Source organism: Plodia interpunctella, chromosome 4 (genome assembly GCF_027563975.2).
Source record: "Plodia interpunctella isolate USDA-ARS_2022_Savannah chromosome 4, ilPloInte3.2, whole genome shotgun sequence".
Taxonomy (NCBI): Eukaryota; Metazoa; Arthropoda; class Insecta; order Lepidoptera; family Pyralidae; genus Plodia; species Plodia interpunctella.
The window spans coordinates 6,359,005-6,647,362 of NC_071297.1; the positions used below are offsets into that span (position 1 = coordinate 6,359,005).

The 288,358-nt window shown below is 34.6% G+C and overlaps 13 protein-coding genes and 2 long non-coding RNA genes across 24 annotated transcripts; 7 read left to right on the top strand and 8 right to left on the bottom strand.

The window, feature by feature from the left end:
• The first annotated feature begins 6,494 nt into the window (after positions 1–6,494).
• LOC128669398 (uncharacterized) lies at positions 6,495–7,092 on the top strand. Its single transcript, XR_008404637.1, has 2 exons — positions 6,495–6,709; positions 6,891–7,092. It is a non-coding gene; the product is annotated as an uncharacterized LOC128669398 (long non-coding RNA).
• A 1,982-nt stretch (positions 7,093–9,074) lies between these two features.
• On the bottom strand, positions 9,075–23,609 carry cad (caudal). Of its 2 annotated transcripts, none has more exons than XM_053744356.2 (3): positions 23,150–23,609; positions 11,419–11,567; positions 9,075–10,764 (listed from the first exon to the last, which is right to left on the bottom strand). In XM_053744356.2, the coding sequence occupies exons 1-3, from the start codon at positions 23,484–23,486 to the stop codon at positions 10,519–10,521; spliced, it is 732 nt and encodes a 243-aa protein (XP_053600331.1). In that variant the 5' UTR covers positions 23,487–23,609; the 3' UTR covers positions 9,075–10,518. The 2 variants fall into 2 exon arrangements, with proteins under 2 accessions (XP_053600331.1, XP_053600333.1); XM_053744358.2 differs by having other exon boundaries at positions 11,419–11,564; positions 23,150–23,608.
• A 4,670-nt stretch (positions 23,610–28,279) lies between these two features.
• Positions 28,280–33,266, top strand: cass (cassowary). The gene is made up of 8 exons (XM_053744235.2): positions 28,280–28,526; positions 28,634–28,795; positions 29,807–30,151; positions 30,496–30,693; positions 30,918–31,109; positions 31,295–31,561; positions 31,733–31,897; positions 32,155–33,266. The coding sequence occupies exons 1-8, from the start codon at positions 28,452–28,454 to the stop codon at positions 32,434–32,436; spliced, it is 1,686 nt and encodes a 561-aa protein (XP_053600210.1). The 5' UTR covers positions 28,280–28,451; the 3' UTR covers positions 32,437–33,266.
• Positions 33,267–34,463: 1,197 nt separating this feature from the next.
• MED7 (Mediator complex subunit 7) lies at positions 34,464–35,864 on the bottom strand. The gene is made up of 3 exons (XM_053743942.2): positions 35,437–35,864; positions 34,992–35,260; positions 34,464–34,791 (listed from the first exon to the last, which is right to left on the bottom strand). Exons 1-3 carry the CDS (start codon positions 35,632–35,634, stop codon positions 34,587–34,589), a joined length of 672 nt encoding a protein of 223 aa, XP_053599917.1. The 5' UTR covers positions 35,635–35,864; the 3' UTR covers positions 34,464–34,586.
• A 1,887-nt stretch (positions 35,865–37,751) lies between these two features.
• On the top strand, positions 37,752–59,552 carry Btk (Bruton tyrosine kinase). Of its 2 annotated transcripts, XM_053743861.1 has the most exons (17): positions 37,752–38,053; positions 38,191–38,346; positions 45,052–45,183; positions 45,673–45,766; positions 46,299–46,475; positions 50,553–50,623; positions 50,770–50,847; positions 51,202–51,266; positions 51,752–51,817; positions 52,508–52,636; positions 53,254–53,447; positions 53,774–53,945; positions 54,668–54,833; positions 55,456–55,551; positions 55,964–56,105; positions 56,637–56,770; positions 57,417–59,552. In XM_053743861.1, exons 2-17 carry the CDS (start codon positions 38,197–38,199, stop codon positions 57,516–57,518), a joined length of 1,968 nt encoding a protein of 655 aa, XP_053599836.1. In that variant the 5' UTR covers positions 37,752–38,053; positions 38,191–38,196; the 3' UTR covers positions 57,519–59,552. The 2 variants fall into 2 exon arrangements, with proteins under 2 accessions (XP_053599836.1, XP_053599837.1); XM_053743862.2 differs by lacking the exons at positions 37,752–38,053; positions 38,191–38,346; positions 45,052–45,183; positions 45,673–45,766; positions 46,299–46,475 and adding an exon at positions 48,774–48,952.
• Positions 59,553–59,891: 339 nt separating this feature from the next.
• On the bottom strand, positions 59,892–62,932 carry LOC128669217 (uncharacterized protein). The gene is made up of 4 exons (XM_053743863.2): positions 62,554–62,932; positions 62,027–62,236; positions 61,727–61,938; positions 59,892–61,266 (listed from the first exon to the last, which is right to left on the bottom strand). The coding sequence occupies exons 1-4, from the start codon at positions 62,707–62,709 to the stop codon at positions 61,170–61,172; spliced, it is 675 nt and encodes a 224-aa protein (XP_053599838.1). The 5' UTR covers positions 62,710–62,932; the 3' UTR covers positions 59,892–61,169.
• Positions 62,933–63,544: 612 nt separating this feature from the next.
• Positions 63,545–65,555, bottom strand: LOC128669306 (uncharacterized). Its single transcript, XR_008404628.2, has 4 exons — positions 65,320–65,555; positions 64,924–65,089; positions 63,924–64,713; positions 63,545–63,826 (listed from the first exon to the last, which is right to left on the bottom strand). It is a non-coding gene; the product is annotated as an uncharacterized LOC128669306 (long non-coding RNA).
• A 1,712-nt stretch (positions 65,556–67,267) lies between these two features.
• On the bottom strand, positions 67,268–70,525 carry LOC128669515 (uncharacterized). Its single transcript, XM_053744414.2, has 7 exons — positions 70,278–70,525; positions 69,851–70,041; positions 69,299–69,447; positions 68,564–68,709; positions 68,154–68,407; positions 67,857–68,021; positions 67,268–67,567 (listed from the first exon to the last, which is right to left on the bottom strand). The coding sequence occupies exons 1-7, from the start codon at positions 70,462–70,464 to the stop codon at positions 67,319–67,321; spliced, it is 1,341 nt and encodes a 446-aa protein (XP_053600389.1). The 5' UTR covers positions 70,465–70,525; the 3' UTR covers positions 67,268–67,318.
• Positions 70,526–92,585: 22,060 nt separating this feature from the next.
• rdgA (retinal degeneration A) lies at positions 92,586–186,322 on the top strand. Of its 4 annotated transcripts, XM_053743595.2 has the most exons (22): positions 92,586–92,817; positions 120,469–120,649; positions 121,961–122,104; positions 122,375–123,108; positions 155,696–155,831; positions 161,146–161,349; positions 166,154–166,231; positions 166,532–166,661; positions 166,818–167,124; positions 168,974–169,142; positions 172,443–172,659; positions 174,310–174,502; positions 175,365–175,467; positions 175,996–176,186; positions 176,545–176,642; positions 177,689–177,814; positions 178,154–178,439; positions 180,344–180,598; positions 181,222–181,269; positions 181,463–181,526; positions 182,063–182,384; positions 182,896–186,322. In XM_053743595.2, exons 2-22 carry the CDS (start codon positions 120,560–120,562, stop codon positions 182,943–182,945), a joined length of 3,945 nt encoding a protein of 1,314 aa, XP_053599570.1. In that variant the 5' UTR covers positions 92,586–92,817; positions 120,469–120,559; the 3' UTR covers positions 182,946–186,322. The 4 variants fall into 4 exon arrangements, with proteins under 4 accessions (XP_053599570.1, XP_053599571.1, XP_053599572.1 ...); XM_053743596.1 differs by lacking the exon at positions 181,222–181,269; XM_053743597.1 differs by lacking the exon at positions 166,154–166,231.
• An 8,319-nt stretch (positions 186,323–194,641) lies between these two features.
• egh (egghead) lies at positions 194,642–198,686 on the bottom strand. Its single transcript, XM_053744269.2, has 3 exons — positions 198,363–198,686; positions 196,874–197,678; positions 194,642–196,790 (listed from the first exon to the last, which is right to left on the bottom strand). Exons 2-3 carry the CDS (start codon positions 197,675–197,677, stop codon positions 196,218–196,220), a joined length of 1,377 nt encoding a protein of 458 aa, XP_053600244.1. The 5' UTR covers position 197,678; positions 198,363–198,686; the 3' UTR covers positions 194,642–196,217.
• Positions 198,687–205,483: 6,797 nt separating this feature from the next.
• Positions 205,484–223,607, top strand: pns (pinstripe). Of its 4 annotated transcripts, none has more exons than XM_053743891.1 (24): positions 205,484–205,812; positions 205,896–206,005; positions 206,307–206,477; positions 206,873–207,108; positions 207,517–207,661; positions 207,910–208,054; positions 208,356–208,490; positions 209,135–209,325; positions 210,034–210,139; positions 210,595–210,744; positions 211,147–211,328; positions 211,675–211,886; positions 212,446–212,643; positions 215,834–215,990; positions 216,253–216,520; positions 216,911–216,979; positions 217,382–217,577; positions 218,022–218,272; positions 218,748–218,890; positions 219,258–219,376; positions 219,583–219,761; positions 220,078–220,260; positions 220,543–220,753; positions 220,922–223,607. In XM_053743891.1, exons 1-24 carry the CDS (start codon positions 205,713–205,715, stop codon positions 221,097–221,099), a joined length of 4,035 nt encoding a protein of 1,344 aa, XP_053599866.1. In that variant the 5' UTR covers positions 205,484–205,712; the 3' UTR covers positions 221,100–223,607. The 4 variants fall into 4 exon arrangements, with proteins under 4 accessions (XP_053599866.1, XP_053599867.1, XP_053599868.1 ...); XM_053743892.1 differs by having other exon boundaries at positions 216,944–216,979; XM_053743893.1 differs by lacking the exon at positions 216,911–216,979.
• A 2,002-nt stretch (positions 223,608–225,609) lies between these two features.
• LOC128669225 (uncharacterized) lies at positions 225,610–237,570 on the top strand. Of its 2 annotated transcripts, XM_053743889.1 has the most exons (9): positions 225,613–225,959; positions 226,256–227,269; positions 228,968–229,750; positions 230,991–231,148; positions 231,937–232,074; positions 232,318–232,564; positions 232,887–233,149; positions 234,095–234,277; positions 235,319–237,570. In XM_053743889.1, exons 2-9 carry the CDS (start codon positions 226,423–226,425, stop codon positions 235,403–235,405), a joined length of 2,706 nt encoding a protein of 901 aa, XP_053599864.1. In that variant the 5' UTR covers positions 225,613–225,959; positions 226,256–226,422; the 3' UTR covers positions 235,406–237,570. The 2 variants fall into 2 exon arrangements, with proteins under 2 accessions (XP_053599863.1, XP_053599864.1); XM_053743888.1 differs by having other exon boundaries at positions 225,610–225,959; positions 226,256–229,750.
• A 2,596-nt stretch (positions 237,571–240,166) lies between these two features.
• Capr (Caprin) lies at positions 240,167–244,939 on the bottom strand. The gene is made up of 4 exons (XM_053744193.1): positions 244,692–244,939; positions 243,715–243,897; positions 242,991–243,157; positions 240,167–242,757 (listed from the first exon to the last, which is right to left on the bottom strand). The coding sequence occupies exons 1-4, from the start codon at positions 244,812–244,814 to the stop codon at positions 241,464–241,466; spliced, it is 1,767 nt and encodes a 588-aa protein (XP_053600168.1). The 5' UTR covers positions 244,815–244,939; the 3' UTR covers positions 240,167–241,463.
• A 480-nt stretch (positions 244,940–245,419) lies between these two features.
• mtSSB (mitochondrial single stranded DNA-binding protein) lies at positions 245,420–248,641 on the top strand. The gene is made up of 3 exons (XM_053744071.1): positions 245,420–245,620; positions 247,450–247,537; positions 248,215–248,641. The coding sequence occupies exons 1-3, from the start codon at positions 245,603–245,605 to the stop codon at positions 248,550–248,552; spliced, it is 444 nt and encodes a 147-aa protein (XP_053600046.1). The 5' UTR covers positions 245,420–245,602; the 3' UTR covers positions 248,553–248,641.
• Positions 248,642–249,517: 876 nt separating this feature from the next.
• aop (anterior open) lies at positions 249,518–254,188 on the bottom strand. Its single transcript, XM_053744070.1, has 5 exons — positions 253,928–254,188; positions 252,281–252,557; positions 251,627–252,178; positions 251,248–251,497; positions 249,518–251,088 (listed from the first exon to the last, which is right to left on the bottom strand). The coding sequence occupies exons 2-5, from the start codon at positions 252,546–252,548 to the stop codon at positions 250,743–250,745; spliced, it is 1,416 nt and encodes a 471-aa protein (XP_053600045.1). The 5' UTR covers positions 252,549–252,557; positions 253,928–254,188; the 3' UTR covers positions 249,518–250,742.
• Positions 254,189–288,358: the final 34,170 nt, after the last annotated feature.

Below are 288,358 nucleotides of genomic sequence, written 5' to 3' on the forward strand. Positions count from 1 at the left end.
ACTTAACGTTATCAGAATCTGTCAAAATGAGAATCTGTTGTAAAAATAATTTGCCTACAACCAGAAAAGAATAAATTTGGTCTCTGTTTTTTACGATGCAAAGTTTTATTTTTCTATAGGTTTGAATTTGATTTGTAAACATAAATAAATATATTGAAATTTTATCATAACTTAAAAAGTTATAACACAACACAGTTGTACAATATATATTTAAGTACCTAGCCTAAATATAAGTTTTACACAACTTAATATTTTTACCTCTTCCTATTAACCTTTCACGACATACTATGTACAAGAATAGGTTGTTAAGATAGGTACCTCCCAATTTTGACAAATGATGTTGAAATATTATTCAGCCATAATACTTATTAGCAGCCTTATATACCTACCTAAAATGTAACAAAAAGAGTGATTCCGAATAATTTATTCTCCACATAAACCTTTAAAAGTGTTGTTATTGATATTATTATCCTTCTTTATTTGATTCTTATTTGGCCAATGTTCTTACGCCAGCCGCCATAAAGTGTGTTTTATTTTTAGCCCCAAATCTTCATTTCAATATTCTAAAACCATTGATTAGGTCTGGTTGATGCAATATGTTGAACAAGTATACTTACAATTTGAGAAAAGTTTTATTGTAATATATAGTATTAGTAATATTCCTACATAAATTTAAATTCAAGTACGAAATTACTTACAAAATTTATTAAAATTGCTTATTTAACTTAATAAAACCGTAAAAAGTTCAATGGATAGCGGCAACAGAAATCCTCTGCGAACACGGAAAAAAAGTTTGTTTTTACAAGCACTTCAGCACCATGGATTTGATTAATAAAAAAACATACCTGTTCAAATTTCATCAAAATCAATGCAGCGATTTAGCTATGAGAATTTAACAAACAGAGTTTCCCAATTATTTTACCAATTATTAGAATAAATCGAATGTAGTATCGGCAATTCAAAAATATTATATTTTTACTAAGGTACAATAGTTACTGATAAAAGTTAAGCTGAAGATTATAAGGCAATTAGATTTGTCTCATTGTAAACATTTTTTTTTTCATTTCTCACCCATTATCATCGTATTTTCCACATTTGTACAACTCGGAAAATCCTTGTTGACTTAAAATGTACCAATCATTATTACATGAATATAGATACCCTACCTACTTACCTACTCCTGCTATGTGGGTGAAATGACGAGAAAGTGAGGACATAGGTTATGTAATCTAGACGTAGTACTATATGTAAGTACATACACACGCAAAATATATACTATACCAACTATAAACGAGAATTATATTATGCTAAATCCTTCGAATATTTATAGTACTTATTACAGCGGGATTATTTGTTGAATTGAGAATATGAAATAGTGAAAGGTTGCTAATCCATCACCAATATCAATTATGAGAAATGGACAAATAGATACACAAAACATCCAATTTGGCAAAGTATGCTTTTACTTTTTGTGAATAACAGGGTAGGTGATATGTTTTCCTCTCGCTCGCTACATCTCATCTAGATACATGTATAATTATCATCATCAAACACGCTTTGGACTTCAAGTCTCTCTGATTACTTCCTTTATTTTTAATTCCCTGGATTTTCATAGTCTCGATGGCCACATCAACAGTGTAAGAATAGCCGTGGTAGATATATCTTTAATATAAAAACCTTTAGATTATTCTTTATTTAAATGACATTGCTTATAATAAAAGACTAAAATAAAACCTGCCGGAAACAACGTTGCCGCACAGCTGGACTTTATAGATAATGTTGTAATTAAACATAATACATCGATGGTAGACATTATAATAAAACAGAAGCTGTGAGTATCTACTCGCACATACAGTACCTCGCAAATTACGGCTGTCGGCCAACTCACTAACAACATATTTACTGCTTTTTACGACCCATAATCACTGTTCTTATTAAAATTTAATTGGTTCCTTTCCTTACTTGACTCATATAAACATTTCTGTATTTTACACACGCTTGCATAATGACTAGGTTCAAAATGCATAGTGAACAGCGGTAATAATTATATTTGTAACATTCACAAAAAAACTGAATACGTATTTAAATTGGGAGCGAGATATTAAAATACTAAACATACAACATTATTTTGTTAGGAACAGAAAGTTATTTGGACCTGGATTTGACCTTTCAAGCTAATTTTAGAAATCGATAAGTTTTCTGAATTTTGGAGAACAGTTTCATCACGTTGATTCCGAGATGCACCAATGGGATAAGAATTTTAAAAAAACTCTCGGCGAATTCTGATATTTATTATCTGTAGTAATATTACACAGCACAAAATTTTCTTATTGGCCTATACCTAACCAGCTTAGCACGCAAAATATCTAGAGAGCCATTGTCTAGCTTGCTCTAACAAATCCATTATAACCACTGTCTTACGGAAATTTTGACCGATATTTCCTGTTTACCTATAACCAAAAAAAATTTAAGTAGGGTTTAGTTAAGAATGTCCAAATTGCACCAGATCTGCTATATACATATCTTTCTATAAACCTCCATCGTGCCGCTTGCCATAATCCACTTATAAAAAGCATGAACCAACGCCTTTTCTATACCCATAAGCAAATGTTTTGCCATTGTCAATTATATTACTTAAACAAGTAATCTAATTATCTGTTTTGGCGTAGATAACGAAGACTTCCCCGGCAGTCTTTATGTCGGTGGACTTTGAAGATTATACAATAGATTTTTTGTTATTTACAAATTTTCCTGTATTTCTAACAAACTAAACAATAGGAGAGCTGCAAATGGTGCGGACAGGCTCATTCTTTAAACCTTTTGGTCAACGGCGAAGTAATGCAGGTAGCAAGAAATTGACTTTTGTAACCTTCTTCGTCAGAATTCACAACTCGAAAACCCCCAAAGGCAGTCCTTTTACTGTATAACAATATACGAAAAACTCTACAGAAATAATAAGTACATTGCGATGCTTTGAGAAAGAAAATATGGTATTAGTCTAAATACATAGTAACGCCCCACCTACTAGATAAAAAAAACGTAGTGTAGAAAATTTAAAAGCATCTAGTAAAGTTATAATACATGTTTATTAAATATACTGTTAACTAGCTTTTGCTAGCAGCTCCGCCCGCGTTATTTTCTACGGGAATAGATATTTAGCCGGGATAAATAGTAGGTACCCTAAGTGCGTTTGTCCACCACCGCCGTCACCGTCACATCACCGAGAACGAGATGACGGCGCCGAAGTAGCGGTACTTACATTTACTTAGCCGCGTGTCCACCGCACATCCGTCACCCGAGCGCCACCGTCATCCCGCTCGCCGTTACGTCATATTAAACTCGGCCCGAAATAATCTCGTTCTCGGTGTCGGTCCGGTGACGGCGGCGCAAACGCCTTATGTCCCGTAATTTGTAATCAAAATTTCAAGACGATTGGTGTAAAGCGTGCGCAGAAATAACACATAAACTTATTTTCCCATTTATTATATTGGTTGGGTTGAGATTTTGATCATTAACTTCTTTCAAAATTGATTAAAAGTTTCTTGTATTCGGTATACACACAAACCTATGTACTTGGTAACCAAGAAATAGAAACATTCCAACTTCGACTTGGAATTTTAAGGAGGCGGCACCAGCTACGTTTATTGACCAAGCTCCGGACAAAGACTGTTTTTACGACCTCATAAAGTTACCATTGTGCTTGCAGCGAGCAGCTCCGCACGAAATGCGGACCGACTTATTGTTAATACTTAAATAAGATATCCATTTTTTTTGTTTAGCCCATTACGGTCAGGGTTTGTACATATTTTGACGGGAATTAAGGCTGATGCCCTTTGAAATTTGCCGCTCGGACCGCGTTTGCTAAAACGATCTTGTGCTGAAATGTTATTGCGTATGGCGCAGTTTGTTAACAGTATCTATTGTCATTGTTGTACCCTATAATTACCGTTCTGTTTTCGAAATTGCTGTTTTTTTAATGATTTCAAAATAGCCACCCTTGTTTTGTATATCTTTATTTATAATAAATAAGGGTTTGGAAGTTCCAAAAAGCTATTAAACTTGTGATTGATTTAATACTAACTAATTAAGTGTAATATATTAGGTACTAATAAACTGCTCTTTTCATAAAGCTACATCATTTGATTCGATAAAAATAACCGATGAGAGAAACATAGTTCTGTCAAGAATAATGTTTGGAACATTTTTATTTATTTATTTATTTTTTACCACAATAAAGAATTTTGACTTTGACTTCTGAAAGGAAGTCTTTTCCTGATGAGATCCGTTCTGACTAACTGAAGAAGCGACCAAACATACATAACTATTTTCTATATTTTATTGCAGATGGGTATAATTTTTCCATCTATCAGGACTATCTATAGAAAAGCGTGTATAAATAAATAAGTAGACTGCACCACTATCTAGAGATGTATGACTATTCGGTCGGCTTTCGTCGTATTTTACGACGGCTTATAAATTAGAAGTGCTATAAATATAAATCCAAGTCAAATCCCATCACATATTCATGCTTTGGATTTCATATGGAAATATAAACGAACTGTTTTATTTAAATTATGTAAGTATGTAGGTATCTATCAACATAGACATCCACTTTATTTTTTATAGCGTATAGTAGCGGCACGTCCCGCAAACCATAATATACGTACCTACTCAATACTATTTAAATTTTCACCGAATGAACGAACCACGAAAATGCTGCGTCGCGTCTTGAAAACGATAGTTTATTTATATAAGTATTTTTTATATGAATCGTAAAACACCATAGATAATATAATAAACAAAGAGTTTCAGGTGACTTTATTTATTTCCTTCCGAAGAATTTATTATGATCGTAAAGCTCCGCAGGACTCCTTGAATATATTTCACAATGTTTGTGGGTTGATTTTAGAATGCTATTTTGCTAAACTTTACTTTGAAGATAGTTGTTGTTTGTCAATTGTAAAGTCAACTTTTAATATTATTTAAATTTGCGGACAGTCAAATCATTTGGTATGCAGTGTTAATTTGTCCAAAAGCTTGATTTACGACACTCGAAAAATGGTTAAGTCAATGACTTCACATAGCGTTGTGCTAAAAGCTGAAATCTCTATTTTAATCCATTCGAATTGTGTTGTACTCTGATATTTTGATATCTGTTTCTGTTTGACTATACCTTAATTTGCTCGTAAATTGTAATAAAAGTAGCTGCTAGTATGTAATGTAACTGATCTAAACATAATCAATTTTTTTGATCATTTTTTTGTGAAATACTTGTGTACAGTCAACTTCCCGTCAAATTACACTGATTGCAGTGATACCTAATAGCTACGAATTTGCAATTCATTTGAGTACCTCGATGTGTCGTTGACTGTGCATAAACTATAAAATATTTTTAAAAATCTGTTGCAGCTTTTAAAGGTTGAAAATATAAAATGTATGTAGCTATATAAAATGCATATTTATAACGCAGCTGCACAAATTTTGTGTTTAGATTTGGGTGATGATTTTATTTGATTCCCAGAAGGCTATATGCCAAAAAATCAAAATGTATTTCTACCATGAAAACTGGCTGGTCTGCCTCTTCTTTCACCATAGCCTTCTGGAAGTTATATGTTAAATATTGAGCATATTGTAAAAATGTGAGGTGTTATAATAACCGGCCAAGTGCGTGTCTGGTCACGCAATGTGTAGGGTTCCGTGTTTGTCATGTTATTGTTCGAATTTTTAAGTAGAATACAGCTGGTCAACTATTTCAATTGCAAACTTGTAAAGCCAACTAAGACGTGATAGTTTTCCTTATATATTTTTTTAAATCCCTAACTAAAACCGTTTCGTTGGTACAGGGGTAGTCACTCGACTCAACTAAAATTGGTACTTCAAAGCTTAATAATTTACGAACTGTTTACTAAATCCATTAACGGTCTTCCTACATTTGTAGTGGTTTTGAAATACCTACCAACGACATCCCACACTATATAGGAAAGATGAAAAGAAAATCTTTTCCACTTCACGTGTAAGGTACCCTAAAATTTGATTTTTTTAAAATCAAGATTTCATTTGACCACTTTGTCACGTCATATACCCATACCAAATTACATCATTCTAGTACTAATGGTTTTTGACCTAGATCGTTTAGACGAGACAGTATAAGGATACAACAGCGACACATGATGGAATCTATGTATAAGGGCTCCTTGTCTGTGGAATTACGGAACCTTAAAAATTGTATAAATACGTATAATTTGTAAGTGGTTTATAATAATTTGCTTTTAAGTAAGTAGGTATTGTCGTCTTAATATCAGGCATCCATATCTTTGGAACTACGTAGCCGAGATAGGACTGGTGACGGAGCGAAAGCTGGATTAAAAATTAATTTAGCCGCTTTCATGTTCACCGGTAATCCAGACTTTATCTAGATATCAAATGAAGGGGATTAAACTCGCCTAGTTAAATACAATGTTCGTGATAACAAGTGATTAGCTGTGTGTCGAGTTCATATTTTTCACTCTAGCAATGTCATTTTAACTTGCTATTAGATATTTAAGATGTTGTTGTTTTTGATGCATATTTGTAACATATCTGTGTAGAAACACAGAATACATAATTACAGAATTTCCTACTTTTCTTGTGTATAAAATAAAAAAGCCATCTAGACAAATGTGGATACTACATGTATCTACCTATTAATTACGGTTTCATCATTATTCAGGTAATGCTCAGGATGTCATATACTTAGAATATTTATTCTGTGCGTCATTTCTGAAACATGAGCTTGATTCATTCTAGCGGAGCATTTCCGGTGGGTTGCTTGTTCTCACCAACTCTTGTTTGCTGTAAGTGTAATGATGCGCCTGGTGATTTAATTCCTGGTCCTGGTTACTTTCCACCAGTTAGGCGCAATGTGCTAACGACCTGTGAGATGCTGTCAAAGGACAAACAGCTGAAGCAAACAGTCGGTGTTTGCGTTGGCGCAGCCTCTGTGTGATCAACTCGTCGCGGTGGTCGTGTTTTCTGCGCCGACGACGCTGTTACGTTTGGGACAATTTTGAAACGGAATAAAAATGTAATAATATATTATATTAATTTAAACATTGTAGTTTTTACTTATTGTATTTATTACTTTTTTCGTACTAATTAATTAATTTGTTTCTTACTACAAACGGAAAACATATTTTTGATGGGTGACGTCCACCCACCACCTAATGATAATACTACGGTCTGTGGGTGTCAGCGCGAGTAGGGATGATTCTTACATATCTTTTTAAAATGTTTCTGTCATCCAATTCATTTTGGGATAACTAATTTGGTCTCATTGAAATGAATAAATATAGTAACCGATTTCTATGATAAGGATTGATCTCACCAACCTTCTAACCGCAAAAAAAGTTCTAAAACGCAAAGTAGCGAGAGCTTAGGTCTCGCCTGATGACACCGCTAGGAAAGTAAGCATTTGACTCCAAAATACGTTACTCCAAACGTTTCTACGCTACATCACTGTCATACAATCTAGATAATACCTCACAAAACATACAGGTTACAAGATCTATATAAATAATATTTTTTTATTTAGAAAAAAAACGGAATTGGCAGTAAATTTGACTTTTTCTAAAATTACTTATTGGCCCACCACATCATACCATAGAAAAGTATAACTGAAATTTAAAAAGAGAAAAGATCGGAAATCCTTTTCGGTGTTTGTATCCGACGGATTCGTGACCGTATACTTAGTGTGAGCTGTTGTCTGTTGTCCATTAATACAATGTGTATTTCTAAATCAAGCAGCGAACTAAGCCAGCAAAGTAAGTTAATTTCGAAATACTTGTTGTAACTATCCACTTTATTAGGTACTGAGTCTCCAAAAAACCCAACAAAAATTGGGCATATCGTGCCTGCATCGCTATCCAATCGAAAGATATCGAGTAATGTCCGGTGGGCGGCTAGATGCGAGGCGGCGGCTCCTTTGACGCGGCTCTCAAATGCCCTCAATAAGCATCGGTTTACACAACAATTAGCAGCATTCCTTCTCGCGCCTTTCTTTCTACTACCCGCTCTATAGGGCTGACACAAATAAGTTAAACTCAAAGGGAATCCCAACTATTTTCACTAATAGATACATCAAGCACGGGATTTTGTAAGCCCCATTATGTTTGGTTCTGGGAAAGACTTGTTTCATTTGCCTACATTAAAATTTTCTTCTCAAATTCAAATCCTTTTTGTACTATATAATCAAGTTTAGGCAAATCATGACATCATTATAAATATAGATCTTTTTTGTTGTCAGTGGAGTAGTTATTTTGATACCTATCTTGAATCAACCATTAGGTATACTGCTATTCTAATAGGTAGCTAACAGTACATACATATCTGTTTTTAATTTCATTTTACCTATATTGCTCGTATTTATATGTATACGAGTTAGATGTTTACATAGGTATTAAAACATTTCTCAAGACATCCCCAAACAATATAGTTTACATTATAGATCGTAAAATAGTATTTTTGAAAGTTTGCGTGTTTTCAATCAAAAGTCAACCCTGTCGGTGCTCACATACCTCTGTAAGTTTGATTTCAAATGTTGACCATTGAGTTTAGTTGAACTATAAGTAAAGTTACTAATTTAGAGCTAAACTATGAGGTTATGATGTAAATTGTTAAAGTGACTGCCGCACCTAAACCTTTGATATTTAATAAAAATAATCCTTGGCACTTTCAAAGCCTGAATCTATACTTATTTTTATAATAGCTGATTTAGATGTAAACTCTGTGATTAATAGTTAAATGATTTTTCTTTAGAACTGCAATGAGGAGGAGAAAAAAAAGAGGAGGAGAAAGTTAGAGGCACTAATTCACTCATAGAAATCAATCTAGCAAAATACAGATAGATATTACCTATATTAAACTCATTAATCTATCATTTATTTAGGTACTTCTTTTTGTTTTCTTATACGTAGGCAGACATCCACTTGTGGAAATTGACTAAAAAAGTAAAATAAAAAACCATTGAGATAAAAAAAAACTTTATAAATACATTGGATTATTCGTAAGGTTTATTGGCGCCGAAATAAATACGACAATTTAGATTAACATGAATTTTATTTAGTTTATCAAATATGTTTCGTGATAGTGCATACATACTAACAAATCCCGTGTCCACAAGCGGTTTCCAAACATTGTCACAACAAGCACAAAATCTTTATAATACAATGTTCGCACTCATACTATATTTAAATAATCATACAGATAGAGGTAGAGTAAAAAGTTAAGGCCGGGAAACTACTAGCACCATAGCTATTTAACCTGTATCACAAAACAAAAAGATAAACGCAAGCCATGTTTTCCAAAATCAATAAATATTGTACATAATGGTCAAAAATCAACTTTAAATCAACTGGTACCGATTACTATAATCTTCGATTCGTTTTACATAATTTAGTAAGTAATTTGTAAAATTGCGGAAACTGGCGTTATAATAATTTAATCTAATTTAAGCTATTATATACAGAACAGTTACAACTAAGAATAATCTCATTCAACGTAAAAAATAATATGCAAACGTACACACCTCTCAATACTACAAATGTTGTTGTCATTAACATTTAATTCGTGTTAAATTCTTTTACAATATATATATTTTTTTAATATGTACATAATATTTGAGATTCTTAATTAATTTCAAGTTCCAGTATATAAACAATGATAATAATAAATTAATTTGAAAATGTAAAATGTTTATAAACTTAATTCATTATTTAGATGAATAAATTACAAGACTTAAAATTACTATATAATGGGTTAAATATATTTCAATTGCTGTCAAATAACGAATAATCTCATCGAAATCCACTTGTAGTATTGAGAAATATTTATCAACCACTTAGAGCATAATCAATAGTCTTAATTATTACAATAATATAAAAATATAGATATCTACTATATTTACAGTGAAAAAAAAATTAAATTATAAAAATTAGTACCCCTAGGAGTACAAAAAGTTGCAGGCGTGGGGCGCGGCGAACATCTCAATAACTTCTAGCGACGGATCAAGAATAGCCTACGGTAGGCCTCGTTCTGATAACAGGAACATGCTTCAGATAGAACTATAAATCTATTTCATTTTCCTGTTATGAATAAGGTTAAGGCGTATTGTTTTATTGCATTACGTTCGCAACAAGATATATTTCACAATCGTAAAAAAATATTGGTAACAAATAATATTATTTAAGCCACGTTATGAAAAGAATCAAGTTGCCAACGTATGTTTGTAAATGTCAATCATTTACAGTAAAGTGTATTTAGATGCTAACCGCGTTTAAAACAATTTCCAAATCGATAACGCTTCGACACGAACGTTATGTTTCGTAAGAAAATTGCACTAATGTATCACAAATTCTTAAGGTCATGTCGAATTAATGAATAAACGTGCACTTTGCACAGTCTTTCCGTGTTTCACTGGTAGTGTCCAATATTCGGCGGTCACTGGGGATAGTCGCCGTGGGCGCAGTATTCCTGATGCTGCGGTCACAGCAGCGGCACGGGCGGCACCCCTGGAACCAGTGGTTCGGGGACGCCCTGCAAGACCCCTTGGTGGTAATGATGATGGTGCATCATACCGTTCATCATCTGTTGATGGTGCAGCATAGTGGCGTGGTGGAGTTGCGCGTGCTGGAGCGATGCGTGGTCACCCTTCTCTTTCATAACTACCTCCTCGCGTTTCTTAACCTGCTTCCTCTCCTTGGCCCTTCGGTTTTGGAACCATATTTTAACCTGTAACAAAAGCCATATTTTAATTTATATATTCCAATTTAAAACTGAAATATGTCATATTTTGAATATTACTTATTTTGATTTTGAGTCAACATACCATACGTTAACAAGAAGTACATAAGGTACGAGAAGTTACCTTCTTGAAGCATTTTTGGGGTATATCACTTATGCGCACATTTATTTATGAATCTAATCAAATCTTACTTCTTAACATTATGATTTTTGAAATAGCTTGAATACATGTTTCAAGTTCCATATTAGACAGAAAAATCCGCATACCGCACCTAGGTGCTTTGACGATTAATCCATAAGAAGTCCATGGAAATATATTAATATTATAAAAGTAAAAGTGTTTTTCTTTTTCAAGTCAAATTCAAAATGGAGCTTGTTGAGGTGTTTGATGTGGATATACCTAGTTGGAGAGGTGGAGAATGACATTGGCTACTACTTCAGCGAGCAACAACTAGTATTTAATAAATAAACTCCGTTTAGAAAATATTTCAATATTAAATTTTATTTTCACCACAATTTATTCAAATTTCGTTCCTATTCACTATTTCTGCGTCTTGAGTTCTAAACAATTGTAGCTCATACGGGAGAAAATCTTTAGAAAAATGTATTCAAAGCTCTATTCAAATATAATATTAGTGTTACCTGTCTCTCCGAGAGGCCCAGGTTGACCGCCAGCTCGGCCTTCCTCCGGATGGTGATATACCGGCTGTAGTGGAACTCCTTCTCCAGCTCTAGGCGCTGGTGGTCGCTGTACACCACGCGGTACTTGTCTTTCGTCCTCGTTTTACCTACAACAATATGAACTTTCATTGATAATGGAGCATTCGATTTCTCACTTGTTACAATATATAATACATATAATGCATCATATCGTCAAGCTTCCGGATGGCTGGTTCCGGATGATTATGTTGATTTTTATAACAATAACAAGCGCTCAAATTTTGAATTAAACCTACCTAAAGAGGCACTTTTTTACGTCTTTAAAACACTTAATGGTGTCCCTATCTAAGTACTTAATGTTATAACCTTAAAATGGTGCCAACCGATTGTACCGATTATTTACCTATTTTTAAAGTATTGTCAACCCTGGAAAGGTCGATTTATGTACACAAAAACTTAAAATATAAATTACATACAACTATTGTTGTACAAATATTGTTTAGATAGGTACGTTTCCGCTAATCTGTATCAACCTATGTCCGGCGAATAATATAAGTATCTAGATATATTTTGTAATACGACTTACTGGATAAAGATAATTGTGTTTTAAGCCATTTGATAAAATTGTAAAAGATAACATGTTCATTCAAACTTTTGGACATTTTATTTATAAAGATAAGTATCTATAACAATTTCAATTATTCCACAGGTTTACGTATAAACATTTGCGTTTAAAATGGTGACGGATAAAGTACCTATAGGCAAATTAAATTAATTACAGTAGATTTTGAGAGCTGGTATCCAATCAAATGAAATCTACTTATAATAGCAGAAAAATACTTTTTTGCTTTCACACAAAAAGACCAATCAGGCTTAGTTTGGAAATTTGCAAATTTATGTCGCTTTTCTGTAATTTTTATTTGGAAGTTAGTAGTTATTACTACTGTTAGTATATTATATGTGCTAGAGTATATTGTGAAAATTTGGCTAGTGTTTTAAAAGCGTTGTAACAGTAACAGACTACCAATCGTACTAAAGTTCTCTCACTACACCCATCCCATTTTATGCAACAAATGAGGTTTTAACTAAATCTAGTGTCGCGTTTTATTACGCCGATTATTCGCCGGTTTGCAGCGAAAAACTCTTTTATATTCCCGTAACGGCCCTGGCAGAGCGCGGCTGAGGGGGCGAAGTCCCCAGGGCTCGATAAGGTAAATCTAGGCGGCGGGTCACAGGCGCCGCGCCGCCCGGGCTTAGCGGGGATCAGACCACACCTTGTGTCTGTACATATAAACTTTCTGTTTGTTCTATAATAGTATACTAGCGGCCTGTCACGGCTTTTCTCGGGTAAAAACATAATAAATTATGCACCTAAACCTTCATCATGAATCACATTATCTATTGGTGAAATTCGCATGAAAATCCTTGCAGTACCTCCTAGTTTTTGAGTTTATAGCGAACAGACAGATGTCTTTGTTTTATAATATGTATGTTTGTTTTATAAAAGATGTAAGGAAGTACGTTGTAGTTATATCGTGTTATTTACAAGTTTTTGTTCTATAGTATATTGTATTTGTGTTACGCATTGTCATGCAACTGAATAATTGTAGGTATTCAGTCATTTTATTTTGGCAAAAGGCTAATTGGTGAGCAAGTAGGTATAAGTATAATAAAAGCGAAAAATTAATTGGATTTCCCATAATGAGTTGTAATCGTAATACGTGGCATTTTATTTACAATTTTTATCTGTAGGTAGATTTCTCAACAAGTAAAATTACCAAGATAGGTAGATCTGTGTACATTGTACTAAGACAGAGCTGAAGTGTCTGTTTGTTGACTCGGAGTGTGTAAATATTCCTTATCTCGGTATTAAGAACTTCATAAATTATGTTTGTCAGTCGAGAGAGAATCAGAGTGGAATTAAACATTTACGTAACGTTTCACTTCGAGGACTGTGCGTGTCTCAATCTCTGTTCCAATTTTACCGCTACGCTGATTTTGAAATATTTATAGTTTGAATTGCAATGATTAAACTCTTCTATCTATAAGAAAAATCTTAATTTTTCTTTACCATTAAATCAAGGCAACAAATTGCTGGAACTGGTATTTTGTAAATATTTACACATCATTTTAATTTAGTTTTACTTCATTGAGTTATATTAAAAATATATTATTTATAAATAACTAAATCTCACGCATAAAAAGATTTTTAAAATATTAGTTGTCTACAGAATATAATTGTGATAGAATATTTTAAAAATCTTTTTATGTACCTACGTACAACATGACAAAAATGCACCAAAGATTGGTATGATTATAAATACATACAATTAAATTTCTTGCTACACACAAGCACATTATTTGATAACTATACTTAAATTAATTTTGCTTAATTTTAGAAATATTTATACTGTATAAATTCATTTAAAATTAATTGTATTAAGTATAGTAATTTCTATAAAATTAATATATTGACTAAAAACTTTGATTTGTACTTTATCAAACTTTGAACAGTATAATAACAAACTATAGGTACAATTATTACAAGGGTCAAAAATCAACAAAGGCGCGCTGGCATGTTTCATGCGCGACATCAAAAATGAAGATAAACTCTTTGGACTGGTTGAATGACAGAAAATTATAACTTAAATAAATTTCCTGTTAGGAGAGCAAACTCCAGAGATGGCAGAGAACTAGTAAGGCAAACATGTGCACTATCTATAGGCGATATGCGTTTGATAGTAGGTGTTAATTTCAAAGCCAAACAACGATCCTTGGTCGCTCGACCCTGGTACAGTCGGCCACACATCAAGTGTAACACGTTATGGTAAAATTATTTTATAGTCTAATATTTTGACATATTATAAAGATCATCAATCATCAAACTGTGACAAAACCCGATTTGTGGGTACCTGATAAGATATGAAAATATATATGCTTCTATTGTTAAGGTGCAAGGTAGGTGCAAGTCACACAAATCTGGACATAATTGCATTCATAGTAACGTAACAATATTTTAGGTATATAATTTAATTAAGATAATTTAAGATTATAAAATTTAGATTTTTTGTTTGCTAAAACCCTTTTAATTTACCCGAACCTATAATGTTATTTTCCCAATGAACGTCATGGGGTAACGACATATGGCATAACTTTATCCCGGAATAACCTAATTAGAATAGCGGAGCCCACTGGAGCTTTAGGCAAAATGGCCACATATACTACGATTTTAGAGCTAAGGTGGATAAATTTCAACCACATAAATAGTTGTTTATCAAGTAAACAGTGCGAGAGGCGCAGGCGTGGCGGTCGATAGTATGTGTGTCTGTGTGCGCAGTTATCGTGAACAAATACCTATGTTGGAGCCCGAAAGATAAAGGGCATGTGGCTCGGCAAGATTTCGAATGAAAAATTAACCCTGCAAGGAACGGGTGAGAACCAGATCACCTTATTTACAGAGAAAACAGATATTTTATTCATTCGAAATAATGTACATCAATATTTTAACATTTTAAATCAAATAGTATCGAAACTACTAAACAAATGCAAGATGACAAAGCTGCAAAAGTATCATATTTCGATTTAAAATATTGCAAATTATTTTTTTTACTAACTCCACTTTATAGGTTTTAAACTTTCTGCTACTAAAGGGAAATATAAATCCAAATCAACGGAATAGATTTTGGAGCGAACTCGATTCAAATAGAATACTTAGGTATAAAAGAAATAATATATAGAAAAGACTGGTCCCTATTTGCTTTTTTATCAAGATTAGTCACTACTAAGCAATATATCTTTAGTATGACTGACATCCTTATATTTTACAACTCAATAGTTTTAAATATCAGTTTTTATAGACTGGAGTTCATAAAGTCATCATTATTTTACAACACTAAAATAAATATGAACTGGCTACTATTTACTTCCCACAGTAAATCACTTGAGGGCTAAACAATAAAATATCATAAAGATACAAGTTTACTTGGTCAATAACGACCTACAACATAGTAAAAAATATAGTATTAACGATAACACCCTCATTCACGAATTTATTATGCGATAATGTTCCATACTACGCTGTGTGTTCCAGTAATTGGGAAATAATGAAGCGAGTTCTGATGACTAAACAAATACATCGCATTATCATGAGCTGCACCTATGGAACGATTCATTGTTAGCTCGTTAGCTCTGTTAGATAAGATAACTCGCGAATTTAAGTCAATCTGTATATCGTTTAACTCGCCGAAATTATATTCAGCATTTGCGGGAACATGCATACTATGAAACCATAAATACGTGAAAACTCTTAACAGAAAATCATATAATATGTGTGTGAGTTTTATTTTAAAACAAATTTAAGACATTTCGTGTTAGATATATAATAATAATGCAATATTTGGGTGCAACGAATTACTATTCGTAGTACCCAATATTTTCACTACGAGCTCATAGCGATTAGCTACGATAATATGTGCTGTGGTACTTTTTCAATATTTAAGCTGAAAAATACTTTTTATTTTATTTAAGCAAGTCATTACTTTTTCAATATTTAAGCTGAAAAATACTTTTTATTTTATTTAAGCAAGTCATACGTACATAAAATATTTTTATCCATATAGTCCGATAACGGTTTACTCGACCTTCCTAAATATCCGTGGTAAAAATACCTACCTCTAGAGCCCGCCATTACAGTACATATGTTATCAAATCAAACATCGAATTGCTTGTCGAACACGTTGTATCATTGAAGGAAAACAATTAATCGGGGCGTTATCAGCGGGTCAGCTTTGGCGGCCCTCCGAAATCCCGCGATATCGTGGGTTATAATCGCTCCGATAGCGGCGCCTTTTATGCCGTCAACTGGATCGCTGTCCTATCGTGCCACCTTCTTGCAAGTTTGTAATGCGTTTTTGATAGACCTGGGTGCGGCATCATATCTGATACGCTTCCGATGTACGCGGGAAGAGCACTCGATTTGGTATTAGCGTAAGATTGATGTTGATCTCCAAATCTAGTTCAAACTACTCCGAAGATATTTCATGAGATAATAAAAAGTTGGATACAATACAAAAGATATTTACTTACATAGTAGTTCCGTGTATACACTGTCTTATGACATAATAGCTACAAACCATGTAAGTACGTTTTTGTGTACCTATGATATGAACCGGTCTAGTTTAGTAAGTATCAGTACTTACTAAACTAGACCGGTTATGACATCAATGATATTCCATTGAATGTCACATCTACCCGACCATCCCCATGGGGCTGCAGAGGGTTTGGAGAGGAAGGACGTGGTACCGACGCGGCTAGCAGTTTTACTACCTACTCCGGTACCGAGTTTTATGAATTGTTTTATCTTTATAAGGTTTTTTGGCCTAGTAATGGTCACTTTCTTAGTCATGAAAAATTAATTTACAAAAAGTTTTTTCTAATTCGTGTTATATATTTAAATAGTTGCGCTATCATCATACCACTAAGGTAACACGTGCATGACCTGTAAAGATTTGTAAATAAATTAACATTATACGTCAAAATAATCAATCAATTCGGTGCTGTGTATATATAAGTACAAACTGACTTCTATTTGAAAGATTGATCGGAAGCAGCTTATCTTTACGTCATTGTTACGTCCATGGGATAGATCTATACTCGATTGTCTAGTTTGTTTGACAACGCTAGAGTAATCTCACACTCACACAGCGTGATGCCATGTCGGACTGTCACAGAGTGATAAATATCCACACAAAACCAATTAGTCACGAAAGCAAACAATAACAAACAATAATCCACTACTGTTCGCTTCACTCTGCAACATCCTGGGGCGTAGCCGAGGAGAGAGACCTTTCAACACTATCACATCATTTGTTAGACCCTTTTCAATATTAGCAGAGTTTTTATAAGAAGGCGTACAATGATCGGTGTTGTCGAGCGTGAAATGATAACAGTCTCCTGCGGTCGCGGCAGGGATTGGTGAATGTGGATAAATAGAGATTTATCTGCGGAATGTCTCGCTTGTGCAAATACAATAATGTAAATAGAAAAAGAAAAAAGGAATTTGGGTGGTAAATATATTCCATTTTTGAATGAAGTTACGCGTTAGTTGGTCCTGTTGCTTGATGCGGTTGCAAGATGTTCGCTTACAGCTATTTATATTATAGTATTTAGCTTAGTTCAGTATTGCCTGTGTCATTGTCTTCAAGCACTGGCCACTAATTATTATCTACTTTTTATATCTTGTACAGTCAACAGTATATCAAGCTATTCAAACTCGTATATAACTCATTCTAACTTCAACAATATCCATTTTCGTGCCTATTGTTGAAGTAATTACTCTTTAAGCTATGAATGTAATTAGAATTCACATTACATACACCGTATGCCGCTTGATTTCTTAAAACCACTAGTCATTATTAATTATAAATAAATATCAAGAAAAATAAAAATAAATTAAATTGGATTTGTTTTGTATACATATATGTACCTAATAATTTTAAATAAATTTATACTAGTATTTAATTGGCAGCGGTGTGGTCCAGTGGTAAAGTAAGAGCGTCTGCCTGTAATCGAAAGGTACCAGGTTCAAATTCTATTCGTGCCGCGTAAGTCTGTACTCGTAGGTACAGTCGAACTCGTGAATAGTAGTTTTCATAGACAATCACTTACTTTCGGTGAAGGAAACATTGTGAAGATACCCACACAACATACTTCCCTAGATTAGCAAAAAAGTAGTTTCGTCGTTGGGCAATAAAATTAAATTTTAACAGTTTAAAAAAAGAATGCACAAACTTAAAATTAGAACATTATTACATTGGCTTGGCACGCTCGCGGTGCGGCGGAACATAGTTGGCAAAGATTTAACTTATTCGCGAGCGTCCCCGGGGCGCCGTTCTCGGTGATTGTCGCCGGGAGCATCCCCCGCCATCCCGAATCCCGGGAACCCGGGATTAATTGCTAACACCGAGTACTCGCTCCCAAGGCTCGCGTTAACACTCAACCGCTACTGTGAACGCAAAATAACATCTAATGTTATGCTGCGTGATAATTGCGGGCGACAATTACTAATGTGCGCGGATCAAATGACATTTTGAATGCTTGTCGTGTGTGCTTCATAAACAGAGTTTGGAAAATTTACAAAATATTATGCTTCCTTATTTTACATACATTTTTGTTACAGTCTTAGGTAATCTGATATATTATTTAAATTTTTTATCAAAATTTGAAACAAAATTGTAGGCTTTTCTTTAGACCCATTCAGTGCAAATAAATAATTTCTTTATGTACAATCAACAGCACATCAAACCAAAGTTATTGCAAGATCGCCCCTATTACCATACCATAGAGTTCTATGCAAATTATCTTGACGGTTTACTGTAGGTACAAAATTTTGCCAGTTTTTATTATAAAGAAATAAATTTAGAATGCAAAGAAAAAAAACATTTTTCGCTACACATGCTCGTAAAGTTTGACATTATTAAAATCTAATTCTAATGACGTCATTTAAGGACGTAGATTTTAAATTCTTGACAAATTCCTAGCAAAGTATACACATCGAAATACACGTTTCACGCGCTCGGATAGTTCGTTGCCTCTTCTAAAATGCTTTATGGTGTATAATCTAGTATGTTTTATTTTATATCTATGGTTTAATTTAATACCTAACAGTATATGCCTTACGAAATATCGTGATATTGTGACATCTCAATTCTATTTATTGTAGGTACTTGTACATGATTTTGATCATCAGAATACACCAAGCAACAACGATGCTTCACTACATAATGTAAAACAAAGTCGCTTCCCGCTATCTGTCGGTCCCTATGTATGACAGACCTGCTTAGAAACACGCAACGGATTTTTATGCGAGTTTTTTTAAAGTACAGTGTTTGTTAAGAGTACGGGTGAAGGTACCTTTCATTCATAAAAAAAAATAATTCCCATTGGAAAATCACACTGGAGGTCTATGAGACAAACAGAGAAGACAAACAGACTTTGGCATATAATAATAATTTGGAGGAGCTCTTCCTAATAAAATAACGAATAAAAAATACTAAAATTCTGCCAAAATAACTTTGAAAATATGCCTTGACGATAGCCACAAACATCGAACCCATTCGCTGTAATACTGCAAAATGTCTATTAGATATAAATTTAATATGAGTACTGTACCCTCTAATTTATAATTATTATTGTAATTGAAAGCGGTTTTAGGTATACCCATGTAACTTCAAACATTTTGTTTTTGATGTGACGCAGAACTTTTTGAAAATCTACTTCAGTAATGTTTTATTTTTTTACAAATTCCATTACAACCACCTCAGTACTCAAGTAGTCGTGTGTAGTTCCAAACAGGTTTCTAGTTTTATTGCCGTAATATCCATTTATGATCTCTATGTGTATGAATGTTATGATTGATTAAAACACGCGATCAAGCAGGAAATTTATTCCTAGACTAGCTTTTGCTCGCGGTTTCGTCCGCGTGTATTTCATAGAAAAATCTCAGTAATTTTTTTATCGCGTACTCTGTAAGACTATATTATATGATTCAAATTCATTTTTTAGTTCAATTTCCTGTTTCCCGATCCAATGCAATCCCACTTCCTGCTATGTAATGTAGATATCCCGTACCGTTTCCTACATATTATGCTTTCTGCAACGCGTGCCGTCCCATTTTCCATGACATTTTTACACAAACGTAAATTAAACATTTTTTGTATTTACTATTACTGTTATTTACTACAATAAGTTAGTAAGTAAGTGCCAATTTTCAGCTTCGTATCTTGAAAATTGTATTAAGTCCCATATAATCTTTCACCCCCTTTTGAAGGAGTTGAGGGTTAATTTTTTGAAAAATCTGAAACACGTATTCATTACTTTGTTGTAAACAACCAAAATCCATTTTCAAGTCACTGACTTCAATGGTGTAGAACTTTCATATTTCAGTTTTTCACCCCTTTCACCACCTTCGGAGTAGAATTTCCAAACCTCACCTACACTCACCTACATGCCAAATTTCAGCTTCCCGCCCAGCAGTTTTGGGTGTACGTTGTTTGTCAGTCAGTCAGTCAGTCAGTCAGTCAGTCAGTCAGTCAGTCAGTCAGTCAGTCAGTCAGTCAGTCAGTCAGTCAGTCAGTCAGTCAGTCAGTCAGTCAGTCACTCGGCAACAGAAGAGTTTTATATACTTATATATTTATACATACTCTGCGCCCACCCTCTTCTGTTATCATCTTTCACTACCCAAAGGCTGGCTGGAAGAGATTGAATGGACTAGGCCCACCATTGGTCCATATGTATGCACAATTGTATTATTTTGTACTAATATTGTTTTGCAAATTTAGCTTTAATAAAATGAAAAAATTCTGAAATAGAGTGGGAAATTTGTAAGAGTGAAGTATATTAAATAGTTAAGAGTACCTACTGGATATGCTCTAATGAAAATATTGTACGTTAGATTTAAAGAGATGAAGAGCCGGATTGACATCGTGTTGCTTAATGCTCAGTGTTGAATAGGTAGCACGGTCCCATATAGATAGGGGCGTGGGTTTATTTCCAGCGTGAACTAATGAGATGAAAATATTCGGGAATCGAGCGCGCGATTCCAGAATTTTTTCATTTATATAATATAAATTTTTATTCTCTTTAGTATTTGCAAAATTAGTTGTAAAAAGTTATTGTAGTTGTTGTGTGAAAAAAACATGTACCTATAACAAAATTATTTAAGTAGTTAATAGATCCCAATCCCAACTGATACCGATATGAATTTCTAGTTAGATACCATGTTACTTTTATGTATTGCCTTTGCCGCCTTTTGCTATGTCGATTAAAAACGTTTATTTTAGAATACTTCCTTAATCCTTTCATTATGTAAACATTCGTTTGTGAAAATATACAATAATGTATCAAATTTGGGTGCCATATATTGGGAAAAGTCGTTTTCCATAAGATAAAAAAACTTCGAAAACTATGGGATACGTCTCACACTGTAAAATGTAAAATTTTCGAGCCAGTAAACGGTCGAAAAGAAGCTCTGAACACTTCACACGTGAAGTCTTATTAAAATATGGACTTCATACAGGTAAGATCTTCAGTCAAAATCAAGTTTATATCAGTTTATGACCACACTTGACCAAATAATGCAGAACATAACCTAAAATAGTGTTATTATTTTCATGATAATCCACTTAATCCTTCCTTTTTCCTTTAAACTCGCACCACGATTGCGTATAAGGTATTTTTGGTCGTAAATCTGCAACAATTTTGAAAATTTGCGCTTTTTGCCTCCATTGGCAATGTGTGAGTACCTTAATTGTACCAGTAGCCCCATCTGCGCAGCTTTGCGTAATATGCCCTATTAGCAAATGTTCGAAGTTGTCATGTTATTTTGTGGTATCATAAATTTGTTAGTCTTAGTTTCTAAATATGTATTAGAAAATTTTTAATTAAATTTGGGAAAATATCGAATCTATGTTTTTCATCGGTCATTATCAAAACTTTTACTAGTTTTGTTTGAAGAATCCCTGGATCATAAACGTTTGTGCAAAAGTTTTACCATCTTTGTTTATTTATAAATCTTTATTATTTCAAGTAAAAGCAGAGTATTATCAAATTCTATTCTCTCATAGCTAGAAACATATCTAACATTTAAATAAATTATATGCATCTGAATTTGAGAATATCTCTGTTGTAAACAAGTTTCTAACCCACAAGAAAAACCACACCCTACTAAAAATAAAACTGGATCTAAATAAACTTGAATTCAAAATCTAAAAAAATGCCCTTGATTCATAATGCCATCAACACTGGCTGCACTTCCCGCGTTGTATCTGAGCGAAATAGCAGCCAGCCTTTTGGTAACACCAGTTAAATAGATCAGTCGTGTGGAGATTACTCGCACAACGTGATTAGGTACACACAAACGCCTACTTATTTGTGTTTGATCCCTCTACGAGACTTCGTAGCACGCGTAGCGTCGTAGCTCGTGCTCGTAGCACCTATTCATAGCAGAAATTATCCAGAAAATAAACATGTTATTCGGCGTTTAGTTTTAGCATTTATTACTTTTCTTCCTTACTGTAAAAAATATAGACTATGCATCCATGATTATGAAATAAACTACCAGTATTGATTAATTATTGTTAATTAAAATAATAGATTAACTCTAAAAACCCTATCAACTTCCAATACATTAATAACATACGAGTACATAATAGGATCTTTCGTGGTTATAAATAGCTGTAAGCTAAAAAAATAAATAGATAAATAAATAGGTCCTTAATATATATTAAATAAATAAATAGGTCCTTAATATATATTTTAATTATATACCTAATATACCTACTTACAGTACTCATACATTTGAATTAATCTTAATTTACATACTCCTTATTTTTATTAATTTTGCATGCATTCAAATATATTTTAAACTTATTTGAAATTAGAGCTTAAGTAGATAATAATTCTAACATTATTTTGAATTTATCTCCTTACGACTTCTAGGAATTTATTTCTAGGAAAATTATGTGTTTGTAAACAATCCCAAAATGAGGGTAGTCATTGATAACATTTTGACAGCGCGATTACTGGGTTATTTATTTACCAATTTAGATAAAATTAACTACTAACAGAAAAAACATACAATAAGACAAACATAATACCTCATACTAACACAGTTTTGCACAACTACGGTACGGTAGTATATTGTGGATCAACTTACCTGGATTTGGTTGTGTTTGATAATTCGGTTTTTTCATCCACTCATAGGGCGAGCGGGGAGGTGCCGGAGGCTGAGAGGGCCTCGAGCCCGGGGAGCCTTCACTGGGGCTCGCTAGGTCTCCCCTGGCCGGCGACGGTATATCCGTGATCTCTCTCTCCCCTGGCTCCCTCTTTGGGAAGTGATGCGCGTCCGGCGTCCACTCGCCGCCCGCCGGCGCACCGTTCCAGGCACACCACTGCTGTTCCTCAAAGTTCTGGTGCTGCCAGCCGTACCAGCCGCCGCCATATTGCCCGCCCTTGCCTTGGTACATGGCGAGCGGATTAACGTAATTCACCATGCTTCGATCACCGTCCGCGCATTGCACACACACTCGCTGTCACAACACTGCCGTCTGCACGGATAAGAGTTAGGACGTTGGACACACTTCACGGCGCGTAACAATCGCGACTGAGCAGCGGAGCAAGCGGAGCGTGGCGGGCTCGAGGCGGAGCTGGAGGGGCGCCGGCGGAACGCTATAGGGCGGGCTCGGACCAGCCAATGGCAGCGCGCGCCCGATCCTCGGCCCTCCCTGGGCCGCCGGGCCCGCCTTGCGCCCGGCCTGATATAATTTGCCTAATTACAACAAAAATAATGAACACTAACTTAATGAAGTCGACCTCCGTCATTTCTACTGATAAAATACGTTTACGTTTTATTTCATGATGGAGGCGATTCAAGTTGTTATTTTATTCAACTTGAACCGCCATATTAGCTACCTACCGATGGAGTACTCCTTAACATGTCCAAATCCTAACACTTTCACAGCCTGCTTATTATACTGCTTATATTTAAAATACTTAGATTTTTTATTTAAAATACTTATTTAAAAAATAATATCTTAACAAAGCTTTGTCTAGGTAACTAATATACTTACATTAAATATTGTATTTACCTACATCTAAAAATATAGACAATAAGTATATAAAAAAAATATTCTAGAATAGGTATTATTAAATTTTTCCAATTTACTTGATATCCCAATTTTAGACGAATTCAACTGTTTGGGATTATTAGGTACAACATTATCAATCCTCATAAAGGATCATTTCTTTTTAGTACAAAATAAAATTCATTAGGGTATTACAATAATCAAAAACAATAATTAAATGTAACTTTCATTAATCAGTTTTATTGGTTACACGATTTTTTTGCGGGTTAAATATACCTAGGAATGCTTTATGACTATAAATTGTGACGTCATCGGATGTCACTGTGGGTAATACAAGCTCCGTACAAGTAAGACCATTTGCGACAGTCGTAAAAAGTATCTGATTCGACTACTTTCGTTGTATTAAAAAAAAATTTGAAATTCAATTTAAGAAATTACTATTTTCCGTCCATTTCATAATCCACTACTCGATTTAGATGGTGTATTAGATCTAGATCTAGAACTACAATCTAGAGTACCTAGGTACCACTGTCTAGATTTCAAGAACTACTTACTAGGTTTGTCTGCGATTTCGCCTGTGTGAATTTTGATTGGACAAAAAACAACATTTTTCTACGTTACGTCCACCTACGTTTGAACTAAAAATTGTTATAGGTGCCGCGGAATATTTCGAGTCGTCAAGTGACTAACATTTTTCATACATACTTACAGTATACTTATAATCTTCGCCAATACTGCTATGAGAATAACTACGATTATTCAGTTCAAATTCGAAAGTAAGTAGGCAAGCAATCAGCATCGCGAGATTCGGGTTGATTATGAATAGGGTGTCTGAAAACCAAAGTTATCTCCAACAATGACGACCTCGGTGGCGCAGTGGTAAGGTTCTTGCCTCTGAACCGAGAGGTCCCGGGTTCGATCCCCGGTCGGGTCATGATGGAAAATGATCTTTTTCTGATTGGCCCGGGTCTTGGATGTTTATCTATATATGCATTTGTTATAAAATATAGTATCGTTGAGCTAGTATCCCATAACACAAGTCTCGAACTTACTTTGGGGCTAGCTCAATCTGTGTGATTTGTTCTTATATATTTATTTATATTTATTTATTTATTTAACAATGTTTTGTTGCTGACACTCCGTAACAGACGCTGAACATTCCTTTGTCATGTTATTATTAACAACTTGTAGGTAATATTATAAAAATTAAACAAATCTTTGCTGGAATATTAGAAAAAAAAATTGGCCGTGTCGTGTAAATAAAAATCTCTACAAATATTTGATAGAGAATATTCAAGATAAGTATTATTTGTTTTTTTAGTTTGTAATGAATTAACTCAGATACTGTTAGAATTTGACACAGAAAGAGACGAAGTACCTACCTAATATAGGCTACTTGTTTTATTATGGTTTAACTCGAGCGAAGCCGGGACGGCCCATTAGTTAATTACTATTGGACAATATCTACTTCAAACTTAGAAGTACCAATTCATTTAAATTATTTTAGAATTAGATATAGGGTTATAAAAATACTAGTGGCCGGTCCCGGCTTCGGTCAGGTATAACCATAATAAATTATACACCTAAACCTTCCTCAAGGAATCACACATTCTAATGGTGAAAACCGTAGAAAGTTCGTCCGGTAATTTTTGTTGTTGCGTCCGTCTGTCTATATGAACGCAATAAGCGTTCATATAAACAGACGGACGCAACACGGGAATTTACTTTAGCGACATGACAATAATTATTGTATACGGTTAATGAGATAAGTATCTAAGAATTAGCATTCTATTAATTAGCCAGTTAACTAGTCAATTATTATTTTTTTACTGCTAAAGCCGTCGTTTCTCTGTGGACATGCTAATGGTGCAAGGAGTGAGTGTTTTACGAATAGAACACGTGTATCTCGCTTTATCACAAAATTACAAAGGAAGAAAACGTGCATAAGGGTGCAACACATTGCAAACATTGTTCGTTTTTGTTCTTTAAATTTTCTGAATGATATGACTGATAAGGACACCTCTTTGTAGTGCCGCCCTTTTGTATTTCTTAACCTTACTATTTTTTCATACGTAGTTACCTATTGAGTGAAGTAGGTAGTTAAGACCTACAAATAAGTATATATACTTACTAGTACTGCTTGCTATTCTTCCATTTCATACGTATACACGTGTGCCTATTTATGTAATTAGGCACACGTGTAAAAAAAATGTAAGTATTACATTATTTTGGACGAAAGTAAATCCAAAATTCAAGTAAAAGCTATTTTGTAGTTTTAACTTATTTCAAGGTCATGAGTGTTAGAAATATTGAAGTCAGTTAATTTTTTTGGAGAAAGAACTACTTCTGTACTTTATTCTGTTCAAAACCCTATGCCACATGCACACCAGCGAGTTCAAAATCCATAGGTATTCAATCCATCATTCAAAAGCCATAACCGAAATCGGTCATTAGGTAAGTAGATGATTAGGTCCTCAGGCCTACGATGACCTACCTAATACAACCAGGTGGTTGTACCACCTGTTGTACCCTTGTTGTACCTATCTACCTAAAATTTGTCCACGTTGTTCGTGTAATTACGTTCTAAGTATCTTCATAAGTAGGTATTATATCTTTCCATTAGGTCAGTTCTGGTCATCAGTTTTTGTGAAAAAGCTACTAGGTTGTTTCTTAGGTGGTAGGTACTTAATTAGATAGGTTCAAAGCTTTGTATCATATATGAGATGCATAATATCATATCTAACTTGCCAAATTATTTATTTGTTCAGAAACAAAAGATAATAAATACGCAATATACCTACTTATTATGCAAATAAATGCCACCTTGATATGTGCCCGGTATAAAAGTAAGTACCTAACACATTACGCTCGCCACGTTCCTTCAGAACAACGGCCATGCATATTCTATACAAGGAAACATCCGGAGCGGTGGTAAATCCCACCTCAACAATAAAATCATTGGCTTTTGGACAGTTGGGCACTTTGTAGGTATTTGTGCATAGGTACTTAATGTGATTTGCCAATAGAGAAGTGGAGACGAAAAAGTAGGAAAGGAATAGTCAGTCGAAAGCCTCCCATTGTACGTATCGCGGCTCGTTCGATTTTTTGCCTAATACAATTAAAATTCATATTGTATTCATTTACGTATAATTATTGTGAACTTTATGCAGTGAATAAAACAAACTTTTATACCAATACACAGATCATTCATAAATTAGGTACTACACGCCCATATTGCCCAAAGTTCCATAATAAAGCCGTATTGCCTTGTGTGGGCTTGTTATAGTAAAGTGAAAAATTCGCGCGTTCTCACGACTCACAAAATTACGGCAACTCTCTTAGGTACTTATAGAAAAAAGTACTTTTTAAAACTAATTAAAACTACACATAGTATCATGTCTTCATCCCTTTTGGGATAAACAGAGACCTTGGGTCAAAAGACCCGAAGGCCACGTAAAATAGTGTTTTTTTTTTTTCAGGATAATCAATTAAATCCTTCCTTTTTCCTTTAAACTCGCACCACGATTGCGTAGAAGGTATTTTTGGTCGAAAATCTGCAACAATATTGAAAATTGGTGCTTTTTGCCTCCATGTTTGTGTACCTTAGTTCTACCAGTAGCGCCATCTGCGTTGCGTTTTCGGTAATCCTCAGGCTGAAAATCTAAACTATATATCACACAGCTATTATTTAATTTTCCAAAAGTCACTTCAGCCCATTTTTTTGTAATTCTTTATTATATGTCAATATGAAAAAAAATATTGTTATTAGATTCCATACAATATGAATAAATCTAAATTTATAGTCACAATACTACAAGAAAAGGACACACCACACCAAGACAGTGAGACTCTTTCAAGAAATTTTCGTTCTTCGTTCGTCTTTCAAGACTATTTTAGTATAACCTGACATACAGGAGTGTGTGGTTATACTAAAATAGTCTTTCGAAACTTAAAATTTGAGTTTATTATTATTTGTCAGGTATTTCGTAGTAATCTATACAGTTGTACGAAGTACCTATTAAGTACTTACTAAATGTACATACTTACTAAAAACATGTTACAAAGTAATATATTTAAAAAAATGAGATTTAAAAATATTACACCTGTACAAACATCCTATAACATATTCTATATATCTAGTTTATGGTTAGTTATTTAGTTTATGGTTATCACTGTTGTTCACTTCGTTCGTTTCGTTCGTTCAGTCAGAGAGTGTCGTTCGTTGAGTGGGTGGGTGTCAATTCGTTTACGGACGGTCGTTCGCGTGCGTTGTCTTCCGCAATTGCTTTTATTGTAAAATCTTTGATTTTGGGAAGTCTTTGTTATTTTAGTGCTGGTCTTTAAATACGGATTATTACATTCTCATTTATCAACATGTCTGGCGATAATATAGAAAAATTGTATCAAAATTATGGCGTGCTTGCCGACGCCAAAAATGACATTTCAAAGGTATGTAATCACAATTTTTAAATTAACAATCTGCTATCATTTTGTGATATGGACACTTTATTCGCTTAGTATTTCATTGTTTTACTTGAGAAACTTTATTTTTATAGCATGAAAAGGAGTATTTGGAAATATTGGCAGCTGTGAAGGGGTCTGACAAGGAGAAGCGTTTAGCGTCCCAATTCATCGCGAAGTTCTTCAATAGTTTTCCCAATCTTGCAGAGCAGGCAATTGAAGCCCAATTCGATCTTTGCGAGGATGATGACATTGCCGTAAGTGATTTTATATTATATTGATATTTTTTCCTACAAACTATGTGAATCACCTCGTTCTGTGTCTCATATATGCATGTGGTATTTTTTCAAAGATTCTCTTCCCAGTCATTAAAATTTAATTGTGCCACGTGTTAATTACGCCTTTGGTACCCACACTTCTAAATAGTCATTAGTGAATCAGTAGGCTTGGTGTCAAAATTTTCAATTGATTTCACTCATTAGTTCTCCTCTGCTAGTAAATGATTTGCTGCGTTTATCAGAAACATATACCCTTTTCCACTAGGGCTACTCATACATACTAGAAGTGGAAGACGCTGAGATGGCGAAACCTACTAACGGGTGTTTCGCCTGCCATGCCTGCACGGTCATTACAATCCCTCAATTTTCTTGAGGAAGGAATCATTTCCAAAATCAATCATAAAATTGACTTTACTACAGAACAGAATGATTAATGTACAGTCATATAGTAAAACTCATTCTTACTTCGTTAAAATTTGAAAATTTGTACTGACCACAGCTGTCGAAATGCTCTGCGTACCACCCTAACACACATACTCTTCTTATGGAATGGAAATGTCACTACTATAAATTTATTTATAATCAAACTAGATTTTGCCCGGGGCTTCGCCCTCATCAATTTCATACTAAAATCTCAGTCATTAATGAAAAATTATGAAGAGTTATTTTTACCAATTTTTTGCTTTGAATTATGAAATTTGTATTAAGTGCCATAAAATCGTTCACCCCACTTTTAAGGGGGTAAACTACTGGGCATACCCAGTAGTTTTGGCTGTACATTGTCTGTCAGTCAGTCACCCAGTATCAGAAGAGTTTTAATATATTAATTACATACATAACAGTAGCTGCAGTAGGTGCATTTTGGAGTTGAATACATTACACATGGAGCCTCTATTTCTGCCCGAGCCTCTATTTCTGTCCCATTCCAATGCTCTTGATTTATGGATGGATAAAATTACAAAGATTAGATAATAAATCCTTCATTTTCAGATTCGCAAACAAGCTATTAAGGATTTGCCATCTCTTTGCAAGGACCACAAAGAACATACTCAGAGAATTGCTGATATTTTAGCTCAATTATTGCAGTCAGATGATGTTACAGAGATTAATATTGTCACAAACTCCCTAATTGCTATTCTCAAAACCGATCCTAAATCTGCATTAATGGGATTATTTTCACAAATCCACCAAAGCACTGACAGTGAAGTCACCAATGAAATAGTCAGAGAAAGGTGTATAAAGTTTTTGGCAACTAAAGTGAAGCAGCTGGGTAGAGAAGTCATCAACAAAGAGGCAGAGGATTTGATAGTTTCTGAATGCAAGAAGATTTTGGAGGTAAGTTTTCAGAATTCAAAATTGTGCAGACAGATTCAGATTGAAAAACAACATGTTGGTAGCACTAATTTTATATGTTTCTAGTCATTGTCATGTGATTCATTGGTTTGAAATTTCATTTCATTTGTTAGATTTAGACTAATTTAACTTAAAAATAATCTTTAGAAAAAATAATGATTAGATTAGAAAATTTATGATTTTTTTTATGCAAGCCTGATTATACTAGTTTTATAGAAATTATTTTACTTTAAAATAGATTTTTAAAATATCTCGAAAAATATATTACTTCATTAATGAAATATTGTGTAGCAAACAAAGAATAATATGTAATGTTCTTTTAATAGGATGTAGTAGCAGAAGAATTTGAGCATATTATGGATTTACTCACATGGTCCAAACTTGGAAAGACTCCAGCTGGGAAGAAAGAGCTTGTTCAACTAGTGGCGGCTATTGGGTTGTCTCCAGATGATTGGCATCCTGAAGACCCTGAATATGTTGACAGGGTCCTTCAATGCTCACAGCATGCTTTACCCTTATTTTCCGTAAGTTATTTCTGTATTCTCTAAAATTGTTTTTCATGTAGAAGAATCTTTATTTTTGTTAGATTATGATTTATAATTATTATTATCATCATTTAAATTATTAGAATGTGTATGTAATATATTATACAAAATATTTTTTTTATTATCAATATAATTACTAATTTGATCATTCCTTACATTATAAAATAGAAATTGTCTATCAAAAGTATGTATTTCGTTTTCAGGCCCAAGTGGAATCTACTCAGTTTGTCAACTTCTTCTGCGATCACATACTTGCCTGCTGGAAGGATATAACTACTGCCGAGGGCACTGACTCTAAACTGGAGCTTCTAAAGATGTTTGCTGAAATATCGGAACATTGTGGTGATCTGGAAAATTCACAGCAGAAAATTGATGCTGTTTATGATGTCCTCATGGTATGAATTTTAATAGTTTCCTTTTGTGACTATATGAAGATATATACTATATTCCATTTATGATTTAATTTATTCTTCTGGTAAACAATATAGTATTTGTAGGAAATAACTATCACTTATTACTTATTTTTCTCATATACTTACTATATTTATTCCAAACTTGTAACTTCAATAATTATTTACAGAGTTATTTGCCCGAGGCCCCAATAGAAGAAAAAACAAAAACTGAAGAAAATGCAAAAGAAGAAACTAATTCAGAAGAAAGTAAACCAGCTCCGTCGCTTCAGTTCTCTCACGTGGAATGCGCACTATATGGCCTCCACACTTTGTGCTCCAAGGTTCCGGATGCTCTAAGTGCAGACACCTCCAAGCTGAAGGCTTTGCGTCTACGGCTCCAATACACAGCCAGACTAACTCAGGGCTACATAAAAAAGCTAAAGGAAGCTACTCAGGTAGTGTTTTTTATTTTAATTGCAACTTTCGTTATCCATGAATTATTAGTTTTTCATATCAGTATGTTATAAATTTTGACATAATCTCTGCTTTCTTTCATTTCATTATGCAGGATTTGACGTAATTGATTGATATTTTTTAGATCTTAACCCTTTTTTTATTGATTTCAGGGTAAAAAGGGAGACTCCAACTCTGAAGAAAACAAGCTAAAGGTTGCAGCTTTGAAAACTACATCAAACATCAACACACTTATTAGAGACATATTCCGGACTCCACCTAGCTTCAAAAGCAGAGTTCAGCTTTCATTCCAGTCAACCAAAAAAGTCGATAAAGAGGTAAATTTTGCTATTTTCATAACATACTTGTTCATTTCTTAGGTTCCTAGGCCTGTCCACAGCCTACGCAGCTAAATGCAACACAGCATTCCCAAGGATGGTTGATGTCAGATAGGTGGCCGGCAAAATTCTTGAAAATTTTAAGCCTTTTTTTTGCTGACTCCGGGCTTCGTGGCGTCACAACCCCGAACCAGGAAGAGGCAGTGACGAGAGAGACACTTGGAGATAATTGTAATTGGTATTTTTGTTTGTTACAGGAAAGACATTCTGAGGATACTACCGACAATAAAGACCATTCACCAGGCCAAAAGCGACACCGTCCTATCACCTTTGACAATGGCAACAAAGAATCTCCTGAAAAACGCTCTCGTAGTGGCGATAGAAACTTGAAAATGTACACGCCACCCTCTGGCAAATACAGCTCCAGATTAAACAATAGTGGCCGATTCTCTGGACCAAATCCTGGGAGGGGTAGGGGTTATGGTAGACGGGACTTTAGAAATAATGGGGCACCATTCAGGAGGCGTAGCAATTACTAAACTATAACTATAACTGACAGACATTTCTTGACTTTTTGCCACTAATGATTTTCCAATATAGCATGTTTATTTTGCAATCACCAACAATATTAATGTGAATAGGAAGATATTTTTATTGAGTCGTTAGTCTAAAAATTCCAAAGTTGTTCAAGATTTCCTACAAGTTCGTGTGGTGACACCGTCGTTGTTTCTTTTGAGGTGCTTTAGGTTGTTTGCTATGAGAAAGTTTAGCAATTTTAAGTTCATTTATGCTGAGACATGAATCATTATTATCCAACTCCGAGTGAATAGCTGAAGCTGTCTGGATGGTGAACCTCGTGCATCACATGCATTTGGTGACTTGAAATAAGTATTTCATCATCTTATCTGCCAAAAGAAGCCTGCTAGACATTAGACACTGCGTCTTCGACGATATTACCGCCTCGTTGTTGATGTCTGCTGTGCTAGCTGGTATGTGACCATCACTCTAGTATCCTGCACCAACAACTATCGATTATTTGCACTGTGACCATCTTTTACCACTTCAGTGATGCAGCTGATCAGATAAGTATAAACCAATATCATAATATTTTTTTAATAATTCATCACTTAAGCTATAGCAATGGACTTGTATGGTTTTAGGTAAGTATTAGTTTTAGTTTTAAATACATGCGTGTATAATATATAAACGTCTGGCACTATTACCCTGAGGTAAGTATATGGTGGGATATATTTATTGTTTCAGATTCGTATCTCTTTCACTTTTGTCCAGACCAGAACATATTTGAATATAAGGATTTTTATATCACAGGAACCTTCAATATTTTCCGTAAATATAATAATTGATTTTATCAATTTGTTTCATTTATCACACATTCATAAACCTATCCATATTAATATAGGCAAATTTGTCTATTTTCTTTGATTGATGATTATTATAAAGAGAAAATATTTGTTTTTATGTTTGTGACAAATAAACTACTGGACTGATTTCGATTTGAAATTTGGCACAGAGATCGATGAAACATTCAGCTCGGCAAGAGTGTTGACAGCAAAAGGATAAAAAATTGCGACTTTTATGAAATGTTCTGAACACGCACGCTTATTTCCAGAAGGCGAATCCTTATAAATATTGAGTAGGTAATGAGATGAAATGAAAAATTAGAAACAAATAACATTATTAATCCATATTATATCCACAAGACAGGTGATTATCCTCCCATTCTGGGACCATTTCACCAATCCATTAATATTCATTTATAGGCTTCGCACGCGTGAATTCCAGTTAAAAGGAATCGAAGTAAAATTTAAGTTATTCTTATATCGCGTACCTATTCTAAGACGTAAAATTTACTATGATTCAAATTCGCGATTTAATCCCGCTACATGTCTCGTTCGGAAACTTGTCCTGCAATGTCTTTTCCCGCAACGTGCCCCATCCCATGTCCCACTCCCGCTCCCCGTGACTCGTGCCAAACATTTCATGGACCTCTTCAAAAATAACGTAGTTTCGCATAAATTTCCACACCCCTACATCATTCCCCTAGAGATGCAATTTTCAAAATCTAGTTATATATTACTAACTATATGTAATTATATTACCAACTAATGCCAAAAAATTTCATGTGTCTCACTTCAAAAATGACGAAGTTTCATACAAACTTGAAACCCCTATAGGGATGTAATTTTCAAAATCTAAGGAATTATTATTTTTTATCTAAGGAATTATTATTTTTTTAACTACAAACTTAAATCAAAAAATTAATGTGTATCACTTCAAAAATGACATACAAACTGGCAACTCCTTTCACACCCCCTTAGGGATGGAATTTCGAAATATCCTTTCTTAGTGGACATCTTCTAATCACAATTCTTTATTGGGAGGAAGATATTTGGATGTAACACTGCTGCACAACAGAACATTTACTCCCAGTGTGATTGCAGTGTGATACAACTGGAACAAAGTGAAGTGGCACAAAGAGGAATTTCTGGAGTGAAAGTGTGTGTCATAAGTCAAAAATATGTAGGAATATATATAAAAACTAATATATCTTAAAAACTCTTTTTATTTAACTTACACAATAGCAAATTTCTTATATGTAAAATTAGCAGTACCTAGATTCTAAAAAACACTTATAACAGTTTCAAAACCTATCCAATCCAAACAACATCTATCTCATGTTGTCAACAACATTACACATGATACGGTCCAGTTCAAAGCAAGGATCTACGTTTCCACTCTCATTTGTATTACATTCCATATGCTCCAGAATTTCAATTGGTACCTTAAAGTTTGATTCTATTTCATTCTGATCTGGTAAACTCTGCAAAGCATTTTGCAAAATGTCTTGTACTTTATCTAAATGTTTTTTAAATCTGAAATCAAAAAGTATTGTTTTAAATAAAATAAATATACACTACAATGGTATTATAAAAGTTTTAAATACAAAACATTTAAAAATAAAACTAAAACAATGACTCCAAAAACCTATACTTACTGTATAACTATGTGAATCACTTCATTCAATTTATTTATGCATAATAAATTTACAAATATATTCATCACGATCACATACCTTGCAGCAGTTTCCACCCTTTGACGTTTCTGTAATTCCATCATCACTCTTAATGTTTCCCTTGCCTGATGAGGTCTAAACTCATTCAATAAATGATGGATGTGAATGAACAACAAACTTAAGTCTTCAACTTTTTCAGCTCGTTTTGGAGAATCTGGACAATGCACCAGTAGATCTAGAAGGTCTAAGAAATTAACTAAAAGCGAATGGTTCAATTTCTTCAATTCTCTTCTTCTTTCAAAGTGCATTGGGTAGAGACGACGAAAACCCTGAAACATTGTGATACAATTAGTAAAAGTGATCAAATGAGCCTGATCCTGCAAATGCTTTATTCTTATGGCTGAGAAAGAAACTACCTATGAATGTGTTCAGATAAGTTAGTTTCTCATTGCAACTCCCTTTTATGTCTTTATTGCAAGCTATTTAAAATAGAAGAAGTTCTTACCTGACTTTCTAAGGATCTGATTATAGTATCGTCGGCATTAAAAGGGTGTCCAAACATAGAATAAGAATCATGGATAGGACGAGGTGGTAGTGGTGCTCTGTTCCTTCGAACATTATCATCAGTGTAAAAATTTATGTACTGCATTGGTGGCAGTGGCAGTGAGCTAACTTGAGCTGTATCTGAAGACATATTCGCCATATATCGTAAATCACAAAAAAATATATACGGTAAACACGGATATCTGGCTTCACTATTTCAATCTTGCATTTACTCTGATTGTGATAGCAGCTAGCAGCATTTATAACAGAGAGGTCAGTTTATACCAAAACACTCCGTCGTATTTTAAAGTGAGTGAACTGTCTTTGGGCACCTATACCTACTATCTTATCTATACTCTACTCTGTGGCTTGGGTCTGGCACTAGCACTAGATAGTACAACAAAGGGTACACAAAACAAAGTACTAATAGTAGTGTTGCCGCTCGATAGTAAATTATCGATTGCGTTTCGATTGAGCCATACTATCGATAGGCCAAACGATGTTTTGCAATATTAGATTTGCTATCGATAGTTTTGTTTTGCAATAAAGATCCATAGTATTGCCCTTTATTACTAGTTTTGCATCGGCTATCGATAGTATCGCAGAGAAATACTATCGATAGTATATCTAATATTTCAGAGCAATATGAGAAGATTAGTATCGATAGTCTTCTCGTCATAACAGTTCGATACTATCGATAGTAGTGCTGTTTATTAATAGTACCTATTGCATTAAATGCGACTATTGCTTTTCCTCAAACTGTCGATAATCAATCGAAACGCAATCGATAATTTATTATCGAGCGGCAACACTACTGTTAGCACTATTGGCAATGCGCTGCGCCATCTGCACTGAGCTTTGCGTAGTATGCCCTATTTTCAATATTTTTAAAGATCTACTACTAAAATATCTAATACTTCTTCGCAATCGTGGTGCGAGTTTAAAATAAAAAAGGAGGATTTAGTGGATTATTGAATAGGCTTCAGAACAAGTGTTAAAAATATAAGACAAATTTGCTAAATGATTCAAGGCCATTGTAAAACACAATACCTATATTATAATTATTGAACACTATTGATATCATATTGCACTATTTGTGGGATTGGGATATGTATATTATTTTCCTCTTCAACATAATCAATTAACCACTTCCACCCAAAAACTATTCAAATCAAAAATATAAAAACAAAAAACCGTCTATAGGGTTAGTTAACTTCATACATATAACAGAATTCCACAACAGCGATACGGATTACTGTCGACGCAGCCACCTTCGATATGTTGCACTGTCGATGCACCTACCATTGATATGGTGCCTGTAGAAGACGGCGAGACGCACATACGTTGGAGCATCAGTCATGTGGCTGTGATGTACAATTACATGCCAGGACGGGGCACGTAATCTCGCAAGTATACCACAGCGGGTTCCCATAGTTTCTGTTCTAAGTTTCAAATTTCATTAGACACACTCGTCACAACTCGCAAGTGAATGAATAGTCAGTCGAAAGGTTCCCATTGTGCGTATCGCCGCTCGTTCGATTTTTGTACCAAATAGATAGCGCGCAAAATTCATAGAACTTTATGCAGTGAATAAAACAAGTGTTAGTATTTCAGGATTTTATTATATCTTATACCAATACACAGATCATTCTTATATAAAATACAACACACCCATATTTCCCAAACTTCCATAATAAAGCCATATTGCCTTGTGTGGACTTGTTATAGTAAAGTGTTATAGTATATACGCGCGTTCTCACGACTCACAAAATTACGGCATCTCTCGTACTTATAGAAAAAGCTTTTTAAAACTAATTAAAATTACTAATAATATAATATAATAGAAATACTATAATATTAATTTATTTTATGGCAATATGTAAAAAATCGTTATTAGATTAGATACAATATGATTACAAATCAATATTTATGGTCACAATACTACAAGAAAGGGACACACCAAGACACAGGGAGTCTCTTTCAAGAATTTTTCGTCTCCTGTCTGTTATTCTAAAATAGTCTTTGGTACCTTGCAATTTGAGTTTATTAATGTTTGCCATTTCGTAGTAATCTATTTAATGATACGAAGTACTTACTAAATCCATGGTGGGTCGAATCGTACTTTATTTATAGCTACTCCGTTGTACTAAGTACGTACTAAATCCATGATATCTCTACACTTTATGGTTTTTTATTTACTCTATGGCTTCTGAAGATATAACGTCACATTGACATTGACATTTTGATAATAATAGGTAGGTAGGGTACACCTACCTATTGTCACAGAGTACCTATATTTTTTTCAAACCTATTGTTCAGTCAGCGTCAGCGAGAGAGAACCGTCTACCTACATAAAGCATATTTTCATTCCATCCCATCCATCTAATCAAGCTCAATCCTCAAGTAATCAAGCACGAACCCAAAACGAGTATCGTATCGCAGCCGCTACGAAAAAAAGAAAGGAAGTTTTGTTGTAGATGACTAAGTTTTTAGTTTTAATGAAAAATAAGTTTATTCTTAGTAATTCTGTTTAATTGCTAGATTTGCATTTTCTATGGGTGATGGACCGGCATTAACAGGTAGAGTTGATAAGAATTTTCTTTCCTTGTCTACTTATTCGTCACTCCCTACCCTACCGGAACTTTGTCGCGCCGGTTGGCTTTGTAATGATGCGATATTATTTGTATAGCTTATCGCAACATGCATTCCATTTCAGATTATAATGGCTAGCAAGGACGAAGATGAAGTTTTACTGCAAACTTTCATGATAAAAAGGTCTCAAAATAAGAAGTTATTTACACCAGTAAATTTTAAGGAGCGTTGGATAGTCCTGAGTCGTCGAGCCCTAGTATACTATGATTCAGACAGTGAAGTAAGTCTCTTCCTAGCTTGAATATTTTTGTTCACATCTATCTTACATTTACATTATTTTGTATCCTTTGCTAATCTCTTCAGAGTTATTTTTAATAAGTAAAAAGCTTTATTATCCATAATAAAAGAGATAGATCTGAAAATTAATAAATTATATTACTCAAACCAAGCAAATCTATGCTGCTTGTATGCAAAAGTTAAAACTAGTTATAGGGAACTCCCAGTAGCAAATCATATTCACACAAGTAAAATCATAAGATTAAGCTTGTTAGTACTATTTAAAACCTACATAGTGGAAAAATATGATTTTTTTACAGTTTAATATAAACTTTTTAATTATGTAAAGCCCACTCAACCTACATGCTACCTCAGGGGGTCAGGTTTATCTGCCCTGACCATACATTGAGTTATAACTTAGCTCATTTTATTACATTTTTACAAATTTCTTCAATATGTGGAGCAGAAAGCAGATATAATACAATTGTATTGCTACTGTGTGATATTTTTGGTTATGAATCCCATAGATAATTAAGTATTTTTTATTTGTTAAGAAGTAGTTACCTATCTCATTGAGATATTGACACTGCCTAAGTTTTTTTCTGCTGAGAAGTAATTTTTTTCACATATTTTTTCTCTAAATAATGAAATGAATACATAATTAATTTCTTATTCTTTATTTTCATTTGGCTTGGATGATTTATTTGGATTAATGTTCTGTAACTTTTAATAATCCTGAAGTAAATGTATTAAATTAGGACTTCTTAAATTTAAATAAAAATAGACAAACAAAAATATGCACTGAAATTACCAATAGTAAGTAGGCACTGACCCACTTGAATTGAATGGCTTTTATTATTTATTTTTATGTATAACATATAAGTGCAATCCATGCGGTGGGTGCTGGCTTTCATTGGTAATTTACATTAGTTTTTATTTGGTGGACTTGCCAAAATTTATACCAATAGTTGAATATTACCTACCTACAATAGAATTTGAAGGTTGATTTGGACAATATTATTTTTTCATGCTTCTAAGGATATTTTTTAAAGGTATGTTGCATAATAATGGAAGTATGTAATGTAGCTAGTAACATCAAAAGATAAGCTTTTGAGGATGCAACTGGACAAACACTCAGATGAGAGATGGATAAAGGTTTTTTCCAACCCCACCAGAACCACAGTGCTCTTTATTATGTTATGCTAGAAGTAACTAATGGCAAGGAACATTTTAGAAAGTAGCAGTAATATGATAATTTACAATAGGATCTTTGATATGGGGATTATAACCTGGGACCTATCCAACGACATACTGTGGTATTTTCTTCTTTTGGTTTTAGGTTTACACAATATTTCATTTTATCAGTTTTCATGACTATGATGAGGTGTGGACTCAAAATGGTTGATAAATTACTTTCCTCTAAATTATCCGGTATTGGTATTTATTTTTTAAAATATCAATACGGGAAAATATACTATCCTGAACAAATAGTATACATCTTTTCTATTATACGATTTAGCTGTTTTATACCTTACGGTTTTTCGGAGCTCCGCCTGCGGCAAATGATGCGACACTTTAACCCCATTTCTAGTCTCTGGAAATGAAAGTTAAAAAAGTCGTCTATAGTCGGGTATAACTTTAACTTCTACCACAACATCATAGAGTTTCACCGTTTTAGCGTAAGCGTAACAGACAGACTTTCGTATTGGAATATTATTCTATGGGAGTATGGATAACCTTTTGTTTGAAGCTTCTCCCTTTTCTCACGATGTCCTGTTTAAGTAACAAAAAATTATGGTAATAAGCGGCCCGTGTGCATCGGAGCAGAATAACTTAGATGTCTCAGGAATTAAGGATATGACTCATAATAGGGGAATTTAAAAAATGAATTCTTTTAAATGTTTTCTATCGGTGTTTGTTAGACTTGAATGTCGGGATGAGACGCGACACTTTACTTAGTTTTAAATTATTTACACCGATTATTTAGAGTCATTAAGTGTCGGAACTCAGTCCCACTGCTGGGTAAAGTCCTGCCTGGACATTCATACTAATATTATAAACGTGAAAGTCTGTCATATTTTTCAAAGCATTTAGCTTTGCGCTGAACCGATTTTTACGAAATTTGGTATACATATGTAAGTTAAAACTCCGAGCTCAAACACTTTATTAAATTTCGCACCGGATATCATTTCGACGCGGGCGAAGCTGTGGGAAGTTACAGTTTACTGCTGGATAACTCCGTCATAGTTAGTTACTCATTAGTTTGCAAATTCCCGAAAATAATATTATTTTTGTCACCTTGTTTAGTTGTAAACATTAAATTTTCAGCAGATTTAATTAGAATGAACAAAATAGAATGTAATAAGTACTAATATTAAATATCGCATCAAATAATCCCACATCATCATGAACATTTTCATTAGGGTTCGGTTGTGGTTACGACAGAACCTTGTCTATCCGTGACTATGAAAGACAAAATATAACTGTTATAATATACTATCATTTGTCCCGGCTTCGCTCTCGTAAAACGATGATACAAAAGTAGTCTCTGTTACTCTTGAAGGTTTTCAAATTTCATCAAAATCAGTACAGTAGTTTTTTAAATTTACTCATTACAAACAAAAAGATAAGACAAAAATACGAATTTATTCCCTTTATAATATTAGTAAGGAAGTATGGCTGTACTACGTACAGTTACCAAATGCCGAGCGAAGTAGGGAATTTCTGGAACCCTACGTTGCACGTTCCCAGATCAGACACGCACTTGACCAGTTTTTTATTTGATGATCTAAGATTTAATTGCCTGTGATCGGTGTGGTGGATACCTACCTATTCAAGATATTAATTAATGACGACATTTCTACGGTTCATCATCATAGTCATGTTATGCCAACTATTGGAGCTTGTCTTATAGATGGATAAGGAGAATAGGCCATGTGATCCACTACAGTCCTAGTCCCATGGGCCCAGTCTAGATAGTGCTCTTACAGTATGTACTATCTGTATGAATGTCGGGTTTCATGCTAGTCCTTCGCAATCGCAAGTAATAGTTTTGTTCGGTCGGAGGGTGGTCGGCTGTGACGCATGCGCGGGTAGGGTGTGTCGGCTAGGCGTCGCGCCGGGCGGCAGTTCCGCGCCGCCGCCTGCCGTCCACTCTTCGCCCGATCATTGCTCACGGTAATTACCATATACACATATTCTCAAAAACCTCATACAAAACCACTATCATTACCAATGATAATGCATACATATCAATCTACTATAGGTACTATACCTTCGTAAATCCTGTCGGAATTCTTAAACACCCAAATCAGATTTCCGTATTAGTGCGCATTTCCATTTTCGGTATCCAGTATCCACCTACGCAAAACGACTCCGCAGATCCATCTCAAAGGCTATCGTTTTTTAATTGGTTCGTTTTACTTTTTAACTATACATGTCTACATCATACATAGATGATCTGTGTCATTATTTAGGTAGAATTGTCGTGCTGAAAAACAAATAGGTATTAAATTTGATTTTCGTAAAAGCTTTTCTGTTCTTTAATATACTACTATTACTTTTTTTATGACTACAAATATGTTATTAAAAATATCTTATCACTCTTATAAGAATCTCGCTGGTATTCAAAGTTACTCTACAGTTATACCAAACCACAACAAAATTCGTGCAAGTAGTTTTTATGTAAATAAGTGATGGAGCATATATACTCATACTTTAAAAAATTCACATGAAATAACAACTATCTAATCCAAGAAACTATTTACTGAGAAAGCAATTTCAATAGGCAACTTTGTTGCCATAAATTTCATTATCGTTGTGTTTACTTGTTACTAAAAATTAGGTCCGTACTACGTACGGTAATAAAACACAGTGTGAGTTCTTGAAGTAGAATATAAAATAACACAAAATACTTCATTAAAAAGTTGAACTAGACAATGTACTTTGTTGCGCGTAGTAAGTGCGATGCAAAACCCCTCGTCACAAGCAAAGAAGGGCGAGACTCGACCCTTTACCCTCCACACTAATGTATGTGCCGTCATGCCGACTCTGCGGTCCCTCATTATGTGAGCAATTTTAATGGAGAGCCCTTCCCTGCGACGTGTGCTAATTGTTTGAAAAAGGCTCACTCCACACAGCTACCTGGTAACAACGTGTCTCAGTTTCCAACATTTTCATCTCAAAAGCCTTTGTGAATGTGCCATTTGCGGATATATCGTCTATCGTCAAGCTCATCACTTTGATGTAGGTGTATTGATTGCCTCGGTTTAATTTTCTATGTATGTGTATATGGATAGAATTGGGCAGCGTCGACTTCAACCTCTACCCAGGTCAAAATTTTTGCCTATAAATATTTATTGGAAAATTGTTCAAATATTTATCGAAAGCTTTACATGTTATTCATAATTTTTTTTTTTTAATTTTTTTTTTGGTTCCGATGCGTGTTTCATTAATCAAGGAACCACTAAAACTACAAAAAATGATTACTATGTATGTATAAATATATACTAATAGATTTATACGACATTGAGTAACAAACAATTATTATTTGTTGATTATCTTGCAACATCGATTTAAATAGGCAAAATATTCATAGAAGGGTATTTCTTTTTACCTATCCATAATTTTACAGTTTTATTTAATTATGTAAAACTGTATTTACATTTTGTGTAATATAAGAACTTTCGGAACCCTAACAATGCGTTTGCCCCGACACGTACTTGATCAATATTTATTCTTCTAAATACCACAGAATGTAGACACCAATGCCGCCTTGCTAGTTTAAAGTAAAAAAATATAATCATGATTGATTTAAATTAGCATAGGAAACAGGTGTTTATTAGGTAGGTATTCATCTCTTTATTAGCAGTCTATTCATAAAGTTGGTGTGGGGCCTGATTTTGACATTATTGAGTTACATTTCGGCATTGAGGGATTTAGATGAAAAGGTAATTGTATAATATAGTTAAGTTGGTAATTTGTCATCGCAAAAAATGTGTACAATTTTGGTTTTTTGTCGAAATACATCAGGATTTACCTCTTTCAAACGTTCATGCGGTTCGACGCAAGATGCCGTTTCGCAAAATGTCATATTCTATCATGAGATCTTGGAAAACCTAAAAAGGCATCCTGTGATCAACGCCAATTTATTACTACTAAGGGGACATTTGCAAAAAGGTCAATTTTGCGACGAAGCGCATCCATCGTACATGTAGTTGTCATGACATGGAGAACAAAATCGTTCAAAATTGACTGAGGCAAAAATTCATGTAAAATGGCGGTCGAAAAAGTTTAGCGTAAATTTGCCATAAGTAACAACGTATAGTGTAGTTTAGATATTAAATTAGAAACTGTCTTTATTAATTTGTCATATCTACTGTGTATTTACATCCGTGTTGCTTTTCATGTTTGTTGGCTTGTGAATACATGGTGCCGGATAGCGGAGTAACTTTGTGGAAGCAAGCTGACACTTAAGCGGTAATTGGTGTCGTATGTGAAGCGGACGGGAGTTAGCCGGTTGGCTCTCCGCCAAAATGTCCGTTGCCCTTATCGCAGTTTGTCCGCTACATTGTGGCCCACAAACTTATTTGCTATACATCCGTTTAGCAATAATATTCTACTGCAATTACTCAATTTGGAAGTTATTCGTGGTTTGAATAGTTTCTGTTGGAATTATTACGAAGCCTTAATTGTATGGGTCGTTTCTCTAATACCAAGGGGTATCCTCCTTTCAGAAATTTAATTGAGTGCTTTATTTCTGTACATCTTTTCTAGATTATCTCCAGGTTTAGTGATTTGATTAATCTCATTCCTCTTCTGTGTAGTCAAATGACTACGCATTTCGAGATGTATTTCCAAATTATATTTCTCTGATGGGCCTTTATGAATATTGCGCCTTTAATCTGATTGGTGGCCTATTCAATATTCGATAAAAAAACTATACTTATTATTTCCCATTCTTACCATCGGGCACAAAATCATTTTCACGCATGACTGACTGTGAGCTGAATATTTCAATTTTCAGGAACTGTTCAGTTTTACGCTCCCATTCAATTAGTGGCCATTGTACCGTGAACCATGTAGCTTCTTTTGATTTATCTGGTTCAATTTGTGATCTATTTTCGCGGTATAATAAAAACCAACTTTAAATAATATTCTTTATAGGATTTTTTTTTACGTTTTTATTTACCGTTACTCAACTACTTACTATCACAGACCTACAAATCAAAATCAAATCATTTATTCAGAAATTAGGCCTTCACAGGCACTTTTTCACGTCATATTCTAAATTCAATTATATTTACCAAAGCTACAAACTACTAGCAATTCGGAACGCCACTGCTGAGAAGAAATGGCGAAAGAAACTCATACACTCTACAGCTAATGTCACTGTATCATAGTTTTAATAATCTGTGTTGCTAATATTTTCACTAATTCTGATGATTTTATTTTGATGCCTGACTGAATTTCTTTCTAGGCCTGATTACCTGGATTCTGTATGTATGATGGGGCTTGTGACCTAATCAATCGGGGCTATTTAGGTACTGCTTTATGTGCATCTATTAGATGTTATCCGCGGACTCGCCCATTCAAAATGCTTTATCAGCATATTTCGGGTGAATAGAAAAATACACTTGTATGGAAAAATTTTCATTGTATGTGATAATGTAGGTGCAAGGTTGGAAAATAAGTGATTTTTGCATTTCAGAAACGTAGAGAGCGCGGTCGAATCCCAACGGAGAGTATCCACACAGTGGAGCAGGCGCAGCTGGGAGAGCTGACCAAGCAGCTGCCAGACAGCGACGGCGACAAGGGCCACTCCTACAGGTATCCGTTCCAGGTAATTTTCCACTCATTGCTGGACACGCCTAGCGTACCTAGAGGGCGGACGTGTCGTTACAGAGATCATCCACAATAACAGGGCTACCTGAGCTTACCATGTTGATGTTGGTGTGTGGTGTTTTGGAATATAAGGGAAAAATAAATATCAGAGGATGCACAATGGACGTTGTGCAGCATAATGTCGATCTTGTGTCTTCTTATGATTTTTACAAGAAAATTAGCTATTAGGAATTTTAGCATAATCAAATACATTGATAAACTCGTCCATTAAAAAGTACAAATGACATTATTATGCGTATATGAAATTATTCTGTTAATGGTGCAATAAAGAGTTCATCTATTTATATATGCTATGATCAACAAGTTTTAATGGGACCCGAAGCTGAAATAGAAGTATCATCTAATATTCTGAAATTTGAAATGGATATACCTAGTCATTGACCCGAGGTTAATCTGGTTACGGTTTGACATTGGAGATTGTGCGCAGGTAGGCTACAGTGAGCAGAATCACGACTATACCCTGTACCTGGTCGCCGGAGACCACGCCGAGCGACTCAAGTGGATTCACACCATTAGGTTAGGTGCGTATCTATTTAGTTGTACTTACTTATACTATAATATTGCACATTGTATATACATATAGGTATCTCGGGTGAACGCCGGTCTTCGCTCCCGTGGAAATTTCAGGATAAAAATACTATAATGCTTTTTCAGATTACTTATCTAACAAATTTAATCGATATCGTTCATTCGATTTTACGTGAAACTCTAATATAAACATACATCCGTCATTTCAAAGCTATTTATAATATTAGTATGATAAAGCTAAGACATTCGCAGTTATGTTACTTAACTATTGAAAATGTTATTAGTAGTACCTACAGGGTAAACCTAGATAATTTTGCTACGGGAGCGGAATCCCGGGCACAGCTAGTATAAAAATATTTTATTTTATATTTCAAAAATTCATTGGCTAGTTGAAAAATGTATTAGTAGTCGAGAAATAAGTGCGCACAACATTATTGACATAATTAACTTACAGATAATGATATAAGATTTTCATTTATCGAGACAAAAAAAGAATAGAAACGAAAGAAGCAAGTTTGTGTTTAGTGTGCATACATAACGTACGGCGGGCGCTGTACCACCCCGCGGCGTGGTCGGCCCGGCGCTGGGCCTGCTGTGACGGGGAGAGGCGCTCCGCCTCGGGCTGCGCCCTCGCTGCCGTCTGGCCGCTGCCTGAACCCGACCTCGTCGCGCAGACGGAAGAGACCAACGAAGACACATCATGTACGTATCATATAACATTTTACAAGGTTCAATAACAAAAGCAGTGTGAAAATGTATACCACCAAAGACATCATCAAGTCAAGTCCTTTCTCGCCATTCTTTTTACGCCAGATTTCTATATCCTGTGCTAATCTTATCCACGTAAGACCTGCGATTTTGATGATGTTTTCTGCCCATATTGCTGCTGGCCTACCGACACTTCTTTCCCCTATCTTAGACCACCATTCGGTTAGTCTCTTACTTAACTACCTATCATGACCGTATTCGTCCTCCAAACTAGATGATGATGATGTCGGATACCGACAGGTTACCTTGCTATTTATTTTTATGCTATTGGTTGTGTTTTTCTTTTTTGTTTCGTGCTTATTTTATTTTCGTATTTTGAAAGTTTTGTGATAATCATGGCATTATTTTGGTGCAAATGGAAACATCTTCATATTTTTCTTGCTTCCTGTATGTATTTTAAATTATTTTAATTTAAAGTATTTTAATTTGCTTAGATCATTTTACTTTTTATTTAACAAATCCCACATTCCTGCCTAATAAAAGTATTTACATTCGCATTGAGAAGGCGAAATAACTGCAAGTTTGTAAGTAGGGATTAAAGCACTAACGCGCTTACTTCGGTTCTACCATTTTATTTTCAGCTAAATTTCAGCTACAAAACAAACCGACACGTAATTAACTTTATACCCTGAACAAAGTAGGTCCCACACAAATTAAATACCAGATGCTCTTTTATTCAAGTTTAATTTTATAGAGACCGTCCCAATTTATGCTTAGCTTTTTTTTCTTAACCGCTTTTCAGACTCCTATACTTCAAAGGATTCTTTGTTTAATAAATCAGCTTTTGTTTAATAAATCAGCTTATGGAACCCTTTTTAAGTAAGTTACATACCTACATATGAAAACGCAAATATTGACCTTTCCGTTTTTTTTAAATTAAAGTGTAATAACACATGTACTACCATTATGATTTTAATTTGTTGGTTGAATGAATTATTTATATTTTTCCACGTGAAGTGATGGATAAATATATTCATTCACTTTTGGATATTAGCATAGACGTTCTAATCGTACATAATAGAGCCCTAAAGTGAGATAGATTTATCGTTACGTTTCCAATGACGAATGCATTAGCCCAATCAATTGGCTTGTTCAAGTTTTATCTCGCATATGTCAATAGAGTCCGACTTGCTTTTGCCACTAAGCATTTTTTTCTGTTATATTTCCTTTGTAACTTATTTAAATATCAGCTGGAATCACTTAAGTTGCCAACATTTAAAGTTAAGGTTAGTTCAAGTTTGTATTTACATAGATATTAGCCTTTATCCGAACTAATATCAAAATTTACTATTTGATAATGACAAGCTATTTATTTCATACACAATATTACTCAATACACAAACATTCTTAAAAGAATGCAATGCGGTTATGAAATACGTACTATATTTGTTCGCTTTAAATTCCTGTAACATAATGATAAGCTGACGAAGAAATAAAAAGGTCAGTGCAACGGCAGGCTTCTGAGGAAGGTAACTGGGCTATACAACGAGTAGATTTGTCGTTTGTGACGTCAGCCACCTGTCTCTTTCGCACTACAGCCTGTGAACATAAGTGAAAGGGAGTGGGAGTTACGCCTGCGCGCGCGCATCGAATGGTGAATGTAGGCCGCATACGACCATCTTTGAAACCCTCGCCACCTCGTCTCGACAAACATAAAGGCTCGTCTCTATGTGACATAATTGTATGAATAAGGATTACATCTTTTTTCCACGTTTTTATACAGAGGTTATATTATTGGTATATAATAATAAGCTACGCTTGATTTTATATGAAACATTGCAAAGATATGTAATCCTTAAAACCAATGAAAATATACAATCATTTGCAATTTGGTGTAACTTATTCATTAAAATGTTGATTCGTTATTTATATATTAATGAATCATTTCCGTTACTGATTGTCGATTTAATTTAGTATCTTGTATATATTCTTGAATTCATAACGTGAATTCATAAATCCAAGTGAATTCATGAATATTTGATCCTAAATATAGATTACAAAAGGCATATCAACATACCACTAGGAATTTTATTTTTGGGTAAATTTTGGTATTAATTATATAATTAATATAATGTACAAGTATATACTTGTACAAACAAATGTCATTTTTGTTTACATTTGGCTGAAATATATTAAACATGTCAAGAAATTCATGATTGTAAGTTTTCCAGTTAGAAAAATGATCTTAGGTCAGATCCGTTGAGTTTCGTGCTCAAGTATGCAATAGACTTTATCGACGTGACGGTACATTGACACGTTAGTTGGTTGTCGGAGCGGTGTCGCGCGCGGACGTCCGGACATATTCCTCGGCCCTATGTTGCAGAGCAAGTCGGAAGACGAGCCAATGGTCACCAAAAAGAAGTCCAAGATACCATGTTTGTCCCTCTCTTCGTTCCTGCCAGCTCTAGAGGGTACGGTTCCTCTCGGTTGACCTCTATCTGTGGCCTCGCCGCTACCGGTTGCGTTCACTCGTTGCACTCACTTTCTTGTCTTGGTCAGGTGTCATTTAATGCGTTTGTGTAATGTCAGCAAAAGTGATAATACTGTGATTTGGATGCCACAAGTGTTTATGGCTAGTTCGTGTTGTATTACGTTCGTGTGTTTTACGTCATTTAATGTTCATAGACAACAGTTTCGGTTCGTGTAAGTGTATTCGTGTTTACGGCCAAATAATTGTTTACCAAATGTTGCGTCTATTCAGTTTTATTTTTTGTTTTGATAGAGCGCGTTTTGTTGTCTATGAAATGAAATTAATTCTTACTTGATTATATCAAAATATTATTTCAACGTTATATTATTTTCTTTCTTCTTTATATTATTAAGTGATGTGTGCTAAATCATATATCAATAGTGGTAACCAAGTAAAGAAGGATTTGTTTTCTGATAATTTGAAAGACAGATGTTTGCTCTTTTTAATCAATGTGAGGTTGCAGGTGTCCTCACAATCAAACTTAGAACTTCCATTTTTTTTTGATATCTGAAAAGGAAAAGGTTATATATAGTACAGTTATTAATTGACACCTTTAGAGCCTTTAACCAAGTGACTCAACCGAAAATAAACACCTTTTCTCTATTTTCATAACGGTATTGTACTTTCCTAAAAGACGAAAAGAGAATACGAACTTCCACTCCAGCCTACATTTATTCTGTTACTATGCAGATGCTGTTTTAATTACGAATAAAAGCATTTTTATTGTTTATGTTATATGTAATATATCCCATGTCCCTTAGCTGCCTTGTACAACACACACGGGAGTGTGTGGAGTGCTTCTATATTAGGGCGGAAGCCACACGCCGCAGGTGTTATTTCGTCCTTTATAACGGCATAGGGTATTTTTAACGGCAAATAGGACCCGCCAGATTTATGTTTCCATGTGCTCTTTGCTCCATTACGTCAGATATTTTTTCTTGTATCACTACAAAAACTATATTAAGCACTTAAATTGATGGATTATTCTTTTAATATAGTGAGTACCCTGAAAACTCGAATCCCATAAGTGTTTGACGACCTCGGTGGTGCAGTGGTAAAGTTCTTGCCACTGAACCGAGAGGTCTGGGTTCGATCCCCGGTCGAGTCATGATGGAAACTGATCTTTTTCTGATTGATCCGGGTCTTGGATGTTTATCTCTATATGTATTTGATATAAAATATAGTATCGTTGAGTCAGTATTCCATAACACAAGTCTCGAACTTACTTTGGGGCTAGCTCAATCTGTGTGATTTGTCCTAATATATTTATTTAAGTGTTCTAATTTTGCTAACTGTAAATACAAAATCGAACTCTGCTCTGGCTTCCAATTGTATTCTTGAGTTTGAGGCAGTCATTATTATCACTTTTGTAAATAAGACAAAAATTAAAAACATACTATTTTTCATTGCATAGTAAGGCCGAAAGCTTTCCTTATATATGAGGAAAAATATTACGGGCAAAATTAGTTTAAAACATGTGTGACATGTATAGCAAAACCATTTAAATATTAAATGTGCCAAATCATGTAATTTTTGTACAGCTGTGACAGCGGCGGTCACCATGCCTGGGGGAGGGGGTGCCCCTCCCGGCACTCCGTCGGCGAAGCCAAAGGTAAATTTTATACAATCGATTCGTGTTAATATAATGCTAACTGGCAACTAAGGACTTGGCTATTTCCTAATATTTTTCACATTTTAAAGTTTTAAATTCGAAATACAAATAGTTCCAAAATATAAATTATTTTTATTTTTTTTCAGGAAAAGCCAAGAAATAAAATAGTAGTTGCTCTCTACCCGTTTAAGGCTATTGAAGCTGGTGATCTCTCGTTAGAAAAGGTAAGATGATTTTCCTTCTAGATTTTGTTGTTTGAAATAATAGTAATGAGCAATGAAAATACTTATAAGCGTAGCCAGCTAGAAAGTAACAATATACTTATTTTACAAAAAATGCTTATATTTTTTATAATTTCAGATTTTATTATGTTGAGAAAGAAATGAAACGGAAAAAATATTTCAGACTCTTTATTCATTACATAGAAATCTTATCTTATTGTGCAGAATAAAACGTCGACTTTGGTACCTTTGAGAAATCATTTTCGGGATAAAAGGGATCTTTTCAGGCTTCCTTTCACACGCACGTACGTTTCACACAAATTGAGTTTGCTTCAATAAATATTTCGCTTGTTACAGGGCGCCGAGTACGAGGTTTTTGATGATTCACAGGAGCATTGGTGGAAGGTTAGAGATGAAACTGGGTACGTAGCTACGAATATATGTATTTATAAGTATACTATTTCATATATATCCTACTAATATTATAAATGCGAAAGTTTGCGAAGATGCATGTGTGTATGTATATTTGTAATTATTTGAAGCGAAATCTAATGGACGGATTGTTATGAAGTTTCGGTATACGGATAGAATATAACTAATAATAATAAAATATGTACAATATGCCTAGCTATAGTTGTTTATAAATTAAATCACATATGTTGGTTATAAAATAAACTGTTCACCTGAATACTTTGCGTTAGTGTTTGTACCGTAACTTAACGATACTTAATAATGTACCAAATAGTTACTGGATGTATTGTATACTTTATAATACACTATTATTGTACATAATGTACATTTTTGTCAATTAACTTTAAATTTTATGTTTATTTTTGTATTTATAATTATGATTAAATACTGGGTTATTGTTTATTGCGATTAATCAAATACATTGTTTTGTTTGCAGCTTGATCGGATACATCCCTAGTAATTACGTCAAAGAGAAGGAAACTATAGGTCTACAGAAATATGAGTAAGTTATCACGGTAGAGTAGAGTACCCGAAGAGTACTAGTGCTTTGATAAATATTATTTTATTTAAAATTTTACGTAAAAATGTATGTGCCTGTAAAAGACATACAAATAGAATGTCGAAAAATTGGAAAACATTGAAGCAGTTAAAAATTACTTTCTTGAGTCCTTACCAGTGTAGAGGAGTATTATACGAGTAGTGTAGACTCGACACTAATCTCCTTCTACGCTAATATTAAATAATGAAATAAAAAAACAATTCTTTGTAAGTTGGTGTGAATTACTCAACAGATTTCCAAAATTCTTACACCAATAGAAAGCTAAGTAGTGTTTGGTAACACATGTCATAAATAATACCTATTTGGGATTTAAATTGGCTAGTTTTCAACTAGTCAAATCAGATACTATTTGTAATGTAAAAAACAAAAAATCTATAGAGATTGTACGACAGTTATGTGTTATGCTAAGTTAAAATAATCCCTAATAAACTTTAATGAAGAAAAATATTAATCACGTAACTCATAGTAGTTTTATTATTGTTAAAACTTTATTTTATTAAACCAAGTACAAATGTCCTTGGTTATTTAAAAACATAAGTGCATTTTATTTTGTACCCAGTCAAGTAGTATATATATAGTCAAATAGTAGTAGTATATATATATATATAGATATATATAAATTGCCTGCCGCAGATGGTACGTGGGTGAGATGTCTCGGCAGCGCGCGGAGTCCCTGCTGAAGCAGGAGGACAAGGAGGGCTGCTTCGTGGTGCGGAACTCCTCCACCAAGGGCATGTACACGCTCTCGCTATATACCAAAGTGTAAGTTGTTTTCAATTTCAAACACTTTGCTCAGAATCAGTGTTTTCATTCTTAGGATAGAACCTATTCGTCGCGAATTTGCAGCAATCGTGCGGCTCTTTTAATAGTTAATCCGGTAAAAATATCTAGGTATATTTTTTCTCAAACTGGCAATGTATTTTATTTCTTTTTGTTTGAGCCAAATCAGCCTTTGTGACATAGAACTTATGGCGAACAATTTGAAATCGATATCTTAGGATTTATTTTTCTTTGCCGAAAGTTTTATCTTTATTCACGGCTTCTTCATGAAATAAAAATAAAAACAGTATATTGTAGCCGGGTAGTATTGAAAATTTTATTCATAACACAAATGTATATTGAGATCGAAGCTGTCCTTTGACGGCTTCTCAGACGACATCAGTGATTCAATTCAAAATTCTTGTAGTCTACTTAAATAATACTTACCATCCTTGTGTAAATTAATTGACAATGAATGTGAAAATATAAATCATCTCGTTGTCGGTGTAATTTCTTCCATCAGTCCCTTTGCATTGTTAGTTCTTTTACTTCCTGATACGATATGACGCTTACTGAAAGCTTACAAAGTAAATTAAGAAATATGAATTATTCAATTTCAGTAACCATCCGCAAACGAAGCACTACCACATAAAACAGAACAGTCGCGGCGACTTCTACCTATCAGACAAGCATTGTTGCCCGAACATTCCAGAACTGATAAACTACCACAAACACAACAGCGGCGGGCTGTGTTCGCGACTTAAGGCCACCCCTTGCGACCGACCCGCGCCCCCCACCGCTGGCCTATCACACGGTATTTCTTTACATTTACATAATTGAATTTTAATATTGTTATTACATACATATATAACTATGTAGTGTTACTATATAGTGTAGTCGTATATACTGTATTATTTATATTTAAAGTATATATTGTATACCCTCATAGCATTCTATGTTTGACCCAAAGGTTGAAGATTATATAATGCGTTTAGTATTTGTATTGTTATGCAATAAAGCTTAAATAAATAAAATAACTCCATACAAAAAAATACTAAAAACTTCTGCTACCGACTTCCAAAGCGCAGGTGAAGAAGAAACGATAACGCCGGTCATATCAGATAACGTATATAATTCCAGACAAATGGGAGATCGACCCATCGGAATTAGTGCTGATGGAGGAGCTGGGCGCGGGCCAGTTCGGCGTGGTGCGGCGCGGCAAGTGGCGCGGCCGCATCGACACCGCCGTCAAGATGATGAAGGAGGGCACCATGTCCGAGGACGACTTCATCGACGAGGCCAAGGTTATGACGTGAGTGTCTGTTTAGTTTGATCCATCAGAGCTCGTTATAGAAAGCTTTTTCGTTTAAGAAAAAAAAATTCTGTCCAAAGTTCGTTTTCGTCAGAAAAACAAAATGCTTATGTATAATTTATTCTAATGAAATACGCCTTAATTCGAAAAACCATTTACAAATTAATAAATGTCTGGTCTGACTACTACGTGATACCAAAGACCGTGCGCAGTAGAAAATAAAAAGTGGAAAAGCGGACCCTAAGCCGCGATGGTTTGCAGCTGAGGACCGGGAACATACTCAGATAGAGAGAATGCTATTTTCTAACCTCTCTTGTCGCATTCATTTTTGCACCCCAAAACTGATTCAAAAATTCAAATTCTATGGTTTATTGTATTCTTTGTTATTGTTTAAACTTGCTTATTTTTTGTCTTGTAAATATAGGTTTTCTAAGTGAATTATTTTACGCAATTAATATCCTTAAATATTATAAAACAAAGTCCTTTGCCACGTCTGTCTGTTCGCGAAAAACTCAAAAACTACTTTCATGCGGTTTTCACCAATAGATAGTGTGTTTCCCGAGGAAGGTTTAGGTGTATAATTTATCATGTTTTTACCCTAGCGAAGCCGGGACGGGCCGCTAGTGAGAAATAAAGTTATTCTACACCTGAACCAAAGATTCCATCTTCATCTTAAAAATACACAACAAACCTGTATTTATGTTCGGACCTTTGTTTCCCAGCAAGCTCCAGCACCAGAACCTGGTGCAGCTGTACGGCGTGTGCTCGAAGCACCGGCCCATCTACATCGTGACGGAGTACATGCGGCACGGGTCCCTCTTCAACTACCTGCGCCACACCCCGCCCGACCAGCTGGGGCCCGCGGTCCTCCTCGACATGTGTATACAGGTATTTCTATTTGTGAACAGCGTAAATAACCAATAGGTTGTAGCTTTTTAAGAAATTCCTATCTATTCTATACATATAATACCTAAAACTGTAAGTGGGCTATGTTGTTTCGCGCAAAACTAGATGGAATTTGATGCGGTTTTCTCAGTTGTATAGCGGATGGTCTAACTTATATTGGTCTTGTATAGGTTTCATCGCGATATATTAATTAAAAATTGACAATAATGAGTAATAGGTAATCAACGCAATTAAACAAGGGCGAAGCTGCGGGCAAAAGCTAATATAATATAAAATATGACATGAAAAGTGCCTGAAAGTTTAATTTTTGAATAAATAAATAAACGTCAACGTCCGTCGTGTCATAACCTATGGAAAACAAAGGAGCACGACTGAGCATTGGGGCATGGCTCTAATTCGACAAGATCTTTTTATTCAAAATATTTTTATGATACGCGAAATATAAAAATAAAACATTTAAGAATAATATCATCAAAATCGCGTGAGGACGGCATCCATTTTACCTAAATAGATTTTGTTGTTTTTATTAAAAGAGCCATATGGTACCTTCACGTTATTTATAAATGTATGTTTGAGCTTAGATTTTTTGTATAATATGTTTCAGGTTTGCAAAGGAATGGCGTATTTAGAAAGGCATAATTACATCCATCGAGATTTAGCAGCAAGAAATTGTTTGGTTGGAGATGAAAATGTAGTAAAAGTAAGTTGTTTGGTCTTTTACTGATATAAACAATGTGCCAATTCTCATTAACCATTGTTTCCATCAACCTCTTGCACTTTAAAACAGTTGTCAGAAATATATACATATTTAGGATCATTATAAGAATGCATTATACGAGTAGGAACGCCCAATTTCTAAAAGTATTAAATTGTAAAAACAAATTCAACTATCGTAAAAAAATAAACTTTTGCAACAACTTTTATCAAGAAGTTATCATCATAAATATAATATTTTATGTAGCTGTCGAACAAACATGTCTTGTATACAAACATAAATTAATTTTCTCAGTAATATTTTCACTGGTGTTTCCAAAAAATAATGGCCTTCGATTAGTCATGAAAACAAAAATGAGTCAAGTAGCGTGTATCGTAGTAGTGTGAGCAATGTGCAGGTGGCCGACTTCGGTCTGGCGCGCTACGTGCTGGACGACCAGTACACCATCACGGGCGGCACCAAGTTCCCCATCAAGTGGGCGCCGCCCGAGGTGCTCAACTACACCCGCTTCTCCTCCAAGTCCGACGTCTGGGCTTTCGGTAACACATTTCTTATTTTGCTCGAGGCTCAAGCAGCCGCGCACTAGCGCCATCATCGCGTTTTTTTTTGGGTGCGAAGATGAATTCGATAAGAGAGATGATAGCGCTCTCTCTCTTCTCGACGTCGGAGCCTAGAATCCGCTTTCCCACTTCGCACGGTGTTCGGTATCTTTAGCCGTTAGACCAGTGGTGATGGCACATTTATTTCTAAATGATTTTTGAACTTAAAGCACATTTCGTCAGAATAAATTACAGCCGGGTTTCTTTCTGACGAAAACGGACTTCCTCTTGAATAGAAACAAGTTTTCTTAAACGAAAGAGTTTTCTAATACCACCCATTGGGTGGTATTGCTCTTGACCCAACTCTGATGTTAACCTATACTTTCTTTTCTAAAGAAATAATACCATTTGACTTAAAATTTATTTTAAAGATTATAATCCAAGTTATCAATAGTTGCAAATAAATTTAACTTTGCCTACATTTTTTTTTACTTTAAAGTAAATGTAATTATTATTTTTTCTAATTTTAAGGTGTTTTAATGTGGGAAGTATTCACGTGTGGTAAAGTGCCATATGGGCGAATGAAGAATTGTGAAGTTGTAGAAATGGTGCAAAGAGGTCAAGTGCTGGATAAGCCAAAGGGATGTTTGAATGAAATATATAATGTGAGTATAAATATAATATATCTACATTTTGAATAATCCTATCTAATATTTTAAATGCGAAGGTATGTTTGTTAGTTACCTCTTCACGCTCTATCTACTCAACCAATGTTCTTGAAATTTTGCATATATATAGTTTGAAGTACGGAGAAGGACATGGGATACCTACCTTTCATCCCGGAAAAATAACTGCTCCCTTGGGAATCGCGCAAGCGAAGCCGCGGGCAAAAGCTAGTATTTTATAGTATAATTAGATGCATGTTATGTGAATGTAATTATTTATTATTAAAAATAAAATATATGTTTTTGATAAAATGTTATGTGATAGCTGGGCTTATTGTAGAATATTGACGAAAGATTTTTTTTACAATGTTTTTAAATTATAAAACTTGTTAAAACTATTCTAATAGGGGACATTTTGAAAAAGGAACTCGGGCGTAGCCACCAAAAGGGCCGGAAAATAAGTATCCGTTCTAGTTTCGCTCGCGTAAAACTAATAAACAAAAGTAGTCTATGTTATCCCTGACGGTTTCGTCTATCTCCGTGTCAGATTTCATTAAAATCGGACCAGTAGTTTTTGAGCCTAATCATTAAAAAAAAAACAGAAATAGTTTCTCTTTATAATGTTAGTATGGTCGTAACGGTTAAGGTAATGCGGCTGTGCTGGCGGCACTTGCCCGAGGAGCGGCCGTCGTTCCGCGTGCTGAAGGAGGAGCTGACGGCCGTCGCGCAAAACGTGCTGGCCGATTGACTGCGTCTGCTGCTGCAGCTGCTCACCGCGCCCGCCGCTAGCCTTTCATAGCTTATCTTATGTATTACATTTGATCCCCATGTCATAATAATAGAAGCAAATACTGCAATATCAATTTTAAAAAAATACGATTAGGTATTAGATATTGCAAGTATGTTTTTGCTTCTATATGACTAATTACAAAAATGGATGTACTCTGTTTTTTTTTAGAGTTAACATATAAACAATCTTATAAAAAAAATCAAATGTTAGTTCGAATTACAAATTCTAAAGCATTTATGAACCCGAAAACTCAAATTATATTGCTGTAGATAGAATAAAAAACATGGTAAGTTGTTTACTTAAAAACTTGTAAGAAAAATGGGGATTATAAGTCCGTGAGAATTGAAACGTTGAGAAACATAACGGAACAAAAATGTCTACGCCCGGATACGTCCATCGCTATTCTCTATCGATACATAATTTATGAAAAACAATTATTTTCAATTAAAAATATGCCAGTTTAATTTCTTGTAACAAGGACTTCGTGCATGCGCATTCTATTTCAAATCTGCGATTGACAGACATTATTTTATTGATAAAATGAAAATGAGGGCCAATCTCCGGAAATAAAAAACGAAATGCGTGATTTTTGAAACATGGTTTAGTTATGGAGTAGTAAGTACTCCGTACACGGAGTACCTACTAATTCCAAGGGTTTAGTTATACCTACTGGCCACCGTGTGGTAATAATGTGGTAGATTTCACGCAGGAAAGTGTTTCCGCTATAGTGAATTGAATTAGCTTGGAATTGATTAGAATATTGTAAATAATTTTGTTTTCCTGTAGTATCATGATATCATTGATTTAGCCATAAATAAGTATAAATGAAAATAAAAACATATCGAACATATAAATACAGACTTTCAGCGTGATAATATGCTGTGGTCAACAACAAAATGTCAATTAATTTGAATATCAATCAGAATCACAATAAAAATAAATTAATAATTTAAATAAGACTGTCAACACGTTCCCACAAATTATAAATTACTTTGACATCGAAAAAGACAATAAATACACATTCCAATGGTAAAAAATTCTAAAAACGTGACTGAATTGAAGTTTCGGAAGTAATTAGATCTCGATCTGTAATATTTTTTCCTGTAAAATAAAGGAGCGGGTCTCGGCTACGAAATCCTACGCATCTAGTCTGCTCGACTATGTTTATTTTATTCATAGATAGAATTTAAACGTAATACAGGAATTTAAGACCGATATTATTAGCGCGACATAACATCATAAGTATTTCCACTTTCATCCTCATATCATGTAATAGTAATTATCATGTAAATACATTTTATTATCAAAAACTTAAAATTTCTGAAAAAAACAATATTTGCACAAATAAAATACATACAGGTTGTTTTATAAAACTGTCACTGCTCTTCTAATAAATATAGACAGCACATTAAGGACGCCAATATTTTCACCTCATTACTTATTTTGACTATTAACTGTGATTTTAACATACTCGTAACATTTATTTTTAATGTATTGTGTAAATTTAACCATTGAAAAAGCAGTGACACAATTTTAATGTGCCAATATTTTCCTTTAATCTTAAAATGTAAATTATTTTAGGCATTTGTTGACTGAATATTGAAATGAACTAACGTGTTACCGCTTTCGTTCATTCGCCCAAAATCATTCGTTTCGTACATGGGGCGAAGTATTTATTGGTAATTTATAAGTATTGTAATTACATTGTAAATGTCTTTCGTTGTGATAAATATTGAGTGCTTAGTAATAGTTACTAAGTATTGAGTTGTAATATTAGTATTTGACTACAGTTTGATACCGCGACATGGTGAGTTATAATCAGTTGCATAAATGCCCTATACAGTACAATATACATATATAAAATAGATGTACTTCGTGAAATATATGAATATCATGTCCTAGTAATGTAATTTGCTTCAGAATTGTACAGCAACTATTAATTTGTATAACTGTTTTGTAAAACTATTAAGTCAAGTAAAACAATATGATATAGAGGTTGTGTTTCCTTTTATATTAAATTTCCGTCGGGTGTGAAAACTTAAAAATTATTTTAGATTGGAAATAAAAACTATCATTGCTGCTTATATAATAATAATATTGTTATATATTTCGTACATACATAAATATATATTTCATTTATCTATAAAACTTAGTACATAGTTTAAGTAAATGGAATTTCAACTAATACAAAATATGAACGAATGTAATACATATACAACAAGCACAAAGAATTGAGAAATGATTATATGCCAGTTAGGTAATATTAAAAATATGATAAACTGAATTATAGTAAACAATAACATAACAACTTACGTAGTTAAACAACAAATAAGTTTTAAAATATACCCTGTATATTTCAGGTTTAATTGTTAAAAATACAACAGGTAAAGTTTTTGGTGGAACACATTGTTTAAAACAATTATAAATAAACAACACATTTTAAATCTTATCTATAGCTAAACATTTTTAAATAAAAAATGATTCAGGTTTCCTTTTACAGTGCTAAGTTTTTACAAACATGAGTGACAAATTGAATAATTTCATTGAAGTGAGTCTGACACTGCACAAAAGTTTTAGATTTCCCAGTCAGAAAATACAATCTTTAATGGTCCCATGTTAGCGAAGCCTTGACCATTTTTAAATAGTAGGTAACTTAAACCCAACACTGTACACAGTGGAATTTCCATATTGTCCAATCATAAAATACATTAATTCAATGAAACTTCCTATTAGCATATTTGATAATTTAAATATTTTCCTCCTCGAAATTATGTACAGTTGTACATAATTTATTTGACTAGTATTATTAAGGTTAAAATGATTGTAGAGTGGAATGATCATTAAAAATAACGTAACAATCTAGCATAGCTGTTGGATTGATGTGTCAGACTAAATGCAAGAAAAGTGATCAGGACAGATTTATAATTAAAGAGATAGGTGGAAATCGGTGGTGGAAACGCTCTCGAAACAATTTATTATTATACAGTACAGAATCTCAGCTACTGTCAAAATTCAGGTTAATCTCTGCATAATTGCTTACAATATAATAATCACTACAACTACCTGTAGTAGTTCGCTGGTCCGGCATTGCTTGCTGACTGGGGCGGCGGTAGCAGCCAATGATATGATATCATTGGCTGCTACCGCCTACTTGAGCGGCCCCCGGTCTATTATGCAATATGACCTATTATGCATAATATGCATGCTCTTTTATAATAGCTCAATGTTTTCTCATCATGGTCATTTTTATTATTTCCTCAAAAACTAAAATAATTGACTTTAATATTGACTAAATAAATAAAAACAAATCTCAAACACCATGGCTTAGTTGTTAGGTATAAAAGATAATATTGGTATTAAATTGTGAAAGGATAATAACTTTGACATTTATAAAAAATCCTGTTCTGAAAGACAATTCTAGTGTTGAATGAATGTTTAATTTCAAGTAGTTATTTAATTTTATTTAGAATTTCATGCAACCTTTTCACATTGCTGATCTCTGGACTGGAATGTTTTATTAATGACAATGATTAAAACAGATTAATGTCTTATAATATGCTTACAAATAACTTAACTAAATGTAAAATTACTGTACTTTCTATAAACAATTTACATGTCCGTTGGCAGGATGTCTGGTATTAGGTATCGGCAAAGATCCATTTCAGAATTAACAAAAGTAACCTTGCCAGCCGTGTTTTCATCTAACCTGAAATTAAAAACTACTTTCACTTGTCTGTGCTCAATTAGTTATCTCATTTAAGTATAAATCTTGAGTTTTAGATATATTTAGGTGTACAGTCCACAGCACATCAACCTACCCAAATTCATTGTAAACTTGCCGCTATTACCGCACCATAGAGGCTCATGCAGGGTAACTTGATGTGCTGTAGACTGTACCAACAAAGCCTCGTGGTTAAAAAGTAATTAATGTTATCCTTAAAGTTTGTGTGAATGTATGGATTATGATATGTGTTGGTGATTTGGTATAATGTTTGTTATTCTTTCTCACAATAACTGTCCAGATTTGATATGAAACAAGTTCCACAGGGGAAACCTCATTTCATTTTCATCAGAATTAACATGGGAGTCTCGAGGCAAGCCATTAGTGGATAATGTGCAGAAGAAAAAAATGTAATAGTGAAATTTCCTGATAATACTACACATACCAGCCCTTTATTACTGCCCAACATCCAGAGAAAAAAGCTGGGGCATTGATGATCAGGCAAACACCCAACCTCTCCGGGTAATGTCGGCTGAGTAGCCAGATCAGATTCTTCAGAACTTGGTAGTCCATACAAGACAGTGTAAAGTTGTTCAAGTCAAACACAATGCATAAATTGTCAACTACTTCCTCAAAACATCTTTTGCTGGCATCTTCCTGAAAATGAAGATCACATTTATATTGCTTTTCTATTTATAATATTAACACATAAAAATTTACTAAAATGAAAGTATTTGCTACTTACCAAGCAATATACAATGAATTTGGTGAGATCATCAATATTTCTATCACTGGAGCTATGATTTTTTGCAGGAATGTAGATAATAGGCCGGCCAGTTATATCACGGTGTCTCAAAACACGAGCTTTATCTGAATATTTCTCTATAAGTTCTTTATCATTGTGCAGCTCAGCCACTCCATACTCCATTCTCCATTTGTTTGTTTTAATAATTGCCTACAAATGTTGAATTGATGATAAAGGCTAAATTTAAATATACACTTAACAGGCTCTGGAAACATTACTTCAATCTCTATAGTGACATATCAAAAAAATATCTAAAGATTAGATTTAGTCACCTACTATCTGATTTCAATGATAGCTTTTAAACCTACTTAGAACATTTCTGATGATATGGTATGTTTAAGTATACTTATGAAACACCAAATGATTGAGGAACACCACGATAGAACGACATTATCGTCAAGTTATAATCATGAAAAATCAATAATTTCTAAACATATGTAGAAGAAACAGGCTTATCCAGTAATTACCTGAAATGCTTGGTCAACAGTTTTGAATGCTCTGAGATATCTTCGCAATGAAAACTCGTTATGATACTGCCCTGGATCCGCACTTGCTATCAAATTCATCCTTTCTTTTAGCTGTTTTAAATCATCTTCATTGACTTGCTTTAGATCTTCTGCCATTATTTCAAAGGATCAAAACACTCACAGGAATTCAATTTAAAATGGAATTTTTAAGCCATAAGAACAGAACACTTAAATTAACGATTTATTTGTTTGTTTAGTTATCAAAAATATACTGTACTGTGAGACGTTATTACTTATGTAGGTAGGTACCTACATGTATGTATGTCGCCGACATAGGTGGCTACGTAGGTATACGTACCTATGCTTCTTTGGTCATTGTCATTGATGTATGTCGTCGCTAATTTCTGTTAGCCTGTCAGAAACGAATGTCAAGTCTGTTTAGTGTTGTCGCTAAGTTTTCGTATCACAGTCTTATTCGATTATTCTATAAAATCTTTTACGCAAGCAATGAACTTTGCTATGATTTTATTATATAATTGATGTTGTAATAAGTCTACCTAATAACTACAGCTTGGCAAGAAAAAGTATGGAAAAAATGAGGGCCTAAAATGCCTCTCTTCATATGGCCACCCCATATAACCTGACTAAAACATGTGATACTTTGAATAATTGTTTTTTTTTAAGCAAAAAAAGGTAACAGCATAAACCATCAACATCATGAAAAGGGTGTGAAAAGATTTTTTAGGGATGGCAACGCTCGCCTGTGTTACAAATTTTTATATGATACGAGCTGCGTCCCGGGGCTTCGGGATTTTCTTGGAATTTCGGGATAAAAAGTATCCTATGTTAGTCCAGTTTATATTCTACCCGTGTGTACCATCCAAATTTCATAATAATTCGTCCAGTAGTTTCTGGCGTGAAAGATAACAAACACACTCATATCCTTACAAACTTTCGCATTTATAATATTAGTACAATTAAAAAAACTCAGTTAATTATCAGTGATTTTATTTAATCAGAATCAAATTGTTCATCCAGAAATTCTACACCTGAGAAGACAGGTTCTTGGGTTGACGTTCCTGCTATATGAGAATAAGAGGATTCTGATGTCTCGTCACTGCTGCTGTCATCATTGACATCAATGACTAATTGTTCTATATCGGTGTACAAAGATCTGCCTCTCTAAAAATACTCAATTCATCATCATCACATGTCTGCATGAATTTGCCCAATTTTCAACTGTGATACTTTCAAATTCTTGCTGAGCTGCCATCTACAAAAAACATTTTAAACAAAATTAAAGCTAATCATTTCAATACATATAATAAATTAATAATATTCTGAATAAAAGCTAATTAGAGAACCTTTACCTTTATATCACTTGAGCACACATTATTTGATGCGATTTTATGCTTCGCGATCATCCAAATTAATTCAATTGGGTTTAAATCGCAATGGTAAGGTGGAAGTCATACCACTGTATGACCATGTTCTCCTAAAATCTCATCTATTTCATATAGACGCGCCGGTTTATGGCGTTTTATTAATGTTAAAAGCTCCGGCTTGCGCAATGAATCTTCAAACGGCACGCCATTGTCTTCAAGCCATACTTTTATTTCTGCAACTTTTGTTGCGCTTGTTGGTGCCTTATTATATATAATATCACTGAGTGGTAGGGCGCATTGTCCATGACTATAATACTTGCCTCAGTGAGGTTTAGGATTAATTTATCTTTAACCCATTTCGTGAAATTGGACTGGTTCATTTCAGAGTGGTAGTCCTCATTCTGATTATTCCTGCTGAAAATCAATAAGGCATTCGGAACAAATCCCTTCTCACTGCCAGCAGTACAATAATGTACCGCTTGCCTTTGCTCACATTTTCTTTTACTCCACTAACATCCATTGACTGCCAGCATTTTTTAAGTTTATATGAGTCATGGACATAGCTCTCATCTAAATATATAATATTTTTTCTCAGTTCCTCTGGCAAATATCTGTTGTCCATAATAATTTTGAGATATTTTTCTCTCTTGAGAGTCTCTTGTCAGTTTTTTCTATTAGGGCTGACCTGTCAGACTGACATTTCTTATATTTAAAACCTAGTGAAAGTAATACTTGTCTGCTTAATAATAGGTAGCAGATTACGAAGAGTGGGCACCTAAAAATAACAAATAAACTATAAGATTTGGATAGTATAATAAACTATCTCTAGCAATTCTCCAACACTATGGATAACAATATGTTGTTGTTTTTCGTGTATGTAAGTGGCCAACATTGGTGTCAGATTTTTACGCCGCGTGAAGTCATCTGACATGGCTTGACATGAAAATTTTATATAATATATATATAATAAATATTTTTTATTTACCTGCTTTTTCACCACGTAGAAAAAATGGACCTTTTGTCTTATGGCCGACCAATCAAAATTATACAAAACCTTGGACGACCTTTTCGGTGTTTCCCTGGTGTAGAAAATACGCCCTTATTTCTAACACCTTCTTTTTCCATATTTCGGACAGTATTTATGCTAACACCTAAAAATAAATATAATTGTGTGAGAATACTATTAAAAAAAATTAAAAGATCAATCTCACGTTGTCCTAGTATGCGTGCCACTTCAAATTTGCAAAACATAACCTCCAAATTGCGTTGAGTTGAAATCTATTTTTCACAATAATTTATGATCTTAGTACGAAAAATCCTTAAAACAATGTTTTATTACTATATTCTATGGATAAATAATAATGTGATAATAAATAAATACTTGTCATTTCGGCTGTTCGTCTATAAACATTATCAATTGTGCATTTCTCCAGCTTCTTGTTCTGCCAAACAATGCAAGAACACTCTATGAATTACCTTCCTGCTACTGCTCCGGATAGTTTTATTCATGTTTCTATATTTATTTTTCGAATTTGTCAGTTAAAACTTTCAATTACACCAAAACTAAAAAACCAAAACGCACGTTTGACGTCAATATGTACTATTCTATGACAGCAAAATAGTGTTGCCATTATTCATACTATTTAGTACCACCTGTCACCGGTACAAACTATTTTTTGCCAAGCTGTACTAGCAGTTTCATTTTCATACTTCAAAATATTATGTGACTAAAAAGTTCAAGTGTTGGAGTAATAGTTAAGACGACCGCCTTTGGATCGAAAGGTCCCAAGTTCGAATTCTACTCGTGCCACATGAGTTGTACCAATCCGGCTCATAGTAGTTTTTATCGACCACCACTTGCATCCGGTGAAGAAAAATATCGTAAGGAAACCTGCACACTGGTCGATTATTAACTTAATTACGAGATGGAGAAGGCGATGGCAAACCACTCCATTAATATTGCCAAGAAAATTGTAATGTGTGTTTAATCCCACATAGTGACCACGACAGCCATGAGGAATACGACAATGAAGGAAAACGTTCATTTGACTTTTCTATGTACTGAAAAAGAGCAAATCGAGTAACTATTTATTTTGATACTCGTTCATTACCTACATCACTATTGATTTGATATCAATATGGTGACGTTTTTTTTCCTTTCAAACGAGTGACATTTGGCATTGAGTGAGTTATAGATGTAGGTAGTAAAATTAAAAAAAAAATTAAATTATATAAAAGAAGTACTTTGTAAAAAGGCAATTACAAGTCTGATGATTATGTGAACGACAATAATGTTTGGCCCTAGCATGGTGCAGTATCCTCATTATATATGTAATTGATTTATGACATTATTACGTACGTTTTGTACATTTAGCTTTTTATTTTTATATGTTTTATGTGTGTCAATTTTCAATAATTTTATTGGAAATACAACTTTTATTTATTCATTCAAATTTTGACATTTATAATAATGATGGAAATTCGTCCTCCTAATTTTTAAAATGTATAAGACCTATATTTGTTACTTGACGTCCTTGGAGAAAAGGCTGCGGTGAAGTTTGTTGTGCCGCTTCTTCTTCACCTGCGCTTTGGAAGCCGGCATTAGACTTAGTTTAAGTAATTTTTTGAAGTCAATAAGTGATGTATATCATCCTAAATTGAATAAAGAATTTGGAATTTGAAGGGCCCCGCGCGGGGCGTGCGTGGAGTTAGTGGCATAAAGACACTACGTAATGTTTTTATATCTGTAGTATGAAGTGAAATACTCGGAGACCGTGCCACAACCACAACGGAAAGAAGGAATATCCAATAGGTATGGGGAACCAAGGTCACAATCAACATTGTTGTTTGCAAGTAGCGCCACATCTGCGGGACTTCTTTCGCGGTATGGAGGGCGCGGGCGGTGCTCACCACCATTACAAAAATAAAAATTCCACAAGAGATTTTTTACACTAGATAAAAATAAAAAGGACAACACCTATCACACTGGAACTGTCTAGTTACCTAGATACAAGCCTTGGCACATAAGTTGAACCATAATGGCGACCATCAGCGCAGGTATTAGAGATAAAAGTGTTATTCAAAATACTCGTTTATTGTTTCATAAAATAGCCACAAAAAATCCTTTCTAATACTTTCATCTCTAATTAAACATCTGTGGGATTTGATACCTATCTACAATCCTCGGATTGTAGGTAGGTATCAAATCCCACCGATTAGGTAGATACTATAAAGTGCGAGTGCGACACGTTCCCATTCTGCTTTCACCAACACTACTGATATTATCAAATGTGGCCTTATAAGTCAGACGAGAAACTCAAACAAATTCATTATATTTTGTGATAATTTATTAGTGTGATCATTATAATACTTAATAGGTACTACGTCAATAGACCAATGACGTCAAAGGCCGGGAGATGCGGTACGACGTTTCTGAAGTCGGCGACGGTGCAGCAGAAGCTGTAGCCAATGTCGATGCGGTCGGGCTGCCAGTTCAGCCAGTTAAAGGCGTTGTTGTTGCGGCATCGGTCCTGGCAGAACGTCAACGCGCGCACTTCATTCTCCGTGTAGTACGGGTTGTTGATGCTCACGAAAGCCGTGCCGAGGCGACGTGAAGCGTCGTATACAACCTGCAAATTATTATTCTATGGTTGATTCAGGTCCTTTTGTTAAAAATAATATTTTGGTATTTAGCTGAACAAAGGCAACAAAAGGTAAAACTTGGTGTTATTATCTAACAGGAAAAGTGCGCTAGAGCTGTTATCTCTTGAAGTAAATAGGTACATGTAAATAAGTGTCGTTCTCTCTCATCTGAACGCGTTATTTTGTTGGTATAGGTACTGTTTCGCTTTCGTCACTTTTGGTTCTTTCGGGTTTCTGCCTTCTTATCTATAAGACTAGAACTTATCATGTAATTACCTTGTAGTAATACAACGGGACTGGGAGTTGCGGGTTGTTGTTTGCGTCCCGGTGTAGGAAGATGTCTACCAGCTGGTTGTTCTGGTCCCGCAGCTGACTCACACCGAAAGTCCCAGTGTAGATGGTGGTGTGGTATCCAGCAGCTCCAATACGGGCACGCAGATTCTGAGGAAACGTAACGTGGTTTAGTAAGAACTCATTTGATTTTATTATAATGATTGTTTTATTATATTGTTAGCAATATAGACGGCTAGAAAATCATAAAACATATTTATAATGTTATTTTGCTATACTCACTTGCTCAAGCCAGTTCCAGTTACCAGCATTGAATGGTTGGAACTGAGGGGCAGCGTTGATGAAATAGAATGTAGCGCGTTGGCCAGTGGCGAAGATGAAGTCAGTTTTGGCGGCAAGATGGCCGCGGGCCAGGAACTGTTGAGACGTGATGTATTTGTCAGCCAACTCCTGGCCAACTAGTCCGGCGATTGTTGCCTTCTGCTGGACTTGTGTATACATTGTGTTCACGGCCACGCCAGGGAAGAAGGAACCAGCTAAAACAAGAAGCACATTCGATGACTGAACATTGGTCTGATACTTTTTTCGTGGTAGTATTTTCTTAAATAGGTAAAGAGGAAATAGAGAAGTTATGAATATTAGTGACCTAGTACCATATTAATCTGAATAATATGAGTGACGTGTTTACATACCTAGCCAGCTAGGCCTGTCGACTCCAGTTTGATGGACGGCATTCTGAGGGTTTTGCTCATACCACACGTACAGTACTTCCAACCTATTTTGGTCAAAGCATGACCAATATAGGGGATAGAAAATATTTTCGGCGATGAAGCCAATTCTGAAATTTACTTATATATGTATATCAGTAAAATGGCTTCTTGTTGATAATATAACCTAAAATTAGTTTATCAAATATTTTTTGTTTTTTCATGTTGATGTAATCAATAAATAATCAAGAGCGCAATTCGCATATTTTATTATTATTAGATAATTTTCAGAACTATATATATTTTTGCTATTAGCATTGTCTTTGCACCACTATTGCTAGGTGTTTAACAATTGCAGGTATTTTATTGATGAAGAGGATGCCTTTCTGTAAAGCTTTTTCTTTTACAGTCTGGTCTGGGTACACCTTTCTATTTTTAACGAAGCTAATATTAGGTCCAAATACTTATTGTTTTAACATAATAATCAAAATGCTCTTCATCACAATAGAAATTAACTTTTATAATTATATAAGTTTAGGCCCGCGGTACTGCCTGCTCTAATTTCAAACATTTTGAATAAATAGGTAGGTAGACATATAATATTATATATTTATTGCGTATTGTTTATGCATAGAGACACAGCTAAATGGAAGGAATTAGCATACTGTTTCTCACATGCATAAGTGGGAAGAGGTCAGGAAGAAGAAAATAAACTATTACCGGATGACTAGATTATTGTTAAAACATCTGGAGCTGGTGCCCTCAGCGTCGTAGAAGGAGTGAGCGGAGCAGGTCAAGCCTCCGAAGGCACTGTTGCCGTTCAACCAACCGGATCCGGAAACCAAAGCATCGTTCACACATGTTGCAGTCTGCAAGCAAAGGCCTCTGTTTACATCTGAGCGAGCGAGCGAGTGAGCTTTATTTTGTGCGATGAATGCTCTGATAAAATAGCATGCGAATAACGCACGCTATTTTTAAACCATTAGAAAGCAATTATCGTTGTTTGTTTTGCCTGTTGATGATATTGCTACAGATTCAGCCATTATGACTATCATCAAGTCTCGTGTCATTCAATCAATTGCAACGACGCGTCAATTATGTCAATGGTCAAAGAATGTGCAAAAAAATGTGAAAAAATACATGATAGTCAATATACTTTTATGCCATAAGTATATGACCACGCCTAGGTAAGCGAAGTATGGGACACCCACTGGATCGATGACTTGTGATTGTGAAAGATTGTAGGGTACAGATGCGGATGCGTAAACTTACAGCAGCAGACACAGTGGAGGCAATATTAGAATGCTGGATGGTGCGGCCGGAGCCCGTGCAGACGACCCGCACTTGCTCGCCGGTAGCCAGGTGGATCTGGCCGGTGTTGCCGGTGGGCACGATGTAGTTGTTGTTGTGCAGGTACACGGGCTGGGGCTGGCCCAGGTCACCGTTCACCCTAATTGTGCAACCTATATAGACGCTGGCGTCAGTGACTGGATTTTATCGATCATTGACGGTTGTTTAAATTCAGCGGCCATAACAATTGTATGTAAGTATTAAAGTTTGTCATAATAAAATATAACTATTACATAATAAAATATAACTATTACTATCTGTAATAGAGAGAAGGATTATGTTATTTTGGGGAAGTTTACAGATAAAATAAAATGTAAATATTGAAATTAAAAACTTTTTGGGTACTTACCGCTACGAGGTTGCGCCTGGGAAGCATTCGCCCATTTGGGTTCTTCTAGTTCCAACCAGGCGTCGAGGTAATCCTCAAAATCTTCCTCATTGAAAACCAGAGCTAGTTCACCAGGAGCCGGGATCTCTGAGGGGAAACAAGTCACAGCCACCACGAGGGCGGCCAACACAAACGCGAAACGTTGCATCCTTGTCCAGACAAAGAATTTTCAGACTCCTTTCGACGGTCACAGCGGACTGTGTCGCCAGACAGATGACGATCATTAGTATTTATATGACAAGGTAATCTTACTTACGGTAATTAATAATTTTTGGTATCTATTCTGTAATCATAATCCAAAATTTTTGATTGTCTTAAATTTGTTACATTGGTCGCTGATTACTTAATTATAGGGAAAACTGATTAGATATTTTATAACAAATCTTTGTATAAAAATCAAATCAAAAGTAAATCCTTCCTAAGTTGTATTGATTACGTTCTTCTAGCTTTAGTAGTAAATTCAAATGCAGGGCAAAAATGATAAACAGAAAATGAAATACTCGTTTCTAGCCTAACTCTACCTATACTAGTTACTTATGTGTCGACTCGGAGAATCATTATCACAGAACATTAAAGCAAACAAGAACATATATATTAAAAAGTCGACTTATATTTATGCACAAAAAATAATTAAAATTGTGTCAAACATGAAGACAAAAAGACAAAAAGTGCATATAAAGTAGGTAGAATTTTTTTGCAACTTATACTTTTGACATACATTAGGTTTCACTGAACATACAGATTTGTGAAGATTGTGAACTGCGTTCGATAATTATCTAGGAGCGATCTTTGAAATTGATCATTGTTAATTATAACTAATAAATAAATAAATGAATTGTGAATAAAATATAACGTAAAAGATAATACTTACGCAGTTTACGGTAAATTTAACACGACGACATATTTGTTTTGTATAGAGACACCATTTTCCAGATCTCTGGGAAATATTCGTATCTACTACTGATAACACATTTTCATAATATCTAACTAAAATAATATCTAACAACGAATACCTGAGTCTCCGATAAAATATATTCAACGGGTAAAATACGGATTACAGAACGAAATAAAGTCCATAAAGTAAGTGGCTAAATACAATCCTGCTTGTATTAATAGCATGGAATTTAAAAATCGTGTAGGTACTTGTAAAGACTTACAAATTGATATTTAAAGTTATAATTATAAAATAAGTAATGTGGATCTTGTTGCGTAACAAAAAAAGTGGTGTTCCCTCGATGGGAGCCAATCCTTCAGGTCATGCTTATTATAATACGCATTATGAAACTGAAGCCACGTGGAAAATTCGACTCTATAGAACAAACGGAACTATAGTTAAAGACGATAATAGAAATGTAACTTGCAGGATTTGACGATGAGAAGGGTGAAACTGAAAAAATACGTGTAAAAACTATTACTGTTTTGCCAACTGTTCGTAAAATAAATTTATCAGTTTATAAGATTGATATGCTTTTTGAAATTCAAAATGTATTGATTCAGAATTTACGATCGATTTAATATAAGATATGGGTTCAAAGAAATCAGGTAACATTGCAACATAGCAAAGTAATTTTCAAGTATACCCAGTAAAGTTCTGTAAATCTGTCATTTACCTATGTCATGTTGGATATCAGTAAATTATCGATATTCGGAGTCGCCATTTGCGGAGGTGTGTTGATTGCGTGATGCATTTATCATATCAAACACAATCCAAGATAACGTAAGGTCTTGACACGCAGCTAGCGTTTGAAATTCACATGCAGGTTTCCGTGATTAGTGATTAATGAAGTAACCTACGTAAAAAAATGATATTTATTAATAAGCACTGCATGTTCCAGTTTGACATTGTAAATGACAATAAAGCCGATTACATGCAGGTTTTTTTATAAGAGACTAGCTCCTCGGCCCATAATATGTAAGAATTAACAATCTTGACCAAGATGAAGATATTTTATGATCTTTTTGCCAACCCTACTTTAACCGGATCGTGCACGGTCAGTGCACACGCTCGCGATGCGCCACCCCCTCCCCTGCAGGCCACCTCCCTTTCCTTTTCATAAGAATGGTTCCCAAGAAGATTTATAAAATTATCCTTTTACGGTATTCTATTGAGGTATTTACTTTGTATTCTTGTAAATTGCTTTCCGTTCTCCCGACGTGAAACTCGGGTTTTTCTGTTTTTTATTACGGTGTTTTAAGATTATAACTTTGCTAACTCATTATAAAAGATAAAATACTTAATGTAAATTTTGTGTATTCATCTGCTATACGGTTTTTTGTTCCGCCGAATAATATTTAAATCAGGTTTGGGCCTTTGCGTGACGTGAATATTTATTAAATTATTAAAAAATATATATTATGTGTGTAGTAATATATTATACTGTCAAGAAAACAACAGATAAAAAAATAAAAATGAATTATTTTAATTTTTTTATTATTTTGAACCATTTATAATTTATCGGAAATAATTAAACCTATTATATGAAAAATTATGTTCTATGCTTATGAATTATGAAGAAATGCCTAAAGATACTTTAACTTTGTATAGGACTTGAAATAATAACGAGACGTTTCTCTGCGGGCGAGGCCTTCCTGCTGCTGGGATTTTCGGATTATGTCAAACCTGATAGTGGAATGGGTCCGCCGATACCAGCCAGGGTCTTATCTATCCCAAAGAATCAACAACACGGATATAGTTGCTCAGGTATTTATGAATGTGAATTTAATTAACACGGGCTCTTTTTCTCAGTGATTGCCAAGCGACCCGAAAACCCTGTGGCTACCTATGGTCTATTCTGGGTTAAACGGGCACTCCAGAGTTATTCGAAGTTCGAATCGTAAACAAAAGTTGTGTGTTGGAATTTCAAACCCACGACTTTTGTGTACTGGATCTTGCAAATGGAGAAATTGGTATCACACGATTTCTTAAAATATTTATTACAGGATTTTTACAAAAATCTGTTATTAGCGGTAACTAATAGTATTTTAAAACTACAAGTTTAATAAAATGTTTAATTTGTCTACAGAGTTTTCTCTTATTAAAACAAAGAACGTTGTTGAACGGATTCATTGGTTGGTTTTATCCCGAGCAGAAAACGGTGCCAGCACCGAAGTTAGTTAAACTTTCTCAGAAAATTAAATCTCAGGTTTCACAACTTTGACATTTAGGTACATCGAGTAAATTAAACAAACAGTAGCTTCGGTGAATTCGATGTCAGATAATTATCACGTAATTATGTCTATTTCGAGATACAATATACTGGTGAATATCAAATTACTATTATTTGTTGTTTGTTAGTTTTGCTCAGTTAATGTACGCACGCAAATATTTTATTGTTTAAATAATTAACATTATTTGTAGGTATTACACACTACTACTGCTCACGACTTCGTCCGCATTTTTTTCTATACAAGGTAGGTAATTTTTCTCCTGAAGAGCTTTTTGATCTATGAGCAAACTTTCATCAAAATCGGTCGAGTAGTTTTTAATTTATTTGTAATATTCAAAATTATAAACTTCTGTTATTTATAATGTTAGTATAGATATATTGGTATTCACCAAGGAGAGTGGAAAAAAGCAACAAAATTTAAAATAAGATGATAAATTAAACAAAATTACAACACAATTACATTGTAATTAAGAATGTAACTGTAAATTTTAGTTACCATGTGTAACTATTAATTTTACGGACACAACAACCTGACCCAGCCGCCACAGCCATTGACGATCATATCAGTGAATGTACTTCTGAGGCTACAAGCACAGGTGGAGTTTGCAATTATATGTAACGCCGCATAATCCGAGGATGGCCCAAAAGCGGCAACTTGGACATCAATGTTAGTTTACTACGGACGGAAATATGGAAAGTACTAATGTGCGGACTTATTATATTTTGGGTTCGCTTTCGCTTCGTTTTTTTCGCTTTTATATACTAACCCCCGCGCGAGGTAGTCGTGCGGCTGTAGTTTTAGTCACAATGTTTGTTGTCGTGTTGAGATTTTCTGGTGAAAAAGGGGTTACCGAAAAGTAGGATGTCATCCATGTATAAAGTGTGCAGGAGTGGCTCGGCCTGCGGCCTCGCGTGCGTAGTTATTTCCGTTTGATTGTCAATACGTCACGTATTTTCTGTTAAATACATCCATTTGTTTTACCTTTTGATGACGTGTCCCACTGCTGGCCAAACAAAGGTCTTCCACTCATCTCAGTCCAAGACTAAGTCTGGTCATTCTTTCAAAAATTTGTTGAGGTCATCCTGCCATCTACTCCTTGGTCTCCTCTTCCTCTCCGGCCCTCAGGTAGATATATTAAATTCTTATGTATTTAAATAAAATGTAAAAGGAAAATAAAGACTACTATTTATACTCTCGCCATTTTGTGTCTGCCTCCCACTTTGAGCGGGCGTTAAAATTACTGCTATTTTGAACTTTCCTCAACTCTCAAAATTAGTATGAACGATAAGCCTAATTGGCCGTCTCAAATAATTGAACGAGTTGAGATTGCTGTCTTATAATAATTTATGCAGACCTGCGAGAGCACAGCCCTTATTTTGTACTTCAAACAAACTGGATTTTGAGAAATTTTACTTAATTATTTATAAACTTTATATGAATAATGTGTTATCTTACTTAACTTGATGTAAATTAATTTAAAACTTGCACAAAGGAGATCATTTCAAAGTTTTGGTATTACATTCTCATTCCATGAAGATCCAACTAACAACTAGGATTAAATTATGAGAATAACGGTAGTTATATATTCTCGTAAACAGATATTAAAGAGTTTCCTTTACTCGGGCTCAAGACAATTTGAAATACCTTAATTTGCCTTAATCATCATCCAAGACGAAATTGGTAAGTGTGAGCCGAAACTATTAAAAACTGAAAATTATCGAAGAAATATCACTATAGTATTAAATTCAATCTACAAATTTCAGTTACTTCGGGGTTGTTCTGTTACGGTAGTGCTACGAAGGTCTACGAAGCTCCGAAGTACAAATAGCGTTCCACTTCAACTAATGAATTTCGAATAAAGGTTCAAAATTAAAAACTTCACGTAATTTATAAAGCCTAATCCATACTAATATTATAAAGAGAAGAGATTTGTATTTTTATGAAATAAACTCAAAAACTGCCTTGCAGTTTTTGATGAAATTTGGCATATGATTAGACGGAATTTTAAAGAGTATAAGGCTACTTTTTTATGGTTTTACCCGAGTAAAGCCGAACCGGGCCTCTAGTTAAATAATAATTTAATGTTATTCTCGTATGGTTCTTAGACATACCTAATGGCTTTAAAGAAATTACTTCAATATATGAATCATTCAGGCAATCGGGAAATTTACAGAAAATTTTTGCCCAATTATATATTCTGATTCAACATAAATCCCGGAATATTTGAAACTCGAGAATGGCGTTTTAATTTCAATTATCTAGTGTTCAGTTTCAATTGAATGAAATGAGAAATGTTTAAGTATAAACTTCTAACATTAGTCGAAGCATTTTAGGATATTGATACTAGGAAACTATCAATCATCAATATAATATATATCAGATTACGGCTTTTTTGTAGTTATAAATCCTCACTCTACGTAATCTATTATGATATTGTCGAAAAATGAGTCAAATAATTTTTAAACCCCGACAGTATCATACCGTACATACTGTAGGTACGAAAGGAGTTGTAAGTCTGTCTGTGTATATATACATTATAGCAGTCCGAATCGATTTTTATCTAATTTTATACATTTGAAAGATAACTTAATCGATAGTGTATCTTAGCTATAATTGGAAAACGTGTGTTCAGCCGTTTGGGAACCGGCAGCTCTTTTCTAGCGGATGGCAAAACTTGATAACTTTGGAGTCGGAGTTCAGAAGCGACGTTGCCAAAGTCGAATATGAAATAAATCAACTCTTCTGAGGACGTACTCATTCCGTAATTGAAAACATACTATAAAATAATTTGAAACATAACGGTAGTTACAATGCTTGTTTACATATAGGAGCGAGTAGAAGTTTCGCGAACTTTCTCGGAGGGTCTAAAGTTACGGGCTCATTAATTCGAGGAGCTGAGGTCAGCTTAATATTTAATTGCGTGAGTATTTCGAGACCCCGGGAGTCGTGTATCGAGGGCGAGGCACATTTGGGTGCCAATTACACAACCATAAAGTAAACCTCGAATTGCGAATTTAAATAAGTAATAATGTGTGTTTGTACTATTTTCGCATGTGGTTCCGCCCTAGAAAAATACCACTCCAAGTCCTCCCGTGGATGTTGTGGAGATGACTTAGGGACTTGTAGCTTTGTCGTTTGAAACATAACAATAGGAGAGTCAGGCGGCCGGTTGTAAAATCACAGTTGAATCTTCAAAATTGTAAGGTTCTCTTTTACATTGATGCTTCGTCAGCGTCACAGGCATATTTAAGGACTTTTAATCTATACGGTAGGAATTACAAGTCCTAAGTATAAATAACACGGGTAATGTGATCCTTTTCATTCCATTTTCCTTTCGACGACGCCCGACTGCACTTTAGTCTAGGCATGTCACTAGACTAGCAAATATATTTTCATTAAAAAGCAAGGTTAAATACATTTTTGAAAAAAAAAAACTTTCTTATATGTAATATAAACCAATTAACAAATTATATAAATCAATTTAATCAATACTTTGCAATCTGATCGAGATAATCGTTTCTGGGGGCTACCATGAAACATATAACGTAATATGTGTCTGCGCGTCCATAACATTTCTCTTCTTTTTATACGATGCGTACATGATATGAAAAAAAAGATACCACGTGGACGCTTGTTACGTGCTACATTACAAAACATCACATCTTTACAGTTTTCCATCCAAACACAAATACATTTATAAAAATAACACCAAGCAATACATCTATATAAATTTAAATAAAAAGACTACTATGTGTCCTGGAATAATCATACAAAACAACTAACATACTTCGTTAGTTGTTGTTGTGATTTCACACAATAATTTCAATATCCATTTAGGTATACTACACGTAAAATTAAAATTTACCTGTACATCAGCTTAGTCCACTTTGCAATCCCTACACTATAAATACAGGTTGCTCAGTACATTATCCTACATTCCTCCCGGTTACAGCACAAAGGCTTACATGAAGGTGTACATTACTTCAAACGGCTTTGTAGAGATCCGGAATTGCTCGCCGTCTGTTGATCTGAACTGCTTGTAACGGTAACTGGTAATTCAGCTAGATTAGATTGCACAGTGATGCTCTTTGTTAAGACTTCAAATATCTTACTATTTAGCTGCATTATATTTAGCGTTATACAAGGTTATATCGATCACGGTAAACTGAACTCGCTTGAATTACATTATTTATACTTTGTAAGAACATGTTCTGCGTGCCCTACAAAATTGTTTTTTATAACGCCTAAAACGTATTTGTAAACGTAGGACAATTTTTATTTTATGACGGGAATATAAATAAGTAATATCAAAATCCGAATAACATGTTTGCGTCGCTACTGTAATATCAATCCATCACAAAATCCCCAAACGCGGAATCTTACAGAGGCATGTGCATAACTCATGAAAGCTCTGAATAAGGATCTCAGAGGACGCCTACTGTGAGAAAGTGATTTAAGGTCGTACCCGGGAAATCTTGATGATTTTCATGCTTATCATAAAGTTTGATGGATATAATAGGTAAACATTTATGATGTCATTACGGTAAGTGCAATGGGTCGATGGCAATCTATTACAAATTTGCGGACAACCGTCCGGTCAGATTGATTAAACAGCTTATTTTATTTGCAGGCCCCCTCGGGAGTAATGGAACAGGTCCGTCGCTGGCGGAACGTCCGCTTGCTATGTTCCAGCTACAAGAGCACAGTTCCATTGCTATGTTATTAAATTGGCCTCTTCGAAAGACTGCAGCTAAGTTTGTTGCGACCTGCTTCTGGTTACCTCGCTCGTCGGCAGTAGTCTTTGGTACTTTAGAAAGTATTTTAGAAATCAATAAATGATATATGTATTACATTCAAAGTGCAGGACGAAAAGAGATTTCACTCTACCGAAATGCGGATGTTACGCTGGATGTGCGGGGTTACAAGAATGGAGAGAGTAAGGAATATTTATATCAGAGGAAGTTTGAAAGTTGCTGAGGAAAGCTTTAAGTAGGAAGGTACATGGCCGAGGAAGGCCTAGGAAGAGATGGATGGATTGTGTCAGGGAGGATATGAGGTTACTGGGGGTGGATCCAAATATGGCAAAAGATAGAGAATTGTAGAGGGAACAGACATTTTGCGCCGACCCTAGATGATGGGACAAGGTAAGGCAAATGATGTATTACATTCAATGTTAAAAATGAAGACGTTTATAATGTAAGTTGTCATAGTATAATGTAAGTTCTTTTGCAAAACGATCTATTCAAAATTTCCAATTGAAAACCACTTGACTACTGGTGTATCTGGCACTGGCATGACATGATCCATATAGAATACTTAAATCATATATAGATACTTGATACAGCCATAAATACACAGTTTCGACAGACATAAATAATAGGTACAACAAGAGCCTCTGTTTATATTTGAAAAGTGTCATCAACATCGTCAGCAGCCATTCAATCGTTCCTAATGGTCTTTCAATCTTCCACCACGCGTGCCCAATCACAACCCACCAATACGCATTGAAAAACGTGTAACATCTAAATAATATATTAAAATCTTATTTATCTAATTTCGTAGACTTTATAATCATTAATTACTTTTATACATTTGTGAAGCACGGCTATGAATTTCACCCTTAATACGAGTTAAAGGGCCATTAGTGACCGTTGTTTGCTCCATTGGTGCTTCAAAGTACAACGTTCTTTTCCGAAATTGTCTTTAAACCGTTAAGTTTCTAATTTAAATTGTTAGGATATCATTGTTTTATTGTTTGCGTTATCTATCCAAATTAAATTGCATGAAAATGAGACAGTTGTCTGGGGTTAAATTGGATATCTTTTCTGTTGGAAAGTTTGGGAAATATTTGATTGATGCTGCAATTTACAGTAATTCGAGAATAAAGGAATCGGATCATTACTAGTAGTTGTATTATAATGTATTAAAATGGTTATTTTTAGACCTAATAATTAAGATTTAAAGTAAAATAAGAATGCACTACGCATACCTGGATGGAATAACTTAGTCCAAGCCAATTATAAGGCTGGCCGATGTGTAACATTGTTTCACGACCATTGCAGTAGGCAAATAAGTAAATGTTATTTATTATCTTATTTCACTTACGATGTACAGTACATTTATATGACTCACTTACCACTAAGTACATCACTAATAAATATACCATTTACATGCATGGTTTAGCTGGTTATCTCAAAGACATTATAGACAGAGATAATGAATGATGCGGGATTGGAAGTTCTGTCCAAAATAACGGGATGAGACAGAGCTATCTTACACTTAGTACGTGGTAGTTTCTAGTTAATATTATCGGGCTTTTAAATGTGATGATTTGGCTGGAAAAATCCTCGCTATTATCAAAATGAGGTGATGCCTACTACTACTTTCCAGACAGTGGGTGTACAACCCGGAGTAATACTTACTATCCAGATAAATACAATTTCCTTTTCCACGCCTTCGTATTTCTGATAATCGGTTTTGATCTTTCTTCCAGTGTTCATTCTGATAAAATTAAAAAGCCAATTTTTATCTAACGGGTCAGATCGAATAGGTATGCAGCACGAGTGCATAAGCGTGCGCGAAGATTGGGAGTTGTAGGTACATATACGTACGCAGTCAGTGTGATACTACTACTACGCTACGCTTGCACATACTGTATTCAGTCTGACTCGGTTTTAGAATAAGGTAGGTCAGTAGCATTTGGCTTTTCATCGATGATTATCGGTAGTAAAAATCGTATCAACGAAATTGGTTTTACCATATTAAGTGTGATATAATTTGTAGTGTCACTTCTGCTCCACGGTTATTGTACAACCGTGCTCTATCCGTCGGCAGATGAGCTTCATCGAGTTAATTATCAATCGCATGCGAGACTCCCGGAGTGCTCTCGACTATGTACCAGGTGATTGACACTCCCTTGCATGAGCTCAGAGAGATAATCCTATACTACACATTGTATCTATGGAAACTTGTTAAGGTCTACATCGAGTGACCAGTAGCATGATGTTGCAGGCTGCTGAAGAATTAAGAAATAGGTATTAATGAGATTTTTAGGGTTTCGTAATCTATAAGGGGAAATGGAGCCCGTTTAAATCACTTGTGTGTCTATCTGTCCGACCTTCTCAACTGGTTTGCTCCGAAACTATTTACCTGAACTTATTCCGGTTTTCCAAAATAAATTCAAAACTCAAAATTACGGTACGGTATCAAAGTACGGACACCTCTGCCCACGAGGTTGTAGTCAATTCAGGCCGCCTGATCTCGTCCCATGGAATGATTAAAGCAAAAACGCATTTTGAATTAGTCATAGGCAGTCACAAAAAAATAATAATATTTAATGATTTGGTCAAATTAACCCTTAGGATGAATTTATAGCGGTCCGAATCGACTAAAGAGCCTACGCGAGATCAACTTGATGTACTAAACCGAATTTTTCTAATTAACGAGCGTAAATATTTAAGATTTAACACACTATGTTAAAGTTTGGAGAGTATAATAGTGGCAAACATTTTTGTGTGTGCACGTAATTAATTTATTAAATTAACCATTTATCGGGTTTCACTCACCGGGAAAAGTCTTCCCATCTTCGAAATTCGATAGGTTAGCATTTTCCTTATATATAATGATAGAATGAAGTTCGATGAAGTTCGATCGTTACCAAGTAGTATTTGTGATAGTAGATAAATGACATTGTTTACCTCAATCCACAGTAAGAAGTATACACTCTTTAAAGGGATTATTCAGCGAAGCCCTAAGCGTTCGTTCGTGACCCGTTTGCCATCGACGGCGCATGCTTATGCTTTATATTGTGTACGGTTACTTTGCTTAATTTAATAATAGTACTTGTAGTAATGGTAATCTTTTACCAAGGGCGAAGTATGTCAGTCTGGCGTGTCTTCCCTACGAAGGCAAGTCGGGTGATACGTTGCTGAGTGTAGGTAGCTGAAGGGATGACCGAGGTCCCTCAAGTGCTGGTGGAAGAGTGTAATGGTGTGGGTGGTGATGAAGAGGATGTCGCCGGCCCACCTCAGCAAAACGGAGATGAGGGGTACGTAATTCAACATAATATTATTAACAAAATCAGTAAGCTATAGCATAGCTAATCTCATTAGTTCATTTCATCTCAAGCCAAGTTTTGTAGAATCTAAAGCTATAAATTGTGTGGCTATCAATGACAAAGAACATGGCGGTGCAGACTTGAATATATGAAAAGTTCGAACCCATTTGCAAATGCAGTCAAAATTTGAAAGCTGCATCACATTTGAACTTGGATGTTTTTTTTTTTATTTTGTAGATTGGCCATTGACCCCAAACTGGGATACCGCGTTCGTTTCCCGAGTGACGTCATTCGAGAAAAGTGAGTTGTCCGCTTTGCATTACACTCGCTTCAGGGCATTCGATTCGGAGCCCGTGACGTCACCCCATGCACTCTACATCATGCTATAATGCAAACTGCACGTTCACACCATGCACACAAAATGTAATAAAGAATTGAGTTTAAAAGAATTTTATATAAAAAAAGCCTAAGACAAATAACGACAACTCAGACAATTTAAAATTATATTTTCAAAGTTAAAATGTTGAAGTTATAAATGATTAACTTTTAATTGAAATTTTCCATTATCCTCGCTACGTTTAATTTCTCCTCAATTACGTAGATAGACTTAGTAAAATGGACTTTGTTTGCTGTGCAAATGAATCTTCTATCTATACGATGTATGGCTCCTCAAGGCATAATTAAATGTAATTCAATTGCATATCTAGATCGTACCCATTTACTAACGAGTAAGTAAACTTTAGCCTGTAGGTATGTGTTAACTGTTAGTTTACCAAAATCTTGCTACACAGATACCTAAACTAAACGGATATAGAAATTTCGGTAAGTAAAAAGTTATACAATTTAGTTGTGACTTTTTATGATATTTATATCTTTGTAGATTTGTGACCAATAATATTTTCGGAAAAATATAGAAGTAGTTTAATTTCATAACGATGATATGATATATACATATAAATTATAAAATTATGCCACAAAAGACTTCACTTATTCATAAAAATAAAAAATATACTTATTCATAGTCTGGCGCAAAGTGAAGTCTGACTTTTGTCTATTAAAAAGGTACTTAACTGTTGAGCAACAGCATTTTCTTTCAGGAACTTCTCATGAAAAAGTTTTTTTGTTTATAGTAGCTGTACGTTAAGTATATATAATACAATTTAGTTTTATTCAGTTAATATCTTTTACATCTCTCATATTCGGTAAGTAGGTTCTTATTACCCCCGCAAGTGGGGCTTGTTGGTGACCAATAAGCGCTCTAGTGTAATAATGTAGCTAGGAAAGCCCTAGGTCGGTAAATTAAAAAAAAACACTTCACTCTTTCAAAAAGTTCACTTACATCTAACCATCATACTAGCAATAGACATCATGCATTCAGCTCAATGACCAAAAAGGTCGCTTCGCTATTCAGCCTTGTATTCAAATAGTCATCAATTTTAAATAGGTATCGAACGGCGAAGTTCAATTTCATTCTAAATAAATAAAAAAAAGTTCTTTACTTGGTTATTTTTAATGAAAAAAGGCGGGAATAGAGAACTTATAAATTTTAACTAGGTAACAAAATGTTTTATTATTATAATGCCGGTATTTTCTACTTACCTCACAATCGAGATGTAAAGCAAAGTAGTCAGCTCGGGTGTAAGCATCAATTGCACCCTCGAACTATAGGCGCTCGCTGCGCTCCTGCGCCTAAATATTTCGAGCTACAATTGATGCCTTACAGCCCTTGGCTACAAATCTACTATTATCATTACCACTGTACTATAATATTATAAAGAGGAAATATTTGTATTTGTGTTTGTAATGAATAAACTACTAGACCGATTTCGATTTGGCATATACATATGAAAACATCAAAAGTAGCTATCCAAGCGAAGCCGGAACGGGCCTCTAAGCTCGATATTCAAAATATATAGTCTTGTTTGCATGCCTCATCCCAGCATGGAGGGTGATGTATAATGCATGTTTGCATAATCTGGCGTCAGTCTTTTTTTAGCACTGCTCAATGATGTCGTTTTGAAATTTTATATGTGTCCCTTCCTTTGTAGCGATATGAAGAATAGTACTTTCTTCGACGAATATCTGAAATATTAAGGTATACACAAATAAAATGAGAGCGGTCTTCAGTTAACTGCAGTATTTTATTTTTTAAATATTCAACCTTTTAATATTCGAATTACAATCAAAATATTAACGGAACACAGGAGTCCAACATATTTTTATCGTTTTACCCATAGATCAACAAAAATACCATATATGTTCGGTATTGGTGTGTACTACACAATTTTTTTTACTTAAATGTCGAAAGAAAGCAACAATTTTTATTTGCCATAAATTACAAAACATTTACATAACATTAAGTACACAAAAAGCATATTAAATATATTGGCAAATTGGTCTGCGCTCAGCATAATGCTTTGCTGGGGACCACGACGCTGGTCGGCCGCGGATGCCATGAAATAACAAAAAATACACAATACCTACTTAATTAAATTGGGACGCAACAGAACATATTAAACACGAATATAAACGTTGATACTCGATTAGCTCTATACTTATCGATTATTTCTCATCTCCGCATGTTTCCGATTGCGTTAGGCCCATGTTATCTAGGGGCTGTGACGCCGATTTCTGTGTCAATAATTTAACATTTTTGAAGATTCGGCTGTGATTTTACAACCGGCCGCCTGTCTGATGTTGACCCTCCTTGAAAATGCTATTAATGCTAATAATAAAATCAGCCTAGGTTATGTGTTCCTTAATTACCTCGTAAGACATTCACAGGCGTCCGGTCTATTCACAATCAATATGTATGTGACGTGTGGTTTCACTAGGACCACAACATATTCCCTATTCTAGGGTGGTTGTATTTATTTTGTCATTAGAAATAATTGTCTTATTTTTTTTTTCAGGTAAGTTTTCCAATCAGGTTCAACTCTTATTATTACTGGTAAGAATGTGAAATCCAACGTTTACATTTTGATTACCAGTCATGTATAAAAGGTCGAAACAATGAATATTTCCAAGAATATCAAAGTGGCGAGTGTCTATTTTTTGATGTGTGAAATCGAGTCATGTTCAGAACCAAAACACTTCCTCCAAATATATACGCATGAAATAAGAAATTTGAACATTCGATGTGAAATCTCAGCGAGAATGTAGGTCCATGTCGTGGGAAAATTTTAGATTTTTGTACACAAATATAGTTAGCATATTTATTAAACAAAAAAGCAAACATCATAAGTTTAAATTTTACAACACACTTTAAAAGTCTACGGCAAACCTTTTATTTTCGTTTATCTAAACAAAAAAAAAGGTTATAGAAATATAGAACATGTTGTACAGACTTCATTAACATGTATGTTATGATTAATTAAGGTATTGTTAAGTAAGAATGTTACAAGATTTCATTGAATCGCATTAAAGAGGTAACAACTCTTTTTAGGTATGTTAGACAAATATGAATTATAGAGTTATCATTCTTTGTTCATAACTTAGTTAATCTTGCATGATACGAAGACACTCTACCTTAAAAAAAATTAAAATTGAAATAAATAATTTATTTCTTCGCTATGTATGGTATGAGTATTCGTGGACATGGCTAAGCCGTCAGTTTCCACAGGAGAGTTAAGTCTAAAAGAGATAATATAGAGCGTCTTTACCGGATATTTTTTTCGCCGTAATAAGAGCGATATTAGGTCGTGGTTCCCTAAGGTCCCTGTTACGAAAATATTTATCTGTTTCGTAAGTTACCCTCATTTATATCTGCCGGTACCTCGCCCGGTGTATATTGCATTAACCACGCGATAAAGGCTGGTTTACACTGACATGCGGCAGAACTTAGTTTGTTTCGAGGTGCGTACTCACAACTAAAACACTGAAATAATTTAATGAGCAGGAATATAAAAATTTAACCGCACGACATTGCGGAATTTACAGCATTGACATTGATTATATTATTCACTCAATAAAAGTTTAAGAGTAGTTAATATTAACAATAAATCTATTAGGGAAAATCATTGCATGAGGATCTCAAATTTTATAACATCGACAGATGTGTGGAATGTTGGCTTTTTAATAAACTATCTACCTACACATACTGTACATTATTATAAGAACGCCAACAATACTCTAAATTAAATTCAAACATTGATAAATTAAGAAATGTTCTTTGGCCTCTTATTACATGAAGATGATGACGAATATTCATAATAACTTAAACGCCGAAAAGAAGTAATTTCATCTTGCTATCAATAATCTTGAAATTATTATAAAGAATTAATAATTAATAATTTAATACGTCTTCTCTTCAATAGACATCAGAATCATCTCTTTAAAATTTGTTTATTATAAAATGATTCCCAGTTGAAGAATTTTGTAAACGATCAAACATTTCATGTTAATTAGGAGATTATTACGAAGGTCGTTGGGACTTAAACGTCTATATAAATGGAATGACAATAATTAATTATAAGGTATCAGAGGAATCAAGATTTTTGTTTCATGTGTTTTTTTATAAACCTTTTGTATTTTACTATTTTTTGCATCCCCAAATCTCGATCTTATTTTACCTGCATATTTTTTTTCGCTAATAAATAACTAAATGAAATTGATAAAAATGTAACGGTGGCGCTTGCTAGCTTCAATGACACCGCATCATTTAACATGTCAGTGAAATAAACAATTACATGATCATGCATCAATATCAAGTATTTAATCTACAAGTTCATAGATTTTCTTTTTTTTTCCGAGTCTCATTTTTATAAGACAGTCGCACAGACTACTATTTTTTGTACCACTCAAATTCACTCTTTATGTTCATTCACTTTTTTTGATCTACTTAAAATAATTTTATGAAGTTATCCAGATATTCTTAAAATTGTAACTTTGACGCTGACCTCTTGCTCTTATCAGATCTTGATCTTATTCAGTTTAAACAAATTAGCTGAACAATACTGCGACTGAGATCAGTCGTAGTATTGTGAGTACACTCGTATTACAATTCACTTTTTCCTTCTGTAATACCTTAGGTTAATTTTTTACTTTCCCTATTGTTGGTTTCTTGTATTCCACTGAGAGGAGGCCTGACCTTCGTACACCTAGTTCAGGCACCAGTTCTCCACAAGAGATAACACTCGTAAAATAGTAATAAATTAGCAGTTTTTTAAGATGAACTGTTATGTTGTGGAGAAGAATAAAAAATATTTTGTATTATTATTTTATATTATAATCAGTTTAGATCGTTAGTGATATCTAGATTTAGTTGAAGTTATAAATGATTAACTTTTAATTGAAATTTTCCATTATCCTCGCTACGTTTAATTTCTCCTCAATTACGTAGATAGACTTAGTAAAATGGACTTTGTTTGCTGTGCAAATGAATCTTCTATCTATACGATGTATGGCTCCTCAAGGCATAATTAAATGTAATTCAATTGCATATCTAGATCGTACCCATTTACTAACGAGTAAGTAAACTTTAGCCTGTAGGTATGTGTTAACTGTTAGTTTACCAAAATCTTGCTACACAGATACCTAAACTAAACGGATATAGAAATTTCGGTAAGTAAAAAGTTATACAATTTAGTTGTGACTTTTTATGATATTTATATCTTTGTAGATTTGTGACCAATAATATTTTCGGAAAAATATAGAAGTAGTTTAATTTCATAACGATGATATGATATATACATATAAATTATAAAATTATGCCACAAAAGACTTCACTTATTCATAAAAATAAAAAATATACTTATTCATAGTCTGGCGCAAAGTGAAGTCTGACTTTTGTCTATTAAAAAGGTACTTAACTGTTGAGCAACAGCATTTTCTTTCAGGAACTTCTCATGAAAAAGTTTTTTTGTTTATAGTAGCTGTACGTTAAGTATATATAATACAATTTAGTTTTATTCAGTTAATATCTTTTACATCTCTCATATTCGGTAAGTAGGTTCTTATTACCCCCGCAAGTGGGGCTTGTTGGTGACCAATAAGCGCTCTAGTGTAATAATGTAGCTAGGAAAGCCCTAGGTCGGTAAATTAAAAAAAAACACTTCACTCTTTCAAAAAGTTCACTTACATCTAACCATCATACTAGCAATAGACATCATGCATTCAGCTCAATGACCAAAAAGGTCGCTTCGCTATTCAGCCTTGTATTCAAATAGTCATCAATTTTAAATAGGTATCGAACGGCGAAGTTCAATTTCATTCTAAATAAATAAAAAAAAGTTCTTTACTTGGTTATTTTTAATGAAAAAAGGCGGGAATAGAGAACTTATAAATTTTAACTAGGTAACAAAATGTTTTATTATTATAATGCCGGTATTTTCTACTTACCTCACAATCGAGATGTAAAGCAAAGTAGTCAGCTCGGGTGTAAGCATCAATTGCACCCTCGAACTATAGGCGCTCGCTGCGCTCCTGCGCCTAAATATTTCGAGCTACAATTGATGCCTTACAGCCCTTGGCTACAAATCTACTATTATCATTACCACTGTACTATAATATTATAAAGAGGAAATATTTGTATTTGTGTTTGTAATGAATAAACTACTAGACCGATTTCGATTTGGCATATACATATGAAAACATCAAAAGTAGCTATCCAAGCGAAGCCGGAACGGGCCTCTAAGCTCGATATTCAAAATATATAGTCTTGTTTGCATGCCTCATCCCAGCATGGAGGGTGATGTATAATGCATGTTTGCATAATCTGGCGTCAGTCTTTTTTTAGCACTGCTCAATGATGTCGTTTTGAAATTTTATATGTGTCCCTTCCTTTGTAGCGATATGAAGAATAGTACTTTCTTCGACGAATATCTGAAATATTAAGGTATACACAAATAAAATGAGAGCGGTCTTCAGTTAACTGCAGTATTTTATTTTTTAAATATTCAACCTTTTAATATTCGAATTACAATCAAAATATTAACGGAACACAGGAGTCCAACATATTTTTATCGTTTTACCCATAGATCAACAAAAATACCATATATGTTCGGTATTGGTGTGTACTACACAATTTTTTTTACTTAAATGTCGAAAGAAAGCAACAATTTTTATTTGCCATAAATTACAAAACATTTACATAACATTAAGTACACAAAAAGCATATTAAATATATTGGCAAATTGGTCTGCGCTCAGCATAATGCTTTGCTGGGGACCACGACGCTGGTCGGCCGCGGATGCCATGAAATAACAAAAAATACACAATACCTACTTAATTAAATTGGGACGCAACAGAACATATTAAACACGAATATAAACGTTGATACTCGATTAGCTCTATACTTATCGATTATTTCTCATCTCCGCATGTTTCCGATTGCGTTAGGCCCATGTTATCTAGGGGCTGTGACGCCGATTTCTGTGTCAATAATTTAACATTTTTGAAGATTCGGCTGTGATTTTACAACCGGCCGCCTGTCTGATGTTGACCCTCCTTGAAAATGCTATTAATGCTAATAATAAAATCAGCCTAGGTTATGTGTTCCTTAATTACCTCGTAAGACATTCACAGGCGTCCGGTCTATTCACAATCAATATGTATGTGACGTGTGGTTTCACTAGGACCACAACATATTCCCTATTCTAGGGTGGTTGTATTTATTTTGTCATTAGAAATAATTGTCTTATTTTTTTTTTCAGGTAAGTTTTCCAATCAGGTTCAACTCTTATTATTACTGGTAAGAATGTGAAATCCAACGTTTACATTTTGATTACCAGTCATGTATAAAAGGTCGAAACAATGAATATTTCCAAGAATATCAAAGTGGCGAGTGTCTATTTTTTGATGTGTGAAATCGAGTCATGTTCAGAACCAAAACACTTCCTCCAAATATATACGCATGAAATAAGAAATTTGAACATTCGATGTGAAATCTCAGCGAGAATGTAGGTCCATGTCGTGGGAAAATTTTAGATTTTTGTACACAAATATAGTTAGCATATTTATTAAACAAAAAAGCAAACATCATAAGTTTAAATTTTACAACACACTTTAAAAGTCTACGGCAAACCTTTTATTTTCGTTTATAGATAAACAAAAAAAAAAGGTTATAGAAATATAGAACATGTTGTACAGACTTCATTAACATGTATGTTATGATTAATTAAGGTATTGTTAAGTAAGAATGTTACAAGATTTCATTGAATCGCATTAAAGAGGTAACAACTCTTTTTAGGTATGTTAGACAAATATGAATTATAGAGTTATCATTCTTTGTTCATAACTTAGTTAATCTTGCATGATACGAAGACACTCTACCTTAAAAAAAATTAAAATTGAAATAAATAATTTATTTCTTCGCTATGTATGGTATGAGTATTCGTGGACATGGCTAAGCCGTCAGTTTCCACAGGAGAGTTAAGTCTAAAAGAGATAATATAGAGCGTCTTTACCGGATATTTTTTTCGCCGTAATAAGAGCGATATTAGGTCGTGGTTCCCTAAGGTCCCTGTTACGAAAATATTTATCTGTTTCGTAAGTTACCCTCATTTATATCTGCCGGTACCTCGCCCGGTGTATATTGCATTAACCACGCGATAAAGGCTGGTTTACACTGACATGCGGCAGAACTTAGTTTGTTTCGAGGTGCGTACTCACAACTAAAACACTGAAATAATTTAATGAGCAGGAATATAAAAATTTAACCGCACGACATTGCGGAATTTACAGCATTGACATTGATTATATTATTCACTCAATAAAAGTTTAAGAGTAGTTAATATTAACAATAAATCTATTAGGGAAAATCATTGCATGAGGATCTCAAATTTTATAACATCGACAGATGTGTGGAATGTTGGCTTTTTAATAAACTATCTACCTACACATACTGTACATTATTATAAGAACGCCAACAATACTCTAAATTAAATTCAAACATTGATAAATTAAGAAATGTTCTTTGGCCTCTTATTACATGAAGATGATGACGAATATTCATAATAACTTAAACGCCGAAAAGAAGTAATTTCATCTTGCTATCAATAATCTTGAAATTATTATAAAGAATTAATAATTAATAATTTAATACGTCTTCTCTTCAATAGACATCAGAATCATCTCTTTAAAATTTGTTTATTATAAAATGATTCCCAGTTGAAGAATTTTGTAAACGATCAAACATTTCATGTTAATTAGGAGATTATTACGAAGGTCGTTGGGACTTAAACGTCTATATAAATGGAATGACAATAATTAATTATAAGGTATCAGAGGAATCAAGATTTTTGTTTCATGTGTTTTTTTATAAACCTTTTGTATTTTACTATTTTTTGCATCCCCAAATCTCGATCTTATTTTACCTGCATATTTTTTTTCGCTAATAAATAACTAAATGAAATTGATAAAATTATGCGTAAAATTAAAATTGTCATCGGACTCTGCGAAGGGCTGAGATTTCCAGCTAAAGTGATTAATATTATCAGAAATTGTATTCCCTTCATTTATTATTCTTTAGTCTTTTAATTTGCGGTGTTTACAAAACAACATCAAATATCAATAGAGATTAGTAGAAATTAATTTTAGGATATCGACCTTTTAAATAAAGTGATAGAAATACACCGAAATTACTTTTAACTATCAAGAAATAAAAACAAAACGTAAATGGAATGAAAATGTTTACGATGATTTATTCGAAATTAACCGTGAATGTTTAAGACCTAGTATGTAGTTGAATTATTCTATCTATAGAAGTTGGAAATTAATGAAGTTGCACGGCTCAGGCCTATAAATATTAGATGCGACAGGTAGTGTAATGACTCCAATAAGTTTCCTTGGGAGCTGGTAACTTGCTGTTGTCATTGCTACCGACTGTACCGGTAGATCGTTGAATAGTAGATAGAGTCGTGAATAGACTATAAAGATTAAAGTTTATCGTGTATTTATGGTTAGTTTGCCATAAAGCCGGTAGGTACAAGGCAAGAAAAGTGTGGAAATCGATATTGTATTGTATAACTATATTTTATTTTTTTATAGAACGGATCACAAGTGTCTGGTGCTGCATTTAATTAAACAAATAACGTACATAATCTTTCGCTTGTGCCCAAAAGGGTGAGATTTCACCTTCACCTTTTGAATGCATGTCGGCGAAGAAGGATAAATTTGGGATGATTTCATCAACATCAAAATGAAGTACATTATCTAACCTGACTAGGGACAATGTTTTACAAAGTGAAGCATCCCTTGAGGTCACAAGGTGTTACAAGGCGCATACTAACAACATTGGATCATGAAGGCATCTGACAAACCGTTGAATGAACTCAGATAACACTAGGTAGTACTATATACTATATAATAATAATATATAACAATACTAAGTATACTCGTGTAAGCTCGTGTTATTATAATATTCTATATTATAATAATGCGAGCAGGAACACCGAGATTTTCATTATAAATTACCGAGTGTGAATTCTCACGGGAATGACTCCGGCGCCGCACAGTCAGTTAACATCACGTGTAAACGTTTTCGCTTGCTTCGAAGTTCACGAAAATTGCTCACAGTGTGTTAAGTTCATAGTAAATTACATTTATGTATATGATATGTATGATGTTACATATGTATTCCTGATATTTTGGAAGAACACTATTGTGTTTACAACACAAATTTTGTAATGTGTCGAAGAAATCTAATTATCCTATGTCAAACACAAGGTATTAAAATTATTATTTGGGAAACTTACAGCCTAGTCGTAACTAAGATATATAAAAAGTTACCACAAATAGAAAATAAAATCATTCATCTTAGTACATATCTAGTATCCGAATTATTTCCAGCACGTATATTTCTTTATGTTGCGCACACCTGTCTATCTACATCTACATACAAATAAAAACAAAAGCGATTAATTAGTCCATAAACCCTCAATATCTTTATTATCGGTACATCAGTTTCATCTGAGATGAGAGCGAACGATTAGACGTCTTTCAGCGCGTTTGCTGATAAATACTTAACCACACTTGGAGTACGCGGGACGGAATGCGAGGAATTTAAGGCATTGGGCGCGGAGCGGGCGGGTGGGGGCGTCCGCCCAGCGTCAGTCGGCCACGGCTTGCCGCCCGCGAGCGAGCTAGCCCGTACTGCGTCGCGACACAACTCTCCGAAACATCGCTACTTGCGACGCCCAACGGTTCTTTTTACAACTTTCGCGCAACAGTGATTCGGCCACGTTGCCCGCTAAGTACACCTGTGTTCCACCATGTGTGTCGACGACGACGCCGCTGGCTGACCGCCTGCACGCGCACATCACAGTACCACGTGCACTTGTAAGTATTCTAACAATATTTTCCTTAATTTTAAATAATATTTGTTTTTTTATAAATCTAACCACCGCCTCTATGAAATAGCAAACCTGAAAATTTTGGCAACAAACTTATTATACAGTTTTTATATTGTAGAAATTGCAGCTACTTTAGAAGTGTGTTATTTCTGCAATACAATTGTATTTTGTCTACTAAGGGCCTTTCTTAATTGGTTAATAAACTCTCGGGTTAATTTGAGATGTCAATGAGATTTGGTATGGCTGACCCGAGGGTTTAGGGCTCAGAACAATTTGTCCCTCGTTCGCAACTAGGAGCACGTGTACAGCGTAAATTTATTATTTGTGTCGTCAACAGTTGGCATTGTTCAATATTGACAAATAGTTCTTATGATAACCTCATTAAATAAGAATTATCATTTTTATGATCAACAATTATGCTATCTTACGACTTGATTTTGGAGTTGTAGCTTAACAATATTCTCAATGTTTTCCCTGTAGACAATCTAATCGTTCTTCAATCGTGTTATTAAGGTAATAAAAATATATCTGTGAACCAAATTCCATTAAAATCGGCCAACGTCTTTTACATAAATATAATTTTATTACTTCTCGTTTCGCGAATTATAATCACACTATTTGGACGATTATATCTTATAGTAAACTGAAAATAAATGTAAAATTCTTTGTAACAATACGAATTTGTGGGTAGAGGAATTGGATGTTTGCAAATATTTCAAGTAGAGCTTCCACCTGATGCTCGTGAATAGTGGGGCTATTATCATAATGTAACAAACATTCACACATCTATCGAAATGTGTGACTCGTCCTACATAGTATTTTTATATTATTTCTCTTCTTCGCTTGTGTTCCCTACTTCATTCGCGGCCACGCCCGGTGCAATAACAGCATTCCCAAAGAGGTTTAACGTCAGGCAGGCGGCCGGTTTTAAAATCATACCTAGATGAATATTCAAAATTTAAAATTTTATTTATTTACGTCGATGCCGGACTTTGCTAGTCACAGCCCCGGATGCAATTCTAGTTGCATGCATACGCAAAGATGAGAGAAAGAGAATAGTATGGAGTCGGTATCGGTCGGTTACCGACCGACCATACTGACTGCATACGGTTCTATTTTAGGGCGGAATCATATACGGAAACATGGTATTGTGTATGCCTGCCTAATTAGCTTCATAATTTAGTATTGAAGTACATTATAATGTATACGTTTATTTATTAAATCATCATTTTGTTTCGTTAACTATCTAAGTAGATATGTATTTTCCTCTAGACAGTAAATACGCGCCCTATTTTGATAAATGTTTGTCTGTGTCTTATCTTGTTACATTATTTATTATTAATCTATCAAAAATATCTTAAAGAAGTTATACCAAGAAAAGCCAATATTTATTTTAGTTCAGCGGATTAGAAGATCTGAGCAGCTAATTAAAGATATAACATTGAAGAATATCTATCTCAAAGATAATTAATATCTGATTGAAATATTAGGATCAGTCAACCTTTTGTACATATTTTTTGTAATTTTGCGCAATAAAGTTTTTAAATAAATAAATACTGATCTGTGTAACGTAACTAGTTTTCTCTGTGGTAAAGTACTTTCAATAATAAATTATGGTTTCAAAATTAGATAGCTTCGTGCTCTAATGAGAACCTTTGTAAGATTTACCGCATTTGGTCACAGAAGCTTTTCCACTTTGTTTTATAATTTTAAGGTAGTTAATATTTTAAAATGAGAATTATTGGATTTGTTAGTTATTAATTTTATGCATTCACGCATCAGTTTTTGAGTGCGTTTTGATATAAATACATGCTACTTCTTATACTCAATTTCCCAAATGAGTGCGGCTAGGGTGCGTAGCTAGTAAATGACAAAATATGTACCTAATATGCCTCATCAATCATACGCTAATATAGATTGACTGCGGTCAATACGAAGCTAATACAAATTAAACTAATCTATTGTTTAGAGTATGCCCCAGCTAACAATAGGCCGCGATACCATCATGGCTATTCCTAGTATATTTTAAGATCGAGTAGGTAGGCAGAAGATATGTTTCACAAACTGAACTATAAAACTGGACATAACTCCGAATTTCACCGGAAAGAATACAAGCACAGTTTCGACTAAATATTTACCCGAGTTAAACTAAAAGCATGACGCGCGTTATTGCACCTAACTCGCACGCTTTCAACATATTCATATTTTATGCTAATAATAATGTCATTACGTCTGACTAAGAATACTTCATTATAGACACACAATATAATTATGCATAACGAACATTACTTCGATAAAGTCACAAGATAGATGCATATTAATTATGAAGCCAATACTTAATATTAATTGTTACTATGAAAAAGGTCTCTTAAGCTTCGTACACATTTCGTATGATTAATTTGCAATTCAGAGCTTCAAAGTCCCCCAGAGTGCAGTTTGAACGAAATTGGTATTTCTACCTGAAAACTTTTATGTTACTATAAGAGCATTATTCTAGTATAAAGTGTACTTACTTAAGTAGTGAAATATTTTGCCTTTTCTGGGGTAGTAAGAAATAGAAATGAAATTATGCGGAATCTATTTATTCAAAGAATATTTTATTTGATTTCCTGCATTCTATTTCCAACAACATACTGAGTTTACACAAAAGAAACATGGTGTAGTAACCAGTACTTGATTGATTGTCAATTAGTATCAGAATCGGAAAGAAAATCGATCAATCTATTAATAATGCCAACATTACCATTGTTGTTTTATTTCTACTAAGTAAAATAAAATGGTATAAATACTTATACAGAATATTTCTTTTATCCTTTGCCTATGAAAGAATATCTAATCTACAGATTCTTTTAACGGTAAGTGAAGCAGCAAGCGCATTCTGTTTTTTCTTCGCTTCCAGGGCGGCATCAAAAATGGTCCGTACGGGAAGACAAATTCAATCAATTCTATATGGATGACTTTGGTAAAAATTTATAATCTGATTTAACATTTGATCTTCCTGTTACGTAGACACAGAAGGAAGTTATGTTCGATTGACTGAACAAACGAAAACATTCAACTTCGTATATTCAAATAACGAAATTGCCGGTTTTGACAACGCTCAATCTAATGTTCAAATTCCTTTGTGGTCGGTTTGTATTCATGAACAATATCAAACAATCTAGTTCAGCAACAGTTTTCTCGCTTCTGTGGCCTGAAGCCATGGCCAAAAGCTTGTAGATGGGAATTAGTTATACGGGAATTGCATTTTAAACTAACATACAGGATAAACTGATTGCTTATTTCATTGTTATTACAAACTAGCTTCTACACGCAGCTTCGCCCGCGTTTCTTTACGTAGCTCATAACTTATTATTGTCAATATTTCGGGTTCTAAGGTTTTTTTTTAATTAGCGATAAATCCTACAAGATTTTAAGTCAGATCATCCGCTATACAACTGAGAACCGTATCAAATTCCATCCAGTAGTTTTTACGTTTTCTGCTAACATAGCCCACTTACAGTTTTATAATATGTTTAGATATATATTATACTTATTGAACTTTATATAAACTTACTTATAGTAATATAAGTAGTTCATAACGTAGATAGACGATTTTTTGAGAGTTCGAAAAAATATTTTGTTTGTTTTTCTCACATAGTAAGTAAAGAATGAAAGTAGAAAACTTTTACCTCACATTTGGATTTATATTGTCAGTTTGGTTACGATAGAAACGCGTACAAGAATAACTATTTGAAGAGGGGGGCTGAAATATTGCTCTCGTTTCCTTTCACTTGAGCGTAATTCAAATGTTTTCTTTTGTTATTCAAGGATACGTGTAAAGAGAACTCAGGTATTATATCACTGAACCCTTCAAGATTCTGTAGAGCTTTCGATATTTCCTCCGCAGTAAGCCGCCGACTCGTCGCATCTCGCTATTGTTAACGCGCCGAGTGAGCACAGATAAGCCAAGTGTTCAGATGAATCAAAGACAGCTAAACCATTCTATACTTTGTCAGTTCTATACTTATTGTTATATCATGTGGAAAACTGATTAGTAGTATGATTAGTAAAGTAGAAAGTATATAGAGATAGCGTTTTATATTTCACTAGTGGCCCGCCCGACTTCGCTCAGGTGAAAACATATTATTATACATCCAAACCTTCCTCAGTAATCACTTTATCTAATAGTAAAAAAAAAGTTTTTGGATTTAGCGCGATCAGATAGGCAGACGCGGTAGAAGCCTTTGTTTTATAATATATAAGAATTATAAGGTAAAACGGAAATGTATATAAAAAATTCTATTGAAGCTATGAATATTGATGGAGTTTTAGCGTGAATAACTTGGACAGCCATATTTATTTATTTGTTACTGACAAACCCGCTCTGTGATCCACAGAAAATGAATTTTACATTTATATTATTCAGGGCATCGGCGGAGGGCCGTTAGCCGGCACTCTGTTCCCTCGAATGAGGTAATGTACCTCCTGCGTCACATATAAATCCCTCACAATTAGGTTTTTATCCCCAAATTTCAAATAGGAACCTTTCTGGTACCGTTCGCATGTGACCCGACGTGCCTAATCTCGTTACAATTCGTATTAAATTTAGTTTTTTGTTACGGTCGTACTAAAACAAGGAATCGGATTCAATTTCTGCTTTCTCTATGTCGTACGTATATAATAAAACAGTAAAAAATATTTCTAAAAAGGGCAGAGGTGCCCTCTTTAGCTCTAGACCTCTGCCCTTTTTAGAAATATTTTTTACTGTAAAAAGATATATGGTGTATATATACACCATATATCTTATATGTGTATATATACACCATATATCTTCAGCCATATATATGGTGTATATATACACCATATATCTTTTAACGTATAAATATAAATTAAAAGTTATATGCTATGGTACTTAAATTTGGAAACATTTATTTAGCGTTACATAAACCACTTTTGAAGTGTTACAAAGTAGATTTGTATTTGATTTGCAAATTAGATCTTATGATTCTTCAATGTTAAAGTAAGTGCTTGGTGCTTTAGCTTTTACAAAAAATACAGACAGTAAAAGGTTAATTAAATGCAACAGATGAGAAAACTAATGGCCACCAAGAATAAAAGATTAATTTTATATAGGATATTAGGATAGGATATTATTAGGATATTAGCTTTCGCTTAGAACTTTCCTGTAAATAAAATTGTATTTAATCTTTTTTTTTTAATTTTGCAATATGTAATTAATCATTTTTTTTAAAATTTTGCTACGAAACGAGAAAAACGTTTAAGTTTAGTAGTGAATAAGTTACGTAGCAACTTGACACACAACGCGCGGTGAGACGTGACTCGTAGCACCGCTAAGTCAATGTCTACGCCGCCGGCCGTAGAGGATCCACATAAGCTACGAACTTCTTGTTTCGAACCATGGAATTAGTGAATATGAATTGAACTTTCTACTTTGCATTGTAGTACACCTAGTCGAAAATTAAATAAACATTTTAATATCACTTTCAAAATTAATTGGCTTATACGACTTGTCTACAAAATAATAGCAGATTCCATTAAATAAAGAATAAAAACACTTGAAAGAGCAATGTATCACCACCTTTATCAAAACTAATGACTAGAAACCTTTTAAGGGATTTGTCACTTTGTTCTTGAAAGTAGCTGTGCATTGTAATTACAGGAAGGTGTTTTAGGCGGCCATTCAGTCGTAATTACACTGTGAATCGTGTTAACGAGTGAACGCATTGTAGTTAGATCTCAGACCATTATGTCGTTATCCAAAAAATGTTGGTAATTTAAATCTGTATTATTGTAATAAAGCTGAATATTTGGTTGAACACGAAAAGCAACTGAAATTGATTTGTATTTTTTAAAAACAAGTAATCGTTTTAAACAAAAAGTACACGGGAATAAAGCCGTGGGGTATTGGTATGCAATATAAATATGTATAAAACTAATACAAACAAAGATGAGGCTAGACTTGATCGTAAGATTATATGTACATACGAGTACGAGTACATTGTCATAATATGACGCGCTTCGATCTTATTTACATATAATATTATTGTTTGTCTGCTAAAGCAACATCGGAGAACCTAGCCGGGGCTCGCCGCTGTTGCCCAAAAAACAACAGAATCTACATAAATAGATATGTATTTTAACTAAATTAGTATTCTAGTCAAAGTAATTGTTAAGTAAGTACAATAATTCAATAAAATATGATAATCTTTCATAATGAAATGAATTCATTATTTTCAAAATTGATGCGGTTGGGAAGTCGGCGCGCAAAGATATAATTCCCTTCCATTTATACAAATTAATGGGAGAATAGACTAATAGCTTCCTAGTATTTTTTTATTTATTTACTTTCTGTTGTGATTGAATACGTTATTGTTCTTACTTTGTAATATTTCGGCATCATTTCATTTTTGTTAGATTCCGGGAAGCAAAAATTTGTATTTATACTTATTCTACCGGGGTAAGACAAGGTTTTATTTTTTTATGAAAAATATTTAACAAATTATTTTTTACTGGAACAGAGGAATATCTAGGATCTAGGTTTATTATGCTTTCTAATGACGTGCGTTAGTAACGTGACGTAAATGACGTGCGAACATATCTATCTGTGAAAAGAAGTAGTAAATACGCATCTATGTGACCTTTGAACAGCACATGGAGAACATAGAATAATCAATGATATTTGAAATGAAATCAAGCATATATTTTGTACATTTTCTATTTTGTACGGTTCGTTAGTTGGGCACTATCGCCGCCTATGTATGAGCCTCTCATTAGAGCATCCTTGACGACGCTACAACGATGTCATGGCACTCCTATCTTTGACGTTCTGACTTTCAATATCCTTTTATTTCCCTTTGTTATAAGGGAAACGATGGGACGGAGTTAGGTGTAAAATTTATTCACTCCTAAATTTGCAATTACCTTGATAAGATCCTCGTCGCTTCTGTAAGGAAGATAAAAAGTGAGTTTATAATGTAGGTTTAGTTTTAATCAATGTATGTCACATGATGAACCAACAACAACAGTTTAATATTTTTTTTTAGTTTCAAGAAAACTAAAAGCGAGTGAGATTTATCTGGATCGTGGGAAGTGGAAATATATGGTTTTCCACTTTACACTTTCACATGGTTGTATGTTAATTCAATAATAACTCTTTTATCATAGTCTTGCTGTATATGTTATAGCCGTAACATATACAGCAAGAATAAACCTCGGAGTGCCTAGCCACCTAAACCTAGGTATAGACGTCCTCGGAGTTTAGTCGTAACATTTTACTTATATTCAGAAAGAGACATTCAGTGAGACATTGTTTCACATTGTTTAGTATCTCTCTTTTCCACATTCTCGGAAATTTCGGATCGCTCGACGATTTTCAGGAATTTCAAGGTGGAGATGATTTAGATGATTGGGATTTATGGAATTTATATCTAGGCAGCAATTTGTTAACGACGTTAATAAGTTACCTTATCACACTATTGAAATTCCCACAAGAACATATCCGTAAGCTGCTCAAATATGTCTAGGAAAACGCTAAAACGGGTAATTCACATATTACTAAGACAGAAAGCTTATTTGATTAAACGTTCATACGGCCTACACTTGAATGAATAAATTATAAAGGAAAACTCAGAATCCTTACGAGGAGACGTCCCGGAACTTAGTCCCGTTGTAATTTGATGACTTTAATATGATAGGCAATGTTTAGTAGGTACTCCCTCTCTCTTTCAACTGAGCCTATTCCTGTAAAAATATCTTAAATGTTTAGAGATTCTGTTATTATTTTACGACCTGCCGAATTCAACCCTCTCTGGAAATGCTGTTGTTGCGTTTTAGCTGTAAACGCTTTATATTCCTTAGTCGCCTTGCATAACGTACGTAGATGTATGAAAAAATGACGTGCACTTTAAGTTCTTATTCCATATTTGAATAAAGATCAGAAGATATAAATTATTATTCTTCTTCTAATACGTTAGGTCTCCTAACTGTCTATGACTTCATTATCGAACGGAAATTAGTGTAACCGCGACCTAAGCATTCCGTACTGCATAGTTTGTTCTGAAAGCGTTTATCTTGTTTAAGCGCTCAAATCCGACATGGAAAGGCTTTTTGCAGGTTCCATGTAGGTTTATGTCTATAAGTACTTTTTGTTTAAATAGAATGAATGCGCGGTGTAATAAGATAGATTAACTTCAAAAAGGTACAAAATTGTCCTTATAATTCAACTTAATAAGAGTACGTAAACAATGTACCCAATATCTAAAATCGTACATGAGCCCTCACTTATACGTAAAATGAAACAAAAACACAACGTCTCCCTAGGAAATTATATTATTTGAGAGTGCCGTGCCGTCTACATTTCAACCATATCAGGTGCAGATTTTCTCAATCTCTACTTGTTACTCTCACATGATTCGTAAAAATGCTGAGACTTGACGTGACCAAAATATATTTATTTACAATTTCCGCTAGACGCAGATGTTTATTAAAACGTCCAAATTACGCTACGAATTGACATCGTGAAATGAAATAAAATATTTTTTGAATTACAAACAAAGCAAGCACAAGTACGAATAAATGCCACAATTGATAAAAGTTGAAAAAATTAATACAATCTGTTTGATATTCTTTTTTCCTTAATAATTTCGAGAGATTCTAACACAGATGTTGGACGACTTATGTTAATAATCTAAAATGTTGTATTTTTCTGAAGGAATTTAATTCTTAGTTACTACATTATCTGAGGATTAACGTCGGTTTATGAAACACATGATTTAATTAAACTAGAAGTATTAATTCAAGTAAATAGATCGTCTGGAAAGCTCATTTTTTATCGAAAGTTGTGGTCTCTTAATTGCCCTAGTTTTGGGGCAAAGACCTTTCTATGTAAAACTCTTGAACTTGTTTAAACTTTCTATATCTGGTTTATGGCGTTATAGTTGATAGTATATACTCAATTATTTTAACCAACGCTGGAGAAGATAATTAATAGCGTTAGTCTATTTAAAATAGTTTAGGGATATATATTATATTCCACTAGTAGTAGTTTAGGGACATATATATTATATTACTTATTTGACTAGACTTGCAATTGTAGACAATTTTTATGACCTTTAATTTATCTTTGGTACTTAAAAAAATCTGTATTATAGGGAATTATGTATATTTTTCAAAATAAGTAAAGTAAATTTTAGGCATTTCAGCTCTTCAAACTTTTCAAAGCGCTTTGACACGAGCATGTAAATTTTACGCAAAAACAACTAATAAAAGACATATTTAATTCGTCTTTGTTGTTGTTGTACCAAGTATTGTTGGTGAACCAATTTTCGTGTTTACGTTCCGTAACATGTTGTCCAAAAGTTGATACAGTGGAGAAACGCGCTGACGTCAATATTGCTTTATGATTCAATCGGACGTTAACTGAGCTCTCACCACAAATATAGAAAGGTGCGGATGGGTATCCCATCCATGAGAATGTGTAGATAATAATAGATAAATCATATTGCTCATCGGTTTCCTAAATCAATGGCATCCAAATTCATTTGTGTATGATGACAAATATAATTGTAAAAACCAACGTGAACGTGTGTGAAATAGACATAATTTAAAATAAGAACACTCTCGTCTGAGTATGATCTTTCGAAGTGATTGAAGCCACAGATAACGAAGCCTCCGCCTTAAAATAAAAAGTATTGACGTTTAGTATGAGTGATTTGGTTGTTAATTTAAAATATAAGTGATACCTACACTTATTACAGAAAATGTGAGTACCTACGTAAACTAAAGCACACACATTTTTTTTATATTTTTAAGATCGTAATTTAATAACACCTTTAATGATTAATACGTATAATTCCGTAGTGAAATTATTTTATGTTCTTGCCCAGCTGAGTGCAGCCCGCTCTAAATATATCTTAACAGTTTTACAAGGCGCCGCCGATACTGGGCCGAAAGAAAACTACATCCGCGATGGTCGAACCGCACATTCGTCACTACAATATTCAACTTGACGAGTTCATTAGTACATCACCAGGCTCTGTCTAACTAGCTTATGCCCGCGACTTCGCTCGCATGCACTCTGTGACTCCAGTGAATTATAAATAGGAAAGTGAGGATGCTTGTTACTTAGTTATGCCAAACCAGTTGGAGGGATATTATTAAAGAATATATATATGATCCGTCGTTATCAAAAATCAGGCCTTAACTGTTACCGCCTTCACCACATGCAGGTACTCCCAGTTTATGCTATTGTGTATCGTAAATTATAACCTTAAATTGGGAAATTGGTAAAATTTCGTATTACGCTGTACAACTTTTGCCGTTATAATGTAAGCTGGTCTGTTTGAATTCCACATCTAATGATGAAACGATTTTCAGTCATTAGACTGAATAACTTTTGCTAAGACGTATTTTCTACATATATTATTAGCTTTTGCCCACAACTTCGTATGTGTTTAAAAATCCTTTTCCCGTGGGAATTTCAGGAAATCCCCGATATCCTTATCGTTTAGATGGTCCGTTAGAGTAAGGCATAAGCTGGTTAGTTTTAAAATAATATATTATTTACCCTATATGTTGCACCGGCTTCATAGTTATACAAAAAAGCTTTTATTCAAATCTGTTCAGTTGTTCCAGAGATGAACGTGTACAAACGTTTTTTTTAAATTTTACTATGTTTTAAATTTTACTTTGTTTCTTCATCGCCCCTAAATTATTTTTTTGTAAATATATAAAATGTACAGACAATCTTTTTTAACTGTTTTATTATGTATTGATGGTGATATTGATAAAGTCTATGAAGACTGACACCAAGTACATAAAATTTAGATTGAATATAATCAAATTTCGACGGTATTAGTTATTACGACATTCCATTGTTGAAATTTCCAAGCTATTGGAAATTAGCCGTTCTGCTGCACAATAGTCGTACCAATTTGAATATCTAATGCTCAATATTAAACTATTTTCTATCATTCGGAAGCCCTAGGTAAGATACCGATTCTATTTCAAAGTTCGTTTCGCTTTGTTCTCAGTGACAAAGTTGAGGTGTTTTGAGTCTAGGAGATAAGTATTTCACGTCTGGGTCGAAGGAGCATCTCACAGTCGGAAGAGTAAAGCGAGACGCGTGCCGGAACTAGGCAATTGTTTCTCGACTTTGGTACTCACGTTTTACGAACTTGCGAAACGGTAACTACTTTGATATACCTAATGCCTCGCTGGTACAATGTGTGTTTCTGGTATTTTTAGATTGTTAAGAATAGTATAGTATTATCGTAACTTTTCACGTATTGGAAAATGTAAAATATATTATATTGTACCTATGTAGTATTTGTTTACGTTTAAGTATTTTAATTATCATCTATTTATGATGCTTTGTGTGCCAATTATTTTAATGTAAAACAAAATGTACTGATTTCAAGGACATTTTAACCAATTGATAGGTTATTAAAATGTCCTTGCTAAAATAACAATGCTGTTATGTTTTGCATGCTTTTAATTAATTTCTTTATTTTTATTTTTAAAGAACAATATCAAACACTGTAGTGAGCATATACAATAAGTACCAACGCGAGCCAACGTCCAGTGAACCGCACTGACGTAAACCGAAACATTTTCATCGTCTTAACAATCTTGCTTATGTCTATTTACACACACCGTGAAAACATTTGATCCTCGTATTTGCTCAGTTCACGGTGTTTGGTAACGACGTTATCATTAATAAATTGATTCACGAGTGTCACTCATTCTGAGGGAGTGCGTGCGTGGCTGCCAGTGTCACGCCTCCAGCGACTGTACGCTTAGATTTCCAGACAGAATACGCATAAATTTTCTACTTGATTGATAGGCTCCAGTTACAAGTTCGCACGCAATTATAAAAATACTTTTCCAAAAGTATTTCATGTTATATTTTTGTACCTTCAGCAACGCTCTTTTAATTGAGTTCCTTTTTCCTTGTTATATCTGCAAATTTAAAGGAATACTTTTATCTGTCAACCAAATCAACTCGCTTTGTAAATATTAAAATTGTAAATTATGTCTCCTGCCCGGAGCTCCGCTCATGTAACAATTTTGAAAATAAAAACTCCTTATTTACATTATAAAGTGAGCCTCGATTGTAAATTTATCATAGACACAAGGGCATTCACGATCCCTTCAAGTCCAAACTTTACATTTATATTTTAGGCAGCTAAAATCGAACCCGAGCGGCCCTTTTCTATAAAATTTCGTTTTGCCGTTTACATAACTTTTATTTCAGTTTTGAAACCCCCTATTATATAATTTTATTTCATATTTATTTATTTAGAGCCATTTTGTGTTCCACTGGTGGGCGAATACCTTGCTCGATTCTTTCCATTTAGTCCGGTCTGGTATTGTAGTTATCCAGAATTTTGTAGTTGTCCAACATATATAACTGATAGAAAAGATAATCACCGCACTTTATTTCAGAAATATGGTTTTATATTTTGTAACTTAATTTCAATCAAAATATATATCTTATTTATAGCAATAAATTTATGACTATGTTTTAATAATCATTTTTATGTTTAGTATTTACACAGTCATTGTGTGAAAAAATATAGAAATCGGTCTTCGATATTGATAGCGCGAGTAAACGTTTTATGGCGGCTATAAATAATGATGGTTATTAATCATAAACACAGTCACCATTAAATTTATAGCGACTTCATGGAAGCGAAATGATTTGTACGAGATTATCATAAAATAATGTACGTTAGATATAATACGTAAGCTTAGTATGAACAAGACTAACAAATTGCACTTACCTTTTTTTATTATTATACGACAAAGGCTATATTATTTCTTACTCTCTTTTAATATATAAATACGCCACTAGCATGTTATTTTATGAAACATAATCACTTTAAAGGATATTATGGGAAAGACATTCTTTCAAAACCAAAATTTCATAAGTAAGTTCTTCTTATAAAATTAGTAACAGCATTGTAGCAACCATCCGCACATAGAGTTCGGTACCTCCCTACGTCTCGTAAATCACGTGACGTATGCTGAGGCGTAAATTAAGGAGTATTTGGATACAGGTAGGTTAAAGCATACTTCAGCTAAAGTTTGTTTTGTCAGTATTGCACTTTATAATATTTGCAAAGGATAGAAAGAGACAAAATATATTTTAGCTTAAAGTGCTTTAACTTTTTTATGAATAACGGATAATTATAATAATATAAATGTTATAAAAGACTTGGTTCTCGTAGTATTTTAATGCTTATTAATGTTGCATCCAATGGAGCATTTGTCATCTTGATGACTCGCAACTTCCTTTTTAAGCCGCTCAAGTACTGGCCTCGCTTCACCATATAAAGGGATATAAGTGTTATTATGTATATTTTAATTTCTGTAGCCTCCATGTTTCGTTGTGGAGGAGTTCCGCTCACATCGGAGCGGAGCGTTTGAATCGTCCCTAACGAGTGGGCAAACACCGCCGATGCAAACCAGCCGTGTTTGCTCACCCAGTCTGAATGTTGTCTGTCGCGCATCTATTCCCATTATCTCAGCAAGATAATTAGATTAGATATACTTAATTTGGTACCTAATGCGACAGGTGAGATATAAGTATACAAATAAGAAATAAGCTATGAGAATAACTTCAAGTACTTATGACAGGTGTATATAATGTTTATATGTGGTATATAATGTTTATTATAAATTGATGCATAAGTATATATTATACAGGTAAATACCTGTAAATTATACAGGTGTAAACTCTTACATAGAATAGTATCACTTTATATCTACACTAACCTCATTTTAGTAGTACCTCTCACACTCTTTCGTTTCGAAGCAAGCAGCAGAGCAAAGGTGAAATTTTGCATCCTTATCCTTTGCTTCCTCTTGGGGAAAAAATATCTGAGAGAAGGTCATCTGACCGCACTGATGATGGTCCCCTTGTAATGTCCCTAAGCGGTTGTGTTGTACCCATGTCCATGTGTTTTTCACAGCGCTGGCTATTTCACCGAGCTTTGGAAAAATCAACAAAGCAAATGTTTGATTGTTAAATTCTCCAGCATTTTCAATAATTTCACGAACAATGAGAATTTGCTCACGGGTAGGGAACCCGGCTTTTACAAAACCGGCTCTGGTGCATTTCTCTGGACAAAATATCCTTTCAATCACTCATTTATAATATGTAGCATTATTTTACTTCCGCGCGATATTAGGGCAATGAGTCGAAAGCTGGAATATTTTTTAGTCGAACTCTTTTTATGAAGAGGAGTGAAAACTGTGTGAGTCCATTCTGACGGTCATTTACCCGAGAGCCCTATCTTTTTGCATGCTGTGTAGAACAATATGAACACCTCGTTCTCCTATTGCTCGAACAGTTCCGATTGGAATGTCATATTTCCCTGTGGCTTTCCTATTCTTTAGATGTTAAATAGCGGAGCTTAAGCATAAGTATCACTTAAGCTCTGTGGATAGAAAATTGCGACAGAGAATCTTAAAACACTAACAAACTCTGAAACTTAGTTCACTACCTACATTATCATAAAAATAAATTTTTAATTGTATAGGTACAGCTGAATACACGAACGTTATATACCTAAGGATAATACCTAACGGATGAAGGATTTACTATATCGAAGAGTGAGGGTTTTCGGTGAAATTTTTAAACAAAATGGATCTATTCAATTCTGGTTGAGTAACCTACTTCCTGGTTGAGTTCCTACTAAAATTAAAGTTTGGAAGGATGGAAGGATGTTTGTTTCTCTTTCTCGCTTTTTCATGCAAAATCTACTGGATGGATTGTTATTATACTAAACACAGGTAGAATATATCCTAGACTCACACATACTTTTTGCCCCAAAATTTCCACGAGAGCGAAGCCTCGGGGAGCCTTTTTTTGCACAACGGTGGCTTGGAAATTTCGACAAAAGTTGCGTAACAATTTCAAAATCTTCAGTTGTTTTACATTTCATTTTCTTGTTATCCAGATATATTCAAATGAAATTTCATATAATATAATAAATAAAATATATCCAAATGTGTGTACTTACTTTCGGAAACTTTTATAAAGATTAGTTTAAATATATCTTTCGTATTTGGTAAACATGAAAACCAGTAGGTAGATTTTATTTTGTAGGACAAATGTTTTTCGCTGTTCCGCCGTTTCACCAGGAAATGTGTCAGTTTTTCGCTGTTTTTTTTGTTCTGGCTCGACATGTTTCTCGTCCCCTCACCTTTCAGCCGCATTGTAAATACCAACTACAACGCAGTAAAAAATGCATACAATTTCTACATACATACTACAGAATAGATTTTTGTATGTCTCAATATTACGTATCGTATAGTGGAGTGGATGTTAGAAGATATTTTCTCTTTAAACCGGGAAAACATTTCATGTTGATCATGTCATAAAATGTTTTTCAATTGTTTGTTTTCTGAAACAACACCTTCTTGGAAATAATCTTCGTTTTTGCCATTATACTTTGTGATATATGTTTTGATAGCTATTTAATATTTGAGTTTGGTAATGTTTCTAGTAGGTAAAAAGGAGCGTGAAAGAAAATTACTATACTTATTATTTTTATCGCAGTAATTTTTGGGGTGTTCATATGTACTTACACATGAATAACATGAGCTATTACGTATTAAAAAATCGTTATGACAAGGGGAGGTAATGATAATTATATGGGGCAACATTTCAGAACAGAGATTTACTGGAAATGAAAGCCTTACCCCCTTAACCTTACCAAATGCGTTCTACAGTTTCTAATGACCGGGGCCGGGACGCTTTTTCGATATTTATTTCCCCGGCCGCTAACAGGTAATTTAGGACTATTTAATATTGGACCTATTTATGTATTCCTACCTCGTCCTGAATTCAATTTTAAATATTTTCCGCCGTATCGTTAATTCGATACGTACTCGACATATGAGTACACTTATTCATTACGTAGGTATCTAAAATTAGTACTTTTTGTTGCTCTTCAAAATATTGCAAAAAGGTTGCTAGAGTTGACGTAATCACAAATAAAGTAAGAAAACGTGTTTAAGGGTTTATCTATAAAAATTATCAGTTTAGGTAAAGATACTTATTTTATACACAAAATACTTACATAGTTGTGAGAAACATTATGCGATTATACAAATTATATATTGACTTGCAAATTCTCAAAAGAAAAGTTAGTCGGTGAAAATGAAAAATTTGAATCGAGGACATTCTATTTTATTTGTTTGTATATTTGAATATAAAAAAATTGGCATTTCTCTGTTGTGTACGTATGTTTGGTTAAGGGAAGTAGGGGATCGGAAAATCAATAGCATGCTTATCGGCAATGTATACAGTCACGACAAATTGGACTGCGCATAGCAGGCGCATACCAGGTGGACTGTTTTAATTATTTCTATTCCAAAGCAAATGTCCTGCAGTTGCGACGATTATCAGTGCGCTACATAATTACGTTCTATATTGAGACTACAAACAGATATTAATTTAGGACATGAACTCAAATTAAAATTTCTACATATTCCTATGAATTATATAAATTAATACAGTAAAACTTGATATTATGTAATTAACAATCACATCTACCACTACGGCTGAAATATTTGTTATTTTAAGTATACATTATGTGCCTGTGTCTGGTTTTCATTAAAGAATATTTTTTTTGTGATAAAGTGGAAAGGCTGGACCAATTTTAGTAGAGAAATAGATTTAACTTAGAGAAAATAAAACGGTTCTTTTGAATACATTTTTTTGGTTTTGAATTAGTTTTCTAAAATGAAAACACTTTGGAGACAACAAAATCGGTATGAAAAAAATATGTTTACAGTGTTAAACCGAGGAAAACAGCTGCTACAGCCGACTTTCTAAAAGTATAATGAGAATTTCAATCATGTGCCCAAAAATAATGACAAAAGTTGTACATCAGAATGCCGAAAATTCTATTTCGACTTAAGAGAGTAATTAAAAGTTTGCCCGCATCTCATTTGTTGTTTCTTATTGCAGAAACTATTTTTTTAGGAGCTTACCCTCACCGAGATAACAATGATCCGTGTGTATGATGTCACGTGGCTCGACCGCACGAGGAACTCGCGAATTCGCGGTAGTCTTCATGTCCGTGACATAGCATACACATTTCAGAAATGCCGCCTGCGCTGGTACGGCCACATCCTGCGTAAATCGGCAAATTATGTAGGAAACAAATGTCTGGTTATGCTACTCCCGCTTGGCCCTGGCAGAAGGGGCAAACCCAAGAAATGCTGGCTTGATGGTGTGGATGATATCTCAGGCCTGACAACTAGGAATACCGACGACCGTGCGAAGTGGGGACGAAAATTTAAGAACGCGGACCCTGGGCTTCTACGCTCAATGGTTTAGGAAACAACCAGGAAACGCTCAGATAAGAGAGAGATGTTCTAGATTTGAGATTAGATAAATAAATTGTTTGTTTGACGTCAAACTGAACATATACATATAGTTAATTTGATTTTCCAGTCCATTGGTGAGAGCAGCAAACGTAACCTACATCAACATTTTGACTTACCTTTCATATATTTTGAAGGGTTGGTTAAGCTCAATGAAACGTACGCTATAAATGAAATATTCAATTTTGTAGATTCAATTATTATTTGGGACTGGCATTCTTACCCATTTTTTTTATTAGTTGTAAGTAGTTTAATGTATAGATAAATATAACAAAAGTAGATTTAATTTAATAAAAAAAATGGGACTAGATATTATTTATGCGCTTATGCATTTTTGACTATTTTGGAGATCTTATTAATAATCTCGAAGTCCATCTGAGACGGCCTACGAGTACACATTTATATCTCTGCTATAAAAATGAACAGAGAAAAAATAAAACTGACGAAATGAATTAACTGTGTACATTATTTCTTGGTGAAGGTTTTCCATCGTAAACCCATTTTTTAAGAATAAAACTCAACGGCCCACACTAAGTTTCACTAAGTTTCTATCGCGGGCTCGATAGACACAAACTAAGAAACTGGCGAAACACTATCAGGATCGCAAACAAATATTTATGATCACATGGTAGGGCAAATATTTGCCCGCGCTGGGAATCGAACCCAGGAACAGATAGGATGGGAATCGCAACGTATCGCAAATTATTCCGTACATACATAGAATTAAATTCCTTGAAATGTAGGTAGTCTTTACACATACATATGTGAAGGTAACATACATTAATTATTATAGTGAGTTATTCATTCAACTTTAATGAAATAGTCTATATTATTCAGGAGACGGTAATTAATTACTGTCAATGGAAGTTGGGATTACTTCGGTATTAATTTGAGAAATGTATTGCAATTCAACAATTATTTTATAATAGCAAGGTTGGATAAATACATATACGGTTTTAACATATACATGTTAGCTTACATTTAAGTACAGTAGTACCTAGTACAATTACAATTTATCTTCTTTTAATATCGTTAAGAAAAATTTAAGGATAATGCCCATTTTCGTTTTCAATTTGCACATTTTACGTGTGTTTCCACATAAAAATCGAATTTTCTTGAGATTGAATTTTTAAAGTAAGCTTGCTAAGCTTATTTTGTAAAACGAGCGACGTGTGTTTTTTCTTATTCAACGTATTTTCATATCAACTTCAATGGCCATTTTCGAACTGAAAACAACAATTTTAACGTAAAAAGAAAAATAATATAGAATATTTCACTAAAGATGCCTAAGCAAAGCTGTTAATACATAAAATTCCTTTCTAGACAATGGATTGTGTGCAAGCAAGCCCTTAGTTGAGTGGACGAGTCGGCATCTACGAGTAGACGGTCGCCTTATAATAGCATACCACGCCGTTTGCCCGGTTGTATTCTATTATGTTTAGGGTTCCGTACAAAAATTTTAAACGGAAGGAAGGATCACTCGTGCGTCTGTCTGTCCGTCCGTCTATCACAGAAATTTGCTCCGAATCTATTTTAATTGACCGAGCGAGCGAAGCGAGCGGAGTCTCCGTTTCAGCATGGCCAAAAGTGCTTTCATATGTCTGTATGTTCTCTAGAAGTCGCATTTCTCAACCGATTCCCGTGAAATATTAAGAGCAGGTTCAAAAAACATATGAAAATCGATTGTCGAGCCATTTTTTGGAAATTTTTGATAATGGCGGAGTTGGCACAAATGGCCTAAGCGCCTTTGGAATTGATGGCTCTTACGGCTATTTTGTGTTTGTAGTGACAACGAAAAAACAAAGGAATTTCACTTTCTATTATGACATACACATAGACATAATAAACGGATATTTTCAACAGCGTTGTCAAAGATGAATAGTCCAGTTCGTTTACAAAGAGATAATGACTCATTGACTTGAGCGTCTAGAGTTCGAGTTCTTTTTAGTTCACTATAGGTATTTAGTTTTATTTTTACGAACGCCATTTCGAAATTTATTTTACAATATTTTTTCTTACATTACAAAAATACATTTTTTGTATGTTTGTAACGTAATAACTTTTTAACCGTTGGTCAGATTTTATCAAAATCTCATCAAAATTTATTGTATTCGCGAGGTCTACGTTCGCTGCGAACAACTAGTTATATCTTTTCCTTTTTTGTAGATATTTACTTCTTATTTAACAACAATAAAGGAACACGTTACAACAAATAGATTAAACACTATATATTTAAAATATATTGTTGTTACATTTATTTAAGCGAACTTTATAACAAAAAATACAATACGTAAAAGCATGATATGACACAATCATGTCTCATATCATGCTTTTATGTATTGTCTGGTTTTGGTGTCACAATGATAAGAGTTGATTTTATCATTATGACACCAATGACTTTCAATGCCTACTTAACGTAGCTTAGTTATCTCGAACTACAATGAGATACGCAGCCTCAACGATTTCCGAAAAGTTATTATCTAAAATATTTTCTTCGGTTATTCCTCAATAGACACTAGAAATGTTCGTTGCGATAAATGTAGAAATTATGTATAGGCACTCGCAGAAGGCACGTGCAAAGTCTTGACGTTTGACAGTAATCCGCTTACGCATGAGTGAAATCATGACGGGAGTGCCACCACGGAGTGGGTACACAACGGCGGTATGCTACACAACCTACGCTTAATTGCAACTCTGTAATTTATCCAATCAAAAATGGTATTTTTATATTCATACTCTGAAAGTACATATATCTGAATAGCTGGTACTACCCTGGGGTTACTTAAACTTCGGTCTTGTGCTTGGTCTAATCTCGAGAGTGACTAGTGAATTTTATAAATATAACTGAAATTGGCAACGAATAATTTGGTATAATTAAGAAAAACATTGATTAATAGAAAAAGACAATACTACGATATTTTAATGTGCCTACATAAACAGCCAGTGCATGTCGTAAAAAAATGAGCGTACCTGCGTCACGTTTATGGTCGCTGAAATGCGTTCTATATTTTAATTTTAAAAAAGACTATTATTTGATAAATCAAGAAATTAAATACTTTGAAAAAAATTAAGAAAAATTTTTAATATGTAGTAAAACACGTTAATTAAATTAACTCACTTTAATAAATTCATCAATTTTATTATTCATGCATTTTACTATTTTTTGTTCTGATTATAGTAGGTATTCTTTTGGACTCCAAAATTGTGATGAGTCACATGATCACACAAACTCCATTTTTTTTGTTTTTGACACAATAAAAACGTATCTAATTTGACTAGTAGGAAAATAGACGTTAAAGACGAAAATAACGTTTCTTTACCAAAATTTATTGTAATCCATAGTCTTTGACACAGAGTTAGTTTCAAATCGAAATGAATACATAATTTGTAAAGGATTAAGGAGTGAGTTTCATGTCATCGCTTAAATCTGCTCCTAACACAATTCAATAGTGTAGATAGTAATGTTAGTTACTTCAAAATAGGTATGATGAAGGTTCTTTCATCTCCATATAGAAGGTACCTACTCCAATAGTAAGTACAAATCGATGCAATAATAAAGGAACGGGACAGCGGCGCGGCACGAAGCTAACCACAAAATAGAAAAACAATTGACATGGCAGCAATCAAATGGAGAATTTTTAATTTGCGAGTCGATTGTTCAGCGAATTTGTACATGTCGGTGGGTCCGTGATCGAATATTTAGATTATTCCGCGGCCAATACGTGCCCAGGGTTTTAAATGTACTCGTATGTTCCTCTCTTTGCCGTTCAATATTCATTACTCGCAGACGATTTCGCCTCCAATTTCACGTCGAATACAATCGCCTTTTATCATAAAGCAAAGATGAGTAACGGCATTCAAATAGAATCATACAATTATATAAATCCGAGCGAAGTAGGATTTATTTGCATTTCAAGTCAATTAGGTATAAGTGGATTATATTTTATGAGTCCGATTTATGATAAGAATTAAGAGGAAGGAAATGAAACCTTTTTATCAATTTCAACGGAATGAATACCGACTTGTATAATAAGGCAAATAAATAATTTATGCCTCAACCATAAAGTAAGGTTATAATAGTTGGTTACATTAAAATTTCACTGAATAATGAGTAAGTAATGTTCTCAATTTAATTTTTGTCTTTAGTTTAATTAATGTTAATGGAAGCTATGATATTGATTGTGTGGGATTGTCTGAAACCCTAATAATATACAAAAAATGTTTATCGATTTGTATTTAAGTAAAACAAAAATTATTTACCTACTTGTGTAATATTTTTTCCTTGTTGATTCTCTGAATTAGACGTTTTACAAAATCTACTCTTCCGTTATAGAATACAAAAAAATTAAAATGGAAACACGCAGCGAACTGACGATTGCCACGTTTTCAGGCGAGGAAATTATAAAATGAATTGGAGCTCAATGAGCGCTCGACGTCAAGAGGCAGTGAGTTGTGACGGATGCAGCACCTGACGCGTAAGCCGGATCAACGCACGATACCTCTCCACTTATCGACTATTCTCTTTGCCAGCTTATTGGCTATTCTTGTACGTCTATCCTGTATTTCGTTTGATCTTAATATTAAAAAAAGACTCTTCAGCCCGACAGGAAAATTCAAGATCAACCACCAGGAGTTTTGTGGAAGAAATGTATTTTTACATTTTGAAATTATAGACGAATATTTTCCTTCTTATCTTTTTACAAATTTTGTATGTAGTGAAACCTTCTACAGAACTTAATTAATATCATATAAGTATATATTCATGAAAGTAGGCCACAATATTATTTACGTAGCTATGTCATTACTATTATATTAATTAATGCTATAATTCCTATATTGAATTTTAAAATTCAATATAGGAAATATTGAATTTTTGTCTCCCCCGTCCGGGGCTTAAATTTTTTATTCATAAAAATGTTTGACTTTTTTAAACATAGCACACGTAACCGACACGAAAAAGTCTACGAAACGCGTCGAAATAGTTAGAAAATAATAACGTTTTTGAAAAATACCTAGTTTCTACACATATAGGCATTTTTTGTTCAGTTGCCATCTCATTGTTACTTGTGCTATTTTCGTGTTAGTTTCAGTTATTTGTTTAGGATGAACATTTCTTAGGCTTCAGAAAATGAAACTACATAACTATTGCATTGTCTGCAGTTCCGTTTCTAGCAAAATTGATTGTACAGTAGCCACTAATTAGGTATTATCACTTGCATGTAGTGAATAAAAATATCGTGAATGAACTTACTTGTTACTTAGGTGAAACGAACAACTTCTAATATAGGTAATATAATTATATTATAGTACCTATATTAGAAGTTGTTCGTTTCGAATTATGACCTTTAAGGCATTTGCCAAAAGGAAACGGTTCTATATACTAAAATAATATAAATTTAATTTTCCGGTGACGTAAATACTTAGCGTATACCTGAATGGCGTGATGGTAAAACAGTATGTAGACACTAAATACGAAAAACGAGGTCAGTCCGTCTAAACACATTGCTTATTTAACGCAGTGGGACACGCAAAATAAATGATATGACCATGGCCTTGCCACTTGCCCTTATACGAATAAAAATAGCATTTGTCTATATATAATATATCTTATATTATATCTACTGCAGGGATAGTGGTGACTTGCATTAACTATGCTTTTGTTTTCTAGTAAATCCATCAGATGATAATGCATTTTTGTCACAGAGAAGATTATAGCAATAAATAAAAAAAATATATATAGATTTTTTATCATGACAACCCATGTATATACCTCTGCAAGTTCCTTAATCTCACCTTCACTCTTATCTGAATAATTAAGGCATTTAATTTCTTTACACGAGCCTCGTGTCGTGTTCACCTCATCAAACAATAATATTTTTTTGTTACATGAGGTGAAAGTTGAGGTTTTTACCCTTAGATAATAAGATGAATTTATTATTACTCTAGTTTAAGAGGGCTTCGGGGCTGCGTCGCCCCGAAGCCCTCTTGGAATGCTGCGATGTGTACGCAACTGAAGACAGTTGTGTTGGCCTTTTTTATTGCATATTCGAATTGAAAGACATCCACGGGAGTATATGGTTTGTTTATTCCTACTCTATGTCTGAAATCACAAAGAACAAGATAAAATGAAATAGGTATCTTAGTCTAAAATATTTAGGTAGTTTTTCTACTAATTACTGTCTAGTGTTTCCTAGAATACAAAGCTTTTAACTTAAAAGCATTTCAATTAAGAAGGCATAATAGTACGCCATTGTTGTGTGCTATTACAAGGCTCACATTTTCTTCAATAAAATATGATACTTATTACTTTACAGCTGCATTATATTTTGACCTACTTACTAAGGTTTTCCTGCAGTCTGCCATTCTGACATGACATGACTTTATAATAGTAGTATATGAATGACATCTTACTAATTATTTGTTTCATAAAATAGCCTCAACATTGTACAGTTACAACCTAGATTAGCCTGTAGGTATATTATGCTGACCCCACACTATCGCGGACTCCGCAGACTTGGCATACATCGGAGGTTTTACATTGCGGTAAATAAAAGCACATATACATACTACGCAATGTTCATGCATTCGCGCTGGCATCTGTCCGGGTTCGGCGATAATGCCGATATTATATTATCCATATGAAATATCTTTCTCACTTACCAAGGCTGTTAATCTGTTTATTCCGACCCTAACGTAGATGACAGTTTTTAAGCTAAATTTGCAATTTGACTTTTTGTGTATTTAAGCGTCACTGTTGATTTTGGGTTATCATAATCGTTCCACTGCTGGGGTGACCTTCTTTGTAATATTATGTACGCGGTAATAAAGGAAAGGGTAATATGCTTCCATGCTAATTTGGGAGATAGGTGTTCTCCAGTTGCTTCTTTTCCTGTACACATTATATAAGTCAATCAAGGAAAGGGCTATAAACTAGAAATTCTCAAAGACTACTACTACTACTAGAGAAAGCTAGAACCAAACACTATTCAATTTCAAATCTAAAAAGGCTTTCGAGTTTAGTATCTCTAGTCTATTGAGATCTTTTCTCCTCCGGAAGGTAAGGAAGAAGGCACCTTTTGCCCATCTTCTTGTTAACCTATTTAAGTTTTAAGTTATATGTTAGTATAATTATTTTTGTATGCGAATGTAAAATAATACGCAATAAAGTTTTTTTATTATATTGTAATGTATAAAGGCGTGATTGTAGTAAGTAAATAAAGTAAAATGAATGACTGAGAGTTTTATCGACAAGAGAAGTCAAAATATATGTAAAAATAAACATAGACTCCTCAGTCGAATATTTATTTAAATAAATTTGGGGCTACACGAGCAATTTGTACTGGCTTTCCGTCATTTCATTTGTATTCAACGGACGGAATTGTCCGCGCTTACACACAAACACATCAAGACGGATTTTCATAGGCTTAACTCAAGTTCACGTCCTTACCCCTGTAATGGACTCTTTATTTGTCTCATGTAAGTATTTAACATTCTTCGCCGCGAGTATTATACTTAGACCTAGCGAACACAATCAATTTTTACTAAATTGTGAATATTTCAAAAATGACTGAATCGATTTTGATGCCCCACGAACTTATAAATTCCATTGGCAAATCCTATATACTTTTTAAATTTCATCAAAATCAGACCAACGGTTCAAAGCTTATCGCGTTACAAACATACATACAAAAAATGAATTTTTGCCCCAAGTAGAATGGTAGACCTCGCTCGCTTCGCTCTCTCTGTCAACTATTCGGGCATTGTTTCAATTTTACGTTTTATGAAAAATTTTATATATAAAAGTAAATAGGTATTCCCATGATAAGTAAGTAAGCTTAGAATATACGTGTGATCAATATTAAAAGATCAGAATTTAACTTTGTTGCCACCAATTACACGACAATATTCCAGATTATAAGTACAACAAAATTTTTGGAATTAAATCCCCTGAAATTCAGGACACAATAGTTCTTATATTACGTGAAAGTTGATTACGTACAGACCAATAAATAAGTAAGTAATGGTGTTTACCATTACTTATTGAATAATTTTTACCGGTTCATTTTTTTTTGTTTCAGTGATGGATGGATGCTATGTATATATATACATATATGTATATAATAAAAAAATGAGAAAATAAGACAGGAAACAGACATTCTTTACCGCTAGGTACATGTCGTATAAAGAAACCATTAGCATTGACATTGACGACGGTATGTCATGTGTACACGTGGCCATCCTGACGCCTATCGTAAAAATGGCGGCATCACGGCGTAGCTTGGCGTAACATAGCAATATCTATTATGCGAGGCGTCTCGGCATTTATACAAAATGCTGGCCATGCGGAAGGATCGTTAAGAATATGGCTTTTGAATTATTATTTTTAATCTCTAAAAAATTACTTTACAATTTTGTATTTTTATATGTTTCCTTTTTTTTTTTGTTTAGTTCCTTCATTTCCATGGATTACAAGTTAGTTGCAACAATAATAAAAATTGCTATTTTCAAGAACACTCACAAATGAATAATGAATAGACATTAGAAGTAAAGGCGAGGTTCATGGGAATTGACGTTATTATTTATACTCAGATCCGAATTTAGAAAAATCGATCTAGTGTGGGTTGTACTCGATTTATTTTACAAAAGTAAAGCCCATGTTCGAGTAAAAGGATCTTGAAATTGTTCCATTTCGGTGTTGTCATGTACGGAACCCTAAAAAGTGCCTTCCCCAATTATTCAATAACGTTTGATGCCAACGTCACAAAAAGTTTGGGAATGCGGGTTAGATAAGAATAAGTTAGAACTGAAGTGAAACCCACATTAAAACTATTGGGTCCGAGTTTGGCAATAACACCGTAACCCTTGACGGATGCGACACATATTTCAGTCAGAAGTCTTATACCGCTGGCTACAGTTCGCCAAATTGTGGTGGGTTCGTCGTACATTGGTGGTTTTTCCTCGCAGTCAAAATTAGCTTTAAGTCAAAGTTCATTCGCGTTGGCATCTGTCTGAGTTTAGCGATAGTGTATAGCCGACACTAAATTATTCTTCCTTTCTATTGAAATCTTGCACATTTTCCATTAATCTCTGCTTTTTTTTTGCACAAACTGCTGATCACAGCTCCGTCGACGGTGGCCTATGTTTGATTCCGGGTCCTTAATCATATCTATTGCAAATTTCATCAAAATCGGTCTAGTTTGGCCGTGAAAGCATGACAGACAGATTTCGCATTTATAAATTTAGTAGATTATAAGATTTTTTTACTAAAAGTAATTAGTATTGGTAATGTTTTCTTAGCAATTAAAACTGGAATGTCATTGAAAGTGTTCACCAACAACTCAACAGAATTAGTATACTATGCATATGATGATTAGAATTACCATACGGAACACCACCCTATAGTTATATTTATAATAATAACAATAATAGTTATATTTATAATGCAACAGAACTATTGGCTGCACCCCAATTCATCCCTTAAATCATCTTCCAATGTAAATAGATTCGTCTAAATTTATAATGCGGGTCTCTTCTGTATAAACAATATTTGGTAGCCCGGTCCTAGTAGGTCAAACATGGAATGATCTGTTTGGACTTTGGGTCGACGGACTACTTCGTATAATCAGCTTACACAGAGTGTATGTTCAGGATTGTTGTTTTGTACGGAGGACCCCGAGGTATCTATTACGAGTGCGCAATTAAATTAAAATTTAAGAAAGAAGTGAATCTAATCATTAAAAATACTGGTTAATGGTTTTTTATATTATGATGTACAGATTCGTTTCTATACATGTTTAATAAGACTTGCTTTCTTGGTGAATTTCTGGAACGGGAAGTTAACGGGCAGAAAACACATGGACAGACTGACAACGAAGTGATCTATTATAAGGGTTCCGTTACGAGCATAAATGAAAAAATATTCTGAGAGTCCAAACCGATCTGCGAACTTGTTTATTTTTAAAACTATCGCTGCTAAATTTTTAGCGCGCCTCCGATCTCGGTAAAAAGTATCCATGTCAGTTCTCAGCCCTCCTAACATAAACTAATATCCAAACATAAAATACTTCCCTTGCTCTGTTTAGATGTGAAAGAAGGACAACAAACACACTTTGACATTTATCTGTAATTATGTTAAGAAAGGTGAGCATTTTTGAGATTTGCCATGTGTCATAGAGGCGGTGTTATTTAAAAATGTTGGTCGATCATGGTGGTTCTTAAGAATAAAATTGTTTAGTGGTGGTGAGTGTGTGGGTGTCGCGCGCGGGCTACGGGGCGGGGGCCCGCCCGCGTCATGAGGAGCGCGCGCGCCGCCCGCCCCGCCCGCCATGCAGCGCCTGCGCACCACCTTCAAACGCTCCAAAACACCTACACCCGCCGACATGAAGACCCAGAGCAGCCTCGAAGTACCCAAGCAGGTATGATATCCGTATATTACACTGAAACCCCTAGTTTACTCCATTAGATAATTACATAATATTAGTTGACAAGGTCAGAGATTTGTAAAAAAATAAGTATATTCTAGATAAAATAAATATATTTAAGACCAGTATGATGAGTCATAGACTATAACAATGCAACTGGATTCTTTTAAAATTGGTTTGAAACACAATTTTCAAAAAGTATGAAATTATAAATAAAACTTATTCATCTTGAAAAACTAAACATCGGTTTGTCGGTATCATTACGAAGAGTAGACTTAAAGTATCTTAGCAAAGTATAGTTTTGACATAGGTACCTTGTTGACAATAATGGTAATAATTTATTCCTTTCATCGTAACCAAGCGATGGTCTATATTACCCATATAGTTCACCTCTACTACACATGCACGAGTCAGTTTGAAAAATGTTTAAAATCATTGGTTTTCAAACCTGGCCACTCCAACAACACCTACTGCCTCTGTCTGTATTTAGCACAAATAAAATTGGTAGGTCTAAGAGCGCTTTATATGCGCTTTATATATTGTACTAAGATTATTAGTAACAGATTATTCCCGTATTTCTAATTCAAGCTCTAGGAATTCAAGTGATTGAAGTTTAGCCAATAATACCTAGAATGATACACGGCAGCATGATATTACCTTATTCTATGAACTGACGGCAATAATTTGCCAGTCAGAAGAACAAAGTAAAAGTAACACAAGGCACCTCTTCTTGGATTCAAACCTTGCAATGTATATGCGGCTCGATACGGGACGCGATTTGACGCGAACGTATTGAATGCTTTTGCGATGAAGTTTCCTCATTTTCTTTAGCGCCCGGCCGTATTTGTGCCCGCGTGCATTCAATAGACCCTCTTTCATTGAAAACCATTTGCAAGTTTATACGGTGAATGCGGATTCTTTACAAATAAAAGAGTAGTGTCTGGTCTATCATGAGAGCCCATTGATACATTGTAAATCTTTTATTGAGGATGTAAATAAATATATTAATTATACCTATAGAACTAACCGCAAAAGTAATATATAATAGCACTTATCATGAGCTAGCTTTACTTATGTGATTTATATTAAGGAAATTCTAGCCTACAAAGTCTGAGATTTACTCAGACTTTGTAAGCTAGAATTTCCCTCTTATTAGAAAAAGATATATCACACTTTAAGCTTAATTAAAATTTAACTTCTTTAGGTACATTTTTTAAGTTTTTTCCTTGTAGTACTTTATAATATTTACATACCTAACAAATAATCGTGTTGATCATGACAATTGACCATTAAAACACATTGTAGGTCCGGTCGGCGTCGTTCGATGAAATTCAGTTGGAAGCGGCGCGCGGCGCGGCTACCAGCAGCCTGCTGGCCGTGCCGCAGCCGGGCGCGCGCAGCCGCTCCTTCGACTCCGCCGGCTCCGACGACTCCGGCACTTACCTCGAGGTATGCTACATATACAACTTTGCTGAAGGATCTTACTAGACGAATATTTGTTTATGTGTGCAAATAAATTATAGCTAAGTTTTCACCTCTATTTCATGGTGTTCTATTGTTTTGGTTTTCGACACTTTGTGTTAGAAACAATGCTACCGGTTATGAAATATCTTACATTTCATAACCGGCAGCCTTGTAGCGGTTTAAATAACTTGCATTATTAGTTTTGACATTTACTTGGTAAATTTAACATTTTCTAAGATATTTTTGGTTTAACAGGTTCCGCGATTATGGTCACGACGTCGATCTGGAAAAGGCACTCCGCCACCATGTGTACACTGCCGGCATATGGAGACATGGCTGGCGCGACGCAGCGAAGAGAGGGTTACTCCTGAGCGGCCTCTCGCGTCGTCGTCGGCGGAGGACGATGACGAGGACGACGAGAGCGATGCGGAGTCTCCCAGGGTGCTGCTGGCCCTGCCGCCCCCACCCCGGATATACAAGCCAGCACCGTCTCAGTCACCACCACTATCTCCCGGCGCTCCTTCCTTCGAGCTACAACCACCTGCTGACGAACCTCCGGTGCTACCTCAAAGACGGAGATCAATATCCAGACAAGAGGCATTCTTCGTAGAACCCACAGGAAGTTCTCTAGAAAATGTACGAGCGTCAGAAGAAGGAGCGGCGAATACAGCAAAAGATACCCTCGTCTGCGACATTTACTTGGCGGTGCCGGAACTGAAACGCGATCGCGCTGCGTCCGTAGATTCCTGCTTCTCGAAAGTTTCCGGTGGTGCTAGAGCCGAAGAAATAAATGGCACTGGGAATAATTTGGCAGTGCCGGGGACGGGCTTGCGTTCACGGTCTGTGGACATCGTATTGCCGACTGCAGAACAGTCACGGTACAAAGCGCTTGCACTGACGTCCGCGCAAGTTGCGCCGCCGCCGACACCAACTGAAGTGCCCCCAGAAGCAACCCCGGTAGCGCCGCAGATTACACAGCTTGACACCAGGTTAGTTTAACATTTATTTTAATGGTACTTACCTAATTTTCACATCATTCTTCAAGTATTTATTTTATAATAAATATCGCTAAGTATATCGCGAAACAAATGATAATAATATTAGTGATGTATCTTTTAAAAGCAATTATGTTTTATTTTTGTGTTCTTTTATTTATAAGCAATCTATACCTTCAATCTTTCTACTGCTGACAATTCTACTTTGAATATATAATGCTACTTCATAAAAAAAGCTTCTATAACTACTACGCTAAAATACCAATGTAAAAATACCAACTGACTGTATGTTAACATAATTACAAAGCCAGCAGATAGTTAATAACCTGATAAATGTTATAAGTCTTGCAGACTGCAAAGATGCTCTAACAAAGGAAAATCTCTCTCTGTGCGCCTCGCTCTCTGTAACGGTATAATACAAATTAGAAATAACTCTTATGTTATTAATTAATACATGCTTTGTTTTATTATTTTATACCGAAATACGTTCTTTTTTTTTACCCTTTAATTAAACTAACTGAAATCTATTTAGTGTAGCTATTCTCAGCTATATAATACTGTAAAGCAAGAAATTAATACATTAATACATATAATTCCACTTATCAACGATACCGAGGAGTCAGTTCCCAAGTGTTAATATTAGTTGTTAATTAAATAATATTAATATTAGTATTTATGGAACTGATATCAAATTAGTCCATCATCTATTCGAGAATTTTACAATTATGAACTTTCATGAACTTTAAAGTCATTGAATTGAATGAAGTCATTCTGAAGGAAGTAATTTTATTAATCAGATTTATAGTTTGAATTATTAAGCGTAACTTTTAATTTTTAGGAAGCCGTAGCGAGGGCAACCCTAGCCTCGTCAAACGTTCTTTTCGCTTTCAAACTTTGTTCCTTTATATAGACTTTTTGTATAAAATTGTTAAGTCTTCCTATTGTGTTGCTCTTTTGAACTTTGAAAGGATATTAAAATATCGTTTTTTCTAGACTATAAACCGCAATTTCATATTTCAATTGACCGCAAAGCATAGAAGAATTTCACCGACAGGATAAAGATACATCGTTACTTATTTCAGAAGTTAAATTTTTATTTAAATTTAATTGGAATACTTATTATGCCGTCCTGTTACTGGTGACGACGTTGCAATATTTTAATTAAATAGATAAATATGTTCCTGGAAATGGTCGTAGTCTTACGCATCCATAGGTAAGGCTAGTGCCCCAGCAGTGGGGATGATTAATTGGCTGATGATGATGATAACCCCAAATGATGATGCAAAACCCCAAGCTGTTCGACCGATTTCGGAAATTTTTACCATTTTGACTTACCTGTGAATTTATCGCTCATGAGCTCAAAGATGACTTTTATAACCAATTTTTGCGATACGGTAAAAACTACAAAGTTTTGCCGTAAAAATATTTGCGAAGTACAGAGCCTGTGTTCTGTACTTTGCAAATATTTAAAAAAAAGTCAATCAGTCAAAGCCAATTCGAAGTCACATTTACGATCGTCTAATTAGATATAAATTCCCAATCATCATAAACAGTGGCCTGTTTTCAACCTGCTTTAAACCACGGAATGCCGTCCATGCCACCTCCACCCATCCGGTCCCCAAAGCTCTGTGGACCGCAAAGTACCCCCGTAAAACCTTTAATGACCCTGTCGTCAGCAATAACACTATCTCATTCGCCTGTACGTATGCCACTGATATCCGCCAAGATGGGCTTGTAACAGATTTGAGCAATATGTGATCATGGTTAACTATTACAAAGTGTAATCATAGCTTTTACAATTCAACTATAGTGAGTATAAAACTAAACTAATTAAAAAAAAAGAATTAGAGGCATAGTAATCATTAAATTTTTTCCCCTATAATATAATTCCGGCATATAACACAAACAAATATGAAAGTGGAAGACACACACATTACGTCGAATATGATATCGAAAGAGACAGCTACGAATACTAGTCCCGTATTTCGTAGACTACATTTACGATTCGTAGCTTGACTTTTGATTACGATTTTTAAAACAAATTAATTTTTTGTAATCATTTATTTTTGTAAATTTTGTAAATCAGCATTTTATTCTTTTCGACAGTATTATCGAATCAAAGTCCATCAGTAGCTTCAAAAAATGTATTTTTATTCGTTATTATAGTAATGCTTATACAAGCATTACTATAATTACGTTCATTATTATTTTGTACAGTAATTTTATTATCCTAGTTACCTACTTAAAAAATAAAATTCAACAATATTCACAAAAACATAGTCTTTAGTTCATTTAAAATATTTAAATTTATTACTAACTTGTTTATAACTAAACTTAATCTACTTAAAAAATATTGAAAATAAATTTAAAATACACAAGTGGAAACTTTTAAAACTGATTTAACTTTTTAACTGTACATTGACGTACTCATTTAAAATTATATCACCTTACATCTCGCGGGAAATCAATGTTGATTACAAAACATACTCTGCAATGAAACTGAAGTATATTTGTTTTATTGGTTTTGCATACAAGCTTACCTATTATTACTTATTACTTGCATCTGGAAAAATAAATATTTATATCGCTTTCACTCCACTACAATTTTATGACCACCAACATTTTGCTTCATCCCATTACGATCTATCTATCTTATACAAAATAGGATCGAAATATTTATGAATTTTACTCTCTAGCTGTCTTTAAATCCCTACGGAAGCTGAGCTATTTTATTATACATAAACTTTGTTGAAACATATTTTCCGATCTTGGAAAAAAAAAATACTTCATACAATACACAACAACTTGGTTTACGTTAGTACGTACTACATATACTACATATACTACATATACTACATATACTACATATACTGCTATGAATGCCAACTTGTAAGGAAATGATTTTGCATTCCTAATGAATACTACCCATTCATTTCCCATTCAATGTTTCAAGAAATTTTAATTTCAAAAATGTATTCTGAATGTTTTACGAAAATAAGAGGGTAGAAATAAGCCCTCTGGTATTAAGCGCTCTTGATTAAAGTTTGTGACTACCTGTACAAAACACTAAGGGAACAGAAAATATACAAAATAAGTTAAATTCATCATTACCTAAAGCCAAAATAAGCTAAAGCCGAAATAAGGTTTCAATAAATTTTTATGTTTCGTTACTATAACAAAGTAATGATAAAAATATATTACGAATTAGGTTTTGCCTATGGCTTCACATGCGTTAATTTTTTACGAAAACGTATCTTTTTTTTATGGAACGAAAGGTAGCTAATGTCCTAAGTATGTGTTAATCGAACGCGATTACTAAGGAAATAGAAATTATGATTATCAACAACATAGCAGCCGTAAACGTTTTTTTATTATTATAAAATAGGTATAACAAAGATATTTTTGCACTTCTAAGATGGGATTAGAAACTTCATTACACGCTTTGGATTGAAAATGGCGCTATTGATAGCAGAGTAATCGTACCTAGCTAGTGTACCTAAATGGCGTTTTAGTTGAGATCAATTTCAACAAAATCAATGAACATAATTTTGTGCCTCCTTAATTACCAATTACTAATAATTATTAATTATTAGCTTTTGCCCGCGCCTCCGCCCGCGTAATTTTCCCATGGAAACATTTTTTTAGAGATGAAAGGTACCTTATGTTCTCCTCCGTTTTTCAAACTAGGTAGGTACATGATTACAAAACTTCAAGATCAGTAGAAAAAGCTTGAAGATGTAATATACAAACTATCGCATTTATAATATAATTAGGATTTACTTAATTCATAATTATTCCAGAAGTGCATAATTAAACAGACAATATGTACGTTTTATTTAATTTATGCAGGTTATAAACGGGGAATCCGCGATGGAAATTGTTACAACGTTCAATGAAGCTGACGGCCGAGATCCGCTTCCAAATTAAAATATGCCTTATTAATGAGGAGGCCGCCAGCCAATTAGCATCCCAGCAATTGCAGCTCGGACAGTGGATGCAATAAATATTGGGGGTGGTTACAGCTAATTAAATAGCTACCGAAAATTATATCTACTATAATTATATATAATCTCACTGTTAAGCTAAATATGGGTTCGAGTTTTATGACTACAAATTGAATCTGATAATGATATTTAAATGATATCAGGACATAAAAAATATAATTTGATTTGACCAAAGGGGAATAAATCCCTGGTAGTGGTGAAACTGTTTCTGAACACTTATTAAATGTCTATTTTGATTAGTCTATTTTGATTATTTTATGTATGTACATAAAACATGTTTTTGTTCTCAAAGATAATAAGATTAAGAACATATGTAAATGTGTAAAACTTTTGAAGCTCGAGTGAGCACATGTAAATATTCCATGGCAATAAGCTTTAAATGTAATAAAATCTATAAAGGCTGGCAAAATGCATTAATTTCCATTACACAACCACCATCATACTCGCGACTTTTATTGCCCGGTATCTACACCGGCGGCAAAAGTAAATCCGTGTTCTTCGTTGAAAATTAAACAGCTTCTTTGTTCAAGAGCGAGGTATATCTACGATACATGGATTTGTATGTCCAACTTCATTTTAAAAATAAAATTATATTATATTGCATATAATAAATACGACAGGGGTGATGCGTATATAACGCGATAAATCAAAAACTATCGGACTGAATTTTGTACGGTTTTCACCAATAGATAATTCCTGAGACAGACAACAGAATATAGGTTCCGTTGTCTGTGTTCCTGAGGAAGCTTTAGGTGTATAATGTATTATGGTTTTGCTCGATGAAGTCGCATGGGCCGCTAGGTGAGAAAATAATGTTGCATCTGTCGAAGTACCGGCCGAAGTTAATTTTTTTCAGGATCGTAAAACTAAATATAGACACAGTAAATGTGTGTCGTTATAAAAAAACTATTTGGGTTAGTTCCACGAGACAATGACTCTATGGAAACTTATAGTCATGATCTAGTACTTATAATAAGTACTACTATCAAAACTACTTTCGTATGGCCTGTTAATAATTGTATGGGAATAATGTGTGACGAAGTGGAATCTCTATCTTGATCCCTCTTGCAGAAACTGTGAGCATCATTTTGTTATATTTAGAGAATATTATATGTTCAAAAATATATTATGTTCAGAAATAGAATTACGCTAAGGTGATTGTTAAAGAGTAACTTTATTTAAACATTCGCAAAACGCTACCACTATATAACAAAAGAATATTTCTTTTATAATGAATTGAGGTTGACAAGTCAATATTTATTGTTAACTTAGATAAACACATATATTTTAGGGCTGGTTGTAATCTCATGAGTATTATAAAACGTGAGAAGGATAACCATTATATTTATTACCTCGCACGTCTGTATACTTGTAAAAAATGAATAATGGACCTATGTATGATAAAACTGGAATCCTCTTTTGATAATTTCGAAATGTAATGTAAATGTCACAAAGGGAAGATACTAAAATTCAAATTCTCAGTCCTAACCCTTTCCTTCGTTCTTCGGTATATATAGGTACTTCTACCTATAACATAATAATATACTTGCTTTTCCAGAATGAAAGTCCTTCTCCTATTAAATAGTTAAACAATATTTAGGTCATTTCTGTGTTCAAATTTGATAATAGAATTCGCAAATAAATTTGTTTATTTTGATAAAATTCTTTATTGTGACATCTCAAAATAGAAGCTTGTCCCAAAGTGGTCGGTCACGCGCATACTTCGATCTATTTATATACTTTATCACTTGGCAGAAACACAACGAGTGCGTGGCCCTCTCGGTTCCCGCCTCCCGCGAATCAGTACCGAGACTCCTAGAAGAGAACAAACACTTCGATCTTTCCTTAAAGAATACACGGTAGCATGTAAAAATAAATTATATAATAAAAAAACCAAAAAACAGAAACTTATTTTTCAGAGGTGTAATTATTTCATGAGATTTTTTCAAATTTGCAAATTGCGAATTGTAAGACTAAGAACCCATAAAGTTGATCTGTAATCGTTTATTGGAAATATTTTTCCTTCGGTAAAAATGGTGTAAAATAATGATATCACAGTACATCCATTCAGAGAGAAATAAATAAATGCTAGAGAGATAAAAAAATATCTGAGATGGAATACCATCTCAGATATTTTTTATCTCTCTCTAAGTGAGTAATAGAATACTATTACTCACTTTTTCACTCCCGGAGCGAGCTCGACCGTCGCCGTCTCCTCTGCTCACGAGCACGCCACGTCACTACGATACCTATGTATATTCGTCTACCGATTGACGTGTAAACCTGCTAGTATCGATCACCGATATAGATGTAGATTATGTAGTTTGCATCTATTGTTATCGTGAACATGAGATTAACGCCAACTTCCGTCTCTCACTGGTTATAATTTGGATCAGCCATCGTTTAGCTGAGCTACTAAGTATCTACTTTATAATGTGGACGCGTAATAGTTAGATCCATCTATCATACATTTTAAGTGGATTTCACTTAAAATCACTTTTGATGCGAATATGTATAGAATATTTGGTTCGAATTTAATTCACTGAAAAATATGAAAACTCATTTGATAAATCAACTCAAATCAGAATTTATATTGGCCGGCAAAAGTCATTGAATATAGGTCTCATAATATGCCAACTCAAAAATGTTCTTTTTTTATATTGACGTAACATGATACAATTTGTTCAATAACGAATTTGTTTACGTAAACATTTTGGGGTTGTACTTTTGTTTATAGTTTGACCTGACGACCAAGCCGAGTTTATCGACTTGTTGAATTCCTTTGGGGCGGCAAAACATAATATTGTTTAAGGACCTCTGTCTTAAAATAACCCATAAAACAATATTGAATAAACCGTAGACCGTTGAGAGTAACAACTACACTTCAATTTACGAGTTATATACATGTATGTATGTATATACACACATGTATGACTACATGTCCATCTCGGCTTCGCTCGGGTAATAATAAAATTATACCCCTAAACCTTACTCAGGAATCACTATCTATTGGTGAAAACCTCATTAAATCCGTGCAGAAGTTTTTGAGTTTATTGCGAACAGACAGATGTGGTAGAGGACATTGTTTTATAATATGTAAGGATATGAAAATGTAGTAACTGCAAATAACGAATAGTTGCTTTCAGAAATCGGAAATAGTTTATCGTAAAAACGTACCTAATGGTTTTGAAAAATGATTTCTGATAATAGAAGATAAAATATAGAGAATAAATTTTTATGAACTTCATCGGGACTAAAACAGAACCGAAAATAGGTATATATACTGACTAGCTCTTGTCCGCACCTTCGCCCACGTGAAATAATTTGCGAAAGCGGAACAGACGATTTTCATATAAATATTCACCCCACGTTATTGTAATTTGGGGGTTGATTTTTGGGGGGTCGATTTTTGGAAAAAAAGTAGCCTAAGTAGTAGTAGTAAGTAGTATAGTAAAAGGGGGGTCTTTAACTATATGCATACCAAATTTCATTAAAATTCGTCCAGTGGTTTAGCCGTGAAAGCGAAACAGACAGACAGATAGACAAACAGACTTTCGGATTTATAATAATTATTATTATTTATATTATTTATATTTATTTATATTATATATAAGTATGGATTAATTCCTGGAAGAGATGTGCCCTGCTTCCATCCATGGCTCTTCTGACATGTAATATCAAAGTCAACAACTTCTAAGATAAGCTAGTAAATAGACGAACTCTGACTATATTCATAATTTTTACAACAATCAACGTTAATAATGTAATTATGCGAAAGTTTGTAAAAACTGATTGATGTTAATATTATTTGATGCTTTTTCAGACGGAATCTGTAGACTGAGGTAATAAATTGGATAACAGATAAATGGAACTTTTTATCGCAAACTTCCCGCCGCTTACTCGAATTGTTTATGAAAGGTTTTGATATTGCCTACTATATTTCACACATAAATTAGTTGTTAGACAGTTTTGGGATAGTTATGTACGAGTATACTTACCCATAGTTGTATGCGTGTTTCATCCTTGCACATTATAATAATAAATCGCGTCTACCTGTCTGTATGAACGCATAGGAAGGTTAGGGTATAAATTTTTTTATGGTTGTAACTGAGCGAGCCTGAACGGGCAGCTACATACATATATATATATGAATCGGAACAATATAATCATATTAATTTATGTACGACAAGAGCGCTTTCACAGCAATTCTGCGGTCCCCATCATGTGGTCACGTTGGAAGTGTAACAGCTACAATTAGTGGAGACAACAATGATGTAGCAGGCCACGTGTCAGCAGGCGTTCCTTCAAGGTGACAAGTTGGGTCTTTGTGACGGCGTGTGACACTTGGAGCATTTCTATTTCGGCGCGAATGTCGCCAGACTCAGTGGCACGCGGCGCCGGCCTGCGCCCGCGCATCTTAGTTCACGCGCATGTTTCCCCAATCGAACACGTCTAAACAAACAAACATACGGGACAATAACCGCTTAAATACGTACTATATCCTATCAAAATAACCGTGAAGTGAAAACCTGTGAAGTGACGTTATTCGTTCAATTTCAGTGGCTCGTATACATTCCAAAACGAAGGATATGTTTACAACTTCCCAAAAGATACAAACATTTGATCTTTAATGTGTTACTGGCTAACTAAACGATATGTTTACAAGCTACAAATGTAAATCATTTTATTCGATATAGAATGCCAGCTGTGACTCGAGTAATATATTGTAACAAACATCATTATTAACGATAGACCTATATGTTGAAATGAAATAATTTTATACAAATAAGACAGTACGCACATCTTTACTAAGTAGGTACCTTAGTAAAGATATACGTACTGTCTTATTTACATATATTCCAACAAATAACCTAAATACCTCTAATCAAATTTACTGTTGCATTTATAACACTACTTATAATGGAAGAATTAGCTTTACTGTTACTAAGTATTTTTGATTCTTACGTTACTATACTAACAGTAACAAAGTAACATTATATGACTGGATTAATCCCATACGGTGCCGTAACATACATCTACTTACATTAGTTTTACTATAAATAACGATGAGGTCATAAAATAACAAAAACAACGATATTTGTAAAGAATTGAAAATAATTAACAATATAGGCACTAACATTTTCCTGCAGATGAGTCAGGCCTGAAATGGTTTAGTGCCTCATTGAAACGATCGCGAGCGCCATCCTCGGATGGTTAACAGGCAGTGATATCATCACCTAACACCAGCATAAAGTGTGCGCACAGATACCCATGTTTGCTCACTGATAATGTCGGCTAGGAAATTGTGCACACCTCTCGCTCGCTTGGCATTCTTATCGTAAACGTCAGCCACGTGCTTTACTGTTAAGGACGAAACTGTGCGATTAATAAAACCTTTTGTAACATGTAGATTCAGTCTATGATATTGATCGCAAGTGAATATTTGTGCTGTGTGACTGTAAGACTAGGAGCGTTGTCCTATCGGCGCGCCGATATGTTGTTGCATGGTGGCAGCGCAGCTAGAGGGCCTATACAACGGAGACTCTCAGGTCTCTGCGGAGTTCCATGCTGTCGTGGGGACGGGGCCCCGCGAGCGGCTCGAGGCAGACGCCCTCGGGAGCCCGTTCGCGCCCTGAGGCCCTTTCGAGCGGCGAGGAGGCCAGCGACCGCGAGGCTGAAGGCGCGATGCTCGCGAGCGCCGCCGCCGTGGCTCGAAGACGATACGCCATAAGGGTCAAGAGAAAGTCCAAAATTACTTTCAGAATTATAAGGTGTGTTTACATCCTTATCAGTTATATTAGATTTAGATATGTTAAATAACATTGAATATTTAATAGATCGCTGTGGACATCAGTTACTTGTGTCACCTTTAGATCGTAACAAAAGATTTAAAAATTTGTCGTGTCGACGCGAGTGCAATGCCAACATGAGGCTCGACAAAGGCGACCGAACGTTATTGTTAGTCGATTTGGGTCAATCAATGAACAACGGACCGCATATCGTCGCGCCGTCGTCGGCGGATTTAACTTTGAATACAATTACTTGCTTATCAGGTAAATTCGAGAGATATGCCAAAATATTGTCCGACCATGATGATACTATTATATTATTAAATCTAAAGAGATATTATATTAAATCTAAAGAGGAATGATTTTGTTGGATCGAATAAAGATAGATAAGCGAGGTATTGTGTGTGGTGAATAAAGCTGTGACCGGCACCGGCATCCGGCAGGCAGACGGAGGGACGTTTTAAAATTCCGCGCACATGTTCAGCGTCATGGCTTGACCGCAACAGGTAGCGTGGTTCGCGACACACGCCCGCACACATCGATCACATGTTTCGATGTAATTCCTGTGATCATTTAACGAACCAGGGTATCTACGGCTGAATCTATTTTAGCTTCCTTATAAATCCACTCTCTTAAACTACTTGTAAGTAGAGTTAGATATCTTGAAGAAATTGCGGAAAGAGTATAAATACATACATCCACCACATCATCATCAGCCATTTTAATATATTAGAGGCATTGATCTTTTTTATGCATGGATAAGTCCGACTTAAAAGTTAAATATATAAAAAATACTAGGTCCTACTTTTTTTAATGCAGTTGCAATAAAGAATTCTAGATCAGAAAAGTAAATTACGTTTGTAATTCCAACGAACGAAATTGAATGGGATTTCTATTTTCAAGAAAATACTACAGTCAGAAATTAAATTTATAATTGGCCGAGACGAGCGAGCGGGTCTTTCGCAGAAAACAATCTTAAGTTGGTAGCTAGAATTATAATTTAGAATAAATTATAATATAGATACTGACCAGTTATTTAAGTTAAAGGAGTATATAAAGTTCCATCAGCCGAAACGGGTTTAATCGCCCTCATAGATACGTTATCACAGCTATCGCCTTATGATTAATTAGTTTACCTAATGTGTCTATATAATACGCTGGGGATTATAGTTTAGCTTCCGCCTTAAACTAAATTTCGATGACTTAGTTTGAAAGGGAAGTGAATCCTAAAAGCGCGTATTCGCTAGGAGGAATTGTTTCCCGTATTATGATTCAATATTACTCATAAAAACTTTAGACGGGGTTACATCATTATAAAAAAATTGCAACATTTGCTTTACTACAATGAGAGTTTCATTAAAGACTTAGTAGTTATGAATTTTATTACGCGTGGGTAATCATAAAAGGATCCTTCAGGACTCCGTTCGCGTCTTCCAAATAAATTATATTCTAGAATTTTTTAATCGTTAAGGTAAGGCATAAAATACCTACGTGAAATCCTTACCAACATCCACCTATCTTCGTAGATTCACATGTATAATTTTAGTTTCAGTGCAACTCTTTGAAATGATTGAGTATAAAATATCCGAACGTCTATCAACAACGTAAACAACATTTTGTGTCGAGCGTTACTTCAATTAATTCTATGTACATGGTCTCCTGAGACTTAAATTTTTATATTTAAATTGTCTAAATGTAGTTTTTTTTAAAGCATGTAAAAAAAATAACACATCACTTATGTATACACTATTTCTGAGACGTATTGCTAAATTTAATCTCCCAATAAATTAATTGGCCGATTCGATTACCTATATTTTCAGTATCACTAACCTATCTGTTTGATCGATTACTGTTGTTCTTGGCGAGTATTGTTCGGGTGATACAACAAATTTGTCAATTTACACGGACCAATTAACAGTTCGAGAGTCCACCAATCAAAATCGATCAATTACCCTGGCTAGTTATCAACATTTAACATTCTATCATGTAATTGATTGAGCAAATTTTGTAACAATTCAGAGAAACTGATTTATTTGAGTAAGATATCTTAGCAGACAAATTTTTATTTAACATAAATTTCAATTAACGAAATGAGTACTTATGATTTCGACAGGTTTTTGTACTTACATAAACCCATACATGTGGTCGTCACCCCATAACAAAACTGAGAAAACCGCACTCAACTGCATGAACATTTAAAAAAAGTATGAAAATTTTAAACATGGTATTTTACATACTTTTTGAACTATAAAAATCTATTAATAATAATATATGAGGTATTTTTTTAATACTTATGTTAATGAACTTTAAGAGACAAGTTGCAGCGCGTAATATTACCATAAAGCTACGAATACACTAGACAACATTTTGACGCGCAACTTATCCCTCTATCTCACGCATTACCAAATGACTCGAGTGAAACAGCACATAGTCGATATCACTCATGCAGATTGTTATGAAAAGGAAAGAACGATATGTTACGCGTCAAATATTCCATAGTGTATCCGTGACTTAAAGCAACCAATTTTGAGAAGAAGCTTGTAACATTAACAAAGAGTTCCTGAATGTTCAGGTACCTAGACATTTTGTAGCAGTAAGTAAGTAGAGCTAGACACCGCCGCGCCGTGCCGATGCAACAATGAGCTTTAATTTAATATGAAATATGCTTCTGAGGAGACCGTAATATTATACCAACCTCGCTGAAATAATACACGGGTGTTTCATCGTAGAAATTACCTGAAGAGTACATAGTACTCGTATTTGCTGTACCCCATGGCTCCGTCTGTGGCGAAACAAAAATAATCAACAATATACCAACATTTTTGACTTAATCATCATCAACTATTTAAACGCCCCTATTGTTAAGGCACAAGTCTATCGTATGGATGAATAAGGAGTATGGGCCATACCATAACCGATCGCGCGGGCCCATAGCGGGTAGGATTCGACTTCATATCATCTAGATATTTAGGTTTTTTATTTACGAGAACTCAGAGAACCCATATTTTATAGATAATTATTAAAAAACTAAATTAATGATAATTATCACAAATGTATTTAGAACGTAAAATACTATAAGTTAAAATTAAAACTAAATAATAAATACTAAATTAATTTAAATAATTATCACCAATTGTAATTAATCGTATTAGTTTAATATAGTATTTCGCTTAATGCGTCCCTGAAAAAGTATGTCAAGTCCAAAATTTCACGTAAATGTCAGCAGCGGTTTCGATAGCGCCCTCGTTGGTGGATCCGGACAATTAAATTTCCAATCATGCTGGAGACTGGCCGCACTCAATTTACGTGATTAAAGTTCACTATAGCCTCTCTAATAAAATACCTGTATAATAATGTAAGTACCCCTTTAATTCATAAACTCGATGCCAAATAAATAACCGTTATGAAGTGACTGACTACACTTCGTAACGGTTATTTATTTATTTCAAAAAAATAGTTATAACTTCTACTTGAAGTTAAAGTATGTCTTATCTATATCGCACTTTACAATATTTAACATGAACAGAAAGAGACAAAATATACTTTTGCTTAAAGTGTCGCTTTAATTTTTTTACGAATAAACTTTAACACATCTTCACTCCAAAGTTACGTAGTTAGCCTATGTTACAAAACAAAGTTAAAAAATATTGTAACAACTACTTATTTAGAGCATATTTTAAATTTCCGGTGAACCTATTTTTGCGTTTTGTTATAAAACAATGAAAATTCGCAGAAACGGCTAGCTGCAACCTGAAAAGAAGCGTAGTAAGAGGCAAACAAGCTTCCGGGTTGCCGTTATATGGTAAATAAATACAGACAAAACACAACCTAATGTACACAACCTATTTTAAAATATTTAGTTTGACTTCAATACTCGAAACTGAATGTGAATTCGTAATGAAAAATAAGTTATTAAACGCAATATCAACATAACTTGTTGGTTACAAATATTTCTACAAAATACTTTTCATATTTTAGCCCACGATTAATTTTATAAACATATACATATTAGGTACTCGTAAGCATATAATCTGCATATTATATCATCAGAGCGCGCTGCGACGATAAGCGCGTAGTTAATGAGATTAGTTACAATATAGATATTCATATTAATTAATATTACAATACTCTGTATTCGGTAACACAGCTAATAGGGGCAGATTTTGCAATGTGACTTTAGTAATATGTTGATTATTGTGTGTTTATTTATATATCGAGTGATATTTGAATTTAAAAATCTAATGTCGACAAGAAAGAAGAAAACGAACTCTCGTGAAGAGATTCAACTGACTCAGCATTAATTTGATGTAAAACGACATGGTAGTAGAAATAAAGGGTTTTTTTATTTTATTTTTATTATTTATATAAGAAATGTTTATCGATATTTAACTATAATAAAATTAATTTAGTTAAATGTATTAATTGGGCCATCGGCCCATGAATTATTTAAAGCCATATCCACCAAAATCATGGAGGTGACACGTAACTAATATATATCTCACTTAGAGAATCAGCATTTAAAAACTTTTTGGGATTATTTTATTTTAACTTATATATTCATCTTGTACTATTCACTCTGTCAATTAGTGCAGCTACATTTATCAGATCAGAAAATCAAACTATAGATCCCCATCAATTCAGGTCAAAGTCTGCTAAATTTGTGGCGAGACCGCCGCGGACTTGGACTGAAAGGCTCTCAAGGAGTTGTGGTTAGTGTCTTGCAGCTCACTGTCACATCCATTACTCGGTGTCGTACTTGAACTAAAAACGTGACAAGGCAGGGCGTCGCTTTTTTATCACTCAAATTACCAATCTGTCTTATACATTGGCTTTTAATACTTTTAATACATTGGCAATATTTTGTCTACATGCTCAGCCCATGATTCTGAACAACTTTTAGTATGGGGGTAACTCAGAAATACGAGGAAAAAATCAGCTGCTCTACACAAAATTAAATGGGTACCTACTCGTAGCTTGTGGAAAATTTATGGATCAGCTGATTTTTTTTCGGGAATTTAAAGTTGCTTCTATACGAAAAGTTGTTCAGTACCTTGGACTGAGCATGTAGATAAAATAATGCTAATGTAAATTACCCTGTATATTTCGAGTAGCCATGATGGTCACAATACTTTGATGAGAAGTGGTACTATAAGTTTCTATAATTTCGAGTGTAAAACATCGTAAGGAAACCTGCTCATTAGTACACTATTTAGTTTAATGATACTATGTGACAATGTCAAATGTTTATTTACGTGTGGCTTTTCCGTGTGGTCTTTCGCCGTAGGAAATCTTTCACACTCGTCGCATCGCGTCGTACAGCACTCAGCGGCTCAGTGAGGAAGCCGTAGACCGAGTCCCGCGTCGCGACTCTTCAACAAAATTACGTTCCTCAGCTCAGCGTGCAAGAAACGTTTATTTCATTTTAAAAAATGCGCTAATGTTGCTTGCAATTAAGGTTTCCAATTGACACCCGTACTTGAATAATATGGTATTGCACATTATTTCGTACTCGAATGTACTCTATGAAAATAATAAGTAACTATTGGAAACTTACTTTATACGCACGATTGGACACCAGAGTTCATCACAGAAAACGATATTTCTATGAAACCTGGATTTTTAAGTGATGAATTGGCCTAAATAAATAAACAGACGAAAACAAAGATTATTAGTTTCTTTAATTTAAATACATATAAGTACTGAGATCGTAAAGATGCTGCGCATTTGAAAGTTTTATACTATTTTATATACTATTACATATTTGTTATTACTTAATTACTTTTATTGTGCGTAAAAGGTGACAGTTATGATTCTGTTTTAAATTATTTTTAATGGAATAAAATTGTTACATAATTTGTATATGCTTTTATTTTGCGCATAATCTATTGTATGAAACTTATTATTTCATATATTTTAGTTCCCTTTTAAAGTTTAAAGGGGAACTAAAAAATATTAGATCACATAATTATCACGGTTTTGTTAAAAATACACCTATTTTATTTTTAGGGTGTGAAATATGTACCCTATTCTTCGTTCTTCTTTTATAATGCTTTGAATGCGTCATTTTTTTGTCATCCCCTTCAACTTGTGCAGGTTAATTGCTTAATTCCCTTATCTGCGAATTTTGCCAACTCCAAAGACTTTCTAATTGGTTCCACAAATATAGGTAGAGCAAATTGTATAATATTTTCAGATTTAATTACAGCGTTACCATACCAAAGCTTTTGAAGCAAGGTAGAATGAAGCGCTCTGGCTAAGAGCAGGCCTCATTAACATTTTTTTAATAGAAAGGTGTGCTTAAACTGATAAGAAATTACATTATAAAAACGATACGAAAATTCTTAACAATGAAATGAAGTAAATAAACTCTTCAGGTTGTTGCTATACCTAATGGTTGACTTTGCGCTCACAATTATAAAACATTATATTACTCAAACACCTAGTTAGTAAAAGTGAGATCTTAACCTACAATTAATGCAGAAGTACTTATTTTCATACAACAACAAATGGAAGGATCCGTGTGCAGTTCCATGGGATACAATGTATAATTATTTGAACGTAATCGTACACAATGTTGATGATTTATTTTGAATTGCAAAGATATATTTGCAATTCAAAATAAATCTCCCCATTTTTTTGTATAATTACTTACTATGAAATATTCGTTGATGATATAGGAAATTTACCTTAGAATTTATAGATATGACGCGTATTTGTACATAATAGGTAAACAATTTAATCAAGACGAGCTCAGACAGCCAACACGGAAGACGTCGTCGGCATCGTTGCGGTTGACCGATTCGGCGACGGACGATTAATCGTTTACATTCCGCGAATAACCGCAATCGTAGTATCTATCATACAACAAGGCAACTACCAGCTATAGGCTGTAAACAAAATAAATATGATTTTGTACACTTTCAATTTACAAATTTTCATAAAACAACAACTTTGTTGTGTAGCTGTAGCAATTACCAAATAAATCAATCTCTTCTGATAATATCATATTCTAGGATTTACTTCGAGCTACAATAAAAGCTAATTAGAAATTAACCTCAAGCTCAAAATAACCTATTATTTGAACTAAAACGCCATGTGCAAGAACACTTCTGAGAAAACTTCTGTTTTTCTTTTAAAAGGATATAATAGTTTAAAGAAAACAGCTTACTTAGTGAGCACATAATAATGCTAACTAAGACTATATGATATTTTCTAAAATATATTTACTTTTAAGATTAGATTTAGCAAAATTAAAGAGCAAACACAGTATGCGGGTCACGTTTCGCGCAATTAGAGCCCGCGCCGTGGCCACATTATACGTGTCTGTGCCCGAGCTGACTGCCTCGCACCTCGATATAAATTAGCTGTTAATTGCTTATCTACTACAGCGAAGATGATAGACTATGACAATTATGCAATACCTGTGAAAAAGTATAAAAACAACAGGTATTAAAATAAGCAATCATCTTCTTAGCGCATATACTCTACTAAATCTCTAAGGTCCAATACAACGCCCATAAACATCAACAAACATACATTTTTAGACACTAACTATATATCATATCACCTATTATGGAATCCCCAAACTAGGTGTGACGAGATGAAATTCTCCCGTCTCGTGCATGGAAAAAATATTCTGGTCTGGTAATTTTTATCTCGACAGGGGGTTCAATTCCCGCTCGATTCCAAAATTTTTTCAACTCATTATTATTTTTAAATTTTTTTATCAGTTCGACCGTACTACATAAGGCCTAATAAATAGATCCGTGAAGACATCTTATCTTATGGCGAAATTGACACGGAAATGTTAGTTGAAATAATATTATTATTTTATTTTACTCAATCGTGTGTGATCCCTTGCAGGCCATAGACTGGGGTGACCACTTCCCATCAGATGGTCAGCTTTGTTTGCTCAGTAGTATATTAAAAAAATCGATGCCGACCCTTGCAGTTGGTCGTTATGTCGACCTTTACTGCTTAACCGATAAATATGACACAAGTCAATCTAACATTAGGAATTAAAGTCTTTGAAATAAAGAAGAAATTACACAGCATCAAAATACGTATTGCAGTGAAATAGCAACGGCTTATCTGGCTTTAGCTGCGACCTCGCTGCTCAATCAATCGGGATAAAACTCACCTATGACCTTTTCGCCACTAAAAAGCTAACTGAAACACACGTAAAATTTGACTCACCATATCTTTGGATTGTTGAAAAACTGGAGATTATAAAGGTCTCATGTAGGTTAATTTACTATTTTGTTAACCTATATTTTGTGTTAAGACTTTTATAAAATGGTACAAGTCAATCAGTGTAGTGATAGTTTACTTTTTGTGTTCTCTAAGATTTAATATATTTCATCTTCCTAAGGTTTTCCTACACTACACAGGTACGGCCTACCAGAGGTGAGGAATTAATCTAATTGATGATTTTTATTACCGCTCTGCTTCCGCCAAATATTCTAACTGACAGTACTAAGTTTCTAACTCAATTTGATACCTATTATCGTTAACTTCGAATCAAATGCGTTCTTCGCTAACATTTAATTTACTTTTCACGTGTTTGTTCCAGGTAAGATACACAAAAAAAGAAAACACTACAAACATCCAGAATAAATGTAAGTTGGTTAGTCTAGTTAATTATACCCAATTTTGTCAAAAGAAGAAAAATAATATGTAATTTCAGCGGGTCCAATGTACCATTTGATTATTCAAAGATAATTGTGTTTTTACCCATCTTTTGTTTGCGTGCTTCAATACACCAATATTAGTTCGCAGCTCAAGCCCACCGTTCAAATAATTCCGTGGTGAGGGTTCACACGAAACACATCGAACATGATGTGTTATCAATGTTAGATTGATTTTGCCCAAACGTGTAATTATTTATGTACATACCTGTTACAGTTCCGCCGAAGTGTTTGTTGCAATAGTAGGTATTCTAACATTTATTAGTGTATTACAAGAATAATAAATCAATAGCACTCAATTTGTTGGTAAAAGTTGTAAAAAATAAGAAAAAAAAGGTTTATTGCGATGTGTTAAAGTATGCATATATAACTTACTAGCTTTTGCTCGCGGCTTCGCCCGGCTCATTTTACCTTGAGTCAGTTATTTATAAAATGGATAAAAGATACCCTATGCCCATCTCCGTAGTTCAAACTACATCTATTCCAAATTTCAAACAGATTGGCTGAGTAGATAAAGCGTGAAAATGTAACAAACAAATTTATTATCGCATTTATAATATTAAGTAGTTAGGATTAAAATAAAGGTTCATTTTTACAGAAATATATCTATAGAAGTACTACTTGTATGTAAATAATGTCAACAATTTTCCCTCTGATTTATTTGGCAACAAGGGTGAGGAAATTGAGAATAGCGGGCTCAAGAGATCGATCCAATTACTTATTTACAATTAGAATGGTCGATTCGACGAAGACGTAGAAGGGTTGATATTTTGTAAATAAATTATCCGTGGTATAATTTAAGTGTACATAGTCAGATAGTGAGTGAGCCAAACTGCTTTATTAAATAGCTTTTACATAATGTTAGATATGCGAATGTACATGCGGTAGTATATTTGTTAAGTCGTAAGCTTCTCAAAGGCAATGCGATAAAAGCAATGGACGGATACGTACATATTATATTTTATCTAAAACTGGAATAACAAATATTTCACCCTAATATTTTTGATATCTTATATAATAAAACTGTAAGTAGGCTATGTGTGTGAACATGTAGGAGATATTAATAATGGGGGATTTTAATGGGACTAATAGAAGACAAAACATTATTTTTATAGAATTCTTGTCTGTTTATTTTTCTGTCTTTCTGCCTGTATGTTTGTTCGCGCATCACGCAAAATCTACTGAATGGACTTAACTCAAAATCTGGTGTAGGTTACATCGTGATACGTTACTTAGAACCCTAGATAATGACAATAATAACTTATGGGTGGACGCATGAAGTGAACGCAGGCGAACAGCGGGCAAAAACTAGTCTTCATGTAAATTCGAGCATTTCATTGTACTTATGCCCGACACCCCAAAAAATTTTGGAAAAAAATTAACAAAAAACAAGTAATCCGGTTGCAAGTAGCAACCGGATTACTTGTTTTTTATTTTATTTCAAACGAATCGAGTTTAAAAGACAACAAACGTCTTTATGTTACTATAGTAAAAAAAAACTGTCCATATGTCAAGCACGAACAAGTCTAAAAGGAGCCGGGCTAACAAGGTCATGAAACAATTATAAGTATATATGGCCATTTAAATTGTATGCTGATTTGTACGTGTGGGTGCGCTGAGCTCACAGGCCTCATATTTGGCACTTTGAGATCTCATTTACTTGTCGAACAGCACCGACGGAAATCGGAACCTTATAAAGTGCAAGCAATTTTGTGGATGACGATGTAATTTTGGTGCACACTGTGACGAATTAACAAATTTGGAAGCAAAAATTGTAATATCTATTCAAGGCATCCAGAAAAATCGAAGGATTTACGTATTCTGGTGTTGCACCGAGATCGCGACCGGAGTGTATGGTCTGGCGAGTACGTTCCGCAGCGTGCATCGCGCGTGCACTCTCCGCACGACGTCTCCGTAAGCATCCGTGCAGACTCCAGCTGCGGCATGCACGCGCCAACCGCTCCGGGTTAGTCACGACTTACTCTGCGACCACCGCGCACCACAATTACCTACTGTGATAAAAACATATCTGAACGCTGTGATAAATATGTGATACCAAACACTGATAATGATAATGGGATTCCTTGACGGTATATCGTTTTCTGTGTTCAAGAAGTGCCCGAGTCTCATCATTAATAAGAAGAAAATCCGCAAGCGATACAGGTAAAAAAAATATTTTTAGATGTTAATTTCGGTTTTATTGAATTTTATCGAAAAATTACATCGCATCATATAATTTATCATCGATAACGGTACTAGTAGGTCCAGATTAGATAAGATCTACCTGACGAAAATTCCTTATTTATCTGATATCAAAAACAGTTGTTTAGGTTTAATATAGCTAGTATACAACAACGTATCGGTGAACTAAGTAATAGGTAACTTCGTTTATTACCTCCCAGTGACCACAACCAGTTTTCCGCTTATCACAACTTAATAGTGCCATTGTGATAAAACGTAATATCAAGAGAACATACCTACATAGTTAATAATAATGATTTTGGTTTAAAGCTATTTCCAATTTTCTCTCATTCTAATTTGCCTACATTCAACATACCTAATCTAAAGATGGAATTTAGTTAGACGTTGTAATAAATCAAAGACTGCACGAGCAGTGTATATTGTACGTTTATAGTCGTCAATCAAAATCGATTTTTAATAATATTCCCTAACTGCTGAGTCATGGGAATGTTTACATGCCATGTATTTAGTATTGATTTAACCAATACAAGTACCTAACCTTGAACCTTGAACTTAAATCATAAATAATTGTGTTTCAAATGACGACGACATGTTGAACTACCATTTGTTTTAATTGTATCCCCGATATCATCGATACCTGATGACACAACAACATGACATCATAAGATTTTATTTAAAAACTATCCGGGTATTCGTTTTCCGGTTTCCTGACTACACACTCAATACATAATAGAGATTCGATTACATATAAATAACATGTTTCTCAAGGACAGTATATGTTTTGTTAAATATAAAGTCGGGCAATTTCCTTATCGGGATGATTATCTCTGTCGAGCTTCCTAACAATTTACCGATGACGCTTTAACGTCAGTTCTTAGGAATATTTTGCTATTATCTGTTCATTTGTTTTAAAATGTTAAATAAGTTTATTGAATTAAGAGGTCCTAAACAGGACAAGGGAAAAAAGCACCATTCTAATTTAATTACAGGTCCTTAGCTACAGGCTCCTTTGGGGTCATTTGATATGATACGGAATGTATTTTTGATAAATACATTTTTTTAAGTTACGGGAAGGGTTTTCAAAAAACCAGGTCTCATGAGTTTCATAAGTCGCAACTAGCAAGTCGCGTTATAACTAGAAAGAGAAAGACGGAAGAAACACCGTCAAGAGCTTAGCTTTTAAATGTAATAATTGTAATGTAAGTTAATTACATTTATGTTTATTCCGGGGGTCATGGGACTCTCGGGGAAAATGTGCTAAGTATATGTTTAATTTGTTACTCGTAATTGTATTTACTTTTTTTTAATCAAGAGGAAGTTTCACTAAAATCGTATTGGCAGTAAAGTTATCAGTAAAATCATCACCGTCAGCTGCGTCCACGGCTGTATTTGCCGGTCCAACAGGCGAAGCGGCCTTGCCTTTATCTCGCCTTACGTGACCATTATGCAGATTTCCACACAAATCAAAACACGATAAAACTTTTATACCTTTGCTGAAATATGGAATTCAGGTTATCGGGCCGACCATTGTTTACACCAACTCGTGTAAATCCACTTAAATGCCGCAGGTACATAATGTCATCAGTACACCATGGTAGTAGTAGAAAATAAGTTAAAAAGTAAGATAACTAAGTAAATTTAACATTATAAAATGTGACTGTAAAATATTTTTCTATAATAGAAAGTTTCTTATTAGAAATAAGCAGTTGTTAAACTACATACTTAAAGTTTTCTTTGAGATTTCCTTATATTAAGGTTTCCATAATAATGATTATAAAAATAGCCTGTATGTGTATATGGCTGGCTCATATCCATACACATAATTGATACATACTACGTATCTACGTAAATAATTGTAAAACAAACATTTTTCTTTCAAGACTCAAGCACTTTTAAAACCATAAAATCAAAATGCTCATAAACACAAATGCATCGCTAATGTCTAACCTAAATCAACATTGACAATATTTATAAGTGCCCGTTATAATGTACTTTGAAACAAGATTTTAATAGCTGTATAAGTGCCATTTATCTCAACAGATATGCAGTATTAAGGCCACAGTGTACGAGCAATGGCGGAATCACGCTCCGTGACAGCTGAACGGATCAGTGGTTTTACATTGATTATGCTAATATAACCTTTATAACGATTAACCAGAGAACTGATGATACCATAGCAAAAATGAACAACCATTTTGGGGCTTCCGCAATAGCAGGATGATTTTTTATTATTTTTATAATTATGTAGTTACCTACAGTTTTCGTACTAGGATATGATAATGATGATAATCCGTTTTGATCTCAAGATTTCAATACAATATGTCGTTTTACGAATTTTGCCACCAATAAGTGTAACAAGACAAATTAAAAGGAATAAGTAGGTATATTGATATTCTCTTTCATCATGCTTTAACGAAATTTGCTGTAACATTATAACCCCATGTACCTAAAATGAAAAAGGAATTGAAAATGGGTAGATTAAATGTCAAACGAAAAAGTAGGGAGAGGTAACAAAATTATAATCGTTGACTTTCGTCCTTTTGCTTATTTTCGTTGATAGAAAATCCCTCATCGATCTTTTCTTATAAGTAGAATACAATTAATCATTTTTATACTTATTTCGAGCATTATTGTCGTAACATTACTTATTCTTATAACACAAAAAAATGTGGTTTCTCCTAGGAGTACCTACATATTTATAATTCCTTACGCTTGCTATACTATACTCCCATGGGTTTGCCATTGCGAGCTTCATGATACAAGTACCTAGTTCATATCCTTATAAGTCGCTATTTCTATGTCATGATAGAATTCCGCTGAGAAATAAGAATACTAGTAGTTCATCCATTTAAGTCGCTCAAAGTTAAAAGACGGATTTTAAAACTGTACTGTCCGAATCCAACAAAATAAAGAAAAATAATTAATATCTAAATGAAAATGCAAAAAAAAAGAACAAGTTCATGATTTATTCTGGGTTTCGTTTCCCTAATTATGTTTTCAAAATGCTGGATAAACTTTCTTGAGAACGGGTTGTCACAATTAGGCCTGCCTTTCAGAATATAATTTATTTTCCTTTTTTGTTATACTTTTCCCCCAATTGTTCCAGTCAGTTAGACAGCTATGAATATCAAATAAGCTACTTATCTAGTTTGAATTAGTTATTGCTTATCAAACTATATACTTACTAACTTATTTTTTGATCTCAATCAGTCCAGTCCAGTAACACTTTCAATTTCAGTAACTTCAGTAATAATTTAAAATAGTTAACATCTAATTTTCAAACGCGAAATTTATCAATCCAAAAGTATTTCAGTAGGTAGTAAACGCCACGTCAATGCATCGATCTTCTGAGCGAAGCACATCACAACTGTAGTTTGCGATTTTTGTATCAAATACATAAAAATCGATCTTTATAATATGAATTTATTTGATTTCAGTTACTGCCTTAGGTAATCTCAGCTAGTTATTTATATTTATCTATTACAATCACAATGATGAAATCTGTGTAAGTATTATCTGAGCGAATTTTCGTAGGTATACTTCCTTAGCCATGAAGCGTCAGAACTCACTAAATCGATAAATAAATTAAACGAAGATAAATACATAAGTATATCTTTTACCTATATTATATCTTTGTTCTATTTAGAGTCTAAACTTCTTATGAGGTATTTTGTAAGCAATACCTACATACAAACAAAATAAGGAAAGACGTAAATAAGAATTTATTTTTCCTGTACGTTGGCTTATACGATACATATTTTATATACATAATCTCATTCTTGAATATTTATGTAATTGTAGTATGCCTAATACTGTGTAATTAAACACATTTGATTATTAGGTACAATATTAGGTACAAGGAGCACTTACCTATACTATTTGGAAGAAGTCATAAATCATAGGTATTATAACATTTTTATTGTTGTGTATAAATAAAAGATATTTTATAACATATTTGCTCGTAAAGGGTCACTTATTTCACCAATTTCAATATCGTATTGTATCTCATTACGCACTTGTGCGTTTTTGTAATTGTAATGTAAAACGTACAATTTTTTTTATAAAGTAAATCGCACGGTTTATGATGCTCCGTCTAAAAACGAACGATATTTTTTTTAATCTGAGCAAAGAGTTTTTATGTCAGAAAAGTGGTCAACTTTTTATGAATAAAATTGACTTTAGGAGATAAAATAAACATTTAATTCTTTAAATTAATTTTGACAATAAATTACAACCATTTATCTGTAACAAAACAGAAATATATTAATTTACTTTATTAGTAATACTGGCTGTTTTTTGTGCCTTTGTCTAAAAAAAGCGCTGATGCGTGCGCATCGCTAATTTGTGAACAAGTAAAATTATACCGCGCGCATCAATTTTAAAAATTGTTCAAATTTATATAACTGCTTTAACATTGGTTACACTGTTAGCAGATAAATTTACGTTATGTAAAACGTTTAAGTTTAATAAATAAGTAATAAAAGATTTACTCGTTTTCCGAGTTTTATTTAATTCCTCGCAAATATGTTATAAAACGTCGTATGACATATGTGCGCTTTGAAAATTATAGCCATCTCTCTCGAGCCATAGGCGAGGGCAGCAGAAAGCAATATCACTTCGGCTGTAACTTTCAACTTACAGTACTTAATATCATAATGTACTATTGTATTTACTTATTTGCAACATTTACAACTCGATATTATCATTTATCAAAAATTTTCTACTCGAAGCGAAAAAATGCACATCATTGTTTGCTTTATGATAATTTATTTCTAATGAAGCCTGTAATTACAATTGTTTTATTTATTAATTAGTCATTGTTTATATGCTAAAATATATTGTTGTGTATTTTCTGACAAATGAAGGTGAATACCTATATATGTACTTGTAAGTAGTTGCGAGTCATATTAAATATATTTTAATATTTTATTATAGTACCTAATGTGCCAAGGAATACAATTCTTTAACTGAGACTGGTGAACAAATGTGATGTTTAAAAATAATTGAAACGTCTGTCAGTTACTGATCCGAGGTTAAAATAGGCTACCGCGAACGCATCTGCGAGTAACAGTTAATAAATATATTATTTTACTTAGTCGTAAACCCAAATATAAATATTCCATTTCGTATAAATCAATAAATTAGCTAGTCCTAAAGGCGAATTAGGTCCTTGGAACGCATTATGCAGGTCGGCCCTACAGGTTTACTTGGAAACCGGTTCCCGTCTCCAATGCCAGCCGGAGCTATTATATCACGAATCCATTAACATCTCATTCATATTACGTCGAAAACCAAAACGGTATTTCACATGATTGTAATAAAAGCGTTTCATTAGCGGTCAAGGCTGTGTTGGTTCATTACTACGATTCGTATGAATGGCCAATGCGGATGCGATCTTCAATTTAACATTAAAACATGATCGTAGCATCTCTTTCTCTTTCTCTCACACATCTTTGCGTGTTGCTATACTTGTCACTCTTGGTCATGACACCGAAGCGCGTGGCAAAAAATAACTTAATTTTTTTTAATTAGCTTTAAGTTGCTTAAGTCAATAATTAAAAAAATATATTTATGAACTTTATTAAGTCTAATAACAGTCAAATACTTTAAATTACTTACTATGAAATCATATAATATAATAAATAAAATACTTGTTCTTAACTTTATTTCTATATCTGAATATTTTTGTCAGCATTATAATTCCGAGATCCAAAAGGAATTAGCGAGTGCTTAGTTGATTCAGCCTTCTTACACTTCCCCATGAAAGAAGACTGATCATCAGACTGATGGTCAACTGCTGGTTGTATTGTATGCCTTACTTATTCTAAGCGGCAGCCTCCTTGAAGTATACATAAAACACCTATTATTCTACAATTTTTAACTTATCCTGTCGAATGCTTAGCTTTCTAAAAGGGATCAAATCTTCAAAAAACTTAGAGAACCTCTGCCTTACATTGTCCTGTGCAAGGAATTTCAATCCCAATTTTGAAATCAACTATGCTCTCATACACCTACCAATATATCTGCAGCCCTTATCGATTTTTTTAAAGTATGTCGTTGCTCATTTCGTTCAAGTAAAAAATAAAGCTGAATACAATGAGCACAACCTTGGCCAACCGTAACCGACCGTATTGTATGGAGTATATAGGTCGCAGAAAAGTATGTCTGTTATACATACTTTTCTGCGACCTATATTACAGGTATGTTTTGTTTTATTTAGCTCACAAACAGTTTGTATGAATAAAAATATCTAAATGAATCTGCTTTGCCAAAAATACGAAAAATATCTACTTATTATAATTGTTGCTCAAAGTGAAAAAATTATAATAAATGTATAATCCGTTCGGTAAATACTACTTAGTGATGCGCCGAATATTCGTTTGGTATTTGGCATATTTGGCATCTTTTCCATTATTTGTGTATGGCCAAATTCGGTTTGGTGCCGAATATATTCGGATTTAGTATTTCTATTTTCTTGGTTACTCGTTCTTCGTTTTGTCATTTCTCATTTTATCAAAAAAGTACCATGGATGTGATCTTTTACACCCACTCATATTGCAAACCCAATAATGTTAATATTATCAATATTTTTGAAATAATAAGAACCTTTGCTTTATGGTAACGTAATCGTACGATGTTTTGAAGCAAAGTGACAGAGCTGTGTGCGCGGGTAGCATACGAGGTAGTGAGATACGGCTTGCTCGTCATTAGCAGTAGCACCGACACGTAGCGTTGTTAGAACCATTTTACGTGGCATAAAAATGACATGTAAACTTTATAATTCAGCTGAATATCCGATTCGGTGAATGTTAAACCGAATAGTATTGGGAATTCGGTGAAACCACTATTCAGCACATCACTTGTAAATACTAATATTAATAATCTATTATAGGTATCTAAAGATTTCTTATTTTTATTTGCGTAAGTAGAGTAGCTAATGTAGTCGTAATGTTTGTATGTAAGTATATTCGTATGAACACTCAAGTTCATCTTCAAGTTTAAGGAGTACTTAACGTAAATAACCATTTTTGTACGACAAGGAAAATGGAGCAAAAAATAAACCTAAAAGTTGCCCACTTCAAAAGAGATCAACATTCCTTTTCAAGAAAAAAACATTTTTTTATTATTTTATGGTTCGACATCCCTGTATAGTGTATGTAACATTGGCTGCAGACTCGACCTTTATACATCGAACTAACAGTTACTCAGTGAACGAAATGTTTCCATCATTAATTGGTATGCAAAAGGGAACTGTCGGATTTTTTTAATTTCTAATTTTTTTTTAAATTATGAGTCGTCCTTCTATAGAATAGGGAGTATTACTGCACATTTATCCCGCCAGAGTACAGGACTGTATGTTAGGTACACAAAAGCTTTGCCACCTTTTGCTATGTCGATTAAAATGTTTATTTAGAGTACATAATGAAATAATGAAATAATAATGAATGCTTACATAGTGAAAGGATTATTAAAGATTAATCCTTTCATTATGTGAGCATTCGTTTGTGATTATTGGGAAACATCGTTTTCTTCTAAACTTCAAAAAAACTATGGGAAACCGCCAGACGCTGCAAAATTTTCGAGCCAGTAAATAGTCAAAAATAAGTTCGGAACACTTCACACCTGACGACTTATGAAATTATGGACTACATACAGGTAAGGCGTTCAGTCAAAATCAAGTTTGTGGGGTGGAAGTGGTTAATTGATTATGTTGAAGAAGTGGTGATCTCAATAGTGTTCAATAATTATAATAAAGGTGTTGTGTTTTACAATAGACTTGAATCATTTAGCAAATTCGTCTTGTATTTTTACACTTTGTGTTCTGAAGCCTATTCAATAATCCACTAATGCTTCTTTTTTTCTTTTAAACTCGCACCACAATTGCGAAGAAGGTATTTGAGTCGTAAATCAGCGCCATCTGCGCTGGGCTTTGCATAATATGCCCTATTCCATGAATGATACATGTGATATTTAATAGGTATTCTATACTTATTCCTGAGACTTTTTATCCAAATGTCATCATCCATAACAAATTTGCTATAAACCTTAGATCAGTCATAATACCTACATTTATGTAATGAATATATAAAAATACATTAGCTTTTATTAACATTATTGATTGTAATATTTTGCATTTTACACTTTGGCATTCCAACTTTAGGGCATTTTATATTATGTGATATTACCTAATTAAGGGTTAGGCACCATTCGCAGTCAAGACGATTTATGGAAAAATACATTATTAGACCTTAGATTATATATAGTCAAAATATTTATGATACCCAATAGGAAACCTGTGATATAATTTTTATAATGAAAACCAATAAACTAAGATAATGATTAATAAAAGCAATAAATGTGCGCAAACAGTTATGGGATCGGCACGTACGCCTACATGCGGTAATGCCTGCGTTAGTTAGCCAGTAGTTAGTGGTTGTCTACATTGCTCCCGAATACTTTCCCATTCCACCCCTGACCCAACCCCTCTCGCTTCAATACAAATCGTGGCATACAAACTTAATGAGGGTTATAATCTCAGAATAAGCCCCAGCCGCAGAACGCAAGGTGAGGGTAGGGAGGTAAACGCTATGACGGATTCACCCATTTGACGTACATTTTTCGTGAAATTTATTCTACTCAAGGCTTTTTATACTTTTTCATAATTAGTCTCAACAAAATGAGCTATATTTTTCAATTAGCTAAACCGTTTCAAGTAGGTCAAGTCAAGGTGAGCACATAAGCTTTGATGTTTCACAAGAGTTGTTTCTATTTCAAGAGAATATAATTGCGTCTTACAATTTTAGAAAAATTTAAATACATCTGTATATATAAAACTCTTTTGTTACTACAACCTAAACTACTGGACGTAGGAAGCTAAATTTTGGTAGGTTCTTTGGGGAGAGTAGGTAAGCACTAAGAGATGATTTTTTGAAATTCTACACCGAAGGGTGAAAGGGGTGAAAAGCTTTTATATGAAAGTTCTACAACGTCGAAGTTAGTGACTTGAAAATTTGGATTTAAGTTATTTACAACAAATTAATGAATACGTGTTTCAGATGTTTCTGAAAATAACCCTCAACCCCTTCAAAAGGGGGTAGAAAGATTATATGGGACTTAATAACATTTTCAAGATAAAAATCTGAAAATTGGTAAACAATACTTTTTTTCATAATTTTTGAAGTGAAAATAACTTTAAATGTTAGGTAAGAGGAAGAATAAGAAAATAATATAATAATGCATGAATATTGCATATCTATGGTGATGGGACAATTTGTAGGAAATGGTACGGGATCTCTACATGAAAAAAAGCGGGAAGCGAGATTGGACAAGTTGCGGAACGAGACACGCAGCGGGCTTAGGCAGCGGGAAACAGGAAATTGAACTAAAGATGAGAAAAAATATGAATTTTAATCATGTTTACCAGTCTTACAGAATACGCCATAAAAGAATGACCGAGAATTTACTATGTATAAATTCACGCGGGCGAAGCCGCGGGCAAAACCTAATTTAAACTTATAATAAAACTGTAACTGAACTATGTCTGTACATAGGAGATATTTACGAGTACGAAAAATAAAAAGGAGAGGACTATGTAGGGTCAATAGTATTTTATAAATCCCTTTGTGATCTGAGTGGAAACTACTTCAACATTTTGGGATTCAAATTACGAAATCAACTTCAACAGTTTGCAAATTTAACGGTGGGCTAGACTAGAAGACATAGTTGCGCAAATTCCTTTACCAAAGTAGGTACTATAATGCGACAACAGAAAACAGCGCAAAGATGTGATCTTACTTGAACTCCTGATTTAGATTGAGAAGTCATCTTTACATTGGCATATAGGTATATTTCCAGTTTATGTAGTTATAAAATGTCTTTCATCATGGACAAAATGAGGGGTAGGTGTTTCCTTCCTTGAAGTGGCTACTCATTCATACGTACATTTTTCTTTTTACCCGTAGTACAGATTAACTAGGCAATGTATGTTCATTCGCTTTAAGTTCATTCGCCTTCATTATAAGAATTTTCTAATAGTGTCAAACAATATCAGAGTCGCTAAAATTACTATTTGTGATCTTATAGAACTACTGACCTCTATATACCTATACCGCTTAAGTTTTTTTTTTAATTTCATGGCTCCATCGTTCGCCAAAACGATGATTTTGCCAACGTCAAGGTTGAGATTGACAGGGAATATAATATGTTATGATATATGAAACACGGTTCAGTGTATAACCTAAAATATAAAAGTATATATATCATACATACATACATACATACATACGGATAAAGTAAATGAAAATTATAAGTAGATATTATTTTGTATAAATTTCATTCGCATTCATTATAAGAGTTTTCTAATAGTGTCAATATCATCAGAGTCGCTAAAATTACTATTTGTGTGTAGTTTACGAGTCCCTAATCGGTCCTCCAGGGGAACCACTTACCTCCATATATACAAGTCGTATACACCTATGGAGATCGGGGACGGGTAACCAATAAGGGGAGAATTTGACAATTCGCAAAAATCTACTACTATAGATCCATCAAAATTTGTGATGGATTTTAGTGGAAGGAACTACATCGGTCTTTCCTGCCCGGCGTCGTCAGTGTCGTCTCAAAAGTCGTCAATTGGCCCAATGTGGTTGAATATCCTGTCATGATCTTCGGGACTATATTTGAAGGTAAACATTAATCCAACTTGGATTAAACTTCAAAATTTATTTAAACCCAAGAAATCCCGCAATTCACAACAAATTTACACTCTAGATACACCATCAAACAATTTATGCTCTGACTGAGTCGATAACACTGGGGGCCAAAGAGTTGGTCGCCTGCAGACACTTGCAACACCGCCAGCTGTTCTTGGTCGGCAGTAACTGTTCGCTGCTCACGCACTCCAGGTGGAACTGTAACGCGCACTGGCTGCACTTGATGGATGCGCATCCTTCGGTCGTTCTTTTGCAGTAGGCACAAGCACACTCCATTTTGTATATTTCTGAAAACAAGGATAACATTATGATATGACTTCGTAGTCTAATTTTAGCTGAAGTATCATGCCATGGTAGTTATCCAAAATCTATAAAACCATAACGGATTTCCTTTTACATCAATAGGAAGAATTTCAACTCATGAATGCTTGAATATAATGTATAAACTTACAGAATTAGTAGGGATATAGTTACACTAAACTTAAATTTTATCAAATATTTTTAGCACTTTTTATTAGTATGCTTGTTCTTCTAGTTTTTGTTCTTTTTTACAGATGTTTTTGGCGTGAGATAAATTATCGACTGATAGAAAAAGAAATTGTCAAGATTCTCTTTTCTTTGTTTAAATTTGTTGTCTTTCTTTTTTCAAATATTTTTTTTCGGATTTCGGCCAGGCCTATGAAGTTACCATAGACTTTTTGCCTTTTCATATATTGTCCAAAATGTTTAAAAAACATCTACACTTATAGGCTTACCAAAGACGCTAAGGATGTATATCCTCCTAGCCAAAGACAGAAAACGTTTTGTTGTACGTCTAGGTGCTCTTCTGTCATGTCAATGCAATACCTGTATATGATGTATTACAGTAAACAAAGAGAATGTAACTAACTGTATAATTGCTAAATATATATGGAAAAAACTACGGACAAAAATGCACAAAATTCAAGTCTCCTCAAGTTAATCTCTCTGTGGATTAATCGTTACTTCTTAGGAAGGTTACTTCAATGGATGTTTATAATACCATATACTTACCTGAAACATACCTAAATCTGTACTAATAACTTTAATAAAGCCGGAAAGTCCAAGTAGACCGGACTTAATATTTTTTTTTGTATTTTAATTTTAGCTTAATAAGGATTTGTAAGTCCAGCAAAACTGTTATTTTAAAACAATTGTTTTTGTTTCAGACGTCCCGGAGATGGCGGCGCTAGAGTGTTGCGCTCGACCCCAGACTGGGGCGACGCGGCCATCAGCGGGGAGCATCTCTGGTCTCCCACCTCGGTGTCCGGAGATTGCTGCTACGTCGGCGACGCGGAATGCCAGGTTATTCATACTGCATGTCACTCGTCTTTCTAAGTCTTAGGTATAATTAGTAACTTTGTTTTCTTTTTTCGTTGAACCCTTCCACACAATGTACCTATAGAAGAGATATATCATGTTTCAAAACAAAGCAACATGAAATATAACATTAGAGTGTCATTCGAATAGGTGCTTATATGTTCGCACGTAGTGAAATACAAACACGAACAAAATTAATGGGAACACGAACCGCGAATATTAACATTTTATTGGCTGTGACGAGAGCAAACAGACGCAGCGATCCGTTTAGCGGTGCCCGTTTGTTTGAATTTCACTGTGATCATATTTATTATTACGGCTTTATTTCGCGATATTTGAAACGATATATGAAAAGGTAATGGTTGAGAGGTTACTGGAGGAAACTTCCGCGTTTGAACCGAAAGTTCACAGGTTCGAAATCTCCTCGTGACACAAGTTTGTATCCAACGTGACACATGTACTTATGCTAGTTTTCATAGGCCACTAATTGAGACTGATGAAGGAAAACTAAAGTTTAGTTATCTTTATATACTCTACATGTTTGCAAACACATCAATTATAAAAATATTATAAGAAAACTTGGGCAGATTAAATGTATCACAGCGCAAAAATCCACGCGGTTAAATATCGCAGTGCGGATAGGACCTAAGACAATAAGAAATTCATTGATATTGCCAAGAAAGTATAGTAACACATTCTTATATTTCGTGAAAAAGTTTTCAAGGTTAGTTTAGGACCTGGATTAACACAAGTTTAAATAATAAATGATTACTTGTCACATTACTAATCTTCATAAAATTACTTTTACCAAAGGCATTATCGAACATTATAAGAAAATATCGGACATAACAGTATAATATTTCACAGCAAGTTGCAAACAACAACGTGGTTTGCTTTTGATATACGAAACAAAAACATGTAAGAAAAAAATCAGATAACTGGTATAAATATGTGTGTAAGCTCAAATACTACCTACACAATACACGTATTTACTTTATTGAAATACCTTCATCGTCGCGTTGAATAAGTAGGTATAGGTCGTTTTATAAGTATTTGAGGCTTGGGCTTCTCATCCTTGGCAGCATATGGCGTCCACCAAAACCTTTTTATAATATCCCTCGTATTTCTTAATATTTTTTTTAAATTAGGTACTAACCGATTTCCTAATATTATTTAGTAGTCAGTATTAGAGCATAATTAATTAATGGTATGTTTTTTTAAATTGACAGTTGTCTAAAAAGTACCTACACCTAAAGTCCATCACATTATTAGATGAAAAATGAAAAACAGATATATAAGTATAGTAAAATAAAAATGAGAAAAAAGAGCCATGAAAAATGTACAACATGTAGCGGAAACATTTGTATATTTTGTTAGACAAATTATCTCAGGGTTTAGGGGATTATTACCCTCGTTATGCATACTGGTTGGGAAAACATCGGGTATTTGTGTATCATATTATCTGGAATACTAAGCACTTACTATGCTCGACTTCATTTGCTTGTTATTGAAAATAATGAGATTTCATTTAGGACTAGGACCGCGGTTCCAGTCGCTGGATCGATTAAATTTGCTTATATGTGGCCTTGTTTGAAGAATCTGTAACTACAGGTACTTTTTTGCGCATTTACGTGATCTATACAGGGCTAAAATAACAAGTCTATAATAATCTGCTTATACTTATTAATAACCTACTTTAACTTTTACACGCAAAAAAATATTTTTGCGTCTAAAAGTTAAAGTAGGTGGTTTTTCTTATGTAGGTGGTTTTTCTTCCCTAAAATTGTCTCGTATGAAACCCCGTGTTCACAAATAACAAATGCTCCTACTATAATAAGCGAGCCAAAATTTGTTCAGTTAGACTGCTCACTTTAGGGTCCCTTAATCCATATTGGCAGTAAAACCAGTAATTTTATCCAATTTATATAACATACGTTAACACTTAATGGGTAAGGGTGTGAAGGAAAGTTTTTCTCCTTATAAAAGCGCGGAAACGTTATGAAATTTGCAATAACTTCTTGATAGCGCACAATGTAGCGGTATGAACACACATACCTCTACCGTGTGGTAAAATTTTAACAGTATATCTGTGCTTACTTCGTGTAGTGTTTTGTTAATTTATTTTTAAATATTATATAGTCTGAAGAAATGTCGTGAAATGCTTCACTTGATCTTAGTGCTTATTTATATTCTTCTGTTCTAGGTTAGTTGTTTTACAAATGTATTTTTTATAGGGTCACATTATTTGTTTATTTCCATCAACATTTTTTGTCGATGAAGTTATGATTTTTTTAGTAGGTATAAGATTAAATAGTTCCACGATTAACTGACATATCAAGTTAAAAATACAACACAAAACGATTTGTGTCTGTATCACAACATATTGTAATCCACTGATAAGCTTTGTACTGTCTTGTCATAAGTTTAACCGTTAACAAGACGAATGTAATCCGTAAGAGATACATTTTTTCTTTTCATATCAGATAACGAGGTATTTGCAAATATCTTTTACTTTTCCCAACCTTATATGTGCTCTTTTCACAAAAGATCTTAGAAATGCTTTGAAGTCGGCAGCTCCTGTGTAATAAAGCTATTGAATTTCATACAAACACCGATGTGTATTTATTTGGCGGGTGGTAGTTGATCGACAGACCAACAAATTGTAATTTCCTCAACAGCCATTAGCAAGTTTCCTGGTCATTGTGCGAAGATGGCGGCAGTAGCCGTTAGTTGAATGTCAGATTAATGGTCGTACTGAACACAAAAAAAGGGATTACAGAATTAACCCTTTCAGACAGTATAAAAATAAACACATAGCTCATTTGTGTTGAAAAATGAGACAAAAACAATATATTCACATTACAGTCTTCTTATAATTTAGATGATGATAAATTAAGAATTTTAGCAACAAATACTTACTCTACACCGTCTTTCTACACATAACCATTCAAAGGTAATATTACCAGAGGCAAACAAATTAAAACGTCTACATACTACATTATGTACACATACAGTACAAGCATTCAAATCACAGCGACGCGTAAAAGCTTGTCATTTAGTTGGTACGACCTAATCGCGGTACCTCCATCATCCATCCATCATTATACATCCTCACACTCAATATATGTACTTAAATTCCGGATTCACGTAGAGCTTTTGACTAGCACTGTATCATTCCAATTTCTAACAATAGGCACTCATTGATACCAATTGAGGTTTGAATTGTTTGAAGTCGTCCTAGAACTGAACAAACTATAACAATAGGATGAAAAGAAATTATTGTTATGTGAACAAAGGCAAAAATATTCAAGTGAGTAAAAGCGCGAGATCTTAGACCTTTCGAAGTATATAACTTTATATATCTTATTAGGCTTTCGGCAATATGGAAGAATGAACACTTAGACCCAGCACAAACGTCGGAAAGCAACTGCAAAAACCGAAACCATTTGAAACTGAAAATGCATCAGAATCGCATCATGTGTGGTCTAGGGCAGAAAGTTAAAAGTTCCAAGTTGCAGTTTCGTTGAAGTCGCGTGCCACCGTCGTCACATCACTGGGAGAGTGTTGATCGAAGGTCGGAAGGTATTAAATAAACTAATAATAATACCTACAATGAAGGTAATATCCAACATTTTAGTGATTTAATTTTGTGTCAAAATCAAACTCTAGCGTAATCCTTACATTTTAAAAAACAGAGTCCTCCGTCGCGTTATCATGTTTTACCGGAGCGAAGCCGGGACGGGCCGCTAGTATGTATACTATAGTATACATTCATGCCTTGACAGTTTAATTTTTGTACAATATCCTATAAAAATAATATTTTAAAAATCTAATAAAACTGCATGATTTAAAAAAAGTAATACATAAAATGCTGTTTTGGAAACGGGACGGGACATAATGGGGCAAACCTAACGAGCGGCAAAAGTAACGGAAAATAGAGTGATAATCGTGGCGGAAAACGTTAAACGTATGACTGCGATTTTACTTTAATTCTTTTCTTGAAAGGGAAATTCACGCGGGTTAAAAAGCTAGTTCTATATAAGTAAATAAACAAACGACTTATTCCTGAATACGTGTTGTGTTGTGTACCGTATGCTAATTAACATTTGTTTTAGTTCCATACGTAATTTTGATATCCATGTTTAGTTTACGGGTAGAGAAAACAAGCCAACATTAAATAAATAAATAAGCCATGTATTTGCTTTTGTTTTACAAGTCTATGTAATGTTAGGAACTGGTAAAATTCTAACCAAATTTAGAATTACTAGGACACATGTTTGGGTAATAATCACCATTCTTCTTCATTTCTACAACCTGTCCTACGTTTGCATTTGTAATTCGATATGCAACAGGTAAGTAAACTTGATAGAAACTAACTTTATGATCGTCGGGGATACCATAATTTCCCATAAGGTTTTTAATGCTCTTTCGTAAACTACGTGCTGTGGGACTTAACGTTAATTTAACGTTTATTTGCCTGTTGCCGGCCCGGGAAGGTAATATATGAATATAACCCCAGCCTTTTAACACGTCTTTTACACAATTTATAGTCAGCTTCTAGATTTATATCGGAATGAATAATGTAATAAATTATTTCCGTATATTGCGTTGCGACGACATAAATAGGCCACGTTCTAACAATCTGAATATAGCAGCACACTTTTCAGAGCCCTCTAGCATTTGAAAGCAACACAGAATAAATTTCCTTTGTGATGATGTTATCATTTCCGTGCCATATTTTTTTCGACATTTTTAATTACAGCTTCAAAATTGTTAGGCTACATTCATAGTATCTGTACTTTTATGTTGAAAATCTATTATAATAAACAGATGTTCATTATAATAGATGAATATGATGATATAATGAATGGTACGTATCCACGTACACTATATTATTTATTATATTATATAATATAACCTAAATTGTATAAAATACTATTAGCACAGCAGCAGTAAGCGAACTTAATACCACCTTTGGGTTATTCAGAGAAATTGAAGTGGGTGCAAACTAAATTATCTAACTATTTATCGAGGAATTCAGACCTGTGCTTCAATACCCGATCCATGACATCGTTTGATTAATCGGCGATGAAATAATAAAGTAATTAACAATCGATTAAGGCATAATTAATAAGAATATTGTATTAGATTGACATAATTATTCTACTGGTACAGTTTCCCGGTCATTCAATTTATAGATATAAATTATAGATTTACCAAAGCTAAGAAAATTTAAGGAGACTGTCGCTTATTAAAAATTGAAAATGTTATTTTTATTCACGTATTAAAATTTTGACAGAAACACGGGTCGCGTATGAAGTGTTCGGCGTGCAAGATCGTTGCGCACACCGCGTGCATCGATCTCCTGATGGACCGCGTGCAGTTCACGTGCAAGCCAACCTTCCGCGACGTCGGCGTGCGCCAGTACCGCGAGCAAACCGTCACACACCATCACTGGGTGCATCGACGCTCCGAGAAGGGCAAATGCAAGGCTTGTGGGAAGGTAATTTCACAGACAATTGAAAAACTGTATATAGACTTTTTACAAGAAATAATTAGCATCAACAACACGCATTAATTACTGATTCAATTTATGATTATGTTTGAATGTTTGCTAAACAGAATTACAAAAATGACTATATATAAGGCAATTCAGATACGTGTGAGAATCTTTCTAATCACTATAAAATAAATTAGGTTTTTTAGAAGTTTGACACATTTACTGTTATAGAGTAGTTTGGCATCGTCAATCTTTGCAAACATTTATTAGTGCTGAATTGTTTTAAAAAAACATTTTTAAATAGATACTCAGTAAATTAGACCCATCATCATCAGCTTACGCTGTACAGCATGTCAATGTCCTCCTATTCCCTATTTAATGGTAACTAATATATTACTATAAGCCACGTCCTGGCTAGCGCACTTCAGCCTACCTCTGCTTCTTTTTCTAATCAATATCAAATTATCGCTTACGCTTCTCAATATATTGTTCTTCTCCATCTTTCGACTTTTCAGCAATTGGTACCATTAGACTTCCTCTTATGTATTTCCTTAATTTTACATTATAGTATTGTAATTTAAATTCAACATTGTCGTAAGATGATTCTATTGGAACAAACCAAGTCCTTTCAAAATTTTCCGTTAAATAAATCAATAGTACTTACTTAAATATCTGTTTTAATTTCAATAAAGTTATTTGGGGAACTGTCCTACATATTTCCACACAAGATGTTATTAATTACAAATGTTAAGTATGTTCACTGGAAATATTTAAGCTTGTACATGTTAATTGACGTCACGTGGTATGTGTTTAAATTATGTTCATAATAAATATTATAAGAATTCTTCTCAATTTTAATCATTAGTTACTTACTTATTATACCGTAACCGTAACTTAATTGTAATCATTAGTTACTTACTTATTATACCGAAATCAGAGGTACCGCATTGGATTCTGTCAATTGTTCACTGGATACCTATAATATGTCAAGAAGAAGAACGCATAGTTCTCGTCTAATGGATCTCTAATAGCTTAGTCTATACTTAGTTTTATCTAGCTGGATCGTAAAAAAACACTTAAATACGCTTTTGCAATCTAACACGGTGCTTTGTCACAATGTCCACTACCTATCCAATTCATCTTTTACCAGAAATTACAGAGAAGCGTGATAAACGGCACGAGTAAGAAAAATGACCGTTTTGAAAAAGTGTATCATGATCTATAATGCAAATTTATCAAAGACTATTTAAAAATATAATTATTTTTTTCTCCCATTCAAATTGGCTGATCATCTGAACGAACTTAGTATGCAAAGTCGAGTTTAAGTTCTTCTTTCACTGTAAATTTGTTTGTGCTTTCATTGCAATTACATTTAAAATTAATATTGTTCGTGCGGGTCGAAAAGCCATTACATTAACAGACTAGACCGAAGCACTTTATTGGGTGTTCAATAAATCAACGAATCAATTGTTTATAAGGGCTGCCCAAGTTGGCGCTTTTCACTCTGAACTGAGTAACATTTAATAAGAAAACTTTGTAAAAGCCACCTGTATGTACGCATTAAACTTTAACCACACTCCGCCACAAACATTCTTAATTGCTCACCACCAAAATTCACTTAATTATATTATGTGTAGATATTTATCTACACATAATATAATTAAGAATATTATGTTAGAAAATTATTTTCTATCAAAATTGTTGGATAACATCTCAATACTCCATAACAAATCATAACGTCATCTCGATGTTTTTTCCCATAATCATTGCATGGATTGATAATAATCTCTTTATAAATAAAATAAATAAAATTTCTTCATATTATTACATAATAATAATCCAAATCCATATAGATTGGATATGATATTATTCTGTGATATTAATATTAATTTAATATAAATTAATAAATTGTAATGAATAAACACAAAAACTTCTGGGCCGATTTTGATGAAATTTGACGAAACCTTCAGAAGTAACTTAAGTTACTTTTTTATTTTGATTTTACCCAAGCGAAGCCGGGACAGGCCTATTTATTATGTAATTTTATTATATATGATTTGCATGACAATATGAATATCTTAGCCATTTTATATTTACATTTTAAACGATCTAAGTCTTCAACTTGACGCTCTTATTTTCTTTTTGTAATTTTTCTAAGCTACCTTATTTGTAACATTCATTCTGAGGTTAAGAACAATGGATTCGTCAATAGTCGTCAACAATTGCCACAGCGCATTGAGCGTGTGATTAATTTGAATAAGTGCAGCGTGGGTCGTGCATTGTTCATTATTATTCGGAGGTTGCGTGTCGGTGAAATTGCTTCGTCTCGTGAATGTAGGCTGCTGCGCTGCAAAATATTATGCAGTAGCTCATAATTAAAGTGCTGTACCCGGCCGTAAGGTTTTTCAGCAGTACTTCTCCTGCAATGGCGCATACATTTTAAGTTATTTTTTTTAACAAGTCACACGTTTATTATTTCTTGCGTACGTAAACTACGAACAACGGTTTTCGCTACGTTTTTAATAGAAATATTTTTTATAACATATTTGCTCGTAAAGGGTCACTTATTTCACCAATTTTAATATCGTATTGTATCTCATTACGCACTTGTACATTATTGTAATGTAAAACGTACAAGTTTTTTTTTATAAAGTAAAACGCACGATTTATCAAGATGCTCCGTCTAAAAACGAACGATACTTTTTTAAATCTTAGCAAAGAGTTTTTATGTCAGAAAAGTGGTCTACATTTTATGAATAAAATAAACTTAGGAGATATAAAAAATATTTTTACTTCTTTAACAAGTAATTAAAGATTTATTCGTTTTCCGAGTTCTATTTAATTCCTCGAAAATATATTATAAAACGTCGTATGACATACGTGCGTTTGCTAATTACAGTCTCTGCTTTCTTGTAATCCTCGCCTTCGGGCTAGTAGAATAGAACATATGTAATGTACTATTATCGCCCTGATTTTTGTGCTTTGATTTTATATTAATGAATGAAAAATTATTTATTCAAGTGACCCAAACTCATTTAATAAATGCATTTATAGTACATACGAGTACTTCATCAGTTTAATAATTTACAATTTTTTTTGTGTCACAAAGTATTTTGAAACGGTCGGAAAAAATAAAGACATTTAAAATCGTATTTTATCGGAAAATAGCGAAAAGAGAAAACTGTTTTTTATAAACTTAATCATTTTACAACCAGTGGTTGTGAACCAGTGGGTGGTTGGTACTTTAAAAGCGTGGGCTTATATCGGGAAACTGTGGGATAAAACTAAATAAGAGATCTTGATCTTTTATCGACCACAATGTTTCCTCAACAATCTTAAATATAAATATAAGCACGCAGAGCCTATTTGTTCATAAAACCATAAATTGCTCACCATAGAGGCGTGGTTACATATTTTATACGTAATGTGGAGGTAGCCCAGCCGCGGTTGTTTCGACGAATTCGTACACGTAAATACAATCTGTCACTCGAATATTACGAATATGAATGAATGCTATGCGCGTGGTACGGGCGGCCGTGGGACAGAACAAAATAATTATATTCAGACATTGAAGATTAAAACAGTATTTGTAAAACAAATTGGACAAAATTATATCGTAATTGTCTCGGTTAACCTTTATGTTGTACAAATATTGTGGTGTAACAGTAGTCACTGTACCTGTCTCGAAGTATTTTTTTTTCTATGACCAAAATTAATCCTACTTTATACCTAAATAATATTATACATATTTACATTAATGCAAAAGTTTGGAAGTCAGTAAGGATGTTTGTTATTCAATCACTTTGATGATTTGATCTTCTAGAGAGATGTAAAATTTATTACACAGAATACATAATTTAGTATGAGATTAGAGAAATACCCACGGAGCGAAACCCCGGAGCGCTGCTATTGCTAGTATTTAATATTTATTATTCAATTACAAATATAAATGCTACGTCAAAAGTATTAGGTAGCATGGTTCCGGCGTTTAAAGTATATCTAAACGAAGAGTCATAATCGTAACTAGAAGTAGGAATTGAAAATTAATAGCTCGTTTGGATAAATTAGATGCAAGTTCATTTTTATTGCCATTATTTCGTGTGCAAGCGTGTAACGAGACCGCTACCCCACCCCGCGGCCTACCTCGCAAACCAACAGTCTTGTCAAGCTGAAATCATTTACATTTTCGCCATACAGCTCGCATGTCGCACGACACCTACTTTACAAGCCCACAGCGAAATTAAAACTTCATATTTAATGACGTGTTAGCATATCACCCCGCACTCGCATGGCTAGCGCGATTTTGAAATTTAAACAGGTTGTATTTGGGTTAAGTTCTGCATTTCTATTCGTGTAGCTTTGAACTGCCATTGCAATATTCTAGAGCACTATGTATGCTAAAACACTAAAACTGCCAAATGTCATACTCTGAATATGCACTGTTTTATTTTATTCAAGAATGTAACATTTTAATGAAATCATATTTTAAATATATTATGTGCCCTCGTAAAATGTTACAATTCCAGTCACGAGCCACCTTCACGTTGGGAGAAAACACTAGTTTACATTTTTAAAGTAAATTTATTTTTGTCTGGCAAATGTTACTATTAGTAAGTAGTTAATGCATCTGTAAATAGTAAACATTAATGCATCTGTAAGTAGTATTTGTAAAGACAAATACATCTTTAATTATAATCACTTGTTAACACATGCATGCAGGTTATTATGTTTTCTTACAATCACTGTAACATATAGCTAAGTTTTGTTTTTAATTTTGTATGTTTGTTGCATGTTTGTGTTATAACAGTCGCTCCGGCGCAGTTGCTGTGGCTGGTGCATCTCTGCACAGACTTGTCAGAATCCTTTGGCAGTAGACAGTGACCCTGTGCGTATAAAGTTGTCTAGTTAGGCAGGGGCTAGCAAACATGTAATATATATATATAGCTTTGTCGCTTTTTCTATATAAAGACCGAAATGCTGTTAATATACAATTTTCTCGTGAAGTTTAATGACAGATTTGAAATATTAGTTACAATAGTTTAAAGAGTGATTGTTATAAAAAATGACAGTATCGACGTTTTAAATTGCGGAAATTGTTGTAAACACTGTCATTATTTTTCTTGGAAATATTGATTTTCAATGCTATTCATTTTCATTAATAAACAATTTTTTTTTCTGTCAACAGTCGCTGCAAGCGAAATTATCGTTTAGCTCGAAGGACATCGTAGCGCTGAGTTGTTCCTGGTGTAAAGACGCCTACCACAATAAAGAAAGTTGCTTTAATCTGCAGAGGATAGGAGAGGAATGCGCGTTAGGTATCTTTTATTTTACTCAAAGCGACACGAAAACGTATCGAAATAATAGTGCGTCATGCAGTTTTAATTATTCCGTCATTCAGTTAGTGAGATAATCATGCTATAGATTTTCTGAATAGATCGAACTAAATATTAATGTAGATTTCAATTTTTTAGGGTCCCAATCTAATATTATCGTGCCACCGTCCTGGATAGTGAAGTTGCCACGAAGAGGAAGTTTCAAATCGTCACTAAGAAAATCGCCCAAAAAGAAAAGTGCCTCTAAAAAGAAAGGAAAAGAGTCCAAAAATGAACAGAAAACGTTTGTTATAAAGCCAATACCTACAGCTAATGTGAGGCCAGTTTTGGTATTCATCAACCCAAAGAGTGGAGGCAACCAGGGTGCGAAACTACTGCAAAAATTCCAATGGTTATTAAATCCTCGGCAGGTCTTCGATCTCACACAAGGTGGACCAGGCCCAGGGTAAGTATCAAACAATTTTATTTCTAAATGTTTATGTTACGGGTCAACCCCGAAGTACGGCTAAACCTAAGGCTACACTTAGGTGTAACTTACTGCGACCGGCTGCGGCTGCTGCTAGGTTACGCCGGCTAACCGCACTCGGGGTTTAGCCATAACGTAGGTGAATAAGTATTATATTTTTGTCAATTGATGATTTCATTGTTATAAAACTAGAAAGTAATCGAAATTAAAATGTTTTCTCGAAAATACTGTAGTGCTCAATTTTTTATTTTCGTATATAAAATTCAACCTAATTTGATTTGTGGATGAAACTCCAAATGTTGTATATCTATTTAACAAAATCAAAACACTGTACTGATGGGAAATTTACTTAAATTTTACATGTCAACTCCCCTAATGTAAGCTTATCATACGAAATCCAACCACTAACTGCCCCCGTTTTATATCTAACGTCCATTTCCGGTCCCGGCTAACTGGTATTTAGCTAGATGAAAAAAAAAACGATTATCACGCGACGCGGTGCATAAAAGATCAATGAATACCGTTTTATAGACCTTTGTCATTCAGTGGGTTCTTTGAGCACCGGCAAACGTCCAGAGAAAAGGTGAACCGATGGGGGCACTTTGCTTATAAATAAACCATTTTTAGTCGATAATGCATCACTTGAGCTTAGATTATTGTAATAGCTCCAATAAGTTATTCTATTAAACTAGGTACTTCTGAAGCAGGTAGTACGACATCTTTAACATTTTTTGTCGTACCTACTTATTGCAGATTCGTGAAATTTATTTAATTATGCTCTATGGCCGGAAAGAGAGAAAGGTCACAACAAATTATACAAGTATATGACCTCGAATTGGAATAAAACATTACCTAGTTGTCAGTGCACCAATAAATGTCTTGTTAAAGTGACGTGACGTATATCGCAAGAAAAGGCGTATTCGGGAAAATCGTAAGAGACATCTTGGTACTGACACACACTCGACAGACCCTTTCCCGTGTTTCCCATTATTTCCATTTAACACAATTCCGTTGTGATTTGCCTATTCTTCTGAACCATCGATTCCCGTTTATCTTATTGGAAACTGAAAAATAAATTGGAAATTATTGATACTTAGATGTTTCGCTCGATCGTTTTGCTTTGACGAAATGACTGGATTCAGAAATGGATTTATTTTAATCGATTTTTGCTTTAATGTTTGCTTTATTCTTCTGAAAAGAGGTTTGTTTTTTATCTTTAAAGGAAATTTAAAGGAAAATATAACTCTAATTATAAAGTTTTTTAATTGATAAAAATTACTTAAGTACAATCTATAACTTGACTTATTAACTTAACTAATACATACTCATATAATATGTAAGTAATAAGAACAATCATTGTAATAAAATTTAAATTTAGTTTCTGTTCATGTATAAATTCTGTAATCAAATCATGTCTCAATATTCTGTCCCATAATGTAGACAGAATATGATCATACTACTATCACAAAAATAACTGTAAATTACTGCATTCAAGTGAATTTCGGAATAAATATTATTGTGTGTGTGTTCTTGTTTTATCTGATGCCCGAGCTTAAATATTTTAAATTGAGGTTTCATTTTCAAAGTGTACGTTTTATTTTAGAACTGAATTTATTTGACTGATAAATACAATATTAAGGGTCTGTTTCACCACTTGCTGTTAAAGTACTGGATAAATTATATGTAAAATGTCGAACAGAAAGCGTTAAAAATTGTTTTTCACATGAGTATTGGAAAGGCCAAACCGTCAAATGACTTTAGGCAGATTACTCTAGGATTTTATCAGAATGAGATGAAACAGTTCCTTTATCTAGTACCCCTATTTCAGACTGGAGTTATTTCGCAAAGTTCCCAATCTCCGGGTGTTAGCTTGCGGCGGAGACGGCACAGTGGGCTGGGTGCTGAGCGTGCTGGACCGCATCGGGTCGCGGCCTGCCGTCGGCGTGCTGCCGCTCGGCACCGGCAACGACCTGGCGCGGGCGCTGGGCTGGGGCGGGGTGAGTCTTTCTCTAGCTTCATGCCGGGGACGGCACAGTACCGCTGTAAAAAAAAATAAGTGACAATCTATTCTTCCTCCAGAAGGGGAACTTTCAATAGAATTTTAATTATTTTTTTACTTATTATACATTAAACATTTACAAAAAAAATTCAAGTGAACGAGTAAAGTAAATCTAAGAAAAGATAGTTTCTGTTTAAGATTATAAGGAGCATTCTTACTATAGAATGAGCAATATTATTATTTACTAAACTTAAATAATTTTGAATGTGATATTCAATTAAGACTTTCATCAAGATTACCACCCGCTGTGTCGTCGTGGCCACGATTATGATAAATGTATTGTGCTACGAATATTCGTAGCACCAAAACCAATTCCATTTCCCTCAGATATGATCGTAGCCCGTAGCTCGTAGCAGCTACGACTTTATCGTGCAATCTCTACGAAACGCCGAGATGTATAATGTTCATTCGAATTCGAACCAACTACTAATCGCTTTTACCTTATCAGAAAACTTCTCGATTTTATCCTATAGCGGTTAACATAAAGTGTTCTACTTAACTCTGTTTATTTATCGATAAATAAAATGTATCGATTTAATGTCAAACAAGAAGACGTAACTCGAATTACATCCCCCCAATTGAAACCCTTCTGCCTGAACCCGATTTCATTAAGGTACTTAAAAGGGACAGCCTAATGAAGTGCTAAGCTTAACTTTATGTAGACAGTTCTACGTAGCTATTTATGAGAAACCTTATAAATTACTCATATATTATATCGTCGTAAAAGTGATTAAACGTATGAAGGTAATAATCAGTTTCGTAGTAATAATATGACTTATATGTCTGCATAATGAGAGTTATATATGCTCAGAATTGGATTTCGGTCACAAATTTAATATATGTATTCTAATCTACACTATATTCTATTAAGTATATTCTAATATACAATATATTCTAAGAGAAAGGGGTTTATTTATTTATTGATTTATGTACACAATATAAAAGTGTAAATATAAAACGTCTGTGTTTATAGGTTTGTGTACGGAGTAATCTTTGGATGAATTTGGGAAAATATTACAATGACATATAGTACGATTTTTCCGATATTCCGATGGGAGCAGAGGCCCGGAATGCAACTAGTGATGAAAAAAAATACATACAATTTCTTTTTGTTTTGCGTAACGATTAAATTTCCATAAAAGCCTCGGTGAGCGCTTTTTGTCTGGTCGAAAATATGAATTAATTAATTTACTTTCACAATATTATGAATAATGGTAATTTATTATTATTTGTAATAATGAATAATTGAAGTTTTAATTAATTATCATTAATTATCTCATATAAATGAATATCTCTAATAATATGCTATGAGCTTTAAACCTAAATATTGATTATATTCGAAAAACTAATTACCTATGTCAAATATTCTCTATAATCATATTAATCTCTAATTTGTGCAAAAACAATGATTTAATATAATTGATATTAGTATGATTTATTTAATCTCGATAAATTACTCAGCATATATTTCAAAACCAAATGTCACACGCAGTGTTCACAGCTAAAATATACATTGTTAAGTAAGTATATCTGTAGAGGCGTTACAGGCCTGTTCAAGATTCTCATTAGTAGTTACCTTCACAAACACCTTATGAATAATTCGCGGCGCTACGGCGTCCGCCATTATTCATTAGTCATCACATCTCAATTAGTCTCACACTTAAGAATTCATTCTGACTGCAAGCGAAGATGGTATTACAAGACCTGATGAATATGTAGCAGCCATGACAACCAGTTTGACGCGCGACAATGTGTTTTAACGGAATCGTAAACATCAGTTTACGGCCCACTTTGCTCATCAAAATTTTATTACACTCCAAAACGACAAACGGACGACTGCTATACTTTTATTCCAACATAGCTAATGCCCCGGAACTGTATATGATATGGTAATAATTTTCCATTTATTAAAAGCAAGTATTTTCGCTAACGGCAATTAGACTAACAGCTTGCACATACGCACAGACCATGTGGACATACGTAAAAGCGGTACGAAAATGAAGATCACATATACGGGGTAAATTTAATAAACCTAATCAAAGCGGTTCCATAGAGTATATACAGCCCTTTACATTTCAAAGGGTACTTGCAACGAAAACCACACGTAATTTATTACGACCCGAACGGAATACTGGCTATACTTAAGACGCCTACCTACCTACTTGCCAAATATTTACATACATTTTTCAATGTTTACAGATTGATAAGGATATCTGAACCGATGTCGCAGTCGCTCCTGTGTAATAGATTTGATAAGAAAATTATTTATAATAATGACTTAATACTTTTAATTTTAGTTACCGAGCCAGATATAATGTATCCTTGTCAGTCTGTATTTTTGTACTAGACTACATTTATTACGAGAATCGAATCCTGGACAATGGATAATGAAGTCGAATTTAATAAGCTGCGTTTGAAGTACTTTAATGCTCGTTCAAATAAAGTTTAAATGCCCACTTTCATTAATTACATTTAGTACAGCCGGTTACTAGAAACACACTAAAATGTCATGTAATAAACAAAACATTACATACCAAAAATTTTAATTTTTGTGCCTGAAATATCAAATATTTACCATTTATTTTGTAAGTCGTTCTTTTGAAAATATAAAACAATGTTTTTCCTTCCAACCTTAATACAACATTCTATTTGTGCACAATAAAATGTTGTAGCAATTCTTCTAAATATTTGTTTTGAATCACTGTTTATTATATAGGTACAATACTCTCTCGGTGTAAATAAAATCATCAGTTAGCGCTAATACAATAAGATACCTTTATTTAATTTATTTTATTCAAATTCTAACTATTCAAAGTGCAATTTCCACGTAAATGGGTACTTGTGTAAAGCATAACATATAACCCTGTGCTTTAACGTCGCACGGGGTATAAAGCGATACAAATAGCTTATAGTCGCCAAGGAGTATCATCTATCAAGAATATTTATAGCGCAAACCGTTTGTTTCACTACCTAGCCCACTCCGGATGAGAGCTCTTGATTTCTTTTTGCGTTGAAAACATTCCACTTGACTGAAGATATTCGCTATTTGCTATTTATTAAAACTGTAAGTGAAATATTTTACAATACTTACAGGTTTAGTTAGACATGGGAAAGGATTTATGATACACCCTCACCCACTTAGGAGATTTGTTGTGCCAAAATTTCCTTAGAAGCTAGCGTAGCCCTGACGCTCAACGATTTTCTTGAAGGTTACATTTAAAATATAATATCCTATCAGGGTTACGAAGACGAGCCTATATCGAAGATCCTGGCAAACATTGGCGAGAGCGACACGGTGCTGCTCGACCGGTGGCAGCTGACGGTGGAGCCAAACACAGCGGCCGCGGGGGAGGATACCAGTCACGCCAAGCCTGAGCTCCCACTCAACGTTGTCAACAACTACTTCTCCTTCGGCGTCGACGCGCACATCGCTCTCGAGTTTCATGAAGCTAGAGGTACACTCACAAATAAATACATATACCTAAATCACATCATCACAGTCGTATCCTCATGGCTAGGGGTCACCCGACCCTCAGCCACAATCTTCACAGTAGGGCCACAAACTTGGCTATTGCCTTCCAGTCAATACGATCTCGTGCCTACTTTAAGGCTTGGTGGTCTTTGCTTTAAATATAGACACATAGATATCACATATCACACAGATTGAGTTAACCCCAAAGTAAGTTCGTGACTTGTGTTATGAGATAGTAACTCAACGATACTATATTTTATAACATATGAATTTCTTATTTATATTTTTTATTAATATACTTGTATATATGTTACTGTAAAAGCACGAACTACGGCAAATCCAGTAAAACCTAAGATTTACCAACTCTTAATGGTAAAAGTCCGAAAAATTTTTACCACCATTTCACGGTAAATCTTAGGATTTACGTCAAAAGCACGGTAAATGTTGAAAAAAACTTATTTTAACTTTAATTATGACCTACATAAAAATATGTAAGGTTTTGACTGAAAAATAAATTATTAATAAGAATTGCTCATTGTTTTATTCCCAAAATCAACATTTACTAGCGTCAGTGGCAAAACCTAAACCTTTGCTATATTTAGTATATACTAAATATGGCAAAAGTCCGAATGAAATCGTCATTTTTTTTATAAATAATATATTTATATATTAATATTTATAATTAATAATATTTTTTTTTTCTTACATTTACCCATGCCAGTAAATACTAAAATTTTCTGAAACAACCTAAGATTTACCTATATAGGATATAGGTTATACGATATAGGTCGTGGATATGTATATATTACTATAAAAGTCCATACATACTTTTATAGTAATATATACATATCCACGACCTATATCAAATTTTATAAACATAATTTTCCATCATGACCTAACTCCCATTGTAGCGGTGGGACTTGATGACCAGTAAGGTATATATGACCATACATACCATCGCGCCAGTTCTAGACCGTTGACAGAAGATGGTGAAACCCAACGTGACGGCTGCGAAGGACTTGTATTATTATGCTGTTTTATAGTTTTATGTAACGTAAAAATTAAAGAATCCCCATTTTCGCTAAAATCAGAAATAGATTTCAACGTCTGACGTTTGAAATTTCTAATTAGTTTGAAATTCAAACCAGTGTTAAGAAAATTTATTGCAAGCAGTTAATATTAGTTTCGTATAAAACGTAACTTAATATTCGCAAATGTTTCTAATTAAAGCTGCTATCAATTATAAGTATGTAGGTGAAATATTCATCTTAAAAATATTGTTAATAAAAGTTTTATATTTAGGTTAAATATTAGGTACGCCCTTAAATATTATTTATCGTCCCATTTAGTATAGAATCGAGATATAGTGAGAACGTCCAGTTGCCAATTTGTTTTTCTAGAACTCGTTTGAACTATTTTTTAATTTTGAATTTCCACGGTGTTTATATAGACTAACTGTTGTCAGCTACACCTGTGGTACCTATGTTTAATCTGTTCCAATTTTTATCAAAATCGGCCCAGCAGCCGCTTAGCTGTGAAAGCATGACAGAGAGTATCGACATTTAAAAATAAAAAATATTTAATAGTATCGAGTACGGAAATGGATATTAAAGTATGTTTTTTTCTTAAACAGAGGCACACCCGGAGAAGTTCAACTCTCGCATCCGCAACAAGCTGTTCTACGGCACGGCTGGCGGGAAGGATCTCATGCAGCGGAAGTGGAAGGGGCTGGCTGAGTTCGTAACCATGGAGTGCGATGGCAAGGACCTCACGCCTGTGCTGCGCGAGCACAAAGTGCACGCTATTGTCTTCTTAAACATTCCAAGGTATTGTCTAAACTTTCGCCTACATTTTTGACGTTCTACGGGTAAAGGTACTCTATGGTCGATTTTTAGTTACGCATATTTCTCTAATCTGCTACTCAAAAATTATTTAGATAAAAAATAAAAACTCCACCATCCATATTTTAACCTGAACTTGTGAACGTCATGTATATTAACGGAACTGCAAGATTTTTAAAACGTTAAGGTTCGTGCGAAGTTCTTTTACCTCACTAAATACACACATATATATATATCTATTATCTATCAATCTAGATCTATTTATAGATGATCTTTTCGCCACTTTCCCACCATCACACTGAGCTTTCACATTTTGCAGAGCTGTATAAACCACACCTGATATTTTTATGACTTATTTATCGAGATAGGATTAAAATGAAAGTCATATATTTTCGTCTCTAACGCAAAGACGAAATTCCTTAAAGACTTTCCCGATATACATTTTATTCTCTCTCTTTCTCTCTCATTTTAGCGTGTTTCCGGTTTCTTTAACAGCTGTTGAGTTCGGTGCTCAGGGTCCGCTTAACTACTTTTTTGTTTCCACTTCGCACGGTCGTCGGTATCCCTGATATTAATCCCGATATTCTCATTATCATCATCTATTACAAAATGTTATAATTATATTGTTGTTACGATTAACAACTAGATATAATTAATTTCAAATTGGAAACCACAAAATTGTTCGATAGGATTAACCTCTCAAGTTTCTACGAATATTACATGAATTTGCAATTCGATATTGGCCACAGATTTTTAATCACCATAAATTACATCTTCGAAGGCCACATTGTGCCTATGTTTGTTTAGTATGTTTGGGTATTGTGTACTAAAAGTCTATTATTTTCAGCTACGGGGGTGGAACACACCCTTGGAACAAATCAGGAGGTGCCTTTGAACCTTCTACTGAAGATGGATTAATAGAAGTAGTAGGACTGACAACATATCAACTGGTAAGAAAATCAATAAACGTTTTCTATTTCTAGACGTCTTCGGCTACAGGCAGTAGTTTCCACGTCATAGCCTTATTTTTAGTTTCCATATAATAGATGTGACAGATTTTTTTTTGGGTGAGCGCCGCGAGAATAGAATTTATTGATTCCTACTTTATCCAAAGTAATCTATAATCCATAATAATATTATGTGAGAAAAACATTTTATTTTTGTTTTTTGTTCTTGTTTGTAATGAATAAACTCAAAAACGACTAGACCGATTTTCATTAAATTTGGTACAAAGACAGACGAAACCTTCAGGAGTAACATAGGTTATTTTTATTTTGATTTTACCCGAGCAAAGTGAATAATGCGATGGAATAACTTTTGTAAAGCGCCACTTTAGATCATTACACATGGACTTTAACATTTTCTCGGACGCTCGACAAGACACAAAATAAGTTTAACTGTTATATGTACTATGGACTTCGTTCATCCGTGTGTTAATGTGAAAATTTAGATGAATTAAATCTAGTTATCATCTCCAGCCATTGCTACAAGCGGGCGGGCACGGCACTTGCATCACGCAGTGCAAGACTGCCAAGATCGTGACTACGAAGGTGATCCCCATGCAGGTGGACGGCGAGGCGTGTCGCCTGGCGCCCTCCATCATCACGCTGTCGCGCCTCAATCAGGCCACCATGCTCGCCAAGAGGAAGCCGGGCAGGACTATCGCTCCGTTAGTATTACATCTCTTGATAACATTTTCTAACTTGACCTGACTGGTGATCGAACCCGGAACTCCAGTATAGTTGTCCGGCAGTATGACCGTTAGGCTACAGAGGGAGTCTAATATTTACTAATGACTGCCACATCTAATGCCTTTTACGTGTAAATGAGCATTTATGACAATGATAGAAAATGTTCAAGAGTTATCATGTTATTCTTAGTTCCGAAAAACTCGACTAACATTGTATTAGGACTTCAGAATCCATTAAATGTTCTTGTTTATATTTGGGTCATAAAATCAACGAGTGCCAGTTTCAGGACAGTGACATTTCATTGCCGTTTTACTATAATATAACGTTGTGTCACAGACAAACGACCGTGGATAAGCTGACACTCACCGTGAATCTCATAACGATGGCTGATTACGAGAGGCATCATTACGATAAAGAGCTGCTCGCGAAAACAGGTAATGAACTTTCGTTGTTTATTTATAGCGATGTTCCTGAGACAAACTCGTGTTTATGAGTTATTGTAGCGAAACAAGGTTAATTTAAACGCTGCCCCCCACCGCTCCGACCGCCGTTTGATTGTTATTCCCCACCCCCTACCGCGCCGCAATTGTAACGATTTCCCGCAAAAAACAAAAACTTCAATCGATTTCCGCTATCTAATAGCAAATACAGTGATTGTGGTAAGCGCCATTAGCGCTTTACACAGAAAATTTACCGAATTGTCATCGAACGATAAATTGTAGATACGACATAAAAAGAGGCAAAAATCGAAACTCGTAATTTCGGTACCGAACACATAAATGTCAGCCAGAGAGCCAGATGGGAGGCTTTTAAATGTCAACCACATTTGGGTTAATCCGCCTTGGCACACGGGAACGAACGTACCTGAATTCTTTATTTACTGTGAGCCTAGAGTCTCCAACATTGAACCTCCCATATAGTGAACTGCTTTATGAATAAATTAATAGCACCGAAATCAGAAGGATCATAATGTCATGCGGTGCGTGACCCTGCGGACCTAATGTGTTCACTACAGATACATACTTTTAGAGAAACCACGTTTATACATCCTTAAAAATTTGTTATTATTTGCGTAATATTTTCTGAGCTACCTACATCGGTTCCAATACGTAAGGCTAGTTTTTCTAGTCTTTATGTCTGGATCGCCTACGTCATACAAACGATCTAAAATATGGAAGCAATGGAATTTAATCTGTACGACTCTATTTGCTTCCTCAGGTATCTTCAAGGGTAGGCATTAGCTTGCGTGCAACATGTTAGACCTCATCTCTGCTTCCCATCCGGCTAGATAAAAAACAAACGCACTCATATTACTAATAAAAAATATATATTTAGTATTTGATATATTCTTGCTTGTCACAGCCCTATTTTAGTCTTCGAATGAAATATACGCGATTGTTTTATCATATACCTCCTTTATATTGCACACTTTTTTTAAAACTAAATTTTTAGGGAATTACATAAAAGGTGTTCCTTCCAGCGGAGCGTGTGGGGACCCTGGAGGTGAATCCGACAGCAGACTTGGAGCAAATGCGCAACCTCATTCAGAACATGATCAAAGAATCTCAAGCATACTCGAATCTCGTCGATTGGTGGTTCGTCGACTGTAAGCACTTTATCTATCGTTATTTAGACGCTGTATCGACAGAGTTTACGATCATCGATTAAAGTACTTAATGCTCGGAAATAAAGGAATTCGTTTGAAGGTGTGATTTAACGACCCTATTTCATTGCATCGAAATATCAATAGTGGGTATTTTTATATTTAGAGGTGTTTGAGCAAAGGTGCGAGCTGTGCGACAGGTATACGGTTCTAAAATCTCAGTCGAATCTTCTAAATTTGAATGTTTATTTTTAACGTTTACCTGGTTTCACGTCACAGCCCAAGATGCAATCAAAGGTGTGAAGTAGTGGTAAAATACCTACTCGCTTTTTATTTTACCAGCTGTAACAGCAGAGCGGTTCTTCCGAATCGACAAGGCACAGGAGAATCTCCACTACCCCACGGATATCGGCCACGAGAACATCTACATCCTGGACGCAGCGCCGCTGACACCAGACACCGAGTCTACAGCCCACCCCGACACTACCGCCACCGCCTCCTTAGACCGCACCGGGCCGTCGGTCTCTCTCGACACCACCACGGGGCTCTCAGTGTCGCTAGACATCTCACAAAGTGTCGACACGCCCAGCGCCGGAGTGTCGTTGGATGTACCTGAGTCACATGCCAGGTATAATCTTAATGATTAAGATTTTAATTCAATTTTATCAGTTGTGCTGTGAATCTTCGGTTATAAATTATATTTATGACTGACCAGTGAGAGTAACTTAACCACTATCCCAGTGCGCTAACCACTGCGCCATTGAGCTCTTCCTATCGTATATAAGTGTCTACTTTTATCGTCTTCATTAGAAGGAAACATGCTAAGGATCTTTGGAACGTAAAGTACTTTTTTGATAAACATGCAAGCGGGCCTAAGCGGTGAAAATTACAAGTTAGTAATAAGTTAACATAGCCATCATGTACCTTTATCTACCCTATAAATGCCAGTAGTGGTAGGTAAAACGAGATAAAGCAGATAAACAAGGGTAAGTGTACTCATCATGGAATAACCATAACAATTTATGGCTAAAGTTTTCACTATATTTAATGCGAACAAGAGCTATGCCTCACAAAAATGGCTTTCGGCCAAAATATCTTATTACAATGAAATTATGTGCCCAAGATATTACACTACTTATTCGAGATCACTGCTCTATATATAGTAGATCTTTTGAACAATTTTAGGTCGGAATTAAGAAGTCGTAATAAACATTTCCGTTATTTTATGAACTATAGGATTTTATAGCTTTGTAATATTAAGAAAAGTGTGAATAGTTCTCTAAAAAGTAAAATTTTAATATAAAAGTTTTGATTACATCCTCTCAAGACAGTCTAGAGAAAGTTGCATCTACAATGCATCTCCTTAATGAGACCTTTGTACAGTGAACATACAAGGGCACTTATCAAGATGTGGCAAAGTTTTAAATTATCTTATTGCATCCAAGGTTGAGCAGTGATCTACTATTCATAGTTTTGTAGCCCTGTTGAAAAAACCCTACGTTCGGAAAGAACTTTTGAACCTCTTTCGTTCAGTCCCTTTACATTGTATAAGGAAAATACTTATAAGTAACATAGCATGTTCATGATTTTAGCTAATGTTAGCAACTATTTCATTTAGCGCCAATCCAGTTAATTTGTTTTTTATGGACTAGAACTTTCTGATTAAAGGTTTCTGAGGTGTCTGATTATTTATAAAATACTTCTGCACTCTCTCTATTTTAATGTCACGTACAGTGCCTAAGAGATTTATTAGACAACTCAGTGAAGTTGTTCAAACTCCTGACTTAGATGGAAACAGTTTCGCGAGATGGATCGCACGATTTCAGCAAGACAACATTTAAGTTAAATTAACAAACAAACATTTATTTAAGCACCATTAATTAAACCTTGTTAAATGTTTGAACATTATATTAGGTTTCCTAAACTTACTCGTATATAAATACGATAATAAGGCTGAGGATTATCTTTTCCAAACATACTTAAGTAGGCTACTCAGGTTTTGGAAAGTGTCTTTGTATATTAATAGATACTGGCAACAAAGAAATCCATAATCTACGGAAACGAAATCGCTTACGACAAAAACTTAGTCACCAATGTGCCAAGTTGAACTATAAATACCTAAATATATGAAGTAACTTTTGTAATGAAAGTAAGGTTGCAAATTGCAAAAACTCCTGTTAATTCAGTTTTATATGCAGAAGTAGAGGTGTGCTGTGCTTCACCACTCCGCCGCGCGTTTGCCGCCCCGTACCTACGTAACTGAAGTTAGAAAGTTGTGTGTACCCGCATGCTTACGACCGCCGACCTATTTAGACTTTGTGAGAATACGACCTGAGGGCCCATTTGCACTTTAATGCGCTGACGCGAAACAGCTTATTAGCATTAATTAATACTATATAAAATAATTAAACTATTTTTTATTTTACTTTTTTCATGTCTTAAAATTATGTAAGATTGTGAGCGTTTCTTGGATAATCTAGTAGCTTAGTGAATAATTTGTTATTAATTTTAATCATTATTATGTCTTTGTAGTGAGTCGGGCCTGGGTAGTCCAGCGAGGACATCAGAAGAGCTGCTAACTCCTCAAACGCCTCCTCCGGGCTCTTTGCCCTCAATACCCAAAGCACCATCTCCCACACACACCCACAGCACACCCAAAGGAGCAGTACCTCAGCCTTCCTCTCCAAAGATTATGGCGATTCAAGACTCGAATTCTCCCCCACTCTGCACCAGCCCGCCAGCGAAAGAACATCAACCATCAAATGACTCGATAGCGCGATTCAAGACGTATGTATATCACAAATATTTAGTCGTGTTTGAGTGCGTTTTATAAATTAGTTAGAGCCTTCTGTACGCTAACGTTTTCTGAAAATATTTTTATAGTATAATCTTAACATTAACTGGTTAACTTATTTTTACATTGATTTATTTGTTATTACGATGTAAGTGTGATTATAACAATTACCTTAACTAATTTCACCTTAATACTAATAATTAAAATCTTGTATCTTACAACTTGCATTCTATAATTGAAGACGTTTTGTGTATAATATATTTTTCATACTAATTTTCCAAAAACAAGATAGGTAGGTCGGGTATATCATTGCCGCATCCCTCGCAAAACCCAAACCGGAAGCCGATAAACTGGAAGTGTATTCCCTGCTTAGGGATAGAATTATTAGATCAATAGAAAAAAATAGTGCTTAGAAAATACCGTTAACCGTAATATCTGTATTTATTCTTATTTAGAATCTAGATTAGATATTGCACGCATAGTAACTGATATAACCGTTTAAAAACCAGTGTGATTATGTCGTTAGGTAGCACGTGTTTGACCTCTAAAGCACGACGCACACATATTTCAAGACTGAAATCTGCACTCTATTTCTTCTCTCTTCTATTGCATGCAGCATACATGAAAAACTGTTTGGACTTGATCAAGATGTATTTGGCTATAGGTGAGATTCACTAATTAATTAATTATACTAGTGTGTAGTGCAGCCTCGTACGTAGCTGATGTGATATTTAATTATTAACAATATTACCTAATAATAACTTTTCAAATGTAAATGTTTATATACCTGATTAATTTAGGTACTAACTTTGCAAGTTATTTTGAGTGACCGAAGTAAATATTCAATTTTGTTACAGAAATTTGTTGGAGAAAACATCTGATGCTCTACTGAAAGCCGCGAAGGTCGGCGATTTGAAAATGGTAAGGTACTTATGTAAATGAAAATACTTAGTAACTTTTTAACAAAACAGCCTGTAAATAGGTAGGTATAAAAGTTGAACATGTCCGGACCTTATGGTCTTATTCCAACTTCACTGAGAATAAATTAAATAGAGGCTTCATTTTATCCGCTTTTTATTTCCGTCCTTATTGTTTTAAATAAAATTATGCTCAATTTTTTCCGGTTTTCTGTTTAACATTGCTGTATTTTTATTTAATTAAACTGAGCGTTGTTTTTTCTATATCCGGTTTCCTTTTTTACATTTCTTTTATTTAACTCGGACCGACTTCGAGGTGGTAAAAGTTTAACCTACTTAAATAATCTTCAGAAATTTTGCGACATGGAAAACAGGTGAGACTAGACGCAATCACACAGGCTCACAGAAGTAGGTACTGTGGTTGGATCAAATTTGCAGTGGAAATTGCATTTAAATTTATTTGAAGACAGAAGTGACTATCCAGTTTAATTGAATTTATATGTGTTAGTGATGAGCGAAAACGTCCTATTTTTTTTTAAGATGAAAGAGTTACACGCAGCGGGCTACTCGCTCCTGTCGATAGACGCGACGGGTCAGACGGCGCTGCACATTGCGGCGCGATACGGTAACAAAGAGATCGTCAAGTATCTGATCGCGTGCGCGCCCACCGCCATCCTGAACATGCGCGACAACGAGCGCGGCCAGACCGCACTGCATAAGGCGGCCGCGCACAAGAGGCGCGCCATCTGCTGTATGCTAGTGGCTGGGGGCGCCTCGCTCACGCGGCAGGATCATGCTGGCCTCACGCCGCGCCACCTCGCCTTGAGGGCGGAGGACCATGATTTGGCTGCATATTTAGAAAGTGAGTTAATAAACCTTACCTCATTATAGAGCTGCTAACAGAAAAATATGTATAAAGAGAGTGGAATGTGGAAGTGAGAGGAAGCCTCACGGGAAATAGACGTTTTGTGTATGCTTAGATTATAGAAATGTGGAGTATGTTAAGAGCTCTTTTTATAGTACCTAAGAGGGAAAACCAATACTTATAAATCTATTATCCAAGTACTTAGACATTCTTATGTATGTTGAAAATATTTCCCTTCAAATTGTTGAACAATTGTTTTTTAAGTTGTTATTAAGGTTATTATATAACTTTAATAACAACTTAAAACTGATAAGATCGCTGACTGAAGAGCCTCTGAAGAGAGCTGACTGAAGTGATAGATATCGAGTGACGTAATATGCCAACTTTGTTCTGTGCTAGTTCTTTCATCGAAGCGTAACGCCTCAGGCAACGTCTGACTTATGTACTTTGATCTATAAGTACAATTCATTACTTTCGTCGACTTTGAACTAAAATACAGATTTTTCAGGTCAGGAACATTTCCAATTAGTCTCTGAAGATTTGGAAACTGCTGTCTGAAAGAAAATTTCTCCCGGGGGTCAATCTCCGAGGAACAAGCCGGACTAACGCGACTGCGCCAATGGAGTACAAGTGATAATGTACTTACATTAGAGTTTTGCATTATAATGACATTTCGAATGTTATACTCAAACACCAAAGTGATATTCAGATCTTGTGACTATTATAGTTGTAATTAAATTTTTAATCTTTAAATTATACTTTTTCCATTGAGGGAGTTTCATGAAATGTATTTGTATTTTAACCCTAAAATAATATTTATTGTAAAAAACGAAGTTACTTATAAGTAGGTTTGCATGTCTGTAAGGTGTGTGCGCAATCTGCACGTGATTGCATTTAAAATTATGATCAATTAGATACTTTCTTCTTTAAATCAACTGGATTTCAAACAAACACGGCATCAAAAGAATGATACAAGCTTATTATTGCCTTTGCCAATACTTATATTACTTATTACACAATGCCTCTCACGGTGTTATCTGTTGCATGACTAGAAAAAGAATAAAGGTAAATAACCGAATACTAGGCATCTTTTCTTTTCTTTTCTTATCTCGTGGCAATCATGTCGACCTGTGTTAAAATTAATTCACAATTAATTTTGACACAGGATGATATGATGACAATGATAAATTATATAATTGATTCAAAAATTCGCAGGTTGCATGATTCATAAATATTTTCTATTAATTGATTCCCTGTAGGTTATTTAATTTTTCAGTGTTTACGAAAGTCATATTTAGCTGATTTTGTTATATAACCACGAACTGTAAATTATATTGTTGATTATAGATAGATTATATAAAATATTACTAAAGATGTTTCAATAAATTAAATAATATATAGGGTACTCTATTTATTTTAATTGAGTCGAGTCATAATTACTTAGGAGATTTGTAATTTAAGACATTATTAGGTACATAAATTAAAAGAAACATTTTAAAATACACATATACGATATATACGAATAATTATAAAAAAATTCTGCAGGTAGGTACCATCTTATAGTTCTCAATATACTTCCTTTTTTTATATCTATGAACTCTAACTTCTAATGCCTTCAACATGACAACTTTTTACTAGGCCAGTTTGTAAATAAGTAAATGAAATTTGCAATATTTTTACAATAATGCTAAAGATATTTACTATATCTACCAAGAAAGAAAAATCACATATTGGACGAAGAGACTTCAAAGGATGAACGAATTTGAAATATCTTATGAAATAGAAGAACATTATATAAATTTGGTAATTTTCTCTATTCTTTTATACTACTTTTAGTATTTTGTACTAAATGTATTGTAGGTTTTGCGACTAAATGTATTTTCTATACATACTTGAGATCTTGGTCTTATATGTACTAAGTATGTAATCTATCCTCGGCAATAAAATCTAAGACTATCGTGTAAATTTTAATATTGCTGATATAATCGGTAAATCAGATCTGAATCTTGCGTATAGATTTTCCCACAAACATGAACATTTTTATTTTTTTACTAGGACTCATTTTAATTAAAAATTCACATTTAACATAAACAAATGCCGCGTCTAAGATTCAGTTACATTTAAAAATATTCATAGACATAGACAGACTCTACTAATGGGGAATATGGTAGAAATATTTTTAATAAAATCAATGTCGTTTAATATTAAACCCAGTTGCAACTATAAAGGGATCTTGTAAAACATAAACAACCTCTCAAAATACCTAGCGGAGATTATTATAACGTTGTTTGTTCTAAAACCATTGACTTAACTCAATACTTTAATTATGCTATACTATATAACTATACTATCCTAAAATGAGTTTAAGATTTTGTTATCCTGCCCTACTATTTGTACCTAACATTCATATTTTGTGTTACGCCTTTGTTTACCATAACACCCGTCCACTAGCCATGCCTACAAACTACGCGCGGAAAATTTAATTAATATTAATTTCTGCATGAACGGGTGTGTTGTTGCCAAAGCTCTCGTAGAACCAACCGTTGTTTTGTTAACTATTTCATACCAACTATACTTTAAAACTTCAAAATAAGTCAAACTTTCTCTTTTTTAAATAAAATTTTACTTTGTAAAATTTTTGGCGAAATTAGGTACATAATATTAAATAATTATTATATTGTTAGACTAAACCTACATTATAAAACACTTTGCAATATATCCTATCGCTTCCATTTCTGGTCACCCTGAACATATTGTTAATGTGTCTTATCCGAGTATAGAATTGCTGAAAGTCTAGCAAGTTTACTTTTAAACATCTAAAAACGTGCCTAAATTTGTAAAATCGTGGTTTATTTGGATGTCTTTACTTTCACTGTTGGTAGGTAAATTGATGATAATGTCATTGTCAACCTATGTACCTACACTACAAGACATACTTATTCTAATGTACGTATATGTTGTCTTGTATGAGCACTATTTGAAAAACTTTATGTAAAATGGTTACTTGCCTATTTTTTATTTATTTGAATGTCTAAAAGATAAATAACACATAAGATGTATTTTGGCAATTTGTGAATGTTTTTGGAATTATATTCACAAAGTATAACATTTATTAACCCATTTAAATTTCCCCCACGTTATACTTGGTCTATCACAGTTTTGTACATAAACATCTTACCTACTGATTAACATGCACTGCACTGAATTTTCAAGATTCAGAATAGAAAATCACTATTCTAGCGCAGAGCAGTTTAATCTCAAATTAGACTTTTTTGACATGTATCTGTTGTTGTCTAAATAATTGTGAATGGTTTGAATGATATGTTGATGTTATACTTTTAATACCGATACCTCTACGTGTAGATTACCGAATAGTTTAGTCACGGTAACTATCTATTTACTGTGGTTTAGTGTTTAACGAATTTACTCGTACTACTCGCTGACAAGCGAACAATGAAAGACAAAGCTGTGAGAATTTCGGTCATAATGTAAAAAGTAAGTTCATTTTTATGTAAAGAACGATATATAGACCTACACTGTGAGTTCCCTTGTTTGTGATCGTAGGTAGAACTTTTTAAGATTAATATTCTGTAAGTAGTAAATTGTTGTTTTCTGTCGAAGTTTATAGATTTCTACTATTAGTTACTATGGCGATGTTATCAATTCTAGGTAAACAAGTATTATACACTGTATTATTAGTTGGATCTACAATGGACTACCTAAAGCATGACTAGCTTTAGGTACTATATCTCAAGTACTGTGCCAGAAAGTTCGCATGATAGTTGATAAATAACAATTGCCTACCTACCAAGGGGCCGGCATCCATTCGAATGTATTTCACTACCACTACACTGGGCCACTTTTCAGATTTTCTATTAAAATGCGAATTCTTTAAAATAAGTAAATAAAATACCCATAAATAATGCAAAAAAAAAGTACAATTAGCTAACTTATTTGATTCAATATAAATAAATTGTAATTCGAATTTAAAGATACTTAGATCTAAAATAAACTACAATGCCACACGAAATAAGTATTTGCGCCAATTAATACCAATTGTAAGTACCTATATTATTAACGTTACTTCCTACGAGATATTAGTCTTTGTTTGTACATAATTCTATAATGGAGGCCTTCATTCGAGTAGTGTGTTTTATATATTTCTTATAAATTAGCGTATTTCACGACCAAATTCTATCTTAATGGAAAAATGAATATCACTAGGCTAATTCGAGCACTGATATAAAAATATGCTTTCGATTGACTGTTTTAACACGGAATTTTAAGCAAAGCTCAAGGTAAATGGCGGCACAAACACCTTCAGTAAACAAACCACCCGATGCCATGGGTACAAGTGTCATTTATCATTATGCTATAGAAGATCTGTTATTGAGCGTGTGTGATCCCCTCAGGTGATCCCGCATATCCTCCCGTGGAGGAGAGATACTTGCAATGCATTGTCTTGCATTCGGCCTGATAACAATGGCATTCCCAAAGAAGGTAGACGCCAGACAGGCGGCCGATTGTAAAATTACACGACAAATCTTCAATACCTACCAACTTTTTATTTGATCCCAGGGCTTCGTGGCATCAAAATACGCTGTTTATACCACACGTTAGTGCTGCTCTCTGGCTTGAAAATATTGCTGTAATATCCCCTGTTAAAAATATTGATAATCGATTTACTTCCAATTGCTAACTCAATATATAAATACTTTCAAATTCTAAGTATTTTTCTGAGTATACAACTAAGTATATAAACTACTTATTAAGTACATTTAAATTATTTGACACTTTTAAGTAAGTACACTTAAATTATGAAATTGTTTATAGAAAATCAATCATAATTAGGTACTACCTAATCTCATAATGATGATGACAAAATCGACGGATGTACCTAATAGCGTAACCCACATTCACTGTTCACAAACTATCCTCACTTCCGAAGCGAAACACATAAATAATTATGTATGTAAATGTAGAATTATGTAATTATGTCTATTCTATATGATGGATGGTGAAACCGACGAGTATACCTACTGAGTTACTTGTGCTACGACACAAACACATTCTAGGTAGGTACGATGACGATATGGACGACAAAAACTCAATGAACTCAATCATAATATTTAATGTTGAATATGAGCAGACGAAACACACACGCGGCGTCCTAATTGAGCAACAAACGCGACAAGGCAAAGTGTCGCGGCGCAATGCTACAATAGCAAACGTGTACGTACTTTTGGTCTATTTAGCTGTAGACACCGCGTGCCATCGCAGCATACAGCCACTCAGCGATGAGCTTTTTCATTTGTAGAGGAACACGATGATATCTAATCTAAACACATAAATAAATGCAATAAGTACTGTTATTCGTAAAAGACTTAAAACATAGTTTAAGCTAGAATATGTTTTGTCTCTTTCTGTCAATTTCAAATGTATAAAGTGCGATAGCAACAAAACATATTTTAGCTTAAAGTATGTTTTAACTTTTTTATATAAAGGGTATACTTATCTCTATAAAATCTGTCAAAATTATTGTTCATTATTACATATATATTTTTTATTCAGAATATAGATATTTACAAGCACTTTTTCACATCTATAATTTGAAATTATATTATTATTATAATAATTACAAAGTAGGTAGGTACCTACTTAATAGTATTGGTAAGTATTATACTGAGGCAAATTGTTTTCGTGTAAATTTTTAAATGAATCTTTTATATATTCAAATCAATTTATACCTATCATGTGTATGTACATACATACACACCTATATACCTGGCCCTTTTCATCCTCGGTGACTTATGTGAACACATGTTCACATAAGTCACCGAGGATGAAAAGGGCCAGGTATTACCTGACTAAAAAACATCTTGTTCAGTAACTACTTATCTATATTTGTTCAAAAGAAAGATCAACCTGATACTGGTACGTATTGGTAAATTAGGAAATCTTTTATTAATGCATCGTAATAATTAAGTATAATACAAATGAATTGTACGAAGTAGGATCCATCATGCTAGTCAGTCAGAAATTGATTGCTACTTAAGTACCTAGGTAGGTAACAAAATTCGACAGGTACCAGTATCTATCTATATTTAAGATATGCTATCTAAAATCTTGGTTAGTGTCAAAACAACAAAATCAGTATACCTAATCTGTAGAATAATAAAGGCATAAAATTTTAAGATCGATTTTTTTATGTAAGTAGTGAGGTTTAACCGTAATTCCTTTTTACCTAAAATTAGCTCCCCAATTTGCCCTATCCAACCTAAAAGACCTTTTATAAATGTATAATAAAAATAATTTTAATAGTGTTTTGAGAGCACTCTTTGTAAGTACATACTTATTTTTGCACTCAATAAAGTCACTATTTTAAATAAAGTTGTATTTAATGAATACATTCACTGAAAGAACAATAAATAAATAATGAATTAATTTGAGTTTTATTAAAATTATATACCTATGTAGGAGTATTGTTAATGGATGAAAATATTAATAGGACTGATGCAATAAAAAAGTCCAGAGGTGATGAAATGCGTGTATTCGTCCAGAAGAAAATGGGAAGAGAGCGAAAAAGAGCACGCGGGAAACATAATCAAAGACAAACGTCATAGACAATATTAAATGTTGCTATTTCCAACAAGTACCCTAAGTAATAAATATTTTACAAATAAAAAAAGTACAACCTGCCTAGTTAGGTAAGTACAGATTTCTTGTAATGTTTAGTCAATTCTATTTGTTGTTATATACCTACTTAATAAAAATTTCTTTATACAACTCACCTTACCTAGGTGTGAAATTTTTATTAAGTTTTAATTTTTGGTAATTTAGTTGCATTTTTTTGTACAAGGATACCATATTGCGTTTGTACATCATACAATAGGTAAATAAAATAAATATTTAAGTCATGAGTCAGTGATTTAAGCTATTAGTAAACACTTATATGCTGGCGACAGTACTCCAAATAAGTACCGAGGTATCTACGTAAAGCACTTTGCAGCCATTGTAGCTTGGTTGTACCCGCTCATACAACAGGTGCTTATGGTATGGTCTATTTGCGTGGTCTTAGGTACCATGTGATAACCAAGTGGTTATCACGATAACTAGCAGACATGGCACCTACCTGATATGACTAAAGATAGTAATGTATATGTTTCAAGTTCATAACGCGGCGTCGGTATATTGCCTTCAGGGGCCATAGAAAAAAGAATAACTTGTGAACTTTATCTCCCTATCCCCTAAACAATATGAAGAATAATATTCACTTTTACTACTTTTTTATTTGTGCACCTCATGGGCTGCTTATTGAATTGGCTCGGCGAATGTCAGTGTCGGCACGTTGTGAGAGCGCGGATGGCCCTACCTGTATTCGGATATTAAATCCCGCCCTCCTAGACATGACTCATAAAATTGTGCGGATCTTCCTTCATAACGTATCCAGTTAATAATCTAGTCGATTTAAAAGGAAACAAACTTGTGTTAACTAGATCCATGATTCATTAATAGGTAGGGACTTAGTTAGGTAGTACATAGTATAAGTACCTACCTACCAATGGATCCACATTGATTCGATTCGATCCACTGGTAGGTACCAGTGGATCGAAGGATAAGAAAGTGTCCTAGGATCAGCAGTAGAGTATCATATCTTAATATTGGATGTATTTATAATCTAAATCTCGCTTCAACCACCACTGAGCCGATTTTGATAAAACAGTTTTTTCATTTATTTTAGATTTCGGGGTTGCTTTTTAGCAGCGCAAGCTTAAGCATACCCTACAGCGTAGCTTGTAATAAGTATAACTGAGTAGCGGGAGCACTTGTAGCTGGACTTATTAAAGACTCACACATTGCTGGAGGGAAATTAAGTCGCTGATTTGATTTCAGTATAGTTCCTTCGCTAGTTAATCTATACATATGATAAAAACTGTAAGTCGGCTATATTTGTAAAGATATTAATTTAAAAAAATATTGGTCTGGATGTTTCTCGCGCATCACGAAAAATGCGGTGTGGTTTTCACAGTTGTATAACGAATGGTCTAACATAAAATCTGGTATACCTAGGTTGCATCGCGATAAGTTATCTAAAACCCGAGATATTGACAATAATAAGTTACGCAAAAGCTAGTAACATATAAGTATACCTAGTATGTCTGTGGTAATACTTGTTTACATACGTTAATCACTTCAATGACAAATAAAAATTATCTAGGTATCTTAATGTCACTATGATGACCGTACTTGGTAATTTATTTTACAACCTAAGGTAGGTAAGTACAACTAGAGAATCTTCATGCCGTGTCAGTAAGACCACAGCTATATATCTGTAAGACATAAATTTATTTTAGGCAGGGCTTAGGTACGCTCTTTCGTGGTTCTCGTTTTTAGCTCCTAAATAGGGAGATTTTATGATATGATGAAAGGTATTGATTGAATGGCACACACTTTTTTTTAGGTGTTTATAATAAACGAGCGAATACTCATTCTATCCCTCATTCTCTGCAGGAACGGTTTAGTACACGGACATGATTATTTTGTCACACATTGAATGCAAACAAGTTTTTATTTTTGTCGAAGAGATCTTAATCTCTTCGACAAAAATAAAAACTTGTTTAAAATATGACTTTTTTGTGCAAAACTAATTGTATTTCGAATAATTTGTCTGAGGAAATTATCACCTTGCATGTCAAATTCAAATTCAAAATTCTTTATTCAATTTAGGATGATATACATCACTTATTGACGTCAAAAAAATACTTAAACTAAGTCTACTGCCGGCTTCCAAAGCGCAAGTGAAGAAGAAGCGGCGCAACAAACTTCACCGCAGCCTTTTCTCCAAGGACGTCAATTAACAAATATAGGTCTTATATATATATATATATATATATATATATATATATATATATATATATATATATATATATATATATATATATATATATATATATATATATATATATATATATATATATATATATATATATATATATATATATATATATATTAAAAATTAGGAGGACGAATTTACATCATTATTAAAAATGTCAAAATTTGAATAAATAAATAAAATAAAATATGTATTTCCAATAAAATTATTGAAAATTGTCACACAAAATATATATATAAATAAAAAGCTAAATGTACAAAACGTACGTAATAATGTCATAAATCAATTACATATCTTATGAGGATACTGCAACATGCTTGGGCCAGACATTATTGTCGTTCACATAATCATCAGACTTGTAATATGCCTTTTTACAAAGTACCTACTTCTTTTATATAATTTCTAAATTTTTTGTCCGGCAAATCAAGAATCCATTTAGGCAATTTGTTATAAAAACGGATATAGTTCCCAACAAAAGACGTTCTAACTTTGGCCAACCGATGCCCGGGGACAGACAATTTATCTTTATTACGTAAGGCTCTATCAGTGTAATCACCAACTTTTTAAAATAACTTTAAATTTTTCCGGACATAATGTTAACAAATATGTATTGAGAGGGTAAAGTTAAAATATTAATATCTTTAAAAAAATCTCTAAGGGAATCCCTTCTCCTCAAACCATATATAGCACGGATTGCTCTTTTTTGTAAAATGAAAATAGTCTTAATGGTGCTAGCACTCCCCCAAAGTAGTATCCCATAGGACATTAAGCTATGAAAATAACTAAAGTAAACTAATCTAGCAGTCGCCACGTCCGTCAGTTAGTTGTCTGATTCTCCAAACTGCGAATGCCGCGGAACTAAGCTTTTTAGATAGGCCATTAATATGAGCGTCCCATTTCAATTTGGAATCAAGGGTAATTCCTAAGAATTTGGTGTTTAGTACAAAAATCTAAAATTTCTCCATTCAGAGTCACGTCGACGTGAGCCTGCCTAACATTGGGAAGTGTAAATTTAATGCATTGTGTCTTATTTGCATTCAGCAATAAGTTATTAGCAGAAAACCAATTCGAAATAGTAGACAAAATACGATTTACATCATCAACATCTTCGCTATGGCGGTCTACTTTAAAAATTAATGACGTGTCATCAGCAAACAGCACGATGTCAGCCCGTTTTTCTACCATGTATGGCAGATCATTGACGTAAACTAAGAAGAGAAAGGGTCCTAGAATTGAGCCTTGTGGTACGCCAATTTTTACATTACAACCATTTGATTTAACGTTATTAATATCAACAGTTTGTAACCTATCTTTTAAGTAAGATAATAGCTTCTTGCTCAATTGATTTAGAATCAAAACCGTATTGACTAAGCTTTCGCAAAAGTGTTTCATGATCTACACAATCAAATGCTTTAGAAAGATCACAAAATACTCCGATGGCATCCTGTGAGTTCTCCCACGCGTTATAAATATGACTGACAAGAGCCACTCCCGCGTCAGTTGTACTTTTTCCGGCAGTGAAGCCATATTGATGGCCGTGGAAAAGATTATGGGTCTTAAAATGATGTAGCATTTGATTGAGCATTATCTTTTCAAATACCTTGCTTAATACGGGTAATATGGAAATTCGTCTATAATTGCCAGGCTCAGATTTTTCACCTTTTTTGAATAATGGAATTAATTTACTATATTTCATTAAATCTGGGAAAGTACCTTGGTCAACACATTGATTAAATATAAAAGCTAAGTCTACAGCTATGACATTGATTATATTTTGAATCAAACTAACAGACATACCCCTATTAATGATCTTCAGAATTTTTAAGATTTAGCTGTTTAAAAGTTTTAATGATTTCACTAGGTTCTATGTGTGAAAACTTAAATTTAGATCTACATGCAGTGACATTAGTTTTAAGTAGAGATACAGCATTACTAGGACTTGAATTTATATTAGAAGTGAGTTCTAGAGGTATGTAAGTAAAATAATTTTCAAATAAATCAGCTATTTCTTTTTTCGAAGTAGTTTTTTTATTATTATAATTAATTTCTGGAATGCTTTCCTTAACTACTGTTTTACCAATTTCTTTATTAATAACATTCCAGGTCTCTTTCATTTTGTTAGAAGCCTTATTAATTTTATTTTTAATATAATTAAATTTAGCTTGCCCACATACTTTTTTGAAAATTTTTGAATAACTCCTAACATATTCTACGAAATTGGTATCGAACCTATATTGTTTTCGGGCATATAAATCAAAAAGTTTTTGTCTGCTTTTATATTTACCTAATGTAGCCCATTCATTAAACTTTAATTTATTATGCCGCTTTCGTTTTTTTTGTTTAAAAGTATCAGTATGTGAAATGGAGAAGCCAATGGCAAACCACTCTATTAATAGTGCCAAGAAAGTCGTATGTATTTCATTCCACGTAATGACCTCGACCTAAGTTGTTCACATGTACAAACAATAAATTATGTACCTGTGTCTACTTTGATAGTGTGGCGCATTGCGATAAGGTAGATAAATAAAACTAGTAATCGCATTTAAAATTGTTATGGCCATTTTACAAGCCACTTAACAAGATTATCCGACGGTGTGTCGTAAACAATTGTTGATTTAGTAACAATGAAAAGTCTGTACGTACTGATATTATAAGTACTTACTTACTTACGCAGAAAAAAGTAATTTATTTTTTACTTATACAAAAAGGAAAAAATGTTTACAAGCAATGTGATATTTTTTTAGCCTAACGACGACCTTACCTTACCTAAGTAAGTACTCCTTCGAAAAAATGAAAAATATTTTATTGAATGAAAATATGAAATTGATTATCACTACAGCGAGTGATTTAGAAATGGAAATAAGGAGGATGAATATATACTAAATAACAGGTATTAAACGCGCACATAACTTTTCTATTTCCCAGACGTTTAATGCCTGTTATTTAGTATATAATTATACAACGCGAAAGTTTAAAAGTAGTTAGGAAGATGGAGATAAGTTATCCAAAAATATTAATGCCCGATCCTATTCATAGCGGGAATTTGATGCAAATGAAACCAAAACTATGTAATTAACGACTTCAGAATCATCATTTCCAAACTAAAAACAACCAAAAAATTACTCTATTATTTTAGTATTGAACTACCACACTACATGTGTAAATCAATCAATGGTTATCTTATCTCAATTGCCTTTAACTGATTTGTATGCATTATGTACTAATATTGACATACGATAACAGTATTGATCTATGTCGTGTTTTTTTATCTGTTTACACAAGAAAAGTATCTTCAAAAGGAAGCTTTTTACCTCCGATATACGATGCGCGATGGGCAGGTAGAAAAGTAAATAGACGATAATACATTTTTTTACTTATTGACTTTATTTAATTTACACTAACTACAACATTTCGAATCCAACTTCGATTTACACAATCATTCGCACAAAAACTCTGGTACACACACAATCAAAAAACCACGTAAATATTTATCTATTCTAAGGAATATAAAATTAACAACATTTTACGCAATGAGAGATTCATATTTGGTATTTTTTAAAATTTACAAATTATCATACATTAGTGCAAGAATTAAATCTTTGTGACAAAGAAATCATTGACAAGAGTTACTAAATCTAATAACTACTTTAAATTTTGCGTTGATCACTGTAAATATTAAACATCGAGATTTCTAATCAAAAGCAAACAAATCACATCAAGTGGATATTCCAATACAATATAAAGACCAAAAATAAAGTCTGACTAATGTTCCCAACCCACAGATACTTATTAGATAAATTAGCCACAAAGGGCAATTTCTTAACCCGTGACACAATTGCAAGTAGCTATACAACTAGTAACAAGGTAGAAGTTTAATTAATTGCTTTATTAACATATCATGACTAGTCTGGTATGGTACTATAATTTACGATATGACAATCATGCATATTCTGTATCTAAAAAAACAATAAAATTCGCAATAACAAGGAATAGGACACACAGTCTCCAGAAACATGTCACTTTTATGTTTCTAAAGAACACATGCCAAATTTAAGAACAAAATTTTTAAAAGTGCATGCATTATATGTTCACCAAAATATCGCATTCATATACTTCCGGAAAATAATTTGTCAATCGCTTTCAAACATTCTGATATAATTCAATAATTGTTCAGTAGCATTGTGCATTTGCATTAGCTAAAATTAACTTATTAAGTTTGTTGCTTCCAGTTTGGACAATAAGTACTTAATAATAAACTGAAATGGCACATTAACATTTAAAATATCAAATTAATTAATTAATACTCATGTGTATTTTAAACAATGGCTAAAATATATTTTTTAATCCTAAAAATAAAATGCTGACAGCCATATACTGGTACAAAATTAAATTTAGATTAGTTTATCCTCAGATAAATTAAGTACAAAAATAACTGTACAAATACAAATTAGGTACTTATTGGTAGTATCAAAACAAATGTTATGTTGTCAGTAAAAAAATAATACATAATAAAAGCTTTGATCAAAGAATATTTGCTTTTTATAACCATCAAAATCTTTCATTTGGTACTAAGTACTAAGTGAAATAACATGATAAAACATTATTATTCCCAAAAAAAAAGAAAATATTCTCAAAAAATAAAACCTTAATAACTACTACTTACACATTTTTCAAAACATTGTGCTTGTTATGTATTAACATAATCACCTTTAAAGTTAAGCTATATTTAGTAACAATTTTTCATTTTTCCTTTATATCCATTGGTAATGGAAGTATTTAGCCATAAAACTGGTATTTGAAAAGTCACAGTGAATCCATCTGAGGATACATTTACATGATTTTCAGTGCAGTTATTACAATAAAGTATTTGTGCACTTACCTAATATGATCCAATTAAAGATTCTAGTAACATTTAATTTATTCATCAATAAAAAGCATCAAACTGTTACTGGAATCTTTATTTCTTTATTCACAATGTAAAACTTATGTTTTTTTCCTAAAACTCCCCAAATAACAGCAATGTTTTCAATTATTATATTAAATGGAATAGTAGCTAATGCTCCACATATGAACAAAAAGAATTTCAATGGTCCAAATCTATAGACAGGGAAAGATTTGATGACACCGAAAATATACATATAAATATTTACAGCACCTATGAAGCAGCAGACAATGTCCAGAACAAATGGGCAAGGAATGGGGCACACTGCTGCCAGAAACATGTTGCTGGTAGAAAGAGGCAGTGTCACCCAGGAGTAACAAGATATTGCTAGGAATATTTTATGCATGATGGGTATTTCTTTGGAATGAACTACCAGTAAAATGCCCTGAATCCACCTCTTTCTTTGCTGGATAAAATCCCATAATGTAAATGGTGACTTTTCCCACATTTCACCTTCAACAAAATTAAATGTATAGCCTTGTGCATATGCTTTCATTGCAAAGTAGCAATCCTCAGCCACTGATCCATCTAAACCATTGTCAAATGACACCTTTTTTTCAGCACCAACCTGGAACAAATAATTATTTTGTGTGAAATATTTGTGTGAAGCTAAATAATTCACAAAATACATTAACAATAGTTTTAAATTACCTGTGTTACTACATATGATCCTTTCCAACTGAAAAGTGGTCTATGGAACATATAAAATTGAAATCTTAATTTTCCCATGTCATCAGCCACACGGAAGCTATCTGCAAGTGTGGTCATCCAGTTTACAATATTCTCATTGGCATATGTGATAAGTCCTTGTCCAAACTGATATTGCCCATCCAATACAAAATTCAGTATGCCTCGAATACAGTTGTCTGTTAGAAGAGTTTCTTCATCTAGATGAACAATATAATCTGTATCAGCCAAAACATTCACATTATCTTCTAAACAGTATTGTAAAGCTCTGGACTTGAAAAGAGCCCCTGTTTTAGTTTTATACTCTGAAGGGACCACCACTTCTCTAACCCTTGTATGTTTTGGTAAATTGATAACTTTGTCGGTAACCACCTCAATCATGAAATGTTCCATGCCTGCATCCACACATAAGTTCATATTTTTAGTAACATTATCTCTTACTAATTTTGGAAAGTCACCCCTAGTGACTACTCTTATGCAAATAAAAGGGGCAAGTAATGGAGAACCTTTCAATTTCACTTTTCCAGGGAATGCATTAAAGAAAATCAGTCCAAAAAAATTGCAAAGGACTTGAGGTATTGTCAACAGTGTCAGCAACCTTAACAGGTATAGCAAGACAGTTCCGAAGATGCCATAGGTCTTCCAAGGGTCAAAAACGGATTTCTCAGCATCATTGAAAGAAATGGCTCCAGCAAACACAAAGAACAGGAATATGAATGATAGAAATGATATACAGTGCAATAAATGTTTCACTCGTCCTCTCAACATCCTGGAATTAAAATTACTTATATTAGACACTGGAAAGAATAATGCACATTAAATCCAAGGTCACTAATCTTTTTATGTTAGTAGGTACTTGATTAGAAGCACAAGTTAATGCTCATTATACATTAATTTACTGAAATCAATGGGAATAATTGTCTGAAATCTTGTCTTGATCTAGTTATATAATTATATCACATGAGAACATATACAAAAACTGAACAAGGTTACAGATACAATTTTCCTGTTCTATAAGGAAGAGAAAATAAATAACTTCTTCATATTTAATATTATTTATTATTCGAGAATATGATACTTAGATAACATTAATGACTCATGAATGAGTAACTCAGGATTCTTTGAAACAAATTGAGCACTCAAAATACAGCTTCCATGGATTGAATGATGAATAAAACTTGGATTTTTAAACATAATAACTAAGCTTCCAAATTTTTGATGTCGAAATTGTTGAAACATAGCTAATTGATATAAAATTATCTAACAAAATAAAATGTACTATTTTCAACGTAAAATATAAATAAATGGCCAAACACTCGTTATTATTGATGTGTGGACAGTTCATGAAAACAATAATTTCTGCTTTATCGACGTGTACACAGGTATAATTAGGAAATATATACTTATAATACCTACACTATGTAATGCATTGAATAAAGAAAATAAAATTTACCTGAAATTTGACCTGAATCGATTAATTACCCTTCCAAATTTCTTCTGAAGAATTACCAATCTCTCAGAAAAGTAAGACAACTCCCAAATTACATACCTAGTACAGTCTACCTACAGTAAACCTAGTAATAGTGTTAATAAAAATAAGAAAAACAATAAAAATCTAAAATACACACAGACACAGACGCCCCTATCAAACAAACTAGGTAGGTATGTCTATGTAGGTAGGTACCGCAATATATTTTGATTTGGTTGGTTGGTTTGGTCGACAGCTCGGCTCGATCGAGCTCGATCGCCTTCTCTCCCTCCCTCCTCGTTTCAAAGCTTCAATTCACGCTTCCTTCTTTCTTCTTGTCTTGACAATTGCCTGACATTGACAGATTAATTTAAGGCAGGGCTGAGGTTAGGCCATGGAATTAGTACTCGTGCGAAATACTTATTGAATCCATGGTGACCCATGGGTTTAATAAGTACTTCGGCTTACCTATGCTTGGCATAATATGGGGACTGACAACGCTACTTGTACAGCGGCCTCCAGATATTGTGTTGCATTTGCTTGCAAAGACTTCGCCCAGAATACAGACGTTTTTCATCATGACGAACACAATTTATGAAGTTCTTATATTGTATTAGTGATGGTGAAAAAGTTTTTATTAAAAACTTTACAATGTCCTCATAATTCTTAACTGACAATACTAGTTCCTAGTTTAGAAAGGACCCCGCGCGCGTCTTTCCATGACTGCGAGTCCCTAAGTACGATATTTTTTTCAGCTGAATTGAGCATTAACTGCTACCCACACTTGGTGTCAAAATGACACTATGTTTAATCTGTAAATTGTATCTGTACCTAAAAAATATTGTAGGTAAAGTCAGCGCATGATTTTACGCATCAAATTTTTCAAAAAGCGCGAACCACAGAAATCAAAGAAATCAGTCCAGATTGATTTCTATAGCGCGAACGTAAACAGGAATGAAATTTTTGAATTAATTCAAATTTCGAAATACTGGAAATCAAGTGAGTGGACTTTAAATACCTAGTAGGTATTTACCTATTATATGGAGCTCAATAGCACGCGATCACAGACGCGAGATCCGTGAGATTTGCGGGACTGGAAAAAATGCGCGTATCGTGACCGCTCGACCCCGCTGACTAGCGGCGGGGGCGCTATATAGAGAAGTAAGTGGTGGAGTTAAAACACCTATACGTTACTATGCCGTGTGTGGAAGGAAAATTGTGGTGCCTTAAGTGGAATAACTTTAATAAAATTTCAAGTCGACTTAAGACACCTGGCTCCAGCTGTTTAAGTACACCAAAAAGTATACTTAAAAAGCACCTGGATGATTTAGTTAGGGGCTTTAAGTTGAATAATTTAAAAAGTTCTTCTGAGTACTGTCTCCAGTCTTACCTTAATAAACTCGATATATATCGGCATAATAAACTCGACTAAAATAGGCCAAGATTCCGAAAAACAATATTGGTAGAAGTTATTGGAACCTCTTGGATTACCAAGACGTTCCACACGAGGAAGATAAATTTAGAACGTATTAATAGATAAAATTTAGAGCATATTAATGTTCTCAAACCAAAACCAAGCATCATGACCGTACGAAACGTAGGTGGTCGTTGTAGATGGGGAAGCAATGCAATATGTCGATGAGTACCTACCTACGTATATCCCGGCCAAGTAGTAGCTTTCATGGACCGGTAAGATAAGGAAATCGACCGCAGAATCGAAAATGCTTGGAAAATTTTCTGGTCGATGAAATAACTACTCAAAAGCAACCTGCCAATATGCCTGAAGAAAAAACTCGTCGACGTATGCATCTTACCCATCCTAACCTACGGTGCCCAAACATGTTGACCGAGTGAGGAACACTGTGCTGCGCTCAATAGCAAACATTGTTGATGTGGCAACTAAGACAGCTAAACTGAACTTGGACTGGGCGGGTCATGTCTGCCGCATGCATCCGGAGAGATAGATAGATAGGAGAGATAGATGGATTCCAACTGACGGATACAGGAAAAGAGGAAGTCCTAGCACGAGATGGTTGACATAAAAAAAATTGACAAAGAATGGCAAGAGAACACAAAGGATAGGAATGCGTGGAGGAAGTTAGGGGAGGCTTTTGCCCAGCAGTGGGACTCAAACAGCTAATAAAAATAATGTTCTAATTTTATCTTCCTCATCAACATCATGCACCAACATCAACATATCTGTATTTCGCAGAAGGTATTCCGTAACCTACTAATTTCATGGATTATAATGAACCTGTTTCTCCTAGCCATCGTCAAACCCAGGTATATCTGGAAATCCAGCCAACGTGATAATCCTTGGTAGAATTTGAACTTTCAAATCGGTACACCATTAAAATAGCATGAAAAAGCAAAAATTATATACACATATTAAGTACATACTTGAGGTGATAACCTTATCTGTTTTGATAAGAATAATATGTATAATATTCCACCAGATATAAACTAAGCAGCTATAAGCTACGAAACTAAGTTTCGTAACAAAGCTAAGTTACTTTAGCTAAGTTGCTAAGCTAAGCTGTATTGCTAAGCTACAAAGATGTTCCGGATAAATCGTAATTTGGGGAGTGCAAAACATACTTAGCTCGTCTCTTTTGCGTATATCCAATGCACACACCATAGCACAAATCCTAACATGCATCCATACACATGCCCTATAGTACACAGCCTTAGCACATACACATATCCGTAGTATGCAAATTTCATTAAAAAAACATAGTTTTTAGCAGATCCCGTTTACACTACCAGTGTTATACTACCTATATGAAACAATGAATATCATTGATTTAATACTCGTAATCCATATATCGTAGCTTAGCTTATCTCTGATGGAAAACCAGCCAACTCTTATTTTTTATTAACTTATTTTAATTCATAGTGAAAACTATAATAAACACACATATGCCTACCTACCTACCAACCTAATTTATTTTTTAAAATATTATAGTTTTTTATTGGACACAGTTGTACATAGTAAATCCATCAGTTTCTACAAGATATCTCTTTTTTTGCAAAGAATACGAAGGTTGCTTTTACGCATGCATCATGAAGCCATAGTAGTACCTAGTAGCGGAGTAGTTAGCACATAGATATAAAAACAAATGTTTTTATTATACCTACTAAAAAATAACTTTTGATACAAAGTACATTGTAATGTATTGTTATCTTATTAATTTATAGCCCGACCTCTCCTTCTTGCGCAGGTAAAGGTATAACTATACGATTACTAAAGTATATTAGTACCTGTGTGTGTATATACCACGCATCAATGACCAGAAAAACTACTCGTATAAAGTCTGTGACCAAATTTCCGGCCCAATCCGGCTAATCATCATCAATACATATAATACAATTGAAGAAAGGTCAAATTTGTATATTGGATATATTTAGTTACTGATATAGATAACGAAAATATAGAAATTTTTGTCTCTCTCTCTGTCTGTCTGTCTGAATCACTCGAAATGTACTGGACCTATTGCTTGAAATTTGGCATGTAGGTACCTTATATACCGGGTTAACATTTTAGATACATTTCATTCCGGTAAATGGTTAGGTTCCCGTAGGATAATTGAAAAACTAATTATGAATCAAAAATGCGTCAGAATCCCGGGTTAACATTTTATAGATATTTCGTCCCGGAAAATGAGGAGGGTCCTGTAGGAAAATTAGATACATTTCATCCCGGTTAATCGTTAGGTCCCCGTAGGATAATTAAAAAACTAATTATGAATCAAAAATTCCTCGGAATCCCGGATTAACATCTTATAGATATTTCATCCCAGAAAATGAGGAGGGTCCTGTAGGAAAATTAAAATAACAATCCACGGAGCCGATTTACTTTAAAATTTTGTAGAAAGGTGTAAACAGAATATAAACAAATTGTTTTATCTATTAAAGTCTGATATAGATATGATGGGCGCAGTATGTATCAATATATCAGTATAAAACTCTTCCGTTACTGAGGACTGACTGGCTGACTGACTGACTGACTGACTGACTAACTGACTGACTGACTAACTGACTGACTAACAGACAACATACACCCGAAACTGCTGGGCGGGAAGCTGAAATTTGGCATGTAGGTGAGTGTAGGTGAGCACTAAGAGAGGATTTTTGGAAATTCTACTCCGAAGGGGTGAAAGGGGTGAAATCTGTAAATATGAAAGTTCTACACCGTTGAAGTTAGTGACTTGAGAATTTGGATTTTGATTGTTTACAACAAACGTGTTTACGTGTTTCAGATTTTTCTGAAAATTAACCCTCAACCCCTTCATAGGGGGGTGAAAGATTATACGGGACTTAATACGATTTTCAAGATAAAAAGCTGAAAATTGTCATACTTACTTTTTGTAGCAAATAACAGTAATAGTAAATACAAAAACAAACAAGGCGTTAAAGCGTTTAAACAAACTATAGACCTATTTCTATATTACCTACTCTAAGTAAAATATTTGAAAAAATTAATTTGAGTCAACTTGTGTCCTATTTTAATATAAATAAAATTTTACATAATCGTCAATACGGTTTCACCAAAGGTCGTTCAACTACTGATGCAGCAGACACTTTAGTCGAAATAATTAATGAAGCTTGGGAATCCAAGCAAGATGTCGTAGGTATTTTCTGTGACTTATCGAAAGCTTTTGACTATGTAGATCATAATATACTCAAAATAAACTTCAACATTATGGTGATACTGGCGCGGCTCTAGTGTCTTTCGTCTTACCTAGATAATAGAACACAGAGAGAAGAAATTAACAAAACAACTTCCGATGGTGCACCTGTTCACATAGGCGTACCTCAAGGCTCCATTATCGGTCCTTTTTTATTTTTGGTTTATATTAACGACCTCCAATGCCTTGTCCAACATTTATGCGAAGTAGTTCTATTTGCAGACGATACAATTATTTTAAAGTCGATAGAAAAAATGAAAACTATAACTTTATAAGTAATAGCATGTCGGTAGTGCTTAACTAGTTTACAACCAACAACTTAACTTCTCTGTAAGTAGAGCTCTACTTACAGAGAAGACAAAATGTATTAAATTCTCTCTCTTAAATAACTCGCACAATGTTATACATTTAACAGTAAATGGTAAAGCTCTAGAATGGGTACATAGTACTAAATTCCTGGGACATGGGTACATAATACTAAATACTGTGGACGACAAATTAAAGTGGGATAAACATATTGAAATCACGGCCAAAAAACTCAGTACGGCAGCTTTTGTAGTGATAAGGATCAGACAGTGTACGAACATAGATACAGCTAGACTTGTGTATTTCAGCTACTTTCATAGCATTATGACCTACGGACTATTAATTTGGGGTAATGCAGCTGACATAGGAATTTTTTTTGTATTTTACAGAAAAGAGCTATTCGTTTTATTTATGGATTAAAACCTCGAGATTCTCTTCAAGAACTCTTCAAATCAATTAACATCCTCACTATTGTATCTCAGTATATCTTTGTTGTGTTTATTTTTGTCAAATCAAATTTACATTTATATAAAAAATTAAACGAAGTAAATAGTGTAAACACTTGAAATAAGCACAAACTTTGTATGAACAGATTCAGGCTTAAAAAGGTTCGGCGGTCTTTCGTGGGTCAAAGTGTAAAATTATTCAATAAACTCCCTGCAGAGGCTATTAATCTGCCAATGAAAAATGTTAAAACTTATGTTAAGAAAAATTTAATGGTTAAAGCGTGTTACACAATTAACGCCTATTTGACTGATAAAAACGCATGGATCCTCCCGACAACTATGCCACTCCACACATGATCTCCTAATTTTTATTTTACTGTTTTTTATTATTTTATTAATGCATATATTGTGACATTTAAATTTTATTTGTAAAAAAAAATTAAAATTGTAATTGTGATTTTTAATTCTTCTCAGCAGTGGTCTGTGGTTTGTAGCTTGTGAGAAATAACTATAAATATAAAAATTAACGAGAAAAAGTGCCTGTGAAGGTCTAATTTCTGAATAAATGATTTGAATTTAAAAAATGTTTAATTTACGTTTGTGGTTAATAAAAAAGGAAATAGGAAGGAGACACGTAGTGGGAAACGGGACGGGACACATTGCAAAAAACAAGATGGCACAATATATAGCAAACCGTACGGGTATATACTTTACATTACATACAGACGAGACACGCAGCGGGAAACAGAAAATTGAACTAAAGATTAGTAAAAATGCGAATTTGAATCATATATTACCAGTCTTAAAGAGTACGCGATAAAATTACTGAGATTTTGCTATGAAATTCACGCGTGCGAAGCCGCGGGCAAAAGCTAGTCTCATATAAAGTGCTAGGTTGGGCATGGGCCAGTTGCCAGCTATCTCGTTTCTTCCCACATATTTCTAATACATACAACTTATCTTGTATGAGCAAACTAGAAGATATGACGGGATCTAGATATAGCTTTCTCTATCTACACTCGCAATGCTCAAGAAAGAAAGGTCACACAATGGATGAAACAGATAGCAATATGTATATTTTGTATTAAAAAGTTCTCAGTAGTTCAATAGCGCTGGCTCCAGTATCAACTATAGTTTCACGACACATGACATTACAATATTACAATCTGGCTACGACCCGGGGCTTCGCTCCCGTGGGAATTTCGGGATAAAAAGTATCTCATGTGTTATTCCAGGTTATACCTACTCTAGCCATGTGCCAAATTTCATAACAATCGGACCAATAGATTTTGCATGAAATAATAACAAACATATATTCACACATATATCCAAACAAACATAGCATTTATAATATTAGTAGGATGCTAGGTACTGCTGATTAGCTTAGCTCTGGCTTCAGCGACTGGATCCGTAAAAACACGTTTCAATTCAGTCCGGCGCGGACGTTCAGTATCCAGCGCTAGATCCAAATGAGCCCGCTCCTATTTTTCGATCCAGTGACCTTCCCCGAAAACCGCCGCGCGAACAAATGGTCAGTGGATAATAAATGTAAACAGATAATGGATCCAGTGGCACTGGATCAATGTAAATCTGCTATTAATTATCTGTACCTCTACTACTGCCGTCATTTTGACAGATATTTGACGTGACATCGTTTTGATTTGACAACAGCTGCTGACTGCTGTGTGTGTTGTTCGTGTTCGGAAATTCTTATTAATTAGTGTTTATTTAATTAATTTATCAAGCTTCACTACGTCTAATATCGCGAATGATGTGAAACTATAGTGATAAACAGTTGAACTTGAAAGTCAGTAGAATTATGAAAATGCTGAAGTGAACAAAGCTATCGTTCGAAGAGAAAGTGCTTCATTATTGAATAACGGGTCGATAGAAATATGTCTGTCCATGATCTGTCTGTTGGATGTAGATTTGCTGACTATTTTGCGATATGCGGCCTCGACTTTGACTCTGGTTTAGAACCTGATAGGCTTTGTGGTATGTAAAAACCTCAATTTTACCATTTAGATAAGCAGAGACTGAGAAGTTATAAAATCAATAATATGGTGTTCCATTTTTAGGTGACAATTTACATGTATCTCCGCTAGATCGGTCATACAAAGGCAAGATTTTAGCACACTATCCTGAAAATATACCAAGCAATCCTTTTGATGAACATGCTGTTTGTATGGTAATGTAAACTTTTGTTAGGTATTATTTTCTTGTTAAGTAATGCTACATTTTACTAATACTCAAAGAATCTAGAAATTGTAAGAGACATATTTTTTTAAGAGACATATTCTCTTACACTATGAGAAACAATTTTTTTACACAAGTGGCAATGTTGATAAAAAAATATGGCAATAAATAATTGCTAATTACATCATACTGAGTTTTAGTCAGATCTAGATATGGTGAAGAAGAAGAAGCAAACTCAGAATTAGTTAAACATTAGTTCTATAACTAAAATAATAATTTTAAAAATTCCACAGTTGTGTTTGCCAGCCGGTCTGCAGTTTAGGACACAGAAACATTCCTTAGAACCAAAATTTCATAGCTTTGTGGTAACAAGAGAAAATGCATCTAGATACTATGGATTTAGTCTTATATTTTATGAAGAAGTTAGAAACACAAAGATATGTACTGCTATGCATACTTTACAGGTAAGTGTTTTAATAGATTTTCATTACCTATAGGCCTTTAAAAAAGGTATTGGGAATACATTATGGTTGTATAGTACATTACAAGTTTTTCAATACTAAGATCAAATATTCCTTGACCTTACCATGGAATAATGGTGAAGCCACAGGCAATAACTATATTGCTTGTGGCTTCACCATTATTCCATGGTAATATTTGGATGGTATATTTTTCTGACAGTATAGTTTCCCTACATGTTCTCTGTGCTAAAGTGTAAACATAAGTTGCATTTGTAAAATAGGTTGGGTTAATTTTGACAATACATTATTTATTATCAGTTTATTTATAACAACACTTTCTGGGATAAAAAATAATATTTGTAAAAGTATTTTTAAAACACTGTATTGTATATTTTTAGGCAATGTATATTACGGAACTATCCAGCGGGCAGACGCCACCAGGACATAGAAAGGGCACAGGAAAGGAAAGTTCACGGTCCCTACCACGGTCATTCAAACTCGCTCCACATACGGGTGCAGCACTCACTTATTACGACATAGCCAAAGATAAACTTTATGTAGCCAAAAGTATAGCGTTGATATGTCAGTACCCATATGTCAGGGTGGCACAGTTGTTCTTAGAAAATTTATTCAGGTTAGTTAAGTATGATAGATTTTGTATATTTGCAATATTTATTGATAAAAGTGACATAAACATACCATTATTTAGCCAAAACAGAAAAATAAAAATAAAGAATTATACAAATAAAATACATCCCTTTTTTCCAACCAGTAACAGTTCATCACTAAACTAATGTAGAGTCATATATTTTCCACCAATTTGTATTCATTTTAAAAATAGGAATAACATTTTTGTCTTATCTTAATGGAATACAAATTTCATTTTTTTTAAGACAAACTTTGTTTCATAGATTTTCATGTATTTTTAATATATTCATCAAATGTTAACTCTGATAAATAGTTAAGATATTGCCTTGTCATGTAGTTAAATTTCTGAGTTGGTCCTTATATCTGATAAATTAATTGTTAATTTCATTTGTAGATCCTTACCAAGACAGCCTGGGCCAGGGCTAAGCCCCGAGTCTTATGTCTATAACTTGCTTTATGAAGTCCCAGTGCCCTTAATGGGACAGGCATTGCGTCTTTATGTACCACCTCCTGAACCTCATCTAGATCCTATTCCAGTTGTAAGTATGCTTTTATGTTTATCCTTACATATTATATGAAGGTAATAACTCAAAAACTACCAGACTGATTTTTGTATGATTTTCAGCAATAGATATTGTGATTCCTGAAGGAAGGTGTAGGTGTACAATTTATAATGGTTTTACCCGAGCGAAACTGGGGTGGGCGGCTAGTTATGTATAAATCTATAGTCACTTACTGATTGTATGAAAATGTCACAGTTTGTTTTATTTTTGTCGATTTTTTTCAGGTGATAAGAATGCCAAATCCTCCTGAAGAGTTACCACTATTGGATTATCCGTTAAGAGTTATGTTCTCTACACTAGGTGTTGACTGTGTTGTTCAATTATTTACATGTGTCCTATTAGAACATCAAGTCTTACTTAGATCAAGTGGTGAGTCTCAATGATTTTTAAAAAGCTTTCATACTTTAGAAATAATAAGAAAATTGGCTAAGAAATAAACCTGTTAAATCACTGACTTCATTAATTCCTTATCTACTCGTACACTAGCACCACTTTTATGAACAGCTTTTATTTCATAGTGAAAAATAAAAATTTATTAAAATGCGATGGCAGCGCTAGTTTTCGGATAGATAGGACCTGAATGTAATCTTAGAGAATATTAATTCACAACACATGTGTAAAAATGTTTTGTTAGTTTTGATTGTGACTAATCCAGCTGATATTATTACAGATTACAACAAACTGATGTTAGTGGCTGAGTGCATAGTCTCTCTCCTGTTGCCATTCACATGGGCCCATGTGTATGTGCCAATACTTCCTGCTCCACTGTATCACTTTCTGGACGCTCCGGTCCCGTTTGTTATGGGTATGTTACTTTAAATAACTTGACATAAAAAAAAATCAAGATGATTATCTCAAATCGATTTTTAATATCATGTTGAAACATTTGCTTTTTACATTTCTGTATTTATAATATAGATTTGGCAAATTTATCACAACTGTAACAGGTACTTACATACTTTTGTTATTCCTGTAGTTTTGTTTAAATATTATCATATGCATAGATGGGTTTGCTCACAGTATTTTCTCAATTTTTTTCTAAACAGTTTGTTTTGATTATTAGAGATAAGATACGATTCATACCCTATATCTGACAATCTTTAAAATTCCATTTACAAATGCCTTTTGTACTCAAGTTCAACCTTTACTAATACGTTTGTAGTTAAATAAAAAGGCAATTCATCAAATTATTGGATCAATGAACTATGTTTATCATAGATAAATGCTGTTATTACTATAAAACCCTATTCTTTTCTCTCTTGTCTTTGCGTGTTCCCGGATGTAACCGGGAGGATGTATGTAATGATTGCATAAAAGTTAAGCCTTAATTTTGAAGATTTGACTGTAACTATACAACCGGTCGCGTGACTGACGTCAACCCTCCTTGATGATACTATTCTAGGGTACCACACACCACAACAAAGCTAACGAAATAACACTTTGGTCTAGGCCTTCACGCCGACAGCGCGGCAATCAGCATCGGCAGTAATGGCCTTCGCAGCATCGCTCTGGGCTCTGAAGCGGCTTTGTGCTTGGTGGACATCGACAAGTCTGACATTCAGCTGCCAGAAGAACTGCCCATATTCCCCCACCGAACGCATTTCATCGAGGAAATCAACCATGTGTTGGACAAACATCAGGTAGGTAACTTAGCGTTTTCTGAAAATCTCTCCCGATCCATCCTTGTACGAAAGAAATTTCGTACAACGATACAGCTAAACGACACTTTCGAGTTTCACTCTTGGCTCTATCTACCCCATATGTGTGATATATTATCTGTATTTCTCTCTCATCAAAAAAATAACTATTCCATTTGGAGATGCGATTCTGATATTTCAACCGTCTTTGAGAATGCTATCGTTGCCTATCAGCGTTTACAGTTACATAATACCTAGGTGTTTCGTGTGACGTCTAGGAGGTTATAGTGTAGTACTATTTAAGGGCGGAAACTGCACGACTCTTAACCTTTACTAAAGTAATATCAGGTCATTTATTAAATGATCTTTGCTTCATATCCTGCTCAATTTCGGAAGAATTATCTTCATTGCAAGTATGCAATGTGTATACCTACTATATGTAGTAACATATAGTAGGTATACACATATTCAGCAAAAATCAGCATTATTTGGAACTAAAATTGGACGAGTAATTTGTATGTAATGACATTGACCGGTGGTTATCACGGTAAACACGCACTTCCGTCTAATTGTTACAGACTTCCTCGTCGAGCTATAAATAAAACATATATGTCAATAAATTTTTCATTCTATTTGAAAAAAATTGACATGATAAATTTATTCAAATCCAATGAAAATTTGTAGGATCGGGTAAAAAAATGTTTATTTCAGATTCAAAGACCGGATACAGAACCTACAAAACTTGGAGTGCCGCTCAATGGGACATCATATAAACACATGAATGACAGTATGAGTAGCAGCTGCACATTGCCTTCAGGTAAGTAAGATTCGTAGGGAAATTCTGAATGTAGTTTGCTTTATTATTGTCCCCAAAAGGATTTATATTTATTATTAATTAAAGCAGCTATACATTCAGTTTCAAATTCTAATTCGATCGTCGAATTGAAACAGTGAGACGAAGCCAGTCAATCTTATTGGGGTGTCGTTTTTGTCTTGTCACAATACACTGACATCAATATCGTGACACTGATTGGTTGGCTGCGTTTTACTGCAAAAAAAAATATTTCAATACCAGCGCCAATTGTTTGACTCCATTTTTTTATGTATACTCCACATAATTAAGGTTAAACATGATTTTTGCGGTGACCACTTCCCGTGAGACGCACGCCTGTTTGCTTGCTCATTATTATAAAAAAAACAAATGGTTTCAGATTTTAAGAAAGATGTAATTGTTCTTATTTTGATGTCGAGAAATATGATTTGTATTGTCAGGTGGATTACGTCGCAAGCATTCGCTGCACGACGTGCTAGAATGGGACGAGGGCCGGCCGCTGACCGCGTCGCCGCCCGCGTCTCCCACGCGCCGCGCGCCGCTCCGGCTCGACGCCTTGCAGCGCATTGTGGACATCGCGAAACGCACCGGTCCGTTACAAACTGAAAGGACGAATCTTTAAAAAAAAAACAGGAGATATAGCAGATTATTTTGGAATCATAATGAGTTGTTCAAAGTAACACATAGACTAATTGCATTTTTCTTTTCTATAAAAATAAGACCTTTTGGAAAAATAGCAATTTTACACGCTGAAATTTAAAATAATAAATATAAATGTATTTTGTGCGTGTATTTACCACGGGCACAGTTATTTTTCGGGTTGAAAGGTATCCTATGTCCTTCGGCCAAACTTCAATCTACATGCATGCAAAATTTCAAGAAGATTGATTGAGTAGATAAAAGTTTTTGGTTTATTTAATCTTTGGTCTGAAAATAAATGATTTATTATTATTTTTACTAGTTCTTTTATTTAATTTTATTTTCAATTACAGGTGTGAATATAGATGAAGTAGACGCCGAAACTGTGATGCCAGCTTTAAAAAAGAAAATACTAAACGACGAGGAACAGTACAACGAAGACATCAAATTCAATATTGCCATTAGAGAGACGTTCCTAAACCGATTTGTTCATATATTTCTCATGTACGAGAACTTTGTCATCATGCCAGATCAGGTATATATTTGTGAACATGTCATATTTGTAATTAAATTTAAATGTATTTTTATTCAGAGCTAAGGTAGATAACACTTTTTTCTTTTGGTGACTATTTGCAGGCCTTATATTTATAAAAACACCAATGAAATAATTACTGTGATAATATATAATGCTTTCAAAGATATGACTATAATAAAATCACGAATTTTTGCACTCGTCCAGACACTATATATGGCTTTTTTTCTTTCGGACCTCAAAAATTACAAATATTTGTTACTCTTTCATATAGAGACTAAAGAGTGCATTTGAAAGAAAAATATTGTATAGGAACTTGTCGTTTATTTCTTTAATTTAAATGTTACAGGATCGTGACTCTTGGTTGTCAGCTCGCGAATCAATGGTAAACTTCGATAAGGCTTCCTTTCTGTCCGACCAGCCACAACGACACCGACCATTCTTATCGAGGTTCCTGGAAACCCAAATGTTTGCGACACTCATCGACAATAAAATAATGGCCAACTGGAGCGAATACGATGCCAATCTTCAAGTTTTTGAACATCGAATTAAGGCTGTTAGGTAAGTTTGTTTTGTTTGTGTGAACTGATTGCATAATATGGTGAAATAACATAGTTACGCGCACCTGAAATTGTTATAACTGCACTACTCTTACATCACATTGTATGACGGGATTTGGAGCTTGGCGTTCAAGCAAGCTTAGTATTTACACGTCAATGAATGGAATTATATTCCTTTAAGTAGAATAGGCAAACTGAATTAGTAATAAATAACCTTCTCGTAAATAATTGGTCATAGCGAACAACTTACAGTGATGATAAACTAAAGTTTGCTTTATATGTTGGTGGTTTCTCATTTTTTATATAAGTTTCTCGCCATAGATGTAAGGAATGAAGGAATGTAAAAAATATGTATCAATCATTATCAAATATTATCACAAAACACCACAGAGTTCACATCATATTACCACTATTCACAACACAATACTAACACAAGATTCGACTAGGATTTGCCATTTTCTTTTTTAACCGAATCAAAACTATCAACAGTCGAGTTTTAAACAAAAATTGGCGTAGTAGATTCTAAACACGGACCGTCTCAAAGCTCGGTCCGTTTGCAGGCGGCGGCTGAACGAAGGCGGGCTGGCGCTGCGCGTGTATAGCGTGTGGGCGGGCGGGGCGGCGGGCGGGGCGGGCGCGGCTGAGCTCGAGGTGGGCGCGCCGGCCGAGCGCTTGCCGCATCGTGCCGCCTACTACCGCGCCTTCCCCGCACGCCTCGACCCCGCCGCCCTCGCGCCGCCTCCTGCCGCCGACCGCAGGTGTGTCACGCCCGATAGCGCCAGCCGCAGAAATGGTCCAGACTGAATGACCGCGACTTGTTTACTTAGATGATGACGCGACTAATTTGATTCGAGAAGTGAATAAGCTGCAACTTAAATTTGGCGTTAGCAAGAAAATTTGCCTCGTTGAACAGATGCACCATTGTAATGTATTTTTGGAATAAATTGATAGCGAGATAAAAAATATCTACGGTAATATTTTGTTTAAAATAAAAAAAATTGACTTAGATGATATACATCATTTATTGACTTCCAATTTGAAGAAGCGGCGCAACAAACTTTACCGCAGCCTTTTCTCCAGTTTGCGAATCAGATCTGTCGCAATGCCGTTATTATGACTGTTTCTCGCTAATGATCCTGATGATTAGTCTCCTAATTTCTGCACTAATTGACAAACAGAAATAACATTGTAATAACTGAAAATAACCCTTTGGTTTCTGTTTCGTTTAAAATGAACTCATATATGCATCTTCAGGTTCTCAGAGAAATATGTTATAACAACAGCATATGGATTGCAACTACTTGTTTACGAATTTATTGTGTTACATTTTTAGTATACCCCTTTATAATCGTCGTGTGTAAAAATATATAACTTTGATGTGTAGTCTGAATCACAAGTGAGAAACACACAGAACTGTTTCATCTTTGGTTCAAATTTTGTCTTGTGACGTTAATGCTATAGTAAAACATGTCCTAATGTTCTCGCATCATTGCTTAGTGGCAATTTTAGGTATCGGTGTTCACGCATGCATGTCGCCGATACACAGCGCACCGAGATAACAAAGTTAATTTCTACATATTTTTATAGCATTCGTAGCTTTTATAAAACTAAAGGACGTCTCTAAATTATCAAACAAAATAATATTAATAATTTAAATAATATGAGCCTTAAAGCATCTTTTGTAGATGTACTTTGTAGATAACATTGACAACACGAATCTGTATGCTGCTGCGACCATACTGCTTAATTTGTCAATGTAAAATATATCTACATTCTACAGAAGATGCGCTATAGCTTACTTTTCAAAGAATATTATTTTGTCCGATTGAGCTACGTCCTTCATAATATAAACTATAATTAACATCACTTGTATTTGTAAACTCTGAACACTTTCAACCATGTAGTTTTATTGTTAACTCGGTGAACTAAATTAATTCATTCGTTCATATGTTTATACTATGACATGTGCATGATAAGGATGTATGTAACATATACTCGCATTTTGGTCTATATCGTAGAAAAATAAAAATGGCATAAGTAAATTTCAGTGATGCCTTTTACATAAATTATTTCGTAAGCTCTCTTCATTTGTATTTATAAAAAACTTTTTAAAACAGTTCTACCGAAGATAAGAGTGTTTCTATTGTAAATTTTGTAGAAGCGATAGTGAGCTAGGCCAGGCATAAGTTATCCTGTAAGTGTGATGGTACAAATTTTGCGTATAAACATATGATACGGGGTTCCGATAAACGCATTTCAAGTTGTTCGACGCAGACGTCACCTTTTGCGTTTAAAATGACGAAATATATGCGAATGGAATCTAATTAAAGTGCGGAAATATTCCAACCCAACGAATGAATTACATTACGAACAAGCCTGCTTCTGTGACGCATGCGTTGTGTTAGCCTGATCAATTGGTTAGTGAATGTTTATTGTAATTAGCACTGACTGGTGCATGATTTTAATGAGTTGTCGTGTACGGAATAAAACTGTGATTGTATCGTTATTACGGTAAAGCCATCCGCTTTATGATTTTTTTCAATTGCCGTGTGATCTGATAAATGCATGATTTTATGCGTTATTAAATGTATATCTTCCACTATGTGATGTTTATTTTTATAAAATTATTAGTAGCTAATACAGAATCTCTATACTGTAGATAGAAGTGATTAAGCATAATTATATTTGTTATGGTAAGTTATGAAGATAATTTCTGCGCAGTCTTTGTGATACTCGGAATTTGTGATTATTAAATTTTCAATCTCTTAGTTAGTAATGTTCTTTGAGAACTTATTTTTTATTATTTTCCTCGCTATGTCAGGGAAATTACCTTGCTAATATACATAAGAATATTTTTCATTTATGCATAATACATATTTAATGCTCATATTTTATTGTAATGTATGGTGCTCATTATTTCAACGAATTTATTTTACTTCGAGTATAGAGACTTGATGGAAGCAGAATGTCAACATTTAGTGGTTCATTAGTGTGTAACAGCACATAAACCTACCCAAATTCAGAAGAAAATCGCCACTATTGCAACGACATAATGGCTGTGCAGGATAACAAAGATATATACGATTCACTTTATCATAGCTACATGTAATTTATGTAATTTTTTTGTGACAATAATAGCATCAGTTGCATTTTTAGGAAAAATAAAGCTTTTGAGATATAACTAAGTTTACTTATGTTACGACTAGGTTGACATTTTGTTTACATTGATTTTAGTGCAATCTTTCAATGCAGGTTTTAAAATAGTTCATCGTTTTCAAACAACATTTGTTATAATAAGTAACTATGTAGTAATGATATTCTGAATAATAAACTGATCATAAAAATATGTCATGAATGAAAGCATGTTTGGGCCTTGCATGATTTATATTATTTTTATTTATATTATTTCTGTTCTTATTATTATTATGTAATAAAGTCCAGTTTAAATTGATATTTACCTGTTATCATATTTTTGTTATTAAACCTTCCTGTCGATTTTACCTGCCTTTAGAATTGTGTATTCTGAAAAAATATACATATATAAATACAAGATTAACGTACCTACATTTTTCATATTAATTATAATAAATGTTATTACTTACACAGTGCTGGATTTTAAATTATGGCCTACCTTATCCTTTACATCTAAGATAATATTGCACTGAAACATAGTTTTGAAAGAATCTTAGTATTTTTATTTGCTTGACGCTTTTTGTGCTTGCTTCGTATCTTGGGTTCCTTAACCATAATTAAGTAGCATTTCTATGTTATCCTTTTTCAACATAACCTTATGCCGGCTACACATTATCATCGAACTCAGATGCCAACACTATGATTGAGCACTGCGAAGTTTGGCGAACTATTTACCGATAGTGAATAGCCGGCATAACACATATATTTAAATGTTATATTACTAGCCGCCAACTAACGTTGTTTCAATATTTCCAGAACAAACAGTCTGAAGCGTATCAAGAATGCCAAGTGGCAAGTGAAAGATTGTCCACCAGAATTGTTAATAGGCGACATTAGTAGGAGATTGTCCACTGAAGTTACTCCCAATGCTATCGCACAAAACCAGAAAACGTTTGTCGAGAAACTTCTCAAGGTAAGATTGTCTGAACTTAAGCGAGAAATTAGTTTCTCGGTCAGAAATTCAATTAGCCGACTGGACTATGTGTTTGTGTTTGCAATTATTATTTTTATTTTTTTCATTTAAAAATGGTCACTGTGTCAGCTACATATGGCATTACCATCTATATTGTAGAATGGGATACTAAATACGATGCTTGCATCGATCATCGATAGAGTATTATTTAATCTATGATCTTTTTGACGATCAGTATCATCATATATATTTTTTTCGACAGGAATGTAAAAGCAAAACAAAAAGAATGCTTTTAGAAAAAATGGGCACCGAAGAATGTGACCTAGGCTTGGGATCGGAAGTATCTATAACCGGCATCGAAGAGAATACGATGATCGCTTCATTATGCGATTTGCTCGAGAGACTGTGGTCTCATGGGGTCCAACACAAGATGGGCAAGTCTGCCTTGTGGATGCACCTTACGAACTATCAAGAATTGGAACAATGTAGCAACTCGACTAAACCAATCGATCCTAATTATCTTACTCCAGGTATGTATCATTACAGTGAGTGGCTTAACAAATAATTAATATTATATTGAATCTTGTTGAAATCTATTTAACTTGCACAAACTTTTTAAAAACAAAGATGTATGTAAAGATAGTCCATTCTTTTACTATCACACATTCTTAACTTTTAAATTCAAGTGAAATACTGATCGATGTGATAATAAATTCTGTTAATTTTACGTGCCCTATGTTGTGTCCTTAGTCCATCCACTAATATTAATATGTTTATTTTTTTAAATAAATACACTGATATAATTACCCTGTGATACTAATGACGAAATTTACCAGTAAATGTTTATCATATACGTGCTATCCGTACTGCATATTGGTTGTGTATGTAAGTTTCATTCATCATTATGTATTTTAATATAGATTATTACATTTCACTCCTTTCGAAACATGCAGCTTTGGCCTGGTGTGTATTACGCAAGCGTCTGGACTGTAAGTATCTGTTTGTATCCTATTTTATATAGGTGACGGAGTATGCCCTTATACGCCATATATGAAACTGTTCAAAATATTTCAGTATTAAATGTTTGTCGTTGTGACAAATCCATGAAAAGATGTTTGTATGCTGTAACTTGAGCTTGGGTGTTGGTTGTTGATGGGTGAAATCAGCGGAGTTATTGGCGCTTAGGATTTGGACAAGCGAAGTTATAAATATTATTCCACGATATTGATAGCACATAGCACAATATCATATATCAATACGTCTATTGCCACGTATGTTAAGGAATATGTAAATTTTATCATTATGATGCTAAAAAGATATAGAATTCTATACATACACCGCTTCAAATTGACTACTTTTCTCCCAATCATAATACATCACGACTTCTGCAGACTTGTCGTCCGTGGGGGCTGAAGTGGAAGCCCAGCAAAGTTCCAGCAGTGGGGTTCGATCCCGCGACAGTTCCCGAGGGGGATCTCGGGATAGTTCTAGAGACAGGCTGAGTAATTCGGGTACTTTGGAGAGGAAATCCTCGCAGCCACCAAACCCTTTACGACCCCTGCCGGAGAGTCTTACTTTTGATATGAGGTACAAATATACGCAACTACATATAAAACTGATTATAATTTCATCTGATACAAGCGCTTGTATTGAAGCTCAGGCCAAAATTGTGCTCTGGCCGCAATATCGCGCAAAGGTTTACATAATGTCATACCATTCACCAAACAGCCACATGTATTGGTTGAATAATTGTTATATCTATCACTCGATGAAAGTCTTTGTATTCGAAAAGGTAGAGGATAGTTCATGCTAGAACGAATGCTTCATGTAGCTTGGAAGTTTTTGCCCGCACACATCGCGATAGACATTTTAATTAATTGATATTATTATCAACTTTTGTGTACGGCTCGGCCCATGTTATTGCTATTTCACTGTAACCTTGCAGAATGTTTTTCCTGACAATATGTTGTTGTTAGCATGTAACTTCTTTGTATTTAAATGTAATATTTACTTACAGAAATTTATTTACAGGAATGTCCAAGCTATGACAGATATAAAGACTGAGATAGGCTACGCGCGAGCGTGGGTGCGACTGTCCCTCGAAAAGAAGTTGCTCTCTAAACACTTACGCGAACTACTCGCCGACGCTACGCTACTGCGGTCGCAATACAAAAGGACCGCTTTCTTGCGTTGCGAGGAAGAAAGAGAACAATTTCTTTATCATTTACTGACTTTGAATGCTGTCGATTATTACTGCTTCACTAATACTTATCCCACTACAAGTAAGTATTTTCACTAAATTCATCATCTACTCTGAACCAACAATTCTTGTATATCTTTGTGTTAATATATTAGAATCGAGACATGCGTTTGCATCATTATTCATGGATAGTGGAGGCGGCAGTTTCACGCCAAATCCTGGAGACCAGAATTCGATATAGAATAGAATAGAAATAAGTTTATTCAAAAAACTACAGACACACACATAATAACAAAAAAAGAAAATAAAGATATATCAAACAAGTGCAGCCCCTCTTCCTAGGTTTTCATCTAGTAATCAAATTTGTACACTTTTTTATTTCTATACGCTCAGTTAGTTTTAAAACACATACAAAAAAATCTCATTTATCACTTTTAACAGTTTTTCTCAAATACTGAAGGGCGCCACTATCAAGTTTTAGCCCCGGTTAGAAAATATCATAGATATGGGGCAGTATTCATTTTTATACATATAAAAATATTGCATTTTCGTTTCAGAGCTACCATATCGTGTTCTAATAGTACCCTCCCGAAAGGCGAGTCAAACTACAGCCAATTGCTGGATCTCAATATCGGGCACCAACAGAGAATCTACGCCTAAAATACCAATACCACGAAATACTAACGAGTTTGTGTTTCACGTATGTTATATATTTATGGATATTACGCTAGTTTTTAAATGATATTCTATTGTTTCTCACTGTTTCTCATAGTAAAATGGTATGTATGTTTGTCATATACATATCAAAATGAAAACCAAGTGAAGATGGCATTAAACTATAATAGTTTTCACTTGACCCAAAATTTAAATTGATAACAAAATTTAAACATTATAAAACATCTTTAGAGTATATATGTTAGCTATTTATATATACGACCTTAAGACTATACTGGCCATACTATGTAGCCGCACATTGTTATTGCTTTATAGTTAGTCTCGTAGAAGTTCTTCATGGTACAGGAAGTGGGACACTTGCACGACATTAACATTTGCATCAATATTTTCAGCACAAAAATTTGGGAATATTGTCCACGCTACGCATTGGCCATGACAATTCAGGCATGTCGCCTAGATGGCTACTCGACCAAGTTTTCGTAAGAAACGAAGTCACTGGACATACTTATACGTGAGTACAAAACCTTTTATTGTTATGGTATTTGGTTAAAAATGTTTATTCTTCTAAATGATTCAGGATAATACAAGATGTAGAGGACTCATATAAATACAGTGATGACAGAGACTCATGTCCACATAAAAGTGCTTACTTTAAACATAAATAACTACAGAAAAACCGAAAGAATTCAACTTATTAATTGTTACTTCTGTTCGCAGGTTTCCCTGCAACCGCTGGCTAGGCACAGGGGTGGACGACGGCTCCACGGAGCGGCTGCTGCTGGCGGCGCGGCTGAGGAGCTCCCGCACGCCGCGCACCCCCGCCCCCGCGCCCGCCACGCAGCCCACCACCCCCACCACCACGCATCTCTCCACTTCCACAATACAGCACATGATAGGTAGATAATAAAAGCGTTCATTTGATGCTAAAAACACATAAGAAGAAGTGAAAAAAATATATAAATATATACATAGCATATGTATATATTTATATAATTTTTTCACTTCTTGCTTTTTCACATGCAACTACCCAAAAAGGTCATAGCAAGTGCTTAGTCACCATTCATACGTGATTTTGTGTACCAATCTAACTCATATATAATCGGCATATCAACCTACCCAAATTCATAGCAATCTCCCCCTTATTACTGTGACATAAAGATTCACGCAGGGTAACTTGATAAGCGGTCGACTATACTTATACTTTTCTTTCAGGTGATTGTGTGAATGCCATTGTGAAATGGCACTACCAATCTAAAAGGGAAAAGGACGCAAACTCTCTCAGTGTACTATTGTGCGGCGAAAATGGTTTAGTGAAATGTTTGGAGCAAGCGTTTCTTTGTGGATTTAAATCTGCACGTCTCTTTGGAAAGAATCTCTTCATTTGGGATTATTTTGGTAAGTATTACAAGCATTCACATGACCACTGATTACTGTATGCATGTTTGGAGTTTTAGACTAGTTCCGCTTGCCACCTACATAGTTTTAATTTCAATGATAATGCGTTATTATGATAACGTGATTGATGGTACACCTAATTGATGGTATCGACTTGGATCCAACGAGGAAACTCCCCTCCACAAATGCAATTTTGTAAAAAAAAGACCATATAACTCAAAGACAATTTAGTACCGTGAAGAGGTAGATTGTTATCATTTACAGATTTTTAAAACTTTTCAGCGCGGGTAAAAGATGAGTTCAAAATGAGTCTATGCGATGAACCGAACGCTCAAAACAACAAAAGCTGTGGTGTCGCATACAACTGTCGGCAAGATCAAGAGCACAGGTCCATTTGGCGTTGCTACTGCCATCTTATGGACGAAATTAGCACTGCAGGCCGCACCTTGGGCAAGGATGGAAAATTCCAACTCTTTATATGCCTGAGTTTGCGGTGAGTAACTAAGTAAAAAAATAACCTTTAAAATCTACTTTCGTAACATGTAGTAAAGTAGTACAAAAAAAAATATTTTTTAATATTACTCAAACACGTCACCCACTTTTTCTTCACAATCTTACTAGTGAAACTTATATCTTCTACGTGAATTCACTTTTATTACAGAGAACATTGGCTTCACCGCATGCTAGTCCCGATGTCCATGACACGTGTCACAGTGGAGATGTATGAAGAACAGAGTTTCTTGCGCAAGCGCGGTCTTCTCACATTCTTGAGACAGATACTCGAGCCTTTGGACGAGTTCGATATCGTCCTTGAAAATTCTCTTACTCAAGGCATCTAATTTTACATTTTATACACAGATCTGAATGTTTTAGTGTGATCTCTTATGTAGTATAAGTAATTTGGCTAAAGCCATCAAGATTATTTTGGAAATGTATTCATATTAATGTTACTAAGTACATTTATTTATTTTGAATAACCATCGATATGATACTTTATAACCAAAGCACCATATAATAAATACTGAGTTTGTCTAGTTATACGCGTATTTGCACTCAATAGATTTAAATCTCAAATTTAGTTTATCAACGTGAAATAAATGTAATTCTTTTAGAATGTTACATGACAAAAACTGATTTATGAAATCGTATTACTTAATATTTTCAAATAGTACTTACTGTACCTATGTAAGTTCTATTAGCAGATGCTATTTTGAGGTATGTAAACTATTGTAATAATAATGCTAGTTTGAGCTGTAGGAATAGAAACATCTATTTCAATTTTATTTAAAAGTAAAAAAATATCATAATAAATAGTTGGAAAGATGGTGTTTTGAAATTTTAGATTTACTAAAAAAATAGATATTAGACAAAACAATTCCTGGTTGGCACTCTATTATTCCTGATACTTATGATTTTGATATTATTTATTAAGGTCTGATTTTGTACCTTATTATCGATTAAGTTGTTTTTATGTGATTGTTTTTATAGTAACGTTTTCTTGCCAGTTAAACCCAAAGATTATTTTGTGAGGTGCTAAGACATAATGAAGCTGTAGTTTTAATTGATTTAATAATTTGTAAGCGTTGATTGATGATGTGTTATAATATGACTATTTGAGACATTATGTTATTTTATATGAATTGATTTTAAAGCCATTTGGTCTCCATTACAAATAGGCAAAAGGATTTCTTAATTTTGAAAACTATAACATATAAATATTTTTATTCTCAAATTGGATTGCTACCAGAAATTATTTGATATAGTTATGTATGTGTACATGTATGCTTGCATAGTTAGACTAGGTAGAATTTGTCGAATAAACTGTTAGATTCGAAGTACATTTTCTGCAATGTCATTATAACCGTACTATTAGTGCAAAATTTTACAATTAAATTTTTATTTTATAACTCATCCTGGGCTGCAACTTTTAACGGCTGAGGAAGAAACTTGGTAAATGCTCAGTAAGAGAGACTATTTCTTATTATAGCGTAGATATCACCAACCTGAATGAGTTTTAAACCTCATCTCATTTTCATAGTACATTACGGCGACTCCAGTCTAATTTCTTAGTAATGAATGGTTGTTTCTTGATCCTGCCGTCCTTCGAAATTGTTGTCAATGTTTATAAAATTCTATTATATTAAGATATGCAATGCAAGTGACCTAAGAAAAAGAATACACGACTTTGATGTTATAAAAATGTTTTTTAGATCTTGCGTTACAAAATTTCACATCTCACTATGCACAATTTGTATACAGCACCACAAAACGTGCCAAATATTTATTAAAGAAAAATACAACAAATTTATTTTTTTGACGGCTGCGCAGAAATGAGAAAGTAAATAAATTACTTACATCTTGAACGAACGTAGGTGCTGTTTACTAGTGTAAACATGTATTTTTCTATTATTTACTATGTATTTTTCGTCAGTCCTCATTACTCGTTAGTTTATATATTATAAGGATTGATTTGAGGGTAAATTAACTTTATTTCTGTGTATTTTAAAATAGGGGAATATTACGCATAACTCGACACAGATGGCGGTACCAATGCAAACCAGTTGCTATCACGAAGCTATATATAATACTGGAACATTTTGATTCAAGGTATATATATCCTTTATAAGTATAACTTGTAGTCACTGAATACCTTTCTCCGCGCAAGTAGGAGAGGTTGGGCTATAGGTCCATAGGTCGCTGCATGGTTTATATCCGGCTCGAAGGACCATGTTTATAAATGAAAATATTAATGTGAAACTTTAATATTGTAGCTTGCTATAAATAAAAGGTCCGGAGGTGTTGAAACTTCGTGTATTTACTCCAAGACGGAGGCACTAAGAGTCCCTCTCTTATTTGAACAAAAAATACTCAAAATGAGCCATAAACAATAAAAATAACCAAAACAAAAAAAAACTAAAATGTTGCTATTTCCAACAACAGATGAAAGAGACAGCAATACATACTTTGGATCAAAAAGTTCGTAGCTTCATGGTGCCACTGCTTTCAAAGACTGTTTATGTAATAACACGCTGTTTACCTCTTATTGTAGTGCTCCACTGTAGCATAATAACAAACATACAGGCTTGTATGGTGATTTATTATCTCGAAATATTATGCTATGAGGGTATGATTTTATTCTTATTCAAACCACATTAAAACTCCTTGAAACACAATCGCAATGAATGTAAATGTAAAATCCGTGTTTCACAAATAGTTTGTTTTGTATCGTTGTTGCCATTTTGATGTCTTCCTAAATCAAAGAGATTGAATACTTTTTAATTTTATATACCAAAGATCTTTAATTTTATATTTATAATGTCCAATTAAAATAAATCAGTATATGTAAATATATGTTTCATTAAATATATATAAATATACATAATATATTTAAACTTAACTTGAAATATTGCATTGTCACATAAAGCTAGTCAGTGACATTAAAAAGTAATTAGTCAATTTCTATTCTCGCATGGATTGGGCAGTTCAGACAAAGTCCGTGTCAGTAATGGCCCACTACATCCCAAGAAGTGAAGGAGTTGGCTTTTTGGGGAGAGAACAATGGAAGGAACTCCACCGACAAGAGCCTTGCACACAATTACATAAAACAATCGAAAATTGTCCGGAAGCTTAAGAAACCTTTCATTTCCGGTAGTTTGTATTTTCATTTCATCACCTTCTTTATCTTAAATTGATATTGCTATTGCATTGCATACTTCATCGGTTACCGACCCCGATGGACAGCTAAGTTGCGACATTGAATACTCTCCATTAATTATGAGGGCATAGGTATAATTTTTTTTAAGAACTAAATTGAGTTTTGCCGTTCGATACCTATTTAAAATTGATAACTATTATATTTTACGAAATCAAGGCTGAATAGCAAGCGACCTCTTTGGTCATTGGGCTGAATGCATGATGTCTATGTCTAGTATGATGGTTAGATGTACGCGAACTTTATGAGAGAGTGAAGTGTTTCAGTGTGCTCAGGGCTTTTCTAACGACATTATTACCCTAGAGCGCTAAATATTCACTTACAAGCCCCATTTCGGGGTAATAAAAGACCTACTTACCGAACATGAGAGATGTAAAAAAACATTAATGTTCATATATCTGTAATCCAAACGAGAAAAGACTGACGGAGATGGCTTGCATAGGGCGCGCGTGCGAGTCCCTTCTAAATCTATAGCTTGCAGAATCGTATTGTCATCGTGTATCCAGCATGGATTTAGTAAGAGTACCTACTAATAGCGCATATTACGCAAAGCTCAGCGCAGATGGCGCTACTGGTACAACTAAAGTACACAAATATTTCTAATGGAGGCAAAAAGCGCCAATAATCTGCAGCAATATTGAAAATTGGCCCTTTTGACCTTCGTGTCAAGTGTTCCGAGCTTCTTTTCGACCATTTACTGATTCGAAAATTTTACAGCGTGAGACGTATTTCATAGTTTTCGAAGTTTTTTTATCTTATGGAAAACGATTTTTCCTAATATTACGGCATCCGAATATGCTACATTGTTGTATATTTTCACAAACGAATGCTTACATAATGAAAGGATTGATAAAGTACTCTAAAATAAACGTTTTAATCGACTTAGCAAAATGCGGCAAAGCTTTTGTGTACCTAACATACGGTGCTGTACTCTGGCGGGATAAATGCGCAGTAATACTCCCAATTCCATGATGCCCAGTTATCCCAATGGCCTTAGGCATAGGCCCATTCTATCGTTTGGGCCGGGAAGTTGTATAGAAATCTAACTCGTCGTCTTTAGTATTATTTGTTTTTAACTTTCGATTGAATAAAGATATACCTACACATCTTTTTTCCTTTTTTATGAATAGAAAAGGAAGATGACATTTTTTAATTTTATATATATAGAATAGGCTTCGTGACGTGTTATGTGCCGCAGCATGGTGCATGCTGCGGCCGCACATAAACACACAAAACAAACGTATAAAGGAGCCGCAGTGCAGCATATTTACAATACCACAGCGCTAGGTATTCCAATGAGTATTCTACGCTGTATTTCACGAGAAAAGTTTAATCTTTAATCATGGTAATCGAGGTATATATAGATTATGGTTCTATGATTCTTGGTGAACAAAGCATTTATTTTTATTGCAGGTAGAACTAAACGTTTTCATTGAAAAAATATTTATTTTGTAAACATTTAACGAAAACAAGTAACATTTTTAACAAACAGTTAACGCAAGGTTCTCGTAAATGCTATTTTTAAATATATTTATTTTGAATATTACGTTTTAATTAATAAAACTACTAATAACAAGGCGCAATTGAAAAAAAAAACATCGTTGCCAATGGCGTTGTAGATGGCGCTAAACTTTGTTGTTTGTGGGCTCGTTTCGTTCGACCGAACGACAAAATAATCGGCAAGTAAGATGGCGGCGATTGATGTGAAAGGCGAAACGTTGTCTTATTTCTACCTGTAAATATTGAAAGCTATAATTTAAAAGATCTTAAATGTTATAGAAGCGAAGAATACTAAGTACGAAGTGAAAATATATAGTGAACGTTGTGTTTTAAATACAAACTAAGTGGTTATTCATTTCACAATAGACAAAACCCGTCGCAACCAGCACTCAATCAAGGAGTCGAGGCCATATTTATGATGTTATCTGTCGTGTGAGCGTCCTCCGAAAACCACATTGATAAATATTTGTCGAAAACTAAGGCAATGGTATGTCTATTTTCATGAATGTTATTACCAGTAGTATATCTTTTATATTGAGATTCGATTTTATACCTATTGTTCCACTGTTCTTGACGCTTCTATACCTAGCGGCGATATATTTTGTCCAACATTAACTCTCATCTTTTTATTGTTGCAAAACATAATGTTATTTGTTATTCATATTAAAGTCGCTATTTATCAAAAATTATAACCTACTTGTGAACATATGTAACAAGTTGAATTTTATCCAATAAGATATTCATTAATTTTGTTATGATGTGACTAGATTTTTTCTTTTCCAGGAGTGTCTTCTACATATGAAGAATCATTTATAAATAGAAGATGATCTCTAGTGTTTGGGTTTAGTGGTAGTAACAATAAAGTGTGTGGTGCAAACTATGGATGAAAGTGTGGACATCTATTGACAAATTACATACATTGACACTAAACAAGCATCACGGAGGTGGTAATGGATCCAGTAGGACCATGGTCAGCATATGCTTCTTACAATCGATTAGCAGGAGTCCAGGCTGGTGCTGCAAGTGGAGACTTTCATCACCACTTAGCAAGTGGCGGGTCAGGATTAGGCAGCCAGTCTGTGCCATCAACAACCAGTCAGTTACTTCTTCAAGCAGCTCACACTACAGCATCATTAGCAGGGCAACTGGGCTCATCGACAGCATCTCCTTTCAACCCAGGAGGTTTTCTTTCTCCTCCTGGCTATGATGCTATGTTCTCACCTCTTTTTCATCATGCGAATCCAAAACCAGCTCATTATAGTTCTTCACTTCAAGCGCAACACAGACAAGTAATTGCACAGGCACAAGCAGCAGTGGCATCGAAACAGTCTTCTGTGGAGACTGAACTGTCATCATTAAGAGAGAATTATTCTCACCAAACACTTGCTGCGCAAGGAACTTCCTTTTTTGATCAATCTACCACTCCTGGAAGTACAGCAGGACTAAGTTGGCAAGGGAACAACCAATTGCCAAGTCCATTTGGAATATTGCCCCATGAAAGTGTTGTGCCCTCATCTCCAAGTCCAGCTACTACAAAGGCATCTGCAACATATGAAAACTTTAATGCACACTTTGCAGCAGCACAGACTCTAAACAACCATTTAAACTCCCAGCTTTCCAGTGCAGCTAAACAGGCCAATAGGGCAGGTTCCCCAGCAACAGCATCGAAACCAGCTTCTTCAACAACATCAACATTTTTTCAATCTCCCTCAACATTTGGAAATCAGACTGATAATTCATATAGTACAAGCAGTGCAAAAAGTGGTCAACTTTCATCTCAGCAGGACTATGCTGGAAGTAAGTCCTATTCAAGTTCGGCAAGTTCAACTGCTCATTCTCAGCAGTCGTGTATTGTATCAACTCCACCAGTAACCGCTTCCTCTACCCCTCCCAGTAAAGATTACCGTACTTCCTCTAGCACAAGTTCCAGACCCTCTTCATCTATTTACAATTCCCAGTCCCCAAAAAACTGTAGTAGTGAAAAGTCTCGTCAGTCTTCTAGCAGTAGTAGTAATACAAGTAGTTTTGTTTCACCTACTTCCAAACCCCCACAGGTTCAAACTAAAGCGCAAAGTAAAATTTATCCAGAACACTCTAATGAACAAAGAAAACCTGAGTCAAATGACAAAGTCCAACCACAATCTTCACCGATCAGTTACTCAATAATGGATGCTCCTGGTAGGCTTAGCTATAGCAGCAATAGTTCTTCTAAATCAAATAGGATTGGAAACTCTCCTTACTCAACATCTCAAGGGTCTAGTTTCAGACATTATCAAAGTGGTAATAATGTTGAGGCAGATTATCATGTACGAGCAAAAAGTAGTTCAAGTACCGATACAGGTTACTCTAGCAGTAGTTCTCAGAATGGCCCAGACTGTGGTGTAGTTGTGGCCAGAAGACAGAGTCCTTCCCAAGCTCCACCACAAACATCGCCATTAGGCCATGGTTCTAGTCCAGCATATCCTATGTATCATAGTCCTATGAATTCGATTAACTCACCACAGCAGCATGGTGAGCATTTTAAAACTAGTAATCCTGCACCCAGATCCCCTCTAGATGCTTCAGTAACAAGACCGCCTTCTCAGAACAGTCAAGTAGCCTACCCTTCTGTCATTACTAGGGCCCTAGGAATTGATCAAACCAAAACATACTCTGAAAATCGATATGAACGAAATCAAACTCAGTCTTCCAGTCAAAGCTGTTGGGAGAATGACCGTCAAACCAGTAGAAAGTTCTCTAGTAGTAGTAATAGTAATTTTAACAATAGTTCTATACCAGAAAGTAGTGAAGAACCTGCCCCAGCTGCAAGTCAAAGGTCACTAAGTTTAACTGAGAAGCAGCACAACTATTTTGATAGTAACAATGTTGCTTTACAAGATTTATCTAGCTGTCGTGGAGATCCCATGACAATAGTTAAAAATTTACAGAGTTTGCAGCAGAGTTGTCAAGTACAAGATACAAAATCTAGCAAAGCCCCTGTGGTCTCAACTCCAGCAACAATTAGTAAACCTTCAGTTCGAAGAAAGAGCACTGAAAAACCAGTGACTCATTCGAATATGAATGACCTGTCTAATGCCGTTATGGCAGATTATTTGGCAAATAGGATCCCTCCACCAGCACACAGTTCAACTAGTAATCAACAGCAAAATGGAAGTTACTTTGATTTTGAGAGGTGGAACCTTCCACCACCACCACCCAAAATGTTCCCTGGAACTTCCGCATTTGGTTCCCAAGCCCCATTACACGCCACAAACTTTGCTAACCAACACCAGGCTCTTGCCATGCCCCATGGACATGCACTAACATATTTCCCTCCTTTCCACCTAGGTCCCCATCCTGACTTTCAGTCTTCTGTGGAGTTAACACCATTATCGTCTTTTAGCGAGACTCCACCTTCGGCTTCCTCCTCATCTTTTTCAACACCTGAAACACGTGAAGAGGAACAGCCTAAGGTGGTAGTACCTAATATAGAAGAAGAACTTGGTTTCCTTGCAGAACAACGGGCAAATACTGCATCATCGGTAGCACCCACTTCACAGCAGCAGAACCTTAACAGCACTTCACAAGACGCTACTACAAAAATTATGGAAAAAAAATTCAATGTTCCTGTCACGGGCCCGGGATCAGGTTTCATGGCTTCTTATTTAAAATTTTTGCAAGGGGAGAGGGATACCTCGCCCCCGCCGGCCGGTCGAGGTGCCAGGAAATCGTCTACGTGGTCTAGATCGAACACAAATAGCAATAATACTAATAATAAGCCCTATATGCCTAATGAACACAATAAATGTGATTCAACTACCCCGCAACAGAGTGCTAATGGCGCGATGGCGACATCGAACGTAATAAATTCGGGGATGGCTCTAAGTAATCCTGCCATGAGTTCAGCGGCGAGTATGAGCACGGCAGGCTTGTTGGGTGCTAACCAAATACATGGCGCGGCAAACTTGCTCAGCGCACAGAAAGGCGTCGAGTTAGATGACCCGCGTTATTATAACTTAAATAAGGACAGAAAACGGAAGTACGACGGAAGCGAGGAGTCTGCTTATGACGCAGACGAGGAAGCGAGAAGGTTGAATAAGCCCGTGCTCAACGTGCCCAGTACGCCGCTGAATGACAAAGGGAAGAAAGGCCGCAGCACGATGCACAAGCCGACGCCCTCGGCGGTAGTGGCGCCTCAACCGGCCGCCCCCAAGAAGCCACGACCCCCGGCCCCGCCGCCCGTGGCCTCCCTGCAGGCGCCGCACCAGCAATACTATTACCAACAACAGCCTGATGAAGGTGCGTTCAATTTATTAGATTTCCATTTACGAAGTAGAGCGCGATGGTGAAGAGCTAGCCCTGAAGCTTGTATGACAGGAGCAAGCTAACTGCCGCGAGGCAGCTTATCGTGAAAACTTGTTACATTTTAACTGTGATAAATAATTATGTAAATTTAATTTAGATGAAATCTATGATTATTAATTTGTACATAACTTCTATAAAGGAAATGTGATGTATCTATATCTTAGTAGAGGTTGATATTTTTAGGGTTATATTGTAACAAGATTTCACTTGATTGTTATTGATTTAATGACACATTCTTAGTGCCATTTAACTGTAAATTGTAGAATTTGTGACTCTTGTCATACTCGCTGTTGAAGGGGTGCTACCATTAATAATTCCAAAATTGTGGTATATTTTTATATGGAGTAAACTACCAGTGGGTGTGTGTTGTATATATAAAATGTATTGTATTTTACAGTATTTGAGTTTAGGTGGTACTTACTATATAGTGTATGCATATTCTTTAGCTGAAAGTGATTTTATATTATAAGAAGAATTGAATTGCATAATAAACTGCAGCTATAAGTAAGTGCGAGATATGTATTAGATGGCCATGCCCTGAACATAAGTTTTTGTATTTCTATTTAATTGTTATTTGTTTATGCACAATTCTCAATATTTTATGTAAATACTTTTGTATAATAATAGGAGGATACCTAAAATAAACACGAGTATATTACTGATAATTGTGTTAAATATTTTTAATTTGTAATTATTCCTGGTAGCACCCCGCACTTCGCCAAATAGGGATAACATGTACAATGTAAGACTAGATAATATAAATGTTACAATCTGCTTTCCGTTTACCGATGTTCAAAATAAGAAGTTATTATGTTTATTCTTGTGTACATGTTATCACTGATGACTCATCGTCGTCATTTGGCAATCCTTTCCTTACCTATCCTACCTTGACATTGTAAATGATGAGAAGCTTCTGTTTACGCAGGTAATGTAATGATTTTCTAACATTTATTAGTCCTGAGCATCAGCGCCAACGGGCAGACTGGCGGCGATATGACGTATAACGTTTACAAAAAAGCAATTTATCAGAGTATTCATTTTAATAACACAAGTAGCAAGTCATTGGAGTGTCACTGTACAGTTATTTTCGGTTCTCCGCGCAGTCGCCAATTTGTGTGTTGACACTGATTTGCATTTGTACTAAAACTCCAAATTTTGATGGTATTCCTTTTAGCCACACACGGTGCTAGTTTGGGATACGGGCTGGGCTATGGTGCTGCGGAAAACGACAATGGTGGCGATAGAAAATTACATCATATAAAATCTCATCAGCAAATAACGAGCTCTGGACAGATAGATAATACCAGACCTATTGAGGACATGCCTTATCAGGTGATTTTTTTTCAGTTTTATTTTTATTGCATTGAGAATTACAGAGGACTTTAGTTCGCGCTACGAAACAAGTCCTATGGCAATATGAGGGGATAGTGCGGGTTTCCATTTCACTTATCACCATCGAATCGATTCGAAGTGAGACGCACCGAACCAATCACATTGCAGTGTGGTTGTCGTTGCGTCACAATGGCGCATTTAGATTTCGATGGTGAGAAGTGAAATGCAAACCCGCACTTCGCCCACTGTTAATAGGAGAACGGCCACGTTGTTGTCAACGAATGTAGCACCGCGCTGTGTCAGCGGGATTCCTTTCGTGGCGTGTTCTATTGTCTATTGTGGATCAAACAATTTTTTCTTAAAATGCTTTATAATATCTGATTATAGTGTCCGATACAAAAAAGTTTGTAGCACATACTACTCGGGTTTGTATTGATACTATTTACTTCCTCTAACGGATTCTATAAAATGTAAATCGTCCCAAATTTTCCTAAGTTCACTCGACTCACCAGTTGATGTTGATCCATCGGCCGGCGGCGTCCTTGGATCACGCCTCAGTCTCTGGACATATTTTGATAAATTATGTTAAAAGTGCCTGTGTAGGTCTAATTTCTGATTCTAAATGATTTGAATTTCATAGAATTGGAATATGTACAATTTCCTATACTTACTGGGATTTAAAGGGAGTGGAGCAAAATAATTTAAAAATGATGGGTGTATGCGGCATGTTTCTTTCTCTTATTTTTATTCCTAACAGTAGTTTCAAAAGTTTAAAAATATATTTTCAGCCTGGTGAATTTGTGGCAATAAAAAGTGAACTAAACGAGATGTGGCCAGCTATTTGGAGAGTAGATGGCAAAACTTTATTACAAAAATATGAGCCCTTTGAAGAAAATGGCAAAGTTCTTTACAGAAATATATCGACGGTGAGTAGTGATCTTATTTGTAATAACATAGGCAGTCTCTGAATAAAGTTTGGAGTCTTTGATACTTTTTATTTAGTTACGACAGAAAAATTACTAGATAAATCTGCCTGAAGTTATTTGCCGGTTAGCCCTATCCAACACTTGAAACAATTTTTATCTTAACTGTTCGATACGTAGGATATCACATACTTTATCAGCAAGCGGTGGAACATGCATTAATATTTTCGTTTTTTAATGTGTTAGTATGCAGCATGGAATCCTGAAAATAAAAAGCTGTACACACAAGTAAACGTGAAAGTGCGATCACAGTCGCACCTGGAGACCGTAGTTGAGTTAATAAGAAACGAAGCTTCACTCGACGATTGCAACTTTATCGAGAAGAGAATGTTGGAGACGCAAATGTATCAAGAGAATTTTGAAGTCTACATACAGACATTAATATCACATGCATTAGATCCAAATTTCCTCACAGAAATATTTCAAGAACAAGGTATGATTATTTTTACATATAATAATTTTAATGATTTTTATTATTTGACTGATGAAAACATACATTCTGTTTCATACAATACTCTGGCCCAATCCTGCTAATCTCATACAAAGTGGCAGATCGGGCTTGGCATGTGATGAGGGACAAAAGATGTCAGCGCTCTGTCTAGCGTTGTGTTTCTTATGTATTTCTAATACCCATATCTCTTTCTTGAACTAGCTGAATGGAAGATATGACGGGATCTATAGCTTTCTCTGTCTACGGTGGAAGTTATCACATTCGGGTACGCTGCGACTTGAGTTATCTTTGTGTTCGGTTACAGACGAATACTTCCTATCGAACGTGAAGACAGTGGATGAGGTGACGGACCGGATGCGGTCGCGGGTGTCGGGCGGCGGCGGAGGCGGCGCGCGGGCGCTGGACGCGGCGCTGGGCACGTTCCCGGGGCTCAGCGTGGCGGCGGGCGCCGGCGCCTGTCGCGCCTGTGCGCGGCCCGCCGCCGCGCGGCTGCTGCTCTACGGCCAGCCCTACAACCCCGCCACGCTCGAGCCTGTCCAGCCTGACGCCAGGCTCGCTTATGAGAAGGTACGCCGAATTCAGGATATTGATGCTAAACTTCGTCTTTTCTTACAAGTCTTATTAGGTAATAGTAGATTAGTAGCCTAGGGATGTAAGGCATCCATTGCAGCCCGAGATATTTAGGTGCACGAGCGCAGCGAAGGTTATTATAGTGCAATTGATGCTTACACCCGAGCTAACTACTCTTTACATCTCGATTGTGAGGTAAGTAGAAAAAAACGTAAATAAAATATTTAAAGTAAAAGTATTCTATAGTAAGCAGTATTCTTCTATTACCGCCTTTTTTCATTTTTTTTTTTCAAGAACGTAATTGAGCCTCGCCGTTCGATACCTATTTAAAATTGATAACTATTATATTTATACGAAGACAAGGCTGAATAGCGAAGCCACCTCTTTGGTTATTGGGCTGAATGCATGATTGCCAGTATGATGGTTAGATGTACGCGAACTTTCTGAAAGAGTGAAGTTTTATTTTTAATTACTTACCGCCCTAAGGCTTTTCTAGCTACATTATTACCCTAGATCGCTAATTGGACACTTACAAGCCCCATTTGGGGGTAATAAAATAAATATAATAAATATATACAATATATATATAAATGGACTTTTTAGGATATTGCTTTAGAGGATTAATGTTTTAATTTATGATGTGTAGGTTGAACTAGTACTTGATTTAGATTTTAACAAAAAGTTATCGAGCATATCCCATCTGGACGAATTCCGTCTTTCATCTCCAGCTGAGCGTTCAGTCTTTTGAGCGACTTCCAAATAGGCTAGAAGCCAATCCATTTGTGGGGCGACAAATGCCGGACATACACATACACTCGTCGAAATCAAACAAATGCTTTTGTATGAGAGCTTTTATTTAACGCAAGAAAAAAACAGCAATGTAAAACTGTATTCATCGGATTACCGAAAACGTAATAAAGAATTATTTATTATTATTTCCAGGAATTCCTTGTCTGCGGGACTTGCTGCGGTCGCGTGCAATTGTTTTCTAGGATATCGCATCAGAAGTATCTAATGTATGCCGAATGCAGTAAGCGTGTGACGGAGAAAAGAATGCAGAATCCTAACAAAGACACTACGGTCATTCTAAATGAGCTGTTGGCGGACGAATCGTGGCTGTTACAGGTAAATAAACGACCATAATCATAAACAAGTTAGGCATACTTTAAGCTAAAATATATTTAGTCACTATATAGCACTTTACAATATTGGGCATTGACATAATGAAACAAAACATACTTTAGCTTTTTCTTCATAGTCGTTTTCCTCATGGCTGAGGGTCATGGTCATTACGTGGAATGGAACACTTGTCTTCTCCATTTCACACACAAGTTAATATAATCAACCAGTGTGCACTTTAACTTATAAAAGTCAAATTCAATAAGGTTAGCCATAAAGTCCTTTGACACCTGCGTACTATGTTTTCTCAATTTCAAAAACGACAGTTTGGGAATATATGAAATGTATCGCAAAATTGTGTAAACACGGTAACTTGGTATAGGGTAGGGGTCATACAATTTGACAGTAGAAATCGTCAACATTTATTTAAAACTACACGATAGTAATTCTATCTTCCTAACTGTGTTGGTTTGTTACCCTTTACGTTTTAACCACTGTGGACCGGGTTGTGGTTCCATTTTAAACAAAAAAATTAACAAAGAAAACAAATTTCAAATAAATATATTGTGCGGCTATCAAACAAAATGGCAGCTTAATGTTGTCAATCTGTGTCATCGGTAAGTGAGCAATATGTGTGAGTGAGGGAGCAATGAACTTTATGGCTATTCTACATGAACAATACTTTTATGCTTTAACTTTTTTAATATAACATAGCTACGACATTTGGATTTGGTAAAGAAGACCCAGTACTTAAATCTGATTTTGTTATCTCTCATTTTTGCGTGTCCCCAGTTACATTCGGGACTGTAACGCCGCGAAGCTCGATATCAGCGTGAAAAAATAAACCTTAAATGTGATTTTACAACCGCCAACGTCAACCCTCTTTGGGAATGGTATTTTTACCTATCAGATTTTGTGTTTCATGGCCGCCACGTATGACACCCACGTTCATACAAGATTAATAAATTTCATATCACTGATATCAATTTTAGACGTTTCGTAAACCTGTGATGATATTAGTAATTAATAAAAAAAAAAATATTTCAGCTGTTCCGGGACGTGCGACACTCGTGGGCGGAAGCGGAGTCCTGGGACCGCAAGATGCGGCACGCGATGTCGCGCCAGATGATATAACACTAGCGGGGGCTCCCCAGTGTAGTGGTTACAGCGAGGACTAACCGATTCATTTCCTTTTGATACCTGTGAAATAAGTGATGTATATCTAATTGTTTTTGTATCTTATACAATTTGTAGCATGTAAATTGGTACTTTTACAAATCTGGTACAGAATGTAATAATTTTAATAGAAGACACGTTTGTATACCCGTGTATGTATAGGTGTTTAAGACATGTACACAATCTTGACTAATCTTTACTTAAATGTACACTTTTAAAATCAACATCTTTGCACCACAAGTGAATTATAAAAATCATGAAATAAATATAATAAATTGATTAGTGATGTGCAGAAATCTTGATTTTTAATATGTACATTTCGATTTAAAAGACATGTCAACATTGTGTACCTTTTTAGGTACCTTAACAAACGGTATGTTATATTATAATTTTATTTCTCATCGAATTTCTATTGGCTGTTACTTATGATTTTCATATATTGTCGCAGCTCCGGTGCCATGAGTTTATACTATTACAAAGAAAAGCTTTTTTACTTCAATTTATAATAAAAACGTATTTCCATTATGACTGAAGTAATGGAAAGAGTACGTTTTTTCAACGTCTCCCATGTACCTACTGAATGGAAGGCCTAATTAATACTAGTACTTTATACTTTTTCTTCTTTTACAGACGGTTTATGTGAGAAAAATAAAAAAAACAAAACATTTCAAGCTTAAAGTCTAATTAGTAGAACATAAACAAAAAAGAAAAATAAGTTAACGTTAGACAAGATTACAATAAATATGACATGTAAGATAGTGATGTGAAATGTCTATATTTTATAATTGTAAATATGATTATTATTTTTTTATGTGTACACTGTTTTGAAAGCTGGAGGGTTTTATTTAATTTTGATTATAGTTTCATTTTGTGACGGCACGGCAATATCACATACTGAAAATGTAAAGTTGCGCAGCCAGTTTTTAATATTGTAGTCAGTCACATATTCCATATAGCATTTAAACATGGAAAACCTACATAGTCGATTCATTTTACTTGATAGTATTGACGTGTATTCTAACTACACGCCAACTATAAAGTTTTGATTCACTTAAATTTCGATACACATTGTTAATGTGGTTTATTCTCATAGTGATCTAATAAGCCAATCAGATTGATTAATGTTAAAATATTTTTTAAATACTCATTGTACTTTACGGGTGGTGTCGTTTATCTGGATGATGATGGATTTAAAATAATATGCAAATTAAATTGGAATTTCAATGAAGAATTAGAAAAAAAAGATAGCGATAGTGGGATCTATTTATTTATGGTAATATGGTTATGTCTTGGTGAAAGATGAATATTGAAGTGTGATATAATTAATTCTTATTTAATTTTTTGGAATCTGAAACTAGTTATGATTACGTATCTACATTTGCCACGCGATTTAAATAAGCCTCGGATAGGCCTGTCGTGGTGAGGATTATATTTAGCGCAAACGTCTATACATGATTTTATGTAGATAGTGTTCGGCTGTCCACTAGAACCTCCCGTAAGCACCGGCGCGTTCTGGACTAATTGTTGCGGGCGATTAACTTTATGTTATCAAGGCCTTTGCATTATTCAAACTTGAAATACTTAAAAATTTTGCTATTTATTTATTAATTTCGAATTCATGCTTCACAGATACTTTAGTAAGTAAGTGAAAATGTTTTATTATTTCATCGCATATTTTGTAAAATGCTGATTTTCTTGTGAATCAAAAAACTATTTGTCTGTTAGTACATTGTCACATTCCCAGAGAAAAATATTTAGTCTCGTTGACTCTAGTTAAAGTCGTGAGTTGTGAACAACATTTCTTTTGTTGGTTTCATAAGAACAAAATGCGACGATATTATATTTTAATTCGATATGATAAATGAGTACAGCATGGAAAATATTTTGTATAATTGCATTAGGTTGTATAGATTGTAATATCCGTAACTACATTTAGTAGTTCGTAATCCTAAATAGATAAGTACATAGCATTGTAAAAATGAATAACAGGTTCTATCTGGTAATTAAAGTTAAAGAGAACTTTATTTATTTTGTTCTGAATTGGACAAATTTAGGTCGAATTTGTTTTGAAACCATTACATATTATAAGACATCATAATAAATGGCAGGTTTATCTAGCAAAATGTTTTATTTTTATCTAGAACGACATTAAATGAATGTAATGTTTTCCGCTTACACCGCTAGTAGCGGTTTTTAGAGGCAAATGCTTCGTTCATGTAAATTCAGCTGTCTGCAATTTGCATTGCATTTTTGGGCAAATTTTAATTGTAATAATTGCTCAAAAGGACCATTGAAGATTATCATTTTTATTAGAAGTGTCTGCTTTTAATTGTATTGTAAATATGAAACTCGCTAGTGTTACCTATCGATTGTGTGTAAATTAAAATAAAGCTTTCAGAGTGAGTTAGACTTGCGCACCGAGGCTTCCGTACAAATTAGTAAATTAGAAAATGTGTAGTGATGTTTCTTTACAAAAAAAATATAAAGACAAAAATGTTTCTGTCAACGCCAGGCTTGAACCGGGTACTTCATCAAACGCGCATACCGAAGTTTCAAATTGGATTTTAGATCTTTTGTTTTGAAAATCATTTTCAGTAATTTTTTAAACTAGCTTTAAATTACATTTTCAATTTACAATTTCGGATTTTTCTCTTTATCTACATTAACGCTAACTTCGTGCCATAGGTATTTCATGGATTCTAGGTTTTGAATTGTAAAATTGCAAATTCAACAAAAATGATCATTATATTGATCGCGTTGACTTGCCAGTTTCAATTTTTCAGAGCTTCAAGGAACCATCGACCTGGATATTTGAAGTACATTTCAACTTTATACGTGTATATGTCAAGGCTCTTTTCCTCAGGGAATGCGGAAAAGGGCGTTGACAGACGGGCTGACGTACAACAAAGTAATTCTATAAGGGTACTATAGGGGTTAAACAACCCCTATAGGGGTATAACAAAGTAATCCGTTTTTACCTTTTGAGGTACGGAATCTTAATAAAAGCTATTAATTCAGATGTAGGAAGTAGGTACACTGCTTTGCTTATTATGATTTTCGACGCAGGTAGTCCATTTCTGCCCCAAGAATCCCAATGCTGAGTATATTATCATTTCAGATGCAAGAGAAACCAATGTTGGACAAATCATCATTTCTGTCGCAGGAAATCCACTGCTAGATATATTATGATTTCAGACAGGATCGTTAAGATATTGCTACAGCAAAACTAACTATGGTTTCCCCACTTTGTAGGGGGTAGAGGCCACGTAAGAGGGTAGGTAGTGGTAAAAAGTATGTCAGGCTTTTAAGCAATTTAAAATTGACACAAGTGTTAGCAACAACACACTCGACATGAGAAGCAAATACCTACCTTACCCACCCGTGCAACTTTCAACTAACTACAACTTGATTACTTATCTGATGACCTTGAATGCCCGTGCATGAGCCCGTGTCATCTGATTCGGCATTAGAAAACTCGACGATTTGAAGAAAACAGAATTAAAAAAAAAATAAAATGTTCTACAGAACAGACTAAAAAATATTACGCATTCAGGGGGCACCGTAGCATAGCAGCGGAAGAGCACCAGCACCGGTGCAAGGTTACTGGAGTCTAGGGGAAGTAAGAGTCAAATGGTATAGCCAATAATGTTAAAAAAAAATGTTATAGCCAATCAAAAAACCCCTTCGGTTTTTTGACGCCAGGGTGACATGATGATAGACTTTTGCATTTGGGTATTATTACCTACTAGCTGATACCCGCGACTTCATTCGTGTGGCAGAAAAATTTTTGGTAAGGAGTAAAAATTATTAGAGAAATTTAACTGTACAGACATAGCATAACGATACCTATACAGAAGTTGCTCATACGACTGAAATAGCTGAACCATTGTGGCTCTTCTTCGGGTGTTCCAGATCTTCGATTTTTTTACATCAACAGGAAATGCATCAGGCTGAACATCTTTTGTTATGGCGTCATTTCCATATTTCCTATAGTTTCGCTGGGCCATCATGGGTCTGCATCAGATGTTTTAGATCTTCGTTTTTTATACCTCAACAGAAAATGCTCATCAGACTGAACAACTTTTATTAGGGCTTCTTTTGTATATGTCTTGTAGTTGAGCTATGCCACCTTGGGTCTGCATAAGGTATTCCAGATCTTCGATTTTATTACCTCAACAGAAAATGGTCATCAGGTTGAACAACTTTTGTTAGAGCGTCATTTCTATATTTCCTATAGTTTAACCGTACCATCATGGGTCTACATCAGGTGTTATCTTCGATTTTTATATCTCAACAGAAAATGCTCATCAGGCTGAACAACTTTTGTTAAGGCGTAATTTCTATATTTCTTATAGTTTCGCTGTACCATCATTGTTCTCCATCAGGTGTTCCAGTTTCCAAAATTATATATAACCTATATTATGCCCAGGCTTAATAGCTATATAACAAAAAAGTTTCATTGAAATCCGTCAAATTAGCGTGTACATAGTTTTTTTTTAATTCTTACTCTGTTACTATCGCCTAATTTTGTTTTAATGTAAATATATTCAATGTACAGGATTTTTTTCTACTGTTTTATTATATGTATTGATGATTGTTTCATCAACCGAGAGCCCGACCGACCAGTATATAGTCAGGTGTTTATTTACTTACATTTGTTCTATGGAACAAATATATAGTACGCAGGAGTGGTGAATGTAGACAAATGAAACATGAAAATTCTCTTCAAATAATACTTTTAATTTGCTTGCACACAGCCTCTATTGAGAACAATTTATATGAAAAGAGGAAGCCTGATCAAATAACAATAACAAATATAATTTTGAATGATCACTGACATAAACCAGCAGATTTAAGACATGAAAATGTTAAATCTATGTACCATTTGGTCAAGGGTACAATAAAATAAAATCTTCAAAAAAGTACTGAAGTTTATATTTTGGCATTGTGAACTGTCCAAAACATATACAAATATATACATGCGGAGATAGGTTTGCGTTCGGGCGTAAAGATTTAGTTTGTCTGGAATTGGGGAGACTGAGCTATCCGATAGACTACAAATGTTCTGTGCTATCCGATAGACTACAAGTGTTCTGTAAGTGTCAGCTCAAGCAATCTACTACATAGTGGATAATAATAATAATAGCTACATAATTATTTATTTGATATTTTATTGTTATATCAGGTGCTTTACAAAAACAATAAAGCAGTCCCTTGGTAAAATTATAATAAAGGAATACTTTCAGAACAAATAAAGGTATTTACAAGCCTTGACAATAAGAATAATAATAATAAATACACGCTTTTAAGCCATATTGATGGCACATACATTTTCGATATTTTTTTTATTACATTTGGATAGTAAGCACTATGTTTTATTAACTTTTATGACAAAAATTATGTGAAGGACAGACCTCAATGCCAAGTTCCATACAAAATTCTTGTAAGCCATATTCTATCAGCAATAAAATAAATATGACCAATACTGTTATATAAATAAACACCAGTCGAAGGAAAACAAACATGTATCCATATCTTAACATATATAATTGCTATTCAAATCAACTGTATTAAAAAGTACAAAGATGAATGAGATTAAGAAGGTCCCGTTAGTGTTTCGTCAGTTGTGTGCACATCTCCTGTACTTGCAGTATCACTAGGACGAGGCACGCACGAGGTTGCGGCTGGCACCCGCTCACGCCGCGTCACTTTAGCCACTCGCGTGACCATAACTTATACAAGAATCTAGAATTACGTAACTTATAATAATTGCATAATTATTTATATCATACATCTAAATTCAAGTAACTTATTTTTTATTTCAGTTTCAATATTTTACTTTTTTTTTATTATTTTTTATTATTATTTTATATACCGTAATCTCTGTTTGTTGTTACCACTGCGCGTTGTTGCCGGTGAAATCTGCCTTCACGAATGATTTTGTCCATTATAGAGTAATATTAATGCGTCGAGACCGCTCGGGATGAGGCGGAACATCGAACTAGTACCCCGTCTACTATTCGACATTTTCTTGTTTGCGATTGTACTGCTGCGGGCGAGGAGGCCTGGAGGCGCCGCGGGCGCCGCCGCGCGGGCCTCCCCGGCCACGGCTCTTGAAGCCACCCTGGTAGCTCTGCGCGTTGTCGTTGTATCTGTCGCGACCGCCGTTCTCGTTCTGTTGGGGCGAGTCGTGCGTATCCCCGTTCCCGTAGTAGCTCTCGTCGCCGCCCCGGTTGTGATAGCTGTCCTTTCCATGTCTGTTTTGGTAGCCGTCGTACTGTCTGTTCTGATAGCCGTCCTTGTTGGACCTGCTCTGGTAGTCCTGGTGGCGAGACCGGTAGCCGTCGCCGCCCTGGCGCGCGGGAAAGGCGCCGCGGCCGCGGTGTCCGTTGGGCGCCCCGCGGCCGCCGCGGCCGTAGCGCCGGAAACGGTTCTGGCCGTCACCCTGGCCCTGCGCCTTACGCTCGGACCCATCCTCGCGCTCGGGGCTGCGGCTCTCCTTCCACTCGTCCTCGGGACGCTCCTCGGGCGGCGTGGGCGGGCGCTCGGCCGCGGGAGGCGGCGGCGGCGCTAGCGCTACGTGCGGCACATGCGGCGGCAGCGGCGCGGGCAGCGGTACGGCGGCCGGGGCGTAGCCTGGCATCTCGGGGTGCGGCGGGAAGTGCGGCTGCGGCGGCAGCGGTATGGTGGCCACGTCCGGCACACGCTGGCCCGGCAGCACGTAGTGTTGATTAGTGAACGTCTGCGTGGGGATGGATGCCGGCGGCGATGACTGGCTCGCGATCGGCGGCGGCTGCGGCGTGCCCACTGGACTGTCGATTTCAGACTCTTGCAGAAAGAAAAAGTTCTGCGAACCTATGACTTCGGCGATGGGTCTCTGTTGCGGGTACTGCTGCGCGAAGTACGCGTGCTCAACCTCCTGCAGCGTGATGGGCGGAAGCGGGCGCAGCGGGTAGGCGGGCGCGGGCACCACGCCGGGGGCGGGCGGCACGGGCAGCGGCGCCGTCACCGGGTACACGGGAACCGGCTCTCCTTCAGCTTCCTTTATTGCTACCTCCTGGTGCTCCTCCGCTACAGGCACACAGTTCTCCTCATTCTCGACAGTGACTACTTCAACTGTTTTGTCAAAGTATCCACATCCATGAATAGTAGTCACAATTTCCTTGATTCGGGTGTAAGTTGTTCCCAATACTTCCTTGGGCTTACCATCAATGACTGAGTATAGATGTTCAGCAGCCTTATTGACGTGACCATAAAATCCTGGTTGACCCTCTTCATTAACTTCATGTTTAGGGGTAACTTCAGGATATCTGGAAATTGTAATTAAATAAAACACATTATACAATTTTACAAATTCTCTTGATACACATGTAGATGATAAATTATTAATGAATTATAAAAACATACATACTTCTCAATTAATTTATATCTTATTATATTTTCAGTACACTTACCTACTAATAATGTTAATCTTTTCTCATTAATTTCTAGCTCAGATTAAGAATCTATTAAAACTATTTTATTAAGAAACATAATGACTTACAAGTCATCTAAAATCCTTAAGTCATCTTCAGTTAGTTTAGCAGCACCATTTGTGCCATTAAGAAAGTCATCTCGGGCTTCATTACTGCCCATTTGTGTCAGACAATCAAGGATGAGAAGTACTTCCCGGATCTTGTTGGTTTCTGCTGCTGATCGCACCCATGCATCCTAAAAGTAGAAATAAATAGGTAACTAGTGTTATCCATACTGCTTATAGTGAGAATTATTTAATACAATTCACAATGTTCAAAATACAAAGAGAAATCAGTACAGCCATTTGGTTTACATATAAGAAAGAAAAAAGCCTGTAGGATGTGGTGAAAAGTCAATGGACCTGACAGTCAATGGCGCTTTATAAAGTAGATTGCTGTGCATAAAATTAAAAATGTAAGTAAACATTTCACTGATTACAATGACAAAAGTTTATAAATATATTCAAGGAGGTCTTACAGTATATACAGTACATAGATATATTTAAAAAGTAATAACATTACAGTTGCTGATAATAAGACTTTGCTGGTAAAAGTTAAAACCTACTTTTAAGTTTTTTATTCATTTTGTCAAATATTCATGGATTTAATAAGTACTTCGTAGTACCTACTAATTCCATGCAAATATTGTAAAGTGTAATAGGGACATACCATATGCTACTTGAAAGTAGGTTCTTAATAACTAAAATAAGGATATCTTTGTCACTTATTGTATATAATTAATGACATTTCTACCTTCTTTGCTTGCTTCTTTGCTTCTCTTTCAGCAGCAGTGGCAATCAACTTGATTTGGTTAGACAAGTCTCTTGCAAATTCCAGTGTTTGGGCGACCTCATCATATTTTGCAACAGCTACTCTCTGATCTGAATTCAGCTCTTTTCCAGCTTTTTGCAAATCACGATAAGACGTCAACTTACTCTGTAAAAGATGGTCAACCCTTTAAAAGATAGTGCCCGAGGTCTTACTTCCCTTGAAGACTATTTTCTGCAGGTAGGCCCTTCTTGTGAATGACGTGAGTTGAGCTCACATAGGCCTCTATGGGCAATAGCTAGTAAGAAATAAACTACACAAGTGTTGTATTATAGGTTCCAATACATGCCCTGGAAGATGGATGTTTGGTCCTCCCCATATGGGTCAGAAACAGGAAGCTACAAAAATTATATCATATATATAAATATGTTTTGACTGGTATTTACTATGTAAGAGTCACTACCTAAATTTATAGCTTTCCAATAAATCACATAAAACCAAAGTACTATGCTGATGTAATATGAAACATCTAAAGTTACAAAAACATTTTATAGCTCAGGTGATAATCGTAAAGTACAAAACGCTACCTACTAATAAACAACATGCAGACCTCATAGGCTGGAGTGTTTAGTACATTGAGACGATATACATTTTAACAAAATAATGTAACCACACCTAGTCACGATACGCTACCGCTAAGTTGTTCAAGTTTCTTGATTTCTCTTCTCCGCAAAACGCGCGTCAAGGTTTGTATCGTCAACATTGCTCGAGCACATGTGTGAAAATGGCGTCTACTGTTCGGTGCAACCGCTATTTACATACAAAGTAATAAGTACTAAGACATAATAGCTGTTGTAAGGGGGAAATTTATCTACAACTAGGTAAAAACACTATTCACTGTTTCTTGTTACTGTAAAAGAGATGGCGATGAGAAATGTAAAGTTGATACCGACAAGACATACCTTTCTTTTCTCCAAATTGCGGATTTTGTGTTCAATAACCGTCATGATTTGTCGTACAGGAGAATTATCCATAGCCTCCGAAGAGGCTGGTTTTTCAGATTTTGCATTCGCAGCTGAAGGCATCCTTCACAGGCAACAACTTTTCCTGGATTGGGTATGGTGGTGGTTGAAAAGATAGAGATAGAATTTACATCTATCTATAAAAACAGGCAACTGTCATCAAGCGAACGACGCAAACGTTGGTTGGTAATGTTGGTAAAACTGACTATTGTTGGATTGAACACAGTTGAATGATTATGGCAACATTATGCTATATAAAGAAGCCCTTTTACAGCAGTCAAAGTCTGCAACTAAAAAAACTGTTCACTTGACCAAAAAACCGATGGTTTTGGTGGACCAAAAAATCAAGTCAACCAAGTGTACCCTCCAACTAAGCAGTGTACCTTAATAGCTAAAAAAGAACTTTTTCATAAAATCCACAGGTATATAAGAACATCATGTATGTAATGTTCTCTAATATCTGTGATATAGTCCAAAACAAGAAAATTTGCCGAGCCGCGCGCGAGCTCTCTATTGCTGTGGACATTGGATTTGCGAGTATAGTGATCTGTAAATTCTGTAATCCACTACCTACCCAGCGAGTTTTGTCCGACAAGCCTTGGCTCTGCTAGTTTGTGGATCTTGGCCCTAAACTAAACTTCAATGTCAAAGTCACATCTTTCTTTCTAACTAATCAAATTTAAAATAGTTTGGTAGATTGATTTAATGAGTGTGAGAAAATTGATTAAAACAGTAAAATATTTACATGGTAGAAGTATAAGACTTTATTCATCCATTTGATGTTGTCTTCTTGTTAATAATATTTAAGTTCTGTAATCTTGTGTTTTCTATACCAAAGAACATCAATCACTATGTTTTGTAACTCGAAGGTTAGTAGCATCATAACCTATTTACCGGTGTTTTTTTCTTTATAAATCTAATTTGTACCTAATCATATAAAATAACGCTTCTTAAGTAATGCTTCAAGCTTTCAGCTTTTTGCACACCTATAACGCTTCTATTGAAGGTTAAAATTTCGTATTAATTCATGCATCATTTACGTAAAATTTCGTGTTTATAAACAAGCTTATAATAAAACATGAAACTTTTAATTATATCGTACATGAAATTCGGCTAAATAACACTCCGGTTGTTGGCAAAATGCTGATTCTGAAATTTGACCTTGACCGAATTATTGTCGTCAGGAAGTAGGTACATTTAAGTATTTTGAATGATGAGAGTAAAAAAAGTTGGAGTTTGTGAGTGTGTAATTCTAATGCTTATTAAACATAAACAATTGCACATGAAGATAACATTTTTAGCAAATTTATGAGCATATGTGAATAGTGTTTATAATTGCAGGTTTAATTCTGATATTTATAGACAAATATTTAGAACTTATTGATACCTTTTAAATTTCATTACTAATTTAAAACATTGTTTTATGTGTAATGTTGTCAGATTCTGAAAAAAAGCAAATGCAACCCATTTTCAAGGGTAGAAATGTTATATCTTAGATTTTGGCTGTAAAAAGCAATTATAGGCTAATCAAAGTGATGAGATTAAAATAAAATGATCAAATATAAAATATCTCTGACATAAAAACATTTATCTTTTTGTCTTATACCAATAACCATACCCAAACAATAATGAGCTTTGGTGTCAGAATCATATTAATAGGATTAATAATAATAAAGTTATGAATAATTGAAAATTTTCAGAAATTTCAGTTCTGATATAAAACTTTACTGTATACATGTAAAAATGTTCCCTAATGTGTTCCCTAATGGAGTTAATTTCCTCCATTCGGGAACACATTATGATTACAACACATGGGATGTTGGTTTATATTCACACTTGTGGGGTTGAAATAATACTATTAAACAAATATGTAACCAGTTTTGAAATCCTTACTAATTTTGTTTATATATATATATATATATATATATATATATATATATATATATATATATATATATATATATATATATTTACAATGATAACAGTTGCATGTGTCTTATTAGTTTAACATTAAACATGGGTAAGTGACACTACAGATAATATTATACTAAAAATATTCAAATTATTTATTATCAATACATTTAAAAAAATATATTATTTGTCTCTTACAGCTATGAAAAATATCAAAATTTTATGTCTACCTTAAAGGATTAAAATAATTTACCATTTTATGTTGCATATTTTGCAATTTCACAAGGGATTCAACTCCTAGGGGGACCTAAAATTATGAAAAATAAGAAATCAGGGGCTTATAACACAGATGGATGAAGGAAACATTCTTGAAAATTGTAACATTATGTAGAACTAGCTATTAGCCGCAGCTCTGCCCCGTGTTTCTGAAATCAAATTGTATCACAATCAGCACACTAGTTTAGCTGTGAAAGTGTCATAGATAGTTTTTCACATTTACAATATTAGTATTGACGTATGGCAAATGCGAAATACTTCATCCACATCACCACCTATGCCAGCCTCATAGTTGACATAGTTGGGTAAGTATCTCGCGACGTTGTTACGCATCCATGTACTTTATGCAGTAAAGTTATTTTTGAAAATGCAACTTTGAAGTCTAGATTCTTTTACAGAAATTATAAATACCAAATAAATGTGAAAACGTGTCCATTATTAAAGTATTCTCCTTATCCATAAAGATCAACAATTAAGAAATCAATAAATAAGGGGAATGACTGTTTTACAGATAGTACGAGTTGCACAGCTTGTAAAACTTCCAAATCTTAATCTGCACACAACCTCTGTGAAGTTTAATACACAGAAAACTGAAAAGAGTAAGTATTATTGATTTAGACATATTTCAAAAGTTAAGGGTGAAGGTAGTAATTGTATGTGTATAAAAAAGCTGTAAGTATGTGTATTCTAAAACTAATAATACAATATTTAGAAATCTAACACTATTAATAAACCAACTTGAGGAATGAGTCTCAAATCAGTCTAATTGTTAGAGACCAAGGAATGACCACATATTGAAGAGACCATATTGAAAAACAATATCTGTATGTTGACCAGCCGAATTTTCCCATAAACTAAGGATACTATCAAAATTTTGCCATTTTCTTTTTTTTATTAGTTAAAAAAATATTTAACAAATTATGCTATATTATGTCTTTACATAAATAAAATCCTTTGATTTTATTAGAAAGTGTTTGTTATATGTATATTTATATTTAAAAATGTAGTCACAGTATACAATACGAACTTTACCTAACTTTTAGAATTAATGAATGAAAAATTATTTATTCAAGTGCTCATGATTTTAGTGGCCACAGTATTTGATTTAAACAAACTGTGGCAACTGTCCATACCAAACTATAATATATACTAATAAAATATTTTCCTAGTTAGATGATTATTTATTTTTCGGTAAGAAATGAAAGAAATTATAAAAATCTGATGTAGCGCTATTGTGCTGTTATATAGCACTAAAACACATTTTATTGTTTTTCAGCCATTAACCAAGTGACGCTCCTAGGAAGAGTTGGCGCTGATCCTCAAAAGAGAGGTACAGAGGAACATCCTGTTGTGAATTTCCCTCTCGCAACTCACTTCAGTTACAAATATGAGTCTGGAGATGTACTTCAAAGAACTGATTGGCACAGAGTAAGCATCTTCAAACCTGGTCTACGCGACACAGTCTACAAATATTTAAAGAAAGGACAAAGAGTCTATGTCACGGGAAAACTGTCATATGGGGAAATAAAACTTGATGATGGTCAGGTCCGAACAGCATCAACAGTTGTAGCTGAAGACATTATCTTCTTCCAAGGACAGCCAGTTGAACAGTGAATAGTATCAAATAACATACTTGAAAATTAATTAGTTTTTAAGCATAATGTTACAATGATCGTTATAATTAAAATGTAGCTATTTTCCGATATATTTTTTCAATTAATATAATTTATCTCCTAATCTTTAAGTCGATATATCAATACTTTTAAATACGGAATTCTGACATGTTACTTTGTTGATAAATCATTCATATATAATATGTTACAAAAACTCTGTCCGATCCGAAAAGGGCATTAATTACTTAAAAGACAACTTCAAAAAAATTGAGAACAATTAGGTAGTAATTTTCATTAATTTCCCATTAATCTAGCAAATTCAAAGAAAGTGACATCACTCGCAAAGTTCGACCCAGGGTCACGAGGTCAAATCGTCCGTGTCCCCAGCTGACACCCGCCGCGACTCCCGCGCACCGCGCAGTTCCCCCGTCGCCTGCGCTTAAGTGTTGCCATGTCAGTACCATTAAAAATAAAATTTTATATAATTTTTGTCAGGGGTAATTCTTTGGCGAGATACCTATAGGTAGAATCTATACAAACTTCGGACACGGTTTTTGTAACATATTGTATAGTGCACTTTGAAACTATCTGGGTAACCTCCGCTGGGGAAATTACTATTCAATTGTGTTGTGTGAGTCGTGTGTAAAACCTGACTTTTTGTTTTAGTATATTCTTATTTTTGGAAGTCACACACCCACAGTTCTGATGGATACTTAATTTGGTGATCTTGAGTCTTTAGGAGACTTTAAATAAATGAGAGCGAAATTATTTCTCGAGAACCAGTAAAAGTGAGGGAATTTTCATTCGGGAGATAAGCTTGAAATCTTTATTCTTTCCTGGTTTCTTTATTTTTGATATTATTTCCTGGCTCCAACAAGCAGCTAAAGTAAGGGCTATTTCTTCTCTTTTAGTCGGAAAGATTGATAAGGATTTTGATTACAAGTAGGGTAAAAATAAATAGATGAATTGGATAACATTACTTTTCTTTTATTTTAAATTATGATAATTCAGACACAATATTTAATGTAAAACATTATGTTTATATTGTGTACAATATATTGGAAATAATGACACACATATGTCAACATAGAAATAATTGTAAAAATACAAACTCAGTTGCAATAGTACTTACTAATTACTAGGTACTTTGATAAAGCTCCACTTTGTTTTACAAATCATACATACACTCTCTTTACAGTCTGTTTTATTTAACCTAACTTATTTATTCTTAAATTCTATTATTTACAAAAACATACTTTTTATTTTATTCTCTATGACATTTACCTACATTGATAAAAGAGATCACAGAAAATTGTAGCTGGAAATCTTTGAGTAAAAGCCCTAGCATACTCTATACTTCTACCACTTTATTTTTATCACAGTGGATATACTTATATTCTTTTTGACTTTAAAGGCAAATATATTTTTGTAACAGTTAATAGTTATTGTCTCTTAACAAGGTACCATTATTTTTTTCTAAATAGATAGTTAATTTTTAATAGCTGCCAGATTAAATTCACTGTATTTTGTTCTTAAGTATTTATGGTCCTCGGCAATAGATTCCATGTGGTAGATATAGTTTTTAATCTCTTTGCTACAATTGAAATGGTTTTGCCAAAATGAATCAATGGAAGACAATGTTACTTAAATGATGATACAATTTTAGCTTTTGTTGAGATAGAATAATAATTATTTATTCCATCATTATGCGCTCTTTTTTAGCAAATTACAAATATTAAACATACTATATAGCTAATTAAATTACAAAATGCATTAATGAGCGCGTGGCAGACACGCACATTGTGATATACTTCTTTTGGCAACAATAACGGCTGACACTGCAATTAGTCAGCAGTTGAATGTTCCATTGCACTGTTTTAATATAGTTTCTATGACTTCAACACACATAAACTCTTTTCTGTTTTGCTAACTATTCATGTAATTGACGCTATTAGATAAAATCACTTGGCACAAAGGCATCGTTAAAGGTCCATACCCTGTTTAACTCCAGAGACCATTATAAATCTGTCAAAGTACTCTCAGTCCTCAGATTTTTTTACACATTTAGGAAGACAATAGTAATCCTTCCTGAGAGGAATTTGACTAGAATTTTATTGGTGGAGCTAGTTCACATAAAGTCTATGATCGCTCTGCACTAAAAGTGTCCCGCGTTATTTCATATTGAATTCCATCATTGTTCACATTTTTCACTTTTGAGGTTGAGTGCGTAATGATCACCACTGTAGTCAGATTCACGTTTGAGCATCATGTTGTCACCAATGAGTGCACTAATGCGGTGTTTGTCATGTGGCGAGGGCACCGCACCGGGGTCGACGCGCGCGCGCTTCCTCCATGGCTCCGACGTCGCCATGCTCAGGTCGGTAGGCATGTCCTCGTCTATAGTTTCGTCTTCGCAACGCTCTTCCTTCAGCTCTGTTTTCACCATGGGCTGCGGCACTACTCTAGTGGGGCTCATTTGTTGCCGCAATAACGAGATGTTCTTGATGTTCTTTAATTCTGTAGGATTTCTCAAGAACCTGAAAATAAAAGAATAGTTACTTAATATTGATATTCATGTCGTATTTAATTTAACCTAGATAGCTTGATATCTAGTAACTCATTTCATTGCTATTAGTCGTTAAATATTACTAAGGACTATTGCCTCTAACAGGTGAGTAAGTATTAATCATACTTACTGGTAGCAATGTCTCTCTCCTTGAACTTTCCGTAAAATGTTGACACGGTAGTAGTATCTAAGAGCACGTGACATCTTGTCGTAATTCATCGAAAGATGATTTTTCTGGATACCCCAAAGCTTAGCCAATCCTGCTGGATCTACGATCTTAAAAACTCCTGTTTCTCGGTTCTTCCATGCGATATAATTAGTATATCTCTGTGTCGGGTCATTTAGTAATTGTTGTAGAAAGTCCCATAATAGTCTTCCATCTGAAAGAAAACATGTTTAAATTAGCTTAATACTTATTATTTTCATATTTGTTTTACTTATTTATATGTCTATACATCAAAATGATTTTCGTATTACGAATGTACATAATGCAACTATTTAAAACTTACTTGTATTTGATTCAGGCATATCATTTGGGAAAAATTCCCGATGTTGAGTACGATAATGAGAATGCTGCGCTGGATGATTTTGCGGCGCTGGGCTCACTAGAGGAGCATCTTTAGGAGAGCGTGGAGGCGGCGCAAATTGTGCTTCTTCGTCCGAATCGGAATGATTACTTCCGGAGCTAGCCGCTTGAGTTGGTGCAGTAACAGAGGGTGCATATGTCGGTCCATAGCTAACTGCTTCACCACGTTGTGGACTTCCAGAACTGTCTACTGATGGTGCAGGACTTAAAGTGACAGAGTTAGGCTGCGCAGCAGCTGCTGCTGCGCTATGGAAATGGTGGAATCCGTCAACTGCCCATGTAGGCGTAGGTGGGTGCGAGTGTGGTGATGGCGGGTAAGGGGCAGCGCGCGCTGTTGGCGTTACGGGCGATGAAGGCACTCTTCCTAAAAGTGCTGCATCTCGAACTAACATTTGCAGAACATTATGCAACACATCGCCAGCGCCCGGGCACCGCTCTCCCAAGTCCGTTTTCGTCAAGAGGCATAATGCCTTTCCTGAAAATAAAATAGTTATTTATTATTTGTTGTATAAATCTAAAATCATCAACGCACTAAGACGAATTCAATAACTCCTAAAGGAATTTCATGGATCCTTACCATTCATTTGAAATAAATCCATATCAAAATTGGGCAAGTCGAATTCTCTTTCGCACCATTTAAGGAAAACTGCAACATCCTCTCTTGTCCATAATCTTGGTTCTGGAGGTAAGCCAGCTGGGAGCTGTGCCTTTGTGTCGCCCAGAGGAGAAGGAGGCGGCGGTGCCCAAGGCAGTGGGTACCGCCACAGTAACTCTGTCGGGCTGAATGGCAGCGGCAGCCGCTCCATGCTTGGCCCCGACGGCAGTTGTAGGCTGACAACTTTCATTACGACAATCTGTAAATAAATAAGTAGTCTATTTAAAATATGGGGATTTATGTGAATGTGCTTTGTGTTTTTTCTTATTTAAGTTTCTTTTCTTTCCATCAATGTATACAATAATGTTTCCTAGAAATAGCACAATAACAAAAAAGTGCTCCCTGTTTATGCCATCGTTATGTTTACGATAGTAGTTACCTTTCTTATTAGTCTAAAAGTGTCATCTAACATCCTGAAAAGACGGAGTGATATGAATGTTATTTGTTTTAAACCTAGTTCAATGTGGACGTGGGTTTCCCAATTGGACACTATTGTTATAAATCCAAGTCCAATTTTATAATCAATAAAAAAATAATTTGATATGTTAGCTACCTCAGCTACAATATTTTATTGTTTGCATTATGTAATGCTTAACTTCGTGGAGTCATACGCAATAGGCATTTTGTCATAACTAGCATGTGGGCCGTGGGACCATAGGTATAACATCTCATATCTAAGATTATCTCTCATACGCAGATTATATTAGAAATTTAAAAATAGGTACCTATTATTTTGATTCACAAGTAAGTTGTAATCAAAACAAAAGTAAAATAATACAGAAATAAATTAATAAATACAACTATGCGGTAGTTTATTTGTTGAAAACTCTACAACTAAAATATTAAATGCAATAGGTGAAATACCGTAAAAAGATATGGTTAAAATAATGCGATCTAATCGTACTATTTCCGTTTGCCATTATTATGTGATAAATTTGGGGCCGTCACCTGCTGGTCGCAATTTCGGGAGGATGAATAGGACATTGTTACAATATGAGGGAGAATATTATTATTACATACGATTATACGATGTGCCTAATCCGAGGGGGAGCGTAAGAATAGAGAATAAAAATAATTAAAGGGTGCATGTGCCATTTTAGACGGAAATGGAAACACTTGTTTTGTGTACTAGGAATGAGAAAGTTTCCTTCTAATGTTATGTATTAATCATACAGATGCAGATTGTTGATAAGGTCCGGGTTGATGGGTATGAAACCTATCGTTGCAGTTGTTAGTGACCTAGTTTTGGAGAATTTTATTCCCAAGGAATACAAAACGGGGAGAAGTTGTAACGAACAATTGTTCTTGTTCAACATCTGTACGCTAAGAAGGGGTTACGTTACGTGGTGACGTCAGTGACGTCGTCACCGACAACCTGTCAAACAACCTGTTGAATTAATACAAAGAGCGGTCATACTTAGATGTCTTTATAATATTTAGAGCGTTATTTTCGTTGCCGGACGTGAACATCATAGTTGGTATCGCCTAGTCAGCCAGCTACCTTATCGGGCGCGGTCGGAAATGCGTGAGTCTGCGATAGCGCGCTCTGCGATAAGCACCGCTACTTACCGGCTGAGCTGATCCGGAACTAGTTGCGTCGTCAAATCCTAAGAAGACATAAACCGCAGAATTCAGCACATGTACATCGTCACAACACTAGTAGCACAAAATCCAATGTTCACAGAGCACTAGGCACACGCGTAGCAGCGGCGGTCCCTCCAAACGTGTCGTGTTACGGCACGCCGTAAACCAGCAGCGTATCTGAGGGATCGAGCTCGCAGACAAGCGTCGCAGGCAGCTCTCCGACGCGGACTGATGATGCGGTGGCGGCGCGGGTGGACGGACGCGCGCGAGCCGGCTCCCCTCGCTCTCCTCGTTCCCCGTACTGCCGCTCCACACATATCGTCAAGATAAAACTTCGGGAACCAGACCAAGCAAGACCCATTTTTAACTCAAAGTATACGGTACGATACGAGAGTATATTATTTCCGCAAACCGTTATCGGGGTGGCTTGCTTCATGCTCCATGCCCTAGGAACTTTTACCTATGTAAAAGATGCATGTTTATAAGGAAGAATGTTTAAGATTGCTGTTGTAGAACTCCTTGCTTAGGGCACGCGGAAGTGCTAGTTGTGTGGCGAAATTACGTCAGCGCGCCAGTTTTTAATAACTCGCAATACCTATTTCCTTATTTGCCAAGTAAACTCGGGTGCTACATGGATATTTTGAATGATATCCATATGTAAAATCAGATTTTCTAGTGGGTTAGGGACAAACAAAATATAGTAAACAAACATAATATAACAAAATATAGCATTTAAAAATATTTTTGAAAAGGAAAAATAGATTTGAATTCTCATTAGTTAACGGCGGACTTATTCTATTATCTTGGGATTTACAAGACAAAGTGCAGGAAATGTCTGTGTAGCTCAGCGACGTTTCCTGGTAGTGGTATGGGTTAAGACAATATGATTGTCAACCGGTTTAAACAGAGTTTATTTAGTTTCGGGCTGCTTGTATTTTTGTGAGGCACTTAGTTTACCGCGGCGTCGATATTTTTTCTTTGGTGCCATACCTGATGGATAGATAGGTATATTATATTGAACTTATGGCTAGTGAATCATTAAAGGTGGTTTTCAACAGATGAGTAACTACATTAGTAGACACGTCCCTTGAATACGTCTGCTCCAGTGGGAGCAGACGAGTGGCAAGTTTTAAATGTGTAGTGTATGTGTGTATGTCGTGATCATTTCATGTGTGCCCTGGCCGCCATCCCACTACCGGTTCGAGACAGAAATATTCGGCAGCCAAGACGGAAGTGGCCTCGGAATCTTTACCTGTTGCTCCCTTCGCCCGCCCCGCGCTCCCTGACTCGTTCCATCTCGTTCCCACTCCCGCTGGTTGCGGGTTGGCGCGGCGGCACGCAGGCGTTCTTGTCGTGAAGTTATGTGCAGTAATTTTGAGAATAAAAGACTGTGATGTTCGTCCATACGTGACCGTGACCGCAGAACTTGCCGCTACTTTCTTTGCTGACGTTTTTATCTTATTAGGCGTTTGCTGTTGCTCCAACTCCGACTATATGTTTATTTAGATAGGTACTTACTAATAGTTATGTAAACTCATTGTCTTTGAGTAAATTCCTGTTCTGATGCTCTTGTTCATTTTCGTTTTTAAAACGTTTGAAAATTTATAATGTATTTTCAGGTGGTCTCGTCTGGTCTCTAAATTAACAACAGGTTATAGGATAGATATGTTTATTAACTACATCTCATCAGAATAAGTTATTTTATTGGATGAAATAATTATTATTTAGAATTTTGTTGGTGGATCCCACATAGAAATGACACGAGCAGTTGGTGTCGAATTTGAACACACGCGGAAGTGCCTGAAATAAATATCATCGCGTGAGCGCTTGCTTTCTGTGCTCGTATTTGTGACTTCTGAAGTATTATTATAAATTGGCATTTAAGCTGAACCATTTGCGGAATAAAAAGAAATCAATTCGTCATTCAACTACTCCGATTTTAAAAATCTGGACTAGAGCGCGAATCGTACCTACCCACCTACTTTAAATTATTCCAATGAGATCTAAACAAATAATTTCTTTGTTTTCAAGTCAAGAGACATAACTTTATCGTAACAATTTCGCACAATATATATATATATATTTTCGCTTTGAATTCGATCGAAGCCAATAGCCCTCCTCTAATTAGAATTGGAGTATATAACATGTATTTAAATATCTCTTAAAACAGTTACAAAATTCTAATTTTCGTGACGAAAATTCATATTGAAACGTACGTTAATAGGAAATGGAAGACGTGGAATAGTTTAAGCCGGAAATTAATACGCGCGGAAAGAGGAAATTAGGCAGGCACGGCCCGCGGGCGCCGGAAGTGGGGGGTTAGGGAGGGACGCGAATTTCTGCTCAGCTTCCGATGGCTGCGCTGCGGAAAGGAGCGAACCCAGCGGAAGTGTAGTTCCGTCATGTCCTTTTTTTACTATTTATGATAAGTATCAAATTTAGATATATCTTATCATAAATAGTAATAAGGTTTTGATTACTGTTCGTTTTTCATTGGTTTCTCCTGATACAAGTAATTCGTGTAGTCGCATCCCATGCCCTCAGCATGCGACTACAGAAATTACTTGTACATTACATTACTTGTGTTACATTCACCTCAATGTTGATGTTGATGGGAAAAGCGTAGTTAATACGCCGGAAGTCTACACCGGATATCTATCCATTTTAAATTGCAATCGTATGGAAATTGCGGCGCTTCCTGTGCGCTGACCCGGATAAAATGCATTTCTTATTACCATTCATGTGCATCGTTTAATGTAAGTAATAGTATTCTATTCCACCGATTGGTGGAGGTGACTTGTAGTTACTAAACAATATTTATTGTTGTACCTAATAGACCGGCAATTTAATTTCACATACGCTTTTGTAGTATCTCTATCTTAATCAATTTTGATTTTTGTTTTGCTGGGGTCTTACTGATTGTAGTAGACCAAATATTAAAAATAGACGAAAAGGGAAAGTAGAGCAATCGTTCCGGAGGGGTGTTATATACTTTTAGAAAATGCAAAATTGTAAAACTCGCAGATTCCATGATCTAATTAGGGTTTAGGGTTTAAAATTTCTCAATATTTTAATGAAAAACTGCATAATGTTGCAATGTCTCAAGCAAGTCTCAACGCACTTCCGAGCGTTTACAATCCGACCCCGATTCCACTGTTGTTATTCATGAATTACATAATCAGGTGGCGTTCGAAACTAGGCAACGATGTCACACCGAAAAATTGCGCCACTTAACTTTGCTGTACCACGGTAGCAGTCTAATTCTATTGATGATTGAGTAATATTATAAGCAAAATGTGTAATAATATTTTTTTTATAATCTTAAAATTACATTACTATCAGGATCAGGTCTACAATAAAAAAAAATGATCAGTGTGTTTTCCTTTGTAGGTAAATTCTGCTATTTCATTGTTGAGATAGAATAAATTTGTAGAAATGAATACATTTCATGAACGTTACATAATACATATAATTAAACCGGCACTTCTATGTATTTTGTTAACTTGTATTTCAAGGCTAGTTACATAACTCTGAATTTGTGGTAAAGAAAATATGATTTAAATAAAAAAAAAAAAAAACCTCTCACACATAAAACATTTTAATCGGCTTCATCATTACGAGGAGATATCGTAAAACCGTTTACATAAACATAAACACGATAAATTATACAGGCTGAAGTATGACGTACTGTCATCGAATTTATATGAAATCCTTGTAGATATTGTGTATGATATCATCTATACCTAGTCAAAGTGTGTTCATGAAGATTAAGAAAGCAAGAAATAAACAATTTTTTTTGCATTGAAACAAATCGTTAGTGGTGTTTAAAAATAATCATAACATAAGTATATCACCTTAATATTAAAATACATGAATTATTAGGCATTTAATTTCATTTTAAATTTAAAACCATCAATTTACAATTTAAAAATGCCTTGACACTATAGAATCATTTATATTTTTAAATACCTAAGTAGTATGTATAAAGTCTAGTTTTAAAAGTAGATTCTATTTCTAGTTTTTTTTGTATCAATAAAACTAGCTTTGAATTAAAAAATAACCGATGATATAAAATATGGATTTCGTTTAAATGTGTAAACGTTTGTATGCGACCTTTCAGTTCTCGACGTCGTCGTCGGTAATGACGGTTGAAGAAATCGTCCACTTCCGCCGACCTCAGCCGCCTCTTGTCTTGTGGTCACGCAATGAAAACTATACAAATTAAATTCGTAAGGATTTACCATAGGTATACGTATACGTAGTTACGTTATACATTGTGAGTTTAAAGTAATATTACTTTTTAGAATCAAAATCTTCATTGAATCTACTCAAGAGAATTTTGATTTCTCCCATACTCTTCTTTCTAATTTATTTGCTTTGTTATCGTTAATAGTATAGTTAAAGTCATCCTTCTAGTACAGACAGAAGTATTGCGCAAAGCCTAAACAGAGCATTTAAAATAAACTACAGAAATGCAAAAACAAAATGAAATATTAGGTATTGTTTATCTAGGAATAAAATTTTCGATATCATGTGAATTAAAATTGATTATGAATTGCTTTTACTTTGAATAGACAATTAATGTATGATCCTAACGAGAAACCCCTTGGGCAAGATTTTATACGCACAAGTGTCACATGACAATGCGACCCCTCGGTTTGTCGAGATCGACGTGGTCGAAAAAACCGGGTCGGGAATGCACCCGTATGGAAGAGGGCACACCGTGTTGTGTTGTTCAACGTCAGGGTGTTGTAAATAGAGAACTATATAGTACGATGATTTTTTTCTAGCACTGTTTGCTCTATAACTTCCTCATGTTCGTATTGGTAAAAATAAATCGTCGTTCTAAACAGTCTACCCAACATACCCAAAATCATTGGGTATGTTGGGTAGCTAACTAAAATTAGTCGTGGTCTCAACGCCACAGCACCTTCTACCGACGTAGTCATCATCTATAATTGATTAGCAAATTATTCTAGGCTTCAATTCTTCTTATTCCAAGAGTCAAGTGTTCTAATTGCAAATAATTGTAAATTTGTTTTTTTTTTCGAAATAGATATCTGCCACAACAAGCACATTATATGTGACGCGTTATACATGAATCTGGCCAAGACGGATACTGGAAAATTCTAGTTTTCAATTTATCTGTATCATAATAACACAATTAAATAGTGTGTATTCTTTTGATGTCATAAAAGTAATAAAAAGTGTTACGTCTTGAGCTCAATGGTGTGTCCCAATCCCAATTGAGCCATATGCGCGCGCTCCCACGCGGAGTATACGCACAAGTGTGCGCCAGCGCTACACCAAATACCTACTAACTCGTATCGCGTCCCATGTGTGAGTAAGCAGCTACTTCCTGGTACAGCATGCATGAGGCGTTTTATTTAAATACTGTCTATGTGTGTGTATGCAATATTATATTCGCTCACCTATATTCACAGCGATGGATGATACACAACATTATTACATTAATGACAAGTGTGTGCGTGTCAAGCAAGTCTCTTTAATCTCCATTGTACTTCCTGATTATACGAATGTGTGCGTGAGCCACTTGTTTGAATGCTAGGGCGACTTTATCTCAGCGAGGGACAGAGTGCAGCGTCCTATTACTTTAGGGTAGGCAATGTTCATAATATTTTTTTATCGACAAAGGCCACCCTGGATGATATCACAAATGCTCAAGTTAGATTCCTACACCAGGCAAACAAAGAGCTCGTGTTTACATTCTCATTGGAAACAGGAAGCATAAAGTCCGTTGTAATGTGTCTCGAGACCGAACTCATACGGTTCTTGGTATGAAACAATACCGGTTCCGCTGTGTTTGCAAAACTGCCGCTTTCAGGAAGTGACCGCACTGATTGATTTGCTGTAACTGGATGGGAGCGTATAATTTTGTTGCATATATTTTCTAATGATATCTATTGTTTATATAGTATTCCATAAATCGATATCGATACAACACATTGCTGCTCTAATGCATGTACCATGTAAATAGAGCTGCAAGTGGACAGATGCGAAAACTGGGAGCGATCAGTTTGTGCAATTCGGGAGGGTCGTGTCCCATAGTCCTCTAAGAGGGACCTATGAATTTTCAGTTAAACCCCCGTCGTTCACATCTGTCGTCTACATTAACCCTGGATTAGATTGATTTCCACTATCACGAAGGGTTAAATTATAGTTTCGTGTATAGTACTTATTCACATATGTGAACTTGTGGTATGGTATTACATCGTTTTTATTATCTTCATTGTGTACTGCTATCGGTTATTGGTTATTTATATGACATGTCATATATGAATCAATTCAACAATCTTTGTTTTCAAAATTTCTTATTATCTACAATAAGTAAAGCTTTTTGTCCACCCAGCAATCTCTGACATTTTATTGCCTCTATACTTTCTTATTTTGATTATAACTTTTAATAATGAGAATGAATTCTTATTTATTAAACAATGTTATATTAGTATTCTTAACCTTTTTTATTTCAAGATTTGCTCTTTAAAACTTGAATATTAGACAATCAGCTAAAATTTCCCGATTAAAAGGGATTGGTTATTGGATTATTATTATTCGCGAATGGTTTTCCGTGTAGCAAAAACTGAAGAATAAGATACAGGATTAATTGTAAAACACATTAATTTCCGGAATTTCGGACGTCACTGTCGCATTATGATGGCAGCAGAGTATAATGCAATTAGCTTACGCCAGTTGCGTGTTCCTAGAGGGATGCAACGAGGGACGTACTTGTGGGGTATCGCGACCCCCGCTTGACGTGATGCAGATCGCCTTCGATCTCTTGCCCTTGTACGAGTATGTTGCATAATCCGTACTGAATAGGATTGTTCGTTACTTTTCTTATATTCATGTGCCATTTGCGTTGAAAATCATATTTTACTCACCTAGACATAACAATTAATTTATTTGAAACCTGAACCTATTTCATGAATACCTATAATAGCTAATATCTAGTACTTCCTTAGCCTGGCCAGAATGTATTTATGTATTGAAGTAGGTAGTATTGTGTAACACCATTCAATTAATTTCACAAAATTTGCATTCATATTTGCAGGTAATGAATGAGTCGTGATTTATTATGAAAATAAATGTTTCCTAGAATAACGTCATAATTTATACTTACGGAACATAGTGGATAACTTGATCCTGCCTACTGCTACTACTGAAAACTACTGCTACTACTTACTAGGTGCTAATATTTATGTTCTACTGATGGGCAAAGCCTCCCCCTTCCTTCTATATTTTCTAGAATTTTGTCTCATTTTTATTTTGATTTCCTTTTTTTGTGTTCACAAAATATTGGTTAGGTGTTTGGTTCCCCGTCCCATAAATAATTGGATAATCACTGCATGATATAAACCAAAATCGCCCGCGTCTGTTAGTTTCTAAACTTCTTTTAAACCACGCAACGGATTTTGACGCAGTTTTCATTGTTGTTTACACAATTTATCAACTAACTTTCATATACAAAAAACAGCTTATTAGACCGTGCGAAGCCGTGTTGGGTCGCTAGTAAGAAATAAAAAATATGTTAACTTCTGTCCGCTCTAATTAAGATGGTAACTTGTGACCTGGAAAGTACAATAAATAATTTTATTGTGACCAGAAATTCATTCATAATTAAAAAGACAATTAAATACATATCATTGACTCAATAAAACTATCCTTCAGCGGACAGAAGTCAGAACTGATTAATAGACTATTCAATTAAGTAATGCTCTTTTCCGGTGAACATTATCTGCAATGATTGCTTTTCCTTGGAAGTCATTATTAATTTTTCGAATTAGGTAATAAAATAATAATGATTTTGTTGATGTTGTCTTCGTGAATAAGACAGTCAAATATTTAAAAATCCATTTTGACTAATTTTTAAATTATTAAACTAAATATTTTTAATTTTTAATAAAAGGAATTCCTTTTAATCTATGTTACTTCAACATTGTTTCGTTTAAAAACACGAAACAATGTAAAATATATTAAGTAGTGCAAAAGTATTGTTGCATTATTATATAATATTTAGCTTGAAATGTATGTAAACAAAATAAAAGCACGTACCTACAAATGAAAACTCATTTCAACTGAGATTAACAAGGGTCGGTGTTTTGAATACTAGTCATGCCACCCGTGAAACCTCAGCTTTGTGTAAAGTGTGAAAGGGTTCACTCATTAGGAAGATTGCGAGGGCGCCATGCAAACAGCAAAACATTGTCTGTATCTCGTACGTTGTCACATTGTCTAACTTAGCAAGACATAGCTCGCTGCTACGGCAGTATTGCTTGTGTTCAGAAAGTTTATATTTTCTATCACAAAAGAAACGTGGTTCATACGTGAAGAAAGTGCATTCGGGTTAACTCTTTATGGGAATGTCATCTGTCTGGTTGTGTTGTGTATTACTGAAATTACTTGGAATGGGGGAAATTACTATTACTTCTGCCTGGGAATAATAAAATTCAACAAATAAATATAAATTTTAGATTCATATCATGAAATATTTAAGCAGACAAGCTTTATGATGTCACTATGTTAGTCATCGAATTTAGCTGAAATATTCGGTATTTAATGTGGTCCTCACTCCTAGTAAGAAAACAATAGTCTGGTACAAGTACTTACAAATAACCAGTGCTTCCGCATTTTTTGTTCAAGTCTTTTTGCCTGTCAGTTGCCAAAACAAGATCGGTAGTTAATACATAAGTGAAGTAAATGTCTGATAATTTGACATGTTTTGCAAATATTTTTGTCCGTAAAATGTATCGTAGATTTCTTCTGCTGTTATATTCTTTGAGATATTCAAGTCCCAATCATTGGCCAGTATATTACTTAGGTATGAACAAAGGCTCGCCGAGCACCGACATTAAAGTCAAGCCAAGATGGCATCGAGCAGGAAGTAAAGTAGGAAAACGTTCGAACGTCATTCAAGGTCGAATACGTCTAGTGTTCCAGCACACACATGTCATTACGTGGTATTTCGCTTCATAATTTTCTATTGTTTTCAATTTGTAATGTTTTGGTGGATCTGAATACATATATATAATAGAGTTTGTGGCACCATATTAAGGCATGCTATCTCAAAACATTTGTGGTGGCAAAACGATTTTACTATGTATAATTTCTTATTCGTAGAAGTGGTAATAATAACCATTTTTTATACTGATCAATTACTATATCCAGCCCACTTATAAAACTTACTTTGCATTAGGTGTATTATCTGATTCGTTCGTGGATATTTGCACTATTTAAAACGCCGTTCGCAAAATAAGTGTACAATCCGAATGGATGTATTCTATTGAACTGCAGGTAAGATTTGTGGATCAACAAAGAAACGAATTTCATTCGGCTAAAATATTAACTTTCGTACAATAGGAAACATTATATTTCCAAGTACGAGGCACTTCTTCACTTCCGAACAATAGATTGAATGGGAAACGAAGTGGTAAACAGTGGTTCCTTTAGAGATCCGAGGTTTTGCGAGATGGCCAAGTGCTTTGTTACGATTAGAGTAAGGAAAGAGACGTCCATTTGGGATGATATTTTGAACTGCTTAAGTTTTTCATGATATGAATCATTATCAGCATTATATCATTTATTATGTGTGCGTTATGTCATTGAAATTAAATTTTGCAATTTATCTTCCTTATTCTTTACAGTACCTAAAATCTATTCGGTCTTAATTACTTAACCCATTTAAACAGTTAAGGCATACTTTTGTGGAACATTATTATTTTTAAGAAAGAGACTTTGATCATTTATTTAGTCCTTTTTTATTTGAGGGCAAGTTATGATGAAGGCAAGAAAATGATCCCTTTCGTCACAAACTACTATAAGGGTATTGTTTGTTTATTTGTAAAAAACTGCGTATTGAAAATTGTGTTTGTGTGTGTTCGCGTGTATTAGATGAAATGTATGTGATGTAGTAGATGAAATTATTTTGTGGCGAATACGATTTCATAATACAATCCATCCAAGATAAAGCTCTCAGACGATATACATTAATTTTACATGAAACATTGATGTATAATTACAAATCAAGCACAAAGGATTTGTTTTTTTTTTTAATTTGTGTAAAGATAGATTGCTTATTATAAATAAGCGTACATAACACTTATTTGTAATAAGCAATCTATCTTTCGTAGTATTATTATGAAAGAGTTTAGCAAACTTAAAAAAAGCTTTCTTAGAAAGAAGGCTATACTAAGGCTTAATAGGATATCGAACATTCCCTTTGCATATAACTATGAAAGAAGAGAGGAAATAAAAGGTTCGAGAGCTTTATGGGAATTTCATTATTTGGTCGGAACACAAAGGAATGCGGACGAGTAAAGAGGCTTCTTAGTTGGGCCACATTGTCTCATAGACGCCGGCGTTTTCGTAAATACACTTAGAGGTAGATATGGAGCTGTATTCAATCTCTATTGTAATTGCGATGAATTTGTGAAGAAAAGACCATCGCCTGGTACTTTTTGCAGATTTTTAGTTAATATTTACAGTCGGAAAACGTCACGGAAAAGATTTTTGCAGTCTTAGTAAATAACGTAACTAATTATGAAATTTTAGAAGATTGTTGATTATCAAATGTTAGGATTTGGTACATGAAGTAACCATAGTATGAAATAGCAATAATTATAAAGCCTTGTGTAACAAAAGTGAACATTTTTTAATATAAAAATTATATCAGCATCTGATAAAATAAATGCTTACTTTGATGCACACACGTACTTTTGTCGACGTATTGTCTGTGCGCTCCACCACATCCCAAAGGATTTTTGAACGTTATAATTCCGGAGAGGATTTCCATAAAAATCATTCCAGATCGTTATCTCAACGAACAGGTCGGATTCTTTTTTTTTCCAAGTGCATCATTTATTATCTTTAAAGGCACAAAAAATTAAGGGTCTTTAAAGCGCTGCGGTGTCCCTTCTAGGAAGCGCGCTTGGATTTATTTGACACTCATCTGTGAGATATAGAGCGGGCAGGCCAGTGGACAAGGTAGTTCGTCGAATCAGGTTTCAACCAATGGCATAGTATGGACAATGAGGTGTGAATGTACATTTTTACAGATTTGCCGGAGATCCCAGATATGGCGCCCATTAAGATTCTGTCATTGATTACTTTTACCCTTATTAGCTACAACCCGAAGCTGCGCTCCTGTGGCAATATCTTCTCACTCAATTTTAGTATGGTTATTTAACTATGCTATTATTACAGTGGGAGCGATGCCTGTTAATACTTTATCTAACCAACTTAAAACTTAAAATTATTTAAAGTTCTTTGATTTTTGGCACTATCTGTCCTTTTACGAGTCTTAGAAAACGACAATAGTTCTCACATTTTGGTCTTCTTGTTGAAAGCGAAATGTTCAGAAATCCGTAAGTAACTATTTTGTGCGCCTTGTACAGGTAAGCACAAAGGTTGAAAGGGTTTGGTATAATCCATCCTTAATTTTTCGCTCACAATTAAGGCTTCGTTGAGCATTTTAAGTCGATATATTCGCGATCTTCCCATAATGTTTAACCGTCGTTGCGCAATTTCCCACAGGGTCTCAAAGAAAATACCTTCTTTTGAATCGAAACACAATAGCAGGGCAAGAGTCAGGTAAAGCGCCTCACGCCGCGGGGTTCCATAGCAGGAGTTTTATATTTCCGCTTCTTTGTTGAGAGCTTGAGGCCAATTAATAATTTCTCTGGATGACCGGAGTTATTGTAGTGTTCCCCCGCCCCCACCACCATACAAACGACAAGATTGATGAACTGACTGCAATTGTTGTATTTTTATCATTATAGACTGCGTTTCGCGTTGTCCTCAAGGGTGTTACTTCACTATTCATACTGAGACTCCACATCATAAGGTGGAGAACTATTATTTGTGAGTAGTTTGGTTGCTACTGATTGTGATAATTTTGTAATATTTTTAAGGCACCTTCAATAAGTAACAACAATATATGAGCCAGATGCAAATAAAGTATTTCTGGTGTTTGGATAAAGTATTATATGGCTTTTGTACCTATATTTACGATTTCATGTTTTACGTTTGACGTCAATGGCGAATCCAATATAACAGATAATGTCACTAGTTTAAAAATCATAAAAACAGGACTTGCGTGACTAGTTCCATCACTTCGTCAACAGTACCCACTTCGTCAATAAATTTAAAACAGAATATAGAAAACAATTTCAATGATAAGTAGAAAGTATGGTTAAAAAAAGAACGGTACTTATTATGTCACGTTAATAACCCTTACGGGGTAGACAGTGCCGAGGTTTACGTAACGTGTTTGGCGCGTTATGGGTGGAATTGGCTGTTAAAGTACATTAGAAATGTTTCTTCATCCGTGACGTCACAATATATAACTGTCATACAAGCTTCATATAAAATTTTGTTTTTAAAATTAGAAAAGGTATTTGATTATACTAGTTGGAAAATAGCCAATTGAGTCAAATAGTTAAAGGTAAGAAAAACTAATTGAATCTATTTTTTTCCAATAAAATCGTCTACTTATTTTCATGATGTTGAAATTTTTTATCAGTTTAGTGATGTGGGCGGGACTGGTTTGGTTTTCCGGAGCGCTGAAAACGAAATTGAAATTTATATTTTATTACATTTATAACATTTTTTAAGAGTTTATATTATGCCAATACTTTACTGTGCTAGCACATGAATAATCCTTTGTATTTTTCTTCATCTCGTCCGCACTTTGCCGTCTCGGTATTTCCTGTTCGCGAAATTATATTCAAATGTATGCATACTTTTTGTCGACCAGTTACGATTGACGCCCGGACAACAAAATACTTGTACTATATCTATATGTTCTTTGTAGCGTACATCATCTTGTTGTGCCAAGCAAAAAATATTACTGGTTAAATGTGTGTATTCACGCGTGATGTATTTATTTCCTGTTTAAACCGTACCTATGTACAATTTAAAATTACTTATGTTCTTCTTTAATGTATCTAAAAATAAATATTTAATTTACATATTTAATACTCACAAATTACAGTCTTTCCGTTTAGTTATTCTAAATTACATTGCCGATACGATAACCTTATATTGCACAACAAACAATTATTACATTTATATTATTGTATAGTAAAATTAGAATCATCGTTATTCAAGTGGCCGCTGTTATTATTGATCAATTGACAAACATCGTCATGTTTTATGATTCTTAGATATAGCCCACATGAGATTATTGTGGGAAGAATCAGTCTTCGGAAACCTATGTAATTGGATGCTAGCTTATAATTATATCACATAGTTGACATAGAATTGAGCCGCTCAACAATCCGCGACAATTCACGGTGAGCGGCACCTTCCAGCCCGTTTACTAAGTGTCACCCGGGGCCGTAGCGGGCCCACTTGCACTCTACTTATGTTTTTAATTGCAACTGTTGACTCTGACGCACCGTGGAATCAGTTAGATGAACTAGAAATATGTGCACTTCCTTAACGCGTTTCTGTTAGTAACTACAAATCTGCAAAAGCAAAAATACGCAAGTTAACAAAAGGCTAAACTTAATTACAAAATCTGCGCAATCCTTACATATTATAAAAATAAGGCGCCTATGTCGCATTTGTCTATATATCTGTGTGAACGCGATAAACTCAAAAACTGGTTTTTGTGCGGTTTTTCATAATAGATATAATAAAATATAATTTATTATGGTTTTACCCAGTGAAGTCGGGAGGGAGGAGCATTCGAGTAATATATGTTACAGCGGCAATTAAAATACACTAAACTAAAAATTTTCACAAAAACTATAATGAAAAAAATTACACCGTTTCCACCTTAAACAAAAAAAAAACACTTCCAAGACAACACATGGCTTTCTATTGTTTATATAATTTTGTTCTACAATACAAGATAAGCGTTGCTAATACGACAGTTAGTTTTTTTCTAGGTGGTGCATTGGTGCGGGCGCCTTGTGGTAGCTGCTTTGGATCCGGGTCAGGCGCGTCACGTAACGGGTGCGCTGATAACGGGCATGGCTGGGCTAGGTCGCGCAGCGGGATGAGCTACGCGGAAGCGGGATCGCAGACGATTAAAGCCTACGCAGGCTTGAGCCGGTTAATGCAATACTTTGCCTTGGGCGACTGCTTGTTAGTTTGTTGATTTTCTATGTTGAACTTTAAGAAATGGCTATGCTGCTTTGATGTGCTTATGCTTATTGTATTATTAAAGTTAATTCTTCAAATAAATGTGTCATTAGGAATGAAGATATGACTGTATGGTATATATCGCTACTTGCTTCCGGTGAAAAAACATTTTTATGTTTTATATTAGTGAGTGAAACAGAGAAAGCATTTGTAATTTGCAATTGGTAAAGGCATTTCAAGAAAGTAGTGAAATCAGTACTTTATCAAAAATTCCCTGACAACAGCATACAGAACTTTAATATGAAGATGAGTAGTAGATAATTTGCTTATTGCAGTGGTTAATTGACCTGTTGCTTATTATTTAGAACATCAAAAATTCGTCATTCAAAAATGTGTTGTGTTCGATTGCGTCGTTGTTTTGTTCACTAATTATGTTATTTAACGAAACATGGTTCACGGTTGGACGACGCGCGGCGCGGCGCGGTGAAGGCGAAGAAAGCAAGTTCACTGCCACGGTCGCGCAGTGCGACAACCTTGCTCGGCCACCAGCCGGCACAGCCTTCATAGTGCCAAAATATACTGCCATTTTATTTATTATGTAATTCATCAAGTATTAATCTAGTCACGCTGAGGAAATTCCAAACTATAGAGATTGTTTGTAAAATTTCGTAATCTTGTTTTTCAAATTGCATTTTTTTAGTTAAGAGGTTAAGGCGGGTTGGGCAATCAAAAATCTATCTAAACAGTACTGTTAAAATTGGCATTAAGATTTAAGCAGAGATATATTTGTTTTATAAGTAGTGCCTAATCTTGTTTATTGAATACGTTCTAGGTCGAAGTTACAATGGAATTGATCTAAAGTATTTCTAAATAATTGCGTGACTTAGTTAATAGAAAGCAATATTCCGTAATAAAACCATTAGTAATCAATTTCGTAATATTGTAAGTAATGAATATTATCATCTTGTTAACAGAACTAGCTGAGGGACCTGGTTTGTTATACAAGAGCTTTATAAAAACCTACCTAAGTATTCGTATACATATCTATGTTGTAAAAGCTGAGAAGTAAAAGTATGTTGGGAACAGAAGCTGGGGCACTGCACCGTTGCTTGTCGGAATGTTTATGAATCCGGTTCAAATACCATATAAAGTATACTCGTAGATCCTACATCATCCCGTTACATTATGAAGAAAATCGTCATTATGTTTCAGACGCGGAAGCACTATTTGTAGAGCTAATCTTAATGAACCGCGCGTTAGATGTATGATATTTTGTAGAGCTTAATTTTCAAGTATGTACTTGACTCTTCATTATTGACCACACCTGAAATAATAAATATTTTCTGATCTCTTTCTGTTCACATTACACATACATTTGATTTAGAAATCTTACTACCATAGTTAGGTCAAATCTCTATAACGATCTTTGAATTATACCATCATACTCGTAAATTTATTCAAAAGTAAAAATAGCTCCGATGTTGACTTGAATTAAAATGATATGCTTGGTAAAATCCACCCCTATGGCGTACCTTATTTGTGCCTTGCAACACTAGGGAGTAAACGGTTGTGATTTGCTTAAAACTGTTATAAGCAAATTAGTTTTTATCAAAGTACAAATACACACACATATAATCTTGTCAGTTGTGGATGATAGTTTTATCAGTGATTCATAATACTGATTCATCATAAACAGTGCGTATTATAAAATAGATGCTTAATATTAATATCTCAATATTCACAGACTCATCGACGCGTCTAATAGCTAGCTATGGGATACGAATGATGAATACAAATTATAAGGCTGTCGAATGTTATTGAAAATGAAACTGCTTGCACATGTCACTTCCACATTAGGCTCTTCTATATAAGTATCTTCCGCTTTATTTGTTTTGATTATATGATAGTGAGGCTATAAAATATCACATTATATATGCCGGGGCATAGTTCAAAAAGGGATTAATTGTTATTTCAAATAATATAAAGTAAAACATAATTAGGTACAATAAAAATCAAATATTCTTTATTATCAAAAGAAACATTAGTTTGACATATCAGAATAATTGAATTTAAGGTACGAAAATATTTAGTTTGTAGTCTGATGTTTTGAAATTACTTAGTATTTACGTTTGTCAAACGTTGAATAAGGACCAAATCGTCTTAGCGACGCCCACGGTTATGTAAGGCTGAATCACAGTCCAGAAATGCAGTGAGCAAGCCAGAGTCGGCCATCATACGTGATTCAGCACGACCGGATACAGCGCCATGTTGGCTCGCTGCCGCCATGTTTATCGCCACACCGGAAGTTGCGCGCGCGCGTCCATCGTCTTTAAATTCCACTAGTTGTCATCTACCTACCTACAGTATCACAAAGATTTTACTTTATTATTGATTTTACAAACCAATATATTTATATTTGAGAATGGCTAATGACTAATTTTTATACTAAAATTATAAAGGTTGATAGTATATATATATATGCAATTTGGCTAATTTATATATTTTCGAGCTAGATGCTTCAATATATGATTAATAATTATAAAATAAAGTTTCGTATCGTATCTATCTTATAAAACTTTGCGATAAACTCAATACCTACTGAGCGGTCTTTCATACGATTACACCAATGTACGGTGTAGGTCATGAGGAAAGTTTTGATATGCACAATTCAGACGGGTGAAGCTTCGGGCAAAAGCTAAATTTCTTTTTCAATAGTGCAGAATACCTATCGGAAATATTCGACAACTATTTCGAGCAGCGACGTTTCTCCGTTTCATGGAGACGCCCGGAGTTAATCATATACTTGACGATGCTAACCGTCGTATTTATAGAGAAAATTGCTTTGGTACGTATTTAGAACCACGTAATTTTGTCTGGGCAGTTGTTTGTGTCGGCCGCAGTATGGAATGCGCATCTATTACCTTCGCTTCCGCACGTAAATATCTTAACGTCTGGGAAAATTATACCATGACGTCTAAGACAAATTTTATTTATGTAATTTCGGAGCATTGAAAAACCACATTGCTTGTTTCAGGTTTGATTGAGGCAACTGATAGATAATACAATTTTCCAACAGAAAAACATTTATAATCTCTTTCCTTCTTGACTTTACGAGTATATTTTACAAGTACGGTTATCAAACATGGGTCAAAAAATTAATTTGATTATCCAAAGACCATGTATTCTATCTATACCCATTCTAACAAGTAAAATATAAAAACGTAATAAAATATTGTCCACTTCTCTTAACGCGTGCATAAACGCAGCATCGTTTGAGTAGAGGGTGCGCTGGCGCACGGAGGATACGAAGGAATGTAGTCGGGCGGGCGGGTTCAGCCGTCCGGGGAGGGGTCCGGGCGGGAGGTTGAGGGACAAAGCCTCTGGAACTGGTTCTGCTTCCTGTACGTGTCGGATGTCCTGCGGCTTCCTGCCCCCTCTCGGGCGCTGCCACGCAACGGGTTACGACTCAGGGTTGTTGATAGGCTGAGTAAATGAACTCACTACGTTAATTAGTTAGTAACTTTGTTACACTATTTAATTAGTTACAAATGCAATAGTCCCGTTTGTAGTAAATTTTATTGGAGTGACAAGTTTTCTATCTCGAGCTAACGTATTTACAATTACATATATGACTAGCTTTTCCGGCAGTTTCACCCGCGTTTATTTCGTTCGTTCGCTTATAACTTATTATTATCGATATCTTGGGATCCAAGCAAAGCCATATCAGATTTTAAGTAAGACCTTCCGTTATATAACTGTATAAACGGCATCAAATTTAATCCAGTAGTTTTTGCGTGATGTGCAAACATAAGTATAGACAGACGAGAGTTCTAAAAACATTGTTTTGGCTTCTAATAGAAGTCCCATAAAGACCATAATTAATTTTCTTTAATATCTCTTATGTAAAGACATAAGTAGCCCACTTACAGTTTTGATAACGTATTTACAATTACATACATGCATGTTTAAATGTAAAAAAACTATAAAAGGTGAAAAAGAGTTTAATCATAATTTATAATTTTCACAAATGAAACGACTAAACGATTTCTTTTTAGCATTAGGATGTCAAGCCCCCTTCTTTTTTCTTCCACTCGAGTCCAACTGTATCACCATAAAATCTTATTCAGTTTGTATCAAAATGATGATTTATTTTTCAATTTGATGATGATAGCCCTGAGATGGCTGGGAGCCCGGGACACGCACGATTGAATACACTGCTTATTTTTGTTGTGTTGCGGTCACCGTAACATAACACGAGCGAGCCTTCGGACTCACTGCACTTGTGCGTGCACCCTCTAGTAAGATGCTATCACGAGATTTTTCATTTAAATATTGTCAACAATTATTAAGTTGTTTTTACGTATTTTCACAGTTATCTAGACAAATTATTACCGAAGATTTACACACACAAAATATTCTAAATAAGTATTTGTAGTACATACATAGAGTAAATTCCATGTTATGTTATCATATATAATGAAACCGTCAAAAAACGATATTTTGAACTCATTTCGAGAGTTATTCAAGTTTCTGATTCATAAAAACTGATACCTCGGGGATCAGATATATTTTTAATTATTTTTTATTCCGTACGGATCAGGACAGTCGGCAACAAAATTGTTTACAATTTATTCAGTCTATTAGACTGAATCTTTATTTAAAACCAACAAACTAACTCGCATTTCTTTTTCTACAAAAAGAAAGGGGCGCAGGAACATATCTTCTGTGCTTTTTGGCTTACTCAAAACTTATTTACTTGAGACTCTTGTCAAGTGTTTAAATCAATATTTTAGAAGTCATCTTAAGTAAATTGATAGTAATACCTCTTAGTAAGTAACTAAAAAAAATCCAGCTAAACGCACTTTTCGAAGAACCTCGAACAAAGTCGAGCCGGGTCGTTGTTTCATGGGAGTGCGATCAAGTAAAAACCAGTCATTGATGTGTAGCTACATGCAAATAAATGTTAATAAATAATCGATTGCTGTAGTATATTTCCCAGTATGCAAGTAAATCATGATATTAACGATGTTTTTCTTCTTGTTTTGATTGACGATGTAAGGGTAAGGACATTTGTTACTTCTTTTATATTTTAAAAATATATTTACTATTTAGTCAGATGTAATTTGTACGTAGGGTTATTTACATTATGATATGCTCCTCGCAAGTATGTGTTCCCATGATAGTCATATCTTAATATATTTAAAAAATATATACAGTTCAAGGAAAGTGTTTCCAGATTCAATATCTGTTTAGGTATGTACCTAAGTAAAATTTCAAGTATGTATAGCTTAGGTCGTTGTTCGGTCGTCGCTGCATCCGTTTGCCCTCCCCCCGCAAGCCGCCACAATGTAATCAACGTCAAAACAATGCGCTTCCTCATCTTCGCTTGTTTTCCACGCGCAAGGCTATTGCCAAGGTCTTGACTTTCTACCGCTCAATGTGATTGTACGAATGACGATTATTACGAAATATTGTACCTCATAATTTGAAACATGCATTCATGGATTTCATTAGATAAATGTGCTTTTCTTCTCAATTAAGATACTCGCAAAGATTCTGCTTATACCAGTACAGAAAGAAAAAAATAATCATTTTTTAAGTGTTTTGAAAAGTTAGTCCCAGAATGGGAGGACCGATAACCTGTCTGGTGCTTGTGCTGGCGTCCCCAACTATATATATATATATATATATATATAGTTTACAAAGTATATATATGTTTACAAAGAGTAGGTACTCGTTTTAGAAAGATATAATTGGTTTAACAACAGGATTTGATTAAAATAATGGATGGTCTTAAAGCGGTAATTACTCGCGCCGTCGCTATGTGTCGAAGAAACAAACAAATGTCGTACATCCTACATAATAGTCGTTCGGAACATCCGTGATTGCATCACGCAACTGAGAAAAACTGCAACCAGAGGAAAATGAATGGAATCACAGCCGGACATCGTGGTTCACACGTTTTATTGTCAAGGTTCAACTCACACTGACTGTAAACTGGAATATTTTATACATAGATACTTCCATATGCTTAAGTAATATTTTAAGAATGTTCATAAAGTGATAAAGTTACAAACGTTTTTTTAGTTGGGGAGATAAATATTGGGAAATTTTGCGCGACGACGCAAATAGGTTCGCATTGAAAACTAGACAACACGTAAAAACAACCCTGTCGCAGTTTTAGTCGACTTTTCCCATTTCGCACAAATTTTTATTTATCAACAGTGAGGTTTTTTATCATTAAATATTATCAATACAATTTAATTTTATTGGCACACAAAATATGGCTTGCTCATGATATACCTAGATAAAAGATCTGTATGCGTCGCACTTTAGCTTGAATGCTCATCATGCTGACTCGTGAGATCGCTCCAGTACTTCCTTAAGCCACAAGATACAAACTGGATCTGTAATTATTCATTGAACGAGTTTATCCAGGATATGTATGATAGATAATTGCTAGTAATTGATGAGATACTTAGCTCATTTAATCTTCAATTAAAAGTAAAACTATAGGCAGCGCTAGCTCGGAATAGGACAGTTACAGGACTTGATAGGACAACGAAGTGAGCCTACAAGGGTTCCGTTCATCATCAGCCTGTAGCAGACCACTGCTGTATATAGGCCTCTCCCGCAAGGTGCACCACTGCTATCGGTTTTGGGCTTTTGGGCTTTTCGCAGGTCATCACGCCATCTAGCCAGTGGATGGCCCACACATCGCTTACCCAGGTCTCCGCTCGAGAACACGTCTACTGAGGCGGTTATCCGTTCTCCTACAGACGTGGCCAGCCCATTGCCACTTCAATTTGCTTACTTTTTCGGCTATGTCGGAAACTGTCGTTCTCTGTCGGATGACCTCATTTCGGACAAGATCCCGCAATGAGAACCATAGCACGCTGGGCAACTTTCAACTTATGAACCAGTTTCATAGTCAGCGGCCACGTCTCACTGAAGCATACGTCATCACAGGCAACACGAGAATCTGCCATTATGACAATGTCGTCAGCAAAGCGGAGGTGTGAAATATGCTCTCCATTGATATTTATGCCACGTTCGTTCCAATTAAGTGTCTTAAACGCATCTTCTAATGCATTCCTAAACAATTTGTGGAGTATGACATCCCCTTGTCTTACTCCTCTGTGCAATTTTATAGGCTTTGTTTTACTACTCTGTACTTGGACGGTCATTGTAGCGGAGTAATACAAGTACCTCATTACCTCTATATATCGCCAGTCAATTTGGCATCGCTGCAACGACTCCAGAACAGCCCAGATCTCGATTAAGCCTTTTCATAGTCCACAAAGGCGAGGCACAGAGGTCGGTTATATTCTCGTGTTTTCTCGATAATCTGCTCACAGTATGTATGTGCTCTATGATACCAAATCCCCCCCGAAATCCAGCCTGCTCCGATGGTTGACTTTCGTCTAGCCTTCTTGTTAGTCGGTTTGTGATGACCCTTGAGAACAACTTGTAGACGTGGCTCAAAAGATAAATTGGGCGATACTTTTTCAGTTGGGTGACATCTCCTTTTTTGAAAAACAATACCAGGGTTTCGTTAAGATACATAAATTAATTTATTTTCAGTTATAAATATCACAAATCTTTAGGTTAGCTTCCATATTGGCAATTAGTTTATGATAGTTAGATTTTACATATCAAGATCATTAAAATATTCATACTTGTACCTAAATATTAATCGGCCTATCTTCGGCACAATAGAGCATTCACTCCTAATGACGAGTTTATTGTCGCCGAGTTTCCCAAGATGTCACGAGACATACCAGCGACGCAGAAAGTGGAGTGCTGAATCATATGTGCTCACCGGCCGGAACGGCGAGAGTGAGTCGGGGATATTGGTGGTTAGATTGCTCTTAATATTCTCCAACTTTTCCTTTTACAACGCAAACTTCAGACAAATGATAGATATACACAATACAACATAATTAGATCTCAGCATCTTAATGTCTTGGAAAATATCGCGTGTCAGGTGAAAATTATTATTTATAGCACAAATGAAATTACTGTTTTGTTAAAAAATATTCAAAACTACTCTCTCAAAATTAAAAGTATTTAGTTCTAACTTATGTTCGTAATAAACATCTAAATTTGCTGTTATTTACAAAAAAAAATTGCTTGTGAAATGTTATTAGTTTATATAATAGTTATCTAAATAGACTAGAATCTAGAATATAAATTAACCGACTGTGATAAACGTAGGTTTCAAGCAAAACCTTGAAAATACAATTTCATAGGAGATATGAAATAACCTTAGCAATATAGTATCAATATTTTTATTCACGACGTTGGTTTTAGTTCAAGTTGCGCTAGAAACCGCGAGGGCGTCGACTGCGGCTCACGCGACGTTGTCACTCTCTTCTCATTGAGAGGAAAACAATGTGATTTCTTCGGCAAACGGCAAAAACTATGCATCATGCGAACCTCATTAAGCTGCGAATTAATTTGATATTTTGCGTTAATACCTAAATGATTTTTTGTTATCAAATAAGTAGTAAGTACGAAAATTTTACATTGTCAACTCGCTTTTTATAGTTGCTATTTATTGATTTCATTGCGAAGTATAAATTGAGGCTCTCTATCCTTATCCTCCTCTCCCGCGTCTTTCTGTCTGTTCGCGATAGACTCAGACTACTGCACAGATTGTCATTGGTTTCACCAATAGATAATGTGATTCCTGAGGAAGGTTTAGATGTATAATTGTGGTGTTTTTACCAGAGCGAAGCCGGGCCGGGTACCGCTACTTCTTGTACTTATAAAGAAAACATATCACTATCACTTTAATGATGATACTTTAAAGTGCAATTGAAAAATAATCTGCGCTGCTATTTTTATTTCTTCGTCACACGTCTTAAGATCCCCCGTCCTTATGTGCGCAAAATATTAGATTCTCAACATGCCAGATTCTAAAAATCATTAAAATATTTTCGTTCTGTGGGAAGGAAAGAGTTTTTGCATGTTTTAGTTATTACATTTCACACTCATAAATTTCGTTATAGGTAGAAGTGGAAATAATTTTTTTTATTCGTTGCTGTATAAGTTTGTTATTATATATCCCGCTATCTGTGCAGCCACGATACGGATGCATCAATCGCAATAAAATACACACATTAATAGAGTGTTGAACTGCGATAGTTATGTTTTATCCACAACCGACCTCCGACGTCTATACGCTTTTGAACCGTTTACTTTGTAAACTAATAGTTGCCAAGTTTTAACAAATTAATTATATCTGCATATAAATATTTATAAGCAGTTTTATACTACATAGGAAAAGGGCCATACTACTATACCAAGTAATCTTTAGTAATGAAATTAACCAATTACCTAATGATTTTCACTCAGTAGAGTTCATAGAGGTACTACTTTGTATGTGTATTTATAGGTAGGTATTTATGACTTTGCCATGAAACAATGCGACCGTATTGAGGTAGATGTATTTTTAAGCACTTATTAAGTCGTACGTACTACGTATACTTAATGTACAAACTTTTCCCGTTATAATAATATATCACATTTCTGACACACTACTGCAAACAACCCCGCACGGTTTAGTGTTTGTACATAAACCTATATTATCTGCACTAGAAGATGATATTATATAGCTATGGTAAGCGCGGTATATCGATCATCCACCTCGACAGCGCCTGATAAGTTATCAGCTATCAGAGCGCGCGGCCAGCTGCCCGGAAACTGCAATGTCGTGCGGAGGCATGACGTCAGACTGTAATGTATTATAGTGTCAGGTTGTAAACATAACAAAGTAATTCATTACCACAACATATCTCACTAAAACTGTACCGGACAGGATCTCTTCGTATTGGCCACATTCCTCGGCCGACAGCGATTTCATGGGTTGAAAAGCGACCAACATAATAAGATTTGTCTTAGGACTTTACTACATTTGGTTACATTTACTGCAATAAAGTTTCGTCGTCAAACCTCGCGCGATTATTATAAAATTATATTTTTAAACTTATCTCTGACTGATACGCGATATCACCTAAAGAGATAGCGAATAGGTTTTGTATCATTATTTCCGTGGATAATTAGATTCCTTTCTCCTTAATGTAACGTATAATTTCGCATGTAGTAACAAACATACATATACAAATATGTATTTGTGTGTACAAATAAGTATGTATATTTGTTACTCTTTCATGCAAAATCTAATGATGTGAGGATATCCTCACAAACTTTCGCATTTATAATATTAGTAGGATACCGCTCTGTAGTAACGAATACCCAGAAATGAGATATTAATTTGGGAAGTGGTCCTTATAAGCTTCTAGAGTTACTCCCTACCGTTGTCTCATACGATGCCTCAAACAGCGCAATCAAACCGGATAACAATTGCTTAACTGTATAATTTATCAGTTTTATATGCTTCAGTCAGAGATTTACATAATTTAGTCATTCGCAATAGCTATGAACGTGTCTTATATAATAGAGTGCACGTGTAGAAGCCAATACGGAAACACTAAGTATACATTGTAGGATTTATTTACCGCCACCGCCTCTCGTAAAGCCATGATGGATAGGATCGTGCGTTATAGGTTTAGCGACAAGTTATTCAATTTATGTAGGTGTTTAAAGTTACTCTCAAAGTGGATATTATCATAAAAACGTTCCTGGTCTTTCTATCCATTGTTAAGTGACATGAGTGTCATTAAAAGTCCTCCAAAAAATTCTATCTAATAACATCGGTCAATTATTAACCCGATTATAGAACTAATTATTTTCGAGAACGTAGGTTGCCTTTATTTCGTAACCTAAATAGATATCTTTAAAATTAAGGGAAACTAAAATGCATCAATGTTTCAGCACAAAATATAATTTGGAACAAGGTTTGAATCTAGGAAGATCTCCAACCAATACCCGTAGTAAGTAGGTACGGTTCATCGAAAAATTAATGACATCGTGTTATCCTCTACAAACTGTGAAAATGAAATTGATAAGAACAACACAATAGGTGCTAATTTCTTAGAGTTACAGCCAAACATTTCAGTAATACGTGTGCACTCAGCTAGGTACTTAGATACACTAGCGGACCGTAAAACAACAATAATAAATTATATTCACTTAAACTTTCCTCACGAATCACGGCATATGAACCGAAAGTCCCAGTTGAATCCTACTCGTGATACATGAGTTTGTACCTATATAGCATATGGTACTTTTTTGGTGAAGGAAAACATCGGCAGAAAACCTGCACACTACTTAATGCTCTATCATCTACCTAGGGTTAACTGTTTATTAGTAGAGATTCATCATCAAGACTTAAGTATGCCAAGAAAGTCTTTGTGTGTGTTCCACATAATAAAAATACGCCATTAAGGTGAAGTATGACTAATTTTTTGAAGTGTGACGTAGTTGCTGTAGGCGTAGTATACATATAGTATACCTATTCTATCCACCATATTATGTGATGCGCATTAGATTGGTCTAAAGTACTCTTACTCATGTGATTGATTGTCGTATAAGGCCGGGTTATATGTAAATTCGTACGAATTTTAGCCGTTTTACGAATATGCATAAACAATTTGTGCCTGTGAGGCTCAATGGCTATGCTCACAGTGCTCGTAGCTCGCGCGTTTTCTTCGTGAATTAAATATCAACAGCGATTCTGTTTCTGGTGGTTTCTATGTGTATCTTGAAGATCATTGTACTAAGTATGTTGAATATGGTTTTATACCATAAGAACCGTATTACCCGTATTTATACCGTACCTATCAAAGACCAATGAAAACGCATTCTACACACATATTATATCCATTATGTGAGCCTAGCCTTAAACGGAAGGGTGAGCAAATTGCGGCTGATGTCCGTCAATTGGATCAATTTGATGCAGTGCGAAAGAAATCTATGTCATCTAGTTAGAAGGAGTACTTACTCAAAAGTTGTTATAGGTAGTTATTTTTGTTGTATTTTCCTCCAGTCATTAATAATGTTCATCCATCTTGACATTGTTATTTTGATAATATAATTGTATAAGTTTTGCGGATTTATCTTGCAAACTCTTTTCTGGTACTGCCTTCTTGTTTGGTATCACTGAAAATAAGCGTCCTGGCTCTTCGTCATGGCACAAGCTGAGTACTTTACCCTTTGTACGGTACCCTTTTGTAGCATATTTAATGTACCTTTGTAATATTAACATTTTGTTCATTTCCTGTGATGTATATTAATATGTTATGATTAATTTATTTCTAATTCTTATCTATCTGAATTCTAAAAAATGATCTCAAAGAATATTTTAAATTCTGAATCTATCTATCTGAATGATAGAGGAATCTCTACATACATTTTGGTGAGAGTAAACGTATTCTCATACTGCAAGCAAAGTCAGTTAAAAGTTTGAAGCTGTACCTTAATTCTACATTCCAAAACCACCGAATAACACTTATTACAATGACAATTTTTTAATTAATGGTTCATTGGAGGGAATCTAGTAGCAAGAGCAATTAACAACACCAATGTTAATTATAGAAACTAGCATGTTGAAAGTAAATGAGTGTAATAGCTCGGTATGCTGGACGCAGCTGTTCTTTGGGAGATGACGCCAGCCAGTAGAAAGCGGAAGGGTGGCCGCGGCGTCAATTGGCACAATTGGCAGTAATTGTGTGCGGCATGTCCGGGCGCGGCGCGACCCCGGCTCCTCGCCGCCAGATCATAGACTAAACTGCTCAGTAGCAGAAAGTTAAGATTGTATATTGTTCCTTCAAGTTTCTTTAACGAGACATGTTTTACCAAGGCAATGACTAAAACTATTAAAATAATGATGTGTTATTTCGGCCTCTAGTCTCCTTTCATGTCTGCTCTTGGGGAACTAGGTATCAGGATTTTGTTATTCCGATATTTCTACTAGCTAGGGGATAATTTAACGTAAAATTACCCCGACTATCAACTATGTGAGTTGAAGAGAAAGATACATAAAAGTATTTATAATTATTGATCTGGATGAATTATCGTCACAGGTTGTCGTATCTGTCGATGTAGTCAAACCTTTAGTACTACGAACGAATGACATGTCTATCTTCAGGCGAGTTCTGAAATAAGTTCTTATTTTAGTTCCAATTTCACATTCTGCTAGTTGCTCTATATCAGTTATCTTTATGCTTCTATAGATATATAAATGTACACAACGGATAGTATGAGGTCCCGTTGGTACCCCATGGAAACTTGTTGTGCCGTTGTAGTAGGTATTTATGGATTATAAAAGTGTAATCATTAAAGTTGCTGAGTGCTTACACGTGGACATTGATTAACACGAAATACTCCTGGTCTAATATGAAATATTTATGTTTGTTCTATGGAGTTCTTGTACAAGTTCCTTCGAAGATACTTTGCTTTGTTGTAATACTTTAATGATACTTTGTTGTAATGGATGTTCTTTCAAGAAGACGTTCTGTTGGGAGAGGGGCAGACCCTTAAGGTTAGTTTAGGTTAGAAGGGTATAACAATTAGTATTTAGATTAAGTACTTAGGTAAAAAAATACTTTTGATATTAATTCATTCAAGCTTTCTAGGTAATATGTAATATCAAATGTTTCTAATTTTGTAAAGATTCCACAAGTGTTCCGATCGTTCCATAGGGTTTATGCTCAACCTGTAAACAATTCGATGAATACAAAAATATTTCCAATTATAAAAAAAGAATAACTATAAATACAACGTTATTAACTACCGGTGGATTAATGATATAATGCTAGAGGAACGAGTTCACGAGTGACGCGGCGTGCACGCAGCGCAGGCGCAGGGCAACGCGGAAGTCGCACACACTTCCGCGAGTCGCCATCTTGGATCGCAGTCTGCCGCGTGAGATTCGCCAGGCGTGCGGAGCATCGGCCCTTCTATTAGTACACTGACCAAACTAAAGGAATTTGAGACTCCACTCCAATGAGAAATCACACAATATGTACAGTGTTTCAATTTACTGTACTTTTTAAAGTCTTTTGGCCAAAACTCTATTATTGAAATTGTATATATTTGTCAATCAGTTGTCATTCCCATTTTAATAAAATCTATTGACAAACCTACGTACATATATTTATATCAAATGCAAAAAATACAAGACATTGCTTCAGGAACTATATTTATCAATGCTTATCACACGTGCCAGATTACGATAAGATAACTGAGGTACTTGTTCCTACGTAAATGATTTAGGTACCTACATTATTTCATTCGTCGAGATATCAAAGTAAATTTCCTTACTGGAAATTAGTAATTATGAATTTTAATGTAGCAGCTAGCTAATGCTTATGAAACTTCTTCATTAGCACGCAAAGAGGGTATATTCAAATGTGATTCAACTGTAGGTAATAAGTGGTAATGAGCATGTGTGGTATACGTAAGTGCACCCCTCTCACTAATTACGGAATATGTGGAGGAACAAAAAGAGATGACCCACATTCGGGGACCGGTCGCGCGAGATCGGGTGCGCACCGTTGCACACATTACGTGTTAGAAGATGGGGTTATGCACCTAGCGAGTTGCCAACCTAACGGAATACACTCATGTGAATTTTCTCGCCCTAATAGCGTTTTTGCAGATTTTATTCCAATTTTGCAACGCGAGCGATAGTGCTTGTGCAACACAAACTTATGCATACTGTTACCTGGTTTCATTATTTAATATTGCTTATGTACTAAATTATAAAGATATAGTTGAGAAATGTTTTGGAAAAAAAATGTGCATCTCGAGTGTGAAAATTAAGTCTTTGGTCAACTAATAAACTGTCCAGGCATTTTATCTCGTATGACATTCATGGATTCGTCCAGGGAGGAGACCACACGCCATTATATTATCTAACTAGTTTTAGCTCGCGGTTTCGCCCGCGTAAATGTCGCTTTACACTTGGCAGGAATACCAGCATGCACAATTTCAAATTCCTACATTTTATTTACATTTAGCATTGGGATCTGAACTCTTAATTTTTTACTAACAAAGTACAGCTGTAAATCTCATTAATGCATTATTATTTTTTTGTGACTAAAAATTAAATTAAAAATGTCATGTGGCTCATTTCAAAAGTGACGAAGTTTCATACAATCTGGCAATCCCTAATTTAACCCTATTTTCAATATGTGCCAAATTTTTTTTATTATACAGAATTGTTATTAGGTTACATATAACCAATTTAGCATGTAGAGTTTGCAGATGGTTTGAGGTAATATATATAACTATTCATAAATATCAAGATAAGCAAGAGATTTCGTAACTGTAGTACCTATCGTGTGTTAGGAAAGCCAGGTTAGGTAACCCATAGTTCCGTTCCGAGCAAGCCCAGACATCCTGCTGTGGTGCGGTCGAAGGCAATACCGTTCGTTTCCTAACTGTACTCGTACCTTCACTCTCTGGATTGCTAAAGACGTTTCTAGATAGAAGTGTACAAATTAAAATACTTCATGCCTTATATTTTTCATATTTTTGTGTAATTTTTAGATTCTGACTGTGAATAAATAATAAATACTTATTAAGGGTTTTCAACTTTGGATCTCCTAAGACCTCGATAGTGTGCCATCCGGGGCACAGCTGATAGTACATCATCGTGCTATTGAGAAGGATACACTATTACTTCACTTTAGGCGACTCTAGTCAAATCCACCAGCAATAACCACTCGATAAAAAAGGAGCATGCATAAACTTTAAAACTGTCGGAGAATCAAAAATTTAGGTTTCTAAAATTTATTACGAAGCCCTAATACCAACTGAAGTAGGTACCTACAATTGCGCAATGGTGACATGACATGATTTACTACGATAGCGGCGATAGCAACTGTGAGGTAACGAGCGGGTCGCGGCGACCACTCGGACTCCAGCCCGCGCCCTCATCGCCTGCCGCTAGTCTGCCAGGATTTCGTAAATTAAACAGAGTACAGAATTGAAACGAAGATTTAAATTTCCCTCATGCTCCGCGAAACACGAAATCTCATGGGATTTATAGATAGCCAAAAATTCGGCTATTATCAATAGAATTAACCTTGGTTTGGACAGGTGGTGGCAGCGACGGTTCGTGATGCAGAATAAAGACCACGAGTTATCCTTCTATGCTACGCTTTTTGTGAGGATAGTCTCCGGGCGGCGAGGCAACTTCGAGCTACGTAATCCCACCGCAACACCACTTCCTGAAAGGTGGCGCAAGCGGCGCGCGAATGTCGGCCGAGCATTTCGCGCTACTTTCGTAATTCGTTGCGTGGTGCGACCGGCCGCCTTGCCTGGCCCGCAGGAAGTAAAAGTTCGAAGGTAAGAAAGTAGGTCTCTGCTGTAATTGGTAATGCGTCTGCATACTGATGCCTGCATTTATATAGGTTGCTGTGGTACTGACACCTGCACCACGACAACAGTTATTTGGTTGTTCACTCGTATAGTAAGTTGGGTCTTTGTTATTGAAATACGGCAGTTATTTTGAATTCGAAATCCAACAATAAAGGAAGTCGCTTTACGTATCACAGCTTGCAAGACGATTTTTAAATAGTTTAATCAAAAGTAATTACGCTAGCACTAATACAAATTACACATTTCACAACGCAACTAATAGGGCTTACATATAACTAGCGGTGTGTTACGTATTTTCTTTGTATGACATAACACAAGCAAACAGCGTGGACAAGACAGGCGCGGGCGCAGGCTGACCCAATCCGCAGTCCATGACGTAATACGACAACAACAAACGCACCACGAACTAGGTCGAACTTCAAGATGCGCCGAAACTAATCGTTTGCGCAACTCCATGTCAGCTCGTGACCGACCGCGATATTTGGGAAATCAATATGAGCAAAGTAAAAAATTAAATACAGTAGTAAATAAAAAAAAATTAAATACAACGACAAAACAGAGTTCGTCTAAAATAAAACTTTGCGTCTGCGTCTTTTTGCTCTTAAGAATATTAAAGTAAGTAAGAAATAACTAGATTAAAACTAGAGAATGAGAGAATTGCCACATAATCTGTTGCAAGAGGCAGGAAGCCAGCAATGGATGGCGTGGTTCGGAGTGTGGGGGCATTGCGTTCTAACTCAACTGAAGAAATTGGGCGTCGCGGGCGCTGCGTGCTGCGGCCACGCGATGCAATTCAGGAAGTCAAGCTATCTTGCGGCTTGCGACATTCCGCCGCACTCCGGTTGCAAAACTTTGCGAGAAAAAACTGACACACTAATGCTGAACTTTTGGATGTTTTGATGTAATAGTTCAAAGCTAATAAATGATTGCTGCGATGTGATAACGTTGTATTTTGATTGTGAGTCACGCAAATTTTATAAAGTTAATGGTCGTCTCCGATTTCATAACAATATCAAAACCCAAATCTGTTATTATAATCTGCTTTCTTGCATTAAATACCTACCTAATTCTATAAATCATAACTTCAATACCTACATCAACTAGGACCAGAATGCTGAAATCGGATACTACAAATAGGAATAAGAAGGAGATTTTGCGTTTGTGGTAGTTATTTCGAAGTAATAGATCCTTCTAGTATTTCCACTAATTGGTAGTAAAAGTCAGGGAATGGAAAACAATGTAGAAATTTCATTTGCATTTTGGTAACAGCGGAAACCTATTGCATTTTGAAATAACGGAGCCACGGTTTGATTCACTGGTATGTACTTACACGTACCCACATACGATTAGCGGCAATGGCGTAAATTCCAATACACAAGACAAGTAAGAATACTAGTTTGGATAATGTGGAAATAAAGGTCGAAAGCTGATTAAAATTCATCACACTTCTGTCTGTTGCTAAGTTGGGCTAAGTGTAAAAGGTTGAACTTATTTGCAACATTTATAAGTCAAAAATCTTAGCTATGATTTATAATAATTTGACATAGATTTGATATAGTTCACTTTTTATCCTACATGTTCACTTATAAATATCTAGTCTGATGTAACTTGATGAGCACATTCAGTCCACAGATGTTATCTACTGACATAACATTAAGAATTAATTTATGATTTACAAATGACCCTGCAGTTAAAGGAAAGGACTCACGACAATAAATTTAATGGAAGGTCATACTAGGCAGTAAATATATGTATAAAGTACTGCAAATACTTCAACAAAAATATTCATCTCATTATATCGGCATGATACAAAATCAGACGATATGATTATTCAGACGAGTGATTCTTGAAAAATCTGTGTGTGCTGAACTGAGAAGCCTATTCCATAATAGGGCAGCGAAAAGGAAACTTCGTCGGACTTCAAAGGCGGGCGGAAACCGGAACCACGGCAAGGGGTTAGCGGAGACGGCGCCTGATTCCGCCGGAACGCCGGCGCCAGGAAGGTATAAGATAAATAAACCGACGCCATATTGCCGGACGCCAATCGATAAATCCGTTCAGTTTTGCATGTACGTTACGTACGACTTCCGTATCCTGTTTACGACCAGGAGCGATCGGGAACAAACAACAGTAGCGGTCAACACCAGGTGGAAAAGTGTCCCACTATTTCCACTTAAATAAGTATCAATTAAGTAGGTAAGTATTTCCTAAAAATACATTCGTTGCTCGTACCGCTTCTGTCCACGTACAATGTGCATGCGTCTTATATGTAAAATAAGGAAATTTTATTTTTTATACGGTACCAATTATTTGTAATTTTTTCGATATTATTACCAAGCAAGGGTATCTAAACGAAGACGCAGTTTCCTGTGGAATTTTTAAATCAAGGAAGACTTTATCAGGACTCGAGATTTGTTACACTATATCAGTTTCAGGTATTTTTATATCTCCAGTATTTCTTGATCTTATTCTGTGAGTCATGTAGCTCTGTGGTGTGGGATAGCTGAAACGAAATTTGTAGAAGCTATAGGTATAGGTTTTAACTTAATTGCCGTTATAACAAATTGTGACAGTATTAATTTGAAAAAAACTCTAGTTTAGGTAAATATTTACTTCGTACTATTATATTCGTCGGCATTTGTATGAGGAAGGAAACAAGTTGATATTTGGCGTCGCACGAGCGACTGGTTCTGCAAGTGTTATTCCGAAAACGAGATGACTCCGGACTGGACTTTCCGATCTCATAAGTATTAAAGGCCTTTATCCACCAAAACGAAGCGAAGATATTTATAACGGAGCATGTTCGTAATTATGATTTGGCTTTCAAAGTTACAGAACTACAACTATATATATTAAGGTAAATTATAAATTTTACAAGCCAACATTATCAACTGGTTTCTAGATGCCTACAAACTACAAATGAATGAACAGAGCCTCTTGTACTCCGCGTATAAGTATCTACCTAATACATAAAGATCTTGATAAACTTCATCAAATGTTAAGTTTGTGCTTGTAAAATGTTTTGTTGAGTGTGTGTATGTGCAATAAAGCTAGTACCTATATTCTATTTCTAAACCTTCAAAATATTGCCACATTTCGTTAAGCTTATCGTTCCGTGTTTTATCTTCAGAGTGATGTCGATGGACTTTAGAGTTTTTATTTGCTCGTGTGTGGAGGACCAAAACAGCTTTTTACTGTTGAACGTTGAACAGCAAGACGAAGGTCACGCGGAACTCCGCCATCTAGCCCGACCAGATTTTTTGCAACAAACTGCGAAGGAAGTCATAAAAATCCGCATCGCCGAAATGGAAAGAGTATTTACTTAGAGCACTAAAAGGTTTGCATTGGTTTTTTTAAATTCATGTGAGTCGCGAAGCCGAATTTGAGAATATTCATTCAATTGGACAACTAGATATATTTTCATAAAAATATTGCCTTTCATTGACAACTAAGCATACGTTCAATCCATCAAAACAATTTGCTGTCTGTGTAAATAAAATTTCAATAGAAGGTCGATGATTTGGGTATTCATAAATTTGAAAATCTATTGACATCTAGCACCTCTGGGATAGATGTAGAACCCAACATTTGCGTTGTAGAAAACAAGTCTTCCAGCCAGCGTCTTATATCTATCTACCTTCATTAATATGTAGATGAAGCTGTTATGAATATTTATACACACTGAGAGAAGCTTCGCCGCCTGATCTAGAGGTCAATGTCAGTTGAATATGAACGACCATTTAACCGAGACCTCTTATAGCACATTTAGCTGCTCTTTCTCTAGCAATTTACGACACTCCGAAGGAAGTTAGAAGGCTCAATCTAAAGTAGCAACTGTTATAGACTGTCAGTTCCGCTTGGTGATTAAGTGTATTACCAACAAGAAAAGTTACCATATATATTAGGTTAGATTGAGTTTCAGTGTCAATGTCTGCTTGTTTGTTTGTCATGAAGGGTATGGGGAAGTACTTATATATTATAAAAGGAAATGAAAACTACTACTTATCATGAAATCCC

What these genes read in the sequence shown, in the direction of transcription:
- cad (XM_053744356.2), bottom strand. Translation starts at nt 23,486, where the DNA reads ATGGTGAATTACGTTAATCCGCTCGCCATGTACCAAGGCAAGGGCGGG. An exon ending in TCAAACACAACCAAATCCAG is followed by an intron (nt 11,568 to 23,149) that starts GTAAGTTGATCC and finishes TTCATATTGTTG; the next exon opens with TAGGTAAAACGAGGACGAAA. An exon ending in TGGGCCTCTCGGAGAGACAG is followed by an intron (nt 10,765 to 11,418) that starts GTAACACTAATA and finishes CTTTTGTTACAG; the next exon opens with GTTAAAATATGGTTCCAAAA.
- cass (XM_053744235.2), top strand. Translation starts at nt 28,452, where the DNA reads ATGTCTGGCGATAATATAGAAAAATTGTATCAAAATTATGGCGTGCTT. An exon ending in CCAAAAATGACATTTCAAAG is followed by an intron (nt 28,527 to 28,633) that starts GTATGTAATCAC and finishes TTATTTTTATAG; the next exon opens with CATGAAAAGGAGTATTTGGA. An exon ending in AGCTAAAGGAAGCTACTCAG is followed by an intron (nt 31,562 to 31,732) that starts GTAGTGTTTTTT and finishes TATTGATTTCAG; the next exon opens with GGTAAAAAGGGAGACTCCAA.
- MED7 (XM_053743942.2), bottom strand. Translation starts at nt 35,634, where the DNA reads ATGGCGAATATGTCTTCAGATACAGCTCAAGTTAGCTCACTGCCACTG. An exon ending in TCAGATCCTTAGAAAGTCAG is followed by an intron (nt 35,261 to 35,436) that starts GTAAGAACTTCT and finishes ACAATGTTTCAG; the next exon opens with GGTTTTCGTCGTCTCTACCC. An exon ending in AGGGTGGAAACTGCTGCAAG is followed by an intron (nt 34,792 to 34,991) that starts GTATGTGATCGT and finishes TTTTGATTTCAG; the next exon opens with ATTTAAAAAACATTTAGATA.
- Btk (XM_053743861.1), top strand. Translation starts at nt 38,197, where the DNA reads ATGGCTAGCAAGGACGAAGATGAAGTTTTACTGCAAACTTTCATGATA. An exon ending in ATAGGTCTACAGAAATATGA is followed by an intron (nt 51,818 to 52,507) that starts GTAAGTTATCAC and finishes TGCCTGCCGCAG; the next exon opens with ATGGTACGTGGGTGAGATGT. An exon ending in TCCTCGACATGTGTATACAG is followed by an intron (nt 54,834 to 55,455) that starts GTATTTCTATTT and finishes AATATGTTTCAG; the next exon opens with GTTTGCAAAGGAATGGCGTA.
- LOC128669217 (XM_053743863.2), bottom strand. Translation starts at nt 62,709, where the DNA reads ATGGCAGAAGATCTAAAGCAAGTCAATGAAGATGATTTAAAACAGCTA. An exon ending in CTGTTGACCAAGCATTTCAG is followed by an intron (nt 62,237 to 62,553) that starts GTAATTACTGGA and finishes CAACATTTGTAG; the next exon opens with GCAATTATTAAAACAAACAA. An exon ending in TGGGCAGTAATAAAGGGCTG is followed by an intron (nt 61,267 to 61,726) that starts GTATGTGTAGTA and finishes TTTTAATTTCAG; the next exon opens with GTTAGATGAAAACACGGCTG.
- LOC128669515 (XM_053744414.2), bottom strand. Translation starts at nt 70,464, where the DNA reads ATGCAACGTTTCGCGTTTGTGTTGGCCGCCCTCGTGGTGGCTGTGACT. An exon ending in CCAGGCGCAACCTCGTAGCG is followed by an intron (nt 70,042 to 70,277) that starts GTAAGTACCCAA and finishes GCGTCTATATAG; the next exon opens with GTTGCACAATTAGGGTGAAC. An exon ending in AACAATAATCTAGTCATCCG is followed by an intron (nt 68,710 to 69,298) that starts GTAATAGTTTAT and finishes AGTAAATTTCAG; the next exon opens with AATTGGCTTCATCGCCGAAA.
- rdgA (XM_053743595.2), top strand. Translation starts at nt 120,560, where the DNA reads ATGCAGCGCCTGCGCACCACCTTCAAACGCTCCAAAACACCTACACCC. An exon ending in GTACCTGAGTCACATGCCAG is followed by an intron (nt 178,440 to 180,343) that starts GTATAATCTTAA and finishes ATGTCTTTGTAG; the next exon opens with TGAGTCGGGCCTGGGTAGTC. An exon ending in CAAGATGTATTTGGCTATAG is followed by an intron (nt 181,270 to 181,462) that starts GTGAGATTCACT and finishes ATTTTGTTACAG; the next exon opens with AAATTTGTTGGAGAAAACAT.
- egh (XM_053744269.2), bottom strand. Translation starts at nt 197,677, where the DNA reads ATGTTGAGAGGACGAGTGAAACATTTATTGCACTGTATATCATTTCTA. An exon ending in GATCATATGTAGTAACACAG is followed by an intron (nt 196,791 to 196,873) that starts GTAATTTAAAAC and finishes TATTTGTTCCAG; the next exon opens with GTTGGTGCTGAAAAAAAGGT.
- pns (XM_053743891.1), top strand. Translation starts at nt 205,713, where the DNA reads ATGTCTGTCCATGATCTGTCTGTTGGATGTAGATTTGCTGACTATTTT. An exon ending in CATCGAATTAAGGCTGTTAG is followed by an intron (nt 211,887 to 212,445) that starts GTAAGTTTGTTT and finishes GTCCGTTTGCAG; the next exon opens with GCGGCGGCTGAACGAAGGCG. An exon ending in CTAACGAGTTTGTGTTTCAC is followed by an intron (nt 218,891 to 219,257) that starts GTATGTTATATA and finishes CAATATTTTCAG; the next exon opens with CACAAAAATTTGGGAATATT.
- LOC128669225 (XM_053743888.1), top strand. Translation starts at nt 226,423, where the DNA reads ATGGATCCAGTAGGACCATGGTCAGCATATGCTTCTTACAATCGATTA. An exon ending in TTGAGGACATGCCTTATCAG is followed by an intron (nt 231,149 to 231,936) that starts GTGATTTTTTTT and finishes ATATATTTTCAG; the next exon opens with CCTGGTGAATTTGTGGCAAT. An exon ending in AGAAATATTTCAAGAACAAG is followed by an intron (nt 232,565 to 232,886) that starts GTATGATTATTT and finishes GTTCGGTTACAG; the next exon opens with ACGAATACTTCCTATCGAAC.
- Capr (XM_053744193.1), bottom strand. Translation starts at nt 244,814, where the DNA reads ATGCCTTCAGCTGCGAATGCAAAATCTGAAAAACCAGCCTCTTCGGAG. An exon ending in GCAATTTGGAGAAAAGAAAG is followed by an intron (nt 243,898 to 244,691) that starts GTATGTCTTGTC and finishes CATCTTTTACAG; the next exon opens with AGTAAGTTGACGTCTTATCG. An exon ending in CAAAGAAGCAAGCAAAGAAG is followed by an intron (nt 243,158 to 243,714) that starts GTAGAAATGTCA and finishes TTCTACTTTTAG; the next exon opens with GATGCATGGGTGCGATCAGC.
- mtSSB (XM_053744071.1), top strand. An exon ending in TACACAGAAAACTGAAAAGA is followed by an intron (nt 247,538 to 248,214) that starts GTAAGTATTATT and finishes ATTGTTTTTCAG; the next exon opens with CCATTAACCAAGTGACGCTC.
- aop (XM_053744070.1), bottom strand. Translation starts at nt 252,548, where the DNA reads ATGAAAGTTGTCAGCCTACAACTGCCGTCGGGGCCAAGCATGGAGCGG. An exon ending in GGATTTATTTCAAATGAATG is followed by an intron (nt 252,179 to 252,280) that starts GTAAGGATCCAT and finishes TTTTATTTTCAG; the next exon opens with GAAAGGCATTATGCCTCTTG. An exon ending in TATGCCTGAATCAAATACAA is followed by an intron (nt 251,498 to 251,626) that starts GTAAGTTTTAAA and finishes GTTTTCTTTCAG; the next exon opens with ATGGAAGACTATTATGGGAC.